Source organism: Bufo bufo, chromosome 3 (genome assembly GCF_905171765.1).
Source record: "Bufo bufo chromosome 3, aBufBuf1.1, whole genome shotgun sequence".
NCBI lineage: Eukaryota > Metazoa > Chordata > Amphibia > Anura > Bufonidae > Bufo > Bufo bufo.
This window is the reverse complement of record NC_053391.1, coordinates 423,984,760-424,196,421: the sequence shown is the minus strand read 5'-3', so window position 1 is coordinate 424,196,421 and position 211,662 is coordinate 423,984,760. Positions and strand designations below refer to the sequence as shown.

The window sequence follows — 211,662 nt, the reverse complement described above, 5'->3', positions numbered from 1 at the left end:
GTGTCAGCTCCTATGCAGCAATGTTTCCATGGTAACAGACAACAAACTCTCCGTAGTCTGATCCTGTAGTCATATTAGCTTGCATCTGTCCACCACTTGTAAACCAAGCAAATTTAAATAAGAATTAGGGATAGGTAGAAGGGAGTATAACTGCAGTGCCCGACTACACAGAGTTTGAAGCGTGTTAGCATGGAAACATATATAGGTTTGTATATAAGGTGTACACATAAAAAGTAATAGATATTTAATTAACACTTTTTTCACAGTTGCTTCATTTTTTATTTTATAAAAAAGGTTGCAATGGTGGACCTTCCCTTTAAATTCAATGTTATTGTGGCTATTTAGTTTTTACCTCCACATTATCAGGGTTTCCCTCTTTACGGACTGTGTCTTCCTTACATTAGTAAGTTTACATTACTTGATTTCTTTTGATATGTATGACCATGGACCGCAGCACAAATCACTGCTTCATGTAGATATTGATGACAGCAGTGTAGTTTGTGCAATTTTACCAGAGCGTTTTCATTCTTCATGTTGTGATGCTCATGAATTGTTGGGCCACATTCATATTTTCTGGAATGGGATACGTTATTGTGAACATTATAGTAATCTGCTGGATAGTGGTCTTTCTTGTCAAAAATTATTTCAAATGCTTTGACTGTGGCTTACCTTGTGATATATTTCCAGTCTTGAAATGAAGAGTGAAGACATTATGGAGCTAAAAAAAATACAGCTTTACAACGAGTGCAATAACTTACTGGCTCGAAGAAGATTTGATTTTGTGATCTTTTTTATTCAAACACTGGAGAAAATGTTGGTTGAAACATTCTTTTTTGCTAGTTTGCAGTTTTACAGCACTCCAAAGACTTAAAGGGGTTATCCAGGAATTTGATATTGATGGCCTATCGTCAGGATAGGTCTTCATTATCAGATCAGCAGAAGTCCAACTCCCAGGACCCCCGTCGATCAGCTGTTTGAAGAGGTCACTGCGGTCTCTTCACAGCTTACCAAGCACAGCACCATACATTGGATAGGCGCTTGTCTTGGTTATTGCAGCTCAGCCCCAATCAGGAAGAGGCCTAAGCGCTCACAGAGTGATGTGGCCCCTTCAAAAAGCTGATCGGCGGGGGGGTCCCAGGAGTCGGATCAATGCCCATCTGATATTAATGATCAATATCATTTTCCCAGATAATCTCTTTAGAGATAAAAAAATATATATAGTTCTTTAGGAAATCTCATTAATTTCTTAAGTCTTAAATTCAGTTCCATGCATAGAGAAGAGCTTTAGGCCTCGTGCGTGGCTCTGCAACCGCATGGACCACTTTATAGTGCACCGTATTACAGATTTTTTTCGCTCCTAAAAGAAGTTCTTTACCCAGGTACATATATAGTTAACATAACTCGTGAAAACCCATTTATTATAACTAAATAGTAGAAAGTTAATGCACTATATTTTCAGGGTAATTGAGTAGATCAGGAGAAAGTTGCATAGAGATTTAAATAATTGAGTGTCTGCTCCAGGTTTCTTAATAATGTATTACTCTAATAAATATTCTTATTTATTTCTGCTTGTATTATATGTTTTATAGTATCCTACATACATGTTAGCACCTAAAGGGTCATGTAAAGGGGGTGTCCTGGATAACAAAAAGATCTTGCTTTCTTCAATGGAGCCGAGCTGCAAAACCAGACACAACCCATGGACAAGTGTGATGCTGTAAAGGGTTTCTCCAATGTAAGGCTAGTTTCAAAACTCTGGTGTGAAACTCCGGCATGATTGTTTCCTCAAACAAGCGGAAAATCGGACGGACACAAACCACAGCATGCAGCAGTTTGTGTCCAGCCGATTCTCCTCTTGTCTACCGGAATGCGTATGAATCTCCTCCGGACCCCACAATACTTAATGGAGCCAGCAGACATTCTGTTCGCATCCAGCAGTGCCAGATCCCGTGAGTTCCGGGAGGCTGTTCCCTACCTGAATTCATACCGGAGATGTGAAAATAGCCTGAGAAAGAATGACAGTTTTAGGGTACTTTCATACTTGCGTTGTTGGATTCCGGCAGGCAGTTTAGTCGCCGGAACTGCCTGCCGGATCCAGCAATCTGTATGCAAACTGATACCATTTGTAGACGGATCCGGATGCGGAACCGTTTTTTACAAATGCATTGCAATACCGGATCCGTCTTTCCGGTTGTCATCTGGAAAAACAGATCCGGTATTTATCTTTTTCACATTTTTAAAGCTCTGCGCATGCGCAGACCGCAAAACCGGATCCGTTTTTCCGGAATTTGACATTAATGCATTTCAATAGAAAATAATGCCGTAATTTCGGCAAGTGTTCCGGAATTTTGGACTGAGAAAATACTGCAGCATGCATCTCTCAGGTTTTGCTGCTGAGCCCCCACTGAAGTGAAGGGAGCTGAGATCCAATATGCATTGTGTGGACAGCTATGGTGCTTTGAAAATATGTGGTATTTCTCAAACCCTACAATAATCAGCCCTAAACATCGTCTAATGCATTACCTCTGCGTGATTTATTCAAGCACACCTTCATCAAAGATGTAAAAAAAAAAATGCTTTTACAGTGTATCTAAGCCACAAACATTTAGAATTATTTGTTTCCATCACACCTATAGAGATTGATGGTGGGCCAGTTTGACGTTTGCTCCAATCAAACTTCTTGCCGCTATGTAGGGGAGCTATTATGGGGGTCGAGATGGTTGACACCACCTATCCAGTGCATAAGTGATAAATGTCAGTGGCTGGAAAAATCCTTTTATCCTGCTTCTTTACGGGTATAATGAACTGTGCTCCTAGCAGTGTTACTTATGCAATTTCACTCATTTCAATTCTGCTAGGCCAGTCATCTTTGCTCAGCTGCACCCTTCTACACAATAAAACAGCCATGTGGATTGTGTTAGAATCAGGAATGCAGGAAAAAACTGATGGTTTTGCATGGTGGTTTAATCATATTTTTTTCTGAGACTGTGTTCAGTGCATTTTTTCCATCTGGATTGCATGCGTTTTTCACGTGTGAGAAGAAAAACTGACGAATAACAATCTACATCTCCTAGCAGCCATTGGTGAAAAACGCATTGCATCCTGATGCCTTCCGTTTTTCAAGCAAGCCCCAGTCAATTCTAAGGAGCCAGGGCTGTGTGAAAAACACAATATACAGTGGGGAATATAAGTATTTGATAAACTGACGATTTTGCAAGTTTTCGCACATACAAAGAATGGAGAGGTCTGCAATTTTTATCGTTGGTACTGTGAGAGACTGAATCTAAAAAAAAAATCCTGAAAGTCACATTGTATGATTTTTAAATAATTATTTCCATTTTATTGCATGAAATAAGTATTTGATCACCTACCAACCAGCAAGAATTCTGGCTCTCACAGACCTGTTAGTTTTTCTTTAAGAAGCCCTCCAACTCTGCACTCATCACCTATATTAATTGCACCTGTTTGAACTTACCTGTATAACTCAATCAATCACACTCCAACTTCTCCACCATGGCCAAGACCAAAGAGCTGTCTAAGGACACCAGGAACAAAATTGTAGACCTGCACAAGGCTGGGATGGGCTACAGGACAATGGCAAGCAGCTTGGTGAGAAGGCAACAATTGGCGCAATTTTAAAAAAATGGAAGAAACACAAGATGGCTGTCAATATTCCTCGGCCTGGGGCTCCATGCAAGATCTCTCCTTGTGGGGGTAAAGATGATTGTGAGAAAGGTCAGGAATCAGCCCAGAACCACACGGGTGGACTTGGTCAATGACCTAATGTCACAATGTAGGGGGAGGGGAGGAACACCAGAATGACAACAGAAGGAAAATGACCAGTAACTAGGCCTCAAGGCTAGGGAAATGGAAATGGTGACCACCTAAGGCCTCTTGCACACATTTACTTTCCGTTTTTTGCGTTCCGTATACGGACCGTATACAGAACCATTCATTTCAATGGATCTGCAAAAAAAAAACGGAAGGTACTCCATATGCCTTCCTTTTCCGTTTAAAGATAGAACATGTCCTATTATTGTCCGCATAACGGACAAGGATAATACTGTTCTATCAGGGGCCAGCTGTTCCGTTCCGCAAAAAACGGAATGCACATGGACTTCATCCGTATTTTTTGCAGATCCGTTTTTTGAGGACCGCAAAATTCTGAAAAAGCCATATGGTCGTGTGCAAGAGGCCTAAACCTAGCCCTGACTCCTGTCAGTATGAATAGACCCTGAAGGTGGGAATATTTTAAACACCAGAAACCTGGGCTCTAGTAACCCTGAAAATCCCTAGTGACAGGGTCTGAGACTACTGGTTCCTTCCCAGATGAACGAACCAGCGTATCCCTGAGGCCTAGTAAACAACGAGCAAATGGGACCAACAAAATACCAAGATAAGTACACTTATCTTCAATAGAAAATGAAATTAAGAAAAGGACCACACACCAGCTTTTTCAACTCCAGGCAGAGAATATCAACCGCATAGTATGAAGTGTGAGTCCAGACTAAATAGAGGAGTAGTGATGACCACAAGCTACACCTGAGACCAGAGGTGTGGTCATTACCAACAACAACTCTGCAACAAGTGAAAACAGGTTATCTGACAGCCTAACGTGCAGCCAGTCTCTCAGATCTTCTAACCTCAAATATTACCGTTAGTAACACACTACTCCGTCATGGATTAAGATTAGAGATGAGGGAATTGAAGCTAACTAAGTGGAATTCATAATGAATTTCAGGAAATATTCGATTCGCACCGAATGCGAATTTCCTCGCGCTTCGTAGAAACAAATAGCATTTTTCCTAAAATGGCTGCTGCACGTGTGCGAACATGGAGAAAGGAAGTCTGGGAAGGCGGGATCATCCATACTGACATGCATGCAGCCAGCCAGCCCTGTGATGTTACAGCTGTATAAATATGGCAGCCATCTTAGATTCTGCCATTCACCAGCGTACTTAGTGCAGGGAGAGACGTGTCTGCAGGCGCTAGGGACAGTGATAGAAAAATCGTCATTGTGTTAAAAAAAAAGAATGATTTACAAGTGCAGGGAAAGATTATTCAAGGTGTAGGGAAAGGATAGGGAGGAATCATTCCACAGCATTTCTGTTGAACAGGGTTCAGTCAGGGAGGTGACAGCCTGGGTAATAGGAACAATCCTATTACACCTTGCAGCACTGACTGGCGATACAAATTGCCATTATACAGCTCTGTAATTCCAGCAAACCGTTCTTGTTATTGGGGTGCAAGTGCTGTTTAATACAGGCATTAACAGGGTTTATTACAATGAAATATTTTATTTGCCCTAGTACGGTGCAGTTGTATGTTCTAAAGCATTTTTTGGCTTTTATTAGTAGGAAAAAAGGGCTTATTAGCCATTGTGTGGTGAAGTGCAAAAATTACAGCCTTTTTGTCGTGTATTAGTGGCAAAAGTAAAATATATTTGCCGTTCAGCGGTGCACTTATCTGTTTTAAAGCCCTTTTTTTGCGTGTATTAGTGGAAAAAGAAAAAATATATTTGCCGCTCAGCATTGCAGTTATCTGTTTTAAAGCCCCTTTTTTGCTTGTATTAGTAGAAAAAGGAAAAGTATCTTTGCCGCTCAGTGGTGCAGCGAGATATTTTACAGCCCAGTTTGCCGTGTATTACTGGCGAAATACAAATATATACGCCTTTCTTCATTGTTGCACTTATCTGTTCAAAAGCCTTTTGTGTAAAAATAGAAAAAAATTAGGGCCTATTTGCCGTTTAGCAGTGCAGTGATATATTCTAAAGCCCTGTTTGCTGTGTATTAGTGGCGAAATAAAAAATAGTATATCAGGCAGAGAAGTGCCAAGCCCTGCACAGGGGAGTGGCAGAGGCCTAAATGTTTCTGGTGCAGGCAGAGGTCGCAGCAGAGTAAGGGGACGTGGCAGCAGGGGTCACTTCGAGAGGCCTGAGTTCCCAGTGTCAGCTAGCGGTCGTGTCGTGACCAGCAACCCAGCGATTCTTGAATGATTGACTCGATCTTTGGCTTCGTCACAACATACATCAGACACCCCCAGCCAAGAGTCAGTGGGTTCATCAGACACAACTCTTAGTTGGCATAGCCCGGGAGCAGGTCCTGTGCCCTCACCTGTCCTCCTGTGCCCTCACCTGTCCTCAACCTGCCTCTGTCCTTTCATCCACTAGGTGGGCAAGTAGTGATGAGCAGAGTGGCGTGGGAGCTGGTGTTGCGAGCGGTCAGGCTTCTGACCCAGAGACGGTTGAGGAGTACATTAGTGATCTGCAGACAGTACTCGATGATGATGACGTAGCTGATCACACTTGGTAGCTGGGTGACGAAAGAGGTTAATTTTTTTTCTTTATATAATAATGTAATATAAAATCTGGTGTCTCCATGATAAATCTGCAGCGTGGGGGCCCTGTGTGGCTTCTACACACTTTCAAAATAATCCTTCAGCCGGTCGAATAGATGCCGGATGATCAGGACGCTGCATGACTTTCCCAGGAGCTTCTGTCGGGAGCAGCGGTTCATTTCTGAGATGTCCGTATAGTGCGGGGGGAATCCGAAGACCATCTCCATCTCCGTGCACCACAGTATGTCCTCTTTCCCATCCATGATGACTGGGAACTCGTGATGTTTTCCCTGATGAAGAGACCAGGGGCTGGTAGTTATGGTTTGAATCTGGATAAACTTTGCGACTCTTCCGGGCTCCAAGCAATCTTGAAGCTTTGTCTTCTCATTGTCTGTAGCTACTAGAGTCCTGTTCATGCCAGGCATGTTCCCCCAGAAATATCTGGTTCAATGAGCAGCCGATACCGCACTTGCCTCGATCTTGACAGGATTCCAGGTGGAGAGAAATTGTTTTTTGGAATGCTTTCTCCATCGCAACCACGTCGTCGACTAACCAGAAGATAGGCCGATTCTCTCCTGTCTTAGGCAACACTTAATTTTTTTAATTAAATTTATTAAATATTTTATATTAAATTGAACCAAAATTTGATTACAATTATAAGTAACTAAACTTAAATTCGCCAATATATTATCCCAATCTTCAATGGAAATTCCAGGACAATCAATTTGCCAAGCCTTTTGTGCCGGAGAACGTGTATTATTAAATCATGCCTAGCTGAGGTGGCATCCTCATGCTGCTGCCACCTCCAGACTTTGTCTTCGTGCCACTCTGTGGCCTCCTCATGCTGCTGACACCTCCACAATCTCTCATTGTCATGCTACTCTGTGGCCTCCTCATGCTGCTACCAATTGGGATCTGCTGGTGGCAATGTCTCAAGGCAGACAATCCACTGCACACTGCTGGGTTCCACGGATGCAGCCCAAGGAGGACGACACTTCTCCAGATAAGGCACACAAAAGCTCGCTTGACCTTTGCAAAAGCTCATCTGGACAAAGAAGAAGATTTCTGGTCTTCTGTGTTATGGTCAGATGAAACAAAAACTGAATTGTTTGGTCACAATGATGTTTCCTTCATTTGGCGTAAAAAAGGAGAAGCTTTCAACCCAAAGAACACCATCCCCACTGTCAAACATGGTGGTGGGAACCTAATGCTTTGGGGGGTGTTTTTCAGCCAATGGACCAGGGAACCTAATCACAGTAAACGGCACCATGCAAAAAGAGCAATACATGAGGATTCTCAACGAAAACATCAGGCAGTCTGCAGAGAAACTTGGCCTTGGGCACCAGTGGACATTTCAGCATGACAATGACCCAAAACACACAGCAAACGTGGTGAAGAAATGGTTAGCAGACAACATTAACGTTTTGGAGTGGCCCAGCCAGAGTCCAGACTTGAATCCAATTGAGAATCTGTGGAAGGAGCATAAGATCAGGGTGATGGCAAGAAGACCCTCCAACCTGAAAGATTTGGAGCTCATTGCTAAAGATGAATGGGCAAAAATACCTGTGGAGACATGCAAAAAGCTGGTCTGCAATTATAGGAAGCGTTTGATTGCTGTAATAGCCAATAAAGGCTTTTCTATTGATTATTGAGAAGGGTATGAATAATTTTGGACTGGACACTTTTTGCTGAAATGTAAATAAAAGCTGAGAAATGTTTTTTTTTCCACAATAATGCCTCTTGTACATCGTCTTATTATCTTTTGGGAGACACCTATGTCATTTCCCGTCAAGAAATTACTTGCTGGTTAAATAAAAGTAATTTTAAGTCAAAATTTGCCAGGGGTATGAATAATTATGGGCAGCACTGTATGCTGTCACTGTATATAATGTCATCAAAGACTGTTGAGGGGGCCCTGACAGTAAAATCTTTTAGTCCTCCTCCTGGGTGGGCCCCTTCTGAGTTCTGGCCCCATAGCAGCTGCTTCCCCTGCTTCCACTATTGCTACGCCCCTTCCTCTGTGTTATTGGCTGCAGGTCTTCATAGAGGTTTCATCTGCTGAAAACTCAGCTGGTAACATGTGGTTTTTCCAGTGACACTCTGTGTAAATCCAGCTCAAATGCTCAGCCAGTTCCTTAAAGGGGTTGTCCCACGAAGAATATTCTACATTTTTCTAACTAGCACCTGCATCTGAATACTTTTGTAATTGCATGTAATAATACATTTAGTAAAGCCATAGAGTTATTCACTGAAATCTATCTGTATAGCGACACCTCCTGTTTGCTTTTTCTAATTTCTCTGCCCTGCTGACTGAGATGGAAGCATATGCTCAGTTCCATCTTTCAACTACCACTAGCTGCCAGCTTGAATTAAATCTAGCATAGCAACTGGAGTAATCAATTGGGAGATCGCTGGGACCATGTGAGGTACAGGGCTGGTTCTATGTTTGTTAAAAAGAAACTGCCATGTACTATTTTCATTTTTTACATTAATCGCCCCTTTAATTTGGACGGCCTGAATTATGTATGTAAAAAATGATATAACTTAAACGACCACTCCAACTTTTCTTTAATCAGCATCTCCACATGTTGGCAGCCATTCTAATGAAATGTGATCAAGAGGAAGATGATGGTCACAAGCCATCAAACAAAGCTGAGCTGCTGGAATTTCTGCACCAGAATTTGCATAAAGTTACCCAACAGCAATGTGAAAGACGTATGAAAGCTGTGATTAAAAATATTGATTTGTAGACTATACCTAAGTTGAAATATTAGTAGTGTATTGTTTAAAGAGAACCTATCACCAAAAAAAATGCAATGCAATCTGCAGGTACCATGTTATAGAGCAGGAAGATCTGAGCAGATTGATATACAGTTGTGTTCAAAATAATAGCAGTGTGTTTAAAAAATTGAATATAGCTCAAAATCCTTCTAATAGCTTTTATTTCCATACACACAAATGCATTGGGAACACTACACATTCTATTCCAAATCAAAAAATGAAGAAAAATATATCAAATATGTGTTGCTCCTCTAAAAAAAAATGAAGAAAAGTGAATCTCAAAAAAATAGCAGAGTTTGTATTCTTCTTTACAAACTCAAACATTCACTATATAAACTGAAAAATGTTTAAAGATTTTGTGTCACGAGGGTGTCAAGAGCCACGCCTGACTCCGTTATACCCGGGGTCAGGAAGTCGCAGCGGGTGGCTGCGCGCTCTATGTGTAAAGACAGTGCTGTTTATTAATGGTAGCTTTCTGGGTTTGCCTTGCAATCCTTTTTGGCTCACTCAGGGATCCGTAGCTTCTCCTCCTCAGCTGTTTCTTGTCCAGCAATCCCAACCTCCTTATATTCCCCTCTCACACTTCTCTGGTTGCCAGATATAGAGCTTCCTGCCTGGACTTCTATACTGAGCCACTGGAGCTGAGTAGCTGAGATCCCTGGTTGTTGTTCCAGAACGTTACCCTCCGGATCCCTGTTGGGCCTTGGTGGTCTGCTGTTGTCGCCCACCTGGGATTATATGTTTGTCTGTATTGTCTGTCCTCTCCTTGGTGTTTTCCTCTTAGTGTCAGTGGTGCGGACTAGTGATCCCACCGCCCCGTTCACTACACAGGGCTCATCTTAGGGAAAGCCAGGGTTTAGGCACGTGATCGGCGTACGGGTGAGGAACCCGTCTAGGGACGTCAGGGCAGTCAGGTGCCAGCCGCAAGGTGAGTCAGGGGTCACCATCTTTCCCTCTCCCTTGGACAGGGCCTTCCCATTTCCCTCCCTTTGCGTGACGCCGGTCATTACATTTTGCTTTCCTTTGAATCACTTAACTAATATTTAGTTGTATAACCACTGTTTCGGAGCACTGCTGTACATCTGTGTTGCATGGAGTCAACCAACTTCTGGCACCTGTGAACAGGTATTATAGCCCAGGATGATTGGACTGCATTCCACAGTTCTTCTCTATTTCTTGGTTTTGCCTCAGAAACTGCATTTTTTATGTCACCTCACAAGTTTTCTATTGGATTAAGATCCGGGGATTGGGCTGACCATTCCATAGCGTCAATCTTGCTGGTCTGGAACCAAGATGCTGCACATTTACTGGTGTGTTTGGGGTTGTTGTCTTGTTGGAACACCCATTTCAAGGGCATTTCCTCTTCAGCATAAGGCAGCATGACCTCTTCAAGTAATCTGATGTATTGAAACTGATCCATGATCCCTGGTATACGATAAATATGCCCAACACCGTAGTATGAGAAACATCCTCAAACCATGATGCTTGCGCCACCATGCTTCCCTGTCTTCACAGTGTACTGTGGCTTGAATTCAGTGTTTGGGGGTCATCTGACAAACTGTCTCCGGCCACTAGACCCATAAATAACAATATTACTTTCATCAGTCCACAAAATGTCTCTTTAGGCCAGTCAATGTGCTCTTTGGCAAATTGTAACCTCTTCAGCACGTCTTTTTTTCAACAGTGGGACTTTGCAGGGGCTTCATGCAGATAGCTTGGCTTCACATAGGCATCTTCTAATTGTTACAGTACTCACAGGTAACTTTAGACCTTCTTTGATATTCCTGGAGCTGATTGTTGGCTGAGTCCTTGCCATTTTGGCTATTCTTCTATCCATTCGAATGGTAGTTTTTCGCTTTCTTCCACGTCTTTCAGGTTTTGGTTGTCACTTTAAAGCATTTGGGATCATTTTAGCTGATCAGCCTATAATTTTCTGCACTTCATTATGTTTTTCCCTCTCCAATCAACTTTTTAATCAAGGTACACTGTTCTTCTGAACAATGTCTGGAACAACCCATTTTCCTCAGAATTTCTGAGAGAAATGCACTGTAACCAGCATGTACAACATTTGCTGCCTTCCTTAAATAAGGGCAATAATTGTCACCTGTTTTTCCAAGAATGAATGGCCTCACTCATTGTACTCCACACTGCTATTATTTTAAACATGCCCCTTTCAATTAGTGATTCAATTACACAAAATCAGCAGCATGCATGTCATGACTGTTGGGTCTGTTGGATTTCTATTACTCTACTACACCTGCTATTAAATTATTTGCCATGTAGAAATATAATTTCTACCAAAAACAGTGATTGATCAGGTTAGTGATGTCTGACTGCTATTATTAGTAAAACCTGTATTTATACATTTACATCTGCAGCCCTGTGAAGAGCCATCAGTACAGGAGTGAGGTGTTCTCAGTGACTGACAGCCATCTCTGTATGCACAGTTATATACACAATGCTATCGATCACTGATAACACCTCTCTCCTTAACAATGCTGTTCACAGGAGGTAGAAAAAACAAAGATAAATGTATAAATGACAAGTTTTACTGAATCTTTTCCCTTAAAACTATATATATCAATCTACTCAGCTCCTCCTGGTCTATAACATGGTGATGTCAGATTGCACTGCATTTTTTGGTGACAGGTCCTCTTTAAAATGAATATGTTTCCTAAGCATTATTTGAGGTCTGATATTTCTGTAACTGTTTTGTTGTTTTGACCGGTTTGTAGCTGGCCAGCTAAAACCTGTCCTAGGTTGCTAATATAGCTTGTGTGATTATACAGCTAGACCTGCCAATAACTTTAATACAGTTCCTATGTTTATAAGTTAAAGACAATATATATTGTGTTCACAGAAGCAGAAAAGATAATATGCCTTTAAGATTTATTATATAATGTAAGATAAGCTCAATGACACAGCAGAAACAACAGAAAGTTAAACTGTTGCTGCTGGGCAGGAGTCTTGACCAATCACAGCCAGCCTCACACACAGCAGGAGTTTTGACCAATCACAGCCAGCCTCACACACAGCCTGTGTGGAAAATTCCCCTAGCAGGAGCTGCTGGAATCATTATTCACCAGAGAGAGGAGCTGAACAGACACACACTCCACTAAGAGCTGTGTTTTATGGAAGCAGAGAGGCCAAAATAGGTATTTAAAACCGTTTTATAATGTTATTATTGTTAATATAGTGATTAGAACTTTATACTGAACCAGTTATATGTGTGTTTACTTACAGTTCCACCAAATTCAATTGCAAACTACAAAGTTCACAATCCAAATTCAAATTTCATATTGCAATCCAAATTGCATACAACCATACCAGATTAAACTCAACCAATCTGCAAATAGTTAATGCTAACTGCATATTGCAAATTGCAACCAAATTCAGCAAGTGAACTATTAGTTAGACCTCAGATATACCTCTCAGAGAGATCATAAAGTGCTTAAATAACTTAAAGTGAGAGTACAGATACTCAAGAGAGAAATATATCCACCATTTTATGTTGAATGACAAGATTGAACAGTTGAACCACCATCTTATGCATGCCGCCATTTTGTGATATCTTTTCAACACGTTTTATGTACATGGACTATCTGCTGCGGAGGCGGCAGTGTTATATATGAAGAAAAGTTGAAGTTAATAAAGAAGTTATTTCAAGCATTTGATGTGCTCTTGAAACCTACTGTTTCCATAGAACGGCACTAGCGGAATTACACAGTAACAGACAGTCTGGTTAGACTAAAAGTCTGAGATATCAAAATTCTCCTAATGCCACAGCGCAAAAGGCACTTCATAGTGCTGCGCCTGCCACACAGTTATCATTTAAAAATAAAGATGCTCTAGAGCAGGGATCAGCAACCCTCGGCACTCCAGCTGTTGTGAAACTACAATTCCCAGCATGCTCCATTCATTTCTATGTGAGTTTTTAGAAGAGCAGAGCAAGTATGCATGATGGGAGTTGTAGTTTCACAACAGCTGGAGTGCCGGAGGTTGCCTACCCCTGCTCTAGAGTACAATATTTGTATCTGAAATTTTTGTAGAAATGTCAGTAGTTTATAGAATAAAACTGCTCATTTTAGTCAAACACATATCCATAAATCATATACCCATAAAACTAGAGAAATTACTGTATATTCCTGCGTATAAGACTACTTTTTAACACATGAAAATCTTCTCAAAAGTCGGGGGTCGTCTTATACGCCGGGTATGGTGGGCGCTGCAGTGCCGGGACGCCCGAATTATCAACAGAGAGAGCCCGGGCTATTGCCTTGTATCCCCAGCAGCTGAGAGCTGCGATGTAACCCACGGCATATGCCCCCCCGCGCTGTACCTTGTATACCGCCCCCTGCTCTGTACCTTGTAGGCCTCCCCCTGCTCTGTACCTTGTATGCTCCTTGTACCGCCATCCTACGCATGTGCGAGATTTCATGCGGCGAGCGTGGATACACGGGATCCTCACGGCCGCTCGCATCTCGCTCCTGCGCATGTGCGAGATCTCCGTGCGGCGTATCTAAGTGCGGCGCAGATGTGCATATGTGAATGTGAATATGAAGAATAACATAACAAAAACATGTTCAGGGTATAGGTGGCACATGTTTAGGGTCTGGGAGGCAGGGAGGGAGGACAAGGAAGGTGGTGGGGTGCAGGGATGGTGGTGATACCATGGGATGGCGGTGGTACCTAGGGATGGTGGTGGGATGCAGGGATGGCAGTGGTATCTAGGGATGGTGGTGGGGTTCAGGGATGGCAGAGGTACCCAGGGATGGTGGTGGGATGCAGTAATGTACTGCTGTGTGTTGAAAAAGGGGTAGTCTTATACGGCGAGTATATCCCAAACTCTATATTTTCAGTGTAAAAGTTGGGGGTCGTCTTATACGCCCAGTCGTCTTATACGCCGGCATATACGGGTAATAATTTTAAAGTGGTCTCTGAATTATTTCAAGAGTTGTATATTTAACCACCTTTTTCTTGCATGGACTCGTCCAGATTTCGATTCAAGTCATCTTATTTCAAGTTTGTTTCTGGTTCCAATTTTTCCTCAGTATTTGTGGTACTACTGGCTATCCAAGACAACACTTCTGCCATATCCTTTGGTTACTACTATACATTTGATTCCTGTTGTTAACTTGTTCTAGACCATATCCTGTGTCTACGCTCCAGCATCTGATATCTGTTTTCCTGATTACAGTTTCTGTCTGTGCCCTTAGGTTCTACATCTGGACCCTGCTACTTTCACAGTCATGAACTGAACTCTGCTATTCCTCTTTTAAGAACTTGTCTCTGCAGAGCCTTCCCCGTTTGTTCCGATACTACCTGATTACCTCATTGACTGTTTCTGTATTTCAGTTTAGCTGTTGCTGCTGCACCCACCAATGGATCCACATTCTATGTTAGATTATGTAAATACAATTGCTAAAATAGACATCAGTAGAGCTGACAGATCCTGTTTACTGATGTAAACGCCCCTCCAGTAATAGATTTACTGCCTGAAATTAAAGGGGCAACAACTTTTTCCCTATATACAGGATAGGGGATAAGTTTATGGTTAGTGGGAGTCCAACCGCTGGAGCACCCATCAATTACTAGAATGTGTCTTACCCTCTTTGAATAGAGTGGCAGACAAGCATGTGTGCCCTTGTTCTAGTGTTTTGTGGGGCCCCATTCGTCAGACCCTGCTAATAAGACACTAGCCCCCTATCCTGTAGGGGTACCTTGTTGTCATGGGACAACTCCTTTTACAGGAATATTACATTATAATTATATTATAATTATATCTTACATCCTTGATCAAATGTAAGTCATTAAAAAATTATTTTTAACTGCAGGCTTCACTTTGAATTATCCTTGTCCCTAAATATATGTATTCCTTCATTGATCATGTTCAGACAATGAAAATTGTAGAGGAATAAATAATTATAGGAAACAATTGTGCTGCCTAAGAAATCCAGTAAGTGATGTGTGTAGTTAGGTGTGAAATGCTCAGCCTATCAATGAGCTGTCTGTCTCTTAACAACTTGACAAGCTCTGCTAAAGAGCTTAGCCATGCAGATTAAACCTTGAAAAAATTGTCTCCCATCTGTTAACCGGTGGAGCTGTCATTCGCATTCAGTGTGGTGTCCAAACGAAGTTGGAAGTTTGAGTAAGTAATTATAAATTGCATACGATCCAAAGTGTGTCTTGCCTAGCTGTATCTGCACTTCTGCAGTACATGTTTCTGCTAAATTTACCCGTACTTTGTCTTCCTAGCCAAGGCAAGAAGAATGATTCATTGTTCCTGGGTAGTCATCTTGGGCTTCTTCTTCATGACGGCACTTGAAGGACAATTACCACCTCCTACAGGTAACAAACTTCACAAAGTCATCTTAATGTAAAATACTACATGTGTTATCTATGTGTTATCATAGGACTGGAGGTTATCTTGTATTAAGACCCAGTCAATGACAATTTCAGCCCTGCTAAGTCTGTATGTGATGAACTCCTCAATGATCAGCCCTGCCTGAAGATGTTTAGTGTACAATACATCAATAACATGTTAGATTTTTCTTTGAATCACAACGGGGCATGGCATATTGTAAATTTTGTGCTAAAATTGTGACAACTCTGGCATAAACTTCTGTTCAAATTAAACCAAACATTAGTGGGAATAAAGTTAGAGAAGAATGTCTATTCTTGCACCAAATGTATCATCCAACCTGAGCCCCTGTGATAAATCTGGTGCAGGTCTAGAGAGCCTAGGAGTACGCAGTCTACAGGATTAGTAAATCTGCCAAATGCTTTTACTAAGTAGTGAAATCTAAATAGTGTAATTTGTGCTTTCTTATATAAATGTGTTAATATTAGGCTAGTTTCACACTAGCGGCAGGGGACTCCGGCAGGCTGTTCCGGCGGGTGAACAGCATGTCGGATCCGTCCTGCATGCAGTACTTTTAGTCCGGCCGCCTCTTGGCGTGCGCTGCCGTGCTGCCGCCGTAACTCCGCCCCCATTATAGTCAATGGGGACGGAGCGGCATTTCGGGGGCACACGTGAATTAGCGGCAGGACGGATCCAACAGGCTGTTCACCTGCCGGAACAGCCTGCCCGAGTCCCCTGCTGCTAATGTGAAAGTACCCTTAGTTGTATGTGTGTGGTGTATATGCATATCCATCTATGAATGTATGCATATTAGGCCAGATTTACCTCCCCATTTAGTTTTCCGTTCTTCTGATCCGTCAGAACAGAAAAATAAACAAAAAAACTGTTTCTGTACTTTATACCGTTATGCACATTTTGTATCAGTTTTAGCCATTTCCATCTGAGATCCGTTATTTTAGACAGGGGAAGAATGCTTAATATACAGGATCCATTTTTTGTTTTCAGAAGAATGAAAAAACTAAACGGTGATGAGACCTCGGCCTTAGTTGTATTAATGTATGCATATTAGCAATATGTATATATGATTGTTTATAACCTTTTATCTATGTATGTATATTCATGTAGATACAAGTATGTATGAAAACATTTTACTTTGAATATGAATATACAGATGTTTGCAGCTGTAGAGATATATATATATATATATATATATATTTTTTTTTTTTTCAGAATTATGTATAGACATATATGTGTGCATATTCTCAGTAGCCTTTTGTAGCAATTTCACATATACTGTTTCTGTTACCATGTTTCTGTAGATGGATTAGTTGTTGTTCTTATTTGCTGACTAGAGCAAATTCTGTTAATAGCCATTCCAGTCTAGCACAATATATGGAAGATTTTTGCTATCAATTAAAACTTGGCACACCATGTGAATGTAGAGCAGCACAGTTGAAAATGCTGAATTTTTACCCTTTTGTCATACAGATTATGAGCAGATGAGCAAGGTTTTGAAATCTAAAATTCCTGACTCATTGACAATGACTCAAACAATATATTCTCAAATATTACAAAATAAAAGGTAGAAATAATGTCCAGATCTGGTTGTTAGCCTAACTATTAAAAATTTAATATGTTCAATAGTTAGGCTAAGGGATTGGATAATATTCATGGGTGTGATGTTCTATGCATAAGTTGGCGAATGCTGGTGCTGCCCCCTCCATCTCACTAGGTGGCGCTGCTTGAGGCAAGAGTCTCAGTTTGCCTCATGGCAGATACACCCCTATACACAACCATACTAAAAAACTTGTAATTACTTCTTGGTAAACTGTTTTTATAATTATTGTTACCCAGTTTTGGCAGTAACATAACTGTGCTTTAATTGCCTATGGCACACGACTGTATTATTGCATCCATGTTCGTGATGAGCGAATTTGGCTTGTCCTGCTGTGGATGAACCCAATTCGGTTACCTGCATCAATAAAATTTGTAATTATCCCTATCTCCATATATACAAAAAAATGTATTGCCCCTGATGAGGCTGCGTAAAGATGGCTGCCTTTAACTCAATACTTCATTAGTCTGTAAGTAGAGGCGCATGCATAAATATATTTCATAAACAATCCAAACGAAGATTCGTGGCGCGCGCCACAATCATTAATGAATCTGGGTTTGGGTTTGTCATGAAATATATTTATGCATGCACCGCTACTCACAGTAACGGCGAATGCGTAAGACTAATAAAGTCTCTCATTAAGGCGGCCATCTTTACACAGCCTCATCAGAGACAATACAAATTAATGCACATATGGAGATAGTGATAATAACTAGGGATGAGCGAATCGCATCAAACCTTGTTCCAATACTGTACGAAGCAGGAGCTCCGTCCAGTGTTGAAGTGTATTGGCTCGGATGAGCCGAAGTTATTGCTTCGTGAAGTCTCGCGAGACTTCGGGTAATAACTTCATAGAATAATTTGGACTGTAAAAAAACATTTCCCGAACTCGGGTTTGGTTCCAAGGTACCACATTGGAACAAAGTTTTATGTGAATCGACTTCGGATGTTTCATCCGAAGTCGATTCGCTCATCCCTAATAATAACGAATTTCAGTGATGCAGATGAACGAATCGGGTTAGTTCGGGGCAGGACAACCAAATTCTCTCATCAATAATCCATGCGCTATCCACATTTTTTGTGGATAGCACATTGACCTATTTATTTCTATGGTGCCATGTACACATCTGTATTTCTTGCAGATCCAAAAAAGATACAATTACCCGATGAATGAGTATTTTGCTCGTTCATCGGGTAATCGGCGGTGCATTTACACTGCCAGATCATCACCAACGATTGTTACTGGTTACGCTGGTTAGCGATGATCGTTTCAATTGTCAGCCTGTGTAAAGGGCCCATAAGGCATAAGACTGAGCTGCAATACCAGACACAGTCCATGGACAAGAGTGGTGCTGCTTCTGAAACTAAAGACCCTTTTTTCTAATCTTAGATAGATATAATTTAAATATTTGATGGTTTGGTGACTACTGAAGTGAAATTGTATATTCAAGCCATTGATTTGATGCGATTTCTTCCTCTCTAAATTCTATTTTTGTCTCATTGTTCTTTTTTTTTGTCCCATTTAGTTATAGAAACCAGAGCAGCATTTGACACTATTGAATATAAAGAACCTATCAATGTACCATATGACATGGAAGATGGCAGTGGGACTGTACCAGAAACCAGTCTACCTCTGGCTGATTCGCACAGACACTATAGGAGTTTTCTCAAAAGGAAAAAGAGAGCAATTTTATTCCCAAGTGGAGTGAAAGTGTGCCCAGAAGAAACATTTGAACAAGCTCTTCTGAATCATATCACCTTTTTTAAACTCAGGGGTGAGTAAGAGACCAAAATTCTTGAGATCGTATCTTGCAGATATGTGCTTGAAGACCATATTACAGATATTGCATTCATTTAGTCCTGTTGTAAAGAGTAAGAGATGGCATGATTCAGCACAAAAAGGATCTTGGGAAGATTAATGTGGTGATCCATTACATACTTAGCATGTGCTTGGCATGGTGACTTCATGGAACCCATAGGAGATGTGTATTAGTACTGTTTTGATATATTTGTGAACATTTTCTGTTCTGTATATGTTGACTCAAGATAACATACAAAAGGTGAAGTAACTTTCCAACCACCAACATAACCGTTTCCTGCATAATTTGAGACCAGTGGAACTTCTGAATACATTTGCTGTAAATCAATTGGAATTTTATTTGTGGAGAATGCATCTATAGATGTTTTACTGGTTTTGAATAGGATGTTGGGTGTCTCTCTTGTTGGGTGATGATTTTGTTATCTTGGTCTCTATGGGCTACAAGCGGGTGCTTCAATGGTTGCTTTTATACTTTGACTAAATATCATAGAAATACTACTTTTGAGGAAATACTGAAAAAAGTCATACATGAAATTCGAATTTCTAACATGCCTAGAACATATGGATTAACCATTGATAAATACTTTTTCTGCAAGTAAATTAAAAACTCTGCTATACTTTTCCACATGCATACTAACCTTTTGTGGTACTCCAACCCCCAATACGACTGTGGCCTCCTGGGTCTGAAGTGGGACTTGCAGTTTCAGCATACACTGAAGAACTACATATCCCAGCCTGCTTTACGATATTCATATCTTTCAACTATGTGACTGCAAGAGGCTGGCACTAATACTCTACTCTGTAACTAAGCCAGCTCTTTCCCTACTGTTTTGGCAGCATTACCTTGTTTAATCCCTTTGTGGCCCTGTGATTAGTGATGCCAACACAAACAGGAAAGGGAGGCAGAAGTCACATGGAGCTATGTCAGTATGTCACAGCACAAAAAGCAACTACACAACTTGATGTATCATGTGACTGAGCAATGGAAAGGCAAATCCACTTATCTTTCACAATTTAAACCAAATGAGAAAGTGTTAATTTTATGTACTCAAATCAATGCAGATTTTTTTTATTTCTTTTTTTGCCATTGGATGACCCAACATTCTTTACTGGCTAAGTATGGGCACCAAGTTACTCTTGTGATTTGCATCCTGGGTTGTGTAATAGGCATTTACAGCCACGTGACAGCATTATAAAGGCTCAGCTAATCTCTTAGGGATGTGTATGTTGACAAGATCAACTGTCAGTGCAGATCTGGACTCTAATACAGACTGAAAATACAGATTACTGAAATTGCAAAATGGCGTCCGAAGATGAACATACACTTTCATGTTTTTGAAATTTATTTCACAGATCCTTTAGCAATATGCTTTTGGTTGACCTATTAAAACGTTATATTTTTATGTATAAAACGGCAAATCCTTATTATAACTTTTGATAGGTCTTTACCCCATATCCACTATTCCAATTAGGCACAGAAAGATGGTGTCTCTCAGTGATACCCTACAATGTTTATTCTCAGGGAATAAAATCTGTATTGGTCATGGATACACCAGTGCTTGGCTTGGGTCTTCTATTGTAATATCTTTTCTTGTGACTTTTTATTTATTGTGCTGTACTAATTTAAATTAAATTTAAAAAAAAATATAAAAAAAATAATAGAGGTTTTTAATACAGAACAGCAAATTTCATGATTTTTTTTTCGGTCCGATTCAAATGAATCAGTCAGCAGGTTCAATTTGGGTGCTAATAAATTCGACTTGAATCAAAAATGCTCAGATTACCCTGAAAAGCTTAGGATGACACTCTGAGGTCTCTTAGGACTGTATCCAACCCCTTTCAAGCTTGTTAACATCAAGACAGCATTAGAAATGTCAAAGTGACATATATTGCTTTGGGTAAACGGATAGTAGCTGGTGGAAATAAATTGCCTGTTTAACCTTGTTTAAAAACACACAGCACTGTTGTTTTTTTTATGTGTTAAATTTTTTTTAAATGATCTATTTTGGAGAAAGATGTTTGGCCATGTTTATACACGGTGGTATCAGGTGGTTTCTTTTGGACAAGCGGTTCAAAAATTATCCCTGGTAAGAGGTTTAGTGTTATGTCAAAGAAAACATATATAATATATATTCTATCTTCAAATATTCCAAAGCCACATATACATATGCCAGTGACTATGTGCCTAAGTTCTGGGAAAGTGAAGAAGCAATGTATTTTCTTTTTTTCAAAAGACATGAAAAATGTCTCCCTATTTTGGGAGTAGCAGTAAAGTATGGAACTTGATGGACAAGGCAGGAGATGTGTGGCTGTATAGCGGTAGTAGTCATTAGCAAGTCCCCACTGTCAGCAGAGGCAGATCTATTCATTGGCATCAGCCGGAATTGAGTGAAAATCCTCATGGATCCATGCCATTCGTTTTCACAAATGTAATATTTCCATACTAGTGGAGGACAATTTTGTCCGCTTCGATGTGACAACACCACATGCCACAGTGAATGCTCTCTCTGACAGTACACTGGAGGCTGGAGTAAACCAATGGCAAACTGGGCCAATTTCTACCATGGTCCAGTCTGCTCTATGGGTTCAGGGCTCAAGGTATGTGCCAAAAAAAAGGGCACTGTCCAGGTATGACTTAACCTGGTTGTTCAGGCAGTGCTTCTGCATTTGCAGTTGAAAAAGCTGTTCCAACATGTGACTGCAAATAATATTATAAGTGATAACCAACATGGGTTTACCAAGGACAGAAGTTGTCAGACTAACCTGATTTGTTTTTATGAGGAGTGAGTAGTAGCCTGGACAGAAGGGCAGCTGTGGATGTAGTGTTTGTGGATTTTGCAAATGCTTTTAATACTGTCCCTCATAGATGTTTAATAGGTAAAGTAAGGTCTATAGGCTTGGAAAGTATAGTTTGTAATTGGATTGAAAACTGGCTGAAGGACTGTGTCCAGAGAGTTGTAGTAATTGATTCCTATTCAGAATGGTCCCGGGTTATAAGTGGTGTACCCCAAGGTTCAGTGCTGGGCCCTTTATTATTTAATTTATTTATTAAACATATCGAGGACGAGATTAATAGCACCATTTCTATTTTTGCAGATGATACTAAGCTATGTAGAACTGTACAGTCTATGGAAGATGTCCATAAACTACAAGCTGACTTGAACACTTTGAGTGATTGGGCATCAACTTGGCAAATGAGGTTCAATGTGGACAAATGTAAAGTTATGCATCTTGGTAGTAATAATCTCTGTGCTTCATATGTCCTAGGTGATGTAACACTGGGAGAGTCACTTATAGAGAAGGATTTGGGTGTTTTTGTGGATGGTAGATTAAATTACAGCATACAATGTCAATAAGCTGCTTCTAAGGCCACCAGGATACGGTCATGCAATTAAACGAGGCATGGACTTGCGGGGCAGGGATGTGATATTACCACTTTACAAAGCGTTGGTGCGGCCTCATATGGAATATGCAGTTCAGTTCTGGGCACCAGTCCATAGAAAGGATGCACTGCAGCTGGATAAAGTACAGAGGAGAGCCACTAAAATGATAAGGGACATGGAGGGTCTTAGTTATGAAGAAAGATTAAAAGAATTACATTTATTTAGTCTTGAGAAGAGATGTCTAAGAGGGGACATGATTAACCTATACAAATATATCAATAGGCCATACAAAAAATACGGTGAAAAACCATTCCATGTAAAATGCGCTCAAAAGACAAGGGATAACTGCCTCCGATTGGAGAGGAAAAAGTTCAGTCTCCGGAAGCGTCAAAGCTTCTTACTGTAAGAACTGTGAAGCTATGGAATAGACTTCCTCAGGACGTTGTCAGAGCAGGAACAGTCGACAGTTTTAAAAAGGGTTTAGATGAATTCTTAAAAGTAAACAACATTAATGCTTATAAAAACGTGTAGAAATCTGAGTCCCACTTCCTTCTGGGATTCACGTCCCCACCTATCCCTGGAATTATGTCTTTTTTCAACCATATTAACTATTTAACATGTTCAGCAATCTGTATTTGCTACTGCTGATGCTGCTGCTTCTGCCACTTGTGATAGAGGTAACGCTGTCAGAGATGGCAGAGTAGTAATTCAGCAGGGGGCAGAAATGGGCCTCATGGTCAGACACGCGGATGACAGGCGTCTACTCAGCAAAAGCGGTGCCAAGCTGTCTGCAGAGCGTTTCATGGTAGTACAATTTTGACCGCCCTTCCATTTTCCGCCATGTGAGAGTACAAGGCTGGAATGGCCTTTTTGAGAAATAATGGCAGCTACTGTAGGTATCCTCCATTGATTAGTTGCTAAAAGTCAGTGATTAGTTGCTAAAAGTCAGTGGAATCCACTAAGTGGTACACAGCAACTGCACTACCAGCAGCTTAGCCAGTTGGGAGTTCAGTTGGCACACAAGAGGATTACTGGGTGCGTATTGTTTTCTCCTGCCCATACATTCTGTAATGGATGATTGACGATGAAGCAGAGGATGAGGATGAGGAGGAGTAGACAGGGCTGATGATAATGACAACAATGACACTGTTCTGCTTGTGGATGTGGTCCGGTTTCGTACACCTATTTATTAAGGAAACTTTTCTTAAAGAAAAAATACACATTTGGACAGTCTACAACAATACATGGTGACTGTGACATGGTAAAATATGTCCAGTAAGGTTTGGTACACATTAAAAGGTACAAACCGGATTCCAAAAAAGTTGAGACACTATACAAATCGTGAATAAAAACTGAATGCAATCATGTGGAGGTGCCAACTTCTAATATTTTATTCAGAATAGAACATAAATCACGGAACAAAAGTTTAAACTGAGAAAATGTACAATTTTAAGGGAAAAATATGTTGAATCAGAATTTCATGGTGTCAACAAATCCCCAAAAAGTTGGGACAAGGCCATTTTCACCACTGTGTGGCATCTCCCCTTCTTCTTACAACACTCAACAGACGTCTGGGGACCGAGGAGAACAGTTTCTCAAGTTTAGAAATAGGAATGCTCTCCCATTCTTGTCTAATACAGGCCTCTAACTGTTCAATCGTCTTGGGCCTTCTTTGTTGCACCTTCCTCTTTATGATGCGCCAAATGTTCTCTATAGGTGAAAGATCTGGACTGCAGACTGGCCATTTCAGTACCCGGATCCTTCTCCTACGCAGCCATGATGTTGTGATTGATGCAGAATGTGGTCTGGCATTATCTTGTTGAAAAATGCAGGGTCTTCCCTGAAAGAGATGACGTCTGGATGGGAGCATATGTTGTTCTAGAACCTGAATATATTTTTCTGCATTGATGGTGCCTTTCCAGACATGTAAGCTGCCCATGCCACACGCACTCATGCAACCCCATACCATCAGAGATGCAGGCTTCTGAACTGAGCGTTGATAACAACTTGGATTGTCCTTGTCCTCTTTGGTCTGGATGACATGGTGTCCCAGATTTCCAAAAAGAACTTCGAATCGTGACTCGTCTGACCACAGAACAGTCTTCCATTTTGCCACACTCCATTTTTAAATGATCCCTGGCCCAGTGAAAACGCCTGAGCTTGTGGATCTTGCTTAGAAATGGCTTCTTCTTTGCACTGTAGAGTTTCAGCTGGCAACGGCGGATGGCACGGTGGATTGTGTTCACTGACAATGGTTTCTGGAAGTATTCCTGAGCCCATTCTGTGATTTCCTTTACAGTAGCATTCCTGTTGTGATGCAGTGTCGTTTAAGGGCCCGGAGATCACGGGCATCCAGTATGGTTTTACGGCCTTGACCCTTACGCACAGAGATTGTTCCAGATTCTCTGAATCTTCGGATGATGTTATGCACAGTTGATGATGATAGATGCAAAGTCTTTGCAATTTTTCGCTGGGTAACACCTTTCTGATATTGCTCCACTATCTTTCTGCGCAACATTGTGGGAATTGGTAATCCTCTACCCATCTTGGCTTCTGAGAGACACTGCCAATCATGTTGCCAATTGACCTAATTAGTGTTAATTGGTCTTCCAGCTCTTCGTTATGCTCAATTTTACTTTTTCCAGCCTCTTATTGCTACTTGTCCCAACTTTTGCCATCTCCCGGTGGGCGGTGATCGGAACACGGTGCCTGCTCAAATCATTGAGCAGGCACCACAGCTAAATGCGCGGGGGGGTCCCGTGACCCCCCCGTGTCGGCGATTGCCGCAAACCGCAGGTCAATTCAGACCTGCGGTTTGCGGCTTTTTATTGTGCGGGCGGCGGTAGTCGGCGGTGACATTGAGTCCCCATGGGGCTGTGGGGACCCGATGACATGGAAGGCAGCGCGATGCTTAAGGAAGGCATCGCGCTGCCTTCCGGTGAAGAGCCTGTGAGATCCAGCCCCCTGGATCTCACAGGCTGGAAGCTGTATGAGTAATACACACAGTATTACTCATACAGCCAATGCATTCCAATACAGAAGTATTGGAATGCATTGTAAAGGATTAGACCCCCAAAAGTTCAAGTCCCAAAGTGGGACAAAAAATAAAGCGAAAAAAAAAAGTTTAAAAAATAACGTTTTCCCCCCCCAAAAATTTTAAGTTTCAAGTAAAAATAAACAAAAACGTCATTTTCCCCAAATAAAGTAAAAAAAAAATTGGTAAAAAATAGGGGGGGGGGGGGAGTATGCATATTAGGTATCTCCGCGTCCGTATCAACTGGCTCTATAAAGATATCACATGACCTAACCCCTCAGAAGAACACCGTAAAAAATAAAAAATTAAAACTTTGCTAAATAAACCATTTTTTGTCACCTTACATCACAAAAAGTACAACAGCAAGCGATCAAAAAGGCGTTTGCCCACCAAAATAGTACCAATCTAACCGTCACCTCATCCCTAAAAAAATTAGCCCCTACCTGAGACAATCGCCCAAAAAAAATATATATATATATGGCTCAGAATATGCAGACACTAAAACATAATTTTTTTTGTTTTAAAAAAGCTGTTATTGTGTAAAACTTACATAAATAAATAAAAAGTATACATATTTGGTATCGCCACGTTCGTATCGACCGGCGCTATAAAAATATCACATGACCTAACCCCTCAGATGAACACCTCACATAAACCATTTTTTGGTCACCTTACATCACAAAAAGTGTAATAGCAAGCGATCAAAAAGTCATATGCACCCCAAAATAGAGCCAATCAAACCGTCATCTCATCCTGCAAAAAATTAGACCCTACCTAAGATAATCTTCCTAAAAACTGAAAAAACTATGTCTCTTAGAATATGGAGACACTAAAACATGATTTTTTTTGCTTAAAAAATGAAATCATTGTGTAAAATTTACATAAATAAAAAAAGTATACATATTAGTTATCGCCGCGTCCATATCGACCGGCTCTATAAAAATATCACATGACCTAACACCTCAGATGAACACCGTAAGAAATTTTAAATAAAAACTGTGCTAAATAAACAATTTTTTTGTCACCTTACATCACAAAAAGTGTAATAGCAAGCAATCAAAAAGTCACACGCACCCCAAAATAGTGCCAATAAAACCATCATCTCATCCCGCAAAAATCATACCCTACCCAAGGTAATCGCCCAAAAACTGAAAAAAATATGGCTCTCAGACTATGGAAACACTAAAACATGATTTTTTTGCTTCAAAAAAGAAATCATTGTGTAAAACTTACATAAATTAAAAAAAAGTATACATATTAGGTATCGCCGCATCCGTGACAACCTGGTCTATAAAAATATCACATGATCTAACCTGTCAGATGAATGTTGTAAATAACAAAAAATAAAAACGGTGCCAAAACAGCTATTTCTTGTTATTTTGCTTCACAAAAAGTGTAATATAGAGCAACTAAAAATCATATGTACCCTAAACTAGTACCAACAATACTGCCACCCTATCCCGTAGTTTCTAAAATGGGGCCATTTTTTTGCAGTTTCTACTCTAGGGGTGCATCAGGGGTGCTTCAAATGGGACATGGTGTCAAAAAAACCAGTCCAGCAAAATCTGCCTTCCAAAAACCGTATGGCATTCCTTTCCTTCTGCGCCCTGCCGTGTGCCCGTACAGTAGTTTATGACCACATATGGGGTGTTTCTGTAAACTACAGAATCAGGGCCATAAATATTGAGTTTGGTTTGGCTGTTAACCCTTGCTTTGTAACTGGAAAAAAATTATTAAAATGGAAAATCTGCCAAAAAAGTGAAATTTTGAAATTGTATCTCTATTTTCCATTAATTCTTGTGGAACACCTAAAGGGTTAACAAAGTTTGTAAAATCAGTTTTGAATACCTTGAGGGGTGTAGTTTATAGAATGGGGTCATTTTTGGGTGGTTTCTATTATGTAAGCCTTGCAAAGTGACTTCAGACCTGAACTGGTCCCTAAAAATTGGGTTTTTGAAAATTTATGAAAAATCTCAAGATTTGCTTCTAAACTTCTAAGCCTTGTAACATCCCCAAAAAATAAAAGATCATTCCCAAAATGATCCAAACATGAAGTAGACATATGGGGAATGTAAAGTAATAACTATTTTTGGAGGTATTACTATGTATTATAGAAGTAGAGAAATTGAAACTTGGAAATTTGCAAATTTTTAAAAATTTTTGGTCAATTTGTTTTTTTTATGCAAAAAAATTTACTTTTTTGACCCAATTTTTTTTTTTCTTATTCAAGGTTTTTATTGAGTTTTTCAAATAAGTAGATGAAATACATAAAAAGACAACATATTACAATGTCATACAATGCCATGTACAGCATAGAGCAGTCTCCAAAGGTAGGAGGCAGTAAGGTGTAATTTCCCATACGGAAGGGCATTAAGAACATGTGCCAATATATGAGTAAGAGGAGTATATTGTTCAAGTGGGACATAGAAGGCTATAGGGGTCTAACCCTAGTAAGACAAATACACAACAGGAGAGGGGAACACTTAACGATAGACCAAGGACAGGAAAGCAAGGAACAGGGGAAGCGGGGAGTGGGGAAGTACAGGATTAAGGACGGGCACTACGATTTTGACCCAATTTTAGCAATGTCATAAAGTACAATATGTGACGAAAAAACAATCTCAGAACGGCCTGGGTAAGTAAAAGCGTTTTAAAGTTATTAGCACTTAAAGTGACACTGGTCAGATTTGCAAAAGATGGCCAAGTCCTTAAGGTGAAATAGGGCTGAGTCCTTAAGGGGTTAAAGTTCAGCTATGATTTGGTCATAAATCAGCTTAGAAGATCGTTTCAAGGGTTCAAGCAGGGTGTGCTGTTGGCTGGCACTTCGACCTATAGACTTCCTTCTACACCGACTTTGGCCACAACAAGCCCCTTAAGACCAGAATTGCTTAGTAGCAGTGCAGCCTCAAAACATAATAGAACTTAATTGGGTAGCAGTAGCGTTGGATCTTTTGTGATTCTGGGGTTATGGTTATGGCTACTTGCAAGCTGTACTGTGACCCCACTCAGGCCCATTGCATCTTGAGGTTGCACTGCTACACAACAATCTTTCATCACCCAACACTTTTTGTGCCTAGAGTTGCTGTGTAGCCCTGCCTAATGCTAGCAATGCCAAGAGCTCCCTGCTCCATTGTAGCTGCTTCCTCCTGAACATGGACCATGAATTGTGGAAGAGTATCTGAGAGCGATATTATTCACATCTGCGTTTTTGCTGGATCCATCATGGATCAGCAAAAACGCTTCCGTCGTGATAATACAACTGCATGCACCCGTTATGAACGGATCCGGTTGTATTATCTTTAACATAGCCATGACGGGTCCGTCTGTAAAACCATTTTAAGTCAATGGGGGACGAACTATTTTTTATTTTATGTCAGAGAAAACAGATCCATCTCCATTGACTTACATTGTGAGTCATGATGGATCCGTCTTGCTCCGAACCCCAGGACGCACTCAAAAACGCTGCTTGCAGCTCTTTTGTGTGCGTCAAGGCAACGCAGTGAAATGGAACACAATGCATTCTGGTGCACTCTGTTCCCTTAAGTTCAGTTTTGTCCCCATTGACATTGAATGAGGACAAAACTGAAGCGTTTTCCACGCTATTGAGATCCTATGACGGATCTCAATAGTGGAAAGGGAAAGTGTAGATGTGAAAGTAGCCTAACACAGTAGTTATTGATAATCATAAAAACCTAACTGGTATTTTTTTATTGTGCTGCATTTACTAAAAGGTCTAGGTTTGTTCCAAATATTGCACCATTTTCACCTATGCTAGTTTATAAATTATGTCTCCTTTGAAGACCACTCACATTTTACTCGTGTGTAAATGTAACCAATAAAATATTGCACGTTATTTGTGATAATTTATTAACGTAAACTGCCTAATAACTAGGGGCACTGTGTTGTCAAGGAAATACCAGTGCCAATCTGTATTATTTGGACTATAAAAGGGAGTTATTGTTATATAAATTGGATGTAAAGTAAGTTGTGTATTATCATTATTCATGTGTATTAGCTAATCATTTAACACAATGAGATCATCCATGTAGAAAACAAAACTAAGTGGCTGGTATTTTTAAGACCATTGCATCCCTAAACTTAAGCTGGATAAAGAGTTGACTTGGTTTTGTACATGGGTGTCCAATTTATTATATAATACCTCTTGATTTATATTTGAAGTGTATAAAATGGATTACAGTGGTCATGTCACCTTCTGTTGTGTGTGGGGTGGGGAAACAAATATTCTTTAACTTTAATATTGTATGGTAAGGAATTTAAAGTCAACACGTGAAAGAGATTGAAAAAGCCCTTATACTGAGCAGGACTGCATGGGTATAATTATAGAGGGTGTAGAGGTAGCATTTGCACCCCAGCCATGGTGCCTGAGGGGTGCTGAATTCCCCTCTGACACACAAGAAGACACCAGTATAATAAATAGCACATTGTAGGTGGGTGTTCTGTGACAGATTTTGTATTATGGCGAAGGAACTTTAAGTTATGTCTTAACAAAATGTATGTTTATCACATCATAGCCTTAGATGTGCCTTTTCGTTGTCATTATTCTACAGTGGGCATGAGTCTCACGTCTTGGCAGGAAAATACTTTTCTAGCTATGGTCGTTACTATCTCCTTCCGGCTAGAAAACCCCATAATGAGATTTGTAAGTGATTTCTTTGTTGTGACACTACAAACAGGGAATTAGTGAGCCAGATGGGCAATAGCTCATCTAACCTTCCCCTACCCAAATGCTTCGGGACCAAGATGTAAGCACTCGCACAATGCTAAACAAATTTTAATAAAGGTTTCTTATATAATGCTTGTAGTTTATGCACAGTTTTTACTAGAAGTCTATAAATCCCTGTGGCAATTATCCATCAAAGGGATTCTGTCACCAGATTTAACCCTATTAAGCTAGCTGACATTAGCGATGTGCTAATGTCAGCTAAACCAAACTAGCCTATTCCTACTTTTATCTATGCCCCAGTTACACCAGAAATCTAACTTTTATAATATGCTAATTAGCCTCTAGGAGCAGGGGGGTGTTGTTCCTGCTCCTAGAGGCTCCGTTCTCCCACCTTTGTCGCCTCCCTCCAAGTCCTGATTGACAGGACCAGGCAGAGGTTGTATCTGTCTGCCAGCCCTGTGCTCTGGTGAAATCTCGCGCCGTTCATCATTCGGCGCAGGTGCGGTATGGGAAAGACGCTCGCAGGCTGCCAGCTTCCTCACCGTGCCGGCACAAGATTTCACCAGAGCACAGGGCTGGCAAACGGATGCGAGCGCTGCCTGGCCCTCTCAATCAGGACTTGGAGGGAGGCGACAAAGGTGGGAGAACTGATCCTCTAGGAGCAGGAACAACACCCCCCTGCTCCTAGAGACTAATTAGCATATTCTAAAAGTTAGATTTCTGGCGTAACGGGGGCATAGATAAAAGTATGAATAGGCTAGTTAGGTTTAGCTGACATTAGCACATCGCTAATGTCAGCTAACTTAATAGGGTTAATAGGTGTTAAAGGGTTAGACAGAAACCCTTTAACACCTGTTACACATTCTGGACCCATATTGCATAGTATGTCCTATGAATCCGTATTGTAGTCCTATAGATACTGCATGTGCTACCATGTGGTGACATACAACCCCATCCAGAATTAACAAGAGTATTTAGTTGGCGCCACTCAGTATATCACTAATGCAAAGCCAAAGTGCTGTCTACTGTATCAAAAGGACAAGACAGAGGTAGTCTTTTATGCTTGTCAACTTAAGTCTACAGTCGTGGCCAAAAGTAATTTGCATATACTCCAGAATGTTGTGAAGAGTGATCAGATGAATTGCATAGTCCTTCTTTGCCATGAAAATTAACTTAATCCCCGAAAAAACTTTCCACTGCATTTCATTGCTGTCATTAAAGGACCTGCTGAGATCATTTCAGTAATCGTCTTGTTAACTCAGGTGAGAATGTTGACGAGCACAAGGCTGGAGATCATTATGTCAGGCTGATTGGGTTAAAATGGCAGACTTGACATGTTAAAAGGAGGGTGATGCTTGAAATCATTGTTCTTCCATTATTAACCATGGTGACCTGCAAAGAAACGCGTGCAGCCATCATTGCGTTGCATAAAAATGGCTTCACAGGCAAGGATATTGTGGCTACTAAGATTGCACCTCAATCAACAATTTATAGGATCATCAAGAACTTCAAGGAAAGAGGTTCAATTCTTGTTAAGAAGGCTTCAGAGCGTCCAAGAAAGTCCAGCAAGCGCCAGGATCGTCTCCTAAAGAGGATTCAGCTGCGGGATTGGAGTGCCACCAGTGCAGAGCTTGCTCAGGAATGGAAGCTGGCAGGTGTGAGCGCCATCAGGGCAGATTGATATTCTGCAGAAAGTATGGTGAATGGACTGCTAAGGACTGGGGCAAAGTCATATTCTCAGATGAAGCCTCTTTCCGATTGTTTGGGGCATCTGGAAAAAGGCTTGTCTGGAGAAGAAAAGGTGAGCGCTACAATCAGTCCTGTGTCATGCCAACAGTAAAGCATCCTGAGACCATTCATGTGTGGGGTTGCTTCTCATCCAAAGGGAGTGGGCTCACTCACAATTTTGCCCAAAAACACAGCCATGAATAAAGAATGGTACCAAAACACCCTCCAACAGCAACTTCTTCCAACAATCCAACAACAGTTTGGTGAAGAACAATGCATTTTCCAGCACGATGGAGCACCGTGCCATAAGGCAAAAGTGATAACTAAGTGGCTCGGGGACCAAAACGTTGACACATTTGGGTCCATGGCCTGGAAACTCCCCAGATCTTAATCCCATTGAGAACTTGTGGTCAATCCTCAAGAGGCGGGTGGACAAACAAAAACCCACTAATTCTGACAAACTCCAAGAAGTGATTATGAAAGAATGGGTTGCTATCAGTCAGGAATTGGCCCAGAAGTTGATTGAGAGCATATGCCCAGTCGAATTGCAGAGGTCCTGAAAAAGAAGGGCCAACACTGCAAATATTGACTCTTTGCATAAATGTCATGTAATTGTCGATAAAAGTCTTTGAAACGTATGAAGTGCGTGTAATTATATTTCACTACATCACAGAAACAACTGAAACAAAGATCTAAAAGTAGTTTAGCAGCAAACTTTATGAAAACTAATATTTGTGTCATTCTCAAAACTTTTTGGCCACGACTGTACAGTCACATGACGTATGTATTTTATGGTCAGAAATACACGGATCCACAAAAAAACTGAAGACATCCGTATTGCATCCGTTTTTTTTTGCGGATCCATTGTAGCAATGCCTGTCCTTGTGCGCAAAACGGACAAGAATTGGACATGTTCTATTTTTTTGCGGAACGGACATGCGGACATACACAAATGGAGTGCACACAGAGTCACTTCTGTTTTCTTTGCGGACCCATTGAAATGAATGGTTCTGCATATAGTCCGCAAAAAACGGAATGGACACGGAAAGAAAATATGGTTGTGTGCATGAGCCCTTATCCATAGCCTCAGCACTGAGATAAAAAAAGACAATGCAAACCTAGAGAGATAGATTAGATATATACTGTAGGTATTTATATATCAAAGTTGCTGGATGGAATTTTTATTTTCTCTGGACAACCTATCTAAAAATCACAGACAAGCCAATTTTTTTTTTTTTTTACATTTTCTTTAAAAACCGTAATTAATGATAAAGGTTATAAATAATAAAAATCTATAACTCAGTATACTGATAACTTATTACCAATATTAAATGGGAACTGTAAAATAATAGTAAATACCAACAAAATAACTTGCTCAACTATTATCAGCCTAAAAAAAATCACATCAAATCTTTCTTTTTTCATGAACGCAGAAAAAAAAAATCCTTTATTTTTTTGGGGACTGTCCAGGAATTTCTGGATGATTAGCAACCCTGATATAGATTAGATAGATAGATAGATAGATAGATAGTAGAGATGAGCAAATTGGTATATGACACTCTGAGGTCTGCTAGGATTCTTATTTTTTATTTTTGATCTGTCTCTTCCTGTTTCTTTTAAGCTCTTTAATGCAATGACAGAAATAATTTCAGAGGGACACTGACATTTATACTGTATACCTTATGGCTAAATGCAAGGTTGACGATGTTAAAAAACAGCTTTTAAAAACACACTGCCACATCTCATTTGTTATGCTTTTTAAAGTTAAAAAATATTCCAAAAATTGTCCCTTATTGGGGACATATGTGTTAAAACATACACTGTGTTATCTGAAAAAAACTGTCTTGGCCTCAACAAGCATTCCAAAAATTATGCTTTATCGGGAAAAGATGTTTTTCTGTGTTTATACTGCAGCAATACCACTCCCGGATGCTGGTAGGAGAAAGGATCTGTGATTACATCATTGCCATCTGATTAATAACATCCCTATTATAATTTATTCATTTATTTTTCTCACTTATATATTGCTGACATATTCCGCAGTGCTTTACAGACATTATCATTACTCATTGTCCCCTTTGGAGATCACAAACTAAGCTCCCTATCAGTATGTCTTTGGAGTGTGTACCTGGAGGAAATCCATGCAAACAAGGGGAGAACATACAAACTCCATGCAGATGGTAACCATGGTCAGATTCAAACCTAGGACTCCAGCGCTACAAGACATTAGTGCTAACCACTGAGACATCATGCTCCGCTATTGGCTGAAATGGCAGCAGTAGCTCAGCAACAGCAGCTATACAGTGCTGAACATAATTTTAGGTAGGCCGACAGCGGCTGTGGCATGATTAGGACGGCGATAAATAGCCACTGTCAGCAATGACATCTATTCATTGGCCTCAGTCTGAATCTTCAAGGATCCATGCCTCATTTATTTTTTACAAAAGGGATGTTTTGTACATTTGTGAAAGACAATTTTGTCAGTTTGGGTGTCATGACGACCCCACCTGCCATACTGAAAACCCTCTCTGACAGTACACTGGAAGCTTGACAAGACAGTCCAGCAATAGCAAACTGCCCAGTTCCAGCAACTATTCCAGTCTGCACTTCCAGAAGCCTAAGGGGTCAGAGAACAGGGTGTATACCACAGAAAGACCACAGTTGTTTAGGAAATTAGACAATCTTAACAAACATGGCCAAAAGTACTACCACCTGATGGATAAAATTTGAATGAAGGCATGGAACTGGGTCACATTTGGACCACATTTGGAGAATGACGAGACACATTTTACGGTCAGACATCTGGCCAAAGATAGCAATGCCTGCTGAAGTAAATTGTAGTGAAGGTGTGGAAGTCCGTGGCATTTGGATAGCAAATTAGAAATAATGCCTCCTGAATTAAATTTTGGTCAAGGTCCAGAAGGGTGCTAAATTTACAGAAAGACGAGACATATTTTATGGACAGCCACCAGAATTAATAATGCCTGATGAATTAAATCTTGGTGAAGTTGTGAAGAGCGCCACAGAACGATGAGACACATTGTATGACAGCAGGCCAGAAGTAGCAATGCCTGCTGAATTAAATTTGGGTATATGGGATTTGATTTCAAAGATTTTTCTTCTATTAGCATCCTTCCTATCATCAGCGTTATTTGCAAAGTTGTATTATTCTTAGATTTCAGCTATAGAGGTTTTCATGGTCTTGGTTTTCCTTTATTAGCTTTTTTGTTTTCATATATATCGCTTTTCCTTTCCACAATCCCGTGGTTGATCTTAGTATTAGTGTTGAACCGATCCTTAAGTCGCAGTAAACTGTATTTGTTCCAAGGTAGAACCAGGGCACTTTGTAACAGTGCTGGTAAAAATACACTTAAATCCAGAGCTTGACTCACTGAGGCAAAATAACCTACGGACATATAATGTCTCTTCTCTATCTCCTATGTAAATTCCTTGCAATTTTGTAATACATCTGTATAGCGATCACAGCTCTATTTTTCTGATACAGAGCTCCAAATCCCATATATAGTTCAGGAAATAGAGCAGCACTCCTCCAAAACAGCAATCTGGGTGCCAGCATTCCACCATTGATTCCGGGTACATAAATACGAATGAAAATCCATGGCACGCCTCTGTAAACGGTGAAAAAAAATGTGTCTTTATTCACACATGTCACAGCAGCGACGTTTCGGTCCTCTCACGGAACCTTTCTCAAGCCAAGTGAATTACAAAAGTGTCAGTGCATATACTTATATCACTCTCAAGTAATCAATCAGTGTCTAATAAATACTTGATAATATGTGCAGCATTTCATCACAATACAATTTCCACATGATTAAATATACATTTAGTGGCATTAAACATGATTCAGTTAAAATTTAGTGAATATAATGATTTCACTTGCAGTAGATACAGTCAGGTCCATAAATATTGAGACATCTACACAATTCTAAAATTTTTGGCTCTATACACCACCACAATGGATTTGAAATGAAACAAACAAGATGTGCTTTAACTCCAGACTGTCAGCTTTAATTTGAGGGTATTCACATCCAAATCAGGTGAATGGTGTAGGAATTACAACAGTTTGCATATGTGCCTCCCACTTGTTAAGGGACCAAAAGTAATGGGACAATTGGCTTCTCAGCTGTTCCATGGCCAGGAGTGTGTTATTCCCTCATTATCCCAATTACAATGAGCAGATAAAAGGCCAAGAGTTCATTTCAAGTGTGCTATTTGCATTTGGAATCTGTTGCTGTCAACTCTCAAGATGAGATCCAAAGAGCTGTCACTATCAGTGAAGCAAGCCATCATTAGGCTGAAAAAACAAAACAAACCCATCAGAGAGAGAGCAAAAACATTAGGAGTGGCCAAAACAACTGTTTGGAACATTCTTAACAAGAAGGAACGCATCGGTGAGCTCAGCAACACCAAAAGACCCAGAAGACCACGTAAAACAACTGTGGTGGATGACCGAAGAATTCTTTCCCTGGTGAAGAAAACACCCATCACAACAGTTGGCCAGATCAAGAACACTCCCCAGGAGGTAGGTGTATGTGTGTCAAAGTCAATATTCAAGAGAAGACTTCACCAGAGTGAATACAGAGGGTTCACCACAAGATGTAAACCATTGGTGAGCCTCAAAAACAGAAAGGCCAGATTAGAGTTTGCCAAACGACATCTAAAAAAGCCTTCACAGTTCTGGAACAACATCCTATGGACAGATGAGACCAAGATCAACTTGTACCAGAGTGATAGGAAGAGAAGAGTATGGAGAAGGAAAGGAACTGCTCCTGATCCTAAGCATACCACCTCATCAGTGAAGCATGGTGGTGGTAGTGTCATGGCGTGGGCATGTATGGCTGCCAATGGAACTGGTTCTCTTTGATTTATTGATGATCTGACTGCTGACAAAAGCAGCAGGATGAATTCTGAAGTGTTTCGGGCAATATTATCTGCTCATATTCAGCCAAATGCTTCAGAACTCATTGGACGGCGCTTCACAGTGCAGATGGACAATGACCCAAACCATACTGCAAAAGCAACCAAAGAGTTTTTTAAGGGAAAGAAGTGGAATATTATGCAATAGCCAAGTCAATCACCTGACCTGAATCCGATTGAGCATGCATTTCACTTGCTGAAGACAAAACCGAAGGGAAAATGCCCCAAGAACAAGCAGGAACTGAAGACAGTTGCAGTAGAGGCCTGGCAGAGCATCACCAGGGATGAAAACCAACGTCTGGTGATGTCTATGCATTCCAAACATCAGGCTGCAATTGACTGCAAAGGATTTGCAACCAAGTATTAAAAAGTGAAAGTTTGATTTATGATTATTATTCTGTCCCATTACTTTTGGTCCCTTAACAAGTGGGAGGCACATATGCAAACTGTTGTAATTCCTACACCGTTCACCTGATTTGGATGCAAATACCCTCAAATTAAAGCTGACAGTCTGCAGTTAAAGCACATCTTGTTTGTTTCATTTCAAATCCATTGTGGTGGTGTATAGATCCAAAAATGTTAGAATTGTGTCAATGTCCCAATATTTATGGACCTGACTGTATGTATCAGATACAGTGTCAACATGATCCGTATAAATATATATCTCTAAATTTGGAGATATATATTTATACGGATCACGTTGACACTGTATCTGATACATATATACTGCAAGTGAAATCATGATTACAGGGAGTGCAGAATTATTAGGCAAGTTGTATTTTTGAGGATTAATTTTATTATTGAACAACAACCATGTTCTCAATGAACCCAAAAAACTCATTAATATCAAAGCTGAATATTTTTGGAAGTAGTTTTTAGTTTGTTTTTAGTTTTAGCTATTTTAGGGGGATATCTGTGTGTGCAGGTGACTATTACTGTGCATAATTATTAGGCAACTTAACAAAAAACAAATATATACCCATTTCAATTATTTATTTTTACCAGTGAAACCAATATAACATCTCAACATTCACAAATATACATTTCTGACATTCAAAAACAAAACAAAAACAAATCAGTGACCAATATAGCCACCACAGGTTCTCAATGGGGTTCAGATCAGGTGAACAAGGAGGCCATGTCATTAGATTTTCTTCTTTTATACCCTTTCTTGCCAGCCACGCTGTGGAGTACTTGGACGCGTGTGATGGAGCATTGTCCTGCATGAAAATCATGTTTTTCTTGAAGGATGCAGACTTCTTCCTGTACCACTGCTTGAAGAAGGTGTCTTCCAGAAACTGTCAGTAGGACTGGGAGTTGAGCTTGACTCCATCCTCAACCGGAAAAGGCCCCACAAGCTCATCTTTGATGATACCAGCCCAAACCAGTACTCCACCTCCACCTTGCTGGCGTCTGAGTCGGACTGGAGCTCTCTGCCCTTTACCAATCCAGCCACGGGCCCATCCATCTGGCCCATCAAGACTCACTCTCATTTCATCAGTCCATAAAACCTTAGAAAAATCAGTCTTGAGATATTTCTTGGCCCAGTCTTGACGTTTCAGCTTGTGTGTCTTGTTCAGTGGTGGTCGTCTTTCAGCCTTTCTTACCTTGGCCATGTCTCTGAGTATTGCACACCTTGTGCTTTTGGGCACTCCAGTGATGTTGCAGCTCTGAAATATGGCCAAACTGGTGGCAAGTGGCATCTTGGCAGCTGCACGCTTGACTTTTCTCAGTTCATGGGCAGTTATTTTGCGCCTTGGTTTTTCCACACGCTTCTTGCGACCCTGTTGACTATTTTGAATGAAACGCTTGATTGTTCGATGATCACGCTTCAGAAGCTTTGCAATTTTAAGAGTGCTGCATCCCTCTGCAAGATATCTCACTATTTTTGACTTTTCTGAGCCTGTCAAGTCCTTCTTTTGACCCATTTTGCCAAAGGAAAGGAAGTTGCCTAATAATTATGCACACCTAATATAGGGTGTTGATGTCATTAGACCACACCCCTTCTCATTACAGAGATGCACATCACCTAATATGCTTAATTGGTAGTAGGCTTTCGAGCCTATACAGCTTGGAGTAAGACAACATGCATAAAGAGGATGATGTGGTCAAAATACTCATTTGCCTAATAATTCTGCACGCAGTGTATATGCACTACTTTTTAACTGAATCAAGTTTATGAGCACTAAATGTACTCTCTATGGAGCCTTTGTCAAGCCATGTGAAGTCACTATATATATATATATATATATATATATATATAGAGACGGAAGAAGTCGGACTGCACTCCAAAATGATGGTGAAATAAAGTGTTTTAATCACCCATAATATGGCAAACTTGCGACGTTTCGGCTCACAAGAGCCTTCCTCAAGCATAGAGACAGTGAAAGTGAGGGCATATAAAGGCATATCATAAGTGTACAACCAATCACATGGAAGTTACAATCAGAGTACAATTACATACATCTGTTACAAAAACAAAGTGCATGTGCATGAAGTGACATGTGCCATACGATCTACATTCTCGGGAGCAACTCCCTTTATGTAGAAAAACATATGAATTATAATGTGGAAATAATATCAGTAAAGATCATATTTAAGAACAGTGATAAAATAGTAAATACGGATCGTAGAAAATAGACCTTAGGAAGCTATGGCGCCCACATAGACCATCGCGTTCGTTGAGCGTCTCTATCTCTTCACTGCGCATGTCCAGATAGACGTCATCATATGAGTCATGATACAGAGGATGTGGCGCATGCGTTCTATCGTATCAAACACACATCGCCATCTTGTTAAAGGGCAGATTGCCCTATAATTCTATGTGTGTATGCAATACACTGATGTGAGCTGTGCAGAATGTCACCTGAATAGTATAAACGGCCGCAGTGGGGATCTCCCACATATATCAGCAGATGGATCGGGATCCCACCCTGCCGAGAGGGACACCGAACCAAAGGGCCACAGGTGTCTGAGGGGGACACTTCCATGAACCATATCGACACCAATAGCCCAACCGCTCGCAATAATGCAGCCACAGAGGAATCATTCCTCAATATGATAAAACAGCATTACACCAAAAAGAATAATTACGGATCTAAATCTGCAAATAAAAAGAAATTACAAATCTGGATTTGCGCATAGAGGAGAGAACAATGATATCAACTCTGGTCTGTGATGCTTCCAAAAGGGCATAGTTCACGGATCCGTATCCAATATTGTGTGTATTAAAATGTTCTAAAAGGCAAAGAGAAAATGCATATATTAATGTTAATATATATTATGTTACAATTACATGTTGTTCTTTCACAATTCTCTTGCACTATTATACATTTATGAGAAAGGTGTACCGCACAGGGGGAAAGGGGGAGCGAACCACAGATCTAAGGGCTCTCACCTAAACTCAACATTAAGGCCTCTAGGGTACAAGCTATCCAGGTCATAGATCCATCGCAGTTCTCTTTTCTTAAGGATTGCTGACCGATCACCACCTCTTCTGGGAAGTGAAATCTGATCAACAATCCAGCATCTTAGATCCCGTTCAGTGTGTTGTAGGGATCCAAAGTGTCTGGCAACTGGTAAATCAGTGCGTTTTTTCCTTATGGAGTTTCTATGATTGTTTAACCTCAACTTTAATTCTGTTGATGTTTCTCCAACATAAATTAAGTTGCAAGGGCAAGCCAACACATAGATTACGTATGATGAGGAACAGGTCAGATGAAATTTGATGGGATATTCTTTATTTGTGGATGGATGAATAAAGGATCTGGATTTACAGATATAGCGGCAATTGACGCAGTTGAGGCACGGAAAACATCCAAGCCCCAACGGCGCCAATGTCCGCTGTATGCTGGCCTTCTTTGGGCCGACATCTGCCCTCACTAGATAATCTTTGATGTTTTTATTTTTGCGATAAGATAGAAGTGGAGGAAGTCTAAATTCAGGTACATCCTTAATGGATCTACTTAGAATGCTCCAATTGTCCCTCAAAACACACCCTATCGCCACACTATGGTCGGAATATGTGGACATGAAAGGTATCCTACGTGTCTTTTGAGAGGCAATTGGAGCAATATCTGTGTTAGTATGCAGAATTTTATTCTTTTGTTCATCCAACAATTGACGGGGATAGCCCCGTTCCTTAAATTTGCCTGCCATCATCTCTAATGTAGTTGTTAACTCAGTCTGATCTGATACAATGCGCTTTGTGCGCAAAAATTGTGAATAAGGTAGATGTTTGACTAGGCTGCGGGGATGATTGCTTTCAAACCGCAAGAGCGTGTTTCTGTCAGTTGACTTGACAAACAGGCCCGTGTGAATGGAACCATCAATCAATCTAACATTGGTGTCTAGAAATGACAATTGTGTCTTTGAAGAAGATACTGTGTATTGAAGATCAGAATCAATACCGTTTAGATAAGCATGGAACTCAATCAATTGTGGTTCCATACCTGTACCTGCAGATTTAGATCCGTAATTATTCTTTCACTTCCCAGAAGAGGTGGTGATCGGTCAGCAATCCTTAAGAAAAGAGAACTGCAATGGATCTATGACCTGGATAGCTTGTACCCTAGAGGCCTTAATGTTGAGTTTAGGTGAGAGCCCTTAGATCTGTGGTTCGCTCCCCCTTTCCCCCTGTGCGGTACACCTTTCTCATAAATGTATAATAGTGCAAGAGAATTGTGAAAGAACAACATGTAATTGTAACATAATATATATTAACATTAATATATGCATTTTCTCTTTGCCTTTTAGAACATTTTAATACACACAATATTGGATACGGATCCGTGAACTATGCCCTTTTGGAAGCATCACAGACCAGAGTTGATATCATTGTTCTCTCCTCTATGCGCAAATCCAGATTTGTAATTTCTTTTTATTTGCAGATTTAGATCCGTAATTATTCTTTTTGGTGTAATGCTGTTTTATCATATTGAGGAATGATTCCTCTGTGGCTGCATTATTGCGAGCGGTTGGGCTATTGGTGTCGATATGGTTCATGGAAGTGTCCCCCTCAGACACCTGTGGCCCTTTGGTTCGGTGTCCCTCTCGGCAGGGTGGGATCCCGATCCATCTGCTGATATATGTGGGAGATCCCCACTGCGGCCGTTTATCCTATTCAGGTGACATTCTGCACAGCTCACATCAGTGTATTGCATACACACATAGAATTATAGGGCAATCTGCCCTTTAACAAGATGGCGATGTGTGTTTGATACGATAGAACGCATGCGCCACATCCTCTGTATCATGACTCATATGATGACGTCTATCTGGACATGCGCAGTGAAGAGATAGAGACGCTCAACGAACGCGATGGTCTATGTGGGCGCCATAGCTTCCTAAGGTCTATTTTCTACGATCCGTATTTACTATCTTATCACTGTTCTTAAATATGATCTTTACTGATATTATTTCCACATTATAATTCATATGTTTTTCTACATAAAGGGAGTTGCTCCCGAGAATGTAGATCGTATGGCACATGTCACTTCATGCACATGCACTTTGTTTTTGTAACAGATGTATGTAATTGTACTCTGATTGTAACTTCCATGTGATTGGTTGTACACTTATGATATGCCTTTATATGCCCTCACTTTCACTGTCTCCATGCTTGAGGAAGGCTCTTGTGAGCCGAAACGTCGCAAGTTTGCCATATTATGGGTGATTAAAACACTTTATTTCACCATCATTTTGGAGTGCAGTACGACTTCTTCCGTCTCTACAAATATCGGGTATAGCCGTTACCCTGTGCTGGATTTTGCACCCACACCTTGGTTGGTGCTCCCGCTGGATTCTCTCCTTTGTCTATATATATATATATATATATATATATATATTTAATACATAATAGTACATTGACTAAAGTTATCTTGCAGTTTTTCAATGTACAAACTTTACAAATCTTTAAAGGGGTTGGCCACTTTCCAATATTTTTAGGCTGCTCACTGCCAAGTAAAGCAAGCATGCATACTGTGCGCTTTACTTGAATGATGCACACATCAGACAGCACACTGGAGGCAGAGAATTGTTTTTACTGCGCAGACACTGAACACTTTATGTGGAGTCTGCACAGTAGAAGACAGGACGAAAGCGCCCAGTGCCAGCTGGATGGGGGAGAGAAGGCAGCCATTACCAGTGATGTCATATAGAGGATTTAGCATCCAAAACATGCAACAGCAACTGTTTGCTAGCGGGCAGAAAGACCAAAAATGAAGAAGCAAAATATGGATGCGAAATAATTAACAAAACCGGAGCACGGACTGAAATACATGCCAAACCCTTTAAGAAAAAAAAAAGTGACCTTTTTAGGATTTTCCGACACTCTCTTTTCCAATAAAGTGGACAGGGCTTTCTCGGAGGGGACAGGGCTTCCAGTGCCTCACACATTTAACATACTTTAGGCAAGATATTTAACAGACTCTTTACGTAGACATGTGTAGAAAACTTCAGTCTTACTAAATGTGCCTAGTTTTCTAGCAGCCTGTAGCTGCCACAAGAATGAGCTTCGGAACTTAGGCCAACATTTATCTTGTACAGTGCATTCGAAAAGTCTTCACACCCTTTTACTTTTTTCACATTTTGTTATGTTGTGACCTTGTGCTAAAATTAAAAAAGGTAAAATTTGCCGCCATCATTGTTCACTCCCCCAATATCCCATAATGACAAAGTGAAAACAGAATGTTCGAATTCTTGCTAATTTATTGAATAGAAAAAACTAAAATCTTGCATTGACATAAGCATTCAGACCCTTTATTTCGTACTTATTTGAAGCACTTTTGCCAGCATTTACAGCCTCCAGTTTTCTTGAGTATGATGCCACAAGGTTTGCACACCTGGATTTAGGGATTTTCTGCCATTCTTCTCAGCAGATCCTCTCAAACTCTGTCAGGTTGATTGATTGTTGGTGGACTGTCATTTTCAGGTCTCTCCTAAGATCTTTGATTGGGTTACATTAGAGCTCTGGCTGGGCCACTCAAGGACATTTATTGAGTTGTCCCTATGCCACTCATGTGTTGTCTTTGCTGTGTGCTTAGGGTCATTGTCTTGTTGGAAGGTAAGTCTTTGGCCTAGTCTGAAGTCTAGAGCACACTGGATCAGGTTTCCATTAAGAATATCTCTGTACTTTCTCCATTCAGCTTCCCCTCAATTGTGACTTATCCCTTTCACAGCCACTGAAAACACCCCCACATCATGCTGCCAGCATTATGTTTCATTGTAGGGATGGTATTTGAGGCCAAAAAGTTCAATCTTGGTTTCATCAGACTAGAGAATTTTGTTTCTCATGGTCTGAGAAACCTTTAGGTGCTTTTTTTTTGTTGCAAACTTTCACGTCTTTTACTGAAGAGTAGTTTCTTTCTAGCCACTGCCATAAAGCCCAGATTGGAATAATGCTGCAGTGATGGTTGACCTTAGTAACATAGTACATAAGGCCGAAAAAAGACATTTGTCCATCCAGTTCGGCCTGTTATCCTGCAGGTTGATCCAGAGGAAGGCAAAAAAAAAAAAACTGTGAGGTAGAAGCCAATTTTCCCCACATTAGTCGAATAAAAAATCCTTCCCGACTCCAATCAGGCAATCAGAATAACTCCCTGGATCAACGACCCCTCTCTAGTAGCTATAGCCTGTAATATTATTACGCTCCAGAAATACATCCAGGCCCCTCTTGAATTCCTTTATTGTACTCACCTTCTGGAAGTTTCTCCCATTGGCACACGGGATCTTTGGAAATCAGCCAAATGACCATTGGGATCTGGGCTCTTCAAGAAGTTCTTTTCTCCTTATGGCTTCGTTTTTGCTCTAATGTGGTTAACCAGTTGTGAGACCTTATATAGACAGGGATTTTTTTTAAATCACGTCCCATCAACTGAATTTACCACAGTTGGACTCCAATCAAGGTGTAGAAACATCTCAAAGATGATCAAGAGAAATGGAAGGCCTCCAGTGTCATAGCAACGAGTCTGAATAGTTATGTCCATGCAAAATTTTAGTTTTTCCTTTTTAACAAATTTGCTAACATTTCTAAAATCCTGCTTTCACTTTCTAATTAAGGCGGATTGAGTGCAGATTGATGAGGGAAAGCTGGATATTTTTTTCTTTAGCAAAAGTGAAAAGATATGAAGACTTTCTGAATGCATTCCATGGCAGATAGCTGGCATAAAAAAGTTGCAAATGTTGTCACAGTCCTCAGTTGCGCAAAAATGTGTGACTTTTTGTGGGCTTTGCACACTGCTCACCACTTTTTCAAGCTGTCCCAGTGCCAAAAAAACTCACAGTCCAAAAATTATCTCTTTTTGGTGGCAGATGTGTTCTTCTGTGTTCTGAACTATAAAATGCGGCCAACATGCTCAGTTATTTGTGTGGGATGAATCTCAAAGGTTTTATATTCACAGAAATCTAAATCATTTGGTAAATTCATAACAAATAAGATTTGTGTCAAATCGCTTTGCTTATTTCTACACATCACCCATGAACCCATAAGTTGCTCAATTTCTTGCATAGGCTGTTGACATGACTATATTGAATATGCAGTGCCTGGACTATTTTTTAATTTGTATGTGTTACAAGTGGCCTGAATACCATTTTTATTTATTTATTAGACAACTGGTATAATGAAGAATAAGTGTAGACATCACACATTTTCTACTAGGTGTTTACATCCTACTTTAGGCTAAATTAATAGTTGCTTCGCTTCATCTGGCAGTAAACGTTCTCAGATCCCCTGGTCATAACCTCCACAGCTTAGCTGCCTTATTTAGCACGGCTTTAGTTATTTATAAGCAGTGAGAAAGCCGTGTATGTGGTAATAATGCATTGAAAGCAGAGAATGGCCACATGATGCTAAAAAGGCTGAGCTGAAAAATACCTGTCTTGTATCTTGAACAGTGCTTCTTTCCAAGAAACAGAGTGGGAATAAAATTAGAAATATTTGGAAGTATCATTAATAGCAGAACATAACACCACAGCTTTTAAACCAGTACACTACCATGCCCAGGGCCATCTTTAATATTGATTGGACCCTGGGCAAAAATTTACTTGGGCCCCCTGGATCCCGCCTTCCCACACCTTAGCAGGCAATCACGCCCTCCACCACAACACACACACAAAAAATCCACACATCTGGTAGAGTACAGTGAATGACTGTAAATACTTCCAGTTCTGAAGACTCCAGCGGCTCAGGATCAGTGCTCTGGGCAGCTGGGCTCAGGCTGGAAGTGGGCACCGCTCTGCAGGAAGGAGACTGGGGCTCGGCTCACCCTAGCATTACAGTGCACCCCAGCATGCCCACTGTATGCAGTATAGCACCCTATAGTATACAGCATCCCACAGTATGCAAGCAGTATAGAACCCTATAGTATACAGCACCACACAGTATGTAGTATAGCACCCCACACTATACAGTACCCCACAGTATATAGTAGAGCAGTTTAGCAGTCCACAGTATACAGCACCCCACAGTATACAACACCTCACAGTATACAGTAGAGCAGTATAGCACCTCACCGTATACAGCACCCCAAACTAGACACGATACAGCACCCCACACTATACAGCCCCCCACACTATACAGTACAGCAGTATAGCACTCCACACTAAACAGCAACCACAGTATACAGCCCCCCACAGTATACTGTACAGCAGTATAGCACTCCACAATATACAGCACCCACAGTATACACCCCCCACACTATACAGCCCCCCACACTATACAGGCCCCCCCACAGTATACAGCCCCCCACACAGTATACAGCCGCCCCCCACACAGTATACAGCCCCCCACACAGTATACAGCCCCCCCCCACAGTATACAGCCCCCCCCCACAGTATACAGCCCCCCACAGTATACATGCCCCCCACAGTATACAGGCCCCCCACACTATACAGGCCCCCCACACTATACAGGCCCCCACACAGTATACAGGCCCCCACACAGTATACAGCCCCCCACACAGTATACAGCCCCCCACACAGTATACATCCATCCCCCACACAGTATACAGCCCCTCCACATAGTATACAGCCCCCCCCAAAGTATACAGCCCCACACAGTAGTTTACAGTATATTAGCATAACAGTTCCTGTCACCTTTTTCTGATGTAATCTTCACAAAAAAAGCTCCACAGTTAAGGCAAACTTCTCCTGCAACACTCCTGATAGGAACTTGATGACTTCATAGCCATGTGACCAGTAATATTGCTAGGTTACTGGTCACATGGTGATGATGTCATCTAAGGTCCTAGATCACAGCTGACAGCCTGACACCCGGGGCAGTGGCTAGCAGGACTCAAGAGGCAGCTGCCTTGGGCCCCCCACGAGCAACTGGGCCCGGGGCAGCTGCCCCTTTTGCCCCTTGGTAAATAAGGCCCTGACCATGCCACTGATAACAAGGCAGAGCCATGCAAATACAGCCTGCAGGGCAACCTCCTGGTGCTGCCTCATTATGCTTCATATGGTGCCATATGCGGGATATATTCTTCACTGGTGCATGCCATTGTATGGAATCAAACAGAAAAAACTTCTGTATGCCACTATATGAAGTCAGATGCAGACAGAGGTACAGTTAAGACAGCATTCATCAGAGTAGGGATCCTCTTATGGCTTCATACAAAACTAAGCAAACTGAATGGCAATACAGCCGTATGCAAGAAACTTTTAAATGTCATCCGAACTGTGCCTTTAGTGGCCAAATGTTAAACTATGTTACTAAGTTGTCCAGCAGGAACTGTTTGTTTAAAGGGCTTAAAATTGAGTTAAAAATAAGAAAGTGATGACCACTAGTCTCTACTTCCTGGTCCTGTCTCAACACACAGATAATGCCTGCTCAGCCAATCACTGGCTGAGGTTGGTCACTGCTGTGTCAAATGATTGACTGAGTGGTCATTTCCTGGATGTAGAGAACAGCATATGTCTAGTAAACATTGGAACTGGAGGAGCTGAGGATGACTTCATTATTTTTTTTATCCACATTGAGCCCTTTATTAATGGACATGTTGCTGTTCATATTGTCTGAACATACTAAACTATATGTTTTGTCTGTTCAGTTATTATATTATTATATTATTTATTAGTTGTGTAAGGGTATCTAATAGTGTTGGGCGAGCATGCTTGGCTGAACACCAGTTTGGCTCGAGCATCGATAAGCTCGGCACATCGCGGTGTTCGGCCGAATACTGCGTGTGCTCGAGCGCGATGCTCAAGTCTCCTCCCCGCATGTTTTTTGGCTGCTACGCAGCCAATAAACGTGCAGGTAAGTACTGCCATTCACTGTAATGCCGTAGCCATGTTGGCTACTGGCATTACAGTGATTGGCTGGCCGGAATACATCATTGGGAGCTATAAAGCACCTGATGATACATGTTTGGCTCAGTCTTAGTCAGGGAGAGCTGTGCTGAAAAAGGGACAGATAGTGTAGGGAGTGAAATACTAATATTTTATTGAAAAAACTTGTTAGAGACCCAAAAGTCCTTTTATGGACTATTGTTGTATCTGGCAGCAATATAATTATTAGCGCAACCTGCGCTAAATTGCATGGAATTGTTAGACATCCAAAAGTCCTTTTAAGGATTATTTTTGTATCTGGCAGCAACCTGCGCTAAATAGCTTGCAATTGTTTGGCCGCTGCAGCCAGAGACATTTTCTGCGCTTCATCTCCTGTCTAACATGTGCGCAGCCTAAAAATATTTGTGACATCCAGTGTACTTTTTCCGTAGACGGTGTGCGCTGCGGACAGTTACATTACCTGCACTACATCTCCTGTATAAAGTTTCCGTATCCGAAATATCAGTGACATTCAGTCTAATTTTTTTGCTGCTGGTGGCAGCGACATTACCTGCGCTACATCTCCAGTATAACATTAGCGCATCCGAAATATCAGTGACATTCAGTGTAATTTTTTTTGCCGCTGGTGACAGCAACATTACCTGCGCTACATCTGCTGTGTAACGTGTGCGCAGCCTAAAATTATTTGTGACATCCAGTGTACTTTTTCTGTAGACGGTGTCTGCTGCGGACAGTTACTTTACCTGCGCTACATCTCCTATATAACGTTTGCGTATATGAAATTTCAGTGACATTCAGTCAAATTTTTTTGCTGCTGGTGGCAGCGACATTACCTGCTCTACATCTCCTGTATAATTTTTGCCAATCCTAAATATCAGTGACATTAACTCAATGTAATTTTTTATTAGCCGCTGGTGACAGCGACATTACTTGCGCTATACCCCCCGTATAACTTTTATGCATCCTAAATATCAGTGACATTAATTCAATGTAATTTTTTATTAGCCGCTGGTGACAGCGACATTACTTGCGCTATACCTCCTGTATAACGTTTGCGTGTCCTAAATATCAGTGACATTAATTCAGTGTAATTTTTTATTAGGTGGTGGTGACAGCGACATTACTTGCGCTATATCTCCTGTTTAACGTTCGTGCAACCTAAATATCAGTGACATTCATTCAGTGTAATTTTTTATTAGCCGCTGGAGACAGCGACATTACTTGTGCTATACCTCCTGTATAACGTTTGTGCATCCTAAATATCAGTGACATTCATTCAGTGTAATTTTAAGGACTATTGTTGTATCTGGCAGCAATATTTATTTTTAGCGCAACTTGCGCTAAATAGCTTGCAATTGTTTGGCCATTGCAGACAGCGACATTATCTGCGCTACATCTCCTGTCTAACGTGTGCACAGCCTAAAAATATCTGTGACATCCAGTGTGCTTTTTCTGTAGACAGTGTCTGCTGCGGACATTTACATTACCTGCGCTACATCTCCTGTATAACGTTTGCGTATTCAAAATATCAGGGACATTCAGTCAATTTTTTTTGCTGCTGTTAGCAGCGAGATTACCTGCGCTACATCTCCTGTATAATGTTTGCCCATCCTAAATATCAGTGGCATTAACTCAGTGTAACTTTTTATTAGCCGCTGGTGACAGCGACATTACTGGCGCTATACCTCCTGTATAACTTTTATGCATCCTAAATATCAGTGACATTAATTCAGTGTAATTTTTTATTAGCCGCTGGTGACAGTGACATTACTTGCGCTATACCTCCTGTATAACGTTTGCGCGTCCTAAATATCAGTGACATTAATTCAGTGTAATTTTTTATTAGGCGGTGGTGACAGTGACATTATTTGTGCTATACCTCCTGTATAACGTTTGTGCAACCTAAATATCAGTCACATTCATTCAGTTAAATTTTTTATTAGGCGGTGGTGACAGCGACATTACTTGCGCTATACCTCCTGTATAACGTTTGTGCAACCTAAATTTGAGTGACATTCATTCAGTGTAATTTTTTATTAGCCGGTGGAGACAGTTACATTAATTTCTCTATACCTCCTGTATAACGTTTGTGCATCCTAAATATCAGTGACATTCATTCAGTGTCATTTTTTATTAGGCGGTGGTGACAGCAATATTACTTGCGCTATACCTCCTGTACAACGTTTGCTCATCCTAAAATTTTCTGTGACATTCAGTGTACTTTTTTCATAGACGCTGCGGACAGTGACAGTATCTGTGCTACATCTCCTGTTTAACGTGGGCGCATCCTAAAAATATCTGTGACATTCTGTGTACTTTATTTGCACATACACTTCCAAAACCCTCGCTACTATACGTGTGACATACTTGCAAGCATATATACCATTTAATATGCGCAAGGTGAGCAGTAAGGGACGGGGGGGGGGGGGTTGCCATGCTGCTGATGGTGCACGCAGAGGCCATGGCCCTGGGCGCAGTGAAACTGTGCCTGCTGCCAGAGATCAAGAAACACACTTATCCACAATACCTAGCTTCATTCCCCAGTTTGCAGGGCGGCGCAGGACACCACTCTCGAAATCAGACCAGTGCAACCAGGTGGTCAGTTGGATTGCAGCAGATAATGCTTCCAGTCGGTTAAGGACCACCCTGTCTTCCACAAAGTCCAGTCTCAGTAGCCAAGAGTCTGGTCAACAGAATCCTCACCCTGATCCTCCTTCCTCCCACCATGGAGAGTCTTGGCAAACAAGTGATTCCACACTTGGATATTCCAATGAGCTCTTTTCAGCACCATTCCTTGATTTGGCCCTCTCGCCTAGGCCGCTTGAAGAGGGACATGAGATCTTGTGCCCTGATTGCCAACCTCTTGAGTATCCACAGTCACAAGAAGATGACGGTGGGGAACGGCAATTAGTGTTTCAAGAGGTTGATGATGAGGATGAGACACAGTTGTCAATAACTGAGATTGTTGTTAGGTCAACAAGTCAGGAGGATAACCAGAGTGAGGAAGTGGAAGAGGAGGAGGTGGACGATGAAGTCACTGACCCAACCTGGGAAGGTGGCAAGCCGAGCGAGGACAGCAGTACAGAGAGGGAGGGATCCACAGCACCGCAACAGGCTGGAAGAGGCAGTGGGGTGGCAAAAGGGAGAAGGCGGGCCACACCAAACAGGCCAGCAACTGTTCCACCCCCTTGCGGCAATCTCCCTTGCCAAGGGGTAGGTGTTCCGCAGTCTGGCGCTTTTGCAACCTGTGCCGTACCAAAATGAGCAGGGGCCTAAACACTAGCAACCTCACCACCACCAGCATGATCCGCCACATGGCATCAAAGCACCCTAATAGGTGGGCCAAACGCCTGGGTCCACAATCAGTGTCTGCGGGTCACACCACTGCCTCCTCTTCCCCTGTGTTATGTGCTGGCCAATCCCCCGTCCAAGACGTAGGCCCGGATGCCTCCTGCCATGCACTTGGACCTTGGCAAGCACAATCAGCTAGCACATCCACTTCTGTTTCCCAGCACAGCGTACAGATGTCTATACCCCAGGCCTTTGAACGAAAATATTCAGCCACCCACCCACAGGCCATAGCACTAAATGCGCACCTTTCCAAATTGCTGGCCCTGGAAATGTTGCCATTTAGGCTTGTGGACACTGAGGCTTTCCGCAGTCTGATGGCAGTGGCTTTCCTGCGTTACTCTGTCCCCAGCTGCCAATATTTTTCACAGTGTGCATTCCTGCCTTACACCAGCATGTGTCCCGTAACATCACCCTTGCCCTGACCAACGTAGTTATTGGGAAGGTCCACTTAACGACTGACACATGGACAAGGCTTTTGGCCAGGGAGGCTACATTTCCCTGATGGAAAACTGGGTGAACGTTGTGGAGGCCGGGAGCGAGTCGGACCCTGGGATAGCACAGGTGCTGCCGACGCCAAGGATTGCAGGCCCTACTTCCATCAGGGTTTCTGCCACCACCTACGTTTGTGGCTGCAACCTCCCTTCTCCTCCTCCTCCTCCACTTCCACCTCTGAATTATCATCTTGGAAGCAGTGTAGCACTGTAGTGGGGAAGCGGCAACAAGCCGTGCTTAAACTGATCTGCTTAGGTGACAAACACACCCGCAGTACTCACACACATATCACACACATATCACACACATATCATGCCTAGCTCACATGTTCAATCTAGTGTTTCAGCGTTTTCTCAAAACCTACCCCAATTTGCCTGAGCTTTTGGTGAAGGTGCGCCGCGTGTGTGCCCATTTCTGCAAGTCATCGACAGCTTCTGCCAGTCTGGCAACGCTGCAGCAGCGCTTGAAATTGCCAGCTTACCGACTGTTGAGCAACGTGAGCACGTACTTGAACTCCACGTTCCACATTTTGGCCAGGCTTTGTGAGTAGCAGAGGGTAGTAGCGGAAAACCAGCTGCAACATGGTCGTCGCCTTTCCAGTCAGCTTCCGCTCTTCACAAGCGACAAGTGGGCATTGATGTCTGACCTCTGTGAGGTTTTACGCAACCTTGAGGAATCAACACAGATGGCGATAACGCTATTATCAGCGTAACCATACCACTTCTGTGTCTACTCAAACGCTACTCAAAGGCTTTGCATGTGGAAGAGGTGTAAATGGGGGAAGACAGTACACAGGGTGATAGCCTGACCACCCTCAGTTCGTCTTCTCAGCGTGAATTGGAAGATGATGAGGAGGAGCAGGAGACGGTTGCCTCCGCTATAGAGGGTAGCACCCATGGAAGTTTTATTTCATCTGTTCAGCGTGGATGAGTAGAAGAAGAGGAAGAGGATGAGGAGATTGAGAGTCATTCTCCTGATGAGCACAGCGAAGTCTTGCCTGTTGGGACTCTGGCACACATGGCTGACTTTATATTAGGCTGCCTTTCCCGTGACCCTCACGTTGTACGCATTTTGGCCAACACCAATTCCTGGTTGTTCATCCTTCTCAACCCCTACTACAAAGAGAACTTCTCATCTCTCATTCCAGTGGTGGAGAGGCCGGGCAAAATGGGGCAATACCAGAAGGTCCTTGTGGAAAAATTGCTCCATAAATTTCTAACTGACTACGCTGGCTGCAGAGTACTTAGTTCCTTGGCCAACCGAGGAGGGGATGCAAGGGGAACACAGAGCAGTTCCAACAGAGGCAGGGCAACACTCTCCAAGGCCTGGGACAGTTTTATGACACCTCGCCAGGACCCTCAACCTGATGCGAAGCCTAGTGTCACAAGGAGGGAAAAATTTTGGAAGATTGTGAAGGAGTACGTAGCAGACTGTGTCAGCATCCTCAGTGATCCCTCTGTGCCTTACAACTATTTGGTGTCCAAGCTGGACACGTGGCACGAACTGGCGCTCTACGCCGTGGAAGTGCTGGCCTGCCCTGCCGCCAGCGTTGTGTCAGAGCTGCTGGGGGCATAATAACTGATAAGCGCATCCGACTGTCAACTGAAAATGCTGACTGGTTGACTCTTATAAAAATGAACAAGGCCTGGATTGCCCCTGACTTCTCTACTCCACCAGAGGAAAGCGGCTGAACATAAAGGCACTCTAAATTTGGCTTTTATGGTGTATTGAATACTCTGTATTCCCATGCACCCCTTCCACGACTAAAAAGGGTATATGGTTCAATCTCCCTTTTCCCGTCCTCCTCCTCCATCATATCAACATGCTTATTAGGCTGCCCTCATTCCTAATGTTTTAGATGGTCACATCAGCAGCAGGCCCTCGCCCCTAATGTTTTAGATGGTCAGATCAGCAGCAGGCACTTGCCCCTAATGTTTTAAAGGGTCAGCTTAGCAGCAGACCCTTACCCCTAATGTTTTAGATGGTCAGATCAGCCACAGGCCCTCGCCCCTAATGCTTTAGATGGTCACATCAGCAGCAGGCCCTCGCCCCTAATGTTTTAGATGGTCAGATCAGCAGCAGGCACTTGCCCCTAATGTTTTAGAGGGTCAGCTTAGCAGCAGACACTTACCCCTAATGTTTTAGATGGTCAGATCAGCCACAGACCCTCGCCCCTAATGTTTTAGAGGGTCAGCTCAGCAGCAGGCCCTCACCCCTAATGTTTTAGATGGTCAGATCAGCAGCAGGCACTCGCCCCTAATGTTTTAGAGGTTCAGCTCAGCAGCAGGCCCTCGCCCCTAATGTTTTAGAAGGTCAGATCAGCAGCAGGCACTCGCCCCTAATGTTTTAGATGGTCAGATCAGCAGCAGGCAATCGCCCCTAATGTTTTAGAGGGTCAGTTCAGCAGCAGACCCTCATCCTTAATGTTTTAGATGGTCAGATCAGCAGCAGGCACTCGCCCCTAATGTTTTAGAAGGTCAGATAAGCAGCAGGCACTCACCCCTAATGTTTTAGAGGGTCAGTTCAGCAGCAGACCCTCATCCTTAATGTTTTAGATGGTCAGCTCAGCAGCAGACCCTCACCCCTAATGTTTTAGATGGTCAGATCAGCAGCAGGCACTCGCCCCTAATGTTTTAGAAGGTCAGATAAGCAGCAGGCACTCACCCCTACTGTTTTAGAGGGTCAGCTCAGCAGTAGACCCTCCCCTAATGTTTTAGATGGTCACATCAGCAGCAGGCACTCGCCCCTAATGTTTTAGAGGGTCAGCTCAGCAGCAGGCCCTCGCTCCTAATGTTTTAGAAGGTCAGCTCAGCAGCAGGCCCTCGCCCCTAATGTTTTAGAAGGTCAGATAAGCAGCAGGCACTTGCCCCTAATGTTTTAGATGGTCACATCAACAGCAGGCACTTCCCCTAATGTTTTAGAGGGTCACATCAGCAGCAGGCCCTCACCCCTAATGTTTTTGATGGTCACATCAGTAGCAGGCACTCGCCTCTAATGTTTTAGAGGGTCATCTCAGCAGCAGGCCCTTGCCCCTAATGTTTTAGATGGTCAGATCAGCAGCAGGCACTCGCCCCTAATGTTTTAGAGGGTCAGCTCAGCAGCAGGCATTCGCCCCTAATGTTTTAGATGGTCAGATCAGTAGCAGGCACTCGCCCCTAATGTTTTAGATGGTCAGCTCAGCAGCAGGACCTCATCCCTAATGTTTTAGATGGTCAGATCAGCAGCAGGCCCTCGCCCCTAATGTTTTAGAGGGTCAGCTCAGCATCAGGGCCTCGCCCCTAATGTTTTAGATGGTCAGATCAGCAGGCCCTTGCTCCAAGAGTTTTTGAGGGTCACCAGCAGGCCATCAATCATAATTTTTCAAGGTTGTGTATGATGCCCTCCTTTATGTGTAATAAAGGGTGTATTGGAGTGCCGGTTACTTGTAATTTTTGGCACCCCTATGCTGTTCCTGAACCATTTCAGTGGTGTTTCCATCAATTTCTGACCTTTTCCTATGAACCAGGCTCCCTCCCCTCTTCAGAGCAGTGGGTACCTGGTTTAATGCTCGGGTTCTCCCATTGACTTCCATTGTGCTCGGGTGCTCGGTAGAGCACCCGAGCATACCGAGGTTTTCTACTCGAGCACCAGAGCACCCGAGCACTTTGGTGCTCGACCAGCACTAGTATCTAAGTGTACTTTATCAAGTCATGGACTCTTCTGACATGTCGATTTCAGTATATAGGGGAATAATATAAATTAACTGTTCTGGAGCATCTCTTCTTGGAACCCTGTGTTCCTCTGGAAATTCCTGCAGTAACACATCTACTGATATATTGCACTTCCAATAATTTATTTAGTAATAATTTTATGCAATTATTAATGATACTTTTATGTTCTCTTGTATTTTGTTCTATGTCATAGTACTTGGAAAACAAATAATATGTATCAAGGAGAACAGTAAAGGGATTCCCCGAGACCAGGAATGCCTTTTCATATTTGCAGGCAGGGTGCAGGGGTTAAAAAAAAACTGGTGCTCTGGTTCCAGCACCAAGCTCCCTACTCCTCTGCTTCCAGTCTATACTGGCACGAAAGTGTGATTGATATTCCATCTAACGCACACCACTGCTGCTGGCTAATTAATGGCTTCAGTGGTGGCAGCATTCACACCATTGATTTACCAACAGCAGTGATGTGCATGTAAACGGCACATCACACTTCTGGTCATATCCCTAACTTTAAAAGAGAGAGCTGCAATGTTTAGCCCTATTCCCTCTTTCTTCTCTCACTTCGATGTGAAATATCTGCCATGATATAAAGAGATATAGATGGCAATTTTGCCATGGTCTGAAGATCTGAGACATACTGGTTGTTAGGGATGTCCTGCTTAAATGGTTTATAGAAATAATTGTGGTTGCCACATGAGAATGCATGACTCAGCTTTAAGATAGTTACATAGGTTGAAAAATGACCTTTAAGTCCAGCATTTCTCAGATAAATTATACAACTTTGTTGTATTAATTATAACTCATTTGCTATTAGATAAGGATCTAGCCCTTTTTTAAATGCTGACATAGTATCTGCCATTACTACCTCTTGGGATAGGCCATTCCATATTTTAACTAACTGTAAAGAATCCTTTCCTGTATAAATGTCTAAATTGCCTTTCTCTCCACACATGGTCCTTTGTAAGGTCTTTGTAACCAGTAGTTATACTGGTCTACATCAATTTTGCTGACCGCATGACAACGTCTGATATTTGTAAATTCTTATATGCTGAATTCAAATATCACATTCTTTTATTCTAGTCGGGTCCAGTTTTCCCACTAATCGTTTCTATTGTTTTCGATAACTGGTCAGTTTATCATGCATGACTTTAACATGTAATGTAAATTTGGTGTGCCCTCAAAATAACACACAGCCATCAATGTCTAAACTGCAGGCAACAAAAGTGAGTACACCCCTAAGTGCAAATAGCCAAATAGTGCCCAAAGTGTCAATATTTTTTGTGGCCAACATTATTTTTCAGCACTGCCTTAACTCAATTTGGCATGGAGTTAACTAGAGGTTCACAGGTTGCCACTAGAATCCTCTTCCGCACCTCCATGACGACATCACGGAGCTGGTGGATATTAGAGACTTTGCGCTCCTCCACCCACAGATGTTCAATAGGGTTTAGGTCTGGAGACATGCTTGGCTAGTCCAGCACCTTTACCCTCAGTTTCTTTAGCAAGGCAGTAGTCGTCTTGGAGGTGTGTTTGGTGTTGTTATAATGATGGAATACTGCCCTGTGGCCCAGTTTCTAAAGAGAGGGGATCCTGCTCTGCTTCACTATGTTACAGTACATGTTGGCATTCATGGTTCCCTCAATGAACTGTAGCTCCCCACAGCCAGCAGCACTCATGCAGCCCCAAACTATGACACTATCACTAGGCAAGACACACTTGTTTTTGCACTCCTCACCTGGTTGCCGCCACAAATGCTTCACACCATCTGAATCAAATATGTTTATCTTGGTCTCATCAGCAGGGGCTTCGTTAGGGCAAAACAATCAGGGCTTGAGCCCCGGATGTTTTGTCCAGTGCCCCAAATGTTATGCTGGCCTGGTAGCATTTTTTTTTTATTTGGCTATTCCAGGGCCCTTTAATATTGATTGGACCTGGGCAACCCACCACAGATCATCCCCCCACCCCCCTTGTACTTGTTCCACTGATCCGCTGCTTGCGGGCTGCGGGGGCATGTGTTCAGTCACTTCGGTGCGCAATCCCATCCTGCGGCGTGTGATCCCGCGAGACCCGTGGTTCGGGTTTGGGTTAGGTGTTCTGTAGATTTTATTATTTTCCCTTATAACATGGTTATAAGGGAAAATAATAGCATTCTTATACGGAATGCTAAGTAAATTAGGGATGGAAGGATTAAAAAATTAAAAAAATTAACTCACCTCATCCAATTGATCACGCAGCTGGCATCGTCTTCTTGCTTCTTCTTTCAGGACCTGACGTCAGCGCAGGTCCTGCTGAATGAAGATAGAAATTACATCATCAAAGGTCCTTTTGCAGGTCCTAAAAGAAGAAGAAAGAAGACGATGCCGGCTGCGCGATCAATTGGATGAGGTGAGTTAATTTTTTTTATTTTTTAACCCCTCAAGTCACATTTTAGTAAGCATTCTGTATTAATAATGCTATTATTTTCCCTTATAACCATGTTATAAGGGAAAATAATACAGTAAGTTGACTTTTATCAATTTACTAACATCATCTCCTAGCAACCATGCGTGAAAATCGCATTTCATCCGCACTTGCTTGCGGATGCTATGCAATTTTCACGCATCCCCATTCATTTCTAGGGGGCCTGCGTTGCGTGAAAAACAGAATATAGAACATGCTGCGATTTTCACGCAACGCACAAGTAATGCGTGAAAATCACCGCTCATCTGAACAGCCCCATTGAAGTGAATGGGTCAGGATTCAGTGCGCGTGTAATGCATTCACCTCACGCATTGCACCCGTGCGGAATTCTCGCCCGTGTGAAAGGGGCCTTACACAGGTGAAATATTGGTGACAAATTCCCTTCAATCTACATTGCTGTAGCTTAACAGCATTAGCCGAAAAAACTAATCTTGCACAAAGACAGAGAATTATTAACCACTGATTATGAATCCAAGCAGTTTTTTTTTTACCCTAATGTTCTAACTAACACATGAATGAAGTACCATTAACCCCCGTCTCATAAGCCTCATTTGTGCTCAGCTATGACAAGCATTTCTTTGTTATTGTGTATTTGTGCAGTTTGCCAAGAAACTGTTTGGGAAGTTTTCAAGATATTTTGGGACCGACTCCCGGACCAATCAGAATATCAGCACTGGATGCATTTGTGTGAAGAGGGCTCAATTCCAATATTTGAGATAGGCCATAAGTTCAGTCAATCAGATGATCATCACAAGTTAGTCAAAGAGGTAAATGAATAAAATATTATTTACATGTGTAACTCTTAAGCGTTTTTGAAATTGGGGTTAAGGCCCCATGTACACATTCCAGTCCTCAAGCAATGGATCCGCAAAATACAGATACCTTCCGTGGGCATTCTACATTTTTATCTCTCCCATTAGGGATGAGCGAATCGACTTTGGATGAAACATCCGAAGTCGATTCGCATAAAACTTTGTTCTAATACTGTATGGAGCAGGAGACTTCGCGTAATAACTTCATAAATTAATTTGTACTGTAAAAAACATTTCAGGAACTCAGGTTCAGTTCCAAGTGTTACCTTGGGAAATGTTTTTTTTACAGTACAAATTAATTCATGAAGTTATTACGCGAAGTCTCGCGAGACTTCACGAAGCAATAATTTCGGCTCATCGAAGCCAATACATTCTAATACTGTACGGAGCTCCTGCTCCGTACAGTATTAGAACAAAGTTTTATGCAAATCGACTTCAGATGTTTCATCTGAAGTCGATTCGCTCATCCCTAACTCCCATCAATGGAAATGTCTGTTCTCGTGCACAATATGGACAAGAATAGGACATGTTCTATAATTTGCAGAATGGCCACATGACAATTTCTGCATGAGCCTATAGAAATGGGTCAGTATGCTATCCACAAAAAGTGCGAACAGCACACAGATAAAAAAAAAAGATACACTTGTGTGCATGAGGCCTTAAAGTCTATGGACACTTTTGGGGCATATTTTTATGATTGCATTTTACTAATCTTGGGCTAAAATCATTTTTTCAATTGGTCCTTTTTAAAATTTTTGTTCATTTTTGAGATACAGGGGTTATGCTTGCTAAGTATCACTTCTCTGTCCTGTCAGCTGACGGCACATGTGAAACCTTATCTCAGATCTCCTGACCTCATAAACGTTCATTTAAGCCATATTCTTAATGGTTTGATAAGATTTAAGCTATAATGAGTGTCTATGAAGTCATAATATATCTGAGAAAAGGCTTCACATGAGCCATCAGCTGACAGGACAGTGAACTGACTGATTTTTAACCCCTGTATCTCAAAAAAGACTGAAACTTTTTAATAAAGACTAAAGGATTGAGCTATAATAAGTGTTTAGGAGGTCAGGAGATGAAAGATAAGAACTACATATGAGCTTGCAAACAGACCGATTTCTAAACCTTTTATCTCAGAAATGGCTGACTATTTTTAATAAAGAGCAATTGAAAAAATCATCATGAGCCCAAAAGGATTAAAACGCAATCCTAAAAATTTGTCCAGAAAGCATAGCCTTTAATTAGTAAAAGATTCACTAAATACTACAGCTTATAATGAAATACACCTTATCGACACTGGGAAGAAGCTTCATACATGGCTACTTTCACACTCGCGCTTTGGGTGGATCCGTCATGGATCTGCAAAAACCGATCTGTTACAATAGTACAACCGCATGCATCCATCATGAACGGATCCGTTTGTATTATCTGTAACATAGCCATGACGGATCCGTCTTGAACACCATTGAAAGCCAGATTGTGTCATAGAAAACGGATCCGTCCCCATTGACTTACATTGTGTGCCAGGAAAGATCGTTTGGCTCAGTTTCGTCAAGCGGGCAGCAATACGCTACAAGCAGAGTTTTGGTGTCCGCCTCCAGAGCAGAATGGTGACTAAACGGAGACAAACTGATGCATTCTAAACGGATCCTTTCCCTTTCAGAATGCATTAGGGCAAAACTGATCCGTTTCGGACCGCTTGTGAGAGCCCATGACGGATCTCACAAACGGAAAGCCAAAACGCGAGTGTAGTCTCAGATTACTATATGGTGACAATTTTTCACTTAAGAGATGAACAACTTCTACAAAAATCTTGGGGTGGGGTCAAGGAGGACTAACAGTAGCTTATTTCCATCTCACCTTTAAAATAAACATGCCATTCATGTTTACAGGGGATGACGATTAAGACACTATATACAGTACTGTGTAAGGCCAGCATTACTCTTCTGGTGGTTATACATATTAGAATAGACAAAACTGCGCCCAACCCACCATTCTCTACCCGATTTTTTGCTCTTATGGAGATCACATAGAACAATGTTTATAACTGTTTGGCAAAAGCTGTTTTACATCACACTGCCTACGTTCACAGCTATAATTACTCTCTTACAGAAACTTGCTATGACTAAACATGAAGCAAGCAGGTAGGTCACTATATACTATTATACTATATTTGACTCAAATGTCACTCTCAATCCTTTCATATTCATCCCTGCAGCTATTATGGAGGCAATGTCTATTGCAATGAGTATAAAACATTTTACAGTTTCAATATCCATTACAAGCCAACATTTAATTGTAAATCTATGACTGCATTATTACTAATGTGACTATTCCCATTGTTATGACATGTTAGCAGCTTCTGTACCCATGGAGCTTTTTCCTTGGATCCCACTCTGTAAGGTCCGCCTCTACCCTACTGAAGACTTCAATATGTTTTTTTCGCTTTAACCTTTATAACATAGCTTAATTACATGATGTCATTATTCCTAATTAATTTTACTGTTTTTAATTCCTGCTGTAAGTTCTTGCAGTGATTGGACATGTGGGTAAGTTACTATGCTTTCATACTTTAACTAATGCTTATTTAGGATGTTGTTGATGAGAAGATTACTGGTGTCCACCAAAAACAAGTACCAAATTCAATTCATTGATTTGTGGCTGGGTGAAAACTACCAAGTATTCTAAATACCCATGCTAGTGACCCAAGGCCTCCCATCATAAAAGTATCCATTGCAACTGATAAGGAGTCTATAAAAAGATAGACCTAACCCAAGCTAGAGGTTGAAGGTCCCCCCACCCCAGGATTTCATATTGATAGCCATAGAATAGGACATTCATGTATGATTAGTGGGGAGTCCCACCCCTGAGACCCCTAACTGTTCTGATATGGGGGGGAGTGTGATTGACAAGTAATAGCAACAGACAGGAGGGTCCTTTTGATCTGTGTTATCGGATGGGGTCCCTTCTGCTCGATGAACACCACAGCAGCAAACAACCTATGAGATTGAAATAATAGATGGTTGTGTACAAAGTTATTATTTTTGTATCAAGGGCTCTTATTTTATCTGGAAGAATGAAAGGTCATTGGTCAGCGACTCATGAAGACTGATGGGCTCAGATGATATAGGGTTTCAAATTTAAAGAGGACCTGTCACCACTGCAGATCAGTGCCATCTTAAGAGCATTATAGGCCCCCGGGCAATACAGTGCACTGGGGCCCTGTCTACACAATCACGCACTAGAATAAAAATGCAAATTATCAATAAGGCGATATTTATTGGTACTTTCAACAAAATCAGTGTTTAATATAGGAATAATATATAGGGGGGGCACAAAGATACCACAGTCAAAAATGGGGGGGCAAAAACAAAATAAGTATATATAAATAAGATTACAAAATATGAGAGAATTGCGGTATGCAGGGATACATTTATAATAAAACTATTTACTTACAAAAGAAGCTGTTCAATCGTCTGCTGTGCCGTCCTCTGCTTGCTTCCGCGGATTCTTTCCCCTTCTTTCTGTCTCTCGTCAGTGCGCAGGCGCACTGTTATGGTGGATCTGTGGAAGACACACTGTTATGGGGGCATCTGTGGATGACAGTGTTATTATGCCTCTCATTAGCCCCCATATGCTGCCTCTCATCATTAGCCCCCATATGCTGCCTCTCATCATTAGCCCCCATATGCTGCCTCTCATCATTAGCCCCCATATGCCTCTCCATTAGCCCCCATATGCCTCTCCATTAGCCCCCATATGCCTCTCCATTAGCCCCCATATGCCTCATTAGCCCCCATATGCCTCTCCATTAGCCCCCATATGCCTCTCCATTAGCCCCCATATGCCTCTCCATTAGCCCCCATATGCCTCTCCATTAGCCCCCATATGCCTCTCCATTAGCCCCCATATGCCTCTCCATTAGCCCCCATATGCCTCATTAGCCCCCATATGCCTCTCCATTAGCCCCCATATGCCTCTCCATTAGCCCCCATATGCCTCTCCATTAGCCCCCATATGCCTCTCCATTAGCCCCCATATGCCTCTCCATTAGCCCCCATATGCCTCATTAGCCCCCATATGCCTCTCCATTAGCCCCCATATGCCTCTCCATTAGCCCCCATATGCCTCTCCATTAGCCCCATATGCCTCTCCATTAGCCCCCATATGCCTCTCCATTAGCCCCCATATGCCTCTCCATTAGCCCCCATATGCCTCATTAGCCCCCATATGCCTCTCCATTAGCCCCCATATGCCTCTCCATTAGCCCCCATATGCCTCTCCATTAGCCCCCATATGCCTCTCCATTAGCCCCCATATGCCTCTCCATTAGCCCCCATATGCCTCATTAGCCCCCATATGCCTCTCCATTAGCCCCCATATGCCTCTCCATTAGCCCCCATATGCCTCTCCATTAGCCCCCATATGCCTCATTAGCCCCCATATGCCTCTCCATTAGCCCCCATATGCCTCTCCATTAGCCCCCATATGCCTCATTAGCCCCCATATGCCTCTCCATTAGCCCCCATATGCCTCTCCATTAGCCCCCATATGCCTCATTAGCCCCCATATGCCTCTCCATTAGCCCCCATATGCCTCTCCATTAGCCCCCCATATGCCTCTCTCCATTAGCCCCCCATATGCCTCTCTCCATTAGCCCCCCATATGCCTCTCCATTAGCCCCCCATATGCCTCTCCATTAGCCCCCATATGCCTCTCCATTAGCCCCCTTATGCCCCCAGCAGCCACATTTTCTTATAAAATAAAAAATCACTTACCTCTCCTGCTCCTGGACGCCGCCTGCCTCTCCTCAGTCGACTCTGTGCTCTGAACTGGCGCGCACAGCGTGAGGTCAGAGAGCGCCCTCACGCTGTGCGCAGCCCTGCACAGCCGACAGCCGAGGACCAGGAAGTGGTGAGTACAGAGCGTTCACCACTTCCTGGTCTCTCGGTTCTAATGAGCGCTTCCATAATGGAAGCGCTCATTAGTATTCAACTGGGGGGTGGGCTGGTGGGTTCACTGGGCAGGCGGGCCCCCAGGCAAGTGGGGCCCCCGGGCAACTGCCCAGCGTGCCCATTCGAAAAGACGGCCCTGCTGCAGATCGTTCTCTTTTAGTAAATAATTATATTCCACATGAATTGACAATTCTGGAGCATCTATTTTTATGACTCTATGTTGTGCCATTCTTCTCCTTTTCTTGATAGAAGTTTAGGGATAAAGGTACAGGTGGGAGTTACCAGTTTGGAGTGTGTTCCTGCAGGGAACCATCTGTGCCTTTATTCATAAACGTCTAGCAGGAATAAGAGAAGAACGGTACAACATAGAGTCATAAGAACAGATGTTATAGAACTGTTTTAACTTGAAAGAAGGGATGCAAATGAGCTCTTAACAAGCTCTGCCTCTGATGCCACCAGACTTAAAGAGGACCTTTCACCAGAGGAAAGCCTCTAAACTAACTATACAGAGGTGTAGAGCGGCGCCCAGGGATCCCCCTGCACTTACTGTTATCCCCGGGCGCCGCTCCGTTCGCCCGGTACAGCCTCCGGTATGTAAGGAGTTAGGCTCCACCCATTTGATCCTGCCGGCGTCTTCTTCTCCTATGCTGTAGCCAGGCTATGAGCTGAGCGCTGCCATTGGCCAGCGCTACAGCATAGGAGAAGAAGATGCCGGCAGGATCAAATGGGTGGAGCCTAACTACTTACATACCGGAGGCTGTACCGGGCGAACGGAGCGGCGCCCGGGGATAACAGTAAGTGCAGGGGGATCCCTGGGCGCCGCTCTACACCTCTGTATAGTTAGTTTAGAGGCTTTCCTCTGGTGAAAGGTCCTCTTTAAGGCAGCTATCCTATAAGTCAATGTTCGACCCTGTAAATAGGCCTTGGGACATGACTCGGATATTAAATAAGCCAGCACCTCATCTGCAGACAGCTGTTTCAGGGTGACTGCTCCTCATCAGTGCAGAGCAGAGAGCACTGACTTAACTGGGTGAGAGGCCAGGATTTGGGGGGTATTATCACTCCTTATGTAGAACGCCTTAATCGTTCTAAGTCATGTCTCAAGGCCTATTTAAAGATTCGAACACTGACTTAGAATGGCTGCCTTACATCTGGTTTACTCTTTCTCACAAGGACTGCTGTCCATGCCCCCTCTTTCTCACATAGACCATTCCAAATTTTCCCCTCTTTTCAAGTCTGTTCTCCCATGCCATCTTTCTCTTTCTCACACACACTGTTCCCAATGCCCCTTAACTCACACAGGCTGTACCCCATGATGAACCCTTATTCACAAAGATTGCTTCGCATGGTCTTCCCTCTCACACAGAGTGCTCCTTATGACTCCCTTTGGCCTCATGCACACGACAGTTGTTTTTTGCGTCCGCAAATTGTGCGTCCGCTGAAAGAAACGGATGCGGCATCCGTTTTTTTTGGGAGGATCCGTTTTTTTCCACAGATCCCTTGTAATAAATGCCTATCCTTGTCCGCAAATGTGAAAAAAGTAAGACATGCACTATTTTTTTTGCTGAAGGGAAACACGGACAATGGACGCGGAACACAAACGGATGAACTATCAGCATTTTTTTGCTGACCCATTGAAATGAATGGGTCCCCATCCTATCCACAAAAAAAACGGAACGGAGGCCGAGAAAAACAACTGTCGTGTGCATGAGGCCTTTCTCTCATGGACCCCCTCTAACACAGTCCTTGCTGTCCTTGTCCCCTTTCTCATACAGACTTCTCTCCATGCCTCTTCTCTTTCACAGACTGCTTTCCATGCTCCCTATGCCACCTCCCACAGACTGCTTTATTATCTCCCCCATCAGACATTTTGCTGCCAATTGTGTCCCCCTTTCTCACATACTGCTCCCCGTGGTTCCCCCTCACTTTCTTACATACTGCTCCCCGTGGTTGCCCCTCACTTTCTCATATACGGCTTCCCTCCAATTTTTTTATATGCTGCTCCCCGTAGTTCCCCCTCACTTTGTCAAATATTGGTCTTCATGGTTTCCTGCATCTTCATCACATACTACTCCCCATGGTGACACCCTCTCCTATACAGACTCGGACCTCTTGCCTGAAGATCTCCTCCAGCTTCTTCAAGTCTGTATCTTCCTTCTCTGTGGTCTTCTTTTGCTAATTGTCCTTCTCATCTGAGATGCTCATGCAGGATCTTTACTATTTGGCTAATATGTCATAAGGTCCTTCTCCCACTTGATGAACTTTACATACCAATAAGGCTACATGCACACGACCGTGCCGTTTTTTTCGGTCCGCAAACTGCGGATCTGCAAAAAATGGAAGCCACCCGTGTGCCTTCCGCAATTTAGAAAACAAAGAACTGAAAGCTCTTAAACGTCCAATGGAGAATTTTTTTTATGCTTTATTGAAGACTCAGTCAGTGAATAATAAAATGCCATAAAAACAAGGGGAGTAGGGAGCACAGACGCCATCCCAGCTCTACAGTGTCGACATAGAAAATCACAAATCCATTAAACATTGATGTAATTACATATGAGTCCAGATGTAAGGTATGGCTGATTTACTAAAATGATGTGGGTAATGACCAGAGGGTAATCCACACATACGCACAACCCATGCAACAGGCGGTAGTGTGACCTGACTGGACCTATATCCCACCTATGTAACAATGAGATGGAGTGTAAATAGATGAAGGGACTCACCAAGAATAAATGCGACTTGGATGTCTGTGATGGCGTTACCCCGACGCGCGTTTCGGCGTACCTTCGTCAGGGGGTTCGTCAATTTGTGGAACGGAACGGGCGGCCCATTGTAGACATGCCTATTCTTGTCCGCAAATCGGACAAGAATAGGACATGCCATATTTTTTTTGCGGGGCCACGGAACGGTGCAACAGATGCGGACAGCACACGGATTGCTGTCCGCATCTTTTGCGGCCCCATTGAAGTGAATGGGTCCGCATCCGAGCCGCCGTTTTTGCCAAACAACGGCCGTGTGCAAGAGGCCTAAGTTAGAAATAAAGTGATTCCATGTGATCCATGGTAAATCACAGCATAACCAATACAACTGTGTTTCTAACCTAGTTCTATGAATATTGGAGCTTCAATTTTGTGCAAGTTATGGCAAAAATGCTTTTTTTAGAACCCCTCAAGGATAGGTCGTCAATATCAAACTCCTAGAAAACCCCTTTACGTTGTTTTAAGGATGGTTAAGACATAGATATTTGATTACAATTTCTTAGCAAAGGATACCAAACCTGTTGCTGCCTCTTCAAGTTTAGACTTTTTTTTATCTTACTTTGAATACCACTCAGAAAAGACGTTGCTCTATGGCTTCATCTGTGCAGGTAAGAAGCAGCTATAATGCTTAGTAAATTTATGTAATATTTCAATTAAATCCTAGTTTGCTAGTTAGACAAATAGGAAACAATACTTTTGTAACATGTATGCTGAGATTGCAGTAACATTATGGAACTGGAGACAGGTGCAAACTCATATATTTATTGGACAATAAAGAGCATAAAAGTAATATAAAAACATAAAATTGAGTCTTTTATTGAATGCAAGGCTATGCCTACATGCCAATGTTTTAATGAGCATTTCCTGGTCATAAAAAGTCACATGTGAGGCCTCGTTCACATTTCTGTGTCAGTGTCACGTCCATAAAAAAAGCGTATGTGTTTCATCCATGAAGATGTCCGTGAAGGATCCGTGGTTTGTCCGTGTGTCTGTTTTTATCATGCGTGTGTCATCTGTAATTCACTGACGTTGCTCAGCTAAAAATTTATTTCCAAAGAATCTTCTATTAGTCATCAGTGAAAAACAGACACAACACGGATGTGTGTCAGTCATTTTCACGTACCCATAGACTTCAATGGGCATGCTTGGTCCACATCACGGATCAAAGTAGTGCATGTCCCCAGGATTTTTTTTACTGACCCACGGTCAGTAAAGAAATACTGAAATGTGAACAGACACATTTAAATCAATGGGTGCTTGTGCTGTCTGCAGAAATGCGGACAGCACACGTCAGTGAAAAATGGAAATGTGAACAAGGCCTAAAAGATGTAACTTTGTTGTGGAATTTTCTTAAATAATTTTTTTTTTGCCTCAAAATTTAGTTCTGTGCTGGAGGTGTTGAATCGCATATGTCTCCCATCGCAATGTATCAGGCCTCATGCATATGACTGTATCTGTTTTACGGTCCATGAATCATGGATCCGCAAAATACAGATACCGTCATTGTTGCATCTGCATTTTTTACAGACCTGTTGACTTCAGTGGGTCAATGGTCCACATTCTGTCTTTCTGCAGAATGGATATATGGATTCCGCAGAATGGATATATGGATTCCGCATCCGTATATCTATTCCAAAGAAATAGAACATGTCCTATACTTGACCACAAAATGCGGATCACGGACCCATTCAAGTCAACGGGTCCACAAAAATGCAGATGAAACAAAAGCGGTATCTGTGTTTTGCCGATCCGCAATTTGCAGATTGTATAATACATACGGTGATGTGCATGAGGTCTTAATTTGACAAAGGCTGCATTTATTTACAACTTTATTGTAATCAGATGTCACCAATATAAATAGTGCAACACGATGCATGTCAATGGATTATTGTGTTGCTTTGCCCTAGACTTAAGGTTTCCAATGCTGCAAAGTATTACTCCATGTAGAATGATCTTATACTGTAAAAAGAACAGATGCCACAAAACACATCACTTATGGCAGAGAGAATAAACTGTGCCTTAAAAAATGTCTAATTTTGCCACAGTAGTAATTTACATGTGTTCAACGATACATGTGAGTGAGTACTGTTATTTGCAAAGGAGATAAAGGGTTGCTACAGTGGCGCTCAGTGGATGCTGTATGTAGAAGCAGCGGTATCGCGGCAGAACCACAAAAATCTGCCGCACAAGGGGAGACAATGTAATATGTTATAATACTGCGCTTAAGGACATATTATGATAAGTATTGGTGTACAGGTATTGCAGATATATAATATCTGGCACACGAAGGTATATCAATATACAGGTACTTAGCTTAAGAGATACCTGGTACGGGTGGTCATTGATGACCGCTGTACGTGACGTCACCCACAAGCTCCAAGTGAGCGCTAACCACTCCTCTGCATACACCTGCATCTGCGGCAGCAGCGCGCCACCGGCCGGGGCACGAGGCAGCACGCCAAACCATACTACATCTGGATTGTTCCTGTCTCCCAGCATCAAGAAAGACCGAGGACAGAAATAAAAGCAAAGAAGAAAACACTTCTATATCGAGTACGGGGACGCGAACAGAAGCACACTAATAGAAGCCTTCATTTCAGGTACACTGTTTAAAACCAGCTAAGTACCTGTATATTGATATACCTTCGTGTGCCAGATATTATATATCTGCAAAACCTGTACACCAATACTTATCATAATATGTCCTTAAGCGCAGTATTATAACATATTACAGAGTACTGTTATTTGGTGTGATAAACCTGGCAAATTATCCCCAAACCAAGCAGTGATCTGATATTTTTTACTATAAGGCCCCTTTCACATGAGCGAGTTTTCCACGCGGGTGCATTGCGTGATGTGAACACATAGCACCTGCACTGAATCCTGACCCATTAATTTCAATGTGTCTGTGTACTCATCAGTTCTGAGTTGCGTGAAAAAGGCAGCATGCTATATTCTGTGTTTTTCACGCAGCCCTGGCCCCATAGAAGTGGGGCTTCAGTGAAAAACGCATTGCATCCGGAAGCAAGTGCGGGTGCAATACGTTTTTACTGATGTTTGCTAGGAGACCTTCAGTTTTTTATCACGCGCATGAAAAATGCATCAAAACACATTGCACTTGCGCGGAAAAAAACTGAACAACTGAACGCAATTGCAGACAAAACTGACTGAACTTGCTTGCAAAATGGTGCGAGTTTCACTGAACGCACCCTGAACGCATCCAGACCTAATCGGTCACGCTCGTGTGAAAGAGGCCAAAGGGGCAATGCAAGATATCTGTTATTCACAAGGAAAACCCATCTCCCTTATTACTATAGTTTGTCTATATTTTTTCGCATCATGTGATGCTGTAGATAATTATTGACCTAGCTTTGGCTAGTGATTGGCTGAGCGATCCCATGTCTGTGTCGAGAGGATGTGTCGAGGGGAACTAGGAAGTAGATACCAATGAGGGACCTTGGAAGCCTCAAAATTGGAGGGGAGGGGCTTTCATTGAGGTGCACTTTACTCTTAAAACATTTTTATAAAACATAGCTTTTTTTTAAATGAAATAATTGCTGGCTGGACAACCCATTTAATAAATATGCATTTGGGATTTGGATGACTTTTTAAGTCACTTTTCAGCCTTTCTATGACTGCTTGTGCATTTGTGTCTGGTCCACCACAGCAAAAGCTGCTTTTACAGCGAATTCTCTGTTTGAGCTTATAGAGGGGGTCAGGGTAGAGGCCCACCTCTAATGTATATATGCACTAATAGGGCATATAGACAGGGGTATTGTGTATGAAATAGCCCCTTTAATGGAAGTGACATAAACAATCGTCAAGGCAAATGTGCTTTAAAGGGGTTCTCTGGGAGTGAGTTAAATTGTCCGCCACGCAACGTGTCCTAGAATTTGAGCAGGAGTGGTTGCCATAGCTTGCAGGCTTCAGGGGGTTGCAAATGTTTCCTAAGGGTATAGTGACATTGGATGGTCGCTGGGCATTGGACACATACAGTGGCGTGCAAACATTTGGGCATCTCTGGTCAAAATTACTGCTACTGTGAACAGTTAAGCAAGTTGAAGATGAAATGATCTCCAAAGGGCATGAAGTTAAAGTTGACACATTCCCCTTGTATTTTAAGCAAAAACAAATTTTTATTTTCATCTTTTACATTTTCAAAATAACAAAAAAGGAAAAGGTCCTGAAGCAAAACTTTGGACGCCCTCCATGGTTAATACCTAGTACTACCCCCTTTGGAAAGTATCACAGTTTGTAAATGCTTTTTTATTGCCAGCCAAGAGTCTTTCAATTTTTGTTTTAAGGGATTTTCATCCATTCTTCCTTGCCAAAGTCTTTCAGTTCTGTGAGATTCCTGGACTGTCTTGCATGCACTGCTCTTTTGAGGTCTTTTCACAGATTTTCAATGATGTTCAGATAGGGGACTGTGAGGGCCATGGTAAAACCTTGTTTTGTTTGTTCAGGATTATTATCCATTTATAGAAGCCATCCTCTTTTCAACCTCAGCTTTTTTACACTTGGTGTTATGTTTGCTTCCAGAATTTGCTGGAATTTCATTGAATTCATTCTTCTTTCTACCCATGAAATGTTCCCTGTGCCATTGGCTGAAACACAACCCCAAAGCATAATTGATCCCCCCCCATGCTTAATGGTTGGAGAGGTGTTCTTTTCATGAAATTCTGTGCTCTTTTTTCTTAAACATACCTTTGCTCATTGTGGCCAAAGAGTTATATTTTAACCTCATTGGTCCACAGGACTTGTTTCCAAAATGCATCAGGCTTGTTTAGAATTTCTTTGGCAAACGTCTGGTGTTGAATTTTGTGGTGAGTTTGCAGGAGAGGATTTCTTCTGATGACTTCCATGAACGCCATATTTGTGCAGATGTCGCTGAACAGCAGAACAATGTACCGCAACTTAAGAGTCTGCTAAATCTTCCTGAAGGTATTTTGCAGTCAAGCGGGGGTTACGATTTTCCTTTCTAGAAATCTTACGAGTAGCTGTCTCTGAGATTCTTTCTGGTCTTCCAGACCTTTTCTTGACCTCCACTATTCCTATTAACTGCCATTTCTTAATTACATTCTGAACTGAAGAAATGGCACCCTAAAATGCTTTGCTATTGTCTTATAGCCTTCTCCTGCTTTGAAGGCCTCATTTTTCGAGTGTTAGGTAGCTGCTTAGAAGCGATTCCTAATTATTTTTTTTGTTTATTTCCAAAACCTACTTTTTTAAGGACCAGTTCAGTTATGAAGTCACTTTGTAGGGCTTACATGGTAGAAACCACCCATAAATGACCCCATTTTAGAAACTACACCCTTCAAGTTATTCAAAACTGATTTTACTAATTTTGTTAACCCTTTAGGTGTTCCACAAGAATGAAAGGAAAATGGAGGTGAAATTTCAAAATTTCACTTTTTTTGCTAATTTTCCATTTTAATCTACTTTTCCCTGCAACACAGCAAGCGTTAACAGCAAAAGAAAACTCAATATTGATTACCCTGATTATCCAGTTTAAAGAAGCACCCCACATGTGTTGGTAAACTGCTGTATGGCCGCAGAGGGAAAGGAGCACCATAAGGATTTTGGAGGACAGATGTCGCTGGGATAATTTTAAGTTGTCATGTCACATTTGAAGACCCTATGCACCCCTAGAGTAGAAACTCCCAAAAAGTGACCCCATTTTGTAAACTACAGGATGAGGTTACAGTTTTATTGGTACTATTTTGGGGTACATTTTTGAATTTTGATTGCTCGATATAACGCTTTTTGCGAGGCAAGGTAACAAAAAATGGCTGTTGTGGAACAGTTTTTATTTTTTGTTTTTCACAGAGTTCTCCTGACAGGATAGATTATGTGTTGCTTTTATAGAGCAGGTTGATACAGACGCCAAATACCAAATATGTGTATTTTTTGTTGTTTCAGTTTTACGTAGTAAAGCATTTCTGAAAACCAAAATAATATTTTTGTGTGTCTTCATTTTATGAAAGCTACATTCCTTTTATTTTTCTGCCGATCGTCTTGTGCAGGATCTCTTTATTTGCAGGAGGAGCTGACATTTTTATTGGTATCATTTTAGGTACATATGATGTCATTTTCTGAAAGCTACCGTATATTTTTTTTTATTTTTCTGCCGATCATCTTGTGTAGGGGCTCATTTTTGCGGAAAGAGTTGACGTTTTTATAGGTAGCATTTTTTGGTACATATGATTTTTTTGATCACTCAATATTACACTTTATGTGGCAAAGTGATAAAAAAATTGGTTGTTTTGGAAGAGTTTTTTTTTAAATGGAATTCACCTTAGGGGGTAGATCATGTGATATTTCTATAGCGCAGGTTGTTATGGATGCGGCAATACCTAATATATCAACTTTTTTAATGTATTTTAGTTTTACACAATAAAAGCATTTAAAAAAAAAAAAATATGTTTTAGCATCTCCATTTTCTGAAAGCCATATATATATATATTTTTTTGGGCGATTGTCTTATGTAGGGGCTCATTTTTTGCAGGAATAGATGATGGTTTGATTTGTACTATTTTGGGTTGCATAAGACTTTTTGATCGCTTGGTATTACACTTTTTGTGATGAAAGGTGATAAAATTTGCATTTTTTTAACAGTTTTTATTTTTTTTATGGTTTTCACCTTAGGGGGTAAGTCATATAATATTTTTATAGAGCAGGTCATTATGGACGTGAAAATACCTAATATGTCTACTTTTTTAAAAATTTATTTCAGTTTTACATTATAAAAGTATTTTTGAAGAAAGAAAAAATCATGTTTTAGTGTCTCCTTTTTCTGAAAGCCATATTTTTATTATCTTTTGGGCTATTGTCTTATGTATGGGGCTCATTTTTTGTGGATAGAGATGATGGTTTGATTTTTACTATTTTGGGGTACATGTGTCTTTTTAATCGCCTGGAATTACACTTTTTGTGATGTAAGGTGACCAAAAAATTGCATTTTTTGCTCAGTTTTTATTTTAGTTTTTTACGGCGTTCACCTGAGGTGGTAGATTATGGGATATTTTTATAGAGCAGGTCTTGCCTACAGTCGAGCATGGTGGTTTGAGTGTCATGGTTTGGAACTGGATGAATGCTGCAGCTGTAGGGAGCTACAGTTCATTGAAGGAACCATGAATGCCAATATGTACTGTGACATACTAAAGCAGAGCATGATCCCCTCCCCTCGGGCGGCAGGGCAGTATTCCAACATGATAACAACACTGTTAAGGGGGAATATTAATTACCAATATTTATGTCAATACCAATAATTAATATTCCTAAATAGACGTGAGTCATCTACTGTGACTCCGCTTATTTATTCCCATGATTTAATATAACATATGCACCCTCGCCTTGCCTGCACGCTGCGCTCAAAGCCAACTGCCTGCGCCTTACTGTACTATAATAATGGACCAGACACTGTGCCCTTAAATAATAAAATATTTATTACACAATAGTCTACAAATACGCTATATCTATATATATCTATAGATCAATGGTTATAGATATATATACATATAGACGCACACATCACAGTACAGTAAGATTATTACAACAAACACCTACAACACAGATAATACTACACTACACTACACACAATCCTAATTCCACCCCACACACTATCTATACAATTACACTCACATACAAAAACTGCCCGACCTCCTGGCTCTAAACTCTGTCCCTATGGGGGGAAACAAGGGGTAAATGGTGGCACTGCAAGAGTTAATGCAGGCCACGGATACAGGGGTACCGCAGGAGTAAAAGGGGTAATGTGGGACAGGGTCTGCAGGGATAGGGATTGCAATGGGATGTGTTGGTGGCAGGGAAGGGGTTGCTATTGTTGGGGATATAGGGGGTATGTGAGGGGTATGTAGGGGCTAGACAGGTAGGGGTTAATCAGGGCAGCAGTGAAGGGGTTACTGCTGCAGGGGCATACTTAGCCCTTCCAGGGTTACTAGGCCTTCGACAGGGGCACGTCATGAAGTTGCTCTCTCCCATGTGTCTCTGTTTGTAGTCCAGTTCCAAGAGACCTTCCCTTTGTCTTGGACTGATATATAAGTCACTCTCACTCCCCCCCTCCTCCATCCAAGGTGCAGGGATATGACATCATCGTGTGATTGTGACGGAATGCATGCACTCAGACTGCAGCAGATACCTGACTGGCCCCCTGAGGCTCAGAATCTGTACAGACAAAGACACCATGGCACCACACACACACCCATGTCATAAACAGTCCCTAAACAGAAAGTGGGGGAGCCCTGCTGGGGATGTTTCAAAAGGATCTATTGATCTTCTGAAGTGACCAGAAGCTGGACAATCCAGCCATCTGGTGCCATCACCCGCAGGTATGCAGGAGGAGGCGGCGCCGTGACTGGGGGACATAACTGGCCACATGTATGAGTACATATACATACACATAGACAATTGGGGCATATATATATATATATATATTATATATTATATATACACAACTCTGATATAAGTATATATGGACGTGTGTAGATACAGGGGCATACAGACATATCCACATATACACACATAACACTATGACCTTCCCCCCTCTGGCCATACAGGGCAAATATATATATACATACACTGGACATATATACATATACATATATATTCAAATCTAACCCTTCCTTCTACAAACACCAAAAACACCTCCAAGATGACCACTGCCTTGCTAAAGAAACTGAGGGAAAAGGTGGTGGACTGGCCGAGCATATCTCCAGACCTAAACCCCATTGAGCATCTGTGCGGCATCCTCAAATGGAAGGTGGCGGAGCTCAAGGTCTCAAACATCCACCTGTCACGGCGGACGTGCACAGTTAAACAGACAACACACCAACCAGGCTCTGGACGAGAGACAGGGGAAGGGTCACCTCCTAATTTATCCCTGACCTCTTTCCCTGCAATGCTCAGCCCACAGACAAACCTTGATGGTAGATTTGCTGTGTCCACCAGCCTAAACTAACAGAACCCTGAACTCCCTGAGATGGTGAAGTGGGGAGAAAGGAGCAGCCAGCTCGCACAGAACCTGGATGGGTAAGTTGACATAAACAACCAAACAAGAAAAGACACTTATCTGCTGAGAGCAGGAACAAACAGCCAACCTTCCTTCCAAACTTCCCAGACACAAATGAACAGTATAATCCGCTCAGAGCACTTTAGCTGGAGACCATTTAAACTAATGACTCCACCCAGTGCACCTGATGCGAGGCGGATCCAGCACAGCATCAAAACAAAAACTAGACTCGTGCTGCAATCCTGGCTGACCTCCGCACATCATCAGAGTGGGGCATGACACCACCAGCTCTGTGATGTCATCATGGAGGAGTGTAAGAGGATTCCAGTGGCAACCTGTGAAGCTCTAGTGAACTCAATGCCCAAGAGAGTTAAGGCAGTGCTGAAAAATAATGGTGTCCACACAAAATATTGACACTTTGGGCACAATTTGGCCATTTTCACTTAGGGGTGCACTCCCTTTTGTTGCCAGCGGTTTAGAAATTGATGATTGTGTGTTGAGTTATTTTGAGGGCACACCAAATTTACATTGTTATACAAGCTGTACACTGACTACTTTACATTGTATCAAAGTGTCATATCATTAGTGTTGTCCCATGAAAAGATATAATAAAATAATTACAAAAATGTGAGGGGTGTACTCACTTATGTGAGATACTGTATACAGATGATTTAATAGAAAATGTACACATAAATTCTTGTATGAAGTGTATAAAAACTCCTTAAAGGTTTGTTCCCTTTTTGACATTTATGGCGTAGGATGTACGTAGGATAGGTTTGGGTCCGACCTCCGGGACCTGCTCCTGTCTAATGTTATGCTATGAATTCAGAGGTGGTCATGCATGTGCATCTCTCTATCCTCTTGTATGGGAGTTTCAAAAGTATCCGAGTAAGCATGTCATTGATTTTAATGGGCTAAAAAAAAGCTTCATAAAATGTATTGATACGCATCTTCTGATTGACTCTCAGATTGCATTTGTATGAAAAATACAAAAATAAAAACATTTCTGCTCATCTATAAAACTGTAATACCTGATCATGTTACTATACCATCATATATGTTAACAGGATTCTTTTACTGACACTGTGATGTTTTTTCATACTTTATAGATCAGATGTAACATCAGCTCCTGAAACTGTGGACTCTACAACGGCTCGAGGTACTTAGTGATCTAAACAAGATATTTTCATAGATTTTGAAATGACAGCAAAACCCAATTCACTTGAACGCATATATGGTAGAACACATTGTAAGCTTCTGAGAGACAGAGTATCTTGCCTTAGAAAATCTTATCACGTCTCTTTTGTTTTTTTAGATGCAGCCGCTAATGTACCTGCACCACAGGAAATATCTGTTGAGAACTTTTCATCTACCACCCTTCTGGCTGAAAAGCAAAGTGAAGAAGATGTAAGTGATCATATGTACAGTCATGGCCAAAAGTTTTGAGAATTACATAAATATTGGAAATTGGAAAAGTTGCATTTCATTGCTGTCATTAAAGGACCTGCTGAGATCATTTCAGTAATCGTCTTGTTAACTCAGGTGAGAATGTTGACGAGCACAAGGCTGGAGATCATTATGTCAGGCTGATTGGGTTAAAAAGGCAGACTTGACATGTTAAAAGGAGGGTGATGCTTGAAATCATTGTTCTTTCATTGTTAACCATGGTGACCTGCAAAGAAACGCATGCAGCCATCATTGCGTTGCATAAAAATGGCTTCACAGGGAAGGATATTGTGGCTACTAAGATTGCACCTCAATCAACAATTTATAGGATCATCAAGAACTTCAAGGAAAGAGGTTCAATTCTTGTTAAGAAGGCTTCAGAGCGTCCAAGAAAGTCCAGCAAGCGCCAGGATCGTCTCCTAAAGAGGATTCAGCTGCGGGATTGGAGTGCCACCAGTGCAGAGCTTGCTCAGGAATGGCAGCAGGCAGGTGTGAGCGCATCTGCACGCACAGTGAGGTGAAGACTTTTGGAAGATGGACTGGTGTCAAGAAGAGCAGCAAAGAAGCCACTTCTCTCCAAAAAAAACATCAGGGACAGATTGATCTTCTTTAGAAAGTATGGTGAATGGACTGCTGAGGACTGGGGCAAAGTCATATTCTCCGATAAAGCCTCTTTCCGATTGTTTGGGGCATCTGGAAAAAGGCTTGTCCGGAGAAGAAAAGGTGAGCACTACCATCAGTCCTGTGTCATGCCAACAGTAAAGCATCCTGAGACCATTCATGTGTGGGGTTGCTTCTCATCCAAAGGGAGTGGGCTCACTCACAATTTTGCCCAAAAACACAGCCATGAATAAAGAATGGTACCAAAACACCCTCCAACAGCAACTTCTTCCAACAATCCAACAACAGTTTGGTGAAGCACGATGGAGCACCGTGCCATAAGGCAAAAGTGATAACTAGGTGGCTCGGGGACCAAAACGTTGACATTTTGGGTCCATGGCTTGGAAACTCCCCAGATCTTAATCCCATTGAGAACTTGTGGTCAATCCTCAAGAGGCGGGTGAACAAACAAAAACCCACTAATTCTGACAAACTCCAAGAAGTGATTATGAAAGAATGGGTTGCTATCAGTCAGGAATTGGCCCAGAAGTTGATTGAGAGCATGCCCAGTCGAATTGCAGAGGTCCTGAAAAAGAAGGGCCAACACTGCAAATACTGACTTTTTGCATAAATGTCATGTAATTGTCGATAAAAGTCTTTGAAACGTATGAAGTGTGTGTAATTATATTTCACTACATCACAGAAACAACTGAAACAAAGATCTAAAAGCAGTTTAGCAGCAAACTTTGTGAAAACTAATATTTGTGTCATTCTCAAAACTTTTGGCCACGACTGTACAGAATAGTACAATTAAATTCTATTATTCTGGATGACATGCCAAATAAGATTAGAAAAATAAAATATTCTACTGTCATCAGTCCATCAGGTTACATATCTGTATATAATCATCACTTTAAAAAATTTTGGAGATTCATGGGTTTTTGGAGATTCACAAGATGATTGGAGTCCACCTCTGGTAAATTTGATTGAGTCGACATGACTTGGAAAGACACCACCCTGTCTATATAAGGTCTTACAGCTGACAATGCATATCAGAGCAAAAAACAAGCTATGAGAAGGAAAGAACTGCCTGTAGAGCTCAGATATAGGATTGTGAGGCAGCACAGATCTAGAGAATTTCTACATACAGCCTGGTAGGGTTGATGATGCTGATAAAAACTATACCCTTATTATGACTATCCATGGCCCTGTTGCTGAGAAAAATATATTTTCGCTCATATGTAAATGACCTAACTTGAGCACCAAAGGGCCAGCCTGAGCCCTCTGGGCACCAGTTTGCTACACCCCTTCAGCTTCAGTTCCTCCCCCCTTTCTCTGGATTGACAGGGCTAGAAATCTCATCTCACCGTCTTCTTGTGCCTGCTGCTCTCCAGGCGCAGAGACCAGTTGTGCCTGCGCTGTATCTTCCTGTCTCGTTGCTTGCTCTGTGTATCTTCTGCTGCGCTCCAAACAGCTCAGGTTCCAACTGAGCAAGCGCCCAGATGTGTGACCTCATGTCTGCACTGTGTGAGATGATGAGCGTATACACTAGCATTTTAGTTGAGGAAAGAATACGAGAGATATTCTTGAGTTGAAAGTGCAAGTAGGTGGTGGTAAGGTTTGGATCTGTGGCTGGAAGGACAGGATGGAATCAAATGATATCCGAATGCAGTGGTGCAAGTAACTGTTATTAGTAGGTCTAGTGGGGGACTGAAAGGGGGGAAAGATGTTGAATTCTGTTTTCTTCATCTTGAGTTTTAAAGAGCAGAGGAGAAGAATGATGATATAGCTTATAGACATGCTGGGATTCTGGATGGCATGGAAGTGACATCTGGACCAGAGAGGTAAATTTGAGGGTCATGGTGGTATATAAAGCCATGGGACTCTATGAGTTGTTGCAGGCCAAAGATATAAATAGAGAACACCAACACCAACGGAGAGAGGATAGGGTGAGGAGATGGTGTGTACATGGGAGAAACTGAATGTTTGGTTGTAGAGGTACAAGGAGATCTTGGAGAGGGCCTGGTCTCTAATGCCGAGGGATCAGAGAGTTTCAACAGGACAGAGTGGTCAACTGTGTCAAAGGCAGAGGTCATGTCAAGAAGGAAGAGTACTGAGTAACTACATTTAGTTTTGGCAGCTATCTGATCTTTGGTGACTTTGGTTTGGGTGGATTCAGTGGAGTGATGGGGTCAGAAGCCGGACCGTAGCTGATCAAAAAGTAAGTGGGATAAGATGTTGGTGGACAGTTTGAGATGAACATATTGTTTTAGGAGTTTTCATAGGAATGGGAGTATCGTAATAGAGTGATCAACGTCATGTATATCAGGGCACACTGATTATCCCCATCATCTGTTGCTAGGAATGACAAGTACTGGGTAAGTACTGGGTTTCTTAAATGTGTAATCCTATTTTTCCATCGCGATCTAAATGTTGCAAGAGGCAATAAACCTGCATGCTGAGATGTCCTTCCGACAGCTATCTAAGGTGTAGGGACGAAGCAGAATTTCTGAAATATCAGACGTGATTAAAAATAATTATACTACATATTAAGTAATTCAAATTAATGGATGTATGACTAGAGTATATTTGTTCGGGACCCCCTTCTCTGTGCCAGAACAAAGAGCAGCTCTGTAATAACAGCTCCAACTCCCGTGGACCTGGAACGTTCATGCATTACATGGACAGCCATTCATTTTAATGACCGATATGTAATGCTGCATTTTCCGTGCAGCTGCAGCAATATGTGGCTGCCTGTGGCTTATGTTAATCATAATGGTTGATCGCCAAGTGTGAACGAACCCAGACCCTTGATAATCAGCTGATCTTTCACCTGCTTCATTTTGAAAAGTGTCTTCATGATACAACTGTTTTAACTTTTATATTTATATTTTTCACTTGTCTCACCTGTCACCACAAAATGCAGTGCCATTTGCAGGCAGCATGGTATAGAGCAGACTGATATATAGTTTTGCAGGAAAGGATTCAGGAAAACTTGTTATGTATGCATTTAAACCTGTTGTTTTTATGCATATGAGTCATGTGGGCGGTCCTACTCATTGATTGACAGCTAAATCTGCATGACTAAGCATACAGGAAAGGCTGCCAATCACTGAGTAGGACTGCCCATATGACTCCTATGCATAAAAACAGCAGAGGTTTAAATGTAAAAATTACTGAATCTTTTCTAATAAACTGTATATCAATCTTCCTGCTCTATAACCGTTGCCCATAGATTACTGTAACTGCATGCTGTGGGGACAGGTTCTCTTTAAGCATACTACTTCATTGTATATAACCAGTCATGCAACTTGGTTAGGAATGTGTCAGTACTGTTAATTCCTATACTAATTCAGTATACAAAAAAAAAACCAATAAAAACAATAATAGTGTGATAAATAATGCAGCTTTCTGTCTGTCATTTTTCCATTACTTGAACTATCTATATCTATCCTCCAGATTGACAACGAAATATTCAAGGTGACCGAGAATCCAAAAAAAACTGTGGATAAAATGGTTGAATTTAGTATCCTTATTCTAAATGAGCCATACGACAAGGAGCTAATGGACAAGGCTAGTGATACATATAAAACATTTTCTGGAAAGTTCTTAGCCGAGGTAAGATCTGTCTGTTGAGAATAATCTATAAGCTACATACTCAATGCCCACAACTACCTTTACGCTGTTTGTAATTAACCGAAAAGCAGATATAGTTACTTTGGGGGTCGTTTATTAAGATCAGCGTTTTAGAACCATTTAGCTGGCGGCGGATGCGCCAAATTTATGTAGAGCGTATCCACCGCCTGTCTAAATCTACGCCTGCTCCCTTGCTGGCGTAGATTTAAACCATTTTTTATGCATAAAATGGGCGTAGAGAATGATTAATGAGACAGGCCTGGTGGCCCTTCCCCGCCCACACCATGCCCCCTTTTTTAAGACCTGGCGTGAGCGTGGAAAAGATGCAGATTGTGGAGCAAATAACACTTGTGCCACAATCTGCTACAGATATGCGACAAAAAGTGGAGTATTCCTGTTTGTAAATGACCCCCTTTGTCTTTTAGCAAGTGGTCCTTTCACAGTGAGCTTCACAATTGTTTTAGTTTGTGCTTATGATACAGGAACTATCTACATGTATAACAGTGTAATTTCATACTTCATATAGTAGGTAACATATTGGTTTTCTTTCAGATGGAACCTGTATTTCACTCTTTACCTGGATATAAAAAAATCATAGTACAAAAAGTCAGGTATTGCTATTTTTACTTGTAATATAACATGGCACATTTTTTAATTGGTTAGGTTAAATATCAATTAATTTACCATTTACCTTTTTCTTTGTTTTCAGTCCTTCCATACTGGATAACAGGTACCGTGAACATGAAGCATCAAATTTTGGATTTTAAGGCTTCCATTGTATTTTCTAACATTCTTTGGGGTTCGAGTTTTATAACAAACACACATTAATTCACTGAAAAAAAAGTTCTATTACTATATACAGTGAAACCCCCAATGATGATTTTTTTTATTTATTCCTTACATTCTATGTATGTATGTATGTTGGGCCTCTTTTTTGGTGGTCTTCTTAAAGTGGTTTGCTAATTTATGCTGTAGAGCAGCGACAGAATTTCATTGATTGATGTAGTCTTCTCTAATCTTAATGTGCACTTACCTACAATGTAGGAGTAGTAGGTCTAAAGGACTAAATTTAAGAGCTTGAAATGCTGAAATAACTTACTGAAGTGGAATGGTTTTCCGTAGCAAATTACCTTTCATCCGGCTTCAGATAATCTAGCTATTCCAATAGTATGGCACTTGTCATCTTTGTCATAGAATTCCCTTAAATTTGAAACCTTACATGACCACAGAGTGAAGAAGTAGAATCTAAAATGAAAATACTTAAAAATTACTTTATTATAAATACACTGCCTGTCCCAAAAAAAAGTTGCCTCCTGGATTTAACTAAGCAAATAGTTATGAGCCTCCAATTGGATAATTACTGCATGGGCGATTATCTTTCAGCTGGCAACAAGTTATTTAACCCCAACTGGTGCAATGAGTTGCTTCTCATTTTTTAAACAACCATGTCGAAAGACACATCTCGTGGTCATGGAAAAGATGTTAGTCTGTTTGAGAAGGGTCAAATCATTGGCATGCATCAAGCAGAGAAAACATCTAAGGAAATTGCAGAAACTACTAAAATTGGGTTAAGAACTGTTCAACGCATTATTAAAAACTGGGAAGGATAGTGGGGACCCATTGTATTCGAGGAAGAAATGTGGTGGAAAAAAATCCTGAATGATCGCGATCGGCGATCACTTAAACGTTTGGTTAAATCAAATCAAAGAAAAACAACAGTAGAACTCAGGGCTATGTTTAATAGTGAAAGTAAGAGCATTTCCACATGCACAATGCAAAGGGAACTCAAGGGATTGGGACTGAAGAGCTGTGTAGCTGTAAGAAAACCACTAATCAGTGAGGCAAACCAGAAAAAAAGGTTAAAATTTGCTAGGGAGCATAAAGATTGGACTCTGGAGCAATGGAAGAAGGTCATGTGGTCTGATGAGTCCAGATTTACCCTGTTCTATAGTGATGGGCGCATCAGGGTAAGAAGAGAGGCAGATGAAGTGATGCACCCATCATGCCTAGTGCCTACTGTACAAGCCTGTGGGGGCAGTGCCATGATCTGGGGTTGCTGCATTTGGTCAGGTCTAGGTTAAGCAACAGTATGTGCTTCAAGAATGAGGTCAGCTGACTATCTGAACATACTGAATGACCAGGTTATTCCATCAATGGATTTATTCTTCCGTGATGGCACAGGCATATTCCAAGATGACAATGCCAGGATTCATCGGGCTCAAATTGTGAAAGAGTGGTTCAGGGAGCATGAGACATCATTTTTACACATGGATTTGCCACCACAGTGTCCAGAACTTGACCGCATTGAGAATCTTTGGGATGTGCTGGAGAAGGCTTTGCGCAGCAGTCAGACTCTACCATTATCAATGCAAGATCTTGGTGAAAAATGTATGCAACACTGGATGGAAATAAATCTTGTGACATTGCAGAAGCTTATCGAAACAATGCCACAGTGAATGCGTGCCGTAATCAAAGCTAAATGCTGTTCCAATAAAATATTTTTGGTGGCGACTTTTTTTTTGGACGGGCAGTGTATATTCTCAAATACCTTGAATTAGTTATAATGGCTTGTTTTGTCTAGGGAGCAATCATTAGGTGAAATAAAATGGCAGCTGTCCTAATAGTACACACAAAACCTGTCCCAATCACACAGCAGGACAAGTTACTTCTCAACACTGATCTAAAGAGCTGCCTCATCCTCCTTCTCCTACTTGTCAAGGATTTTAATCCTAAATACAGTTTAATATGATCTTTAGCTGAATCTCAATGGGAATGGAGTTCATGAGGAGACATGAAGTACAGAGAGGACGGACAGGACAGACTGTGGTAATGGAGACAGCATACAAGTGCTGCTGCTCATTACTACTCCTCATGAACTTTATTCCTACAGAGATTCAGCTGAAGATCATATTAAACTGTACTCAGGATCATAATCCCTGACAATTAGAGCAGAGAGGAGGATGAGGCAGTTCTTTACCTCAGTATTGTGAAGTAACTTGTCCTTCTGTGTGATTAGGACAGGTTTTGTGTGTACTAATAGGACTGTAACCATTTTATTTCCCCTGATGATTGATCCCTAGACAAAAGGAGCCATTATAAATAATGAAAGGTAATTGGGAATATATTTATAATAAAGTAATATATGCGTATTTTAATTTTCTTAATTCCTGGAGAACCCCATTAATGGATATATATTATTTATGTCTCTTAGTAAATCTATCCCAATTTATAATACATTTTCATTTTTAGACATTATAAAAGTAGACTAGACAGTGTAAAATGCACCAGATTTATCAAAGTGGCTGAAGCTGGATGGTAAATCTAGAACAACTGTCAACTGTCTACTCTAAGTTTATACTAGGGTTGCTTCGGGTATCGAATTTTCGATACCCAATTGATACTTTTGCCTGATATTGACCTCGATACCAGGATTTGCCTTTTTTTGATACTAGGCTTCGCTATTGCGCAGTCTAATATCAGAGAACAAGGCGTGCGCTGCTCTCAGCGTGCTCAGTGTTCTCCTCAGCAGCACAGGGGAGCAGGAAGCAGTCTCTCCCTCCCCCCTGTGCCGCTGCTGCCACCAATGAGGAGAGAGGGGTGGATGCACTGCGCCACCAATGAAAGTAAATGTTTAATACAAATCCTGGAGGCCGGTGCTGGCGGGGAGCTGTGATTAGTGGCAGTTAACCCCTCAGGTACCTCACCCGCCTCCTGTATTAAATGTTAATTATATTATCAATGGTGGTGCAGTGCGCCCTCCCCCCACCTCCCCAGTATTAAAATCATTGGTGGCACAGTGTGCCCCCTCCCATCAACCCCCCCAATATTAAAATCATTGGTGGCGCAGTGCGCCCCCTCCCCTAAACTCCCCCCCCAGTATTAAAATCATTGGTGGCAGTGGCAGTTCCGATCGGAGCCCCAGCAGTGTAATCCTGGGGCTCCGATCGGTTACCATGGCAGCCAGGACGCTACTGAAGCCCTGGCTGCCATAGTCAGCTCCCTGCTGCTGTGTGTACTATGCATCGGGGACGCAGGGAGAGTGTAAAGTCCTGATCACCCTCATAGAGCTCTATCAGGGTGAATAGGACAAGGGATTAAAAGATCCCAGGTTCTGGCCCCTAAGGGGGAAAATAGTTATTAAATAAAAAGTAAAAAAAAAAAAACCCTTTCCCAATTTTACATATAAAATAAATAAAAAATAAATAAATAAATAAACATATCACATATCGCCACGTCTGAAAAGTCCAAACTATTAAAATATAAAAAAAAGTCCTGCGGTGAGCGCCGTAACAGAAAAGAAATAAATAAAAACTGCGCGATTCGCCATTTTTTATAGTCACCTTGTTCCCCCAAAAATAGGATCGGACTGTTCTATTATGGGCCGGACGTTCCATAAAATGCGGAATGCACGCAGCTTTTTTTAGTGTTTTTTTTTTTTTTTTGCGTGGTATCGAATGGTATCGAGTATCGCAATACTTTTTTATGGTATCGAAACCAAATCAAAATTTTGGTATCGAAACAACCCTAGTTTATACTACCTATTAATTGCCTCTCTGTACACCACAATTTTGTGCCAAAATTTGAAGTATTTTTAGTGCATGTTGGCACACCCCTTTTTTCAATATACTGCACATGTTAAAAGAAATAAAAAAACATGTCTTAATAAATGTCTTAATAAATGTGGTACAGGGAATCTAGTTCGTTTTATTGGAAGAATTCTGGTGCATTTTGGTCAGTAAATCCCCTTAGTGTAATATTTGTATTATAATATTTTTTAATCTTCCTTTTGCTGCAGAGTTGTTCTACAAGTACACTATGCTGTTATTTTTGATGGGAATGCAGATGCCATTAACAGTGCAACCTTGGACCTCATGAACCTCCATTCCAATGAAATTGAAGACACCTCCCTGAATTCTATTGAAGATAATCCCACAGTTGTTTATACAGTCAGCAGCTTCAGAAATTACATAGTAGATTCTCTACACAAGCAGATATTGCTAGGAGATAAGGAATTGGATATAGATGCAGACTCAATGCAACTTGTTAATGGTAAGTACTGAAACATCATTAGGATTTTCATAGAGAGTAAAGTAAAGACTGATGTATGAAAGCTGGAGAAATATTATTGTTGACGGTAAAAACTAATCAGAATATATATTTCTTTTTTTTTTAAAAACAGCCTGAAAATGAAAGCTTATTGATCCTGATATATCAAGACTAGTGTGTTCTACACTGGTCTTAATGAGTGCTGCGCTGCCGGATGAGGCATTTAATTTATAATTCTGAGCATGCTAGCTCAGTGGTTAGCACTGGTGTCTTACAAGGACAATATCTGCATGGAGTTTGTATGTTCTCCCTGTGTTTGCATGGGTTTCCTCCGGGTACTCTGGTTTCCTCCCAAACCTCTCAAACTCCAAAGACATACTAATAGGGACCTTAGTTTGAAAACGCCCCATTGGGGACAAGGAATGATGATAATGTCTGCAAAGCGCTGCGGAATATAAATCAGCGCTATATAAATCAGTAAAATAAATAAATAAAATGCCTCCTCCGACAGTTTCTAGCATGATTGATAATGACCCTGTCCACACACAATATTTACTTATTATTATGAATAGAAATGATTTCATACATTTTAAAATAGATATTTACCATACATTTCACTTACACTGATCATTTTTTTATTTTTTAGTGAAGACGGTTCCATTATATCTTTACAATGAATGGACTTCTATAACCGCGAAACCAGCATTTCCTATACCTTCCACAGAGGATGTTGTAAGGACCAGATTATATGTATATTTTTTTCCAGATTTTAAAATGTAGAATTAAGTATATTAATTGTCCTTTTTGCTGCTCTAAGATGTCCAAATGAAAGCTGGAATCTGATTGGTTGTTCCGGTTTTCCCTTCCCCAAAACTTAAAATACTTACTAAAAATATCTTAAAGCGATTGTTTGGTTTCATGATATTGATGGCCTATCCTCAGAATAGATCATCAATATCAGACCAGTGTTGGTTCGTCTCCTGGCAGCTGGGCAATGTGTTCTCTTCACTGTTGATCTGCTCGCTGTCTACATTGTAATTGTGATGCAGGGTGATTACAGCTTTTCATTCTGTTCACTTGAATGAGAGAAGAAGCTGTAATTACCATGTACCACTGCAACAATGTACACAGCATGCAGGTAAAAACTGAAAGGGAGTCAGGGACACAGCACTCTCAAACTCTTCATCAGGGTGTGGAGGGAGTCGGACATCCAGCGAACTGATATTGATGACCTATCCTGAGGATAGGTCATAAATATCAGGAAACTGGACAAACCCTTTAAGGAAATTATTGAAAATAAAATAAATGATGAGCATTCTTATATACTGTATATACCCTGCCTGTCCAAAAAAAAAAGTTGCCACCTCGATTTAACTAAGAAAATAGTTATGAGCATCCTATTGGATAATTACTGCATGGGCGATTATCTTTCAGCTGGCAACAAGTTATTTAACCCCAACTGGTGCAATGAGTTGCTTCTCATTTATTAACCCCTTAAGGACTTAGGACGTACTGGTACGCCATGTTTGCCGAGTCCTTAAGGACCCATGACGTACCAGTACGTCCTAACTTTAAAACTACATTGCGGCTTGGCGGGGGTTAATTCGAACAGGATGTCCGCTGAAATCATTCAGCGGGCATCCTGTCACAACGCCGGGGGGGTCATGTGACCCCCCCGCATCAGCGATCGCAGCAAACCGCAGGTCAATTCAGACCTGCGGTTTTCTGCGTTTCCGGTCCATTCGATGAACCGGAAAAGGACGGTGATTACACACCACCAGTGCTTGAAGTGGGCCGGAACGCGGCGGTACTCAGTACCGCCACTTCCAAAAATTGCCCTGGAGAGTACCAGCACCTCTCCGTGCGCCCAGTACGTGGGTTTCCGGTACCGGAGCGCAGCGGAGAGCTGGCAGTATCTCCTCCCTAATGTCGTTGGCTGGGCAGCTAGTGGAGGGGGGCGGGTCGTTGCAGAGTACGGCTCAGGCTGGCGCAGGCAGGGAGTTGACCTCACGTTAGGTGACGTCAACTCCTTCCCGCGCGCCTGTGACTGAGGAGCGATCAGTGCGGCGACCAGTGACTGGTCCTCCTTGGAGTCAGGAGTCGGACGGTGCAGCAAAGAACATCGACTTTGCTTTGGAATCCAACTTCTGAAGAGTACTGGTGAGTGACAGGCACCCCCCCTCCCCCCACACACATTAGTTCCTCTCTGTACCAGTACCCCCCCCCCCCCCTGGCAGGGGGGTACTGGTACAGAGAGGAATTAATGTGTGTGATGAGGGGGGGGGGGGGGTCTGATGTGCAGGGGGGTACTGGTACAGAGAGGAACGAATGTGCGGGGGTGGGGGGGGGGGGGGTACTGGTACATAGAGGAACTAATATATATGTGTCTGATGGGTGGGTCTGATGTGTAGGGGGCCCCTGCACATCAGACCCCCCCATCACACACATATATATTAGTTCCTCTATGTACCAGGACCCCCCCCCACCACCGCACATTCGTTCCTCTCTGTACCAGTACCCCCCTGCACATCAGACCCCCCCCCCTCATCACACACATTAGTTCCTCTCTTTACCAGTACCCCCCCCCCCCCACCACCACCACACATTAGTGCCTCTCTGTACCAGTACCCCTCTGCACATCAGACCCCCCATCACACACATATATATTAGTTCCTCTATGTACCAGTACCCCCCCCCCCCCACCACCGCACATTCGTTCCTCTCTGAACCAGTACCCCCCTGCACATCAGACCCCCCCCTCATCACACACACACACACACATTAATTCCTCTCTGTACCAGTACCCCCCTGGCAGGGGGGTACTGGTACAGAGAGGAATTAATGTGTGTGTGTGTGATGAGTGGGGGGGGGGGGTCTGATGTGCAGGGGGGGTACTGGTACAGAGAGGAACGAATGTGCGGTGGTGGGGGGGGTACTGTACTGGTACATAGAGGAACTAATATATATGTGTCTGATGGGGGGGTCTGATGTGCAGGGGGGGGGAGCACCGGCGCCTAATAGAGTACCGGCACCTCTTTTGGCCCACTTAAAGCACTGCACACCACCAATCACAGTCCGAGCATTTGGGGGCGGCGGTGCTGTCCTTGGTGCTGGCGGTGCTGTCCTTGGTGCTGGGAGAGAGGCGGGAGATTCAAACTCCCGGCGCTCCTCTCTCCTCTCCTCTTCCTGCTGCTGCACCTGCACCATCCTGCACCGTTCTGCACCAGCTCCTGCAATCCCCCCGTCGGCACCCATCACCCTCCTGCACCCATCACCCTCCAGGTAGGTTAGGGTCAGTGAGGGAGAGGCACGATTAGGCAGGGATAGAAGGGAGAGTTAGTTAGGGAAAAAAAAAAAACAATCTGATTTATTGTCTCTGGTGGTTGGGGTCCACAGCACTTAGCTGTGAGACCCTAGACCCACCCAGGAGTTCTGCCACTTGCCCCCCCCCAGATAATGCAGCATGTCCCCCCTGAGGTGATCCTGCCTATGACCGTCTGTATAAGATACGGCCGGTCATCGATCACTTTGGGGCCAAATTTGTGCAGGCCTACGTACCTGGAAGGGAGGGCGCGGTTGATAAGTCTCTCGTTGCGTTCAAGGGGAGACTCAGTTTCCGCCAATACATTCCCACTAAGCGGGCGAGGTATGACGTGAAAATGTACAAAATTTGTGAGAGTACCTCAGGGTACACTTACAAATTTCGGGTGTACGAGGGGCGAGATTCCCGTATTGAACCCCCAGAATGACCCCCACTCTGGGTGTTAGCGGGAAACTCGTGTGGGAACTTATGCACCCACTGCTAGATAAGGGTTACCACTTGTACGTGGATAACTTTTATACTAGCATTCCCTTGTTCAGGTCCCTTGCCGCCAGATCCACGTCCGCTTGTGGGACCGTGTGGAAAAATCAACGCAGCCTCCCTACCTACCCCCTCCAGGTACCTATCCCCAGGGGAGAGACCCATGCCTTTACCAGTGGAAACCTGTTGCTGGTCAGGTATAAGGACAAGAGGGATGTCCTTATACTGTCCAAAATCCACGGTAACAGCATCACCCCTGTCCCTGTGCGATGTACCGCGGCAACGGTCCTCAAGCCTGATTGTATCGTCGACTACAATCGGTATATGGGAGGAGTTGATCTCTCTGATCAAGTCCTCAAGCCATATAATGCCATGCGCAAAACCCGGGCATGGTACAAAAAAGCTGCGGTCTACTTGGTACAGGTTGCCTTGTACAACGCTTTTGTACTATCTTGAAGCGCTGGCAGCACAGGAACATTCCTCCAATTCTATGAGGCAGTCCTCAAGGACCTTATTTTTTCAGAACGGTAAAGAGCAGGCCAGAGTACCTCGGGAATTGGAGGCGCCTAGATCGTCCCTGGCCAACATTTTCCAGGCGTGGTCCCCCATACTGGAAAGAAGGGACGGACCCAAAAAAAGTGTGTCACAGGAAGGGGATACGGAAGGACACCACCACTCAATGTGACACTTGCCCCGATCATCCGGGCCTCTGCGTTATCGATTGCTTCAGGGAGTATCACACTTCCATGGAGTACAAAATTTTTATAATCCCCACCAGTCCCCTAGAGAAGATAAAAAACTATGGCTCTCAGACTTTGGAGACACGGAAAAAAAAATTTCCACAAAAATATTAGTTTTAGTGCAGGCATCCTCAAACTGCGGCCCTCCAGATGTTGTAAAACTATAACTCCCAGCATGCCCAGACGACCTACAGCTATCAGCAGGGCATGGTGGGAATTGTAGTTTTACAACATCTGGAGGGCCGCAGTTTGAGGATGCCTGCTTAGTATCTCCAAAGTCGGAGAGCCATACATATTGGGCATCGCCGCGTCCTTAAAAATCTTCTCTATAAAAATAACATTTAACCCAACCCCCCGGATGAACAGCGTTAAAAAAATAAAATAAAATAAACGTGTAAAAAAAAAGCCATTTTTTGGCACCTAACATCAAAAAAGGTGTAATAGCGAGCGCTCAAAATGTCATATGCACCCCCAATTAGTGCCAATAAAACCGCCAACTGTAGCTCCCAGGCTATGGAGATACAAAAAATTTTTTTTGTTCCTAAAATGATAATATAGTGTAAAATCTAAATAAATTTTAAAATGTAGACATATTAGGTATCGCCGCATCCGTAAGAATCTGCCCTATAAAAATAACATTTGACCAAACCCCTCGGATGAACAGCGTTAAAAATATTAAATAAAAACTGTGCCAAAACCCATTTTTTGGCAAAATTTCCTTTTGAATCTTTTTTTTCCGGTAATAAAGCAAGGGTTAACAGTCAAAGAAAACTAAATATTTATTGCCCTGATTCTTTAGTTTGCAGAAACACCCCATATGTGGTCGTAAATGGCTATATAGCCACACGGCAGGGCATAGAACGAAGGGAACGCCATATGGTTTCTCGAAGGCAGATTTTGATGGACTGGTTTATTTACACCATGCCCATTAGAAGCCCCCCTGATGTAGCCTAGACTACAAATTCCAAAAAAGTGACCCAATCTAAGAAACTACACCCCTCAAGATATTCAAAAGTTACTTTACAAACTTTGTTAACCCTTTAGGTGTTCCACAAAACTAAATAGCGAATGTAGAAACAATTTTAGAATTAAAATTTTTTGTTACCTTGCCTCAAAAAAGTGTAATATAGAGCAACCATATTTACCCTAAAATAGTCACAGAAACAACAACCACCTTATCCCGTAGTTTCCTAGATGGGGTCACTTTTATGGAGTTTCTACTCTAGGGGTGCATCAGGGCGGCTTGAAAGGGTACATGATGTAAATAAACCAGTACAGCAAATTCTGCCTTCCAAAAACCATATGGCGTTCCCCTTGTTCTATGTCCTGCCGTTTAGCCAAATAGTAGTTTACAAAACATATGGGGTGTTTCTGCAAACTACAGAATCAGGGCAACCCATATTGAGTTTTGTTTGGCTGTTAACCAATTTTTTCCAGTAATAAAGTAAGGGTTAAAATTGAAGATTTTCCAAAAAATTTTAATTCCAAAATTGTTTCTCCATCTGCCATTAACTCTTGTGGAACACCTAAATGGTTAACAAAGTTTGTAAACCCAGTTTTGAATATCTTGAGGGGTGTACTTTCTTAGATGGAGTCACTTTTTTGGAATTTCTATTCTAGGGGTGCAACGGGGGGGGGGCTTGAAATGTGACATGGTATAAACAAAACCAGTCCTGCAAAATCTGCCTTCCCGTTTGGCCAAAACAGTAGTTTAGGACCACATATGGGGTGTTTCTGCAAACTACAGAATCAGGGCAACCCATATTGAGTTTTGTTTGGCTGTTAACCCTTGCTTTGTTCCTGGAAAAAATGGATTAAAATGGAAAACTTTCCAAAAAATCAAAATTCTTACATTTTATGTCCATTTGCCATGAAGTCTTGTGGAAGACCTAAAGGGTTAACAAAGTTTGTAAAATCAGTTTTGAATACCTTGAGGGGTGTAGTTTCTAAAATGGGGTCATTTTTGGGTGGTTTCTATTACGTAAGCCTCACAAAGTGACTTTAGACGTGGACTGGTCCATAAAAAGTGGGATTTGGAAAATTTCTGAAAAATTTCAAAATTTGCTTCTAAACTTCTAAGCTATGTAACATCCCCAAAAAATAAAATGGCATTCCCAAAATGATACAAACAGGAAGTAGACATATGGGGAATGTAAAGTCATCCACATTTTTGGGGGTATTACTATGTATTACAGAGGTAGAGAAACTGAAACTTTGAAATTTGAAAATTTTTCCACATTTTTGGTAAATTTGGTATTTTTTTATGCAAAATTTTTTACTTTTTTGACCCAATTTTAGCAGTGTCATGAAGTACCATATGTGACGAAAAAACTATCTCAGAACGGCCTGGGTAAGTCAAAGCGTTTTAAAGTTATCAGCACTTAAAATGACACTGGTCAGATTTTCAAAAAATGGCCAAGTCCTTAAGGTGAAATAGGGCTGAGTCCTTAAGGGGTTAAACAACCATGTCGAAAGACACATCTCGGGGTCTTGGAAAAGATGATAGTCTGTTTGAGAAGGGTCAAATCATTGGCATGCATCAAGCAGAGAAAACATCTAAGGAGATTGCAGAAACTACAAAAACTGGGTTAAGAACTGTCCAGCGCATTATTAAAAACTGGAAGGATAGTGGGGACCCATCGTATTCGAGGATCACTTAAATGTTTGGTGAAATCAAATCAAAGAAAAACAACAGTAGAACTCAGGGCTATGTTTAATATTGAAAGTAAGAGCATTTCCACATGCACAATGCAAAGGGAACTCAAGGGATTGGGACTGAACAGCTGTGTAGCCATAAGAAAACCACTAATCAGTGAGGCAAACCAGAAAAAAAGGCTTAAATTTGCTAGGGAGCATAAAGATTGGACTCTGGAGCAATGGAAGAAGGTCATGTGGTCTGATTAGTCCAGATTTACCCTGTTCTATAGTGATGGGCGCATCAGGGTAAGAAGAGAGGCAGATGAAGTGATGCACCCATCATGCCTAGTGCCTACTGTACAAGCCTGTGGGGGCAATGCTATGATCTGGGGTTGCTGAAGTTGGTCAGGTCTAGGTTCAGCAACAGTATGTGCTCCAAGAATGTGGTCAGCTGACTACCTGAACATACTGAATGACCAGGTTATTCCATCAATGGATTTGTTCTTCCCTTATGGCACAGGCATATTCCAAGATGACAATGCCAGGATTCATCGGGCTCAAATTGTGAAAGAGTGGTTCAGGGAGCATAAGACATCATTTTCACACATGGATTGGCCACCACAGTGTCCAGACCTTAACCCTATTGAGAATCTTTTATTTTTTTTTGGTGGCGACTTTTTTTTTGGACAGGAAGTGTGTGTATATATATATATATATATATATATATATATATATACACAGTACAGACCAAAAGTTTGGACACACCTTCTCATTCAAAGAGTTTTCTTTATTTTCATGACTATGAAAATTGTAGATTCACACTGAAGGCATCAAAACTATGAATTAACACATGTGGAATTATATACATAACAAACAAGTGTGAAACAACTGAAAATATGTCATATTCTAGGTTCTTCAAAGTAGCCACCTTTTGCTTTGATTACTGCTTTGCATACTCTTGGCATTCTCTTGATGAGCTTCAAGAGGTAGTCCCCTGAAATGGTTTTCACTTCACAGGTGTGCCCTGTCAGGTTTAATAAGTGGGATTTCTTGCCTTATAAATCGGGTTGGGACCATCAGTTGCGTTGAGGAGAAGTCAGGTGGATACACAGCTGATAGTCCTACTGAATAGACTGTTAGAATTTGTATTATGGCAAGAAAAAAGCATCTAAGTAAAGAAAAACGAGTGGCCATCATTACTTTAAGAAATGAAGGTCAGTCAGTCAGCCGAAAAATTGGGAAAACTTTGAAAGTAAGGGCTATTTGACCATGAAGGAGAGTGATGGGGTGCTGCGCCAGATGACCTGGCCTCCACAGTCACCGGACCTGAACCCAATCGAGATGGTTTGGGGTGAGCTGGACTGCAGAGTGAAGGCAAAAGGGCCAACAAGTGCTAAGCATCTCTGGGAACTCCTTCAAGACTGTTGGAAGACCATTTCGGGGGACTACCTTTTGAAGCTCATCAAGAGAATGCCAAGAGTGTGCAAAGCAGTAATCAAAGCAAAAGGTGGCTACTTTGAAGAACCTAGAATATGACATATTTTCAGTTGTTTCACACTTGTTTGTTATGTATATAATTCCACATGTGTTAATTCATAGTTTTGATGCCTTCATAGTCATGAAAATAAAGAAAACTCTTTGAATGAGAAGGTGTGTCCAAACTTTGTCTGTACTGTATATATATATATATATATATATATATATTACATATCAAACTGTTATTTTACAAATGAAGGACATGACTTGGAGTCAGCTGGAGTTATAGGAACATAATTCATTTACTTACCTTTATATTTTAGGATAATGCTTTACAAGCTGAATGGCTTCCAACTGATTATTTAACAATTAACGCATATGAAGAAATAAGTGAAGATCTTACATCTAGAAGTCAGATTGCCCTGGAAGCAGAAAGTCCTGTTGTTACAGAAGACATGACTTTTAAAGTTTATACCACATCAGTCTTTGAATACACATTTACTACTCCAGCAGATTATGTAACCTCCCAGCCAAGCACAACCTTAAGTTCACTTGAATCTGGCCCAGTTACCCCTTCTGAAAACATTCAAGAAGAATCAGGGGACAATGACATTTCAGCGTTCCAAGATTCAACTGTAAGCTCATCTTCTGAGCATAATGCTAAGGAGACAACTATTCCAAATAAAATCCATGTGATTGCCACCAATCTTCCTCCAGCTCTAATTATGTCAATAGCTGGAGAACCCAATTCAGACATTGTGACTTCTGCAATCGCTGCTGAAGAACCTGCACTAAGTGATTCCTCGTTGAGGGATTTATTGAATAAGACAGAGCAAACAAATGTAGATTTGGATACTATGATATCACTAGTTACTTCAGAAAATATGCAAGAAACAGCTAAAATACTTGTAGAAGACAACTTACTGCCAACAGCAGAGAGTGTGAAACCTTTGGATGAGGGTTCTGGATCAGGATTTGGACATAAGGCTGAAGGCGAAGTTGTTACATGGTCTTGGATAAAGACTACTGTGGATCAGCTTTCCTCTTTTAAAGGTCAATCAATAGATGTAGATTTAACTGACACAACAAGAAACTATGAAGACCTAATTGAAGAACATTTTACTGATACATCATTTGATGACAATTTCAAATTGGCTATTACTGAGTTCAGCACCACTTCAGACCAGGATTCAGATGCTCCACATCCCCAAAACTCTGCTTCTACCAGTAGTCTTGTAAAACAGCCTATTATGCACACTTTCTCAACCAAACCTCCACCCGTGTTGTGGACACCTGAATACTGGAATGTTGAGTTGTCAGTGCAAACACCTGTATCATCAGAGATAGATGGAGACTCTTTCACTAGTGAACCAGATGCCTTACAGGGGCGCACAGGGGGTTACACACCATCTTTAACAGAAAGTACCTTATTGTCTACACAAACACCAGAACAAATGGCACAGACAAATCTAATTTTGGACCATGATGTAGATATAATGGAGAGTTCAATATCTAATGAAATAGAGCCATTCAAGCCACATGTTGCAGTCCATAGTTTTACCACACCCCCAGTTCCAACAACTAGTGAACATGATAACACAATTACAGCCAGCTCTGACACAAATGCCATCTTAACATCATCAACTAATGATGTTAAAAGTGAGGAAAGTGTGTACTTTACAGCAATACCATCATTGAAATCACATGAGGAAATGTTAAATACCATACCCAATCTGGATGCCACCAACACGCATCCACAGGGTGACATTGAGTCTACAGGAGTAAACAACATGCCCAATATAATTCCTATGATACAGAAAGAGATGGCCATTACAGATCCTATACAGTATGAACCTCTTTCGATTGGTACCTCTGTAGGCCCAACAAGTTTTCTGACCCAAGATATAGAGGTAACTGTTGATGTGCAAGATATATCTCTGGAACTTGATCACATGAGCACAGTATATTTTCACCCTGACATGAGTGCAGAAGAACGAAGCATGATAGCAAAAAATATAGATTCTACAGATTTCACAGGCATGGTGTTTTCAACTCACGAAAACAATGTCAGCACTTCAGCAAAGGCTCGAGCGCTTGTGGTTTTCTTCAGTCTGCGCGTCACTAATATGATATTCTCCGAGGACTTATTCAATAAACATTCTCCTGAATATAAGGCTTTGGAACAAAGATTTCTCGAACTGGTAAGTATTAACTTGTTAATGTTAAATGCATCCTTTTAGACAGTAGCAAATCTCTAGGTGCAACCACTAAAGACCTATAGAAGATTGTCCAGCAGACCACCTGTTAGCTATGTGATTTTTATCCCCATAGTGCTGTGATGGCTAACCTCCACCACTCCAGCTGTGGTAAAGCTACAACTCCCAAGATGCATACTTGCTTGGCTGTTCTCAGAACTCCATACAAATGAATAGAGCATGCTGGGAGTTGTAGTTTCACCACAGCTGGAGTGCTGGAGGTTAGCCATCACTGCCATAGTGGCTCAGCATACTTTGCTAACTCCCAGACGTGCTAGTTTCTTCAATGTGTTAGTATTGTTATAGTAAAGCTGTAGTTATTAAAGTAGTTATAGTTTTTGCAACTCAGTGAACATAGTAATAGAGACTATTAATAAGAGACTGGGCTGAACAGGTTCCTTGGGAAATAATTTTAGGTTCAGCCTTCCTTCTATGCATGACGTGAACAACACCTTCAAAGGAAATGCATCACCAAAAATTGTATCTGCCAGTTACAACCAGATAGCAGCAAATCTAATTTTTTCTAAACTTATTTTCTGATTGCAGATTTTTTTATTCTATTTTCTGAACATGATTATGGGGGCGCTATCTTAACAGCATTTAGAAAGCATTAAAGGGCTTCTGTCACCCCACTAAACTGTTTTTTTTTTTTTTTTTTGTTACTTAGAATGCCTATAATGCGATTTATGCATACATACTGTAATTAATCATTTCTGTTCAGCAGATTTTGTTAAAAACGTAGTTTTAAAATATGCAAATTACCTTGCTACCAGCAAGTAGGGCGGCTACTTGCAGGTAGCAGCCGCATCCTCCTATCCTAAAGACGCCCCCTCCGCATGTTGATTGACAGGGCCAACGGACAGGATCGTCCTCTGGCTGGCCTTGTCTGCTATCAAGATCTCGTGCCTGCGCCGTAACGGTATTCACTCGGCGCAGGCGCACTGAGAGGCGGACCTCGCTCGGCCGCTCCATCCTCAATGCGCCTGCGCTGATGACGTCACATCTACACCCGGCGCAGGCGCATTGAGGAAGGAGCGGCCGAGATCTTGATAGCAGACAGGGCCAGCCAGAGGACGATCCCGTCCGTTGGCCCTGTCAATCAACATGCGGAGAGGGCGTCTTTAGGATAGGAGGATGCGGCTGCTACCAGCAAGTAGCCGCCCTACTTGCTGGTAGCAAGGTAATTTGCATATTTTAAAACAACGTTTTTAACAAAAACTGCTGAACAGAAATGATTAATTACAGTATGTATGCATAAATCACATTATAGGCATTCTAAGTAACCAAAAAAAAAAAAAAAAATGTTTAGTGGGGTGACAGAAGCCCTTTAAGAAAATTGCTTTATGGCAAGCACATGAGCCATAGACACAATGGTCAGGAGAAAACCCATTGACTTCTATGGAACAATTTTCTAGGCATGCTCTGTGACCTGTGTAGAAGACATTTTACAAGGAAAGACTAGACAAGCTTTGGCAATCACCTATTGTGAATGGTGGATCCTGTCTTTTCTACACACAAAGTAATATCATTACATGCAGGATTAGTATGACAGATAAGTAGGTAACTGCAGTAAAGTGATTTCTACAGACGAAGAAGTGGTGCCTATTATCAGGCTTAATAGCCAGTGCAAAAACTGCAGGATTTTATATTTATTGTTTAAATATAGATATTGACATGGAAAATTACAAATAACATAAGCAAAAACTCTTTAAAACTCTGTTAAACATAAAAACATGACTTAAACAACAGGTCTTTTTCTGATTACACATTTCCTTTAAATGTATAATAATTGTTGCTATCCTTGCGCACACAGGATGTCTAATCAATAAGGTCTAATAGGATGTTTGTCAAGTCACACATCGGAGATAGATCTTAGTATACAGTGATTGCCTCCAAAGTCAACTCCATATGGGCTTATCCTCTGCTGGACCTTTTGAGCCTATTATTGTGTCAGAACCTGGGCCCACAGGAAGATTAGCAAGTGTACTGGTGGGCCAGCCCAAGGTGTCCCTGTACTTTAAAAAATAAGCTTTTGATGTCATAATATCATATCAAAGGTTTTGATCAGACCAAGTGCTGAAACCCCCAGCGATTGCTAGAAAGAAGTGCTCAGACAGCTCTCTTCTCACTGCTGAAGATCAGCTCAGTAGAATGTCTAGATGCCCATCTTGAGTCTGTCTCTTGCAGTGGGGAGAGACAATGCTCTGTATGAGTGTTTCTTTCTCCCCATTGTAGCAATTAGGAGTAGTTTTAGCATTTAGACCCCCATTAATCAGAACCGTTGATACGTCACTATGATGTCTCAAAAGTTTTTTTTAAATGCAGGTGTACTTTCAGATTTTAAATGAAACTGTTGAAGTTACAGTTATTTCTTTTTATGGTAAAAACATGTTTTTCTTCGGCATTAAGTGTCCAAATCAACACATGCAGATTAAATGTGTAAACTAATGTTATAGGAAAACTGAAGCACAATTAGCTAAGGTTCAGGCATCACCACATGAGCAAACTAAGATGTTTACTCTTCCATTCCTGGCTTTAAGAAAAACATAGCCCAAACATTATATGAATGGAAAAGACGCCAAGGTCAGACACCAGATTACTAAAGGATCTATTAGTGGGATCAGGTTCTGGTACAATAAGGCTATGTTCACACATGTCAGATTTACAAACCGTAAATCTATCACTTATTTTACTACTAAATTGAAATGGTGGAAAATAACTTGGATTTCCTCCACAGATATGCAATGAGAAGGGCTGCAGTTCAAACAAAGTTTAAATCCATTCAATGGGGTTATTCAATCTGTCTTATTCACCGGCTTTTTTGTGTGCACTGCAACCCATGGGAATGATAGCGTGCTATTTATACTTTAAGATTTTGTTCTGTGACATCTGAATATATGTGAAATTTTCTGTGATATCTGAATATGAAAGCACGAATTTCATTCACATGCATGGGATTTAGATTTCAGTGCGGAAGTCTGAATCAACCCTGACAAGTGTGAACAAAGCCTAGTGGACCCAAAAGGTCCAGAAGACTTATTTTAGAGTAGAATTTAGAGCGAATCGTTTCTTATGATTTTATACACAGATAATCTATTTGACCTCATTCATGATAGTAAGAAGCACACATTGAGGACAGACTCTCATTATCTTTTCCTCTGTTGGGCCTAATGAGTTTGACCTAAAAAGAGCAAAATATGTGCATTTGAATGGGACTTCCTTCTTTCACCCCCAAGCCCCTTCCCCCCTGGTCATGTATCCAGTAGAGAGTTAAATTCTAGTGTGTCACTGGCCTAAGCCCTGGAATTCTTGCTATTTTGCATTCAGGTATATTTAGAATAATTTCTAGTTAGCATTACTGTATGGGCTTACCAGGATGCTGGTATAGCAGTATATCGGTACTGGTCATATTGGTTGTTTCCTTCGTGTTATATTCTCAGCAACTGTTATGGGAACAGTAGAGTTCCAGCCACTTGATCACTTCCATGAGATCACTTCCCCAAATAAGCATGTTTCCTCTGAAACATGCTTATTTGATTCCCTTGCGCAGTACTACAAATGAATATAATGATAGCACTGAACCCTAGAAGTACACTTTGCTCGGATTACTTTTGCCATCCTTTTTTGTTTCAGTTGGTTCCCTATCTGCAGTCCAACTTAACAGGATTTCAAAACCTTGAAATATTGAATTTCCGGAATGGCAGCATAATTGTAAACAGCAGAATGAAGTTTGCAAAGCCTGTTCCACGAAATGTAACAAATGCCGTCTACATCATTCTTGAAGACTTCTGTAACACCGCTTACCAAACTATGAATTTGGCAATTGATAAGTATTCTTTGGACGTTGAATCAGGTACCGCAATAAGGGATTTGACTTTTATCTCACCAATTAGCAGGGAAAAATAGAATACATGGACTTTTTGTATATCATAGTTATTAATATTGTATTTTTTATAAAAGTGCAGGAAGTTAGCTACAAGTTATGATGATATACCTAAAATCAAAGTAATTCTACTCCATGTGTCCCAGGTTGCTTTAATTATTTTTAGTATGACTTAGTGGCAAAAGAAATCTAAAATTAGTATTAGGAGGAATTCACATGACCATATCCATTTTTAGGTCTGCAAATTGCGGATCTGCAAAAACACTTACCGGCTGCATGTGTTCTGCATTTTGTAGATAAGTATGTCCTGCCCTTTGTTAGAAATGCCTATTCATGTCCACAAAATGAACAAGAATAGGCCATGTTCTATTTTTTTTTTTTTTTTTTTGCTGGTCTGCGTAACAAACATATTTATGCGGACAGTACACGGTGTGCTGTCCTTATCTTTTGCAGCCCCATTGAAATGAATGGGTCCGCATACGATCTGGAAAAAATGTGGATTGGAATGCAGATCGAAAATACGGTCATGAATGCCTCTCTATGCTGTGCCATCTTTACTTTTCTTGTGGAGGAAACAATGAAGTATAATATAGAGCGCCTGCAAGCAGAAATCTTAAAATCCATGACGAACTAATACAGACACTATATTAGAAAATCTTATAACCTTTCATTATACAAAGAATAATATAGTAATATGGAATACATTTTAATCATTATAAAATGAAAAGTTTTGTAGCTTATTAATAGTCTTTGGGGGAGATTTATCGTATATGGGAGTTTTATCCCATGCTCTGGTGGATGAAGTGCCTAATTTAGGACATGACGCATTCTCCGACAGTCAAAGCGCCTAGGCCAGAAAACTGCCGTAAGACAAGATAAATTTGCCGGGCCCGCTCAACACCCCCCTTTGTGTTGTAACTCAACAATTTTTTATTTTTAAACATTGAAACATTGTAGTAGACTGTCAGGAAGGGCTGCTATGGCTGCTAATGAGTTAAGCACACAGAAGATTATCTAGACTTGATGCAGTTGTATCCAATCCTTAGTAGTGAGCTGCATCCATGCTGTGCGGGTATTCAACCTCTGCGTGTTAGGAATAATGTTTTCATCCACTGACAGCAAACAGATTTTAAATAAGGTATTGATTCACAAAAAATATCATCTTTGTATGAGATTTATTTCCATAAAACCAGAAACCCCCTTTACACAGTCACCTGACAAACCTACCTTTCTAGTATTATTGTGATCAGATCACTATGGCTGAGGTAAATCAGCTGGGGATTACAGTAAACCAGGGATGACATGGGTGGTTTACTTTGCTGACTGTGGTGAAAGAGAAGTAAAATATATGGCTGAAAAAAAAAACGTTAAATGACAAATTCACTTATGCTACATGTTTGTGTACCTTGTGTTGCATAATTAGTTCCAAAAATTTCAGAGACCGCACCATCTCTAAAGGATTACTCTGGGCTTTGGTATAAATTCTCCTGTGTGCTGATCTGTGGAGGGCAATAGTCTACTTAGTACTTGCCATCGATTCCACCATCTTCACTGCACTCATGTAACTGCCGGGACTAGATGCGGCCTCTTCTGCTCAGGTCCCGGCTGGATGTGCTCCTTAGTCTTCGTGTTCAGCTGCACAGTAAATGTTAGTAATATTAAACATTAATATGTAGCTGAACAGGAAGACCAAGGAGCACATCTTGGTGGGACCGGAGCAGAAGAGGCTACACCGAGTCTCGGTGCTTAGAGTGCAGTGGAGATGTCAGAATCGGCAGTAAGGATAACCCCTGAGTGGACTGTCTTCTCTCCACGGGAAGATTTTCACCAAAGCCCAGAGAACCCCTCTAATGTCTTCCTTTGAAGTTTATTTATATTATTCCGCCTTCTCTCCGACTATCTTGCAGACTATCTATACTCTTAAATGGTGCATGATGTAAGACATATATAAATACTTACTTATATATGTCTTACACCATGCACCATTTGTGAGTCATTTAGTAGGGCAGGAATGCGATCTCTGTTACTCAATAGAGTTTGCTTATGCACTTTATTTATATGGCACTTTGCATTTTATTGGATTAGATGCCCATCCAGTAGATTTACCTTTGCATCCTCTTCCTATATTCCTCTTGATGTCATACCCATTACTTGTATCTCCCAGGGTTGTACCGCGCTATTTGTACCGAAATAGATACGTTTGTCATCTCATATTATATGTTTTTTAATATGTATTCCAAAAAAATTCACACTTTTATAGCTAATTAGTCTCAGTGTTCGTTTATAGGTCTTGCCATTATTTCAGAGCTAGCTTTGCTAGAGGGGTTCATGCCATTTGTTGTGGCATGCATTTTTCATGTAAGGCCTCTTTCACACTTGCGTTGTCCGTATCCGGCGTGTACTCCACTTGCCGGAATTACACTCCGGATCCGGAAAAACGCAAGTGTACTGAAAGCATTTGAAGACGGAACCGTCTTCAAAATGCTTTCAGTGTTACTATGGCAGCCAGGACGCTATTAAAGTCCTGGTTGCCATAGTAGGAGCGGGGAGCGGGGGAGCAGTATACTTACAGTCCGTGCGGCTCCCGGGGCGCTCCAGAATGACGTCAGAGCGCCCCATACGCATGGATGACGTGTCCAATGCGATCACGTGATCCATGCGCTTGGGGCGCCCTGACGTCACTCTGAAGCGCCCCGGGAGCCGCACGGACGGTAAGTATGCTGCTCCCCCGCTCCCCACTACACTTTACCATGGCTGCCAGGACTTTAGCGTCCCGGCAGCCATGGTAACCATTCAGAAAAAGCTAAATGTCGGCTCCGGCAATGCGCCGAAACAACGTTTAGCTTAAGGCCGGATCCGGATCAATGCCTTTCAATGGGCATTAATTCCGGATCCGGCCTTGCGGCAGGTCTTCAGGATTTTTGGCCGGAGCAAAAAGCGCAGCATGCTGCAGTATTTTCTCCGGCCAAAAAACGTTCCGTTCCGGAACTGAAGACATCCTGATGCATCCTGAACGGATTTCACTCCATTCAGAATGCATGGGGATAATCCTGATCAGGATTCTTCCGGCATAGAGCCCCGACGACGGAACTCTATGCCGGAAGAAAAGAACGCAGGTGTGAAAGAGCCCTAACCTGCCCTTGGTTTAAAAAATTCTTGCAGACAATGCAGCATTCAGTCCACATAATGCAATGTACGTGAAACAGATTTCTTTCTTTTTGTAATCAGGGGATGTAGCCGACACTTGTAAATTTCAAGCTTGCAATGAATATTCGGAGTGTCTTATAAACAGGTGGAGTGGTGAGGGAGAATGCGTTTGTAACCCCGGATATGTCAGCATTGATGGTTTACCATGTCAGAGCATCTGTGATATGGAACTAGATTTCTGTATGAATGATGGTAAATGTGACATTATCCCTGGACAAGGAGCAATTTGCAGGTATTTACTTCTGTTAGCTTTCTTTACTCCTTTTGTACATAGTGTTACATTGCCTTTGTTGAGGTTATACATTATGTGTGCATCTGTGTATATCTTTTCAGCCATTTTTTTTATTTCTTCAGGTGTCGAGTAGGTGAAAACTGGTGGTATCGTGGAGAACACTGTGAGGAATATGTCTCAGAACCCTTAGTTGTTGGTATTGCTATTGCATCTGTTGCTGGATTTCTACTTGTGGCATCGGCTGTAATATTTTTCCTAGCAAGGACACTTAGAGTACAGAATACAAAGGGTGACTTAGAAGAGCCTGGAGGGTAAGACTCTTTTATTGCTGTCTCAATATATAGTCAGAAGAAAAAAGAAAAGACCCCGGGTGTCCCAAAAACACATGGGGGACAGTGCCTACCCAATGTAAATGTAATGGGGTACCCGTAAAAAGGTAACTCGGTACATGCTCCGAGTATAATGACAAAGGAAGAGAAAAGAAGCTCAAAGTACCAAAAGGAATAATTGATAAATAAATATTTTATTTGAATTGTATCAAAACATGATTAAAAACACATACAGGTGATGCCATGAACAGGGTAGTGGGAGCAGGGAAAGGAGAAAACAAGCGCCACCCTGGATGGACACACAGGTCACAAAGTACATAGTACAATAATAGTAAGGTCACGAAAAAATGTAAGGTACAATGACCAGCCCATGGGCCAGATATGACAAAAAATTATGAGATGATATAAGGTAAGGAAAGGTCATTGAGAGAACCAGCCACGGCTGTGGTGCATAGTATGCTGACCAAAGGAGAAATGAAGATATATGTATAAGACCAGCAAAGCAATGAAAAAGCCAGGTGAGAAATCTCAACGTCGGCAGCACAAAGCCGTGGGAGGGAGACTGTGACCTAAAGCTTACCTAGAGTGAACCTTGTGTGAACAGACAATCCAGGATGGCGCCACTCCAACGCGCGTTTCGGCGTGCCTTCGTCAGGGGGTAACGCCATCACTGTGAACCAGGTATTTAAAGTCTCCTTAAACCAATGAGAAAACAGCACTTACTCGTCCCCAGGTGTGTTTGCTGACTGGCGCGCGCGAATCCAGCACTGACACATCCGGCTACCCCGCGGCCGGCGTCCCGCCAGCACGCCCACATCACATGACAAAGTCACCTGATCGGGCGGCAATGACGTGAGGACGCGCGGGCGCGGGGCGCCAGATGACGCGCGCACGCATCACAGAAGGGGAGGAGAAACAGAACGTCAATATAACAAGATACAGTCCCCAGCCATGAAGTAAATAATCTCCATCAGAGGCAGAATAATATATAAGGCACACCAGCAGGTATATCTATGGCAAAAATGCCAGAAGTATGCTTATCATATAATATGAAATTCTTATAATAACTTAATATATAAATAAAGACATTAGAAAATACATATAAACAAAAAAGAAAATAAAAAAGAAAATAAAAAATACATGAAATCCACTGGTCTGTGATTGCCGCAATCAATAAATCCATGGTTAAAATAGAGACATGATTGGAATAAAGACAGGTCATGATTAAAGATGATAATAGATCCAGAACATGATCGTAGCAGTCAACAGGTCAGTGGTTATATAGAAAGAAATCAATAAAGTGGTAAACTACATGATATATATACTGTGATATGATATGAATAACATACCCTAAATATAACAATACATTGGAAAGTGCAAGAGTGCATGTATATAGATATGGATTTATGAGTATAAGAGAGTTTTACAAATTATGAAAACCACAAATCCATAATCACAGTAATAGATGGATACATAATTAATCGGACATACCGTAACCACACATAATAACCAATTAATTATCGCAATCAGTGGGTCCATGATTATAATAAGAGGGAAATACAGGTAATGGTGCAAGTGACCAAAATAGTGAACAAAAATAGAAATAATAGTGAATGGTACTGGGCTGAAGCCAGTAATACATAGTTGGCGTAGCCAAAGATAATGATAAACACAAAGTGCGGTGGTGAAAAATTAATTAAATATATGAGCCTACAATAATTTGAACATCAAAAAATCATGATATTAGATTCAAATACACAGTTGATACACATAATGTGTATTATATTCCTAACAAAAATGGACTCCATAGAAATGTGCATATAATATACAAGATAATAGGATAAAAAAATATAAAAGTAAAGCATAATAATAATAAACAAAAAATAGTATGTCGGGCACATTATGACAATATGTCACCATGAATGATAACAATATAACGTCATGACAGTTTGTCACTGTAATTGACGGCAATATAGCAAAGGCTCCAATGGTGAAAAACACGGCCAGGGAAAGAGAGTCCAATGCTGTAATGGATCAGATGAGAAGTGAAAAGAAATGAGGTCCTGCAAGAAAATGATAAAGTGCTGGAAAAGAAGACAAAATTACAGAGAATCAATAAAAATTGTAAGTTAATAACACACATACTGTTAAAAGAAATAATGGGATCCACAGTTGTGGGCCCAGGGGTTACAGAAAAGCAGAGAATCCCAGATTATCATTGAGGCCCCTGGGACGTAAGGTCCCCAGGGTCCAAATCCAACGGCTCTCTCGTTGAGCCAGCCTCTTGGATACATTTCCCGCACGTAGATCCGCCTGAATACAGTCAATCTCCTTCACCCTAAGGAGTTTCGAGTTACATGAATGAAACTCCTTAAAGTGCCTCGCGATGGGTTTAAGGACTTCAACTTCCTTCAATTCTTGTGCATTCACAATATCCCTCACGTGCTCCCTCCCACGGACCCTTAACTCACGTGTTGTTAGACCTACATAGATCTTGGGGCAGGGGCACTGGGCATAATATACCACTCGTGTGCTGGAGCACGTGAGCGATTGATTGATCTTGAACATCCTGGTTCCAGCGGAATCCACAAAATCAAAAGCACGCTCCATATTGGGACATGCGGCACATCTGCCGCATGGTCTGAAACCAGTCTTGGGACCACCCTGTCCCGGGAACAAAGGGGAAGGGGCTGGTTGGAGATAACCTCTGACCAGATTATCTCGCAGGGTATTGGCCCTACGTGCTGTGACCAGGGGTCGTGTTGGTAAAAGTTTTTCCAAAACCGGATCAGTCAATAGAATGGACCAATGTGAGGCCAGACAGTTTCTCATTTCATCCCAATAGGAGTGATATTTGCTTATGAATCTGGTCTTATTATCGGATACCCTATCTCCCTTGATTTGTAGAAGTTGGGACTGTCCCTGAGTCTTGGCCCACCAGTAGGCCTTTTTGATGGATCGTTGGCTATAGCCTCTCCTGAGGAACCGATCCCTCAGGTCACTGGCTTGTTTTTCAAAAGTCGCATCGTCGGAACATATCCGGCGGATGCGTAGAAATTGGCCGATGGGAATTGCGGAGATGGTGTTCTTGGGATGTAAAGAGGTTGCGTGCAAGTAGGCATTAACAGCTGTCTCCTTGCGGAAAACATCAGTCCTGAGGTATCCGCCACTATCCCTAAATATGGATACATCCAGAAAGTCCACCCTATATTTATGAGGTGTATAGGTTAATTTTATATTTCTGGAGTTGGTATTGAGTAACTTGAAAAAGCCATGAAGTTGTTCCTCCGTCCCCTGCCAGATCAAAAAGACGTCGTCTATGTACCGCGCCCATAAAATGGCGCGGTCCATGACGACGTGTCCGTCTGACAGGAATAGGTCCCTTACCCACAGCCCCAGGAACAGGCTGGCATACGCAGGCGCACAAGCCGCCCCCATTGCTGTCTCCTGGAGCTGCAGAAAAAAGGACCCATTAAAGGAGAAAAAGTTCCTTGTGAGTACAAATTTCAAAAGTTGTAGTGAAAATGTGGAAAAATCCCTAGGTAGGTTGCTGACAGAGAGGAAAAACTCTACTGCCCTCAACCCATCCACATGTTGAATACTAGTGTAGAGGGATTCTACATCACACGTTACCATGATGTTGTCATCATCAAGGATAATTCCCTGTATCCTCTTCAGGAAATCAGAGGTATCCCTGACGTAAGATGGTAAAGTTTCCACAAGGGGTTTTAGGTGAAAATCAAGTAGTTTGCAAATACTTTCCACCATACTGTTACACCCAGAAATAATGGGCATACCTGGAGGTACAGATGCATTCTTATGGACCTTGGGTAAAAGGTACAAAGTGCGGATGGACGGTTCCTGGATAATTAAGGCTTCGTACAACTGTTTGGAGATGATGTTCTTCTCCAAACCAGTATCCAGGATTTTCAACAATTCACCTCTAAAGGAAATGGAGGGGTTAAAATTAAATTTCTGGTAACAAATTGGATCATTAAGCTGTCGATATGCCTCTGCTAGATACATATTCCGGGGCCAGACCACCAAATTTTCCCCCTTGTCAGCCGGTTTATAAATCACATCTTTGATGTTTTTTAATCTGTCAAGACTAAGCCGTTGGTCCCTATGAAGATTGTCATGTCGTATTGACGTGGGTATTTGTTTGAAATCCCTACTGACCGTCTTGACAAAAAGATCTATCGCCGGACACAAAGACAGGGGGGGAAATTTTGTGGACTTTTTTCTAATCTCCGATGGTATCACATTAGTAACATTGGTGGCCGGTCCCTCCTGTTCTACTAGTAGGTCCTCCAACACACGGAGAGCGCGTTGCTCATCCTCAGTGTTGAGGACTCCGATGGAATCGCCTCTAGCATGCCACCTCTTCATCATCAAGGAACGCCCGAAAAGATGCAGATCCTTGATGGCGGTGAAGCAGTCAAAACCGCAGCTGGGTGCATACGACAAACCTTTCTCCAATAGAGAAATATCTGTCGTGGAAAAAATATGGCCGGATAAATTGATTACCTTAGGCTCATTGTAAGATGGTCTCGCAGTCACGGTGGATTCGGGTTGTCTCTTTCTCCCAGGTCCATTCCCCTGCTCCATCTTTCTCTTATTGCGAGTCAGGCGAGTAGGATTGGTGTCCTGTGACTGGGAATCTCCAGCAGATGATACAGAGGACACTGAAAAAGATCTACTGCGGGCCCTGTTCTTGTTTCTGTGATTGTTAAGTTCTCTATTTTTCCATTTATAGACACGGTTTTGTTGTAAGTCGTTACTATCCCTAGAGAACTTCTGAATTTTTACTTCCTGAATCTCTTTTTCCCAAATTGGGTATTGTGTATCTAGTTGCTCTTGGAAATTTTTCAGATTATCTACGCTGCAATTACTGGACAGACATGCTTATAGTGAATCAATTTCGCTATCCATTTGCTCCAGGCTCTTTTTATTGTGACCAATCAGAAGCTCAATAAATTTGAAAGAGCTCTGATTGAAAATCTCCTCCCATTTGGAGGCAAACGTATCATCCTCAATGGGGAAAGAGGGGAAGACTTGTATCCTTAGACCACGTGGTATAAGACCTCTCTGGAGGTATTTTTCCAGAAAGGCCTTATTCCACCACGTGCGTGCTCTTTTATGTAATAGTTGTTGTAGTGAATTCTGGGTCTCTTTAGTTGTGCCACCGCTGGGACCACCCACTGCTCCCTCGTCCTTGAAGACGGCATCAAGTTGGGAAAGCCAGGACAATTCTCTGGCCCTGTAGTCCATAATGATCGTTGGGAAAGTTGGGAAAGCCAGGACAATTCTCTGGCCCTGTAGTCCATAATGATCCATAATGATCGTTCAGGTCAATAGATCTGTGAAAATACACAGTACATAGTTAGTCAGAAGAAAAAAGAAAAGACCCCGGGTGTCCCAAAAACACATGGGGGACAGTGCATACCCAATGTAAATGGTACCCGTAAAAAGGTAACTCGGTACAAGCTCTGAGTATAATGACAAAGGAAGAGAAAAGAAGCTCAAAGTACCAAAAGGAATAATTGATAAATAAATATTTTATTTGAATTGTATCAAAACATGATTAAAAACACATACAGGTGATGCCATGAACAGGGTATTTTCACAGATCTATTGACCTGAACGATCATTATGGACTACAGGGCCAGAGAATTGTCCTGGCTTTCCCAACTTGATGCCGTCTTCAAGGACGAGGGAGCAGTGGGTGGTCCCAGCGGTGGCACAACTAAAGAGACCCAGAATTCACTACAACAACTATTACATAAAAGAGCACGCACGTGGTGGAATAAGGCCTTTCTGGAAAAATACCTCCAGAGAGGTCTTATACCACGTGGTCTAAGGATACAAGTCTTCCCCTCTTTCCCCATTGAGGATGATACGTTTGCCTCCAAATGGGAGGAGATTTTCAATCAGAGCTCTTTCAAATTTATTGAGCTTCTGATTGGTCACAATAAAAAGAGCCTGGAGCAAATAGATAGCGAAATTGATTCACTACAAGCATGTCTGTCCAGTAATTGCAGCGTAGATAATCTGAAAAATTTCCAAGAGCAACTAGATACACAATACCCAATTTGGGAAAAAGAGATTCAGGAAGTAAAAATTCAGAAGTTCTCTAGGGATAGTAACGACTTACAGCAAAACCGTGTCTATAAATGGAAAAATAGAGAACTTAACAATCACAGAAACAAGAACAGGGCCCGCAGTAGATCTTCTTCAGTGTCCTCTGTATCATCTGCTGGAGATTCCCAGTCACAGGACACCAATCCTACTCGCCTGACTCGCAATAAGAGAAAGATGGAGCAGGGGAATTTACCTGGGAGAAAGAGACAACCCGAATCCACCGTGACTGCGAGACCATCTTACAATGAGCCTAAGGTAATCAATTTATCCGGCCATATTTTTTCCAAGACAGATATTTCTCTATTGGAGAAAGGTTTGTCGTATGCACCCAGCTGCGGTTTTGACTGCTTCACCGCCATCAAGGATCTGCATCTTTTCGGGCGTTCCTTGATGATGAAGAGGTGGCATGCTAGAGGCGATTCCATCGGAGTCCTCAACACTGAGGATGAGCAACGCGCTCTCCGTGTGTTGGAGGACCTACTAGTAGAACAGGAGGGACCGGCCACCAATGTTACTAATGTGATACCATCGGAGATTAGAAAAAAGTCCAAAAAATTTCCCCCCCTGTCTTTGTGTCTGGCGATAGATCTTTTTGTCAAGACGGTCAGTAGGGATTTCAAACAAATACCCACGTCAATACGACATGACAATCTTCATAGGGACCAACGGCTTAGTCTTGACAGATTAAAAAACATCAAAGATGTGATTTATAAACCGGCTGACAAGGGGGAAAATTTGGTGGTCTGGCCCCGGAATATGTATCTAGCAGAGGCATATCGACAGCTTAATGATCCAATTTGTTACCAGAAATTTAATTTTAACCCCTCCATTTCCTTTAGAGGTGAATGGTTGAAAATCCTGGATACTGGTTTGGAGAAGAACATCATCTCCAAACAGTTGTACGAAGCCTTAATTATCCAGGAACCGTCCATCCCCACTTTGTACCTTTTATCCAAGGTCCATAAGAATGCATCTGTACCTCCAGGTAGGCCCATTATTTCTGGGTGTAACAGTATGGTGGAAAGTATTTGCAAACTACTTGATTTTCACCTAAAACCCCTTGTGGAAACTTTACCATCTTACGTCAGGGATACCTCTGATTTCCTGAAGAGGATACAGGGAATTATCCTTGATGATGACAACATCATGGTAACGTGTGATGTAGAATCCCTCTACACTAGTATTCAACATGTGGATGGGTTGAGGGCAGTAGAGTTTTTCCTCTCTGCCAGCAACCTACCTAGGGATTGTACTCACAAGGAACTTTTTCTCCTTCAATGGGTCCTTTTTTCTGCAGCTCCAGGGGACAGCAATGGGGGCGGCTTGTGCGCCTGCGTATGCCAACCTGTTCCTGGGGCTGTGGGAAAGGGACCTATTCCTGTCAGACGGACACGTTGTCATGGACCGCCACCATTTTATGGGCGCGGTACATAGACGACGTCTTTTTGATCTGGCAGGGAACGGAGGAACAACTTCATGGCTTTTTCAAGTTACTCAATACCAACTCCAGAAATATAAATTAATCTATGCACCGCATAAATATAGGGTGGACTTTCTGGATGTATCCATATTTAGGGATAGTGGCGGATACCTCAGGACTGATGTTTTCCGCAAGGAGACAGCTGTTAATGCCTACTTGCACGCAACCTCTTTACATCCCAAGAACACCATCTCCGCAATTCCCATCGGCCAATTTCTACGCATCCGCCGGATATGTTCCGACGATGCGACTTTTGAAAAACAAGCCAGTGACCTGAGGGATCGGTTCCTCAGGAGAGGCTATAGCCACCGATCCATCAAAAAGGCCTACTGGCGGGCCAAGACTCAGGGACAGTCCCAACTTCTACAAATCAAGGGAGATAGGGTATCCGATAATAAGACCAGATTCATAAGCAAATATCACTCCTATTGGGATGAAATGAGAAACTGTCTGGCCTCACATTGGTCCATTCTAATGACTGATCCGGTTTTGGAAAAACTTTTACCAACACGACCCCTGGTCACAGCACGTAGGGCCAATACCCTGCGAGATAATCTGGTCAGAGGTTATCTCAAACCAGCCCCTTCCCCTTTGTTCCCGGGACAGGGTGGTCCCAAGACTGGTTTCAGACCATGCGGCAGATGTGCCGCATGCCCCAATATGGAGCGTGCTTTTGATTTTGTGGATTCCGCTGGAACCAGAATGTTCAAGATCAATCAATCGCTCACGTGCTCCAGCACACGAGTGGTATATTATGCCCAGTGCCCCTGCCCCAAGATCTATGTAGGTCTAACAACACGTGAGTTAAGGGTCCGTGTGAGGGAGCACGTGAGGGATATTTTAAATGCACAAGAATTGAAGGAAGCTGAAGTCCTTAAACCCATCGCGAGGCACTTTAAGGAGTTTCATTCATGTAACCCAAAACTCCTTAGGGTGAAGGAGATTGACTGTATTCAGGCGGATCTACGTGCGGGAAATGTATCCAAGAGGCTGGCTCAACGAGAGAGCCGTTGGATTTGGACCCTGGGGACCTTACGTCCCAGGGGCCTCAATGATAATCTGGGATTCTCTGCTTTTCTGTAACCGCTGGGCCCACAACTGTGGATCCCATTATTTCTTTTAACAGTATGTGTGTTATTAACTTACAATTTTTTTTGATTCACTGTAATTTTGTCTTCTTTTCCAGCACTTTATCATTTTCTTGCAGGACCTCATTTCTTTTCACTTCTCATCTGATCCATTACAGCATTGGACTCTCTTTCCCTGGCCGTGTTTTTCACCATTGGAGCCTTTGCTATATTGCCGTCAATTACAGTGACAAACTGTCATGACGTTATATTGTTATCATTCATGGTGACATATTGTCATAATGTGCCCGACATACTATTTTTTGTTTATTATTATTATGCTTTACTTTTATATTTTTTTATCCTATTATCTTGTATATTATTTACACATTTCTATGGAGTTCACTTTTGTTAGGAATATAATACACATTATGTGTATCAACTGTGTATTTGAATCTAATATCATGATTTTTTGATGTTCACATTATTGTAGGCTCATATATTTAATTAATTTTTCACCACCGCACTTTGTGTTTATCATTATCTTTGGCTACGCCAACTATGTATTACTGGCTTCAGCCCAGTACCATTCACTATTATTTCTATTTTTGTTCACTATTTTGGTCACTTGCATCATTACCTGTATTTCCCTCTCATTATAATTATGGACCCACTGATTGCGATAATTAATTGGTTATTATGTGTGGTTACGGTATGTCCGATTAATTATGTATCCATCTATTACTGTGATTATGGATTTGTGGTTTTCATAATTTGTAAAACTCTCTTATACTCATAAATCCATATCTATATACATGCACTCTTGCACTTTCCAATGTATTGTTATATTTAGGGTATGTTATTCATATCATATCACAGTATATATATCATGTAGTTTACCACTTTATTGATTTCTTTCTATATAACCACTGACCTGTTGACTGCTACGATCATGTTCTGGATCTATTATCATCTTTAATCATGACCTGTCTTTATTCCAATCATGTCTCTATTTTAACCATGGATTTATTGATTGCGGCAATCACAGACCAGTGGATTTCATGTATTTTTTATTTTCTTTTTTCTTTTATTTTTTGTTTATATGTATTTTCTAATGTCTTTATTTATATATTAAGTTATTAAAAGAATTTCATATTATATGATAAGCATACATCTGGCATTTTTGCCATAGATATACCTGCTGGTGTGCCTTATATATTATTCTGCCTCTGATGGAGATTATTTACTTCATGGCTGGGGACTGTATCTTGTTATATTGACGTTCTGTTTCTCCTCCCCTTCTGTGATGCGTGCGCGCGTCATCTGGCGCCCCGCGCCCGCGCGTCCTCACGTCATTGCCGCCCGATCAGGTGACTTTGTCATGTGATGTGGGCGTGCTGGCGGGACGCCGGCCGCGGGGTATCCGGATGTGTCAGTGTTGGATTCGCGCGCGCCAGTCAGCAAACACACCTGGGGACGAGTAAGTGCTGTTTTCTCATTGGTTTAAGGAGACTTTAAATACCTGGTTCACAGTGATGGCGTTACCCCCTGACGAAGGCACGCCGAAACGCGCGTTGGAGTGGCGCCATCCTGGATTGTCTGTTCACACAAGGTTCACTCTAGGTAAGCTTTAGGTCACAGTCTCCCTCCCACGGCTTTGTGCTGCCGACGTTGAGATTTCTCACCTGGCTTTTTCATTGCTTTGCTGGTCTTATACATATATCTTCATTTCTCCTTTGGTCAGCATACTATGCACCACAGCCGTGGCTGGTTCTCTCAATGACCTTTCCTTACCTTATATCATCTCATAATTTTTTGTCATATCTGGCCCATGGGCTGGTCATTGTACCTTACATTTTTTCATGACCTTACTATTATTGTACTATATACTTTGTGACCTGTGTGTCCATCCAGGGTGGCGCTTGTTTTCTCCTTTCCCTGCTCCCACTACCCTGTTCATGGCATCACCTGTATGTGTTTTTAATCATGTTTTGATACAATTCAAATAAAATATTTATTTATCAATTATTCCTTTTGGTACTTTGAGCTTCTTTTCTCTTCCTTTGTCTCAATATATAGTTAGAGTAGTACTGTATTTATATTGCATGCACAATTTTAGATATGTTTGCAAATTTGTTAAAAAGGAAAAACTTAAATTTTGCATGGACATAAGTATTTAGACCCTTTACTATGACACTTGAAATTAAGCTTTCGGAGTCTCCCATTTCTCTTGATCATCTTTGAGATGTTTCTACACCTTGATTAGAGTCCACTTGTGGTAAATTCAGTTGATTGGACATGATTTGAAAACATCACACTCCTGTCAATATAGGGTCTCGCAGCCGACAATGCATATCAGACGAGAAACCAAGCCATATGGAAGAAAGAACTGCCGTAGAGCTCTGAGACAGGATTGTGTGGATGCACAGATCTAGAGAAGGGTACAAAACATTTCTACACACTGACCATCTTAAATGTATGAAGTTTAGAACAACTAGGACTCTTTCTAGAGCCGGCTGCCCCACCAAAAGTACCTTGATAAGAGAGGTGACCAAGAACACAATGGACACTCTAGCTGAGCTCCAAAGATCCTGTATACAGATGGAAGAAACTTCCCGAAGGTCAAACATCACTGCAGCATTCCACCAATCTAGGCTTTATGTCATAGTGAGAACCAACATGTACCTCAGATATAACAATTGAATTAATAAGGGGGCCTAGACATATAATTTGCAACTCCTATCCTGACCACCCCAATAGCCCCCATAAATAATGCAAGAATGTTCACATATAATGTGTAGCAAATCTTTATTGATGATAAAAATAAATTATAGAAACAAGGTGAACTGAAGACAAAAAGGAGGAGGAGGTCAAAAGGACCCCTTACTCCAAATAACCCCTGATAGAGGGGACCACACAAAAGCAACACTCAATGTAGTCAGCTCAATGTAGTATTGGTATATATACCCATGGGTAAAAATGTACATGTAACCTGAAAAATACACGATGAGTGATCAACTATCATTGTGCAAGGAGATCTAAATAGAGCTGCATACAAACAATGAATAAAAAGCCAGAACCGTGTCCAGTCAGGAATTAACACACTGAGATGTGTCAATAGGTACGCATACCAAAGTATGTATGCTAAGGCTACAAGTAACACTAATCAATGAAACATAATGAGCATTAAACCCACAATGAAACCATTATTATACATGCACCAAAGGTAGAACTGTATACATATGGTGTGCGGAAATCAGTGACATGTCGGAATGGTATCCAGTCACCAAATCATATGCTGTGGCATAATGATAGATTCGCACGCCACAAAATGTATGTTGAAGCTGCATGAAACAGAACAGTAAAGCTGCAAATAACAATGGTCAATTACCCATGATGAGCGAAGTACCCGAGGCTGAAAGTATACTGATGCCCCAACGCGCGTTTCGCCACCCTACTGGCATCGCCATTGTTATTTGCAGCTTTACTGTTCTGTTTCATGCAGCTTCAACATACATTTCGTGGCGTGCGGATCTATCATTATGCCACAGCATATGATTTGGTGATTGGATACCATTCTGACATGTCACTGCTCACTGATTTCCGCACACCATATGTATACAGTTCTACCTTTGGTGCATGTATAATAATGGTTTCATTGTGGGTTTAATGCTCATTATGTTTCATTGATTAGTGTTACTTGTAGCCTTAGCATACATATTTCGGTATGCGGACCTATTGACACATCTCAGTTTGTTAATTCCTGACTGGACACGGTTCTGGCTTTTTATTGGTCCCCATTCATTGCCTGTGCAGCTCTATTTAGATCTCATGATAATGATAATGACAATGATAGTTGATCACTCATCGTGTATTTATCTGGTTACATGTACATTTTTACCCATGGGTATATATACCAATACTACATTGAGCTGACTACCTGTGTTGCTTTTGTGTGGTCCTCCTTTTTGTCTTCACCTTGTTTCTATAATTTCTATTTCTGTTATATAATTTATTTTTATCATCAATAAAGATTTGCTACATATTATATGTGAACATTCTTGCATTATTTATGGGGGCTATTGGGGTGGTTTATGTCATAGTGGACAGAAGCCTCTTCTGAGTGAAAGACACCTGAAAGTTTGAAAAAAAGCACCCAAAGGTCTCTCAGACTGCGAGAGACAAGATTATCTGGTCTTAAACGCAGATTGAACATTTAGGCCTCAATTCTAAGCACCATGTTTGGAGGAAACCAGGCACTGCCCAATACCATCCTTACAGTGAATCATGGTGATGGCAGCATCATGCTGTGGGACTGTTTTTCAGCAGCTCAGACAGGAAGACTGGTCACAGTTCATGGGAAGCTGAATATAGACAGATATTGCTAATGAAAACCTGATACAGAGTACTGTAGACCTCAGAGTGTGCCAAAGATTTACCTTCCAACAAGACAATGACCCTAAGCACACAAGCAAGACAACACAGAGAGTGGCTTAGGGAAAAATCTGTGAATGTCTTTGAGTGGCCCAACCAGAGGCCTGACTTGCACCCTATCGAACATCTCTGGAGAGACATGGAAATGGTTGTCCACTGACAGTCCCTGTCCAACCTGACAGAGCTTGAGAGGATCTGCAGAAAAGAATGGCAGGAAATCTCAAAATGCAGGTGTGTAAACCTTATGGCATACTGAAGAAGACTGGAGGCTGTAATCACTAGTGATGGACACATCTGCCGGGACGGTTCGTGAACGCGATCAAATGTTCGCGAACATCAAGTTTGCCGCAGGTCCCATTCATTTTAATGGCAGGCGAACCTGAAAAACCTTCAGCTCATATTTGCAGCCAAGAAATAATTACTAGAAGTGCACAAATAGTCCTACAACATGGACAGTGACATACCAGATGTATTATTCGAATTTGCGATCTCCATTCATTATTTTTTTGAAATGCAAAATATCGGCAATATAATTTTCGCGTACTCGCATGGGCACACCGGTTATAATTATTTCCTAGTTCCTAGTGTGATCATGTATCAGTCATTTTCTTAGTATACCTACTATTGCTGTGTTTTCGCTCTGTTGCCGTGTTTTCGCTCTGTTCATATTAATATAGCTGCGACCAGACCTCTTGCTTTTTAGCAACTGTAGGCTGCCCAGTGCAATTTTTTATTCATTTTTTACTGTGACACGGCATTGGTAGCAGTTAATACTTTGCACACCCATTAAATGGATATGTGTTTAACTATATGTCATTCTAGGGTTATTTACATTGGACCCATTATGTGTGGCTGATTATTTTTCAGATTCTCTGGTCCGTCTCCTTGTTAGTTCGGTACATGCGAGGGTGGGGATTATTTCCCGGCTACACGGGGTTCCCCGTCTTCCCATGACCGTGTGCCTGTCGTCATTTTTGTGTATATTTCATGTATTAATAAAACTGCATATATTTTATGAGTGTTTTCCTTATTCTTTTGTGGTTATTGGTTAGTCTTTTTTGCATTATACCTCTGGTACTGAGTTCTCGAATTGGTGGTTCCACCTGATGGATGTGTCATGGGTCAAAGTTCTTCACAATGTAAAAGAATATGGCGGGCGCATGTTCGGCAAATCGCGAACGAGCAAAGTTTGCCGTGAAACGACCGCCGGGCGAACTGCAAGGCCATCACTAGTAATCACTGCCAAAGGTGATTTAACTAAGTATTGAGTAAAGGGTCTGAATACTAATATCAATGCAAGATTTTAGTTTTTTCTTTTCAATAAATTAGCAAAGATTTCTAACATTCTTTTTTCACTTTGCCATTTTTGAGTGCAGAATGATAGGGAAAATGTTTAACTTTTTTTTTTTTTTGCATAAGGCTGCAACATAAAATGGGAAAAAAGTGGTGTCTGAAGTCTTTCTGAATGCACTATACTTTATTATATAGTATGCGAGTATGAATATTACATATTAATTATGATGCTCTATGAATAAAGTCAGTGGGGCAGATTACTAATCCTGTCTAATATTTAGGCAATGCAAACTTAGACTGAGAGTCAAAAGATCTGTCAGATTTGTCACAGTGGCTTACACAGTATGATGTATTTGGTTAATCTTCTTTATACCACCTTTTGGTTGGATTTGCTCCCAATTTTTTTTTTTGCGTACTTTGTCACATTTTAAGCCACAGCCTTCTTACTAAGCCATTCCCTTTCTAAGGCTAGTTTACCACTAATGATTGAGAGCTCTGGCAGGCTGTTCTTGCAGGGGATAGCCTGCTGGAGTTCTCTCGATCCGGCATTTCTGAATGCTACCTGCTGCCCGCCAGCCTAATTAATTATAATGGCGACCAGCTTTTACATCTTTGATAAGTATTTGTGTATCTGTATGTATGTAGTGAGTGTGTATATCTAAGCATATAGATGCCCATATGTATGGTTGTATGGAGTCTGTGGGTGCATGTATGTGTATAACTAAATTTAGGACCGCACCTTTAAAATTCCTTTTATGGAAACTGAACAGAACTTATCAGCCAATGTCCATTGTATCCTTGCTTCACCCATTAATGTAAAAATATGAAAATGATTTTGAGCTAAATTTATTTTTTCAGTTGGTCTTTATTAACATTTGGAGCCCCTTTCTCTGTACAGCCTTGGAATTCTCTAGTAGCATGCTCTGTATTTTTACTGTGTTTCATCAGGCAGTTCAGCTGAGGGCTCCTTATCTCTGACCTCCTAAACATTATAACTCAATTCTTATCTTACTAATAAGAATGTGGCTTATATAAGTGTTTATGACCTTTTAGTAATTTAGAATGATTCACACAGCTAGACAGTTAACCTTTTGTGACAGAATGGCTGACTATTCTTAATAAATACCAATTGAAAACATGATTTTTAGCCCAAAATGAGTAAAATACAATGATAAAGAGAAAATGCCCCCAAAGATATACATTGCCTTTAAACAAAAGTTGACTGAACTCTTGGCTATTCACAGTTGGAATAAATATTACTTTAGCATATTCACTGGCTAGACCCACAAGGCAGTTGCTGACTTTATAAACCATACACGTCAGGTTTATTGGCCTAAAAGTGGGCTGCTTGGTGGCTCAGTGGTTAACACTGGTGCCTCGCAGCACTGGGGTCCTGGGTTTGAATCCAACCAAGGACATCTGTATGGAGTTTGTATGTTCTCCCCATGTTTGTGTGGGTTTCCTCCTGGTTTTCCGGTTTCCTCCCACACTCCATCATATGGATACCTTCTGGTTGGCCTGAGCCAAACATTATTGATTTTGCACAGTTTGCTCTGCCGGTTTCAGCTATACAGTATTTGAATCTATTATTCTTCAGACCAATTCACGTTCTTGGCATTTATTGTAAAACATTCTGATGAATGTTGTCTGCTCCGCAGGAGACCAAGTGACAGTCTGTCTTCTATTGAGAATCCAGTTAAATACAACCCAATGTATGAAAGTGACATCACAGGCTACAGTCATTATTATAAGAGATATCCACAGCTCCCGTCAACCAGCACATCTACAAGTCCTGAGACATCAGCGGACTTCAGTAGTGAAGAGATCCGGCACATTTATGAAAACAGTGAGCTCACTAAAGAGGTACGTAGATTATCATAGGAAAGTTTTGCTGCCCTGTACACATCTTGTTTATAATACTATTGTGTTACATATTACTTTCTCTTTAAGCATTTATTTAACATGCAGATTATTATTTTTTACTTTTCTACTCACACAATCTAGACTAACTAGCAAACTGATTTTTTTTTATCTCATTGGAAATTTCATGAAGAGTTTACGATATATGGGCCTCTTCAGTTTCTATAACTGACACTGATTTCAATGACAGTAGTTGGACACACAGGGTCAGCTGGGCCTTGTCTACACCTTATACTACTTACAGTAACTGCATATTACTGTTTACTTGGAAGTCATATTTTGTTCTATTATGTATTTTGTAGGAAATACAGGATCGAATACGAATAATAGAACTATATGCAAAAGACCGACAGTTTGCTGAATTTGTGAGGCAGCACCAAATGTAAGTCATGTATTTTCTCACTAAATGCTCAATTTTAAAAGGATTTTTTTTTAGTTTTTTGGATTCAGATAGCTATAGTAAAAGTTGACCATGTGGTCACTGCAACACACGGGCAATTTCTAATACACAGAGAGGAAGCCAAATATAAAGGACCACATAGCATCCAGGCAAATACTATTAAACAGCATCAGGTCTAGTGCAGTGAAAGTTATAGTCTACATACCTGGAGGCCTAGCACAGTGAAAGGGTTAATGTCTGTATCCCTGGTGGTCTAGGGTAGTAGAGGCGTTAATATCAATAATCCTGGTGTTTGAGGACAGTGAGCGGATTAATTCCAGTATGTAAGGATTCATGGTGGTCTGGGTCAGTGAAGGGATTAATGTTAGTCTACCTTGTGGTCTAGCGCAGTAAATATGCTAATGTAAGGATTCCCGATATTCTTTGGTCCATGCTCTAGAGTTGTCCAGCTTTAACAGGAGGCTGAACACTGAATACAGAGAGGGGATAGTGACGACCATGTAGCTACTGTACAGCTGCACAGTTGTTTTTTTGATTGGGCAGAGCAATTCAGGAACATTCTGCCAATCATTGGGGGGAGCTCTCTGAGCGAGGCTAGTCACATTGTTTAGAAGGACATAAAAAAACCCATCAAAGCTCCATGTGCCCTTAGAGGTGTTGCCCATAACAAACTGATCTACCCTGAAGATATGCACATTGTTTTATTCTTAATATTGTTTCTGTGTATTGTGTGACAGGTCTGTTGAAAATGTTAGAAAATCAAGTTCAACAAGTTAATTTTTCATCTGCTTTATTACCTGGTTACGGAGAAAAAAGGTAAAAGTTTTGAGTTGTTCTTTTTTTGGATAATTATTGTTCAGAACTCCAGGAAAAATCTATACACGGTATTATGCCTATGACAGGGCACGGTGCACAGAATTCAAAACACGTTAGAGGTAGAAGTTATGCACCACCCTTAAACTTTTGGGACACACTGCTTTCAATTAGTGATAAGACTTGTACTAAACTGCCCCCAGATGCCGGATGATCGTCTAGAAGACTTATGTGTGACATCTCTGTGCATGAGATGTGGTAAATGTTAAAGGATTGTCCCTTGATGAAGTATTACATTTCTCTGTTAGATCACCAGTCTTGTACAGTACAGGAAAATAAACTGCTGCATATTAGTTGTAAAAATGTGAAATTTGCTTGTTTACAAGAAAACATACTGTAACTAGTCTGGCTGTTCAGATGGATATGATTCTATTTATGCATAATGAATCATTCATCTGTTATATTAGAGAGGTTGTCCAGTTGTTTAAAGTTGATGATGACCTATCCTCAGGATAGGTCATAAGTATCAGCTCAGCAGGGGTCCAACTCCCGACACCACCACCGGTATGGTGTTTAAGAAGGCCACAGCCCCCTCGCAGCTTACCAAGCACAGAGCTGCCCATTGGATAGTGGTTGTGCGTGGTATTGCAGCTCAGCCCCATTCACTTAAATGAGACTGAGCTGCACTTAGGACATGTGACCAATGAATATGACATCACTAGCTTAGGACTCCCACCAATCAGATACTGATGACCTATCCTGTGGATAGGCCTTAAATATCAAAATATTGGCAACCTCTTTAAAATTATGAAATGCAAATTGACATATACAGCTTTTGGCCTGACTATTCCCCAGTGAAATCATTATCAACCAATGGTCAATTAATCTCATTAACATCTCTCTTCTCTGCCAGTAAATATATCAGACCTGCTTAGCATCTTTGTTAATCATTAGTATCATCATAACTGTAAGCAGCTCTATAGGGAATAAGGAAAGAAGAGAACCATCGTATTCCTATAAAGTTAGGTCAATTCTAACAAAATATCTGTCTATGTAAATGAACATCTTAGATCAACAATTGAGTTACTGGTGTTAAGCTGGCTATAAACATAAGATAAAAGTTGGTGGGATCGGCTGATAATTTTATGTGTATGGGGTCCATGCCAGTATATGCAATATATATGGTACCACAAAGATCTAAATGGTTAATGAAAATCATTGTCATACATGTGAAACTTATCTAACCATAATCTTTTTCTGCTTTTCTTTTCTGCCCACTTTTTTTTGAGAAGAAACATCACTTTTTGCCATTAAAGTAGGAATGAGTTACCTCATGAAGAAGCAGTGTATGCCATGACTGTAAATATGTAGCCGTGGATTGTGGAATAATAGACGAATATTGTGTTTATCACTAGGAAAACAAATGTTTCTTTTTTAACAATATGTCCATTTCTACTTTTGTAACACTGATTGTTTCTTAGTTTTTCAGTAAGAATTGTTCTGCTGTTTGACTATATAGTTCTATAGGACATGTACACATATGTAAAGCTTTATGACTGTTTTGTGTCATACTTAGAACACAGACCTAAAGTCCATAGATAAGTTAGATGTTGTACTAACGTGTGTGACTTACATTTGTGTCAATTGCCTTTTAATACCGTATATTATTCCTTCTAATGTAGTCATCACTTGTTTCTATGTTGAGTTCTCAATATCATAATGCAGGGAGAGACATACAGTACACTGGGTAATACAATGTAATATGTAAGTGTAAACTCCAGCAGTCTGTCATACACAACTTTTTGTCTGTCTGAAAGCCGCCATTTATGCTGAAATTCGTCCAGATCCCCGGATCCCCATCCAAAATATTGGATGAGTATACATTAAGATTTCTCATCTGTCAACTGTTGGAGACTTTGGATTTTTTGAACTAATAATACTACTAAGGCAAAGAATATTTCTCAGGTTTCTCTATCTATCTATCTATCTATCTATCGATCGATCTACCTCATATGTATGTATGTATGTATGTATCTATCTATCTGTCTATCTTATATCTATCCATACATCTATCTCATATCTATCCATACATCTATCTCATATCTATCGATCTATCTCATGTGTATTATCTATCTAGAGAAGAAAAGAAAAAAAGCAGCACACATTAAATGCGGGTGCAAGTCCTTATAGGGGCCTGTGACCAAGGTCCCAAGTACATATAGAAGAAAAAAGGCAGCACTCCAGATTAGTGAAAAAAAGTGGATGGTTTATTCACCCATCTAGCAGCAACGTTTCAGCTCTCTCATTGGAGCCTTTGTCTAGGCTCCAATTAGAGAGCTGAAACGTTGCTGCTAGATGGGTGAATAAACCATCCACTTTTTTTCACTAATCTGGAGTGCTGCCTTTTTTGTTCTATATTTATCTATCTATGGGTCTGTTTAGCTATATGTCTATCTATCTATCTATCTATCTATCTATCTATGTCTCTCTATCGTATCTATCTCTGTATCATATCTATCTCTCTATCTATCCATCCATTCATTGACCCATCTATCTATGTGTGTCTGTGTAGATATATGTATATCTATCTATCTATCTATCTATCTATCTATCTGTGTTTATTGTATCTATCTATATCATATCTATCTATCTCTCTGTTGTATCTATCTATCTATCTATTCATTAATTGATCCATTTATCTGTGTGTGTTTGTGTATGTCTATCTACTATCTATCTATCTATCTATCTCAATTTCAAATTCAATAAGCTTTATTGGCAGGACTAAATACATATTAGCATTGCCAAAGAAAGTGGGAAATAATTGGAATGGGGATAGGGAAACATCGAGTGTTGGGGTTTAGTAGTCCATGGCATATCACACTCCTCTTACTCCGCTGTGTTCTCCTCCTCCCCAGTAGTATGGATACTTTCACTTCCTACTCCATGTATGTCTGTGAATCTATTTCTATCTATCTATCTATCTATCTATCTATCTATCTATCTATCTATCTATCTATCTATCTATCTATCTATCTATCTCCCATATAGCTATCTCTCTTTCTGTAGCTATCTCATATCTGCCTACATATCCATCTCACATCAGCCCCTCTCTGTAAGGCCTCATGCACACGACCGTATGGCTTTTTCAGTGTTTTGCGGTCCGTTTTTCACGGATCCGTTGTTCCGTTTTTTTGTTTCCGTTGTGTTTCCGTTTCTGTTCCGTTTTTCCGTTCCGTTTTTCCGTATGGCATATACAGTATACAGTAATTACATAGATGAAATTGGGCTGGGCATAACATTTTCAATAGATGGTTCAGCAAAAAACGGAACGGAAACGGAAGACATACGGATGCATTTCCGTATGTGTTCCGTTTTTTTTGCGGACCCATTGACTTGAATGGAGCCAAGCACCGTGATTTGCGGACAAGAATAGGACATGTTCTATCTTTTCACGGTACGGAAATAATGAAATACTGAAACGGAATGCACACGGAGACACTTCAGTATTTTTTGCTGAACCATTGAAATGAATGGTTCAGTATATGTTCCGCATACTGAACTACAAAAACGGCCAGTATACTGAACGCAAAATACTGTCGTGTGCATGAGCCCTAAGCCTGTCTGTGAACCTACTGATTTTCTCATTAGCTAGGAAATTGTTTGCCAAAAGCAATGTATTTGTCAAGGTGGATAACATATCACCTAGTATTGTGAGTGTGACAACTGATTGTGCTCCCAGCTTCATTTATGAGACTAATCAATATCTGATCAGTGGAGTCTGACACCCTGCATTCATGCTGATCAGCTGTTCTGCAGTAGCCCTGGTGTCAGAACTACACAGCTCCGTCCTTTGTGTAGTGGACAAAGCTGATTACAGCATACAGTAGTTGCTTCCAGTCAAGTGAATGGGAGCAGAGCTGCAGTAACCAGCTTTGTCCACTACACAAAGGACGGAGCTGTGTAGTTCTGACACCAGGGCTACTGCAGAACAGCTGATTGGCATGAGTGCAGGTTGTCAGACTCCACTGATCAGATATTGATGGACTATCCTGAGAAAGTAATCTCCACAATCCCCAGGATTGATGGTTGGAGAGGGGAAGCTTTGAATCTGAAGGAATGCCCCTACACCCAGGAATTAATGGTATTATAAGGACTATTTTATTTGCTTATATTTGGTGTATACATAGATTTCAGCAACACATCACACTGTATATAAGGCTGTTAGGTCATATTTTATTGTTTTTCAACCAAACAATACACTGACCATATAACTGTTTGATACTCTCTTGTTTGCATTATATGTCTGGCATTTGTGTACTTTAATGCTTATTGTGTGCCTTCTGTATTGCTAAACAACTGTTTTCATGTATATATAGAGGGTGCACGTCATCATTCTGCAGTTTACTACATTGAGAAATATAGATCCTGGGCATTATGACTGGGAATGTTACCTTGTTGGGTGGGATTTTATTAGAAGGCAATGTATTGCCATCCTCCCACCCAATATATACCTAAATAGCAAAAACTAAACTAAAAGAACAGAATCCACATTGTGTACAGTATTATAAGCTGAATGTACAAATAGCATAAGAACTACCTAAAATGTGCTCCTCCTGGAAACTGGTTAGACAATAGATGATAATTGTCACCCAGTGACTTGTCCATTTCTGTGTTGTCTGCTATATTATACGCATATTGTAACAACTACATACTAAAATGTTTCTGTTTTTGTACTTTGATATCACTTTCAAATATATACGTACTAGTAACTCTTATGTCAGTGTCCGAGTCCATTGTATATACAGTATGGGTCATATTGTTCATAACATTGAAGTGCATGCAACCTTAGTTTGCATTTTACTGATAACCTATAACATATTAAGTAATTGGATGACAAACTTTACAAAATACAGTATGTATACCACCTGACTTCATCATGATGGTATAATCGTCAGACAGGTTTGGTTACAGTCAGCTGTATTGTTTTCAATTCATTTATATGAAGAAGACATGGACATGGGGAAACTGTTGGTTGCCATTTATTTGGAGAACTATGAAGTAGGAGAACCGAGAGGCATGATTCCATTGAATGGAAAAGGTAGGATAAAGCTGCACTGCTTAAGGCCTCTTTCACACGAGCGTGTCCGGATGCGTCCCGATGCATTGCGGCAAACCCGCGCGAGTAGGTACGCAATTGCAGTCAGTTTTGACTGCGATTGCGTTCCGTTGTTCAGTTTTTATCGCGCAGGTGCAATGTGGTACACAGAAGTTCAGGTTTGGGTTCAAGGTTGTGTAGATTGTATTATTTCCCCTTATAACATGGTTATAAGGGAAACTAATAGCATTCTGAATACAGAATGCATAGTACAATAGGGCTGGAGGGGTTAAAAAATGTTATTAATTTTTTTAACTCACCTTAATCCACTTGTTCGCGCAGCCGGCATCTCTTCTGTCTTCATCTGTGAGGAAAAGGACCTTTGATGATGTGACTACGCTCATCACATGGTCATTCACATGATCCATCACCATGGTGATGGATCATGTGATGAGCGTAGTGACGTCATCAAAGGTCCTTTTCCTCACAGATGAAGACAGAAGAGATGCCGGCTGCGCGAACAAGTGGATTAAGGTGAGTTAAATTATTTTTAATTTTTTTTAACCCCTCCAGCCCTGTTGTACTGTGCATTCTGTATTCAGAATGCTATTATTTTCCCTTATAACCATGTTATAAGGGGAAATAATAATGATCGGGTCCCCATCCCGATTGTCTCCTAGCAACCGTGCGTGAAAAACGCACCGCATCCGCATTTGCTTGCGGATGCTTGCGATTTTCACGCAACCCCATTCATTTCTTTGAGGTCTGCGTTACGTGTAAAATGCACAAAAAGGAGCATGCTGCGATTTTCACGCAACGCACAAGTGATGCGTGAAAATTACCGCTCATGTGCACAGCCCCATAGAAATTAATGGGTCCGGATTCAGTGCGGGTGCAATGCGTTCACCTCACGCATTGCACCCGCGCGGAAATCTCGCCCGTGTGAAAGGGGCCTAAGAGTTGCAATTTGGAATGTTTTTACAGGGGCCCCTCAGTCCTACAAAATCATAAGGCAACCCCATAGAGGAATGAGGACTGGCATGTGAGTGTACAGACTGACCAAAAAATAAACGATAGAATCATATCTATTTACATTATATCCAATGTTGTACTATAGTATAGTACTATGGCACTGCTGCATATATACAGGTGAAACTCGAAAAATTTAAATATCGTGCAAAGTTCATTTATTTCAGTATTTAAACTTAAAAGGTGAAACTAATATATGAGATAGACTCATTACATGCAAAGCGAGATATTTCAAGCCTTTATTTGTTATAATTTGGATGATTATGGCTTACAGCTTATGAAACCCCAAAGTCACAATCTCAGGTACCCTTTGCTCAGGGGGTATGGATTATTGCCTGACTAGAGTGTGACACTTTGAGCCTAGAATATTGAACCTTTTCACAAAATTCAAATTTTAAGCTGCATTACTGCAACTCCTTTTAATTTGCATTACTGAAATAAATGAACTTTTGCACAATATTCTAATTTTTCGAGTTTCACCTGTACTCTATTCAAGGATGTAGTCCCTATAGGTTCTTATTACAAGCAGACCCATTTGCAACCAGTGTGCTGCTGTATAGTGCCTCTATGACTATTGCTTCCAGGGGATAATACCTCTATAATATAACATGCAACACCTTGTTGTGTCTCCGTGTACAATCTGAGGCACACAGAGGTTCACTATGGGCTACAAGAGTTCCATAAGTGCTGTACTATGGATGTGTATAACAGATCCATATGGATGTGTGACTGAAGCCTTGTGATACATATAAGGCTGATCTGAACAAGTGGTTAAGCATGAAATGGTAGTGGATAAATCTTAAAATAATGAATTTCAATCATTAGAAAAATTATGGTAGAAAGTGGTTGAATGGTGGATGGATAGACTCAGGAGAGTCAATGTGTGGTCAACGAGTCAGCATTGGGGTGTGTGGAATGTAGTGTCAAAAAAATAAAAACCCCGCATGCCCAAACTACAGGGGAAAAGTCTGACATGGTATCAAATATCTCCTTCTATACAAACTTCTATGAAAGACACATGATGACCCATTTACAATTTTGCCCTTTCTGACAGATTTCATATTGAGCCCACTAAAGCACTATTAGTCCTAGGCATATGCAATAACATACATGTTTAAATATAAAATTTGGTTCATACACATGTAGTGATGTGATAAAATAGAATTGAAATGCATCATATTAAAAGTCTGACCTGTTTAAAATAATGAATGTAGACCAGCATATACCTTAACCATCACTACACTTTGTAGCATTGAGGAGCTCAGTCGGTTTCCTGTAAAGCAGATTAGAAAAAGCACGTTGACATAGATTAGAGGGCAAGTAGGTAGCAGGAAAGCATTTTAAGCATATTACATGAGAGACTAAGATGGAAAAAGACAGATGACCCATAATTGAACTGCCACCTGTCAATCATTACCTTATAATAATCTCCTAACAGAGAAGGGTCATTTAGCACCCTGCTGTGCCCTTTAGCTTACTTGGTGTTACCTTCCTCTGACCATGTCATTTTATTATGTATAATGTATGACTATAGCTTTTTACTTTGTGTAATATGAACAGGTATCATCCTGCTAATCTATTACCGGTAGCAGTGGTTTCAATACTTATGTATTTGAACATTGCCTTATGACCAGGCATGGAACACAGAAGAAAACCATGGAGCACTACATAGCTCAAAAGCAGTTCAGTGTTTGGGCACTTGAATGCAGCAGAATTTCACCTCTGTAAAAGCTTTCAGATTTACAGAGCCGTAATATACACCCATCGAAGTTTATGGGTCCATATGCTCCTTATACCTTTATTTTTTTGATTCATATAGTATCAGACAACAATTGTGACATGCTCCTTCAGACACTGTAGAAGCATTACTTCTACGGGAGAATACCTTTGTAACATGGGTCCTACGGTGCTATATGGTAGCACACATGGAGGGAAATTTATTAAAGGGATTATCCAATTCTAAAAATGCCCCTCACAATGCCCGGGCCCCTCCTATAGATCATACTTAACCTGCTCCCTAGCCCCCATGTCACGTTGGATCCTTGCAAGTCCACCACTGCACCTCCCCATTGCATGGATCAAAACATTCAGCAATGGGGGTGTGTGTGTGCAGCTAATAGCAGGTTGCATCGGTGACCAGCCCCTTGTGTCACCCGTGATGCTAGGGAGGCTGGTCACCATCGCGGCCTGCTAGTGGCCGCACCCCAAACCCAGTCGCCTTACCATCCCCCCTACATCCCCCGTGGCCTGATGTTTTGATCCACATGAGAGGGAGATACAGCGGCGGCCATTCAGGGATCCGTAGTAATGCGGGTGCCAGGGAGCAGGGTAAGTATGATCTACAGGAGGGGTCCGGACATTGTGGGGGGAATTTTTAGAATTGGATAACCCCTTTAAGACTGGTGTCTTAATAACAAACCCAGTTGGAATACAGTGCATCAGAATTGTATGGGACAATAATTTTGGCACATCATAGGGAGTACCATGCACCAGAAATATAAATCTTTGCCAGCAACGGAGCTGGCATAGATTTTTGGTCTAATGAGAGACAGTTTTCTGGTGCTCAAGTTATTAAATGCAGTGGCCTGCCTCCTACCACCCATGCCCCTCCCATTGTTTGTAACACTGGCAAGGGTGGTGTAAAAGTGCAAAAATGTCACAATTTTAGTGGAATACTATTTGCACCAAAACTGCAACTTTTATATGCCAATTGGCATGCAAAAATGTTACTTTCTACCCCATTAAGCAAAGCTCAATTTGGGCCAGGAAATCTTGGTATTAAGATTTGTTCAGGCAAAATCTAAAATATTTCTTTGTCCAAATCCTGTAACTTTCTGTGCATTAAAGTAAAGGCCATAGTTTTGGGGACTGTTGGAAAAGAGGGTATTATTTATTATAATTTAGTCATATACTCCCATCTATTTACTGGACTGATCAATAGAAAACTATAATGATGAACTAGCAGGAAACCCATGGAAAATAAATGTCTATTAGTTATAGATCATGAAATGAAATGATGACATACTGTATGTTAGGAAATTTCAACACTGAAAGGCTGATAAAGATAAAAAAAAAAAAAAAAGAACAGTTTCCAATGTTACTTTTATTATTTTTGTACATCTACTGTAAATAACTGTAAAAGAAAGTAGGTCTTTAAAATCGGATAGTTAGCTTTTGTAAACCAGCAATATGGTTTAAGACTTATAAGTTAAGTATAAACCTTCTCAAATGAGTGGTTGAATCCACATGACAAAGAGAATGTGGTCACAAAACCACCTTAAAGGGGTTCTCCTGCAATTAATAAAAGTACTGAAAATACCTAAGTGTTGGAAAAACAGGTTAAATTTAATTGATAGAAGAATTTTCTGCTATCCTCTAAGCTAAACTAAATGATCCATACAAACCTATGATGGCATTTCCCCTCCTTTTTTTCTACAATAATAATCCTCTTATGAATTCTGCTGACAAAAATGACAGGGACTATACGGCATATAGTGGCATATAGTGAAGGGCATAGTGTCAGTACGGGGCCCTTGTTCTCAGTGCACTAATTTGACTTGATTAGGCCCAGCATCTAGGATTTAAAGGGTAACTGTAGACTAATTTGTCTTCGAAGTGCAGTCATGTTTCTCACTTTATTCTGGGCTGTAGACACAAATTTTAAGATTAAGGGTATTAACAGTTTATGGTCTGACTTGTCTGCATAAGGACCTTACCTTTCCTATGTCTACTTTAAACACTAAACTTCTGGAGGGACTATCCAAAATTGCAGTATAAAATTAAATAACATTTCAGTGCAGTGATCCTCTCAAACAAAGGCTCAATATACATTGTACAATTTAGAGAGGTGATGTTCTCAAACAAGAGGATTAATGAGATATAAAGAAAGTAATCAGGTCTACTGCAGTTCAGGGTTGATCTTCTCAAAGAGGTGGTCTAACGAAGACGGTTCACTGTATAGATAAATTGCTTCTTACTGTCAGCTATACCTTGCATGTGGCAAAGATACCCAAACTATGAAAATATACAGTAGCCATTCACTGAAAATAGCATATAAAGTACGTAAAGATGTGGGACTTTCTAACACTGAGACCTCGATAACAGCTAAACTACAGTGGTACATTGTTGGCTGGATGAAGTCTGGTAGGTGGGGGCTCTGTTACACACTTTGCATTGGAGCCATGCAGCTTCATATTACACCTCAGAGTTTGAGGATTACTATGAATCTTGATGTATATTATAAAATCACTTAATTGTATGCGCATATAAAAAAAAAATAATAAAGAATCCCTGTGTTCATTAAGTAACATTAGGCGCGTTAAAAATAACTAAATACATTTCTTCCATTTGGCTTAACTGATTTGTAGAAGATATCTCTACTGGTATCTTTTTAGTATTTTTGCTAAAATGCATAACAGCATTGTCTCTAAGAGATTACTAAATGCCATCAGGTGGATAATTGAATTTACGTTGAATAGCGTTAAACCTATATATAGGCAAATTATGTGTGGGCAGCAATCCTCCTAAGTGTAAGAATGCAAAGAACATGTGTCAGGAAAGTCAAAGCATTAGTTAATAGGATAGACGTCTGTATAGATCCTTCTGGACATGTTGAGGCTTTTTAATTTCTTGCTAATAGTCACAGGAAATGTAAAGTCTACTTAAGACCAAAGGAAGAATTTATGCTGTTATTAATAATGAATAGAAAAAGTGTCATTTAATATTAATACCTATCAAAGCTTCTTTATTTTAAAACTAGAAATTGCTATATTTCGTAAAGATTGACAGACCATAGAGTGAGGGAGCAACTGACTGGATTGGGCATGTTGGATTTCAACATGTCCTTATTCTTGGTTCCCTCATGAGATAAGCATGTAACAGAATGCAAGTCATTAGCCTCTCCCCCTGGGTCCTCACAGGGCAGAAATTGTAGTGGAACTTACAGTGTTTGTTCACCCTTGGAGACCTTTTCTGCAGAGCCCTTAGCATGGATGGACCCATGGTGGGAATCATACTTACCTGATCCTTTCTGCTGGGTTCTACCTACATTGTTCCACCTCTGGCAGATCTCGTGTCTCCCCATGTCAACATCTGGTTTGATTTGGGTCATATGGCCGCTGCAGTCAATGATTGGCCACAGCAGTGATGTGTCAATCATGCATCAAGTTACTGGGTCACATAATGCATGGGTTACAAACATGTTATGGCTGCGGCCAGTCATTGGGTGCAGCAGCCATGTGACCCATGTCAATCAGGATGTTGATGCGGGTAGACCCGAGACCTGCAGTGACAGAGGGGGAGCAATGGAGAACCCCGCAGCAAGTATCATGTAAGTATGAGTCCTGCCATGCTGGGAACTGTATAAAAGGTCCCTAGCGTGAGCAACCCATTTAAGGACTTCTCTAATTTTACTGCAGAAGAAAAGAAAGCCATGACATCACTGGAAAGAGACAAAGGGGCAAAGTGGTGGTCCTGGACTCTGAGCAACACAAAAAGTATACTGCAAACTTAAAAATAAAATAAAAAATATTTTTTTTTTACACCAATCAAGTCAGAAATTGGTAGTCTCATTCAGAATGTAGGAATATATGAAGATGTAATCTTATATATGTGACACATATGACCTACTGCTTAGACTAGAGGGGGTTCAACTAGGTCACTATGCTTTAAACTTGTATTGACACAGAAGCCTTGAACCACTCCATTTATCATCATTTGGGGTTGGAGAAGTGGCAATCTACCTTACAATGTGGGATATTAAGCTAACATTACACAATGAGTTAGTGCTAAAACTAGTGAAACTAACAAGGAACTTCTTCCTATTTGATGGTCGTTATTACTTCCAGCTCATGGGGAATCAGGATGGGTAACTCTTGTGCACCCATTTATGCAAATCTGCTCATGGGCTGGTGGGAGGCTAAGATCATCATTGTGGACCCCCTCTGCCACTGACATGCATCAATATGCCTGTGGCTGAGGTTCATTGATGATATTTTCATCTTATCAACTGGGGCTGAAGCCAGCTGTCTACAGTTTCACGATAAGTTTTGCCTAAGTGTCACCAGGGAATCAAATGGCTGCATAATAAACGTTGTATACAGAAAAAACAGCTACAAAACACTTTTCGAGGTGGGAGAGTGTCCAACCCCACGTGTTGAAAAATGCTATATCAAAGGGGTGTACCTTTCTCAGACAATATGCAGGGGTGTACTTCGCTCTTGGTTCCCTGACAAGGATTATCCAGATAGGGTCCTAAAAAAAGCTGTCCAAACAGCAGTTAAAAGTAAGCAGAATGCTCTTTCGGTCCCAAAAACATCACTCACCAGGCTAGAATCATTGGAGTCTAAGTCTATTAGGCACATGTACAAATTAAACAAAATGTAAAGAAATACTGGGGCATTAAGAAAGTTCTGGGAACTGAATGGCAGATCACGTTCAAATAAGGGAGCAGTTTGAAACACTGACTGGTCACAAGCCTCTTTACAACACCCCCTAGACAAGATAGATGACTATGTCATAGACCAAGTGGCACATTTCAATGTGGCGAGTGCTTAGCATGTGATCAGATACAATGCAAAAAAGGAGACGTTCCAGCACACAGTAAATCCACATGGTTGTTCGTCTTTATTGGTCTTCAAAATAGAATCAAGTACAGCATGTATCTACACCCACCACCGTGGACGGGTAACATGTTTCGAACCTTACATGGTCCTTAGTCATAACCTGTTCACGGTGAGTATCCACAGGAGTATATATCACCCCCCCTTGCCCCCACGATAGCTGGACAGGGTATAGAGGTTACACCCCTCCTGGAGGCACATCCTTAAAACACCTTCACCTGTCATAGAATAATAAGAAAGTTTAAACACATAAAAACCACACCTCACACACAGACCATGTGTATCTATACAGTACAAATGGAGTTGATAGTTAAAAACACACATGAAAGAAAAAAATGCAGCACAATACCCTAGAACAGCCACAATAAATCATGTGGACTCAAAAAAAAAACATGTGAACAAACTTCAAAATGGTAGTTCATAAGAATCTCCATACCAGGTCCAAGGAAATGCACAGATACTTTCTATGAGCATATGACATACAAATGGCCTGCACCGCAGCTATAATATCCATATAGTTTACATGACCACTATACATTACATTAAGTTGAAAAATTCTTAAAAAATACACAGGAGTTACAAGAAAACCACTACTGGTAATAATGCATTAATTCTCTCCTTAGGTTCAGTCCCATCGGATGACATGTTTTCAACCTAAACATTCAAAATGCCTCACGTAATAAGATCTTATTTTTTGTAACCCCTGCTCTAGGAGAGGGTGTTACTTTTTCAATTGCATAAGCCATAAAATTATCTACTCTTCTGTTGTGTACCTAAATAAAGTGACTTGCTGCACTGGAGATCCCGGCAGCCTGGGGGTTAGAAATATATTTAAGATGTTCTCGCAGCTGGTACATTTAATTATATAGATAACTCCCGTACTGTTACAGTTTATATAGCTCTTAATAGAAAACTGTTCAGTATGCATGGAGTTATCAAAAGTGGTAGTTGGATGTGCATAATTGCAAATTTAGCAAGGATGCCCTCCACACCTACTAAAGCCCCGCTACTTCATCCACGTTGTCCGAGTCTGAACACTGGATGGGGTAAACAAGGATGGAGACAATACATTTGATAAATTACTAGGGTGTCTGGAGACAATCCTTCATCCATTTTTTAACAGGTTGTAGCAAAGCTGATCTTCATGTAAGATGGGGACAGAGGCATCTTTTGACAGCCTGTTCAATCTGAGGGAATTGTCTGCTGAAGGTAAGACTAGTGTCGGTTTGTCTGGAGCAATCATCCCATCATCCTTTTTAAATAACAATTCTGCTCTAGTTTTGTTTTTGACTATATTTAAAGCTCTGGCAAGCATCCAGTTGGCATAGACCCTCTGTTTTAAACAGATAACCACAACTCGTACATTATAAGTGAAAAGTTTCATAATAAGAACTTCATAAATTGCAAATCTAAGGGAGTCCTATACTTGGCTTTATGTAAATGCCCTCTTTATTATGTCAATAAGATGAGATGCAAGTTTCTACACTGTATGACAGATCATTTTAATGACATATAGAATAAAAAAGATACTGCCATCATCCACCATGTGCTTTTAGCTTTAGCTGCTTTTGTAAGGAGGATGTACATTAAGCCCAGCAAATCATGTTGAATGGTAGAGGTATCAGTATGGTGGAATGACTAAGCAGTACTACATGTTGACCCACCTTCCAGCAAAAGCCAGTATGGACCAAATGTCAAAGCCCCATTTTTCAAATCTGACATGTGTCACTTTATCTGGTAATAAGTCTGGAACGCTTTTACTGATCCAAGCGATTCAAAGATTGTTTTCTCGTGACACTTCATACTTCATGTTGGTGATGAATTTGACTTTATATGTTCTACCTTTATGTATTAAAAAAATTCTAAATTTACTGAAAATTTGGAAACATTAGCAATTTTCTAAATTAGAATTTCTCTGATTTTAAGACAAATAGTCATTCCTCGCAAAATACTTATTAATTAACATTCCCCATATGTCTACTTTATGTTGTCATCATTTTGGTAATGTCATTTAACTTTTTTAGGATGTTAGAAGGCTTTGAATTTTGAAAGCAAGTTTTTAAATTTTCAAGAAAATTTTCAAAACCTTGTTTTTACGGACCAATTCAGTTCTGAAGTGGCTTTAAGGGGCTTACGTTAGAAACCATCCAACAATTACCACATTTTAGAAACTAAACCCCTCAATTTATTTAAAATGGATGTTACAAACTTTGTTAACCCTTTAGGTGTTCCACAGGAATTAAAGCAAGATGGAGCAGAAATTTAATAATGTTATTTTTTTGTGCAGATTTTCCATTTTAATCAATTTTTCCGGTAACACAGCAAGTATTAATAGCAGGGGAGTTGCTAGGGTCTCAAAGGATCCGGGGCTCAAGCTCCAATTAAAATGGCCCAGTTCTCTAAGACACCCCCCCCCCCCCACCCCACACACCGCATTTTGCTGTACTTGCAATACAGCAGCACATACCTGTCACATCCAGGGCCTAAAGAAACCTGTCAATGGCGCCAAGTACCTAGGAAAAGTATTATCCCACTAAATAGTAATCACTGGTTGATTATGTACAATATTCAGTTAGTAACTTTATGGTAAAAATACATATACCTTTAAATAGAATAGTCCAGTCATCAATTGATGATAATATTATAGAATATGATAAAATCGTGTACTACAAATGTTGGATAAAACGTTAGAGTAAAAACATTAAAAGGCACTCACCTTACCCAGGAGGGGCAGGGTGGGATAAAGCTCAAGACGCCCACTCTGCTTCCTCCTGTGCCTTGGTCGCCCGTAGAGTATCCGGAATTAATGACAGTCACACGTGGTACATCTGGTCAATATCCTTTAATATGCACAGGGTATGGGTGGAGTGCAGGCTCAACGCGTTTCGAGGTCGACAAGATCCCCTTCATCAGGAGCATGCTGATTAATGCTGTTTTGGCATCATTTTTTTTAAATATGGTGTTCTCTTGATGGGGTAGATCATGTGCTATTTTATAGAGCCGATCTTTTTAGAGGCGCCAATACAAATATGTATTTTTTTTTTACATTTTACACAATACGGACATTTTTGAAAAGAAATCATATTTTTGTGTTGCCATTCTTAGAGCCATAATTTAGAATTTTTTTTGATGATTGTCTTGTGTGGGGGCTCCTTTTTTGAAGGATGAGGTGACACTCCATTGGTAACATTTTGGAGTACATATGACTAGGGATGAGTGAATCGACTTCGGATGAAACATCCGAAGTCGATTCGCATAATACTTCATTTGAATACTGTACAGAGCGCTCCGTACAGTATTAGAATGTATTGGCTCCTATGAGCCGAAGTTATTACTTCGCAAAGTCTGCACTTGGAGGTACCACTTGGAACCAAACCCGGGAATTTTTTTTTACAGTAGGAATTGATTTATGAAGTTACTATGCGGAGTCTCGCGAGACTTCACGAAGTAATAACTTCGGCTCATAGGAGCCAATGCATTCTAATACTGTATGGAGCGCTCGCTCCGTACAGTATTCAAACTAAGTTTTATGTGAATCGACATCGGATGTTTCATCCGAAGTCGATTCGCTCATCCCTACATATGACATTTTGATCACTAGATTATGTTTTTTGGGTGGTGAGGTGGATAAAAAATAGCTGGTTTGACATAATTTTTTTCTTACATTTTTTTTACAGTGTTCACCTGATAGGGTAGATCATGTGAAACTTTTACCTTTATTTTACACTTTGTGTCTATCTTAAGGTCATATAAGACCTTTGGTGAACATGTAACGCTTCCTATCTGTATACCCAGCGCTCATTCAATGACAGGGACACTGGGGACCCGTCCATGCCTTCTCTATGGGGTTCCCTGCTGTCATTGACAGCGGGCCCCCACTCAGCAGCTGCATGATTAGCATGCAGCTTCAATCTCTGAACGTCCGTTCAGAGATAAATCCCTACCCTCAAGACGTTTATAGTTTATGGGTAGTTAGGAACTGGTTAAAGTGCTAGTACATAGCGGCAAAATAGTGAAAAAAATACCAGGGTTCTCCCACCACACCTGATAAACATTTCACCAATGGTTTTGTCTGCAGATGAGTATATATAAAATCTACCAAATTTAACCTAAGGAATTAAAGGTTTAAGGGTTAGTTGGCACAGTGGGTCCAAGAGAAAGGAAAATACTGCTTTCCAGCATAAAAACCTCATCTCGTCTGTAAAACATGTTGGTGGTAGTATCATGGTTTGAGCGTGTTTTTCTGCATCTGGGCAAGAACGGCTTGCTGTTATTGTTAGAACAATTCATTCTGAATTAAACCAGCAAATTCTAAAGGAAAATGTAAGGACATCTGTCCGTGCGCTGAATCTCACAGGGGTCATGCAGCAAGACAACGATCCTAAGCACACATGTTGATCTATTACAGACTGGTTAAAGAAGAATAAAGTTAAAGCCAAGTCAAAGTCCTGACCTGAAAGGACTTGTCCGCTTTTTACTATTGATGACGATTTTACTATTGAGAAGGCGGTGCTCGTATGACTCTGTTCTGTTTACCTGTTTGCCGCAGCAATTCCAGTGGTGAGTGGGTGTAATTACGTAAGTATGGCATCCCTATTCACTTCTATGGGATCGCTCCGTAATATTCACTTGAACAGACAGAGTAGTACGAGCACTTCCGTCTCTTAAAATAGCTGATCGGCGGGGGTGCCAGGAGTTGGACCCCCGCCGATCTTATTTTTATTACCTATCCTGAGGATAGGTCATCAATAGTAAAAAGTGGACAACCCCTTTAATCCAATAGAAATGTCATGGAAGGACCTGAAGCGAGCAGTTCATGGGAGGAAACCCACCAACAGAACAGTGTTGAAGCTGTTTTGTACAAAGGAATGGGCTAAACGTCCTCCAAGCTGATGTGCAGGAATAATCAACAATTACATTTAGTTGCAGTGATTGCTACACAAGGGGTAACACCAGATACTGGAAGCAAAGGTTCATATATTTTTTCCACTTACAGACATGTGATATTAGATCATTTTTAAAGATGAGCGAAGTTATGAAAAATTCTGTTTGGCTGCTTTGTTGAATTTCTCCAAGAAATTCGATTTGTGACTAATTACTGTCAAAAGCACATTTCTTTATATGAAGCTTTCTATCGTGCCCTCCCCAATCATTGAACCCGTCACATGCTGCATTCATCGCTGATTGCGACATCTGAGGCTACCATTTAGGCCTTTCAGGGGTTAATCAGTGTAAAAAAAAAAGAAATACTCACCTCATCCATTTGCTCGCGTAGAGGCTGGCTTGGCCATCTTGATTGAAGACACAGCGCGAAATCTCCAGCGGTGATTTTGAGCATGAGACTTTGAGCTGTATCTTGAATCCAGATGGCTGCGACTGCCTCTACACGAGAAAATGGATGAGGTGAGTATCTTTTTTTACTGCCATTTCATGGAAAATTGATTCGTTACCATGAAGGAAATTCGGCTTCATGGTGAATCAAATTTTTCCTGAAATTCGGATTGAAGTCAATTCGTTTGACTTCGATTCACTCTCAACACTAGTATTTTTGACCCATTTGTTTGATTTGGTTATTCTTGGCTACTTTTAAGACTTGTGTGACAATCTGATGTAGTTTTAGGTCTAATTTATGCAAGAAAGGATTCACAAACTTTCAAGCACTACTCTTGTCACTATCACTCTGACATTACTAAAGCTGTGTTTGTGATAAGAGTTGAAATGGAAGAGAGTAAGAGAAAGGTGCATAAAAAAAGAGAGAAAGGCCAATTTCACACAGGCGTATTGAGTGCAAGAAATACGCTCCTTGTGCCAGAGGTATTGCCTGTCCTGAATGCTGCCCTATGACATAGACGAACGGCATTAACATGTTTTATAATGCTGTGTGTTCCTGCCTGATGTCAAGCCTAATAAACTGTACTCTCATAATGCCATCCTACAAAGTCCAGGTCACGCAGGAACATTGTAATGCAGTGAGTCCATGTATTAGGAGCAGCATTCAGGATGCGCAGAGAATATTTCTCCCAATGAATATGCTTATGTCAAATCGGCCAAAGACAACAGAGAAAAAAATATCCTGTCCTAGGAGACCACAGAGTTCCCACCCATGGTCAAGACAATAGGAGGACTTTCAATTCAGGTCAAGTTTATTCATACCCAAAATCAAATCTTTCAACCAATTTGATAAACTCTGACCCAAAGCGAATTTCAAGACATTTGCTCATCTCTAATATTTATCAATTATCAGTTATATCCTTGCATTTAGTGTATAATTTTAATTTATTATTTCCCTTAACATTCATTAGTTATAACTTTGTATATAGCGTATATTTGTCATTAGTTATATCCCTGCATGTAGTGTATAAATATCTTTTATTAGTTATATCTTTTCATAAATGTTCATCATCTACTAAAATCTAAAACTGTTAAAGAATAAAAATAATTCTCACAGCCTCCAAAGAAATATTCAGAGAAGTCCATCTGGTGACAATCAAATCTTTATGTCCTGTGCTCATTTGAATAACAGCTATGCTGGAGTGACAGACTCCTGGCACATACAGAATACTGTAATTGGTTTACTGCGTCTTAATGAAGTGGTAAACATCTACAGGCTTTTATTCCAATCCCTTTGTTCTAAAATGGTTGAAGAGCATAAAACAGAGAGTATAGTCTAATGATCAAAATGGAATCTCCACAATAATGAATGAGCAGCAATAAAAGACTGTTTGTTTTCATGCTTACACATGGGTCTCAACAAGTGCTTACATTACTGTTTGACTCTTCACAGCACTAGTTACTGTGTATATGGATTTTCTAACCAAACGTTAGACCTTCTACATAAGCATATATGGATATACTGTGCTTTCAGAAAGAGATGTGCTGCTAGATGGGGTTGGAGGAAACATTTACTAACGGGATAGGTAGGGATTGTTATTGAGAAGTTGTTCTGTAGGAGTAGCGTGGAAAATGTGCTGCCAAGAAGTAGGAGATAAGTGCCACCAGAGAGAGGAAGATGGGATTCCACAGTGGTAGGCAAAAGCAACCAGATAGGTAAAGATGTAAATAGTGAATTAGTGTTGAGTGAAGTTTTGAAAAATTCTATTCGGCCGATTCACCAAACAAGAAATTTGGTTAGTTACGAATTAATTAGTCACGAATAGCTATAAATCAGGTATACCCATATGTCCCCACTTAATAAGCAGCAGGTGCCGGCTGTTTATAGAAGACACCTGGACACAATGACTAGGAACGGCTATTAGGGTGAATAGGACAAGGGATAAAAAAAAAATCCCAGGTTCTAGCCCCCTGAGGGGGTTAAAAGTTGTCACTGTAAAAGTTTGAAAAATGTTTAATCACCCCCCTTTCCCAACTTCATATATATATATATATATATATATATATATATATTTAAACATATTAGGTATAGTCGCATTCGGAAATGTCTGAACTATTTAAATATTAAGAAAAATTTTATGTGCGCTGATCGTCATAATAGAAAAAAAATTAAGAACACGATTTGCATTTTTTTGTCAATTTTCCTGCCCCAAAAATTTAATAACAGTGATCAAAAAGTCGTACATACCACAAAAGTGGTACCAATAAAATCTAAATTTCGTCCTGCAAAAAACAAGCCCCATTCAGCTCTGTAGAATAAAGTTATGGCTGTCAGAAAATGGAGATAGAAAGAAAATTTAGATTTTTTCAAAGGTTTTTATTTTTTTGAATAGTAGATAAAGCCATATTCGTATTTAGCAGCAGAATTAAGGACGTTATGACATTTTCAGTGCACAGTGAACACCGTGATGTCAAAACCCCGAAAACCTGTATTTTTTTTTCAATTTAACCCCACAAAAAATCTTTTCCCCATTTCACAATAACTGACATGGTAAATTGAATGGTACAACTTATTCCCCAAAATATAAGCCCTCATATGGCTATATGACTGGAAAATGTTAAAAGGTTTTGGCTATTGGAATGTTAGGAGGAAAAGAGCAAAATGCAAAAACAAAAATGGGCCCCGTACTATATACTCTGAAAACAATACAAGAAGGGAAGGGGGGGGGGGGGGGGGGGGGGGAAGGTTAGAGGTGCTTGTTCAAAACAAATGTGCCAGTTGCATGTTTTTATGCCGCAGAGGAGGTAGATGCCTGGAATAAAAAACACCACTACTTCTACATGCTGCATTTTTTAAATAATGCCAAAGAAACAAAAAACACCATCAAATTGAAAAAACACCAGTAGCCAAAGGACACTTGTATGTCCTGCATGTCATATTCCCTGTAGACCGAAGCTGCATTTTTTCAGTGAATAACGCACCAAAAACTGCATGCAAAAAAAGCCACAAAAAACACAAAAGTGCTGAAAAATGCCACTACAGTAGGGAAAATAAGTATTTAATACACTGGCAATTTTGCAAGTTTTCCCACCTACAAAGAATGGAGAGGACTGCAATTTTTATCGTAGGTACACTTCAACTGTGAGAGACAAAATCTAAAAAAAATCCAGAAAATTACATTGTGTGATTTATAAATAATTAATTTGTATTTTATTGCTTTAAATAAGTATTTGATACAATAGAAAAACAGAACTTAATATTTGGTACAGAAACCTTTGTTTGCAATTACAGAGGTCAGACGTTTCCTGTATTTCTTGACCAAGTTTGCACACACTGCAGCAGGGATTTTGGCCCACTCCTCCATACAGATCTTCTCCAGATCTTTTCGGTTTCGGGGCTGTCGCTGGGCTACATTGAGTTTCAGCTCCCTCCAAAGATTTTTGATTGGGTTCAGGTCTAGAGACTGACTAGGCCTCTAGACTCCAGGACCTTGAAATGCTTCTTACGGAGCCACCCCTTAATTGCCCTGGCTGTGTGTTTCAGATCACCCATCTTCAATGATCTTACTGAGGGAAGGAGGTTGTTGGCCAAAATCTTGCAATACATGACCCCATCCATCCTCCCTTCATAACGGTGCAGTCTTCCTGTCCCCTTTGCAGAAAAGCACCCACAAAGTATAATGTTTCCACCCCCATGCTTCACAGTTGGTATGGTGTTCTTGGGGTTGTACTCAAACACGGAGAGTGGAGTTGATACCAAAAAGTTCTATTTTGGTCTCATCTGACCACATGACCTTCTCCCATGCCTCTTCTGGGTGGTCATTGGTGAACTTCAAATTGGCCTGGATATGTGCTGGCATGAGCAGGGGGATCTTGCGTGCCCTACAGGATTTTAATCCATGATGGCGTAGTGTGTTACTAACAGTAATCTTTGAGACTGTGGTCCAAGCTCTCTTCAGGTCATAGACCAGGTCCTCCTATGTAGTTCTGAGCTGACTTTTCCCAGAATCATCCTTACCCCACAAGGCGAGATCTTGCATGAAGCCACAGAACAAGGAAGATTGACAATCATCTTGTGTTTCTTCCATTTTCTAATATTTGCGCCAACAGTTGTCGCCTCACCAAGCTGCTTGTCTATTGTCCTGTAGCCCATCCCAGCCTTGTGCAGGTCTACAATTTTGTCCCTGGTTTCCTTAGACAGCTCTTTGGTCTTCGCCATGGTGGAGACGTTGGAGTGTGATTGATTGAGTGTGTGGACAGGTGTCTTTTATACAGGTAAGTTCAAACAGGTGCAATTAAAGAGAAACTAACAGGTCTGTAAGAGCCAGAATCTGGTTGGTAGGTGATCAAATACTTATTTTATGCAATAAAATGCAAATTAATTATTTAAAAATCATCAATGTGATTTACTGGATTTTCTTTTTTTAGATTCTGTTTCTCACATTTGAAGTGTACCTATGATAAAAATTACAGTCCTCTCCATTCTATGTAGGTGGGAAAACTTGCAAAATTGCCAGCGTATCGAATACTTATTTTCCCCACTGCATGTGGAATTTTTGCCCTAAGCATTTGGTCAGCATTTTTCACCAGTATTTCACCAGTAAACTAAAACCAGGAGAGGATCAAAACATAGAAGACCCAGAAATCTTTACATGATACTTTTTACCTGTAGATTCCACTCCTACGGTATTTTGCAAAAGTAGGAAAACAGAAAAAAATACTTTCTAAATCACCATAATCATACTAACCTGCAGAATAAAGTTAAAGGGCCTCTGTCAGCAGATTTGTACCTATGACACTGGCTGACCTGTTACATGTGCGCTTGGCATTTGAAGGCATCTGTGTTGGTCACATGTTCATATGTGAACACATTGCTGAGAAACATGACGTTTTTATATATGCAAATGAGCCTCCAGGAGCAACGGGGGCACTGCCGTTATTCCTAGAGGCTCTGAAAATACAGTGTCCTCTGCACGTTGGCAGGACCAGGTAGTGTAAACATGATTACATCTGCATGGTCCTCCTAATCAAAGTGGAATGGACGCAGTGGTTGCAGAGAAAGCTGAGCTTCAAGAGTAACGGCAATGCTGTTCTCAATATAAGCGATCAGAATAATTTATCATAATGTATTACATAACAGTGTCAATAGAAAGATTTACGGAACCTTACTTTGTTCATAAACCATTGTAATGGAAATCAACATGATAAAAATCTAGAGATCTTTCATGAATACGACAGAACAATCAACAGAATTGCAATAAAACCTTGGCTATTTTATATGTTTACAGGGGAATAAAGATGTGTCTTAAAGATAAGATCAGTTTACTATTTATGTATGGATTAATAAGCATCTATGAAAAGTATGAAAGGCAGACACGAAGATGTTAAAGGTTCCAGTAACAGTATTCAGCAGATTTCCGTTTGTAACAATTATTCTTTATTACTAAGAGTTCCTGATACATAGCATGCCAACATGTAATCACATTATGTGATTTTCAATTATAGCTTATGGCTTCTTAAATCTGAGGAAATAATAATAAAAATTGGATAGCAAAACACGCACATATGGAATCCAAATGTAGGAGTATGATGATGAACTTACCACCAGATGGCACTAGAGCCATTAGAAACCCAGAATCTATACTGACATGGTAGGGCGACATAATGGTTCACACTGAAACAAACATGGCAACAAATATTTGAATATTAAAGAAAACAAATTTAACATTAAACATAAATCATTATTTTATCTGCTCATTTAATTATACATATATATATATATATATATATATATATATATAATTTGTGTACATTTATGATATAAAATATATACTACACAACCATCAGAATGTCAAACCTTATGGTTTAGTGTTGCGATGTGTAGAATGCTCATCTGCAAAATTTCCTTTGAAAACTTAAAAAATGTGAATACTGAGACAGAAGCATCTTGGTAGTATGTGTGTATAGCTGCAGCTGATTAAATGGGTATTCAGATTTTAGCATATAAATGTTATTCTTTGAATAATGAAAATGTTAAATGAAAAACCTATATCTATTCTTTATCAAGTCATCAGGGTTTTCAAGATCTCTGCTTGCTGTCATTTAATAAAAGTCTTCATTGTTTACTTCCAGGAAATAGAAACCTTGTCATGTGATGACTAGAGAGGAAAAGCTCCTGATGTAGGGCTCGTTCACACGAACGTTTTTTGTGTTCCGTATACGGGCCGTTTTTTGAGTTCCGTATACAGTCTGTATATGGATTCATTTAAATGGTTCTGCAAAAAAAAACAGAATGTACTCCATATGCATTTTGTTTACAAATTTCAGTTCTGTTTAAAGATAGATGTCCTATTATTGCCCGCAAATCACGTTCCGTGGCTCCATTCAAGTCAATGGGTCCACAAAAAAAAACTGAACACATACGGAATGTACTCTGTATGTCTTCCGTATCCGTTCCGTTTTTGCAGAACCATCTATTGAAAATGCTATGCCCAGCCCAATTTTTTCTATGTAATTACTGTATACTGTATATGCCATACGGAAAAACAAAACGGAAAAACGGAATAGAACCGGAAACACTACTGAAACAAAAAACGGAAAAACTGATCCGTTAAAAACGGCCCGCAAAACACTGAAAAAGCCATACCGTCGTGTGAACAAGCCCGTACTGGTAGGATTGGTAGATGACCCTGCTTCTTTATTTTCTACAGTGTACGCACAGAATGCACAGCTATGCAGATGTCATTTTTGGGGAACTAAGAGAAAGCATCTGCATAGTGCAGGAAATACAATACACTAGTGTAGTTTATAAGATTATTGGTAAAATCTGGGATGAATTTGCTTACATATCTGCAAAAACTGGAATCAGCCCCCATCTTCTGATCTGAGGTAGAAACAGAAATTCTTTAGACACCAGCCAAATATTAATCTGATCTGTCTTTAAAATGAGGGTGCTAACCAGTTCTGTGAAGAAGGAATACAGACATTTATTGGTCTGCCCCAATGTTAGCTTCTGTTCTCCAGATATGTCTGGATTAGTTAATCCCCTTGAAATAACAATTATGGAGCATTCTAGAGCTCTACATTCTACTCTGTTGTTGGGAGATAGAGTAACCATAATCTGCATTGACCTGTACTGCTCTGGATGAGAGTTCTGGAGTGCCTGCATGTAGGGCTACAGAGTAGACATGTATGGCCAGGAGTGGACAGAATGATGGGTTTAGCACAGAAACAAAATTACAATCTATTCCTTGTCCAAGGAAGGACCACCAATGAACTCGCAACAGGGTCCTGGAGGCCCAAGACTTTATGAAAAAAAATATATACTCACTTCATCTACTTGATTGCAGTGAGGCCATTCACTCCCATCTTGATTGAAAAAAAAACCCCAAAGGACTTGCGGTGAGCGTGATGACCTCACCACGTGATCATGCGGGGTGCGCTTGGTGATGTCATTGCGGATGTCGTCACCGTGTGCCCAGCATGATCACATGGTGAGGTCCCCATGGGTTTTCTTCAATCAAGACAGGTGTGGACGGCCTCTCTGCGATCAAGTGGATGAGGTGAGTATAAGTTATGTAAGTAGTCACTAATCAAATTTCTTTGTGAAATTCAATGAAGCAGTTGAATCAAATTTTTCATAACTTCGCTCATCTCTCATTAAAGGGGTTATCCTATATCTAAAATATCCCCCTCAATGCCCGGGCCCCTTGTATGGATTATACTTACCGTACCTGCTCCCCGACACCCCGTCGCTCTGGATCAAAACATCTGGCAAAGGGGGAGGGGGGGGGACAGCCAATAGCAGGCCGCAACGGGGACAAGCGACAGGGAGATGTAGCAGCGGCTGTGCAGGGATCCGGAGTGACATGGGTGCCAGGGAGTAGGTAAATATAATCCATAGAAGGTGCCCGGGCATTGGGGGGCATATTTTAGATATCGGATTACCCCTTTAAGATAAAAAAAAAGACCCAGAGAAGAGCAAAATATACCAACCAAGACAACAAGAAATGGCCTGAACCAAAATGTAGCCAATGAACTGCAAAGGCTTGAGACAGCTATACTGAGGCTGGGGCTCATTACTTTCTTCACATTCTAGACTACAGGAGGTAAGGGCTGCTGGGTGACTGTGATCAGAGGGAGAGACTAGTCCAAGAACAAGGCTGCATTACCATGTGAGAGTAGACACGCATGGACAGATGTGGACAGAACAATGGGTTTAATACGGAAACAAAATTACAATCTCAGACTGCATTGATTACAGCAGGATCATCATATACTGTATTTATTTATTTTTTTCGGACCACAAATGCCATCCAAATTATGCAAGGCAGACTACAGTAACAACAGTTCCAGAAAACACTCCTGTAGGAGATTTTAGAATTTAGCGCTCTAGTATGAAGGCTAAAAACAGCTCTACACTGAAGCCTCAGTTATCCTAGAAACGCAACGAATAATGTTTTCTGAAACAGTTGTATTCCCAGCTCAGACAATAAGGGTACCTGCACAAGGTGCAGATTTGTGTGCAGAGAATCATCGTGAAATCAGCACCAAAACCACACAAACACACATAAATCCACACTGTTTATCTCTGTTTTGGTGCATTTTTGTGCGTTTTTATATGCAGTTTTTGTTGCAGATTTTCTGTTTATGTTAACAACTCAGTTGAAGTCTATGGGGGAAACTACTCTACATAAGGTGCGAAATTACACAAACAACATGTTACACACACTTTGTTTTCTGTCCTTCATAACGGAAATCAGATGAATCCGTTATGCTAAAAATCGAGTTATGCTGCCCATAGACCTCCATTATGACGGATCAAAACGGAATGCCTCTTAAAGGCTTCCGTTTTGATTTCCGTCTTATGGATTCACCATGTATCAAAATAGAAATACTTCAGTCTTTGACTTAAATTTCTGCAAGCACCATAAAATCACATTTTTACAATCAAAGCTAGGAATATTGCACATATCGGATCACCTTAACTGATTTTCTTTGACAGTAATGAAAGTAAGTATTCCTATACAGCAGAAGTCTTTTTTTTTATTTTTTTTTTTAAAGTAACTGGCCATGCAGCTCTATAGTGTAGTGGTTAAGATTCTTGACTGTAATGTAGAAGGTTCTGAGTTCAAATCCTGCCAGAAACTTTTCCGAAATAGAGGCTAAATTAAATTTAAATACACTAACTCGAGCATCGCGGTCGAGCACACGTGATATTCGGCCGAGCATAGCGATGCTCGAGCCGAACTGGTGTTCGGCCGAGCATGCTCGCTCAACACTAATACTTCCATAACAGATGTATTAGTAAAGATAATAGGAGGGTAGTTTTAATTTTCAGAGCATTAGGTAGATGTTCTTCACTAGAGATTAACGAATTGAAGTTGATGAAGTGGAATTCGATCCGAGTTTCAGTAAAAATTTTATTCGTCCTGAAATTGAATTTTATCGCGCTTCGTGGTAACGAATCACATTTATTCTAAAATGGCTGCTGCACTTGCTAGAACGAAGAAGTAAGAAGCCCGGGAATGAGGGATCACCCACAATGCCATGCAGACAGCCAATCGGCAGATAGCCAGCCTGCTTGGTCTCCGTCATTTTACAGTCAACTTAGTGCAGGGAGAGACGTGACAGACACTAGGGACTGTGATTAGGAAAGACTTTATTCACCAAAAATAACTATTGATCAGTTCATGGTAAGATTATTCATAGTGTAGGGAAAGAATAGGGAGGCATTATCCACGCTGTAGGGAGAGAGCAGGGACCAATAGGAGATTGTAAAGCCTGGGTAATAGGATCTATTCTATTACACCTGCTGCACTAATTGGGGTTACTACAAGTGATCTATTACTACAGATTTTAGGTTGTTTGCATTCTTTGATACATCAATAATTCCATTCACTCTTGCTTCTGTTATTGGGTTGAAAGTGCGGTCTGATACTACCAGTTTTGGGGTGTATTTAGTTGATATATAACTACTTCCATTCAACCCTTGCTTTTGGGGTGAATTTGCAGTCGGATACAACCAGTTTTGGGGTGTATTTATTTTAAATATATATAACTACTTCCATTCATCCTTTTCTTTGGGGTGAATTTGCGGTCTGATACAAACAGTTTTGGGGTGTGTTTATTTCATTTTTAAAAGTACGTCCATTCATTCTTGCTTTTGGGGTGAATTTGCCACCTGATACAAACAGTTTTGGAGTGTATTTAGTTGATATATAAGTACATCCATTCGCTCCACAGGCTTAATAAAAAACAAAAAGATACTAGAGGTGATCACACCATAAAAGCCAAGAACAGATAACCCAAAAAGGGTTAAATGCCGAGGCCGCCGTTCGCCACAGGAAAACACTTCTCTACACACTTTTAGGGTGGTCAAATTCTTTTACACTTAATTCGATGTGCAAATCTGTAGTTAGTGTGAAATAGTGGCCTAATACTACACACTTCGGGGTTACACTTCAGTTATTTGGTCAGTTTTTACCATCATGTTTTGTGAGCCAAAACCAGTAGTGAATAAGGTCATAAGGTGTAATGGCAAAATCTGCACCTGTTCTGTGTTTTTGACCCAAACCTGGTTTGATACTACACATTTTAGGGTGTTCACTTAATTTGATGCGTCAATCAGTAATTCAGGAGGTGTGAAATTGCTGCCTGACACTATTGCTCTTTTACCCTTGCAGTTCACGTGTTATATTGCTTGCTACATAAATTCAGTGACAACCAACATGGTCTTCATTACAGCTACTATAGGGATTGTCACCCAGACTGCTAGGTGGTAGATATAACTAGTTATACAGTGGTACCGGAGCAGTGAATGCATTCTCGGTTAACTAGGTATGTAATGAAATATGATGAGTAATGCCAAAACACCTGAGTTGTCTGGTCAATTTCCGTCCTGTTTATCATCCTTTCTCTGCTCACCAATCATCAGCGTATAGTCATTACGCAACTGTATAATACAGCAAATCCTGGAATCCTCTGTGACTGGGCCACTGTGTTGACTCCTCATGCTGTTGCCACCCTCACCACTCTGTCGCTGGGCCACTGTGTTGACTCCTCATGCTGTTGCCATCCTCTCCACTCGGTCATGAGGGCACTACTTGGTTCAGCGTGTAACAGAACAGGTTCTGTAGAAATCTATGTGGAATCTGCTGACGATGGTGTAAAAGGAGTGTGCTTCTTCACTTTATAGTAGAATCTTGGGCCACTGCACAGTTCTTTATACCTGATGCTAACATTGACCTGTAAGGCTGAGTTCAGGTTTTGGCCCTGTTACTGACCAAATAAGTGAAGTGTGAAGTGATTCTAAGAGTGACTCCTGGCATCTGCGTGTCATACTGACTCACAGTAATAGAAAAAAAGGGATTTCAGCTCACCCACCGTCCTCCTACGCCGTGCACGGATCCCGGACCAGGAATCAATCAAAACAGTAGGAAAAAATCCAGCAGCAGGCTCAGGATAAAATCCAGTTTCTTTATTTCTTCATTATAAAATCTATAGGCTGACCAGACAAGCAAGGTCTACGATTTTCGACTGTACCTGTTAATCATGACCATGATTAAGACGTACAAGTCAAAACGCGTAGACCTTGCCTGTCTGGTCAGCCTATAGATTTTATAATGAAGAAATAAAGAAACTGGATTTTAACCTGAGCCTGCTGCTGGATTTTTTGTACTGTTTTGATTGACTCACAGTACTGTTTTAGTAGCACAGCGGACTCCCTATGCATGTTTCTGCAATGCACAGTGTTCTATACCACTATACAGGCTCTCTGCTGCCAGGAAATAGCTGTTTTTTTATGCGATTCGTTATCAATAAATTCAGATCGAATCTTTTGGGGAAATTCGGCGAATCGCTCGAATTGAATTTTTGAGAAATTCGCTCATCTCTATCCTTCATTGTACATGATTTCCTATCAGCATACACACTTCACTAAGTTCAGCATTGGACTAGAGTGCCTAGGACCCATCAATAAAACTCATTCTGGGGGCCAACAGTGCCGCTACATGAAACTATTACCTTCTCACCTATGGCAGGCAGCAATAAGATGCTCATGTCAAGATGACTGATTATGGGTTTTTTTGCAACAACTTCAAGAAGGTGGATCCCATGGGAAAGAGGATACAGGCTAGCCTGCTTCTGTACCTAGAGGTCATTTTAGCCTCCCAGTGTGTCTATAACTGGGTAGTTTGTTAAATAATCTACCAGTTATTTTTTTATATTGATATAGGCTGGTTGAGACTGCGTGCTGGGGTCTGTGGGCCCACATTTGTCAGGGGCCCACAGGGGATTCAACTGTTTCCCTGTTGGCCAGTCAAAGCCTGCCTAAAGTACACGAGCAAAGATTTGATATAGAAGGGTCCGAGCACTACTAAAGTGGTGGCATTTAAATATAAAATCGCAGTTTTAACAGCTGCAAAGTATGTTAAGAACAAATTAAACTGTAGTAATACTAAGATGACATTTCCATGTCACATCTCAGTTATACATGTGACTCTCTGACTATTCTGAAATCAAAGATCAAATGTATATGTTAAAGGAGAACCTGTCACCCGATTTTTGTACTCTAAACTACCAGTATGTTGTAAACGCAATATACGCGTGGGTGTAGGATACTAAACATGCTACTGTCAAAACTATTTGCCATAGCTTTATGTATGTAAATTACCAGAGAAGAGTCACGAGAAGAGTCCAACAGCATCTGGCACATGTGCAGGGTGCAGATGAAATGAAGGCCAGTACACCTCACTTCATTGCACAAGTGTCAGCTTGCACGCTTCTCAGGACCCTAGCAGTATAATGACATCTTGGTGATTTAGGATACAAAAATCTAGTGATGGATTTCCTTTAAGTGTACCATGAAGAAAAACTTCATATGAGTCTAAAACTATTAACCAGAGGAATGCAGTCTATTGCATGCCTCGTCATTGTTATATGAATGGAGACAGGATTCAATTAACATAACACATACGACATAGGAAGGAAGTCATTATCTCATTCTGTCTGTACAGAACTAATACCAGGATTACATCCACTATGCTAATTAGTGATGTTGTAACCTGGTTCATATTTACATGTGGCCTTCTCTATACTATCACCTACAAGCAGTGGAGTGATTCTCATACATTAATATATGCATTACATTTTATGAATTTTGACATACCTAACCCTTCAACAATATTTCCATTAATTAGTAGTACAGTGTGTGTACATTTGCAATGAAACTATTTCTGGCCGTTATATCACTTGTATCTGGCATTTTTTAGCAGTTTTCCTCTGTGCTTGGTGAATATCTAGTTTGCAGGTCTCCCAGAGATCGTTGGACGAGACCAGCTCCCATCCACTGCACACAGAAAGTAGACAAGAATCTAACCTTCTAAGACTCAAAAGCAGCCCCAAGATCATGGAGGACATTACAAAGAGGTACTGACCGGTTCGGTCTGTATGGATGTAAATAAAGCACTTAGTAGTTTATTTCTCTGCCCATTCTGGAGCTAAGCAGTATGCTTGTCTGAGTGTGCTCCTGCTCACTCCTACCCCTTCCCTCTCTATAAACTTGCATTTACATTTGTACTATGATACTCCTGTGGAACTGCTTCCAACTAGGATTGATATAAAGGGGTTGTGCATCCTTCGGGGGTTGGCATTTCCCTCCTTTTTAGCAGATATGTGAAGGGAACCATACTTCCCGACACTGGCTCCCACCTTCTTTTCTCAATAGCCTCAGCTTCTCAAATCAGCTCCCAGGATGTCAACTTCCATTTTGATGTTGCTGCAGCCAATCACAAGCCACAGAGGTGACTTGCATACCTTGCAGCATGTCAAATAGTTATGTGACACAAGGAGGGCAGGTTAGTACTGTGGCTAGAGATTGGCTGCCGCAAAGTCAAAATGGAAGTTTATATGGACGTTGAGGCCGGACAGAGAAGCAGCACCAGGAAGCAGGTAAGTATGCTTCCGTTCACAGGTCTGCAAAAAATGAGGGGTTTGCCAAACCCTCCCAAAGATGCACAACCCCTTTAAGACATTTTTCAAAGCGAAAAGCAATGAGCAAGTGGGATGGGGCGCAATATCTGATAACTTGAGAACTAGTCATTTCTCTGAAAAGACATATTATAAAGTTTCTTGTGGATGATGATGATGCCGATAGCATGTGAGGGCCAGGTGAACAGGGGGCTTCATCATCAGGAGAAGAGGGTGGCAGCTTGCGTGTGAGCAGCAGTGTGAGATCTGTAGCCTACCCGTTTGGAAAGAAGTAGCGGTGCACGGGTTCATGGACACAACAGTAGCAGGCAGGTAGCACTTAGTGGTGGAGGGAAAATGCCATACTCGGCGGTTTAGGAATTTTTCATCAAGGAGGACATCAGCATGGCCCACTCTGTAACTGGGCCACTGTGTTGACTCCTCATGCGAATAGCCCCCTTGTCGCTGGCTTTGCGTCGCTCACCGGCACATGCGCAGTATTTAAAGCAATGCCGTGCCCACAATGGGCATCGCAGTGCACATGCCCCGGCCCGGCGAGGCAGTGCACAGGCGCGGGATCTCGGCCGGACCGAAGGATGACGCAAGGGAATAGGAGGACGGGCATAAGCAGAGGCTGGGGTGGGGAAAGAATGAAAAAAGGCAGAGCAGTCTGGGCTCCAACACAGTGAACGCCGCCCCTGGGCACTTGCTGGTGCTCATTTTCATATGAATTAAACTTCATTTTCTGCAAATGTAAAGAAAAAGACAAAGGTACCATTACATTCATGTATAGGTGTGCTATAAGACAATGTAAGCACTGTATATGTGCATATGGAGGTGATAGACTCCCTTTAAACAGACATATATGCTCCTATTCTCCAGACAGAGACCCTTTTGAACTACATTTGGCTGCTATATGTTGGGTCCATTATTCCATCCAGACGCATCCTGTAAAAAAGCAAATCTGTTAAATGGATACTATAATAGTCTATGCCACCATTAGGCATCCGTAACAGCTTCCATTTAACAGATATGTTGGCCGCTTTTTCCCACATACATGATTTATAGAAACCAATAGCAAAGTGTGAAAAGAGCCTTACCAGAACCACTGCTTTCCAACAGCAAGAGTAAGGCCGATTCATTGGCCTGTATTTGTGGGAGGGGCGGGGTTGCCTATATCATGGCACCTCTGCCCCTCCTTCAATGAACGACGTGTCAACGCTGGCCTCGTTTCGTGCGTGAGGATTGCTTCTATTCAAACTCTTAGAAGTTTGTTTGTGCGCCTTGCGAACACTACTACCACAGCTACTGGATCAGGTAAGTGACTGCCACACTTGCAGTCTCGATCTCACAAGTCCGGCCGGCAGTGCCGGCTCCCTAGGTAACGGGGGAGCCACACTGCACCGGAGCGTCTGCCAGGCAGCTTCGGCTCCCACGTGGCATGAATCGTAGGGTGCAGGGGTCAGCGTGATCCTGATTCAAATTCCTCCCCCCTTAATGTCTGGCACGGGCCGCTGTGCCACTAGTTAGGCAGGGTCCTTGGCAGCAGTATGGTCCGTTCCCCCCCTTATGCCCACACTGGCCCCATGTCATTTGCGACGCACTTACCCGAGTGTTCTGCTTGTGCTCCTCTCTACGAGCTGCAGGCGGCTGGTAACTGTGTGGGATCCCCCTGGTGGCCGCTGGAGCCGACACAGTCCATGGGCAGCGTTGGATGGTGCAGGCTCCCTCTGGTGGTGACAGCCGGCAGTGCAGTCCATGGCTCTGTGCTCTGTGTTGGCTCCATCTAGTGGCCACCAGAGCTATGAACACCTTGGGGAAATTTAGTTAGGGTTGTTAAAAAAAAAAAAGGGGAATTAATATTATTTAAAAGAAAAAAAAAATAGGGGGATAAATATAAAGAAGAAAAAATATATATATACATGCTTTTGATTGACGGAGTTGTTTTTAGGGAGGGGCCAACATACTTGTTCAGTGCTAGTCATAGGATCTCTGTGTTGTTGGTCACACGCCTCTACGCCTGGCGGTATGTCTTACGCAAGGATCTTACATGTCATTTTATTCCAGGATCTGTGTCGTCCTTCTTCAAATATATTCTGCACGTTGTTCAACTATCAGGGTACAGTATGGCAGTAGCTATGTCACGTTACTATTCCATTCTCTCCTTCTGGTAGTGGGTCAGTGGTGCCACCGTCAGACTCACCAATCACTGGGGTGTTCTAGGTTCAGCTATTGCTTCTCCTTGTCTCAGGTCCTCTTGTCCCTTTTCACACGTATGCTTCACAGTTGCATGGGTCTCGGCCTGCTCACAGCTTACGTCACATGGTCCCGGTGTCGGGTGACAGTCAGGGTTTGATTTGTGCAAACTGTATCCACAGGATATGTCACGTGCTTCAGACATAGTGGAGGCTTCGGTCGACGAGAACCCCGCCAGGATGTCAGAAGGGGGCAGTGTGTCGTCTCTTCGCACTTGGACCATCCCTAGGCTGATGACGAAGTTGTCCAGAAGGGGTATTTCGTATCCCGCTGCTGCTAGGAAGGCCGAGTTATACCGGTTACTGGTCGTTAACTCAGGCCCTCAGCAGCAGGAAGAGGTCTCCATGATCACACTTCAGAATTCTCTGACACAAATTCATCTGATGTTGAATAACTTGACTTTATCTGTCACGGATGTGCAAACCAGGTTGGAAGCGGTTGAGTCTCGTAGTCCCGTCACTACTCCGCAGACCATCAATGCCGCTGTGCCGTCCACATCTACGGCGACAGGGGCAGGTGTCCCCGTGACAGCGCCCAGTATTATGCCAGCACATTTTGTTCCTGCTAATCTAAAGAAGGACATCCTGGAAGGTAGGGATGTCAATCTAGCATCCTTACTGGTCGCTACCCGGGATCTTTCTGATAGTAGGGTAATTGCTTGTGGGGATGTGTCAGTGATCCTGAAAGGCCGGGACCACAGGCTGAACCGCAAGCTCACGGTTCCTGAGTTTGTTCTTGCATTTAGTTTATACAGAGACGTGATCTGTACAATTCGCCCTGAGAGAAGGGAAGAACTTGATTTGTATTTATTTAGGATAACGGAGTTGGGATACAAGTATGGTGGTAGTTCCTTCTACGACTACCATTGTTCTTTCTCGGCCAAGGCAGCTGCCACTTTAAGTCAGTTCCAGGGGCTAACATTGATACGGAGACATTTTGTAGGCATTTCGCCGGGCTTAAAGCGCCATCGTGCTCCCTGTGCCAATCAATTTACCATTCTACTGTGTGGTGTCATAAGGCTGCTCCAAGTGAGGGGTCCAGTTCTACAGGTCCTGTTCCCGGCCCGTCCGATTCACACAGATCCTCTGGTTTAGTTGACAAGCTGGGTAGACCCATCAAACTACTCGGCAGGTCACAGATTTGTAATAATTTTAACTACGCATCCTGTAACTTCAGTCAGTGCGGCCTGCTACACATATGTACTAACTGCTTCAGAACCCACCCTAAAGTAGTCTGTTCATTAAAATCAGATAATAATTACATGTGTGTTGTTGATATAGTTCGGTTGCAGCAGTTCTTACGCAGGTATCCTGACCCAGGCTTCGTGGAGTTCCTTAGTACAGGGTTTATGTTCGGTTTCCACACCGGGATGGTGGCCCTTCCAGAGTCTACACACGAGTGCAGGAACTTACAGTCCGCTGACCATCACCCCGATGTCTCCGATAGATTAATCTCAGCGGAATTAGTCAAAGGTTTCCTGATAGGCCCTTTTTCGTCATCACCCTTTGAACGGTGGAGAGTCAGCCCGATAGGAGTTGTGTTCGGTAAATTCAGTAATAAAGAGAGGTTGATTATCGACCTATCCGCCCCGCATGGTACCCCCATACCTAGCATCAACTCTCTAATTCCATCAGAAGAAGTTAGTATGAGATATGCCACCATAGATCAAGCCATCGCTCTTATCTTACACTTAGGTCCCGGCACCATCCTTTCTAAAGCTGATATTGCAGACGCCTTCAAATTACTACCGATCAAACCGTCCCTCTGACAGTGGTATGGTGTCAAATGGAGGGGCCTTTATTATTTTGCTTCCAATCTTACATTCGGGTCTAAGAGTAGCCCATGGTTATTTGACCAGTTAGCCAAGGCTCTCCACTGGATTTTAGTCCATGAATTCCACTGTAACAATATTATTCACTACCTGGATGATTTTTTTAATTATTGAGTGTCCCGACGCTCCCCCCAAAGACCTTCTTTTGCTACTGGAGTGTTTCAGACAATTGGGGGTTCCTGTCTCTCCCAAGAAAGTGGAAGGTCCCTCCGCAGTCATCACATTCCTCGGTATAGAATTGGACACCCAGAACATGGTTGCCAGGTTGCCAAGGGACAAATTACAGAGAATCAGGGAAGTCGTTAATAGTTTCACGTCAACTAGAGTTATTAAGAAAGTACAGCTACAGTCTCTGTTAGGCATGCTGAATTTTGCGATGCGCATAATTCCGCAAGGTAGGGCATTTGTGTCTCGTTTGCGTTTGCTCCTTCCTACAGCCCCTTCCCAGGATAGCAGCATAGGCCTGGACGATATGGTCGTGGCTGACTTGAACATGTGGGATCAATTCCTCACGCAATGGAATGGCATCTCACTCTTTATTCCCACGATATCCAACAACTCCCCAGTAGTTTTTTCCGACGCCGCTGCCAATACGGGTTTTGCAGCTATTTTTGGCAACCATTGGTTAGCAGACAGATGGCCAATCGAAGTTAGTTCCATCCCTGGGTTTTTTCATACGTCAGCAGTATTCGAACTCTACCCCTTAGTGTCAGCATCCTATACCTGGGGTCAAAGTTGGTCGGGTCAGACTGTGTCCTTCGTGTCCGATAATGCAGCCGTCATCGAGATTCTCAATAGTGGATCTTCTAAGTCTCCATATGTCATGTTATTTCTTAGGCGCCTGGTCCTTCTGTCATTACAACACCAGTTCCGTTACATAGCTTCACATATAGCTGGGAACCACAATGCAGCAGCCGACGCGTTATCTCGTTTTAATTTTACCCTCTTTTCACAGATCTGTCCAGAAGCAGACGCCATCGGGAGCCCAGTCCCTCCATACGCGGCTCTGACCCTTCCATAGAAGCTCATCTCGCTACCGCTCGGTGACTATTAGCCAAGTCCCTCTCGCCCAATACAGCCAGAGCCTACCAGACAGGTTGGAGAGCCTTCCAGAAATTTCAGGACTCCTGTCCGCAAGGTGACACAGGGTTTGTTCAGTACATCCTGGCGTTCATAGGTTATTGTCACACCCCTTTGAAATTATCCCACGCCACGGTCAAGTCCTACCTCGCAGGGGTGCAACATTTTAGAGCTATGAGTTTCACCCAGGCAGGTTCATTGTTTTCAATCCATGCCGTTAAAGCTACTCTGAAGGGTCTCGAGAAAAGCGACAGCGAGACACGCACTCGCCGACTACCCGTCACTGGCCAGAATTTCCGCGACCTTTCCGACCTGTTAGACAAGAAACCATTCGGTGCCCTGCATAGTTTGGTAATTAAAGCTGCCATGTACCTGGCCTTCTATGGGTTTTTGAGACCGGCCGAGTTTACATCCCCGGCTAACAGTAGCAGATACGTCACTCTCGGTCAGCTCTTGGCTTCCCGAGATGGTTTCGTACTCTCGCTACTCACCACTAAGACCTGTCAGGTAGGCCCCCCAACCCAGGTGTTTTACTTCCCGACCTCTCATCATTGGTGCCCCGTGTGCGTGCTGCAACAGCTTATGTCCTCTCTGCCGAACGAGCCGCCCGACAGTCCTTTACTACCGTTCAACAACTCTCACCTTACCTGTCCCCTATTCATAACCCATATTCGTGTTTTACTAACCAATCTGGCAGTAGACCCATCCTGTATATCCAGGCATTCTTTTCGCATAGGGGCGGCATCTGCCGCTTCGAAAAATCGGGTTCCAGCACATATAATCAAAAGACTAGGTCGTTGGCGTTCATCCTGTTTCAGCCGCTACATTCCTTGTCCGTATACTGAAATGAATCTTGCTTGTCAGAATTTGGTGTTATGAATAAATGTTGGTAGCCTTCCGGAATGAAAAGGAATTGTTGTTGTTTTTTGGCCTCCTTCAGCTATCCCTTTAACGTTGCGGTTTCGGCATAACTCTAACCGCTTAGCTAACCCAGTAGGTAGGAGTCCTTCTTTTCGTGAGTGCCCGACCACAAATTTAAGTTGTGCTGCAAGGCAATTCTGTCAACAAACCTTTTTCTCATAGATTTGGCAAAGCCCCTATTATTACTAAAATGACCCCCTCCAGGAGCATATCCCATTTTTACCTCAGTTGCATAAAGTCAGGGAAACAAGGATAATGCATATTTTCTCTTGTCATAAAGAAGCATGGGGACACAAATCAAAATGACTTCTATTATTATTTTTAATATATAGTAGGATACACCTTATTTATTATCTAACACAGTAGTTGAGGTAGACTTCTTTTTGATTAAGAAGCAAGCATTGCATGGCAATCTCTTGTAGAATAACACAAGCCACCAGCGATATGGAAGAATTTCTAATACTGTACCAGCCCAGTGTGTGCCTAATACAGTGGAGCAACAGTGTGCCTCCATAATACAGTACCAGCCACACTGTGTGCCTAATACCATGGAGCAACAGTGTGCCTCCATAATACAGTACCAACCACACTGTGAGCCTAATACAGTGGAGCAACAGTGTGCCTCCATAATACAGTACCAGCCACACTGTGTGCCTAATACAGTGGAGCAACAGTGTGCCTCCATAATACAGTACCAGCCACACTGTGTGCCTAATACAGTGGAGCAACAGTGTGCCTCCATAATACAGTACCAGCCACACTGTGTGCCTAATACAATGGAGCAACAGTGTGCCTCCATAATACAGTACCAGCCACACTGTGTGCCTAATACAGTGGAGCAACAGTGTGCCTCCATAATACAGTACCAGCCACACTGTGTGCCTAATACAGTGGAGCAACAGTGTGCCTCCATAATACAGTACCAGCCACACTGTGTGCCTAATACCATGGAGCAACAGTGTGCCTCCATAATACAGTACCAACCACACTGTGTGCCTAATACAATGGAGCAACAGCGTGCCTCCATAATACAGTACCAGCCCAGTGTGTGCCTAATACAGTGGAGCAACAGTGTGCCTCCATAATACAGTACCAGCCACACTGTGTGCCTAATACCATGGAGCAACAGTGTGCCTCCATAATACAGTACCAACCACACTGTGAGCCTAATACAGTGGAGCAACAGTGTGCCTCCATAATACAGTACCAGCCACACTGTGTGCCTAATACAGTGGAGCAACAGTGTGCCTCCATAATACAGTACCAGCCACACTGTGTGCCTAATACAGTGGAGCAACAGTGTGCCTCCATAATACAGTACCAGCCACACTGTGTGCCTAATACCATGGAGCAACAGTGTACCCCTCATAATACAGTACCAGCCACACTGTGTGCCTAATACAGTGGAGCAACAGTGTGCCTCCATAATACAGTACCAACCACACTGTGTGCCTAATACAATGGAGCAACAGCGTGCCTCCATAATACAGTACCAACCACACTGTGTGCCTAATACAGTGGAGCAACAGCGTGCCTCCATAATACAGTACCAGCCACACTGTGTGCCTAATACAGTGGAGCAACAGTGTGCCTCCATAATACAGTACCAACCACACTGTGTGCCTAATACAATGGAGCAACAGTGTGCCTCCATAATACAGTACCAGCCACACTGTGTGCCTAATACAGTGGAGCAACAGTGTGCCTCCATAATACAGTACCAGCCACACTGTGTGCCTAATACAGTGGAGCAACAGTGTGCCTCCATAATACAGTACCAGCCACACTGTGAGCCTAATACAGTGGAGCAACAGTGTGCCTCCATAATACAGTACCAGCCACACTGTGTGCCTAATACAGTGGAGCAACAGTGTGCCTCCATAATACAGTACCAACCACACTGTGTGCCTAATACCATGGAGCAACAGTGTGCCTCCATAATACAGTACCAACCACACTGTGAGCATAATACAGTGGAGCAACAGTGTGCCTCCATAATACAGTACCAGCCACACTGTGTGCCTAATACCATGGAGCAACAGTGTACCCCTCATAATACAGTACCAGACACACTGTGTGCCTAATACAATGGAGCAACAGCGTGCATCCATAATACAGTACCAGCCACACTGTGTGCCTAATACAATGGAGCAACAGTGTGCCTCCATAATACAGTACCAGCCACACTGTGTGCCTAATACAGTGGAGCAACAGCGTGCCTCCATAATACAGTACCAGACACACTGTGTGCCTAATACCATGGAGCAACAGTGTGCCTCCATAATACAATACCAACCACACTGTGTGCCTAATACAGTGGAGCAACAGTGTGCCTCCATAATACAGTACCAGCCACACTGTGTGCCTAATACAGTGGAGCAACAGTGTGCCTCCATAATACAGTACCAACCACACTGTGTGCCTAATACAATGGAGCAACAGCGTGCCTCCATAATACAGTACCAACCACACTGTGTGCCTAATACAGTGGAGCAACAGTGTGCCTCCTTAATACAGTACCAACCACACTGTGTGCCTAATACAGTGGAGCAACAGTGTGCCCCCATAATACAGTACCAGCCACACTGTGTGCCTAATACAATGAAGCAACAGTGTGCCTCCAAAATACAGTACCGACCACACTGTGTGCCTAATACAATGGAGCAACAGTGTGCCTCCATAATTCAGTACCAACCACACTGTGTGCCTAATACAGTGGAGCAACAGTGTGCCTCCATAATACAGTACCAGCCACACTGTGTGCCTAATACAATGGAGCAACAGTGTGCCTCCATAATACAGTACCAACCACACTGTGTGCCTAATACAATGAAGCAACAGTGTGCCTCCATAATACAGTACCAGCCACACTGTGTGCCTAATACAATGGAGCAACAGTGTGCCTCCATAATACAGTACTAACCACACTGTGTGCCTAATACAATGGAGCAACAGTATGCCTCCATAATACAGTACCAGCCACACTGTGTGCCTAATACAATGGAGCAACAGTGTGCTTCCATAATACAGTACCAGCCACACTGTGTGCTTAATACAGTGGAGCAACAGTGTGCCTCCATAATACAGTACCAGCCACACTGTGTGCCTAATACAATGGAGCAACAGCGTGCCTCCATAATACAGTACCAACCACACTGTGTGCCTAATACAATGGAGCAACAGTGTGCCTCCATAATACAGTACCAGCCACACTGTGTGCCTAATACAATTGAGCAACAGCGTGCCTCCATAATACAGTACCAACCACACTGTGTGCCTAATACAGTGGAGCAACAGTGTGCCTCCATAATACAGTACCAACCACACTGTGTGCCTAATACAGTGGAGCAACAGTGTGCCCCCATAATACAGTACCAGCCACACTGTGTGCCTAATACAATGAAGCAACAGTGTGCCTCCATAATACAGTACCAACCACACTGTGTGCCTAATACAATGGAGCAACAGTGTGCCTCCATAATTCAGTACCAACCACACTGTGTGCCTAATACAGTGGAGCAACAGTGTGCCTCCATAATACAGTACCAGCCACACTGTGTGCCTAATACAGTGGAGCAACAGCGTGCCTCCATAATACAGTACCAACCATACTGTGTGCCTAATACAGTGGAGCAACAGTGTGCCTCCATAATACAGTACCAGCCCAGTGTGTGCCTAATACAATGGAGCAACAGTGTGCCTCCATAATACAGTACCAACCACATTGTGTGCCTAATACAATGAAGCAACAGTGTGCCTCCATAATACAGTACCAGCCACACTGTGTGCCTAATACAATGGAGCAACAGTGTGCCTCCATAATACAGTACCAGCCACACTGTGTGCCTAATACAATGGAGCAACAGTATGCCTCCATAATACAGTACCAGCCACACTGTGTGCCTAATACAATGGAGCAACAGTGTGCCTCCATAATACAGTACCAGCCACACTGTGTGCCTAATACAGTGGAGCAACAGTGTGCCTCCATAATACAGTACCAGACACACTGTGTGCCTAATACAATGGAGCAACAGTGTGCCTCCATAATACAGTACCAGCCACACTGTGTGCCTAATACAGTGGAGCAACAGTGTGCCTCCATAATACAGTACCAGCCACACTGTGTGCCTAATACAATGTGTAGTAAACGGGAGTTGTAATACCCGTCACTACCAAAGTGTCACTTGGTGTGCTGTCGTCCCTCCTTAATTATGGAGAAGTTGGTATATGTCAGTTTTATAAAATGTCATGTAATGTAATGCATGTATTTCCCTGTTGCTATGAAACTTGCAAGTACAGGCCGGCTAGGGGTGTCATTCCAGCTCTTAGGCATTAGAGGGAGCTAGAGAGCCCTAGTTTATATAAGGCCAGTCAGGGAAGTGCAAGGCAGTGTAACCTGATCTAGTGTGGAGTGCAGAAGTCAGTCTAGACCAGAGCTCAGAAGTTTCTAGAGCCTGAGGAAGCTGAGAGAGACAGAGGCAAAGATCAGAGAAGCCAGAGGTACTGAGAGAAACAGAGGAGGTACTTATTTAAGCCATAATCAAGGATATAAAGCCAGACTTGGGTTAATGGGCCTTGGTGAAGAATTGCTACATTCCAGGATCAGACAGAGTTAGAGTGCAATCTCCTTTGCTGCAAATCCTGTGTTTAACACTCTGTAATTACCCTGCTGTACTGAATTGCCTGCATCGACCGAATTGCAAAATCGACTGTATGCTGAGGAACTGCGTTTCCAATATTGTCTCTGCCTGCAAACTACTAAAGTTGAAGTTCTGTTTTAACACCACGTTTCCTCAAATTATTCCTGCATCCGCAAACGGCGTGCCACCGTTTACTTGGCACTGGCGTCACGAACTATTCCTACCTATACCTGCCCTTGCAGAGAGTCAGCTGTACCAGGTTAGTGTATATTGCACTACTACACCCAGAAACACCTACTACGCACAACTTGAGTACACTGCACCTCTCTTTTGGCGTCACGAACACGGATACGCACGCTTTATAGTGCAAGAAGCGTGAACTTTGTGCCTTATACAGTTGCCCTGTGACCAAAGTGACAATTTGCCTGTTTATTTCAAGTGGACTTTGTGGACTGAAAATTATACCCAAAGTATACCAAAAACTTCTAAAAAGCGCTGTGCAGTATTGCGCTATACAGAGGAAGAAAATCGCCGCATTGGAGTGTGGATTTATAGACTTTTTACAATCCTGCTTGCTGTCAGTGAATGGACAGCGTTTTGCTAAAGATGGCCACCGGCTGCCTGGAGTAGAGTTTCCCGCGCCGCTGAGGACATTCGTGGGCGGATCCCTGCAAAGACACAGAGAGTCCCGCCCCTCTTGATCATCGCACTGCCGCGACCCTGCTTCTCCTGCGTCATCGGGTGCTCAGGACGTCCGGAACCTCGCGAGACTTGACCTGCGCAAGCCAGGAGATACCGGTAAGCACTTGTAACCGGAGGGAAGGGGAGTGTACCGGCCTCTTTAGTCGCCAGCGGCCACCTCTCAATAGACTACCATGTCAGAGCCAGGAGTGCCTGAGCAGCCGGCCCCAGGAGAGCTTGCGGCTCCTGGTCATCCGGCGGCCCCCAGCATGATGCCCTTTACCATGCCCTACTATTTCGGGGCCCCATGGTTCCCCCGCTACAGGGGGGAGACCCATACCCTAAGGGACTTTGAAGAAAAGTTGCTGGCACTATTCCGATTGTACCCTATAAATGCCGACCAGCAAATGGAAATCCTGCTGGCGCAGCTGGAGGGAGCTGCCCGCAGGGAAGTGTTATCCTGGCCTGCTACTGAGCGGAGTACTCTAGAACAGATATTCACCCGCCTCAGAGCCACTTTTGAAACTAGGACTGCCTCAGAGATAAAGATGCACTTCTTTGGCAAGAGACAGAAACCCGGTGAGTCCCTCCGTGACTATGCCCTATCACTTCAGGAGGCTTTAGGGGCTGTAATTCAGATAGATCCCAAAGAGGCTGATAACCAGGACCAGACCCTGAGGGAACAATTTATCAACGGGGTGTCTAGTGAACAAATAAGGACCCAGTTAAAGATGCTGTCCGCCCAGCACCCTAACAGTGCCTTTCTAGACTTTAAAGAACTGGCTATAAAGATCCTGGGGTCCACCGTATCTCCTGAGTTGAGCACCCTATCTGAGTCATCAGCCTGCAGGCCAAAACCGCTTATCACTAACCGAGCTGAGGCCGGCCAAGCTGTTCAAGTGTCAGCTACTGATACTATTGCCATGCTGACAGAGCAAGTAAATCACCTCACTAAAAGTTTAGAGAAAGTGTGCAGAAAAATAGAGGAATGGGAAAAACCCATAATGACAGAAGAAGAATTCCTGTCATCTCCTAGGCCGTTCTCACCTCCATACCAAGAGACTCACCCCAGGGATCCTGGGAGGCGTAATAGAGGTCGCAAGAAGCCCGTGTGTACATACTGCAAAAAGCAGGGACACACAGAATCCACGTGCTGGCAGTTAAACAGGGCAACCCCTGAGGCTGAGGACCACCCCTCGGGAGGTAGAACACTAGGTCCAGAAGATCCAAATTGGATGCCACGGTATGTAGGATCCCATCCTAAAATCAATATAGAGATCAACGGGGTCCCCTTTGAAGCCCTATTAGATACTGGGTCTCAAGTCACTACTATTCAGCTGCCCGCCTTTGAAAGGTTCTGGGACACCAACCAATTGACCCAGCCGCCTGAATCCTGGGTGGAGATTATCGCCAGCAATGGCAAACCAGTAAAGGTTCATGGATACTGGGAACCCACCCTGCAGGTGGGAGAAGTAACCCTGCCTCAACAGGGAGTGATCGTAGTACAAGCCGGTGACAGAGGAGGACATCCTGTCATTCTAGGCACCAATGTCTTCAAAAACTGTTATTCAGAAATACTTGCTGTATTACATCAAACTTTGCCCACTGCTTCCTCTGCATCCAGGAGAGTGATTCAAAAGACTATTACTGTGTTAAGTGCCCAGCAGAGGTTTGCTAATGAGAAAGGAGAAATTTGTACTGCCAGGATCCGTGATATTAAGCCTGTGACTTTGCCTCCTAATTCTCAAACTCTTTTGTGGTGTCGTGCTGTCCTGGGAGTCGAAGGCCGAGATTATCCAGCCCTGGTGGAGCCGATCCAGATGGAGGATTATCCCTATGTGAGAGCTGCCAAGTGCCTGGTGAACGTCTCCCAAGGTAAAGTACCTGTCCGTCTGATTAATCTGAGTAATCATCCTGTTGCGCTTACTAAGCATTGCCCTGTTGCCCAGCTGTCCCAGGTGTCCTTCCAAGACATCATTCGTCTTCCAGTGACAGAAAAGCCGTCAGCTGCCGGCCGCGGATGTTCGCCGGTGACCCAGCCACAAGTGCCCTGGTGGGAAGAGCTCCATGTCGGGGACGAGAATACCCCCCAACGGCAACAAGAAGGGATTATACAGCTTGTCAAAGAGCACCACCAGGCCTTCAGTAAGCATGCCACTGATTATGGAGAGGTGAGTGCCATACAACACACTATACCTACTGGCTCTCATCCTCCTATCAAGGAGAGATACAGACCTTTACCGCCTACTTCATATCAGACTGTAAAGGAAATGATCCAGGAGATGAAAGACTCTAATGTAATCCGGGACAGCCGTAGCCCGTGGGCGGCACCCCTAGTCCTTGTAAAGAAGAAGGACGGTGGTATCCGTTTCTGTGTGGATTATAGGAAAATCAATCAAATAACCCACAAAGATGCATACCCATTGCCCCGCATTGAGGAGTCACTAACTGCTCTGGGCTCCTCTGCCTATTTCTCCACGTTGGACTTGACTAGTGGCTACTGGCAGGTACCCATGGCCCCTGCAGATAGGGAAAAGACTGCTTTCACTACTCCCATGGGCCTGTTTGAGTTCAATTGTATGCCGTTCGGGCTATGTAATGCCCCAGGGACTTTCCAGAGACTGATGGAGCGGTGTTTGGGTCACAAAAACTTCGAAACAGTGCTGCTGTATCTAGATGACGTCATTGTGTACTCAAAAACATATGAGGACCATCTGAAACATTTGGCAGAAGTATTTGAAATCCTTATCAAATATGGCTTGAAGGTAAAGCCATCCAAGTGTCACCTGCTCAAACCTGCAGTAAGATACCTGGGGCATATAGTAAGCGGAGAGGGAGTGCAACCTGACCCTGATAAGTTAGCAGCTGTCCGTAATTGGCCGGTTCCTACTACCGTCAAAGAGGTGAGGAGTTTCCTTGGTTTTGCCGGCTACTATAGACGTTTTATCCCCCATTTTGCTCAAATAGCTGATCCTATCCAGGAGCTCTTGAGGGGGCAACCCAAAAAGAGTCCTAGAACTCCTGTGCCCATTGAGTGGAATGAGAAAAGAGAGATAGCGTTCCAATTGCTAAAAAAGAAACTGACCGAGCCTCCAGTGTTAGGTTATCCAGATTATAGCAAGCCCTTCCATCTCTATACTGACGCTAGCAAGCAAGGCCTGGGAGCTGTGTTAGCCCAAATCCAAGAGGGAAAAGAGAGAGTGATAGCATATGCAAGCCGCTCCCTGAAAGGAGCTGAGAAAAATGACCAGAATTATAGCTCCTTTAAACTAGAGTTCCTGGCATTAGTGTGGGCGGTGACAGAAAAATTCAAGGATTATCTAGCCGCCACCCCGTTCATTGCATTCACTGACAATAACCCTCTGGCACATCTAAATACAGCTAGATTGGGGGCCTTGGAGCAGAGATGGGCCTCTCGCCTTGCCAACTATAATTTCTCTGTAAAGTATCGTGCTGGACGTACTAATGATAACGCTGATGCTTTATCCAGGCTTCCCACAGAGACAGCTCCTGATGATGTGCGAGATGCTTGGGAAGATGTAGAGATGCCGGCTTTCTATAACAAATTTGCTCAACAGGATCAGGCTCGAGCTACCAATAACAGAGCTGCAGTTCCTTCATCCTCCAATAGGCCTGAACCTAAAGAAGAAAGGTGGGTGAGACTGCAGTCTGAAAGTAGAGTGCTGGGTGAGCTGTTGGACTTCATTACCAGTGGCAGAGCCCCTGAGAGGATTCGGCGTAAGAGTGCAGATCCTGAGCTCATCAAACTATGGAGACAGCGCCACCAACTCTTCATACAAAAGGGCCTGTTGCTACGGAGGAGCCTAGACCCAGTGTCCAACGAAAGAGTACACCAGATTCTCATACCCCGACGAGATGCAGGTATGGTGTTGGAGATGTACCACAATCAATCCGGCCACTTTGGGGTCCAAAAGACTGAGGCTACTATCCGCCAGCGGTTTTACTGGGTGGGCATGAGAGAAGACATGGAGAAGTGGTGTCGAGAGTGTGTAGCCTGTGCCTTGAAACGAAGTGAGCACCATGATCAGAGGGCACCACTGAGACCCATTGTAAGTACCCGTCCTCTTGAACTTGTCGCCATCGACCATGTAAAACTGGAGCCTAGTCGCTCAGGGTATGTTTATGCCATGACTATTATTGACCATTTCACAAAGTTTGTTGTAGCAGTGCCTGTGAGAGACCAGACAGCCAAGACTACAGCCGAAATGTTCTGGAAGCACTTCCTCCTGCCCTATGGATGTCCAGAAAAGATCCTCACCGACCAAGGACCTGCTTTTGAGTCTCATCTGTTCCATGAACTGTGCCGCTTACACAACTGTAAGAAGATCCGGACAACGGCCTACCATCCTCAAGGTAACGGATTATGTGAAAAAATGAATCAGACCTTGATAGAGATGCTGAGGGCCGTGCCTCCTGAAAACAGAGGAGATTGGCCCAGTCTGTTGCCACAGCTCATGTTCACATACAATCATACCATACATTGTTCCACCGGGTATACCCCTTTTTACCTGATGTTTGGGCGCCAAGGGACATTGCCTGCTGATCATTCATTGGATGTACATGTGCCTGACTGCATTAACCCATTACCTAACACCGACTGGGTTGCTGAACATCAAAGGCGATTGGATGCAGCCAAGGCCATTGTTCAGGAACGTATGGACTTTGCTAGAGACCGGCAGCAGAAAGACTATGATCAGGCAGCCCAGGCAGAACCTTTGACCATAGGGGCCGTGGTATGGTTAAAGAATAACCGTCGTACCAGCAAATTGGACAGTAAGTGGGAGCGAAGTCCTTATGTTGTCACTGCAATCCCAAATGTTGGAACTCACACTTATGAAATCACCCGGGAAGACAAGGGATCCCAAATTGTACACCGAAACCGGTTGAAGCTCTGCCTGACACCAGAACCTAGTGCCGAGAGTTCTGGATCAGAATATCCTGTGTCAGAGTCAGCCATACAGCCCGAGGATCCTATGCAGGCTGTTAGTAATCTGAGGTATGACGCTGATCCCATGCATTGGCTTCTGACACCTTGGTTGAACTTGCTGGTGCCTGCTCCGGCACCTACTGTAGCTTCACCTCCAGCAGAGCCGGTTCAAGATGCCCCGGATCCAGTTTCCCCTCTTGTGGATATTGTTGTTCCAGTTGTTCCTGTTGTTCCAGTTGTTCCAGTTGTTCCTGACCAGGGTCTCGCTGATGGAGACCCTCCTGTTGCTCCTGTCCCTTCTACTTCGTTGCTAAGGGAAGAGGAGACCCCTGTACTGAGAAGGTCTACCCGGATGACCAGGGGACGCCCGCCAGTCCGTTTAGGAGACTTTGACTATTCTGGTGGCGTCTCCTCCCAAACCGTTGTTACTGGGAATACCTTGTTGGACATTTGTGCGCAAGAATGGACTCCCCCACGTGAGCCCTTGCCTGTGCTACACCCACAGGAAACCCCTGGGTAGTTCCGTTGTTATTCTGTCATTTTATTGTGCAACTTCATACAAAAGTATTGTGCCCAGAGATGGACTCCACCGCATGAGAGCCTCTGTGATTTAATAAGAAATAACCTGGGTACGGACTCATGTTTGTTATTTGAGCCTCCAAGAACTTTTATACCGTTTTCTACTGTTTTATTATGGACTTATTCATTGTCATGGACTATCCTGGTTCTAATGTTACGCTGTGCCAGGTCAGCGCCCCCGTTCCATTCATTATCCTGAGAGAAGAGAACGACGCCCCTTGTCACTACCCTGCACCTTTGCCAATTGGACCTGATGTCAATATAAATGCAGATGAATTACATGTATGTATGCCTGCATGTCTCTTTTTCTATTTCAGGTAGAGATTCCAGTTGGGAGACCCAGGATGGAGTACGAGGTCGTACTCAGCTTAAAGCAGTGGGGTATGTAGTGTACGGGAGTTGTAATACCCGTCACTACCAAAGTGTCACTTGGTGTGCTGTCGTCCCTCCTTAATTATGGAGAAGTTGGTATATGTCAGTTTTATAAAATGTCATGTAATGTAATGCATGTATTTCCCTGTTGCTATGAAACTTGCAAGTACAGGCCGGCTAGGGGTGTCATTCCAGCTCTTAGGCATTAGAGGGAGCTAGAGAGCCCTAGTTTATATAAGGCCAGTCAGGGAAGTGCAAGGCAGTGTAACCTGATCTAGTGTGGAGTGCAGAAGTCAGTCTAGACCAGAGCTCAGAAGTTTCTAGAGCCTGAGGAAGCTGAGAGAGACAGAGGCAAAGATCAGAGAAGCCAGAGGTACTGAGAGAAACAGAGGAGGTACTTATTTAAGCCATAATCAAGGATATAAAGCCAGACTTGGGTTAATGGGCCTTGGTGAAGAATTGCTACATTCCAGGATCAGACAGAGTTAGAGTGCAATCTCCTTTGCTGCAAATCCTGTGTTTAACACTCTGTAATTACCCTGCTGTACTGAATTGCCTGCATCGACCGAATTGCAAAATCGACTGTATGCTGAGGAACTGCGTTTCCAATATTGTCTCTGCCTGCAAACTACTAAAGTTGAAGTTCTGTTTTAACACCACGTTTCCTCAAATTATTCCTGCATCCGCAAACGGCGTGCCACCGTTTACTTGGCACTGGCGTCACGAACTATTCCTACCTATACCTGCCCTTGCAGAGAGTCAGCTGTACCAGGTTAGTGTATATTGCACTACTACACCCAGAAACACCTACTACGCACAACTTGAGTACACTGCAAATGGAGCAACAGTGTGCCTCCATAATACAGTACCAGCCACACTGTGTGCCTAATACAGTGGAGCAACAGTGTGCCTCCATAATACAGTACCAGCCACACTGTGTGCCTAATACAGTGGAGCAACAGTGTGCCTCCATAATACAGTACCAGCCACACTGTGTGCCTAATACAATGGAGCAACAGTGTGCCTCCATAATACAGTACCAACCACACTGTGTGCCTAATACAGTGGAGTAACAGTGTGCCTCCATAATACAGTACCAGCCACACTGTGTGCCTAATACAATGGAGCAACAGTGTGCCTCCATAATACAGTACCAACCACACTGTGTGCCTAATACAATGGAGCAACAGTATGCCTCCATAATACAGTACCAGCCACACTGTGTGCCTAATACCATGGAGCAACAGCGTGCCTCCATAATACAGTACCAACCACACTGTGTGCCTAATACAGTGGAGCAACAGTGTGCCTCCATAATACAGTACCAGCCACACTATGTGCCTAATACCATGGAGCAACAGCGTGCCTCCATAATACAGTACCAACCACACTGTGTGCCTAATACAGTGGAGCAACAGCGTGCCTCCATAATACAGTACCAGCCCAGTGTGTGCCTAATACAGTGGAGCAACAGTGTGCCTCCATAATACAGTACCAGCCACACTATGTGCCTAATACCATGGAGCAACAGTGTGCCTCCATAATACAGTACCAACCACACTGTGAGACTAATACAGTGGAGCAACAGTGTGCCTCCATAATACAGTACCAGCCACACTGTGTGCCTAATACAATAGAGCAACAGTGTGCCTCCATAATACAGTACCAACCACACTGTGAGCCTAATACAGTGGAGCAACAGTGTGCCTCCATAATACAGTACCAACCACACTGTGTGCCTAATACAGTGGAGCAACAGTGTGCCTCCATAATACAGTACCAGCCACACTGTGTGCCTAATACAATGGAGCAACAGCGTGCCTCCATAATACAGTACCAACCACACTGTGAGCCTAATAGAGTGGAGCAACAGTGTGCCTCCATAATACAGTACCAACCACACTGTGTGCCTAATACAGTGGAGCAACAGTGTGCCTCCATAATACAGTACAAACCACACTGTGAGCCTAATACAGTGGAGCAACAGTGTGCCTCCATAATACAGTACCAACCACACTGTGTGCCTAATACAGTGGAGCAACAGTGTGCCTCCATAATACAGTACCAGCCACACTGTGTGCCTAATACAGTGGAGCAACAGTGTGCCTCCATAATACAGTACCAGCCACACTGTGTGCCTAATACAGTGGAGCAACAGTGTGCCTCCATAATACAGTACCAGCCACACTTTGTGCCTAATACCATGGAGCAAAAGTGTGCCTCCATAATACAGTACCAACCACACTGTGAGCATAATACAGTGGAGCAACAGTGTGCCTCCATAATACAGTACCAGCCACACTGTGTGCCTAATACCATGGAGCAACAGTGTACCCCCCATAATACAGTACCAGACACACTGTGTGCCTAATACAATGGAGCAACAGCGTGCCTCCATAATAGAGTACCAGCCACACTGTGTGCCTAATACAGTGGAGCAACAGCGTGCCTCCATAATACAGTACCAAACACACTGTGTGCCTAATACAATGGAGCAACAGTGTGCCTCCATAATACAGTACCAGCCACACTGTGTGCCTAATACCATGGAGCAACAGTGTACCCCCCATGATACAGTACCAGCCACACTGTGTGCCTAATACAATGGAGCAACAGTGTGCCTCCATAACACAGTACCAGCCACACTGTGTGCCTAATACAATGGAGCAACAGCGTGCCTCCATAATACAGTACCAGCCACACTGTGTGCCTAATACAGTGGAGCAACAGCGTGCCTCCATAATACAGTACCAACCACACTGTGTGCCTAATACAATGGAGCAACAGTGTGCCTCCATAATACAGTACCAACCACACTGTGTGCCTAATACAGTGAAACAACAGTGTGCCTCCATAATACAGTACCAACCACACTGTGTGCCTAATACAATGGAGCAACAGTGTGCCTCCATAATACAGTACCAACCACACTGTGTGCCTAATACAATGGAGCAACAGCGTGCCTCCATAATACAGTACCAGCCACACTGTGTGCCTAATACAGTGGAGCAACAGTGTGCCTCCATAATACAGTACCAACCACACTGTGTGCCTAATACAGTGGAGCAACAGCGTGCCTCCATAATACAGTACCAGACACACTGTGTGCCTAATACAATGGAGCAACAGTGTGCCTCCATAATACAGTACCAGCCACACTGTGTGCCTAATACAGTGGAGCAACAGTGTGCCTCCATAATACAATACCAACCACACTGTGTGCCTAATACAATGGAGCAACAGCGTGCCTCCATAATACAGTACCAACCACACTGTGTGCCTAATACAGTGGAGCAACAGTATGCCTCCATAATACAGTACCAACCACACTGTGTGCCTAATACAATGGAGAAACAGTGTGCCTTCATAATACAGTACCAACCACACTGTGTGCCTAATACAGTGGAGCAACAGTGTGCCTCCATAATACAGTACCAGCCACACTGTGTGCCTAATACAATGGAGCAACAGTGTGCCTCCATAATACAGTACCAGCCACACTGTGTGCCTAATACAGTGGAGCAACAGTGTGCCTCCATAATACAGTACCAGCCACACTGTGTTGCCTAATACAGTGGAGCAACAGTGTGCCTCCATTAATACAGTACCAGCCACACTGTGTGCCTAAGTACAGTGGAGCAACAGTGTGCCTCCATAATACAGTACCAGCCACACTGTGTGCCTAATACAGTGGAGCAACAGTGTGCCTCCATAATACAGTACCAGCCACACTGTGTGCCTAATACAGTGGAGCAACAGTGTGCCTCCATAATACAGTACCAGCCACACTGTGTGCCTAATACAGTGGAGCAACAGTGTGCCTCCATAATACAGTACCAGCCACACTGTGTGCCTAGTACAGTGGAGCAACAGTGTGCCTCCATAATACAGTACCAGCCACACTGTGTGCCTAATACAGTGGAGCAACAGTGTGCCTCCATAATACAGTACCAGCCACACTGTGTGCCTAATACAGTGGAGCAACAGTGTGCCTCCATAATACAGTACCAGCCACACTGTGTGCCTAATACAGTGGAGCAACAGTGTGCCTCCATAATACAGTACCAGCCACACTGTGTGCCTAATACAGTGGAGCAACAGTGTGCCTCCATAATACAGTACCAGCCACACTGTGTGCCTAATACAATGGAGCAACAGTGTGCCTCCATAATACAGTACCAGCCACACTGTGTGCCTAATACAGTGGAGCAACAGTGTGCCTCCATAATACAGTACCAGCCACACTGTGTGCCTAATACAGTGGAGCAACAGTGTGCCTCCATAATACAGTACCAGCCACACTGTGTGCCTAATACAGTGGAGCAACAGTGTGCCTCCATAATACAGTACCAGCCACACTGTGTGCCTAATACAGTGGAGAGACAGTGTGCCTCCATAATACAGTACCAGCCACACTGTGTGCCTAATACAGTGGAGCAACAGTGTGCCTCCATAATACAGTACCAGCCACACTGTGTGCCTAATACCATGGAGCAACAGTGTGCCTCCATAATACAGTACCAGCCACACTGTGTGCCTAATACAGTGGAGCAACAGTGTGCCTCCATAATACAGTACCAACCACACTGTGTGCCTAATACAGTGGAGCAACAGTGTGCCTCCATAATACAGTACCAGCCACACTGTGTGCCTAATACAGTGGAGCTTCAGTGTGCCTCCATAATACAGTACTAGCCACACTGTGTGCCTAATACAGTGGAGCAACAGTGTGCCTCCATAATACAGTACCAGCCACACTGTGTGCCTAATACAATGGAGCAACAGTGTGCCTCCATAATACAGTACCAGCCACACTGTGTGCCTAATACAGTGGAGCAACAGTGTGCCTCCATAATACAGTACCAGCCACACTGTGTGCCTAATACAGTGGAGCAACAGTGTGCCTCCATAATACAGTACCAGCCACACTGTGTGCCTAATACAGTGGAGCAACAGTGTGCCTCCATAATACAGTACCAGCCACACTGTGTGCCTAATACAATGGAGCAACAGTGTGCCTCCATAATACAGTACCAGCCACACTGTGTGCCTAATACCATGGAGCAACAGTGTGCCCCCATAATACAGTACCAGCCACACTGTGTGCCTAATACAGTGGAGCAACAGTGTGCCTCCATAATACAGTACCAACCACACTGTGTGCCTAATACAGTGGAGCAACAGTGTGCCTCCATAATACAGTACCAGCCACACTGTGTGCCTAATACAGTGGAGCATCAGTGTGCCTCCATAATACAGTACTAGCCACACTGTGTGCCTAATACAGTGGAGCAACAGCGTGCCTCCATAATACAGTACCAACCACACTGTGTGCCTAATACAGTGGAGCAACAGTTCCCCCCCATAATACAGTACCAGCCACACTGTGTGCCTAATACAATGGAGCAACAGTGTGCCTCCATAATACAGTACCAGCCACACTGTGTGCCTAATACAGTGGAGCAACAGTGTGCCTCCATAATACAGTACCAGCCACACTGTGTGCCTAATACCATGGAGCAACAGTGTGCCTCCATAATACAGTACCAGCCACACTGTGTGCCTAATACAGTGGAGCAACAGCGTGCCTCCATAATACAGTACCAGCCACACTGTGTGCCTAATACAGTGGAGCAACTGTCTGCCCCCATAATACAGTACCAACCCCACTGTGTGCCTAATACAGTGGAGCAACAGTGTGCCTCTATAATACAGTACCAACCCCACTGTGTGCCTAATACAGTGGAGCAACAGTGTGCCTCCATAATACAGTACCAGCCACACTGTGTGCCTAATACAGTGGAGCAACAGTGTGCCTCCATAATACAGTACCAGCCACACTGTGTGCCTAATACCATGGAGCAACAGTGTGCCTCCATAATACAGTACCAGCCACACTGTGTGCCTAATACAGTGGAGCAACAGCGTGCCTCCATAATACAGTACCAGCCACACTGTGTGCCTAATACAGTGGAGCAACTGTCTGCCCCCATAATACAGTACCAACCCCACTGTGTGCCTAATACAGTGGAGCAACAGTGTGCCTCCATAATACAGTACCAACCCCACTGTGTGCCTAATACAGTGGAGCAACAGTGTGCCTCCATAATACAGTACCAGCCACACTGTGTGCCTAATACAGTGGAGCAACAGCGTGCCTCCATAATACAGTACCAGCCACACTGTGTGCCTAATACAGTGGAGCAACAGTCTGCCCCCATAATACAGTACCAACCCCACTGTGTGCCTAATACAGTGGAGCAACAGTGTGCCTCCATAATACAGTACCAACCCCACTGTGTGCCTAATACAGTGGAGCAACAGTGTGCCTCCATAATACAGTACCAGCCACACTGTGTGCCTAATACAGTGGAGCAACAGTGTGCCTCCATAATACAGTACCAGCCACACTGTGTGCCTAATACCATGGAGCAACAGTGTGCCTCCATAATACAGTACCAGCCACACTGTGTGCCTAATACAGTGGAGCAACAGTGTGCCTCCATAATACAGTACCAGCCACACTGTGTGCCTAATACAGTGGAGCAACAGTGTTTCACCATAATACAGTACCAGCCACACTGTGTGCCTATTACAATGGAGCAATAGTGTGCCCCCATAATACAGTACCAGCCACACTGTGTGCCTAATACAGTGGAGCAACAGTGTGCCCCCATAATACAGTACCAGCCACACTGTGTGCATAATACAGTGGAGCAACAGTGTGCCTCCATAATACAGTACCAGCCACACTGTGTGCCTAATACAGTGGAGCAACAGCGTGCCTCCATAATACAGTACCAGCCACACTGTGTGCCTAATACAGTGGAGCAACAGTCTGCCCCCATAATACAGTACCAACCCCACTGTGTGCCTAATACAGTGGAGCAACAGTGTGCCTCCATAATACAGTACCAGCCACACTGTGTGCCTAATACAGTGGAGCAACAGTGTGCCTCCATAATACAGTACCAGCCACACTGTGTGCCTAATACAATGGAGCAACAGTGTGCCTCCATAATACAGTACCAACCCCACTGTGTGCCTAATACAGTGGAGCAACAGTGTGCCTCCATAATACAGTGCAAGCCACACTGTGTGCCTAATACAGTGGAGCAACAGTGTGCCCCCATAATACAGTACCAGCCACACTGTGTGCCTAATACAGTGGAGAACAGTGTGCCTCCATAATACAGTACCAGCCACACTGTGTGCCTAATACAGTGGAGCAACAGCGTGCCTCCATAATACAGTACCAGCCACACTGTGTGCCTAATACAGTGGAGCAACAGTCTGCCCCCATAATACAGTACCAACCCCACTGTGTGCCTAATACAGTGGAGCAACAGTGTGCCTCCATATTACAGTACCAACCCCACTGTGTGCCTAATACAGTGGAGCAACAGTGTGCCTCCATAATACAGTACCAGCCACACTGTGTGCCTAATACAGTGGAGCAACAGTGTGCCTCCATAATACAGTACCAGCCACACTGTGTGCCCAATACCATGGAGCAACAGTGTGCCTCCATAATACAGTACCAGCCACACTGTGTGCCTAATACAGTGGAGCAACAGTGTGCCTCCATAATACAGTACCAGCCACACTGTGTGCCTAATACAGTGGAGCAACAGTGTGCCCCCATAATACAGTACCAGCCACACTGTGTGCCTAATACAGTGGAGCAACAGTTTGCCTCCATATTACAGTACCAGCCACACTGTGTGCCTAATACAGTGGAGCAACAGTGTGCCTCCATAATACCGTGCCAGCCACACTGTGTGCCTAATACAGTGGAGCAACAGTGTGCCTCCATAATACAGTACCAGCCACACTGTGTGCCTAATACAATGGAGCAACAGTGTGCCCCCATAACACAGTACCAGCCACACTGTGTGCCTAATACAGTGGAGCAACAGTGTGCCCCCATAATACAGTACCAGCCACACTGTGTGCCTAATACAGTGGAGCAACAGTGTGCCTCCATATTACAGTACCAGCCACACTGTGTGCCTAATACAGTGGAGCAACAGCGTGCCTCCATAATACAGTACCAGCCACACTGTGTGCCTAATACAGTGGAGCAACAGTGTGCCTCCATAATACAGTACCAACCACACTGTGTGCCTAATACAATGGAGCAACAGTTCCCCCCATAATACAGTACCAGCCACACTGTGTGCCTAATACAATGGAGCAACAGTGTGCCTCCATAATACAGTACCAGCCACACTGTGTGCCTAATACAGTGGAGCAACAGTGTGCCTCCATAATACAGTACCAGCCACACTGTGTGCCTAATACCATGGAGCAACAGTGTGCCTCCATAATACAGTACCAGCCACACTGTGTGCCCAATACCATGGAGCAACAGTGTGCCTCCATAATACAGTACCAGCCACACTGTGTGCCTAATACAGTGGAGCAACAGTGTGCCTCCATAATACAGTACCAGCCACACTGTGTGCCTAATACAGTGGAGCAACAGTGTGCCCCCATAATACAGTACCAGCCACACCGTGTGCCTAATACAGTGGAGCAACAGTGTGCCTCCATATTACAGTACCAGCCACACTGTGTGCCTAATACAGTGGAGCAACAGTGTGCCTCCATAATACCGTGCCAGCCACACTGTGTGCCTAATACAGTGGAGCAACAGTGTGCCTCCATAATACAGTACCAGCCACACTGTGTGCCTAATACAATGGAGCAACAGTGTGCCCCATAACACAGTACCAGCCACACTGTGTGCCTAATACAGTGGAGCAACAGTGTGCCCCCATAATACAGTACCAGCCACACTGTGTGCCTAATACAGTGGAGCAACAGTGTGCCTCCATATTACAGTACCAGCCACACTGTGTGCCTAATACAGTGGAGCAACAGCGTGCCTCCATAATACAGTACCAGCCACACTGTGTGCCTAATACAGTGGAGCAACAGTGTGCCTCCATAATACAGTACCAACCACACTGTGTGCCTAATACAGTGGAGCAACAGTTCCCCCCCATAATACAGTACCAGCCACACTGTGTGCCTAATACAATGGAGCAACAGTGTGCCTCCATAATACAGTACCAGCCACACTGTGTGCCTAATACAGTGGAGCAACAGTGTGCCTCCATAATACAGTACCAGCCACACTGTGTGCCTAATACCATGGAGCAACAGTGTGCCTCCATAATACAGTACCAGCCACACTGTGTGCCTAATACAGTGGAGCAACAGCGTGCCTCCATAATACAGTACCAGCCACACTATGTGCATAATACAGTGGAGCAACAGTGTGCCTCCATAATACAGTACTAGCCACACTGTGTGCCTAATACAGTGGAGCAACAGTGTGCCTCCATAATACAGTACCAGCCACACTGTGTGCCTAATACAGTGGAGCAACAGCGTGCCTCCATAATACAGTACCAGCCACACTGTGTGCCAAATACAGTGGAGCAACTGTCTGCCCCCATAATACAGTACCAACCCCACTGTGTGCCTAATACAATGGAGCAACAGTCTGCCCCCATAATACAGTACCAACCCCACTGTGTGCCTAATACAGTGGAGCAACAGTGTGCCTCCATAATACAGTACCAGCCACACTGTGTGCCTAATACAGTGGAGCAACAGTGTGCCTCCATAATACAGTACCAGCCACACTGTGTGCCTAATACAGTGGAGCAACAGTGTGCCTCCATAATACAGTACCAGCCACACTGTGTGCCTAATACCATGGAGCAACAGTGTGCCTCCATAATACAGTACCAGCCACACTGTGTGCCTAATACAGTGGAGCAACAGTGTGCCTCCATAATACAGTACCAGCCACACTGTGTGCCTAATACAGTGGAGCAACAGTGTGCCCCATAATACAGTACCAGCCACACTGTGTGCCTAATACAGTGGAGCAACAGTGTGCCTCCATATTACAGTACCAGCCACACTGTGTGCCTAATACAGTGGAGCAACAGTGTGCCTCCATAATACCGTGCCAGCCACACTGTGTGCCTAATACAGTGGAGCAACAGTGTGCCCCCATAACACAGTACCAGCCACACTATGTGCCTAATACAGTGGAGCAACAGTGTGCCCCCATAATACAGTACCAGCCACACTGTGTGCCTAATACAGTGGAGCAACAGTGTGCCTCCATATTACAGTACCAGCCACACTGTGTGCCTAATACAGTGGAGCAACAGTGTGCCTCCATAATACAGTGCCAGCCACACTGTGTGCCTAATACAGTGGAGCAACAGTGTGCCTCCATAATACAGTGCCAGTCACACTGTGTGCCTAATACAGTGGAGCGACAGTGTGCCTCCATAATACAGTACCAGCCACACTGTGTGCCTAATACAGTGGAGCAACAGTGTGCCTCCATAATACAGTACCAGCCACACTGTGTGCCTAATACAATGGGGCAACAGTGCGCCCCCATAATACAGTTCCAGCCACACTGTGTGCCTAATACAGTGGAGCAACCAGTGTGCCCCCCATAATACAGTACCAGCCACACTGTGTGCCTAATACAGTGGAGCAACAGTGTGCCTCCATAATACAGTACCAGCCACACTGTGTGCCTAATACAGTGGAGCAACAGTGTTTCACCATAATACAGTACCAGCCACACTGTGTGCCTATTACAATGGAGCAATAGTGTGCCCCCATAATACAGTACCAGCCACACTGTGTGCCTAATACAGTGGAGCAACAGTGTGCCCCCATAATACAGTACCAGCCACACTGTGTGCATAATACAGTGGAGCAACAGTGTGCCTCCATAATACAGTACCAGCCACACTGTGTGCCTAATACAGTGGAGCAACAGCGTGCCTCCATAATACAGTACCAGCCACACTGTGTGCCTAATACAGTGGAGCAACAGTCTGCCCCCATAATACAGTACCAACCCCACTGTGTGCCTAATACAGTGGAGCAACAGTGTGCCTCCATAATACAGTACCAGCCACACTGTGTGCCTAATACAGTGGAGCAACAGTGTGCCTCCATAATACAGTACCAGCCACACTGTGTGCCTAATACAATGGAGCAACAGTGTGCCTCCATAATACAGTACCAACCCCACTGTGTGCCTAATACAGTGGAGCAACAGTGTGCCTCCATAATACAGTGCCAGCCACACTGTGTGCCTAATACAGTGGAGCAACAGTGTGCCCCCATAATACAGTACCAGCCACACTGTGTGCCTAATACAGTGGAGAACAGTGTGCCTCCATAATACAGTACCAGCCACACTGTGTGCCTAATACAGTGGAGCAACAGCGTGCCTCCATAATACAGTACCAGCCACACTGTGTGCCTAATACAGTGGAGCAACAGTCTGCCCCCATAATACAGTACCAACCCCACTGTGTGCCTAATACAGTGGAGCAACAGTGTGCCTCCATAATACAGTACCAACCCCACTGTGTGCCTAATACAGTGGAGCAACAGTGTGCCTCCATAATACAGTACCAGCCACACTGTGTGCCTAATACAGTGGAGCAACAGTGTGCCTCCATAATACAGTACCAGCCACACTGTGTGCCCAATACCATGGAGCAACAGTGTGCCTCCATAATACAGTACCAGCCACACTGTGTGCCTAATACAGTGGAGCAACAGTGTGCCTCCATAATACAGTACCAGCCACACTGTGTGCCTAATACAGTGGAGCAACAGTGTGCCCCCATAATACAGTACCAGCCACACTGTGTGCCTAATACAGTGGAGCAACAGTGTGCCTCCATATTACAGTACCAGCCACACTGTGTGCCTAATACAGTGGAGCAACAGTGTGCCTCCATAATACCGTGCCAGCCACACTGTGTGCCTAATACAGTGGAGCAACAGTGTGCCTCCATAATACAGTACCAGCCACACTGTGTGCCTAATACAATGGAGCAACAGTGTGCCCCCATAACACAGTACCAGCCACACTGTGTGCCTAATACAGTGGAGCAACAGTGTGCCCCCATAATACAGTACCAGCCACACTGTTTGCCTAATACAGTGGAGCAACAGTGCGCCTCCATATTACAGTACCAGCCACACTGTGTGCCTAATACAGTGGAGCAACAGCGTGCCTCCATAATACAGTACCAGCCACACTGTGTGCCTAATACAGTGGAGCAACAGTGTGCCTCCATAATACAGTACCAACCACACTGTGTGCCTAATACAGTGGAGCAACAGTTCCCCCCCATAATACAGTACCAGCCACACTGTGTGCCTAATACAATGGAGCAACAGTGTGCCTCCATAATACAGTACCAGCCACACTGTGTGCCTAATACAGTGGAGCAACAGTGTGCCTCCATAATACAGTACCAGCCACACTGTGTGCCTAATACCATGGAGCAACAGTGTGCCTCCATAATACAGTACCAGCCACACTGTGTGCCCAATACCATGGAGCAACAGTGTGCCTCCATAATACAGTACCAGCCACACTGTGTGCCTAATACAGTGGAGCAACAGTGTGCCTCCATAATACAGTACCAGCCACACTGTGTGCCTAATACAGTGGAGCAACAGTGTGCCCCCATAATACAGTACCAGCCACACTGTGTGCCTAATACAGTGGAGCAACAGTGTGCCTCCATATTACAGTACCAGCCACACTGTGTGCCTAATACAGTGGAGCAACAGTGTGCCTCCATAATACCGTGCCAGCCACACTGTGTGCCTAATACAGTGGAGCAACAGTGTGCCTCCATAATACAGTACCAGCCACACTGTGTGCCTAATACAATGGAGCAACAGTGTGCCCCCATAACACAGTACCAGCCACACTGTGTGCCTAATACAGTGGAGCAACAGTGTGCCCCCATAATACAGTACCAGCCACACTGTGTGCCTAATACAGTGGAGCAACAGTGTGCCTCCATAATACAGTACCAGCCACACTGTGTGCCTAATACAGTGGAGCAACAGCGTGCCTCCATAATACAGTACCAGCCACACTGTGTGCCTAATACAGTGGAGCAACAGTGTGCCTCCATAATACAGTACCAACCACACTGTGTGCCTAATACAGTGGAGCAACAGTTCCCCCCCATAATACAGTACCAGCCACACTGTGTGCCTAATACAATGGAGCAACAGTGTGCCTCCATAATACAGTACCAGCCACACTGTGTGCCTAATACAGTGGAGCAACAGTGTGCCTCCATAATACAGTACCAGCCACACTGTGTGCCTAATACCATGGAGCAACAGTGTGCCTCCATAATACAGTACCAGCCACACTGTGTGCCTAATACAGTGGAGCAACAGCGTGCCTCCATAATACAGTACCAGCCACACTGTGTGCCTAATACAGTGGAGCAACAGCGTGCCTCCATAATACAGTACCAGCCACACTGTGTGCCTAATACAGTGGAGCAACAGTGTGCCTCCATAATACAGTACCAGCCACACTATGTGCATAATACAGTGGAGCAACAGTGTGCCTCCATAATACAGTACTAGCCACACTGTGTGCCTAATACAGTGGAGCAACAGTGTGCCTCCATAATACAGTACCAGCCACACTGTGTGCCTAATACAGTGGAGCAACAGCGTGCCTCCATAATACAGTACCAGCCACACTGTGTGCCAAATACAGTGGAGCAACTGTCTGCCCCCATAATACAGTACCAACCCCACTGTGTGCCTAATACAGTGGAGCAACAGTGTGCCTCCATAATACAGTACCAACCCCACTGTGTGCCTAATACAGTGGAGCAACAGTGTGCCCTCATAATACAGTACCAGCCACACTGTGTGCCTAATACAGTGGAGCAACAGTGTGCCTCCATAATACAGTACCAGCCACACTGTGTGCCTAATACCATGGAGCAACAGTGTGCCTCCATAATACAGTACCAGCCACACTGTGTGCATAATACAGTGGAGCAACAGCGTGCCTCCATAATACAGTACCAGCCACACTGTGTGCCTAATACAGTGGAGCAACAGTCTGCCCCCATAATACAGTACCAGCCCCACTGTGTGCCTAATACAGTGGAGCAACAGTGTGCCCCCAAAATACAGTACCAGCCACACTGTGTGCCTAATACCATGGAGCAACAGTGTGCCTCCATAATACAGTACCAGCCACACTGTGTGCCTAATACCATGGAGCAACAGTGTGCCTCCATAATACAGTACCAGCCACACTGTGTGCCTAATACAGTGGAGCAACAGTGTGCCTCCATAATACAGTACCAGCCACACTGTGTGCCTAATACAGTGGAGCAACAGTGTGCCTCCATAATACAGTACCAACCCCACTGTGTGCCTAATACAATGGAGCAACAGTGTGCCTCCATAATACAGTACCAGCCACACTGTGTGCCTAATACAGTGGAGCAACAGTGTGCCTCCATAATACAGTACCAACCCCACTGTGTGCCTAATACAGTGGAGCAACAGTGTGCCTGCATAATACAGTACCAGTGACAATGTGCTAGTGTCTGTCAAAATACCCTTATTTTTGGCTACAATGCTTCTTAGTGCCAGTCACATTCCCTGCCCAGTGTTCTTGCCCTGTAGTCAGTGTTTCACAGGTGAGTTCCCTGTCTGTTGGCCAAGGTAGATATTAACCATGTCTAGGTACTGTACCACTTCTCATCTCTGGATAATTGATTTCAGAATGTCCCAGTTATACAACTATAATTCACAGACACATTAATGGAAATGGAAAGCATTTATGTCTAGAATGTTATTGCGACACATTTGACAGCCTTGGTTGTTTTGTATGTTTTCAGTATAATTATTTTAATAATATTTCAGCCAAATAGGAAAGTACATTGAGATCCGACTAGGCTAAGACCAGTAGCAATTGGGCAGTATATTATGTTCTGTTCCAGATTTATTGCATGTATACCCTCTAACTTTCCTCTAACACATTTACGTCAGCTCACAGCAGGAGGGCTAGAGAAGCACATGGGAGCACCATCTAAAATGGTTTGTAATCTCTTCTGAAGACCTTCCCAACAATCACATACAGATGAAGCAGCAAAACTACCAACCTCAATGTTTCCTATCAGCTTAATGCTCCAAAAACATTAGTCACTACTTACTAGGCATCCAAGTGTATACGAAAAGCTTCACTAAACCACATAATACACAATAAAAATAACATTATATTAAAGATACAGTTTAGCATTGATACCATTGGTTCTTACTATACTTAATATTACATCTAGACATGGAGTTTATTGTGATCTACACACAAAACTAATGCGCCTTTTTTAAACGGCTAAAACATGTTTATAGGTTACACATTGCCTTTCCTAAAACCAACAAATATGGTGTAATTGTCAGAATAGATGAAGGCGGAGGGTAAGTTGATAAATATACCTGGTAGAAGAGTCAACCGCATAGATAATATTTAGGATGATTTATAGCCCAAATTAGATACATTTAGTTGCTTTTATGGTTTTGTAACACACACAATTTTCGGTGGGTAGTTTATTATCATTATAATTCTGTTGCATTTTGGTGAATCTCTCCAAATAAATTTTGTTCTACTACATACACAAAATATATTAAGTAAATTGATTCCTGGATTTGTAATAAAATACCAACCACAAAACATGGCTGAAAATAGTGTGTTAGTGAATGTTTCGAGTTGATAATACTATTCTAATGTATGGAGTATAAAGCTGCTCAACTGGCTAGATGCTCAGATGGTGGCGAGTCTTCCTCCAGATAATCTATTCATCTATGGCAATACCATGAACATTAATATCTGGTGCCCACCAGCAGAAATAGTTGGAGTTTTCTCTGCTCTTCATAACTATCTTGTAATGATATTCTGATGAGACTTCATATTAATATGTTTGCATTTGAAGGTGACAGCGGACAATAAGATTATTACTGAGGAGAACTTGAAGTCTCTACTGAATGACCTGCTCCTAGGACTTAGAAATGGTTGTGCTGCCAGTGCTAAAGACTGGAAATAGAATTGGAGACTGGGATGGATTTGGAAATGCTTAAAAGATGAATGGCAATATTCAAAGTCAGGAAGCACCTGCATTTGATGACATAACCAGGGCATGCACAAATAGCGTCTAGATCAATAAGGCAAAATAAAATATTTTTTCCATTGAATTTATTCACACTGTCAAAATGGTAAAACCTTTTCTACTTTTTTTTATTCATGACATAAAGGACATAAAGGGAATCATATTATGAAGACAGACCCTACTAGGACCTATGTTACTCACCGAAGGGGATTGCCTGCATTTTTAACCATCTTCTGTTAGATTGAAGACTCACTAACAAAGATTCAAAGAAAAAAGCACCAGCCTATGTGCGCTCCATGGTGCCAGTCACTAGAGAGGCCAGCACTTTTTCCTATATTGTGGAAGCACGACCACCGCTGCTGGATTGCAGGGTGGTCTGTAACCATGGAAACGAGCAGTGTATAATGTTATGGATAAATTAATCCAGCCAGCAAAGGAAGCAATATGGATAATAACAATACATTAGTAAGTGCCTTGTATTAACTTCCTCTACATGATAAATGCCACTTGCTAAAGTGAGACAACCCCTTATAGCATAACTTTTAGGCTTAATACACAGTTTTGTATTAACAGCAAAACCTTACACTTTACATAAAATTTCTTCCACAAGATATTTTTAAAAAATTGCGCGCAGATCCTCGTGGTACCGCACTGCTTAGTTTAGCCCATTTTGAGTATGTGGCATTTACAACACTTGTGTGTTTTCTGTCCTGTAACCAATTCTTTACCAATATATACTAATACATGCTATACCTTTAACAATTTTTATTTCCTCAGACACAGCTGTATTTCTTCTTGTGTTAAAGGGGTTATCCAACAGTATAAACATCCCCACCAATACTCGGGCCCCTCCAATGGAAGATACTTACCTGGTCCCAGGAACCCACATCCCTCGGGATCCCTGCACAGCCGCTGCTGCATCTCCCGTCACGTGGTTTAAAACATCCAGCTGATAATGTAATGGGGCTGGTCACCGTCGTGGCCTGCTAATGGCTGCACCCCTCCCATCGCTGGATATTTTGATGCAGTGGCGGCCATGCAGGGATCCAGAGGGACGCGAGTGCCTGGGAAAGGGTAAATATCTTCCATAGGAGAGGCCTGGGCATTGTGGGGGTATTTACCCCGTTAAGTTAGCAATATTTCATGGAGAACCTGTGGCGGAACCCGCCTCGCCACTGGGCATTGGAGAGGCCTGGCTGCCCGCCTCCTACCTGCTGACTATGGACCCTGGTGAATTGGTACGTTTGAATGCAATATTTGGGCATGTGGTATTTTATATTGCTGCTACTGGCCCTTTAATGGCCATCCGTGGACATGTTATGACTTTTAGGAACAATGCCCCTTTAAGACTGTGTAGCAGATTGCATTCAGGCTGTCTTAAATACTATGTATGTTATTATGTGTTCGGTTAAATTGTATATGTGCATGCCAGGGTTCAAGTTAGTCCATTACGTTTGGTAATTGTATTTTGTGGATTGCGTCTGAGACAATGCTTATTGTGTTGGTTAATTACATCTCAGACAATGCTTATTGTGTTTTGTTTATTGTGTTACAGATAGAGGGAAGGGGATTTTGTGTACAATTGCTGGGAAGGTTTAAATACTGTAGATACATATGATTGGCTGTTTTTGCAGAGCCTGTGGGTGGTACCTTGTTGGAAGATGTGTATAAATCAATGCTTGTGTTAAAATAAAGTGAGTTCCTGTTTTAACCCTCAAGGTGAAGTGTCGTCTCATGCTTGGGGGAGGATTGATTGCATGCTGTCCCAGTTTGACTGCTAGGAGTGTAAACCTATTCGTATGGTTCCTATTCAACTGCCTACAGCATTCAGATGCTTGAAGAGGATTCATATGCTGCTTCGGTTCGGTGATTGTGGTGTCTGCCAGAGGGCTTGGAAGCCTCAGGAAACGCTAGGAGCATCCGTCAACGGAGGTACCCAGTCGGGGTGCCAGGTGATCCGTTACAGAACCTTAGTTACAGTCCGCCAGTGTGATATCTGGCACTTGCAGCTTACTGGTGAATACAGATGAAATATGTATTTAGTATCTTATACTTTTCCATTGTAGTTTTTTAGAGGCCTGATATCATCAGATTTTTTTGGTGGCAAGCAGTGGGATGGCATCCTGGTGTGAGAGGAACAACACCCTGGAGACACAGGAATTATTATGGAGCGGCATAGAACCAGCGAGTCCCTGGACAACGCTCGAGGTAGAAAAGGAATAGAACCGGAGGTTACAGAACCTCTTGGCACCACTGGTCAAGCCAATAGGAGAGGCAACCAGGTTGGACTGCAGAGAGAGCGCCCGACAAGAGATGTGGGAAGAAACCCTAGAAGGTGTCCAGCGTTGGCGAGGTGAGCGTCTTCCCAGCAAGGAGCAGCGGTTACAAGCCAGAGTGGCCCTACGGATACCTATTCTGGGAGAACAGGCCCAGGAGGAATTGGTGAGGCAACTTAATTCACTGGCATGGAGGGAACTGGGTCTCAATGATGCATACCAAGTGCTACGTTGGTACGCGGTTCAGCGGGTTCCCGGAATGGCCAAATTTGACAAACCCGAGGGCAAGGATTATAATGGCCCTGGCTTATTATGGGGGGCCTTTGCAGAACCGGAATTTGGGAGTGCGGCAGAGTCACGGCTTTGGGACATTTTTGACTACAGAGAGGCCGTGCTGGATCTCCCTATGGCCGAAGACCTAAGGCCAGACCTGATTGAACTGGCTGTCCAGGAATGGGAACTGGAGCAGGATTACCAGCACCTGGTCAGCTCCAGTCAGTCACCCTATACCCTGCAAGTACCACCAGAGCAGTGGGAGATCGAACAGAATTATGCGGACTTATATGATCAAGTGACACCGCCTGTCTCTAACCTGATGGGGCTTATGGACTGTACACCATTGGGAGCGTTGAGTTTCGTTCCCCCTCCCCAACAACTAAGCCCGTCATCAGGAGACCTGCATTCGGTACCTCCTACTCCCCAACCAGCCCCAGAAATGAGGGACCTTATCGACTGGTCCTGGGAAGACCCACAGATGGCAGGTGGAGATGGGACCGAGATCTCTCTACCGGCCCTACAGAGATACTGGGCAGCCGGCCCAGATCTCCAACTCCAGCAGCAGTACCAGGAGGAGGAGGTAAGCAACCCCTCCCCTCCATAGCCAACTCCAAACCAGGTACTGGGGTCAGTAGAGGAGTCGTTAGCCCCCTCTGGACCCCTCCCAGCAGAAGAGCTGGCATCTGGGCAGAACGCCGCTGGCCTCTGCCCTACTTGTCCCCTTACTACCCAGCAGGACTGTACTCCAGTCCCTCCAGCAGAAGAGCTGGCATCAGGGCAGAACACCGCTGGCCGCTGTTCCCCAAGTAGCCCCAGCGGTTTGCCTAGCACACCAAGGGGAGACAGTAAGCCCCACAACAGTGCAGATGGGACCGTAGTCTCTGTACCTGCACCACTGGAGATATGGACAGTCTGTCCTGGTCCACAACAACAGGACAATGTATTGGAAGGAGAGGCAGTCTGTTTTCCCCTACAACAAGGGAGGGTGTCCCAGAGAGAGGAGCCTGTTACCCCTTCCCCCCAGCAACAGCTTTGTTCAACCAGGGGAGAGGGCATCCTGGTTACCTTCCCCCCAAGTCATGGATCTACAACTGGGCACAAGTGGCAGGGGGCCATAGGGACAACTACACCCTTGGAGAAAGGCCGGCTGACTATCAGAGCCCCAGACCGCCTGAAGGTCTGGAGTCTGGATAGTCTGAATGGGAAAGGGGAGAAATGTGGCGGAACCCGCCTCGCCACTGGGCATTGGAGAGGCCTGGCTGCCCGCCTCCTACCTGCTGACTATGGACCCTGGTGAATTGGTACGTTTGAATGCAATATTTGGGCATGTGGTATTTTATATTGCTGCTACTGGCCCTTTAATGGCCATCCGTGGACATATTATGACTTTTAGGAACAATGCCCCTTTAAGACTGTGTAGCAGATTGCATTCAGGCTGTCTTAAATACTATGTATGTTATTATGTGTTCGGTTAAATTGTATATGTGCATGCCAGGGTTCAAGTTAGTCCATTACGTTTGGTAATTGTATTTTGTGGATTGCGTCTGAGACAATGCTTATTGTGTTGGTTAATTACATCTCAGACAATGCTCATTGTGTTTTGTTTATTGCGTTACAGATAGAGGGAAGGGGATTTTGTGTACAATTGCTGGGAAGGTTTAAATACTGTAGATACATATGATTGGCTGTTTTTGCAGAGCCTGTGGGTGGTACCTTGTTGGAAGATGTGTATAAATCAATGCTTGTGTTAAAATAAAGTGAGTTCCTGTTTTAACCCTCAAGGTGAAGTGTCGTCTCATGCTTGGGGGAGGATTGATTGCATGCTGTCCCAGTTTGACTGCTAGGAGTGTAAACCTATTCGTATGGTTCCTATTCAACTGCCTACAGCATTCAGATGCTTGAAGAGGATTCATATGCTGCTTCGGGTTCGGTGATTGTGGTGTCTGCCAGAGGGCTTGGATGCCTCAGAAAATGCTAGGAGCATCCGTCAATGGAGGTACCCAGTCGGGGTGCCAGGTGATCCGTTACAGAACCTTAGTTACAGTCCGCCAGTGTGATATCTGGCACTTGCAGCTTACTGGTGAATACAGATGAAATATGTATTTAGTATCTTGTACTTTTCCATTGTAGTTTTTTAGAGGCCTGATATCATCAGATTTTTTTTCTATTTAGCATATACCTGTATATATTTATCAACATTTTTGAGATTCACTCTAATATGACTAGTGATTTGTTTTTCTGTGGCTAACATTGCTAATTTGGTTTCATTTTGACATTTCCAATCGAGATTAACCAAATTAAATACTTTTGTGTATCGGCAAACAGGCAAATGTTAACTACCCAAACCTTCTCCTACTATATGTGACTTAGAACATACTAAAAAGAATAGGATCCAGAACAGACCCTTGTGCACACTATTTACTGGCACAGTGTGATATCTATCCTCAAGCCAACTGCTAATCCCCCTAACTATAGGGATGTCGTTTTTGGGAAGCAATTTGCAGACTGTGCCATGGAGGATGGACGGTCTGTTAGGGTGCAGAGCACTGAAATCCACTGCAATGACTCAGGTACTTTGTTCCCCAGAGATCAGCACAATCTCTGTCCTCTCCTCATGTTTTCATCTCACAGCCACATCTGTGTCTATAACAAAGAGAAAATTGTTGGTACCCTTCCGTTAAAGAAAGAAAAACCCACAATGGTCACTGAAATAACTTAAAACTAACAAAAGTAATAATAAATAAAATAAGATTTTCTAAGACTGAAAATAATTTGACCATAGGGACAAATTTAAAGGGGGAAAAGTAGACACTGTGCTGTTTGGTATCATGGTGTGTACCACACTGGACATGGACCAAAGAAAGCTAAGGAGGGAGTTGTCTCCGAAGCTTAGAAAGGGTCTCAGTCGCAGGCCATGGGTCCTTCAACAGGATAATGACCCAAAACACACAGCTAAAAACATCCAAGAAGGGCTATGAGCAAAGCATTGGACTATCCTGAAGTGACCTTCATTGAGCCCTGATCTAAAACCTATTGAACATTTCTGGAAGGAGCTGAAACATGCAGTCTGGAGAAGGCACCCTTTAAACGTGAAACAACTGGAGCACAAAGAGTAGGCCAAAATACCCGTGGACCTGCGGAAATCTTATTGTTATGTTATGTTACTAAGTCCTTGTATAGCGCTCTAGAGGAACTCAATCCGATCGAAGCGCTTGTGGACGGCTATATTGGTGGGCCCCTACGTCATCCTACACAAATAGCCAGGTCTTAACCAGCTTCCTGAATTCCAGGTAATCTGGTATTGTTCTGATATATTCTGGGAGGGAGTTCCAGATCTTGGGGGCTAATACTGAGAAACGTCTGTCCCCCCTTGTCTTGAGGCGGGTTCTTGGCACCGACAAAAGGGAGGCTGAGGTGGATCTCAGTTCTCTAGGAGGATGGTAACGTGTTATCTTTTTTTGCAGATAGATGGGGCCTGTTTTGTAGAGAGCTTTGTGTGTTAAGCAACACAGCTTAAACTGCACTCTCTCTTTCACTGGAAGCCAGTGGAGTTCCCTGCGTGCTTTTGTAACAGAGTCTGTCCAGTCTAGTTTCTTGATGAGCCGGATGGCTCTGTTTTGACAGAGTTGCAAAGCTCTCAGATCTTTCTCTGGTAGCCCCGCATACATTGCATTGCCATAGTCCAGGTGAGAGTTGACTAGCGCTCCCACCACGACCTGTCTGCATGTTTTGGGGTGAAACGGTAGGGTTTTTTTAAGAGGAATAGGGCGAAGTTTGCTTTCCGTATTACTTCTTTAATCTGGGGACGGAGGCTCATTTCTTGATCCAAAATTATCCCCAGACTCTTTCCTTGTGTGGCGATAGCAACGTTTTCCCCAAAGATAGACGGGGCGGCAGCCTCAGGTGTTTTATGTAGTGCAATAAGCTCAGTCTTGGTCGGGTTGAGTTTGAGGTGGTTATGTGCTAGCCAGTTCCTGGCCTTATTTAGTCCTTCTTGCGTGAGTTTATAGTCATCAGCGGATTTCAATACTCTCAAAAGGATCTGTGTATCGTCCGCATAAGACTCATACCTGATGTCATACTCCTTCAGAATGGCGAGCAGAAGTCGGACATAAATGTTAAAAAGTAATGGCGAGAGGGGAGATCCCTGAGGGACTCCCCACTCCACCTTCTCGACTGGGGAAAAGAATAAGCCCAGTTTGACTCTCTGAGTTCTGTTTTTCAGGAAAGAGTCAAACCAGGCAAGTCCGTGGTTATCTACTCCAATGTCAGCTTTTAATCTGTTTAGGAGGATGGAATGGCTGATAGTGTCGAAGGCTGCCGACATATCTATGAGAACCAGCCAGGTCCCCCCTCCCTCGTCAGCGACCCCTAGGGCTTCATCCCAAAGGCTGACCAGGGCTGATTCCGTGCTGTGTGTTGGCCTGAAGCCCGACTGATGTTCATCTAGAAGTCAATGCTTTTCTACGTGCAGCTGGAGTTGGCTTGCCGCTGCTATCTCCATGATTTTAGCTATTAGGTGGATTTTAGTAATCGGTCTGAAGTTGGCCATCATATTTATGTCTGCTCCTGGTTTCTTGAGGAGGGGAGTTATGATTCCTAACTTAAGAGTCTCGGGGACATTACCACTGAGAAAGGAGTCATTTATAATTGTTAGAATTAACGGGGCAATGGTGGTCGTGCATTCAATAAGAGATTTAGTTTGGATATTGGAGAGGGGATAAGTTGCTTTGGACATGTTTTTCATGCTTTTAGTTAGGTCTTCAAGTTTTACTGGGCATAGAGTGAAGGTGTGGGTAGGGTTTGTCACGTTGTTCTCTATGGGGGGGACAGTTGCCTGTTGAGCTAGCAGGATATCGTTTTGGATGTCATCAACTTTTTGTTTAAAAAATTTTGAGATGTCGTTGCAGAGGTCTTGGGATTCGGGGATAGTGGTTTTGAGGCCATCAGGGTTAGCTAGATCGAAAATGATCTGAAAGATCTTTTTAGGCTTTTGAGCAGCGTTTTCGATCTCGCTAGCAAAATGGTCTTGTTTGGCCTTGAAGATTGCTTTGTGGTAAATCGTCAGTTGGGTCTTATATTTTAGCTGTGATTCTTCTATCGGATTTTTCCTCCATGCCCTCTCTAGTCTGTTGCATTCTATTTTCACTATTTTTAGTTCTCTCGTATACCACGGTGCTTTTTTCCCTGATTTCTTTACCAGTCTCAAGGGGACATGTTGGTCTGCCGTTTTTTTGACGATGTCATCAAATTGTAATGTGAGTTTCTCACAGGGCAGTTTGAGGTCGATTTTGCTGATGGGTTCTTCTAGGGTAGGTAGAATTTTGTCATATGTCAGGTTGTTGTTATTTCTTCGCCAATTTTTTTCTCCTGTGGTTAGCTGCTTCGTATTAATTGGGATGTGGAGTTCGAAGGCTAATTAAGAGTTATTAAGAGTTAGGGCTCATTCACATGACCGGTGGTGGGCCGTTCCATGCATTGGGGACTGCAATTTGCGATCCCTGATGAACGGGCAACCTCTGTACAGCCACCGGGATGAATCCAGTCCCATTCAACTTGAATGGGTCTGCATTCGTCCGTTCCGCAAAAAGATAGGACATGTTCTATCTTTTTGCAGAATGGAAGTACGGAACGGAACCCCACAGAAACGGAACCCATACGTTCGTGTGCATGAGGCCTTACAGAGATCACTTGATTGCAGTGATTGCCTCTAAAGATTGAGCAACAAAAAATTAAGTTAAGGGTACCATCATTTTTGTCCAGACCAGTTTCATTAGTTTTCGTTAATAAATTATTCTGTTGAACCATAATTCAAAAGCAATGTCTGATTTTTATTAGTAGATTTTCAGTCATTTTTTTTTATTATTATTACTTTTGTAAGTGTCAAGTTTTTTTCAGTGACCATTGTGGGCTTTTCTTTCTTTAATGGAAGGGTACCAACAATTTTGTCCGAAGAGTACCAACAATCTTGTCTCTGTACAAGGTACATCACATTTAAACAGATTTGGATTCCTCATATTTCCTTATCACATACATATGCCATATGCACCCCTTACCATTTGAAAATATCGACTTGGTTCTAAGATGGCTGCTTAAAAAATGGCCACCGTGTTGAACACCGCCCCTCACAGATTTGTCCCCTTCCCCTTAGCAACATGCCGCACACAGGAGGGCGTTCCCAACCACCGTTTTCCATTTATTCAAGTTTCTCCATACTTTTAGACCACTCTATGTGTGTGTGTGTGTGTGTGTGTGTGTGTGTGTATATATTCTGTATATTTAAGACATTCTTATGTACAGATTCTAGAAATTTTCTTAGCATTGATACCTATTGATAGACAGGAATAAAAAGTAGAAGTATTTTACCAACATGTTGAACATAATCCACATACAAATGTAATCACAGCATTTATTCACAGATCAGACCAAGTGGACCATCAAGAAAGTAACAATAGCAGCGTTCATGGCGTCTGGGTAATGTATGGAGCAAATTAACCTCTATCATACCATTACAGTTCAGTAAATTTTTCCAAGAAAGGCATTTTTTACCACTACAGACATCCAACATCATTAGAAAGGTTTAGACAGAAAGAAAAGCCAATAATTCAAAATAATGTGTATTAGAGTATGTTCATACAAACACATAAGATGTGTCACTACTACATTGCATAAACTAACTGCATGAACTGCATGTGAAAACAGTGTTTCTGACAATGTCTTTGAAAAACCACATTGGTGCTACATATACTGTGCACTATCTTGTTTTTTTGATGTGTTGATTAATTTAGTTTTTAACACCATTGACAGAAATATGTGGCTGTAAGGGTGCTATTAAATTATATACAGAGTTCTGCTCACCTATGCTCCCAGCTTTTTCAAGGATCTCCGTGCATGGACCTTGTCAGATTCAGGCAGGTAATGATATCCAATGAAGTAGTCCCGCACCAGGATAAAATCCAAAGTTCTCTTTATTGAAGGCAAAAAGATCACAGTGGTACATATGGGGGAGAGAGCACTCCAATAAAACTCATTGACGCGTTTCGAAAGACTACTGTATGCTTCTTTAGTCTCAATGAAGTACAAACAAGTTGTTCCTGGTCTGCTATTTAAAATACCCACACACGTGATCACATAGGAAACATACATAAGATGTGGATACAGGAACCCACCAAACGATATAAATTAATAACATACCATTATAGAAAAACAGTTGCAATACCCACAGCGACTTCGCAAACTTCATCATATAATGGCGGCATCAGAATGTTAACTGTTATTCAACAAAGCGGACTCAATATTCCTTAAATAAAATATTACAAAAAGTCAGAAGTTCATAATGATGCTCAATTAAAATACAGATCAGGCCTTGTGCACACTTCAGTTATTTGATCAGTTATTTCAATCAGTTATTGGGAGCCAAAACACAAGTGTGAAAGTACCCTAAGCCAGTTCTTTACACCAGTCTGATAAATGACTCCACTAGTGTCCAAACGAAAACTCCAGAATGCTTCCTTCCCCAATACCCTCACGTGTCACCTCCACGTGGAGATTTATTGATTTTATCTATAGCAAAGGCTTTAAATGTTTTTATAGACAGTGTTTCACTGCATTTGATGCATTAACCTGGTAAGGATTTTATATACAGTCAGGTCCATAAATATTGGGACATCGACACAATTTTAAAATTTTGGGCTCTATACACCACCACAATGGATTTGAAATGAAACAAACAAGATGTGCTTTAACTGCAGACAGTCAGCTTTAATTTGAGGGTATTTGCATCCAAATCAGGTTAACAGTGTAGGAATTACAACAGTTTGCATATGTGCCCCCCACTTGTTAAGAGGCCAAAAGTAATGGGACAGAATAATAATCATAAATCACACTTTCACTTTTTAATACTTGGTTGCAAATCCTTTGCAGTCAATTACAGCCTGAAGTCTGGAACGCATAGACATCACCAGACGCTGGGTTTCATCCATGGTGATGCTCTGCCAGGCCTCTACTGCAGCTGTCTTCAGTTCCTGCTTGTTCTTGGGGCATTTTCCCTTCAGTTTTGTCTTCAGCAAGTGAAATGCATGCTCAATCGGATTTAGGTCAGGTGATTGACTTGGCCATTGCATAAAATTCCACTTCTTTCCCTTAAAAAACTCTTTGGTTGCTTTTGCAGTATGCTTTGGGTCATTGTCCATCTGCACTGTGAAGCGCCGTCCAATGAGTTCTGAAGCATTTGGCTGAATATAAGCAGATAATATTGCCCGAAACACTTCAGAATTCATCCTGCTGCTTTTGTCAGCAGACACATCATCAATAAATACAAGAGAACCAGTTCCATTGGCAGCCATACATGCCCACGCCATGCCACTACTACCACCATGCTTCACTGATGAGGTGGTATGCTTAGGATCATGAGCAGTTCCTTTCCTTCTCCATACTCTTCTCATCCCATCACTCTGGTACTGTCATGGTCTTACCTGCTTGCTGCTCTCCTTCGTTTGACATGTGCTGGCGGCCATCTTGGGTCCTGGGTTTCTTGTAGCCTTCCACCCTGCGGCTCCTCCTTCCCCTGGGAGGAGCTGGATGCCTAGCTCATATATATAGGAGGTCTGTGGCTTCAGTTCCTTGCTTGGTCCTCTTGTGTTCACATGCTTCTAAGACTGCTGCTGCTTCTGGTTCCTGATCCTGGCTTCGTCTGACTACCCTGCTGGTTCCTGATCCTGGCTTCGTCTGACTACCCTGCTGGTTCCTGATCCTGGCTTCGTCTGACTACCCTGCTGGTTCCTGATCCTGGCTTCATCTGACTACCCTTCTGGTTCCTGACCTCTGGCTTCGCAAAGACACTGCTCGGTTTCACCATCCGTTTGGACTTTTGCTTTACAGCTTTATTTTCAATAAAGCCTTCTTATTTTCACTTATCTCTTGTTGTACGTCTGGTTCATGGTTCCGTGACATTAGGACCAAGCCATGAATTCTGACGGTACAGGGCCATCCTCGCTACCCACGCTGGTTGCCAGACTTGATCAGCAGGATCACCTGTTGGGTCGGTTCGCTGTGGCGTTGCAAACCCTGCTTGAACGCACGGCTCATTTCGCTCCCGTTGCCGATGGGTCGGTTGTCGCTCCTGGGCTCGCTCCTACTGCCGCTCCGGTTGTTGCGCCAGAGTCTACCCCGACACCTGTTGTTGCGCCTGCGGTGTTTCGGGGTATGACCGGTTCTGCCCCTCTTCCACAGCGCTTTGGGGGAGAGCCAACTCAGTGCCGAGGTTTCCTTAACCAGGTGGGCATTTATTTCGAGTTGCTGCCACATGCCTTTCCTACTGAGAGATCAAAGGTGGGCTTCTTGATCTCGCTGCTCTCGGACAAGGCCTTGGTCTGGGCCAGCCCTTTATGGGAGAACAACAATCCGGTGGTTGCCGAGTTTTCCGGTTTTGTTGCTTCTCTTCGGAAGGTATTCGATGTGCCGGCTCGTGCTGCCTCTGCTGCGAAGCTCCTTATGTCCATCAGACAGGGTTCACGATCCGTAGCTGAATACGCCATTGAGTTTCGTACCCTGGCAGCAGAGGTGGGCTGGAATAATGAGGCTCTGGTCGCTGCTTTCTCTCATGGTCTCTCGGATGCCTTGAAGGATGAGGTTGCAGCTAAGGACCTACCAGTTGAGCTCGAGTCTCTTATTTCTTTCCTGATTTTGATTGACACCAGACTCAGGGAGAGACCTTCCTTTAAGGAGAACCTGCGGAGGTCTTCTAACAGATTGGTGCCTACGTTTGCTGTCCCACCCGTGCCTCCCTCTCCTCCCACGCCTCCTGGGGATGACTTGTCTGGGGGTGAACCCATGCAGCTGGGGTTTGCTCGCCTGTCCGAGGGGGAGAGGGCACTCCGGAGACGCGAGGGCCGATGCATGTACTGTGGTCTCGGTGGGCATTTTCGGTTGGCATGTCCGAACCGTCCGGGAAAACGCTCGTACCTGAGATCCTGTCGGGGGCAGATCTTGGGTGGAGTCTCCTCGTCCCCGGTTTCCCGTGTTGACAAACCACTGATCACTGTTGTCCTCTCCTGGGTCGGGGGCTCGGTGACGACCCAGGCGTTGGTGGACTCTGGTGCTGGTGGTTTGTTCATTGATAGTGTGTTCGCTGCCGCCAATTCCATTCCTCTGCAGGCTCGAGGTTCCCCACTGGCTCTTGAGGCGATAGACGGCAGACCCCTTCTGCCGCCACACGTGACTCATGAGACCCTTCCAGTGGGGATAGCCATTGGTGCCGTTCACAGAGAGTCGGTCTGCCTCCAGGTTATTTCGTCTCCACACTACTCGGTGGTCTTGGGGTACCCCTGGCTCCAGAAGCATAATCCGACTTTCGATTGGAGATCGGTCGAGATCCTCTCGTGGTCACCGCAGTGTGGGGCTAGTTGCATCCATGGGTCTGTCAAGTTGCTGTGTACTTCCTCGGACTCTCTGTTGCCTCCTGAATACGAGGAGTACCGGGATGTATTCGATAAGGTGCGCGCGGTTGCCCTACCTCCGCACCGCCCATACGATTGTGCCATAGAGTTACAATCTGGTGCCGTTCCTCCTCGTGGCAAAGTCTATCCACTGTCGGTAGCGGAGAATGAGGCCATGGAGGAGTACGTGAGGGAGGCGCTTTCACGCGGACACATTCGCAAATCTTCGTCCCCGGCAGGGGCTGGATTTTTCTTTGTGAAAAAGAAGGGCGGTGAGTTGAGGCCTTGCATCGATTACAGGGGTCTCAATCGCATCACGATCAAGAACGCTTACCCGATACCCTTGATTTCCGAGCTGTTCGATCGCCTTAAAGGGGCCACGGTCTTTACCAAACTCGACCTGAGGGCGGCATATAACCTGGTAAGGATCAAGGCGGGCGATGAGTGGAAGACCGCGTTTAACACCAGGACCGGTCATTACGAATCCTTGGTTATGCCCTTTGGGTTGTGCAATGCGCCCGCAGTCTTTCAGGAATTCATCAACGATGTTTTCCGTGACCTGTTGCAGCAGTGTGTGGTAGTCTATTTGGATGACATCTTGGTATATTCTGAATCCATGGAGGCCCACATTCTGGATGTCAGACGAGTGTTGCAACGGTTACGAGAGAACAAGCTGTTCGGTAAGCTTGAGAAATGCGAATTTCACCGATCCCAGGTAACCTTCTTAGGTTACATCATTTCCGCTGAGGGGTTCTCCATGGATCCTGAGAAGGTTTCGGCTGTCTTACAGTGGCCCCAGCCCAGTGGTCTTCGTTCCCTGCAGCGCTTTTTGGGCTTCGCCAATTATTATCGGAAGTTCATCAGGGACTTTTCCATGCTGGCCAAGCCTCTCACGGATCTGACCAGGAAGGGCAGTAATTCCCAGGTCTGGCCGCTCGAGGCCATCCGAGCTTTTGAGGCCCTAAAGTCCGCCTTTGTGTCGGCTCCGATTCTGTCGCATCCCAACCCTGGGTTGCCCTTTGTCCTCGAGGTGGACGCGTCTGAGACGGGAGTAGGCGCCCTTCTGTCTCAGCGTAGAACACCAGAGGGTCCTCTGCTTCCTTGTGGGTTTTACTCCCGGAAACTGTCTTCCGCGGAGTGCAACTATCAGATTGGTGACAGGGAGTTATTGGCCATCGTGCAGGCCCTTAAAGAATGGAGGCACTTGCTCGAGGGTTCGGTGGTTCCGGTTCTCATCCTGACGGACCACAAGAATCTGACCTACCTTTCTGAGGCCAAGAGATTGACACCACGTCAGGCCAGATGGGCTCTGTTCTTGTCACGTTTTAATTACGTGGTCTCCTACCTACCCGGTTCCAAGAACATCAGGGCGGATGCCTTATCACGGCAGTACTCCGAGCTGTCCAGGGAGGAGTCGATTCCGACTTCGGTCATACCTCCGAATCAGATCCTGGCCGCCATTCGCACCAGCCTGACCTCTCCCCTGGGTGAGCAGATTTTGGCGGCTCAATCTGGTGCTCCCTCTGGGAGACCCAACGGCAGATGTTTTGTGCCTGAGGAGTTGCGCACTCGGTTGTTGCGAACCTACCATAACTCCAAGACCGCGGGGCATCCTGGAAAGAATCAGCTGTCCTGGGCTGTTTCACGTCTGTTCTGGTGGCCTTCCCTACGTTCCGACATCGCCGCATATGTAGCGGCATGCTCCGTTTGTGCCCAGAGTAAGTCCCCTCGGCACCTTCCGTTGGGCCTTCTGCAACCCATAGCCACCGGGGAGCGCCCATGGTCACACCTGGGGATGGATTTCATTGTGGACCTCCCTGCATCCCGAGGCCATACGGTCATTCTCATGATTGTGGATCGGTTTTCCAAAATGTGCCACTGTGTTCCTCTCAAGAAGTTACCCTCTGCACAAGAGTTGGCCACGATTTTTGCCAGGGAGGTCTTCCGGTTGCACGGTTTGCCTAAGGAGATTGTGTCGGATCGGGGGAGTCAGTTTGTGTCCAGGTTCTGGCGCGCCTTTTGCTCCCAGTTGGGGATTCATCTCTCCTTCTCCTCGGCCTACCACCCTCAGTCCAATGGGGCCGCTGAACGATCCAATCAGGCCTTGGAGCAATTCCTTCGTTGCTATGTCTCCGATCACCAAGACAATTGGGTTGACCTCCTGCCTTGGGCTGAGTTTGCCAGGAACACGGCGGTGAACTCTTCTTCTGGGACGTCTCCCTTCATGGCCAATTATGGGTTCCAACCTGCCGTGTTACCGGAGGTATTCTCTCCCCAGGATATTCCGGCTGTGGAGGATCACCTTTCCGTCCTACGTGCTTCTTGGGTACAGATCCAGAAGTCCCTTGAGGTCTCTGCGCAGCGCCAGAGATTCCAGGCTGATCGCAGACGAGCGCCTGCTCCTTCCTACCAGGTCGGAGACCGTGTATGGTTGTCCACCCGCAACCTCAACCTTCGAGTGCCCACTCCCAAGCTGGCGCCTCGCTTTGTTGGTCCCTTCCGAGTGCTTCGCAGGGTAAACCCGGTAGCCTATGCCCTTGCGCTTCCTCCTGGCATGCGGATCTCCAACGTGTTTCATGTCTCCCTGTTGAAGCCACTGGTGTGTAATCGTTTCACTTCCTCGGTTCCTCGGCCTCGTCCGGTCCAAGTGGGCAATCGTGAGGAATATGAGGTGAGCAATATCCTGGACTCACGCCTGGTCCGCGGTCGGTTGCAGTTTTTGGTCCATTGGCGTGGTTATGGTCCAGAGGAGCGTTCCTGGGTTCCCTCCGCAGATGTCCATGCTCCTGCCTTGCTCCGAGCCTTCCACGCACGCTTCCCTCAGAAACCGTTTTGTGCTCCGCGGAGGAGGGGCCCTTGAGGGGGAGGTACTGTCATGGTCTTACCTGCTTGCTGCTCTCCTTCGTTTGACATGTGCTGGCGGCCATCTTGGGTCCTGGGTTTCTTGTAGCCTTCCACCCTGCGGCTCCTCCTTCCCCTGGGAGGAGCTGGATGCCTAGCTCATATATATAGGAGGTCTGTGGCTTCAGTTCCTTGCTTGGTCCTCTTGTGTTCACATGCTTCTAAGACTGCTGCTGCTTCTGGTTCCTGATCCTGGCTTCGTCTGACTACCCTGCTGGTTCCTGATCCTGGCTTCGTCTGACTACCCTGCTGGTTCCTGATCCTGGCTTCGTCTGACTACCCTGCTGGTTCCTGATCCTGGCTTCATCTGACTACCCTTCTGGTTCCTGACCTCTGGCTTCGCAAAGACACTGCTCGGTTTCACCATCCGTTTGGACTTTTGCTTTACAGCTTTATTTTCAATAAAGCCTTCTTATTTTCACTTATCTCTTGTTGTACGTCTGGTTCATGGTTCCGTGACAGGTACAAGTTGATCTTGGTCTCATCTGTCCATAGGATGTTGTTCCAGAACTGTGAAGGCTTTTTTAGATGTAATTTGGCAAACTCTAATCTGGCCTTCCTGTTTTTGAGGCTCACCAATGGTTTACATCCTGTGGTGAACCCTCCTATTCACTCTGGTAGAGTCTTCTATTGATTGTTGACTTTGACACACATACACCTACATCCTGGATAGTGTTCTTGATCTGGCCAACTGTTGTGAAGGGTCTTTTCTTCACCAGGGAAATAATTATTTGGTCATCCACCACAGTTGTTTTCCGTGGTCTTCCGTTTTTTATTGGTGTTGCTGAGCTCCTTCTTTTTAAGAATGTTCCAAACTGTTGTTTTGGCCACGCCTAATGTTTTTGCTATCTCTCTGATGGTTTTGTTTTGTTTTTTTCAGCCTAATGATGGCTTGCTTCACTGATAGTGACAACTCTTTGGATCTCGGTTATGAATAGTCGGGTGGCACTGCGTGAAGGTATGGGTGCATGGTTAGCGGACATCACTCCGGATGCTTAAATGAAGGAAGAGACCGGCACCCCTTAGTACTGCAATTATATCGGGTTTATTCGCCACTCATAGAAGAGGTGACGCGCGTTTCGACACATGCAAGTGCCTTGATCAAAGCAATGTGAGCAGCAGGATAGGTAAGTGAAGACATGATCGTATATTTAAATGGTCCGCCCTTAGTCAGGTGACTAGGGCTCCTTGTGTCATGTGACTGTGATGTCACATTGGCACGGTAACCATGATAGATATAAACAATGATTAATAGATGAAATATACACCAATGAAAAGAATAATAATCAGAAAAGCATGTCGATGGATCCTATAACATTGAGGTTCTCACAGGAACCGTGGTGAGTGAATTCTCAATGGTAATGCCAAAATATTATGAGAAACCCACCCTCGGTCATATGACCGGGGCTGCTTGTGTCATGTGACTATGACATCACGTTATCATGGTTAGTAACGCAAATGCAAATAAGAATGGATCCATAGGATATAAGTGATTGAGCAAACAATCTCAGATAAGAAAAACATGCAGATGAATCCCACAATCTTCAAATTCTTACGGGAGCCGGAGAGGAGAGATTCTTCATTGTGATAAAGGGATGTTGAATGCCAGTCCTTAATCGTGTAGATGGAGCTGCTTATGTCATGTGACCATGACATCACATTGTCATGGTAACGAAAGCAGTTTACAGACAATATTATTAGTCCGAAAGATACATGCAGATAGAGGTGGTTACAATGTGACATCCTGCAAATGAATGACGCAGTCCTCATAGTCTCCCAGGTCGCATGGTGAGTAGGTTTTCAATTACACTACAGAGACATATGATAAGTTAAAAGTGCTAGTCAGTGAGAGAGGCACATATGCATGAGGCTGTGATGCATGTATGGTGGTATAGGTGTGGGTCGTTATAGAAAACTGCTGACCGCATATTCTCGATTTAACCCTTTGGGTGTCAGGGTCTGCAGGGGGTGGATCCAGTACGCCTCACGTTTAAGCAGCATGTCAACCCTATTGCCTCCCCTTCTAGGTAACAGAACTTCCTTAATAATTTGGAATCGAAGTTGTGAAACATTGTGTCTCTGTTGGTGAAAATGTGCTGGAATGGGTAGTAATAAGTTTTCATTGCGAATGGTGGACTTGTGTTTGGCAAAGCGGTCCTTCATGCGCATGGTAGTCTCACCTACATAGCAGTTCTGTGTTATGGGTGTTGTTAGATAGGACTGCAGGGAACATCTACTAAATTATCTGTACCCAGTGTTATCACTGTGTTGTCTGTGGTGTTACGTAGGACTGCAGGGAACATCTGCCTCATTATTAGCTCCTGAGGGCAACAGCGATAAGAAGACGTCACTGGGCTCAGCGCATGCCCAGCGACACTTTTGAGGCTGTTGCCCTCAGGAGTGGTTGGATCGCATAGGCGCGGGCAGTAGGCGGTACTGCACCTGCGCGAGATTTCAGACAGACGAATTGAAGATTCCAGGTGCGTGGCTTGAATGAATTAGTTGACGTAGCAGAGGGGGCGGCACCGTTAAACTAGGCTGTGGGATGATACTGCATAACGAGGAGGTGTGCTTGAGCAATAAATTAAGGCGGTCTAGGCACTGCAGGGGGGGCGTTACTGGGCTCCGAGGGTGATGAATAATGCCCCTCTGGGCACCTTTAGGGTTAATTTGCATAATACAAAAATCATGTTTTTTTTGCAAGATGGAAGCATGAAAAGAAGAAAGAAAACCACTGCAGGAAATAGGGTATTTTATTAAACATGGCAATGGTGACCGCTTAATATGGTCAAACCAGGTGACAGATTCCCTTTAACACAACAAATAAGAACCTATGTGATAGAAACAGCCACATTTGTCGTAAAGATATTACTTATCTGTCTTGAAAAGTTTTATGTCATTTCAGAACAAATCTATCCATCTATAGTTAATCTATCCATCAACAGTGAACAAAATATTAATGAAGTGAGCAACATTCAGGATAACTGTGAAACCTCTCAGATAACATCCTAGTAAATTCACCAAAATTTTAGACGTATTATCCAAGGAATGAAAACAATTAAAAACCTACATCAAGTTCAGCATTCGCCAGTCAATATTTATACTTTATTTTACAACAAACTTGGAAGAACTCCACAGCAACCATCATGTAGAATAGTGAAGAGATGATTGATGATTTGAGGTTATTTTGCACAAGACTTGGATGACCCAAAAAGAAAAGATCCTAAATTCATTCATATTTATATCAGTATATTCCAAGTGAGAATGTGAGAACAAAGCAAAGCTGATCCAAGATTGGATTATGTCATACAATGATAATCCTAAACAAACCCGTTACTGATAAATAAAGGAATCAAGGTTTTAGGAAGGATAAGTGAAAATCCAAAGATTCATTATGCTGAAAGGAGCAATAGGTGAAAATTATTTTAACACAATGTGGGAGACTGGAAAGATCAGAAAGTATTTTGTAAAGTATGTTATGATTAAACTATAGCTTCGACTGTAGCTCTGACTCTTAGGAAAAAATAACCATAAAACAGAAAAACCATGAAGACAAAAATCTGATTATGAAAAAATAAACAGTTGAAAGTTTCTGGTATTTTTAGGTAAAATATATGGCAATATAAAATGTAGGACACACTTAAACAGGAAGCAAGTTAATATATGCTTCACATTTCAACATGATTTAATATTCTTGGCTACCTATTATAAACAGAGTGATGAAACACAGTAAAGTCTATGGAAGTTCTCAGAAGGAGCAAGTGTTGAATTCTTTGACGTGACACAGGAATGAGTACCATGTATATCTAATGTAAATGTTCTTACTGAATTAATGCTACCTCGGCTGAGATCATTGTCACCTCATTAAGTTGGTAAATATGGAAAATAGAGGTGTGATAATCTCACTCTGTTCAAGCCTGGGCATATTCTAAAGTTTCCAGAAAACAACAGAAAAAAAATCATTGACATGGAATTATTGAATTCTGGTTGTAATTCATAGAGACAGCAATAACCGCTGGAAAGCAGAGCTGCACAAAAGTCAGTGAAATCATTCAGTAACTGTTATTAGGAGACATCTGCCTTGACTTTTTCTTCAAAAACAAAGAATCTTAGTCAGTTGTATGTTTTATTTCAAGCTAATCAGTGCAGAGTCTAGTATTTTGCCTAGATAATTGGATCTGATGTCATTTGCCACAGTTGGCATTCACACTTTCTAGGCCTTTCCTGAATCACCATCATTATATGAGCTGGAGAAAATGGGAAATTTTTACTAAGGTGGTTGAAAGAATTTCTTGATACATCTACTTAGATTTCAGGAAACTAAAATGCTTGTGTCTTGATTACTGTGTTATGGCATTACAATATTTCCTTTAGCTGCCAGATGCTAAGATGCTAAAGTCTGCTAGATTAATACTGTGTCGGCAGCAATGAAACTCCAGCCATATGTTTTTACAGTTTGCTATAAAACAGACACACACACACACACACACACACTTTCATATTATGCATGTATGAAGGCCTATTAGGTCCAATAAGCTTTCTGTAGATTCAAAATAAGTAGATAAGTAATGCAGTGCATTATGTAAGAAATCAAATGCAAACAAAGGTGTAAAAACTTAAAGTGTAAAGAAAGCAATCCCAAGTTCTTTCATAAATAAAGCTTTTTCATTAAAGAAAAAAATAAAGAGTTGTTCTGGTTTGCATCAACATACCATACTTTAAAATAATTATTTATGAAGGCAACCTTAATTTTGTAAAGTATTTCTTTTACCTTTATTGCTCCTATCTTCTGTTCAGGACTGTGGTCTCTTGATCATTCCCAGGCAGCTCTTTCCTATTTCTTGTGTTGTTATTTCCCTGGGTGTGTCAAAGAACCAACAGGACAGTGATAATAGAGTGTCTATGTAACTAGCTGGGTGGGAGAAGCTATAAACTAACTGGGCATTATATTGGGTGGTGTTGAATCGGTGGCAGAGAAAGTGCATCATGGGTTTGGTTGGGTACAACAACAGGAAGTGTTACATACAAGATGTAAACAAAGCAGAGTGAGTTGATTACATGGTATAAACATGTCAGGAAAATCCAAACTGAACAAAACGGGGAAGATATAGATGAGGTAATTAACTACATAAGCATATATGTTAAAAACCAAATCCTTCAAGAGACCACATATAATAGGTATTATTACATTTGTAACAACCGAACTATAAATGTTATTTATTCCTCACAGCCAACATTGTAAAAAATATACTAAAACTAAAGCCAGAATCCCAAAAACAAACCCAGCATTTGTCAAGCTCCACTGTGGAAAATCAAAAAAGTTGTGGCTTGCAGAATATTGCAACAAAAAAATAAATGATGATAATTATTTTTTAAACAGTTCTTATTTTAACAAAAAAAGTAAAATTCAAAGTTTAGTGTTACCATAATCATACTGACCTACAGAATAAAGTAATGTTATTTATACTACGTGTTGAATAATATAACAACAAAACCAAAAAAACAATGATGCAATTTCTTTTTTTTTCAATTCCCCTCAAAAATTTTATAAAAGTTATACAATACATTATAAGTACCTCACAATCAGGTCATATAAGAACATTGCTTCACCTACAAAAAACAAGCCCCAAGGTATGGCTCTTGGACTGCATCAATTAAACATTTTTCTTTTTTTTTTCACAACCTATAGGGCTGCTTTTTCTCAATAATATTTGTTTTCTTTTTTAGTTTATTAGTTTTCTTTAATACAGTTTTCCTCTCTAACTAGGGCTCCCATAGGAGTATCATGCATTCACTATATAGTGTGTATTAGGTGCCGTTTAAGTAGAAATAGAGTACATAAGTGAATATAAACCAATTCTGAATTCTCTTTACATTGCCTGATTGGATCTGTCACATTAAGGGAGATTCATCAAAATTAGTGTAAAGGAAAACTGGCTTAATTGCCCATAGAAAAATATAAAGTGGAATCTGATTGGTTGTCATGGGCATCTAAGCCAGTTTTCCTTTACACCAGTTTAGATAAATCATGTCTTGTCTTTAACAAGTTAAGATTTCCTTTTCATTTCTACCCAATAGAACGTTTTCAACAACAAAAGTCTGAAAGTAACTTTTAATTTTCCACTCCTGGAAAGATGGGGCTAGAAGTGATGTACCGTAACGTTCAGTGCTGGGTCCTCTATTATTTAATTTATTTATTTATGATATCGAGGATGGGATTAATAGCACCATTTCTATTTTTGCAGATAACACTAAGCTATGCAGTCTATGGAAGATATCCATAAAGTACAAGCCATACAAAAAATACGGTAAAAGACTGTTGCATGTAAAATGCCCTCAAAAGACAAGGGGGCACTGCCTCTGACTGGAGAAGATAAAGTTCAGTCTCGAGAAAAGTCAAAGCTTCTTTACCTAATATTAGAAGTCACAAAAAAGGGGAGAATGGAGTAGGCAGGATGACAGGATGAGGAATTCAGGGCCAGAAATACTGACCCACATTTAAAGGGGTTGTGCAGGGTTTTTAGCGATGGCCTAGCCAGCGGAATAGCTTCCCTCAGTGCTTTGTGGCAAGGTGCAGGGGTGCATCTAGCCTTTCTGCTGCCTAAAGTAAGAATTTAAACATCCCCCCATGCCAAATTCTCAACCTAACCCATTCCCTCCAGTCCTACTGTTAAACGAGTTGTCCTCTTTTTTATTACTGATGACCTACCCTCAGGATCAGATCAGTGGGGGTCCAACTCCCAGTCCCTCTGCCGATCAGCTGTTTTAAGAGAAGGAAGTGCTCATATGAGAGCTGCTTTCTATTCTCTATTTACCTGCTTGCCGCAGCAATTGCAGTGGTGAGCAGGTAAACAGAGTAGAGAAGGCAGCGCTCGTACAAAAAAAGTGGACAACCCCTTTAAAAACATACTTGGAAAACATTATATACAGCACTACAGAACATACAGGGTAATACAGCCCCACATCTCTCTTACATCCAGTGGCATCTCCTCTGATGTAGATATTCTCTTTCCTCATCTTCTCCTTTCAGACCAGACAGACATCTTTCCTACCTTCTCAACACCCCATCCTGCCACCCCCAATACTGTGTCTGCTGTGCCTCCCAATACTATCTTGCAGAAACAGTCCCCCTGAAAATACTGGTACCGCACAGATGCGCCAGTACAAAAATAACCCTTTATATTGTGCACCAGTACAAAAAATACTCCCTTACCCTTCAGAGCAGACCCCATATAAAACCTCAGATGAGACCCCCTATCTCAGACCAGACCCCCTTCAAAACTCTATGTCAGAGCCCATATCAGACCCCAGCTTCAAACCTCAGATCAGACCCCCATTAGACCTTCATGTCAGAAACCCCAATCTCAGACCTCAGACCAGACCCCATTAGACCTCTCAGACCTCCCATGCAGCATACCTCAGATCAGACCCCATTAGACCCCCATGTCAGAGCCTCCAATATCAGACCTCAGATAAGACCCCCATTAGACCTCCAGACCCCCCATATTGAACTGTGCACCACCAGCCCATTTACCATGTGCTTTTAATTAGATAGCTTGTACAGCTGTATTCTACTCAGCCCATACTGCAGGCTCACAGCCTGGGAGAGGCATGTGTAGGATACAGCTTGGTACTACTTTGCCCAGATTGTAGGCTGTAAGCCCAGGAGAGGCATGTTAGAGTAGGACCCATCTGATTAGAAGCTACCTTGTCGACTGGTAGATGGGCCCGAAATATTTTTGATCAATTATATTCGCAAAGCGCTTCTAGCTGCATTTGCAGTAAGTATGACCACCAAGCATTTATTCTTTCAGTGTTTGCTTATGTCTTTGTGCAATTGACTAGCAGAGTGCTGTTACCTGTAGTTCTACTAATCCAATTGTGTTTCAGCCACGGTAGCATGCACCTGCGTTCCCATATTCACTTATTATGGAGGTGCTGGTTCGTTTATTTTTCTTCCCCATATCAGACCTCAGACCAGACCCAGATTTGACCTCTCAGACACCATTTAGACCTCCAGACCCCTATATCATACCTCAG

The 211,662-nt window shown here is 42.6% G+C and overlaps 1 protein-coding gene across 1 annotated transcript; it reads left to right on the top strand.

Annotated features, from left to right (window-relative positions):
• The first annotated feature begins 8,921 nt into the window (after positions 1-8,921).
• On the top strand, positions 8,922-123,717 carry IMPG2 (interphotoreceptor matrix proteoglycan 2). The gene is made up of 21 exons (XM_040422305.1): positions 8,922-9,051; positions 15,373-15,465; positions 18,620-18,868; positions 58,576-58,742; positions 60,903-60,934; positions 61,316-61,339; positions 76,639-76,688; positions 76,845-76,936; positions 81,035-81,193; positions 81,764-81,822; positions 81,921-81,941; positions 86,007-86,260; positions 86,904-86,989; positions 95,236-97,113; positions 100,801-101,020; positions 104,279-104,489; positions 104,612-104,800; positions 120,892-121,096; positions 121,456-121,535; positions 122,291-122,369; positions 123,659-123,717. The coding sequence occupies exons 1-20, from the start codon at positions 8,922-8,924 to the stop codon at positions 122,328-122,330; spliced, it is 4,239 nt and encodes a 1,412-aa protein (XP_040278239.1). The 3' UTR covers positions 122,331-122,369; positions 123,659-123,717.
• Positions 123,718-211,662: the final 87,945 nt, after the last annotated feature.

What these genes read in the sequence shown, in the direction of transcription:
- IMPG2 (XM_040422305.1), top strand. Translation starts at nt 8,922, where the DNA reads ATGTTGGCAGCCATTCTAATGAAATGTGATCAAGAGGAAGATGATGGT. An exon ending in CACCTTTTTTAAACTCAGGG is followed by an intron (nt 18,869 to 58,575) that starts GTGAGTAAGAGA and finishes GTATTTGTGCAG; the next exon opens with TTTGCCAAGAAACTGTTTGG. An exon ending in ACAGTGAGCTCACTAAAGAG is followed by an intron (nt 121,097 to 121,455) that starts GTACGTAGATTA and finishes TGTATTTTGTAG; the next exon opens with GAAATACAGGATCGAATACG.